Genomic DNA, 288,358 nt, shown 5'->3' with positions numbered 1-288,358 from the left:
AGTATTACAAGATGTTCTTATATATGTAAAAACAAATTTTAAAAATTGTACGAATTCAGCAAATGATCTTATTATTCTGTCTGTCCCACCTTCTGATAGTCTCCCTTTTTATTCTGACCTCTCCAAAACACTGCAAAATGAAAGTTTTCACAAAAACTATGCTAAAGGTACAGCTGATACCAGACTCCAGGATGGTGGGGTGAAGAAAACTCCCCCAGACTGCATCTTAAGCTGAATCACTTCACTTTTCTTATGTAACACCACTCAGAAAAGAAACTTGTCTAAGGGGTATAAGCAGGAGATGTAATGCATAGGCCTAAATGTTAATGACAAGATGTCCCTCAGCCACTTCTAGAATTAAGTTTCAGTTCAGGAAGAACCCAAGCCAGAGGTTACTGATCCTGGAATTAGCACAGATCAGTAAAGGTCACCACACAGGCTGAGGTGCCTCCATGAGTCAATTTTTCAGTGGAGCCAGTTTTACTGGGGAGAAACTGTATCTGCAGTCTTATGTAATTGTGGCAGTAGGCAAGCAGCCTCTCTTTGTGACAGTCATGGACTATTTTGCTTTCCTGATTTACAAATAATTAAAACTGTTATTATCTTTGTCAGATAATAAAATTGCATCCACATCTACACATTCACTTTTCTGAAGGTAGTATGAAGTAGAAGTCAAACAGCAAGAGATCCCGACTGAATTCCTACAGCAGCCAACACTTCATATCTGCTGCAATAGAAAAACAAATCATCCAGAACCACAAGTTGCTATTTGTCTTACAGCTATAACTTAAAATAGTGCCTTTAAATTAAAGCTGACGCACAAGAAAAAAACCCGCAGAGAGATAAAGTCCCAAACCATTAACTCTGGAAGTGATGGCATCAACTGAGCACCACTGAGGCCTGATGGACTAACCATGTATGGAGATCTGTTGGCAAAGTGAGGAGAACTCTTCAAATCTTACCAAACCACACACCCCAGAGACGTAATATGTACAGAGACACAACTTACAAAATACTGGTTCTTGTGAATCTTTTCGATTATCTTTGACCTTTGCTCTTAACTGCTTCCTTAAAAAAAACCCAAACCAAACCAAACCCAAACAAAACACACACACACCCCCCCACAAAAAACCAAGCAAACAAAAAAAACCCAAAACAAAACAAACAACAACAACAAAAAAAACAACCACCAGCAAATACCATGCAGGCCAAATTTCAGATTTTATTTTTCGTGTTATAACTGCCTTTAAGAACAATAATTGACATGAGACCCGTGGTATCAAATGCAGTAAACACATGTAGCAAGATGTAGCCCCTTTATGAATTTGCTTAAGAGTCCACATGGAAAAAAATATATAAGAAGGGGGGGAAAAAAGCAACATAAAAGGCTGTAACATAAGCTAAAGGACTAGGAAGGTCTCCAATTGCCATGTTAATGCTGCAATTTACTGCTCACTTAGTATGCTGATGTGCTTAATTTTTTTTCAGTGGAGCTCTGCTGAGAGGATGGTGATATGGAAAGAAAACACAAGGCAATGACTGGAAGGACAAAAAAGCTTGACCATGAACAAAGAATTAAACCATCTGCTGAACAACCACTTGAGATGTTTTTATGATTTTCCCACTTTCCCCTTCCAAAGTGTTCCAAAATGATTGCATAGCCTGCAGAAATTCTACAGGGAAGACTCAGTCTGAAAACTCACACCCAGCCCCTGACCAGGATAACGAGTTTGCACATAGGAACGGGGAGAGGTTGCAAAGTCAGTGACACAGTTCAGTGGAGGACTGGGGGCATTTGTGTAAAAGACAAAAAGACTGTGAAAATAAGGCAAAACTGGGGTCTGTGAGAGCCACAACTGCCACCTCTTCAGCTCTGAAAAACTTCCTCTTCTGGTACCCAAGAATAACATTTAGGGCAGCTAACTTTTTATTTCTTTTAACAACTATTCACTGTTTTTCCTCTTTCTCCTCACATTTTTTTCCCTTTCAACAAGTCTGTCATGTCAGTATGTGTAAGTATCCTCAGGAGACATTTTCTGTGGGAAAGGCCAAGCAATTACATTTAAAAGGGAAGAGATCTTGGTGTGCCACAAGTACAAACAAAGCAAAACAGCATTCTCAAGTGATGAAGCTAAATCAAATAAATTCCTGGTTTTCACTTACATGAACGATAACTCATCTTTACAGTTACTTTGATTTTCTCCGGAAATTCCTAGAGTCTAACCTACAAGACACAATATGGGAAAAATTAAGCTGTTTGGTCCTTTAAGAAATCAAACATCAGTAAGTGATGTGAAGAACGAATCTCTACATAACAAGCACTACACTAAAACTACAATGAAACAATTCAGAATGTAAGAACTGTTACAGATGGCATGAAGATAATTTTGACATGTAATCCAACATAGCATAAAACTGAATTAGATCTGTGGGACTTTGAAATTATAGTTCCATATGGCTGCCGTTACAGCAAACCATGAGAGATTGCTCCCAAATTTGTCAAGCTACTTAAAATAAAAATTTATTTTCTAAACAAGTAGGTTATTATAATTCTTCAGAAAAGTGAAGAGCCCAGCAAAGAAGTTGAAATTGGATCAGTTTAACGTTTGCTGTGTTGCAAAGAATATATGATTAATATTTTATAAATCAAATCATTTAAAGATTATGTAGAAACTGATAAAAATATTGGAATAATATAAAATGGGTGTTGTGCATCAGTGTTACACGAATAGTGACAAAGGAGCAGAAGATGCTAAAATTAGCATGCTAAGACATTTATGTCTTTTGCATACTGACAAACTGTGGTCACCTGCTTCCTCAGAAAAGCATTCTATATTTAGGCATGTGATGGTTTTTCCACAACAGGAATTACTATTAGATCTGTTTGGTAATAAAAACATTGTATTTCCCTGATCAGTGAACAGGCCTCAAAAATCAGAATAGCCACAAAAGGGGAGATGGTTTCAGAATGTCTGTGTTGCCCACGTCTTATGGGACAGAAGAAACCCAAGCAGATTCTTCTGACAGCACCGAGAGAAAAGACTGCAGGCAACTGCTTTTCTCTCGAAGATGCAAGGAGATGACAGGGCTATAAAGTCTGTTGTGAGAACAGCAGATGGAAAACTGCTATATTTTTTAAAGTGCATTCTAGAGTGTGTGCTAAATGGAAGCAGCAGGTCACCAACAAGATGTGCAAACCAAACCCAGCCAAGTGATTCAGTCTGACCTAGAAAGTGAAAATTCACAGAGAATTTGTCACCTCTGTGTGCCATGTGCTGAATCAGCAACAGGATTTCCTACTTCCTATCCTTCCTTTCTTCCCTCCGCTAAACAGACCACATTCTATCTGTTCTTACTATCTAAATAAACTCATATTTTCACCAATAAATCTTATTCTTTTGATCCATCCAGTTATCTCTAGCAATTTACAAAAGGTAACTTTCTGTGTTTCTTCTTTTTAAATGTTCTCTTGTACTAGATTGAAGCATATTAAAAACGTGCTTTCTATACCCACTCTCACCCAAGCACTTTAAAAATGCAGAAGCTCAAACTCTGTGAAGGAGGTGACAGAACTTAATTGTCTTGACTTCCCATGTTGCAAAACAAAAGTGACATTACACAACATATTTTCTGTCAGCAGTTATGCTGTCATCTTGCTTTTTTAACTACAGGCCAAAGTAACATGAAAAGTATGATGTGATCTAAAATACGCAGTAACTACAAAGTGCCACCTTGATAACTTAATACAGCATTTTCAGACATTGTCATTTGGGTGTATTTATACAAAAAGTAACTAAAAATTCTGCTGTATCAAGCCAACAGCTTGAAAACACATGCAAGACATGAGTAAGAAATTGAGAAATGCAACTCCTCAGCATTGAGGAACACAGTCTAGTGTAGACAACCTGAATATGCATTCAGAAAAGCAGTCATGTCAGGAAAAATAAGAGAGTCCTATAAATCATTCCCCACCAGCTGTATCCCCAGCCAGCCATCGTATTTCACACCTCTCTTTCCTTTCACCAGAGGGAGCTGATACGCAGCTCTGAGACCATCTGTGCAGCCAAAGTGAGGTTTTAAGATGCTTTCAAGCCCCATATGCAGTAAAAGGGGAAAATACTCCCATGACACTATTTAGGCACTTCATTTGGCAAGCCAATCTCCCTGGACTCCTGCAGCATTCATGGAAACAGAGGATCATCTAGACAGGAAGTTCTCAATCACCATTCAGATCTTCTCTGTATTCCCCACGGGCTATAAAGCAAGTCTGTGAAAACTACCTGACTAACTTAAGAGTAAACAGCTAGAGTAGAAGAACTGCCCAGATTGTTCACCCAAGATTTTTTACATAAAGAGCAACCACAATTAATGTTTGAATATAGACAGAGAAAGATGGTGAATGAAGATATGCTCAGATGCTGTGCAAAACACAGCAGGAGCACTGGAGGACAAAAGAACTTAAAATACACAGATATGATGATATATTTGCTTTAGTATTACAGATCTAAACACATCCTGAACACCTTGTGTTTGATGTCCAGATAAGCTGGGAAACTAAAAGCAGCATAACTGCAATAATTAAGTAACACTTTATTATTTACTTATGGCTACAGAAATGCAACCCCAACTGTACTAACTGAAATAATATCATTTCCATCGTTATGATTAATTAATCTACCAATCTACTGCATATTCAGTCCTGATTTCATGGTCTCTGTTCAGTGCTCCCTCAGCATGACAAGATCACACTGTCATATTAATTGACTTCCAAAAAAAAACCAACCTGAAATATACCACAAAGTAAAATCTTGCTAAGATAGAGCTAAATTTCTAGGAAATCTTTTATCACATGTGAGAAAAAGAGGGGGGGAAAACTAGTGAGGAAGTTCAGGTAACCAGACTGTACTATTTTTTGCCTATTCAGAGCAGCAAAACACAAAATTCATAGACTGAATCAATACTTCAGAAGTTTCTGATAACAAATATAACTCATTGAAACATAAAATACAAACACAAGTTTCAAGCTGTATTTTAAATTCTCAAGTACTTCTTTTAATCACATGTGGCAAGAATGGAAGTGGTAGATTAGTGATTGGTTCATTTATTTTTCTTGTAAGATGGTCTTCACATTCAAAAGTCTTGCTGCAGGGCAAGGAACCAAACTGACACGGGATAACCACCAACTGCCAATGTGACAGAGCAGATACATTCCAAATTACAAAGATCATTATGTGTTGGATGCTGATTACTTGCCTGCTGAGCCTGATGTCACTTATCTGTTGCATTATGTACTCTGATCAGGAAAAGTGTTGGCAATTTGTTGAATTACTTTTTATTGAGAAACTGTCAAGACTGCTATTTAGTATTATAAATTCTGCTTGATTCTCAACTATTATTTCCATCCCATCTCAAGAACAATGACTAACACACTAGGGTCATAAAATGTAATAAGCAAGAGTCAGATTTATTTCTTTTTTGTAATTATTTTTAAAAGACAAACTCTGGATGCCAGAGACCATTCTCCCTGCATTCTCCCTGGCCTAATCTTACTTTTTTTTTTTTTAAATTTCAAATCAAATCTTCAGTTAATGTTTCAGACTAGGCAATACCTCCCCTGTTCCTCTCCAGGCTCCTTGTCACATAGATGGCAGCTTATTTTCTTTGACACAAACTCAACTTTGAATACTCAGCTTGACATGCTTCAGCCATCCTGCCTCCTCTGTTAAATCCTGTGGGAGGGGAGGGAGGAAGATCCTGGGGAAAAGGGGTGTAGGAAAATACCAGGATGACAGCTTTAATGTTCTTTCACTAACACTCCTTTGGTGCAGTGCTAAGTGCCTTTCCTGAAAAGAACAACTTTTAGTTAAGTACAAAACAACAAGTAGCCTTGAAACAGGCTCCAGAGTCACTGAAATATTACACCAAATAACTCTTGCAATTGGATACAAATATATCCTTAACATCTCATCCGGTATCAATGATGACAAACCAGTAAAACAGGCATGAACACAGGAATATCTAAAACAATAAAACAACAAGTAAGTTAATCAACAAGAAATATCCAGCCCACACTTAACTAGTTTCTTGGAAATCTCTAGTTCCATAACAAAAGTTGGAAAAATACAATCCATTTCATCTTCTCATGACATGAAAAGGAACTTAAAGGAAAGAGGATATTAATCTCTCAGATTAGTAGCTGAATTACCTCAAATGTCATTATGACTTGATAGACAAAGAGTGTCAACAGTATCATGTAAAGATTCTGTTTGTATTCTGTATTTATATGGAACCTTAACTGCTATTTGGCTATTTAAAGAGGAATTCTAGTGTAAATAAATTCCCTGATACAATTCACTTAGAAATCTCCTGATAGCAAAGATCTATTTTTTTAAAGAAGTGAAACCATTTCATTGGTTCTTGTATCAGCAGTGGTGTGGCAGCAGGACCAAGGCAGTGACTGTCCCCCTGTGCTGGGCACTGGTGAGGCCACACCTTGAACACTGGGGGCAGTTTGGGGCCAAACACTGAGGGGCTGGAGCAGGTCCAGAGAAGGGCAAAGAAAGCTGGTGAAGGGTCTGGTGAAAGGAGCACAGGTCTGATGAGGAGTGGCTGAGGGAGCTGGGGGGGCTCGGCCTGGAGAAAAGGAGGCTCAGGGGGGACCTTCTCACTCTCTACAACTATCTGAAAGGAGGAAATGGCCTCAAGTTGTTCCAGGGCTGGTTTAGGTTTGGATGTTAGAAAAAAATTTCTTCATTGAAGGGGTTGTCAAGCACTGGAGCTGCCCAGGGCAGTTTAATGGTGGGCTTGGCAGTGCTGGATTAATGGCTGGGCTCAATCTTACAGGTCTATTCCAACCTCAGTGATTCTCTGATTCTGTATCTTCTTTACATTATCGTGAGGCCACAGTGGTTGCACAGGCAGTGACAGAATACCAAAACATCAGAGAGCAATAATAATAGAAATGACAAAGTAGTTACTCTGCCTAAAGTGAAGGAATTGATTTTGAAGCTCATTCAAGTTTTTCTTTATAAATTTATAGTGAATGTATTTTATTATATACAAGGGTTTCAAAAATTATCTAATACGGAGAAAGTAAATTACTCTTCAGTGAGATAAGTGTTAAATGATAAACTGCTCCAGTGCTGACACAACACATAAATATGCAGTATCCATAAATCTGAAAGGAGCTAATGTAAAAGCTGAGAATAAGAACTTTAGGAGTAGTCCTTTTACTTCTCCAATGATTAATATTGCCATGTATTACATGAACATAAACATGTCTGTCTCTGCAGAAACACAACGCAATGCAGATTGTAATTCTACTTGTAGAGTTCTGCCTGCTAAATTTTCACTGAAATGAACAAGAATATTTACATGAAAGACTCACAGAAACGTTAGCATGGGTATTTTTTCTATAACTCTGTTCAAATGGATCTTTGGGACGGGGTGACCAAAGTAGATGCTACCAACAATAGCAAGATTCTTCACCTTCTCTTCAGCTATAAAATCAGTTAATTACCTATAGTTCCTCATGAATATTAATACTCAGTTATGGAACACTGTTATCAACCCATTAGCCATAGAAAGGAAAATATTTAACTTGTTCTGAAAATTCTAGGCTGGTATTAATTAATTATTTCCTCCTCCTTCTTTCCCTCCCTTTCATTCCCCTAATTGATTGAACAAGATCCGCCACTGTCACTAAAATGAGAATAGAGCAGGGGAGAGAAACAAGTAAAATGATCCCAGTTTTGCCTTCTTCTGATTCCAAGTTATACTGGAGTGAGTTCAGTGGAGGGTCACTATGATGGTCAGGGACACAACGGCCTGGTAGGAGGATGCAGAGACAACAGAGGTGAACTGCTCTTGGCTGTGCACAAGAACGTGAGAACAGGAAGTGCAGAGCAACAGACACGAGTTGGAACAGTGGAAATTCCTTTTTTTCCATTTTTTGTTTTAAATTAGAGTGGTCAAATACTGGAACAGTCACATAGAGAGGTTATGAACCATCCGTTCTTGAAGGTGTTCAAAACTGAACTGAATTTTTTTTCTGAGTAGGCTGATCTGATTAGGTCTGCTTTGAACAAAGGGTTAGAACAGATGGGGAACTCTGGAGGTCCCTTCTATCTTAAAATATGTTACAAATCTAAACTTCTGTATAAAGATTCTTATCTTGTGATTTATTCTACACACACTGGAACTCTTCACAGAATCCCAGCCCATAAGTATCACTTCTGGCTGGTTTCCTCAAGTACCTTGTGATATCAGACTACACATTTTATCCACTTCTGAGGGAGAACAGTCAATTGGAACACAGACACCAAACTCTCCCAAGGACTCCCTGATCTCTAACTTCAAACCAGGGTAATTCCCAAACGAAATACATACCCTACAACCTTAAATGAATCCTACAGACTATAAAATGAATTTTAATTTACCATGCCTCTCTACAGTCTCTTAAATGGCTTGGTTTCCTTTTCCAGTTTCAAAACTTACTAAAATTAATGTGAAATGATAAAAGTCCAGTAATCCTTTGTATAAGGAAGACACAGTCTGAATCTAAGAAATGACCTGATGTGAGTGAATATATAAACCACGATGAAGGAATTTTATAGTAACAAAGAGAGTGTGAATATAGCAGAAAGTAAGGGATTGTTGCCAGAGAAACAGAGATAAGCAAGGATGGTGTTGCCATAGCAACTGGGTGACATCAGAGCTTTCCTATTCAGTGCACTGGGTGATAATGAAGTGGTGAAACAGCAGCTTCTCTATCTGCCTGCTCCCGGGAGGTGGGCAGAACCCCAACTCTGATTGTTTCACACTTAAGACATGTCTAATTAGGAGGTTTACAGGTTTCTTGACATCCCTGTGTTAGATCCTCTAATGTCTAGTTCTCACGTGGGAGTCCAAGAAGAGGCACATTCATTCCGAAACAAAAGAACAGCCATTTCTCTGTCCCTCAGGAGCAAAAAGAGGATTCTAAAAGAGAATGAAGAGAGTCAAGGAAAAGATGGAAATATGGTCCATCACACAGCACTGTGCCTCTCAGGCATCATCAGGCCACAGCTGATCAGCCAGCTGCACAATGAAATTTGGTACATGATAAAATAAATTAGGTTATAACTGCTGCCAAATCAATGCTTATTTTTAAGCTTCTACATTTTCCAAGGATAATGGTGTCTTCCTGGACCACATTGCAACATAATGGAGAATGCTTTTAAGACAGTTACTTTAAACTTTTTTTTAACCTTGAAATATATCTACGATGGAGGAATAAGATATTCTCAGTATTGTAGAGGGAGAGCAAATAGAAAAGTATTGGTGATAATATAAATAGAGTTTTAAAAAAACAAACCTTCATAAAACCCTATTCATAAAATGCATAGAAGGCCAAACAATATTTGTATTTCAAATAGCAAATACATCCCCAAATAGGAGCTTATATTAGTCTTGTCTCTATCAAGGACTGAAGAAGCTACAGTTTCACAGCAGTTGCAGCAAAATTCACATTATGACTTGACATTTATTCTGCAAGAGGGACTACTGAATCTGTGATAAAACCTCAAACTTTCAATTCACCTAAGCCTGGCATATCACTCCTATTTATTAAGTACACAACAATAAGCAAGATCTGGACTTAATGCATTGCTAAGTTGAGAGCCTTGTTAAATGAAATTGTGCAGTTAGCTTTGAACTGAGTTGCTTAGAAACCAGTAAGAAACTAGCTACAGGATCAGTCAGCTCAGTGCAAGATGCAAAATCTGTCAAGAAGTTGAAGAACTATTCAAATAGCTCACAGTGAGTTTCCAGCTGCAAATTCCAGTGAGCCAGACAGATGGACAAACCATGCACCCACAAGCCTGGCTGGAGCCACATCACATGGTGGCCACAGCAATGTCTCCATCACAGACAGGAGAGTCCAGGCATGAGAAATTTCTATTGTGACAGGATGAACAAAGCAAAAGTCTCATACAAGTAAAGCAAAGTTCTTGGTAAAGCAAGGAACAAAATAAAGGTTTCCTAATGCTACCACTAGTCCCTGTTATTTAGAGTGTGATAATACCTGGCATTATCTAAACTTCTGAAATTTTAAAATATTTGATTTATCTAAAGTCACATAAATGCAACTGGATTTGCATAATTTCTTGGTAATTGCTACAGCCAAGAGGAGAGAGGGAATAATACAGAAGGAAAAGTATCTGACAAGTTTTGACTTCTGATCTTTGATCTTGCAGTTCTGCCTGGTGAGAATGTAATTATCTGCACCCAGAACTGAATTTCACTCTACATCCAAAGGTGACAGTGCTGGTGGATGTGACAAGAATATCTAATGAGAAGTCCATCAGTTAAAATATTGCCTTATGGCAGAACTACTGTCTTGGTGCAAGACTTTCCTTGGATATGATTACCTTGTCACAAGAATATTTAGCCATTTCAAGTGGGTAATCAAGGCAGAATTATCTCCCATATAAAATCCCAAACAAGGAAAAAGGGTTTTGCAATATAAAAAGACCAAGGCGTCACAACCAAGACAGCTGCAGTTCAGACAAACTTATCCCAAATTCCCTTCTGGACATGCTTGTGTATTTAAGAACAGAGAATAACAAATAGCCTTTAAGGAACAAGAAAAGGAGCAGTAGCATTTGCACAGTTTTGATATTTCAAACAGAATATGAAAATACAAAGAGCTTAGCAGACATAAATATTACTCAACACTAAGACTGGTCATAAACCAGTTATAACTGCAAACTCTTTAACAAGTGCTCATCTGTAAACATCAACAAATCATGCTGTGCTAATATAGATGTACATATAGATCTGCAGTAGATGTATTGAAATTCATTTCCTCAGCTGGATTTTTAGCATTTAGGTACTGGTAAGGATGGTTGTAGATGACTCAATTCCTAAGGGCAAAAGCAAGGAGACAGATCTTCAGTAGTCTATGTCTGTCTTTACAGGATAGTGCAAGCACTTAATCATGTCATAGGTATTTAGCAGTCATTTAAAGACTTTTTTTCCTCATTTTTACATGTTCTTTGCTGGTATCACATGGAGTCATTTCACAGCCAAAGAGCTGGATCCTGCCAGCAAGGAACAAAGCAATCCCTGAAGTTTTAAGGCCGTGGTGAATCATTAGCCCTCACACCAATGAATTCTGCAAAGTGTAGCCTTCCAGGCAGTGGCAATTTTAGATACAAAAGAAAATTTAAAAAGCAAACTATAGACAACAATACTGAAAAGCTTAATCAGATTAGTTTTTAGAAAATGAAATTAACTCTTCTAATGCCATTTTACAGGAAGAAACTTGCCCTGGTATATCTGAGAAGCGCCCTGAATAGAAGCTTGGATGCACACAAAGGCTGGGTTTAAATTTTCTAGATCACTGAAATCCTTTCAAGCAAGAGTATCAGAAATGTAGCCATTTCCAGAATAGCAGACCTTTCTCACACTTTACCTTGTTTATAAATTCACGTCTGATAAGCAACATCTCTAAACACATTTTCTTTGCACAATACACAGCTGAAATGGAAATTGTTTTGTCTCGGGAAGTGAAGTAAGGACTCAGATATGACAGCTTCATCTTTTTCCTCCCCCTGCCTCCAGGGACAGTGGAAATCTCTAAATCTCCTCATTGGAATTCTGTCACCACTGTTACACAAAATATCCCAAATAGTAAAATAAAATCACTGATTTAAGTATCTAAAAGATACATGGAATACACAACTCTTTCCATGGGAAACTATGCTGACCATGATTTTTATGTAATCCTTCATTTATTTTGGACCAAATGATTTACCAGTTGGTGAAAGATGAGAATGAGCAGGAGAAAAGGTTTTCCCCAGGACTGAGGGGCAGAAGAGAATCGGTACAACTAGAGGAAGATTGCATAAACATAGCTTGTCTAGAACAACATTTCTCCTCAAGATGATGTTTCCACACAATTCTAAATATCTGCTATTAGACAAGTTGCTCTGCAAAGTAGCTATTACTATCAAAAAACACAGTGGAATCTGTGGTTTATTCTAAATGCCCATGAAATAATGTGGAGTCTCTCAGTTGTATCAACAGGCTTTTTGTTCAGGGCCTATGGCTTCTTTATTTTGTGAAACAGGTGACACATTGAGCAATTTAGAAAAGATGAAGCCTGGCATTCCCCACCTGCAAACCATCTGTATCTAATTATCACAACACTAATTAGAATCATTATCAAGAGAGATTGAAGCAACAAACCCTGACTCTTACAGTACACTTTGCTCTTTTGGAAAGACAGGCAAGTTACAAGGCAGCTTAAATGAATTTGTTTCAAGATCTGACATCAGCTGCAGAAGTGATATCTGTCTTGTGCTGTGACATCTTGAATTTTTCATTGGAATAATACTATACAGGCTGTGTGGGGAATAAAAAATATTTTTCAAAAAACTCAGTGAACAACATCATAATTTCTGATAGTCATGTGCACCAAAATGAAAATACTCATTTTCTACAAGAACAAAGCATGTCTTGGGAAGTTGTTAAATGAGATATAGTCTATGCATGATAAGATTTCTTCTGTGCACATTAAAACATTGCCCTTTTCAACTGTTGAAAACCAGTAAAATCAAAGAAGCTGTTTCTTTTCCAGAGTAAGTACGTGTTATATATACAACATTTCTTTTACTCTTTCTTAAAATAGTTCAGATTTATACAAACACATTCAAATGTATAAAGAAACACAAATAATTTCTCAACGGACTCACACAGAAAACATCATTAGTGTTGTGGGATACTTGATATGCTTCTTTCTGCATAGGTAAGGAAAAGTGTTCCTCTGATTATCTCTGAAAAAATCATTGTACAACATTTCTCTTGCTCTCAAGACACACATACATGCAATACTTCCTTTCTAATAAAAGGAAACCTTGGTTTCTGATGAAAAGCTAATTTCATTTTTATTAGCTTCTCTGGAACTAGCAAGCACCTAGGAGTTAATCCTTATTCACATTTTTCCAATAAGATGCCGACTACTACTTGGGACAAAAATGTTGATGCGGTTGGAATGAATCAAGACACTTCTAGTAAACTGATTCATGCCAATTTATATAAATATCCTGCTTGAAAGTCAGAAAAGTACATAATATTTTGCTTTTTTCTTACACCAGAACTGAACTGCACTTTCTAATGTTAGACAGTAAAATTCAGGAAGGACATTCTCATTAAATATGTATTATATATATGTATATATAACCTACATTCACCTTTCACTTCCATCTTGAGGAATCAGAATAGAATATCCTGCACAGTTTTGGAAAATATTTTGCCAAGAAAATGCCCTTTAGACAGAGAAAAGCATTGATTAATGAAATACCTTGAAATCCATCAAAAGTAATTTTTTTAAGACTGTAAAAATTAGTATATTCAAATTGTGACTTATAAAGTAATTTCTATTTTTCTCAAAGGACCATTATCAGCATGATCACAGGAAAAAAAAATTAGTGCAGTTTGCTGGAATGAGATAAAACAGAATAGGATGAAAAAATGAGCCTCATAAATCTTCCCATCCTTGAAATGTGCAAAAATACAGGGGCTTTGTAGAGAGGAATGCTGAAAGCATGACTTCTTAATAAACATCATCTCCATAGAGAATACATGGCAACATTAAGCAATTATTCATTAATAGAGCAGATTAGAAAAAATTATTTGGGCTTTTAAAATTTCTAGTTTCAATTTTTTTTGCTTCTGTATATTTAAAAAAAAAAGACATAATGTACACTTGCATTGTACTTTTTCTAGAAGAAGTAATGGCTTTAGAATATTAGATTTTTTTTTTCTGTAAACTTTTATTTCTGAAAATATTTGCATAACAAATTTCTCATTTGAAATAACAAAGTTCCATCCTGTGGATAAAACAATGGACGGGGACTTTTTGAGACACCAATTACCATTTCAAAGCTTTATCTGAGCTTCACTTGTATATGCACAGCCAGCAATGCCTGTGCCCCAATCCCAGGCATATAAGGCTTCAAAAATTATGTTTGAGTAGACAGTTCAATCATGCTGCCTTTCTAAGGATGCTTCCCAAAGGACTCTCCTTAGCAGACAGCCTGGCTCACAGCTTCCCTCTTTAGGACCACGTGAGAAGCAATGTTAAACTGAAAACTGAGATACACAGCTATGGTTAAGAGACTGTAAATCAAACAAAACCAAAGAAAATGAAGTTCCAGTGCCAAATCCTCCTCACTAATGCTCAACTTTTTGTTGAAGTCCTACGGAACCTCCATAGTCACATAGGTTCTTGTTTGGAGCATCAAAATCCAGCAGTAAGAATTCTCAAACCTGAGTAATGCCACACTGAAATAGTGAGAAGCAGGACCACAACTATTCTAGTTCTTTTATGGACTACATTTTTCCCTGTTACAGGATTTCTTTTGACCAGCACAGTGAGTGACCACAACAGCCTGTAACTATAATCATTGTGAGTACATTTGACAGCACCATTTCCTTGCTTTGTAGGTTACCTATATAGTTCTTGCAAACACAGTTGTACCAAATGTATAGTCTGAATTTTAAGATTTGTAACTGAATACAGTTAAGTAAACTTATTAACTTTTAAGGTTGCCAGTGTATCCATCAGCTCCAGCTGAATATGGGATTACTGAATAAGCAAATACAATGTGTGTGATCATCACATGAACTGCAAGGTATTAGGAAACCTAGAATGATATCCAAATCCCAAAGGCAAATCCAGAAATGGTCATCAATTCTATAGGCCAAAAATGAATGGAGCAGAGTGATGCACAACCCAGTGGTGACCCTGACAGCCCTTCACATGAAGTGAGGGAACAACAGTGAAGCCAGACAGAATTATGTATGGAAACAAATAGTTGGTCCAATTATCTTGAGTATTTTGCTTTCTGCACAGTCATATGACCTCTGATCACTACCAGTGTTATACTGATGTCCCTGTGCTGTAGATATTACCAAGAATGAAATGGCTTCAAAGATTATGTTCATATTGGTTTTAAATTTTTTGGAGGGAGTTATTTTGCACTCCTAAAAATATTCACTGCTCTCCATCATATTGGAATACAGGGTGTACTGTGGCCCCACAGTATCTTGGGGGCTGGTTTGAATGACAAAAACTAAACAAATGTGACTATTATGGTTCTGTTCTTCGCCTGTCGTTGTTCCTTACCCTCTTCCTTCTCCACACCAGGGTCATTTCTGAGTACATAAGGAGTGTCCACACTGGTTCCTCAGTTGGTGATCCTCATCTTCCTTCTAAAACTTCTCAATCTGCAAAAAGAAGCTTCTTGTCTAGTATAAACCATTCCAATCTAAAGTGCACTACTTCTACAAGAAAGCACACTTATTTCTCAGATACTACAAAAAACCCTCTTCTCTGCATGAATGTTCTTCTTTCCAGTTAGAGGGAGGGGAAAAAATAAATCATCATTTGATTCCTCTCTTCCCCACAGGGGAAGTGAAGCACACTCAGTGAAGATCATTTTTCACCTTCTCCTCTGATTTACCACAAAATTAATCAAAATGTGAGGTCTGATTTTACTTCTGGATTCCTTATGGCCTTATTATTAAAATAGAACTAAAACATTTAATAGACTTACCATATGAAATTTTAACAGTTCTTGAATTCCATGAGACAGGGCCATGTGCTGTGCTTAATAAAGCACCAGCTAAGCCCCTGATCTCATTACAAATTCACTCAAGTGAACAGAGGAACCTGAGAAAGACAATAAGCAAATTTTCATTTAATTCTGGAAAAAAAGTTATATATTTCTATTTTTCCATTATAGATTCGCTCTTGATACATCTCCATTTCTTTCCAAGTTTAAATACTTCAGTCTTCAATGTCTTTGAACAGGAAGTTTTTGTCAACTGATCTTTCAAGGCTTTTTTCTTTCCAGAGGACACGGGGTTCTTAACTGGATTCCAGCAACTTAACCTTGCAATACAAAGATGGTTCAATGCCACTGAAGAAGAAAGCTACAGGTGCTGCACTCTGACTCTGCCCGTTAAATCCTGCCTTTGGAACCAGCAGTACACAGTAAAGGGAACCTGAAGAGGGAGGGAATCAGCTGTGTTCACTTGCAGGAGACAGGCAGGAGCATGAGAGTTTGAACACCAGATCTCTCAATGCACCTTGCACTTCTTTTGCAGGAATAACAAAGCAAAGACCAAATCTTTTGTAAGCAATGACAGGCCCTTGGCAAACCTCAGCCATGTGGAGTCACTGCACCCTTCAATGACATTCTTCCCTGCACGCATAGTATAAAACCCACCTCCCTAAACTCAATAATTTTCCCAGTTTTTCGACTTGAAGCACAGAATCTGTTAGCACTGTGCATCTTGCTACTCTCATGACCTTTTTCCTTCCTCATACAATTTTTGACCTCTATCTATTAAATCATGTTGTTCCACACCTGAACTGTGCTGTTAAATGGAATAGAGCAGCGAAACCACGTGAGAACCTTGTTCATTCATACACCAAGCCCCTGATTATCTGCTGTAAAGCCTGGAGAACACAGAAGCTTTCCTGGGCTGTGCCTGGGAATGTGAGGAGAACCAGTTCAGAAGTCTGGTTGGCAGCTGGCAAGTCCTACTGAAATCACTGGAATCTCTTAGTATATTAATAGGCCCCACTTTGCAAACACATTTGTAGAAATATGGTCCAAATGCTAAAGAATCTACTACCACAATATTGATTTTGACAAAAGTTGTGGTATTTTCTCCTAGCTGGCAGATGGTGCTGTCTGAAATTCAGTAGCAAAACAATTCATGTAACTTGAGCAATCTCACTCCAGTGTGATTAAATAATTAGCAAAGTAACCTGGTAGCCAGAGCACAATTCCAAACCTTGTGAAACTGTCCCCGAATAACCTTGGAAAAATTACTGATCTGCTTTGCTGTCTAAAATAGAGATGACAGTATTTCCTTCCATATAGAAGCACCGTGCACCTGAACAGAGAAGACCCTTATGCAACAAGTACAGGCCATCTGGAACACAAAAGTTACACAAGTTCACTTGAAAAGTCACATTGTTAAAGGCTGTAAAGAATTGCTATTGCTAAGAAGTTAAATACTTTGCATGTGGTCTAATGCATATGGTTATAAGCAGTTTTTGATATCTTCAAATTGCCCATAGGAATAGAAACATTCATCTTAAAGATGAATTAACACTCTAAAATAAAAAGGATAGAGGAAACTAAAGTTTTAGTAAGACTTATTTTTCATTAACATAACAACAAAGGATAACACTCCACTGAATGAAATGTCTTTGTTCCTTTGTATACATTTTCCTGAGCCTCTTAAATTGTAAGGCTGAATATAGGATATTTGGGATTCTTTATTGAAAGTTAGATGCAGTTAAGTACAAAACTCATTCAGAATCACTTTTAGACAGTACAGTATAGTTCTTAATAGACATTTTATATAGTGTGCTTTTTGATTACTGGATTGCATAATTCTTGTTCACAATAAATAAAAAATAAAAAGAAAAAAAAAATTGGACCTAGACTTATCAAGAAATTAGGACCAGTAACTATACAACCTGCCTGTGAAAAGCAACAAGTTTTATTGACTAAATACCTTTTTTATTTTTTAAACCAGAGGCTGTGTGTATAATTGTAAAACCTTTCCTTATAACAACACCAAATATCACTTAGATAGAAAAGAAGGTATTTGTGAACCTGGCCTTTATGGCCATTTCCTCTGAACTCCAGCATTGTTCAGAGCTCTTTCCAAATACCTACAACCCAACAGTCCCCCATATGTATGAAAAAAACCTCAGAGAAACTGAACTCTCAAGTGATTAAATTTTCACAGATGGGACCATATCTGAAATGGAGTTGCTTTTTACTGCAAAACATCAGAAGCAAACATCTGTTTCTAGATTTCACCTTAAATTGTTATACTAAAGGGAAAAAAAGGTGGGTGGGGGAGACCACCACAGTAGGTATAGAATACAGTCATATCCATAAAATGTTAAGACACATTCAGATTCCTAGAACTACCAGGAGTCTTTTTTTTTATAACTGGTATGAAACCGGTGTAAAAAACAATTCCATCTTCTAGGACAGAATATAGAGCACTTATATGTAGGTTAAGAGGCACTGTAAAAGGGTTTGCATTAAATTAGGTTACCTACATGGCTAAACTGCAACCAAATTTGGCAAAATTTCCAATTGTTCCAGGCATATTTTTAACAATCCAGAATTCTGCAACTGCATCTGCACACAGTTTTGGGGTACAATTCCATACTGTCACATCTTTCCTTTGATGACAAGGCTTTGATTGAGACCTCTTATGGCAAGGATCATTTCCTTCAAGTATGGATGATATTCAAATCAAATAATGTTTCGAAGGGGGAGTCAGGAAAACAGAAGAAATAAATTTATTTTCGTAGAAACAGATGGAGAAAATGCAGAACATTGTTATATTTCATGAAACTGCTGTCTGTGTAAGAAATGAAGCACAATTTATTATGTATTCATTTTGCCCATCTGCTAAGTTTGTCATTAAGACAATGAATTCAGTTCATTTCCTTCACTCCCCAGCTAAGCAGTGCAATTACGGTTTTAGAACACAGCTACTGATAAAAGGAACTTTTTTCTATTATAGTCTGTATTCCAAGCATTTTCTCATTAAATAGCTTGAAGGGCTGTCTTCCTCTCTCTTATTTTCTCTTCTAGTGTTACCAACTTCTCTTCCATATTTTCAGACTTCCTCTCTCATATTCATCCAAATACTTATCTTTTTTTTTGCCACACTATTGCTTCTGGTGTTCCTATAGCTTCCTGTAGCTGTAGTTCTGGAGAATTTATATGTATATAGAAATTTACTTAAAGGAAACAGATAGCTACACTGGGAACTGCTTGTTTAGGTCTCATTTTTTAACCAAAATGAACAAACGCTTTTCTGCATATTAAATGGACAGGGAGTCGAGTCTAAAACCATCATTGATCATTGGAATTGATAGTTGTATTAAGTACTATCTTAATATTGATTTTTTTCCCCTGGAATCACACTTGAAGAAATGTTTCTCAAACGCTAAAGGCTTATGTACTATTTGTTAATAACTATCTGTATTAGAAGCAAATTATTTTAAAAAAAGCTTTTAAAAGACTGTATGTTTTGACACTTTATTGGAGCATGTGTTTTAAGTAGAACTTGCTTTCTTCTCTTATCCTGTTCTGTATGTAGTTTGTGTTCAAAATTCTGATTTCTAGATTTCTAGATTCTGATTTCTAGAATTCAATACAATTTGGGGCAATTGCCTTTCTAACCACATTAGAATATCTAATGGGATGGAAAACAAAAATGTTATCACTCTTAATACCACAAAAAGGCCTGTTTTGAGTTATTGGGGTTTTTTTCTTCTTTTGAAGGAACAGTGTATTTTTCTGTAAAATAGAACATTTTAATGAGGTTAATGTCAATTGTGAAATATGATAACTCAGTAAGACAGGACTTTTTATTGCTAATGCCTTTGTTGTTTACTAAGAATGGAACAGCTGGTGCTGTAAGGTTTTTAATGCCTTGACAACACACAAGCCACTTGGTACCAACCCCACATACAGTCTACCAGCACACCCAAAAGCTCTCACCTGCAGGATTCCTTGCTGTAGACAGAAAGTATGTGGCAAAGATCACTGGCAGAGCAACTAGGAGGCTGCATTTCATATCCTGCTTTAGTGTGCTCAAAATCTGTGCTGACAAGCTCCAAGGGTCTGAATAAATTCCATGATCAGGGCTGACCTGAGTAGGGTTTAGAAGAGATGCCATGAGAAAATGTATCTGCCACAAGATCACATGGAACTATAATCTGAAACTGCCTTAGGCCTATGTGAAGTATGTGAAGTGTGCTTGCTGACCAGAGCAGCAGAGTCTTTGAACTTCAGCAAACTGACTTCTTTCTCAAATGACCTGATCATCCTCACTCCATCACTGTCGTGGAGGTGAGAGGTTGTGGGTAATAAATGATAATAACTGATAGATGTTGTCTCCTCAGTGGGGAATCCCTACAGTTCAGGCATAAGCATGGCAAGAAATAGGATCTTCTCTTCTCTAACACTTGCAGCATAAGCAGCCAGAATAGAAGACAGAATGGCAACCATAACATCATCCTGATCTGGCTTTACAGAGCACCACCAGAGTTACACAGAACTTGTGTCACTGCCAGTGATCAACAGCAAGCCAAAACAGAGACAATTTGGTCCCATCTATAATTTTCTTCTGCCCTTTTTATTATTGTAGTTCTATTACAACACAAAGAATAGTAGGAATATTTAGGTATATGCTGTTTAGGAATAGAAAAACCAAGCACACATTTCAAAACTGACGTAAGATTACTATTAACATAGTTAATGTTATGGTTTCTGATATTCCAAGTCTTGGGCCTTGCTCACATCTCATCTTGATCTGTATGGTGATCATTTGTCACAGATACAAGGGGGCTGTAATTAGCAGCATCATCACAACCCCAGTTTTGGTAGTACAAGGGTAGAGCTAGCAGCTTTTGTCAGCATAATTAGGCACAAATTATACCTCAAATGCCAGAGTCATGTTTGTAGAAGCTTGGTTTGGACATCAAGCCAGACCATCCAGCTTTTCAGCAATCCTGTTTTGGCAGCCACTCTGATATTAAGAGCTCCATCTTTGACAATTCTGACTTTGGCTTTATTACCAGGCATTAAATATACTATTCCATTAACTCCCTGTGCAAATTCTCCAACAATAAAGGCTGTAAATGTAAAAGTATTTGCAACAAAGTGAGTAGGTGGTCTATTTCCACAAAAAAAAAAAGAGAGAGCAAACTAACACTCAAACCAAAAAAAAACCACAATACAAATCATACCTACTAACATACTAAAAGCACATTATTCTCTCAGGATAATGTGCTCCATATGGCTAAAACAATAAGGATCAATCTCTGTACATCAAGGAAATGGTTTAACACGATTGACGTACACTGTTATTGACAAAAATGATTCACATTAAATCATTTTCAGCAGTTCCAACTAATATATGCTAGCCACAAAGTTTTCTAATTGTAATCAATGTGCACACTCCATCGATTCAGTTCAGAAGCATTCTTTGTTAAGCTTTTTAGCTGTTCTGACAGAATGCCTTCAAAAAAAGAACTTGAATAAGACAATTACAAATTGTGCTAAATGTCCTTTTCCTCAGTACTTACATCTCTAATCTATACAGTTATCATTACAGATGTAAGAGTAGCAGTGATCACATAAAACTACCAAAATAACATTCACAAAAGCAAGAAAATTCATAATTAAGGTTGATACTTCCAATTCATTCTCTCCACCCTAGATGCTACCACTTCCAGAGCTTGGCAAATTACCCACTGTCTGACGACTGAAGCTGCATCCCAGGATTCAATAGAGACTGAGAACAATCTTAGTTTGGAGTCCTTACACTTTGAACTGTACTTGAAATTATATCCATCAGTAGTTGCTCACGTGACACTTAAGATTTGCTTCTCAGTGAACTGTTTTTCCATTCACAGTATCCAAAATAGCCTTCTGCATTAACAACAGTTTTAAATTCTGATTTCATGCAGGTAGATGTTAGCTATGACTCCATTTCTATTGTGCATCTCATGCATTTATTCCTCCTTCCTACCTGGTACCCTACTCACCACTGAGGCCTGAACAGTGTCCTCAAAGTTCTGCAAGGTAAATATTGTTACCTGGAGTTAAAACGATTTTAGGAAGTCTGATTACAAAAACTGTTTCTTTTTTTCCATTATGAACTGGCATTTTTCATGCAGCTTGATTACACCCAGATTTTTCCAAATATATTTAAAGCCAATGAAGAATGAAGCAAGCAATATGTTTTAACCAAGATGAGGTATTCAAACGATTTATCTATTTGTAAAATATGAGTCAGACACTTTTTCAGAGGACAAATGAAAAACTTGGGGGGAAAGAAATCAGACGATTCTCAGGTCTGTGCAACACCCATTAAATGCTGATATTAGAAAAAAAGGACTGAATCTATCCTCACGGTTTCCCTCATTTGTTTTTGTTGTTCCACCATATTGATTAAAGGGAATTAAGAAATAAAGCTTGGATCAAGGGTGAAGTTACTTGACAGGATTCCTTGCATCAAAGTGACAAGAAAAAAGCAGGCAAAACCCAGGTGAGGCCAGAAACAGCAGGCTCAAGCATTGGTGTTACACTTCTAAATGGCTGGTTTAGCTGTTAAATGCTGAAGCTAAAAAAAAATGGTAGGAGAAATATGCCTATTTGAAGAGCAATGTAAGCATGCCTTTCTTTCATCAAAAGGCAGGGAAAATACATTATTGATTTAAACAAGCTGACCTCACTATTCAAAGTGCTGAAGGACTTCATCGATTAGACGGTTAAATATGAGATTGGCAGAAGTTATGATAAATTCCAAAAGGAAGATTATTACTTCAAGCAGGTTGAGAGTCAGGGCATTCATTCACTACATAAAATTTCTACTGAAAAAAATTTTGCAAGAGTAATACCTTTGAATTTTGCTGAACTGCAACAGTGAGTGGGAAAGAGTGGAATCCCACAGGCCCTGTTATCTAAAGCTGGCTCAGCCATCAGACACAAAATAGTTGATTAATGGGGTAATTGTTAGAACTATTATCAGATCCCATGGCAAAATAGGATGCCCAGACCTAATTTGTATTATGCAAAATAGAAATATCCTTTGACAAACTTCCTGTAAACAAATTTTTCTGGAGTCAAAACTCTCACATCTTAACTTAATTTGGGATTACCGAGTCTAAAACCTTTTCTTTGTGAAGGACAAACATAATTTACCAATATTGTTGTTAAGTCATGGAAAAAAATGACTTCTCTGATAGAATTCAGAATTCACAAGGATACATATTTATTGTATTTATTACTATTTCTGATAAATGAATGAAAAGCAACTGCAGTTTCCCTGTCCCTTGGGCTCTTTGCACCCTGTTCATGCCCAGTCCTTGTCAGCCATTCTCAGCACACAATTGAGATAAGTGGGACTACTCCTCACCCTGCTCCAACCAAGAACTACATAAGAGATGAAAACCAGCCAAGTTAAAGGTCACTCCAAACAAAAAGTTTAGCAGAAGTGTTAAAAACATTTTCTGTCTTCTGTAAAAATAATCTTCTCCAATACGGGAGATAATAATCGTCATAATACACTTATCATGATGCAGTGTTTTCATACCTTGACTACAAGAGATGAAAGTGTATACGAAATTTCATCATGAGGAAAAAAATTTGTATCGAGGAAAGAGTATTAAGATATTAATGAAAATTAAACAGACAACTCATCCATGATTAAAGGGTACTTTTCCTCATTATTCAGCATTAAAAGTAACACTTAAAGTGTTAAAAACTGGCATTCCAAGTGAACTCTGTGGAGACTGATTCTCAGCTTGCCCAGTGACAGGACAGCTGAGGGCAGGGTGTAGTGGCTACATGAGCACACCCTTCCACTCACTCTTGGAAAACAATGCTAATATTGCTGCAGTGAGAATTCATTAAAACAGGTTGCTTATTCAAGGATAAACATTGAGTGTCAGTAGCCTGGAACAGAACTAAAGTGAAATCATCTTAGCTTGGTTACAATTTTGTGAAAATATTTAGTGCATACACTTTTCTCAAACTGTTCCATTGCTTTGTAAATTAAAGCAGACTTATGAAAGGTTCTGCTAGAATACTGATGAACGCAAAATGAACATTATTTTCTGGTTCATTTCTTGATACTGAAATATTTTCCACAAAGCAAAATACATTTTTAAATGACTCCTGAAAGAATAAGCTATTTTCCAGGTATCAGTAAACAAATGTGGTCATGCCATTTCAAGTTACTGGTTTCTGCAGCAGGTCTCCAGAGCTTCGGTTTCTTTCTTATGCCTTCAGACACAATCTTTTTCTTTTTTTTTTTTTTTTTTTGGAGTTGGAAATCAATCAATTAATCTTTGAAATTACAAAGACTTTGCTTGCATTATTTCTGCACCAGTGGAAATAACCCATTAAAATCAGATTTTAGGAGGTAACATTACGGGTTTTGTTTCCAGCAAATAAGAAAACAGCTGAGAGTCACACTTCCCTCCTTTTCCTTCCACAGGCAACAGCTTTCCCTTATTACTTTTATTCACCAATATTGTCCTATGAGTTATTTTGTTTTGCTGGCAAGTATACCTCCTCCCCTACCAAAAATATGTGCAACCTATTTATGACTCAAGCCATTTTGTTTCTAACAATGACAAAATACCTACTTTATATCATGTCCTACTGCACAACTATCGAGAACACAACATTTGAGCTGTACATCTGTATTCTTAAAGCCTAAAATTAGCCCAATTTTTCATATGACAATAATCATATTAGCATAATTTCTCTGCCCTTGAATGATAACATCTTAATGTTATCAAGCTAATTTAAATGGTTGGAATTATAGACTTTTATAGATCATTAAAACTATTAAAGAGACCAAGCTAGGCCATTCTTGATCCAAAATTACAACATATCAGTCACCCTTACTATGGTTTGAATACAGATCCAAATAATCTGATTTAATTATTTCCAATTTGCTCATTTCTATTCCTTTACACTTTCGTGATCTCCATATTATTATATCTGTTGCAACCACAAATGTTATACACATAGCAGCTGATATTAAAGAACTGTATAAATATTTTTGGTTCAGTAAAATCTGTTGTAGGCATTCACAAAATGCTTTGGCAATTACAGTTGAAAATTTGAAAATACAGTTTGAAGGTGTAATAACCAACTTGGAAAAAATGTTAAGCTGATGAAGATCACTGAAACTGATATTTAAGTTAAATAGCTCAGATATTCTTAGTTATATGTTTATATCACTGAAATTAAATATGCTAAGCACTTTTCTTTCCTGAAGTCTACACAGTAGGAAACACAAACATTAACTTTCTGGGGAGTTACAGTATTTTAGAATATCTGTTTTAATGCATCAGTGCTCCTACATTTTGTTCTGCTTATTTTTCTCTACATAAACCATAAGTATGCATTTTATCTTTTGAAATTTCTACTTTATCCACCAAATGTGTGTCACAGGTCCTCAGTCCCTACACTCCCGAGAAAGGCTGTGTGAACCATACAACCATGGGATGCTTTTTTCCTGCTCCTCCTCCTCCTCCATGCCCACGGGCACCAGCACTGCTGAGAACTGCTCCCCTCCTCACCTGTTCGGAATCCACTCCATCCTCTGGCTCCCCTCTCCTCAAGGTTCTTCCTCAGCTACCTGGGGAGAAATAGCAATTCCTCCTGTGCTTCCTCACCCTCTTCTCGACCAGAAGGAGAAGGCTGAAGTAAGGCCACCCCAAACCGCAGGGTTGTTCTGCTCCCTCGCCTCAGAGTCACTCGGGTAAGGATGTTCTTTCAAACTTATCCCAAAGCACTGCCTAAAAAATGACTGCCTAAAAAATTTTCCCTTCAGAAAAGAAGAGGGAATACATGGCAGCCGACACAAAGGGGCACCCACGGTGTGGTAGGGGCTTCCACAACAATTCCTCTGTGCCCCGAGAGGTGCGCACAGGGCGGGCACCACCCCTGCCCTCAGGCGGGCACCACCCCTGCCCTCAGGCGGGCACCACCCCTGCCCTCAGGGCAGAGCACAGGGCGGCTCCTTCTCTCCCCCAGGTGAGAACATCCCCCAGCTCATCACCCCCGGCAGGCGCAGCAGGGATGGCCGCCTCTCTCTCGTGGCTGAGTGGCTTTCCGAGAGAGCTGCCGGGAGCCCCGGCACAGCCCAGCGCCAGCCGGAGGAAATTCGCCCTTTCAGGTACTTCCCTCGGGCTTCCCAAAGCGCAGAGCGGCCAGTGCGAGCCCCAGCCGCCCCTCACGCCTTCCCCCGCCTCGGGCAGGGCCCTGGTGGCTGCTGAGGGAGGAGCACACCAGCTCCCTTCTCAGGGTCTGATCTTGCCACCTCATTTCTTTATGCGGTGGGACTCTGCTTCTCCCTGGTTGTGTCCTGTCTGCTGTTTGACAAGGTGGACAGGAGTTTGGGCAGGTGTGCAGCTCACTCACCACCGTGGCTGGTGTTCCTGCTTGCCCAGCTGGAGCTTTTGCAATGACTGTGGAAAGAGCAGCCTCCAAGAAATGTCTTACAGGATCTGCACATACACATCCTGTTGTGCACCTGATGCCAGGCAGAGAGCTCAACACAGGAACAGCCAATTATATGTGTAGGGGGGGTGTTTGCATTTTTAATTGAATGAGGTGTATGTGCAAATGGTATATTGCACATTGGGACAGTTTGGGATGGAAAGGTCAAAAGCTGAGAACTGATGCAGCAGAAAAATGGATTTGAGGGTCCTGAATAAAACAGATCCAGATTCAGTAGGGCTGCCAAAGGCTGCTTATGTGCAGCCTGCCTGCACTGTCACCTGCACTGTCACCTGCACTGTCACCTGCTCCTGAGCATGGGGCACAAACTGGAGTTGGGCTTCTCACCTCGCTGAGCCCCTTCCCTCCCCGCTGTGCTAGTGGTGACACACCACTGTAAGGTGAGGCCACAGCTTGGGCACTGCTCTCCCTGCCGTTCCCTGCAGTTTGCTGCACAAGGATCTTGTACAACAAGTTACTTTCCACTTCCTCAGGTATTCCGGCCCTTCCAGGAGTTGCTCCAGTGCTGTGGTTGCTCCTGCTGCCTGCCCACATGGGCAGTCCTGCAAACACTCTGGCTCATCACTTGTCTGAGGCCATATCCTGCACCTCCAAGCACCTTCATTTTCCCCAAGCCCAGGAAGAACCCACCTTCTGCTTCAGTTCCTGGGATTCCCTAGGTACAGTTTTTGCATTTTCCTTACTGTTTACACACATGGTATTTTACTATCCTGATAAACTGTTTGATTTATTTTTTTGATGTATAAATATGTAAATCTCAGTAGGTAGGTTGCATAAGGTGATGCATAGGAAGCTCTAGATATTTTAGGTGCAATAGAATGAAAATTATTCCAGCTAGAATAAAGTTGTTCGGTTTTTTTCTGGTGGTTGTTTGGTTTTTTTTTATTACAATAACTAGTGTCCTATTTAGATTCTGGCAATGACACGATCTCTTCAATAGTTAAAAATCTTGGTATTTCCTCCTTTTTATATGTTGAGCAAAAATTTCTGCACTGACAAAATCATAAATGTAAATAAAATGTAACAATAGAATGCTATTTTGTTTCAACTATTCTCTTTAATTCAATAGAAATACATGTGGGCTATGGAAATGCTGTAGGTAAGCAGATATCTTGATTAATTGCTGAAAAGATGCAAGCCTTGAAAAAGAACATTCTTCAAATAAATAGGTTTTCCTTCTTCAGTATTAATAATTTATTTCTTTGTCTGGCATACCCAGGTTTTTTCCCCTGAAAGTATCATCTCTCTCTTCCATTGGCAGGCCCTTCCTTTGCCTTTGCAATTTGATTTATTATTGCCAACTTGGTGTTCTGGACTCCTTATCCTCTGTACTGTTGGGGTTTAGTTTTGGGAGTTTTTTTGGTGGAATCTTGTATTTTAAAAAGGTATAAAGTTGTTGTGTTTGTTTTTTTTTCCTGACAGTTATTGAATTGATACTTTTGCCCAGAGGGGAATCAAATGAGTTCAAAAGAGTGGTTTGTGAATCTGGTTTTTGCTTGGGTGAGCAGTTGTAGTAGTGGAGAATGCTACTGGCTCTCAAGGTTAGAAAATGGAGGTGTGCTTGTTCTGGGTTTGCTAAACTTAAAATATATAATCCATGTAAGAAACTCTCATCACATTTCCCCATGGTGATTCAAGTCATTTGGATAAAAAGTATACCTGCTGTTCTTTTGATTACAGCAGAGGAACTCAATTTGAAAGAGGTTTTAAATTCAAGACCTACAACTCTCAGCCTGTGATGCATGTCTCAACTTCAGATCACGAAACCAACCTGCTCCAGACAAATTCCATTTAAATAATTTGCAATTCAAAATTGTGGGAGTTATTTCAGGCTATAAAGTTCACACAATTCTTACATCAAGAATCTGTGAATAGTTAAAGCAAAAATAATTGAGTATTATTTGACAGTGCTTGCCAAATAGCCCAGGAAGAACTTATTTATACGAAATTCTGAAATAGTGTTTTGAAGAGACTGACTGAAATGTTTAGGCTTCTCTAATTGTCAGAGAGATTTCGTATTTGATAATCAGATGATATACAAATGAGTCATACAGCAGTTGGGACTGAAATCTTTAAAGAAGAATATGAGCCTTCCCTATAACACACAAACAAAGAATGGGGTAAGTGTCCAAATGAACTCTGTTTGTGCAAAGTGACCCTGTGGGAACCCATCTCTGAGCTAATTGAAGTATGAGGGCTCTTTACTTACTTGTAAATACTTTATTTTTAATATTAAGCACTGTTAGTAGAGTAACTGGCTTTAGGAGTTAGGCACGGAAATTCAGTATGACCCCAAAAGAAAGTAGTGACTCATTGTCCAGAATGTGGACTTTGTCTAAATAAATGACCATTGCACTTGTTGACACCCTAAAGAATTTTACTTGATAGGGATATTACGTTCCCCTACCCTCCTTTGCCATATTGTTAGTCTAGATATTTATGTATATGAGTGATTGTCAATATAGGTTGTATAAATAGCACAAATAATAAGTAAAACAGACAGAAAACAGGAAAATGGAGCTCTGAAAAAGCTGGTAATGACTGCAGAACCATTATGTAGAACACAGCAAGTTAATACAATTTTCAAAATTACAGTAATTTTCTTTCAAATCCATTTGGAGCACTCGTTCCATTTTTTTCTTTTTGCAAGACAGAATGCTCCTTTCATTTCTCTTAATTCCATTGTTCTTATCTATATTTCTGGGATGAGCATTACTTTTAACAACTGGCTCAGAGACACAAAGAAGAGATGCAGGTAGAAAATGAATTTTAGACAGAATTAAAGCACTGAAGTTTGAGCAGATGTGAAGTTGGATGTGCAACTCAAAGCTCTGCTTCTGTGCATGTGCAGAGGTATGCTTGGCATATAAGGACCATTTACCCCTTATATCAGTTCTTAGCTTCATAGATATCCTTAAACCAGTTGTTTCTCTGCCTAAATCCAACATACATGATCAGTTAGTGTATAAAAGCACACTGAAATCCAGCAGGAGTGGCTGGTGTACAAAATCCAGAAGCATTCTTATTCAAAGAATAAATAATCTTAAATTAAATCACAGCATTTGTGTAGAGGGCAAAAAGCTCAGACCTCCATTATCAGATGAATTTTTATGTTTGGTGACTCAGATTGCTCTGAGGAGATTCTAGTTTTAAAAACAAAACCAAACCAACAAAACCCCCAAACAAACAAATGAAAACAAACAAAAAAAGCTAAACCCTGAGAGCCAGTCAAACACCAAATATCTAAATCTTAGGAGAATGCTGGGCTGGTGTAAGATTGCATCAAGTTTGCATCTACTTTGCAGTTTTGCATGAAAGGTGCAGGGTGACCTCATTAAACCAGGTTGTTCTTATGTTGAAATAATGCTGCTGAGAGATCCTGCTTCATATTTCATAGGATGTCCATTGCTGTTGCTTCCTAAATAACAGCTCTGAGCTTTCATGAAGTTGCTGCTGAGTGCAGTTTGCAGGTCTCCAGGTGGGTGTGGAGAGGGGAAAAAGCAAAGTAACCATGGTGTGGAGTTCCTTTGACTGACAGTTCTTCCACCCCTTTGGCCAGCAGAGGTGGAGATGCTGTTCTAAAATACTGCATACTGCACAGATTTTTAAGAAATGGTTAGAAGGAATGTTTGTAGACAAAACTAGGGAAATAAGATGTGAGGGAGGACATCATAACTTCAGAAAACCTTGTAGCTCCTTAGATTTAGTGGCTTTGGAAAGTGGTGCATTATCTCTAGAAATTCCATTGAAAGGTTAATAAACCTATCATAATCTATGTTTTAGTTATCTTTTTGCCATTTTGGAGTATTATTTTCTTTGAGTTATCTGCATATTGCTCCTTCTGTCTCCTTGTAGATGATGCATAACAATCTTTAATTTTAAAATTTTACATCCCCTCAGTCTGTAAATAGCAGTTTGGCACCTGCGGCTTTTCCAGGACTAATTATGGAATTTTATTTCCTGATGCTTTAATCAATCTTGTGTGAGCTGTAAATGTCAGTACACACTTTTACAACATCTTTGCTGTTGGGAAGTCAAATAGTTGAACAAATTTTTAACAGGATAACTTCCTCTTCCCTTTCAATTTACTGTGTCTAAATATATGGCCAAATGCATCTGTCTGAAATCACTTCAGTGATTTTAGTCGAGTTGTGCATTTCTAAGCCCTGTTTCTCTTGCATTCTGTCACCATTTTGTTTGTACTCCAGGTTGAGGTACAAGTGATTCAAGTGATATGTATTTGTTCAGACTGCATATCCTCTTGCCTTTAGTTACAATGCCTTCAGGCTGGAGTTGCCCTTCTGATGTTGATGTAACCTGTATTTTTTTGACTCCAGAAATAAAAATAATGCTTCTATCCTGTCACATCTGGAACAATTGCTAGCCAGAATACTGCATAAGAGACAGCTTCTAAACTTGTGTCTCCTCAGGCTGTGTAACACCAGAATTATGAGAACTTCATGGCTAAGAATGAGCTGCTTATTCTTAATGAAAACTATGTGCAAGCTTCAGTGAGGCCACTGAAGGCACTGGACCCCTTTGTATTCTAGAGAAAGCTTTCAAACCCTACCTAGTGTGCTTTTGGACTCTTCATGGGCAGAATCCTTGAAGCATTACATTTTCAGGAAATTGGTACAGTGGAAATGCTACTGTAGGAACTACTGCTGATCAATAAGATGATGAACAGTTTGTTAAGCATTATACATAATGTTAAATTGTATGTATTGTCCTTCCAAAACCAACCAACCAATGAAAAAACCTAGAATTATGAACATATTTGCTTTGACTGATCCAAGCTTTTTACAAGGGAATAAACCTACTTTAAATATATATATAAATGTCTGGCTGACTGGAAATGTAGGTGGTACCTTTCCCTTCAGATTTGTTTGATATTTCTGTGCTAGCTCTAGGAGCCTCTTTAGGGGATTTAAAATACAATCCATAACTTCTGTGGTGTGGCCAAAAAATGTCTGTTTTCCTTTGAATGAATGTGTGCACAGGAAGGAAAATTAGTTGTCTTAAGGATATTACTTGTTAATAAATGTCCTGATTTAAGAACTTTGCAAAGCAAAGAACCAATGTGGTGCTGCAAAATAAAGATCAAATTAATCTTTGAGAATTATTTTCCTTCAACCTAAAGGATATTACTGATACCAGTTTGAATTCCAGCCCAGGTATTTCCATTCATCTAGTAGGTTAATAGTCTGCTTGTTTTGCCTTTTTAAGTTGGAAAATTAAGGGAAGAAATAAATCAGCATCTTTGAATGTTTTTATATTGTCACAAATTTACAGGAGAAACTTATTATTTTTAGCAAGCCCCTCCAAGATCTCCACTTTCAGACACAATACACCTGCAACATCTCCTAAGAAATAGTGGGTGTGACTCAAAGCCAATTTTAATCAGGAATGATCTACTAATGCTAGTAGAGTAGCTGAAATGATACACCCAGATAAGAGTAAGCTATCCTAATGTGTGCAGTATAAGTTTTACCTGTATAATAAAATCAAGTACTCATAATTCAATTTGTTTGTTTGCCACACAACAAAGGGATTTGATTTCTTTCCTTAGAAGTAATGTTAGGAATACAAAAATAAAATTGTGAAACAAATGTCTGAGAAAGTGATCGTGCTCTGAGAAGTAACCTGATGCCATCTAAACGTTCCTGCATTATAATCTGTATTGCATTTTCAACCTTTAGCTTGTCTGAGCTGTGCCACACACTTAAATTCTATCCAAAATAGTATAATGATGGTATACTGTACTTTAGTATCTCCATGAACTTTAATTGTCCTGGAGGTATTTTTCTCCCTACCATTAGGGAGAAAAATACCTCCAGGACAGGCCCCTATTGCATAGGTTAGGGAGAGGTTAATGCTGGTCCTTTCCAGTCCTTCACCAACTGCTCCTTTCCTGCAATGTGTTTTCACCCTCTCTCAACAGCACAGTTTCAGGGGAACCTTCTAAAATCACTCCATGTGGGAGGCTACATATCTGTAGGGAACAGGGTAATAGAAGTCTGCATCACTGTTGGAATGATACTTCTATGCATAATTCCTACTGGATTTTTTCCTAGTTAACTTTACAAGTTTTGAAAAAAATATTCTATCATCCCAGCCACTCTTTACTGGTTTTGAACTGGTGGCTGATCTGCATTTGGGGATTGGGCTTACTGGCTTGGGGATTTTCTCCTTTTTATTGCTGTTGTCACACAAACAGTTCTCTTTGGTTGCTTTACTCTATGCAATTTGCTGAAGCTTTACCATGAAACCTAAAATAAGATTAGAGGAGGGTAAACTCATAAAGGTTTGTCTTTCGGGTCACAGGTAGCAAAGGACTTGTGGCCACATATAGAAGCAGTATGCCAGGAACAGCTGAATCCCTGGGTGAGGATGCCAGCAGCATTTTCCTGTTTCTATAAACAATGATCAGATTATAGATCCTCAGCTTACTGGTTTTTAGATGTTGATATCAAAACATCTTTGCAAACCAAGTTTTGTAACATCCCTGTTTAGCAGATCTGAGTTTATTTAATAGCTTGTTCAAGTCTTCTAGTAAAATATTCTACCAAAACAGTCAATTTGTTTCATGCTTTTTAGGTGTTCAAGGGGACTTTTGAAGAACATTGCCATACAAAAAATATGTTAACATCAAATATTTCAATAGCACTAGGGGTCCATGGGAATAAGATCAAAGATTACTTTTAGATGCCATGAGACTAGAAGTTAGACAGAGTTTTATGGTTCATGTGATGAATAGAAAAAACATGGCAGAAACTAAACCTGAAAAGCTCATGTCTGGGTCTGACTGTGATTTTAAATGAGACACACCGGGCCCCATCCGTGAGCTGTACTGCAAAGGACAGAGGATGGCAGGGCCATTCAACTTTTATCCTGTGGGGGAAGTAAAAAACAGTATTGTTTTTCATTTTGTTTCTTCCTGTGAGTTCTACAAAATGCATTTATATTGACACATTCTGAATGTTAAACATATTTTTGAATAAAATGAATTTGTGTCAATGTATATGAGATTTGTAGAGAAAGATGCTCACTTGCAGTTCTTCTAAAATAACATGTCTGCAAAGAACTTCAGTTTTGAAAGGTTACTTTCTGCTCCAGATTCCCTTTTTTTTTTTTTTTGTTATATCTAATTGTCAGGACTTTATTTATTTTCCACCACATTTTTTTTCTATTTAATGGTGTTTTCATCTCTTTGGTGTTTTTTTCTTCATTACTCTTTAATAATAGTATCTTGAATGATTAATTTTCATACCAGTCTACTTTTAAAGCAATGGTTTATAAGACAAGTGTTGCCATCCAGAGCATCTGGTGCTTTTTCCCTTCTCTTTGCTGCTAGTTTCCCTCAGTTGTGCTGGCACAGGTGTGTGTGCAGCAAGGCAATGGAGTGAACGAGGCACCAGCCCCAGGTACAGCCAAGGTGACACTTCCACAGACCCCTGAGCCAGCAGGGGCAGGACGGGGCTTTGCTGCAAGAAGGGGAGGGGGCAGTGGGCGCCTCTTGTTGTGCCCAAGCATTTGCACACAAAGCCGCTGAACACTGCAGCAGAAGAGAGTAGAACAAGCCAGCTGGGGGCCTAGAGGCTGTTCTGCTGCTTACGGGGTGTTGTGGATCCTCATCCTTTGGGTGAGGTGTCAGAAACTGTCTGACCTCACACAGTGGTTTGCTCCCAGGAAGAGCTGTAACACCCCCTCGTGGGTTGGCTTCAAAGCCGTCATTAGGAGCTGATTTGACTTGTTAAATTTCCCCATGAGAATCTTAGAGAAATATCATGAATATATGAAGAAATGTCTTGCTGATATTTTCTTTTTTTTTAATGGCACCATGTAATACTGTGTCTTCAGCCCCAATGCTGGTTCCTGTCAATTCACTGACATTATCAGCTTCACCATCACCAAGAGGTGTAGATGACAGATTAAGGGCATTCTGGCAACCTGTGAAGACTGAAAAGTGTGCCAAAATGTTGCATACATGCTTTGTACATTAAGGTTTTATATATGACTTTTATGACTGTCATCACAAGTTTTTGCCCCTAAGGCTTGTATATGGATTTGTTTCGCTTTAATAAGTTTTTTTATTCTGTTCAGTATGACAGTGATGATGGCTAAATACTTGGTCACAATAGAGTAAAAAGGGTAAAAATCTGCTTTAAACTAAGCTTTCTATGTGTGATTGATGCAGCTGTTGATGTGTATTCATAGATACACAGCCCTGGATTATGCATGAACTAACACGTAGAACAAAAATGTCAGCTAAACTGGTATGGAATTTATGTACCACTCTGCATGAGAAAGGCCAGGATGGTAATGCAATTGCACTGTTTAGAGAATTCAGGTGTCAATGAAGTACTTTATGTGATGGGGTTTTTTGCCTCAAGTATTAAAAAACAAGCCAATGTTAAAAATAAAATATGTTTCATGTCACTGCAGCATTAGAGAAGTGCTTTTTCAGATTTCACAGATGACAGCTCAGGTTCTGTTAAGTCAGGATGGATTGTGTCAGTCCCACTCTGTTACAAAAAGGATAGGAGTGATAAAAACTGACAGTATGCCGTGGTTGGGAAATAAAATCTAGTTTCCTCAAACCTGGATTGGAATGAATGCAAATTCTCCTGAAGCATTTTGGTACTCTTCTTGACACAGAGGGGACTCTTAAGCAGAAATAACTGCTGTTGTCTTGGATCTGATTTTCTGCTCTGTGCACCAAGTACGACTCAATGCAAATAATTCTGCTCTAGTGGTGCTAATGAGAGTTTTGTTTTACCTCTTTTTTCTGTGTTTAAGACAGTCTTTTCAATAAACATATTCTAACTCTTCTTAATTTAGGATTTAAAGAAAAATTACTTTGCACTTAAATAATTCTCCTAACCTGATTTTATTTTCTTATGCTACAGTGAAATTTTCTTTCCAAGGTAGTTTTGCACTAACAAATGCAGCCATAGAAACAACTTAATGGCTCATTTTGTTCTTTGTCCTTTGATACTTCATTTCTTTTTTGTTTCTGCATATGTTCAGAATCTACAGCATGTCAAATACCACATTTCCTAGTTTTTGTTCAATAAAGATTTCTGTAATGTTAATGTTTTAAGACAAATCTCTTAAATCTTATTGTGCTATTCAGTCTTTGTGTTCTCAATCCTAAATCCATCGAGACACTTAAATTTCTTTCTTTTCCTTTCCCCAGGAATGACTCCTGTAGATTCTAGAAAATCTAGAAAAATACAGTATTGTGTTTTAATGTGTGCTATATCTTCTTGCACTTATTTTTGAACTGAGGTTGTCCTAATGATGGTATACAATGTACTAAAACAATTCCTTGTCAGCCTGTGAAGTCCTCCTTTGGTGCAGCTGGTTTTCTAATCAATGCTGGGACCTTTCATGTGGATTACCTGACTTGGTGTATTCCACAAGGAGCATTGCACAATTTGTTCTGTGTTTCTGGATGACACTGTCAGGAGTTTGCCTTGGGAGGAAGGGTATGAACCTGTAATTCCAAGGCACCTGCTTTTTCTTACCTCTGTGTCTTTGAACTGTTATTTGATCCCTCTGATTCTCCTTTATGTGGAATTTCTTCCTGGAGGTGCAACACCAGTCTCCTTTCAAGATTAATTCTAGACCTGGTGAACAGGGCAGACAGACCAGTGTGGGGCCTGAAGCAGCTCCAGTGATGTCCCAGTTAGTCTCTGAAGGAAGGCAGAAGTGCAACTCTAAGGAAAAGTGTTCCCTGTCTATGTTGTGCTTCCTTGTGTACCAGGAGCGTGGGTGCACAGCCATGCAGGGCAGTCATGGCAGCTCTGCTTTCCTTCCTTTGCCTTGAGTGTTAAACACTGGCATTTGGGAATTTTGTTGTGTGTTGTGTGACAACAACGTGACACCTTTTGTAGAGACATCACCTCAGTGCCCTGTTTGCAGTGCATAGCAAACTGACGTGGTGGCAGTGGATGCTGCAAAGTGCAGCTCACAGGAATGGGTTGCTGCTGAAAACGGGCTTTTTCGATGGTAAAAACTCCGAACTCGACAGCTGTGATTTAATAACAGCATAACAGGTGCTGCAATTTGGGCCATTTTCAGTCTCTGCCCTCACACGTGGGCAGATTTGGAGGCTGAGACACCAGTCACTGCTGCAGCAGGTTAATGAAGTGCACTGCATTTTGCTTTAATTCATGTTATAAAGCTCAAACTGCAGCTTCCAACTGTTCTCCCACTGCATGCTGAAGAAGCTTTTGAAATTATTTGGTCCTTGAGAAACCCACATATTTATAGATTGGAATCATTATTGTCCTTCTATTGTGGTTGTTTTTAACACTGAAGTTGTCTGTCAGTCTTTGGGAATTTTCTGTCACTCTACCAAACTATTAAAGATGTCCATGTAAATGAGAATAACAAGTCGACTATGTAATGAAGATACAGAGTGTGCTATCTGCATGCAGTGCATTACTAGTGCCACTTTTCCCTCCCAGTTTGGTTTTATTTTTTTTTCTTAAAGCTAAAAGTAACTTTACAGAATGAATGATAGCCCACGTTTATGGAGATTCGTCTCTTAAGTTTATCTGTGTACAAATTCAACATATTTTGTAAAGAAATGCAGTTTCTGCCTAGCTTTCCTCTTATTCCTTTAATTTTTTATGTTATGCAATATGAAAAGTTCTCTGGAAGAAGTAGTAAACAAGCAAAATTTTTATTGCTTAAGCTTTGAATCCCCCATTTATCTAACTGATGTAGCCTGGATATTTACTGATACAGCATGTCGTGATAGACAAATTATCCTTATGTGCTTCTAGGCATCCCCAGCAATCTATAATAGCAAGTTCTATAGTGACAGCAAGCTAGAAACAGTGTGTGTGCAGGGAAAGCTATCTGGTTACAGAAATAAATTCTGCTTCCCCAGAATAGCATGATGCTATTTCAGTCTTTAAATCATTTAATTTAAATAGTTCCTGCCTTGAATTGTTAACACTCTCCACATTAATGTCTTGGGTTTTTTAAACCTTGCCATGCAGACTTCTAATGAATATGTATATATATATCCTCCCCTCTGGCTATGTAGTTAGACACTAGAAAGCTTGCAGTAGTCTATAAAGAAAGCCTTGGAAATTAAGTAATTCTGTTATTAGGCTAATTTTTGTAGCACATAATCTAGATTTGTCCTCTTTTTATGGCTTAGCCCTCTCTTCCTTTATAAAAAGAAGAGGAAAGAGGTACACTCTCCTGGCTAAGCTGCATGGACAGGAAAAGAAAATCCAGCTGTGTTAGTGAAGCCATGTCATTCTCTGTTGGATTTTTCCTTTTCAGTCTCCCATAGCCCTCTATGCCTTTTTTCCCTTTGTTGGTACTTGCTGACTCCATTAATGGTGAATACAGGGAAAGCTGTTTTGGAGGGGAACCTGAACAGCCAGTGCTTATTCTCTAAAAACAAACTATGTTCAAACCAGTTTGTCATCACAGAATTAGGATTTCACATTTCCCTACTTCTCTCCTAATTGCTCTATTGTATCAGTTGTTCCAAGTCTAATTTTGTGGCTTCCTTTGAAGTGTGGAGCAGGGGGATTGTTTTTGTTTCATGGAAGTTGCTGGGATATGGGATAGGCTGCTGGCCATTCCTATAGAACAGTTTGGTGCAGTTGGACACTGCAGATTTGGGTGGAAGTCTTTATGAAACAGGCTAGTGTGCTCAAAAATGTGCCCAGAAATCTGCCCAAGCACAAGCTGTGCAACAGTAAATAGCAAGAGTAACTAATTGTGCTTTGAGAAGAGGAGGCAAAAAATCTTTTGACCTGTAGCTGCCATGTCCAGCTGCCTTCTTAGTTCTAAGCCCCCAGAGGAAAAATAAACCAGATGCAGGATCTTTTTAGCTGCTCACTCTTCCTACTCTTTGCATGGACAGTTGTGTGCCCTGGAGATGAGCAGGGAGGGGCTGGGGGAGGAGGTGAACTGGACTGGTCCTGCTGCTGGTCTGCTTGGGGACTCAGCCTAACAACTAGAAAAGCTTGCTGTGCAGCAATATTCAGTTACCTTCCTGTGATATCTGCATCTAGCAGAACTTATAAATCTAATTTGTCTCTTAATTTAGTATGAGGCGTTCAGTCTTTCAATTTGCATGCTGTGCTAATCACTCAAAACTCAGCTCTGCCACAGTCAGTCTGTTGTGTGCTCTCTAGTGTAGTATATGTTGCCTGTTTGCCCATTAAAGAATCAAGAGAGTATTTTGTGGAATTCTTATCAAGTCTCCAAGGTAGAATATGCAGGAAGGGTGGCCAGTTTAAGTGTTGCTAATCATTCAGTTGAGAAAATCCAGAGAAATCTGAAACCACTAGTATGAAAAAGTTATTCAATCCAGTAAGAATGAAATTTAATTAATATTCACAATATATTACACCTTCAGCTTAAAGAGTTCATTAGAACCTTGGTTTTGGCTGGTTACTGAATAGGCTTTGAATTTCTGAGTTATATTTTTAAATCACAAAAGAATTCGTAATACCCTTATCATAAAGGATCTTAGCATATCAGCTCTTCTCAGAGAAGTTAATAATTAATATCAAATCTGTAAGAGGAAGTGGTTTGTAGTTCAAAATAAATTATAGAAGAAGTTGACACAGAAATCTCCCTTGGCAAACCTTGCGTATTTATTGAATCTCTGTGGAAATAGTGCCTGACGAGAAGGGAATCCAGACTTTCCTTCCTTGCATTTAGTCATGTTTTCCTCCATCTTTTGAGAAGGTTGAACTATTTAGCTTCTTTCCTCACCACAAATAGGAGGCATTAGATTTGCTGACAAGGATGATACAGTTTAAAGTTTAAAATGAGACTTCTTAGACACATCAAACCAAAGAAAAGCTAATAAATTTGTAATAAATTCTATCTTGATTACCCAAGAATATTCTTCTTTTGAGACTTTAATTCAACCTTCTATATTTACACGTGACTTGCTTGCAGTCACTCTTGCATATTCCTAGTACTTGCTTTGGTGTATTAAGTATTTCCAATGAGTTCAATAAAAATTTTTTTAAGCTTGATTCAGAACTTGAGTCTGAGAGTGTCATATTCTGGGATCACTACAAACAAGTGTAGTTGGGTATATTTGCAAAGCACCTTTTATAGTTGTCCTAAAAGGAAATATACCTTCTCTGTTGGTGGTTTGGTTTGATTTTTTTTATACCCCCACCAAGAAGACAAGTTTCTTCCTAAATTTTATTGGTATTGCAAAACAAGCTGTGTAACAGGAAATCATTTTCCCAGTAAATATTGCTAATCTTTCCTTGTCCTTGTAGTCTTTCTCATCTAAAAAGAAAAGGTAAAATGTTGGATTTATTTTCTTCTCTTGTACAACCTTTATTTTAACAATGTTGCATCTGTGGGTGGGCTTTCAACAAAAAAATTCAATATTTTTAACATATCTATTGTCATCAGGATTTTTGTGTGAGAGGGTGATTTAAAATACTATTCATTTGAAAATTTCAGCTGCTTTGTTTGTGCTGATCTAATTGTTGTAACCATGGAAACTGGAGGGGTAATGCCAGGCAGCTGCCTAGTTCTCTTCTGAAGTGCTATTGAAGATTGGCAGTACAAAACTTCACAGGCCAGTTCCCAATCTGCAGGCTCGGGATATTGGAGATTTTCTGTAAGATTATGGAAAAGACACGGGGAATCTTCTGAAGTAGTTTCTGGTTTCATATCTCCCTGTAGACTGTTACTTTGCAAATTAAAAATTGGGGCCGATGGCCTCAAAGGCATGATGCTGTAAAACCCCTTGGAGAGCTGGGGTAGCAAGGGGCAGAGAGGAGGGACTGCTGGCACAGGAAGAGCAGTGGCAGCCTCAGGAAAGGAAAATAGGTAACACTTGGGGGATTGTTGCCTGTTATTCATTCAGTTGCTGATGGAAACTTTCCCATTGGTGTAACAGAGCAACATCAAACAGTTCAACTGCATGGATCTGAAAGTCCTGTGCAAAAATATCCTCCCTTGCTGGCACGGGGCCAGGGGGCATTTCTGATGGGAGGCATTTTGTGGCACTGTCATAAAGCTCGTGTATTCATTATAACTTCATGGCAGTTTTTCAGCACAAATAAGTAAACTGTTACATTTTAGAATATTATCAGGGATACTCCATAGTGGAATTCTGCATTACAGGGCAGTTCTTCCAGGAGGGTCTGGATGCAGCTGTAACACAGGCATGGTTTTATTCACGAGCAGTCCTAGCTGAGTCTGTGTTACCAGCCTTCCATGAAGGGCTCCTCTCAAGGAAGATCTAAAGTAGAGCCCTCTGCTGCATTGACAGCAACCTTTTTCTATCCCAGAAGTGTGAAGGTTCTGAGGGCCAAACTTTGTAAGGCTTGTATTGGTTTTTCTTTGATGCTTTGATTGATCAAAACTATGTAGATTTCAGTGGAATTTTTGAATGCTGAAGTGTGCTTTGTATAATTTTGTATTATATTATTATTATATTATTTGTATTTTATATTGAAAATGATTTGTCAGTGAGACAGTATGAAGAGTTTCCTTTATGTACAAAGTTGCTTTTTAGCAATCTACAATTGATTAAAATTTTTCTGGTAGGAAGCTCTGAGTAAATTAAACTTACTGCCCTACTAGATCCCTGACTGAGATGAAAACGAAATGTGTCACATTTTGACAGGGAAATGAACACAGGAATTGTTTTTCTAAAGGTCCAGTAGAATTTGAAGCTCTGTTTCTGTAACTATGAAAGTCCTATATGCATAGGATACAAATAATTCCCTGTGCAATAACTGTGTCAGTTATGAACAACAAATGAAAGAAGCCTTAAGTCCTGCAATGACGTCTTTGTAGGGTTTTTTGCTTCCCTGTCTTACACTGAGCCTACTTTTAGTGGAGGCCTTTGCACCAATGGCAGCATCCCCTGCAAAGCTCTTTACAGCCTAAGGCTGGGGATGGAGTTTTGGCTTTTGGTTGAAGCCTACAAGAGTGTTTGCAGCACAGACTTGCTAAGTCTCACCTGTGGTTAATCTACAGCATAACCTGCTTATGAGTGCAGTGAAAAGGGAAAGATTCTTACATTATGCCAAAGCAGTAATTTTTCTTCATGGAGATGGCATTCCATCTTCTGCAAGAGTTATTATAAAATGTTAGTGTTGAAACTAGTGGCTGTAGTCTGCAATGCCATGTAGCAGTTCGGTGAAAAAATGCAGTTTAATAAAGATACAGCTTTGAGGGTGGGCTAGACAAGGGTTTGTGCCAGCTCAGGTGAGAATTACTTTGGTCATGTGACATGGGTGCCACTAACAAAAGTTGCAGTTATTTAGGTTGTGTCTGTTCCTGTCCCTGTAGGAAGCCAAATGTTTTCATATCAGCTAAGTCAGGTAACTAATTCTTTATTTGTCCTTGTCCTCCATTTTCTCTCTTACAAAATGACTTGGCATCTTGAAGCCTTGCATTGCAAGGAACCACAAAATATTTTTTGAAGGGTTAATTTCTGTCGTGGAGGTTGGTTCAGAGCTGTGTTCCAGTCTGACAGGTCATTTAGATACAAAGGAAATCATAATGTATCATGATGGACTAAAAGAGATAGCTGACATCCCATAGATAAATATTTACTTCTCCTTTGTGCATTTTCGGGTAGATTACATTAAAATTAATAAACTGCTGCTGTCTTTTAAGGTTTATCCTTTTCTCTATGCAAATTGCACTGTCGTTAGGGCAGTGACACTGCAATCTGTGTGAGGGGGATGTGTCAATTTGCCACATAACATCTCCTCCAGCTGCCTCTTAACCTCTAGCATTTATATTCTGTAATGGACAATGTATTTTTGCATGACAAGTAAAGTGTTCTGAAATAAACGCATTTAGAGCAAATCAGAGTCAGCTCCAATACAGGAGTTGAAATTGTAATCAGGTAACGATTTTTTTTTTAGTCAATTTAGGCAATGAGATATTTAATATAAAAGCTTCGAGATACAAATGAGTTCTCATGAGCCCACTATTAACCTGCTCTAAGGTAATGAATACTCCAGTACTGGGAAGCAGACAGTGTTAAGGTTAAAAAAATAAATATCCAGAAGCAGTAAATTCATCTTGTCACTTGAGGCTTGACCCAAAGCTCATGTGAATCATGGAACAGAAGCAGAGGCTGACAGGACTGAATCCAAAAACCTGCATTGTGAAGAAATCTTAATTTTAGAAGAGTTAGTGAACTTTCTCTGTTTCTTTTGGCCAATGCCATCAAAAGACAGGAAGGACAACATGACAATGCCTGCACGATAAGGGGATTTCAGAAACAACTTCAAAGAGAAATGAGATCCAAATACTATTCCATGTTTGCATGTTCTCATATCTCATTATCAATATTTCTGATTATAGGTACAGTTTTCTGACAAAGATAACTTTCAAGGCTAGGGTCTTACAAAGTATTTGCATTTTTAAAATATATATATATATATAATTATTCAAATAATTTTGTTTTATATGTGGCATGAAAAGTATGAGCAGAAAAAATATACCCAAGGAGGGACTGTAGCCTCCCTAAGCACAGTATTTGAACAGGTGCCTTCCTACTCATCCATGAGAGGCACAGGAACCTGCCAGGGTTGTGGGGCAAAAGTCCTGTGCAGTTTTCCTGTAAAACATCTGTGCTTTGAAGAGAGAGATCATTTATTGCAGCTACAAATACAAAGTATTTGTGCTGGGGGCCAGTTACTCAGCAGTTGCTTCTTGCTGGGAGAAGAAAAGCTAACCATTCACTGCAGCAGAGATCAGAAAATCAGGCTGCCAAGTGAGAGTCGCCATTTTACTGTCATTTTGAAGGATTCTTGCGAATACAATAATTTATCCTTTCCAGCATCACATCAGTGATTTGTGTACAGTCTTTTGGGAATATTTTTGATGTTACTGCCTTGGGTGAAGTAAAATCAGGCATGGGAGAATGCCTGATTCTCTTTGGAGAATTACTAAAGTTGTTTTTCTGGTGGTGGTGTATTTTTTCTTGTTTTAACCCAAAGTGCTAAAAATAGTGTGTGTGGGGGGGAAACAAACCAAAAATCCTTTTTCTCAAGTGTCTGTTATATCATGTTATGCAAGATTTGGATATACTAGCTGACACAAACCAGGTCTTTCTGTTTACTTTTTCAGATGCAAATAAATTTCTTACTACAGAATGAGCTTGCTAGTCTTCAGTACTTTTATCTGGGCTAAGAGAAGCTTTAACACTATTTGTTATGTGTTTGTAATGCTTCATAAACAAATAATGCATAATTCATCTCCTTGAATGACCACAGTGATGCTGAGATTAATTTATGAACCTAAACTCAAACATTTATTGTAGACCATTCACAGGAGAATTGAAAGTTTGTACCATGCTCCTGAAACATGTTGATTTTTCGAATAGTTTTGCAACAGCTGTGGATTCATTAGTTTTGTGATGGGACCTTTGAGATGAAAATCACTAGTTTTAGTAAATCCTCTATTTTGTCTCTCTCTAGAATACAAATACAATTGCTCTGTTAGTGACTCACTGATTCATTTCTTTTTTCAGAAAAACCTTCATTCTATCTGCCCAGTGTAAATCCTCATTACTGATGTTTTGTATGGTTCTCATTAGACTGGTTAATTTTAACGTTGTTCTTGAAATCTGAATAAATCCCACAGAACTTGTACTGTGCTATAATTTATTTCAGCAGAAACTGTACTGTTGATAGGAAAAGAAGCACTTGCATTTAAAGCCCTGAGGTCCCCAGTACTGCAGAGGAAACAACATAGCGGGGAAGGACATTTGTTGCCAAAGAAAAGCATTTTGGATTTAGTTAGCTAGCTCAGTCTGGAGGCATGGCATGAAGGCTTAAAGGAATTCTTTTTTACATTGTTAAAGGCAGTTTTGTTTCTTCTTACTTGCTGTGCTTTTATGCCCTCCTAGCCAGCAGTGTTAGATACCTTCAAGTAGATGAGAATCTCTGTTAATGTTTTCTTTCTAGTTTGTTTTTATGACTTATAGTCATTTATAGAATAGATGCATGAACACTGCAGGTTAAGAGAATGTGCTAAAAAAGACAATCTTCTCTAAGCATATTATTGTTTCCTTTATAAATTTTGCAGCATAATTTATCCTCGGGAAATTCAAGTTCAACTGTGTAGCATACCTAACTAAATACGCTGTGCCTGTCCCTGGGAAACAGATAAATTTTGGGTTTGCTTGCCCTGAAGTCAGATTAGTCATCTATGAGAGTGTGAAGTGCAGCCAGGTGACTCAGACACCAGCAATACCAGTAATTTCACGTTTACTGGCCTGGCTCATTGACAGCCCTGTTGCTGCACTGATACAGGAGCCTTCAATAAGCAGACCAAGAGCTTGAGATGCTTGTATTCAGTACCAGTCCAGTTCAAGGAGGAATTAGATTATATGTTTTAGTTTCTGGAATATAACCCAGAGGGACATACATGCATTATTATTCTTCAGTGATGTGGTAGAAAGTGGGTTTTGGGGGTATTTTCATCAATTATTTTCTCATGAGTTACTTTTTAGTAAATTGTGTGTTTCCTACCAGAATGGTATATGCAATATATGCAATGGTATATGCAAGTTTTAGGTCTGTGGTCATGTACAGATGTAAACCAACACAAGGTCCTCTCTTCCTACGTGCACTTGAGCCTGAGTGGATTTCTTGATGTGCCAAGGCATAGAACCTCCATACCCCTTTCTTTTGATAGTTTCACTAATGTGAAAATTAAGTAAGAAACAGTTCTACATAACTTTTCTTTCCTGTGTATGATGTCACCATTTCCTACTGTCTGTTTGATCTCAACTTCTTTCCTAGAAACACCAGCTGTGGCATTCTGAAAAGGCTGTCTAAGCTTCATGGCACTTGCCCATAGGGACAAGGTTCAGGTGAGATTAATCCTGTCTGGCACTAGCAGGAACCATTGTTCCAAATAACATCTCTTTTGTCTCAGAAGGTTGTTATTTTAGGAAATAAGAGACAAGATTTTTTACTTGATCTGAAAAAAGTAGCAGTTACCCTATGTGTATTTAAGTGAAGAGGGGAGTCATTTAGTTCCTTTTCCCCTTCCCTTGTCAGAAACATGAACTGTTAGAGAATTCTTACACAAGGAGCCATTGCAAGCCTTCTAGGGAATTCTGTCTGATTCAGGAAAGACCCACCACATGCAGGTTTTACATTCCTTATATCTGGTGTTTCTGCATTTGTTTTTGTTCCAGCTCCTGCCAATGTGCAGAAGGAAAAGCATGCTCAGGTGGAGAAAACCCATTTATTGTTCCTGATGTCAGAGTGCTGCATAGGCAAGTGAAAAGAATACAACTTCCTTATTCCACTCCCACAAAACAAACACCCACAAAAACACAAGACCACAATACCAAGGGGAAATTCTTTAAGTTCTCTCTAGTTCAGCCCCCGCTGTGTTTCCTTCTTACCTTCTCCCCATATTCACACACATACAACCCATGACTTGTAATCGAGGTGAAAGGAGCAGGAGTAGGTATGGACAGTGTGTAATCCTGTGACAGGAGTAGGTATGGACAGTGTGTAACCCTGTGACAGGAGCAGGAGTAGGTATGGACAGTGTGTAACCCTGTGAGAGGAGCAGGAGTAGGTATGGACAGTATGTAATCCTGTGATAGGAGCAGGAGTAGGTATGGACAGTGTGTAATCCTGCATGTTTCCTTTAGGCTCTCAGCAGTGTTTTACAACACTGTTTCATTTTGTGTTTATGGCAGAGCATAGATTTTCTTGCTTATTTAATTTTCTCTTCCCATGCTGCAAGCCTTAGTTCATTAGCTTAAAAGACCGTCACGCTTCTGGAGAAGAGAGTATGTCTGGCAGGGGTTTTGTGGATAGTAATTATCTAAAAATTCAATCAAGTCGTTCTCTTGATTGATTTCTGGGATGAAATATAGAGGCTTCAGTGGAATTAATTGTATCCCAGTATTTTTATAATTTATGTTTTAAGCATTAGACTGCCCCACCACTCCCACTTCCTTTGGTACCATTTATTTTTTTCCTCTTACAAACTAGCATACAAAGTATCTTCAAGGTATATGCTGTGACTATGTCATTGGGTTTTTTTCATTAAATATGTCTTTCAGTGATATTAGTACTGCATTTTTACAGAAGGACAATTTTCAATCTTATAAATGCCATTGGTAAAGCAGGTAGACTTTCCTGAAAACTGCAGGAGGTTCATAAATATAGAATGAAGCTGATTGTGAACGATGACCGTTTCTTGAAGAATTTATTTTCATGGCATGAACTCCGTGTGCAAGATTTAAGAAAGTATTTTAAATAGCAGTGAAAACAAAAAATAGGAGACCTAAATTCCAAAAGCAGAATGATGACCCTGACCTTAGCTCAGCTAGTTAGACCACAGTGCTAATTACACCAAGGTGCTGGGTTTGATCCCTGTATGGGCCATTCACTTAAGAGTTGATCCTTGTGGACTCTGATCCTTGTGGGTCCCTTCCAACTCAGAATATTCTGTGATTTCTCTGTGATATTATCATATTAACCCTAACATTGCTGTCATCAGACACTGCTTGCTGATAGACCTTGATGACAAAACATTATTCAGAAAAATGCCCCATGAGTGTTATGACAGCACCACATTTGGATTGATCCAACAAAAACCTGTTCAAATCAGGATCTCCTACTATGTTTTCTGCTATGGTGCATTAGCAAGTAATGAAAAGGATTTCCCAGAGATTTATTTATTATTAACCTGGTTATCTATTTTTTTCCGTTTCTTTTCTGTGTGAGTTGCACAAACTGATCTGTAAGCCAAGGAAGGCTGAAAAGTCATGGAGGGAAGCAACAAAGCAAACAGCAAAAATGCCAAGAAAGCCTTGAACTGCATGTGTCAACTTCTTACCTTCTGAATTCTGCCGAGGACTAGAGCAGTTTGAAATGTCTGATGTGCTGTGAACATGACACCTATTAACTGTCACAGTAACCCACGGTGTGAAGACAATGGTTTTGACAAATCTGAAGGTGACTGAGTTTGAGGGTGAAGAGGGGGGGTGGGCTTATGTGTCCTTACACCAGGAGTTGTCACTGCAAGTTGGTATTTCCCCTCTTTCTAATGGCAGAGGAAAAAGGGATTTTTTTTTTCTGTGATTTGCTCAGCTGAAATAGTTTGGTCTTCTTCTCAAGAGCATCTGATAGAGGAACCTAGGAAAAAAAAAACTGCTTTTACTCAATAGTTAAACTTTAACCTTTTTCAATTACTGTTTTCCCATTGTTTTAATGGATCCTACTTCCCCTTGAAAGCAGAATGTTTTTTCAAGTTTTGGAGCACTGTGAAGGTGTGTAATAAGGAACTGAATGGTGTGAACCAACACTGAACCCTTTGGGACTTATTTCTTTAATGGCTGGAGAAACTATTGCCAGCAACTCTTGTCAGTACACAGGGCACTGTATTGACTGTTGAACCTGCAGTTATTAATTTGCAACCCCAAATACATCTCTTTCCTTGCCTTTTTGAGGCAGAATGTTTTCAAAGAAATTAGGACCAAGTTTATTAAATACTGTACTTGACCTATGGCTGTTTAAAAACCATCTGGTTTACCTTCTATTTTCTGCTGCCCTCTTTATTCTCATAAAAGCTTATCTTCCCTCTGTGATTTCAAACATTGTATAAAGTAGAAAATTGTTTAGTAGAAATTGTTGTTTCTATTCCAATCATCTCATCTTATAAAACTATAATTTTATAGGCAAGCTATGTGAGAGTCATTTGTGTCAAGCTCCTGTCTTGTTCCTACTTCATCAAGAGAAAAATTAATGGTATTGTCCTTCCAGACTCAAGAACCTTTTTCAGAGAATGTGGACTCTGCTGAATTTTGGTATCTTCATCTTCTAATCTATCCTTATTTTGTATCCTCACAATTTCATAAACTATGTTTTCAAGGCTATAAAGGAAAACAAGAATAGCTTGCATGGATTTTCATTCCAAGTTTGAATAAGGAAAAGTAGTGACTGGCATTTTCATTCATTTGCAGTTATAAAGGTCAGCCCAAGATCAGCAAATCCAAGGCTTACAAGTAACTGAGGTATTAATAGAGTTAGAGCAAAAGAGAAGTAGCAAGAAGTGTTAAGAATTAAAGTGCATTAACATTTTAAGTTACAAGCAATTTACATCAATATGGCAACAACTGATTCACAGACGAGCTGGCACTGGTCATCATTAATTAGGAGGTCAAAAGTTGCCACTAAAGTCAACAGGAGTCTCTTTGCATGTCACTTAAAGTATTTTTATTGACAGGTTTTTTTACAAGCATTTGCTTTTTATTATTTTCACCAAAATAAAGCATATTGCATACAGTATTTTCACACATTTAGGAGATAAATAAGTGGATTTTGAATTTTTTAATGCAACGATAGCATATGTAATAGAAACTTATTTCTTCATTGATGTTAATTTTAAATACAGCTTGTTTGCCCTTTTTTTTAATACAAACTTTTATCTTGTTACCATACATTTCCCTTGTTAACTTGCAGATGTTTAAACTACAGTTGGGAAACTGCAATGATATGTATTGCTAGAGATAAAAAGTTGCTCTATTAGGATGAAACCTGTATATCAAGTTACCAATTGGTAAATTAAAAAAAAAAAAAACACCTTAAAAGAATGCTGTCAATTTAACTGATTTGAATGAATAACAGCTCTTTAACCTTCAGCTACAATTCGTGTGTAAAATAGTAAGAAAATAATCCAATGTTTGTATTTCCATACTGACTGGTATGCATGTTAATTTTCTGAATTTCATTTAGAATTTACAATAAACTTGTTTGTAATTATAAATAAATAGAGGTATAAAGACAAAAACTGCTTTTCTTTTGAAGTGAACCAGCTACATTAAGTGCATAATTTAAGATCATAAATACATTCTTATTGAACTTCATCAATTATCATCGCACTAACTTCCTGTGCTCAGTCACATGCTGCATAGTTGAGAAAGAAAAAAATTAGGTGGCACTTGGTATCTTTAATGGCACTTCTTTCAGCAAAGGATAATATGCATTTGTATTGCTAGCCAGGGTTACTCTTCAAAACAGTATTTTAATATATGCTTGAAAAAATACATAGAACACTAAGTAAAGCAACAAATCCTTTTTGTTTCAAAGCTTCAGCTGATGGTACAGGGATCATCATTGCTTGGTTTCACTTCCCCTTCCAGCAATAAGGTGATCACAGCTTTACTCAAGTAGCTGCACGTTCCCTTCTTCCCCAGTGGGCTGGTGTTGTAGAAAGCAGTCATGTCATTCTGCAGGACAGGGAGAAGATGCTGCCATTAGTGCTGACTGTGGAAAGCAGCCAAACACAGGGTTACAAGAGGAACAGCACAAATATGGCAGAAACACAAATGTGTTTTTTCGGAGTCTAAAGCTACAAAACAATTCTGCTCAATTTTCAGAAATCTCCCATTACACTTACCTTAGCATGTGCAGAACAGATTACTAAGATTTACTGCATCTACTTCTTCATTGAGTTTTCCAGGACTATACAGATACCACCTTCTTAATATTTTTTTAAATGTCACAGGTGTCAGAGAACAACTGCTCTCCTCAAACATGCAGCTGGATGCTGACTGTGGGACCTCACTGTGCTGCCACAGTACAAGTGTGAGCCAGAGCCTTGGGGGTACATGGAGATACAACCCTGACTGAAGATTTATTCAGGAGGAAAAAAGTCCAAGATCCAAACCACAGGTATCACATGAACTAACTCATTAATCAGTTCACCAAAATAGGTGTCCTTCACTGAACACCTGTTTTTCACAGTTAATGATGTTAAAACATCTGCTTATTCTCAAATTATATATTAGCTGCTATATAAAGGCTCAACACTTTAATTCGGGAAACTGGTTACTTTTATTAAATCAAGGGCAGAGATTGTGTGGTGCAAATATTAGACTGCTGAAGTTTTAAGGTGTGTTTGAAATTACTGGAGTAAATACTTTTGACATTTATTACATGTTAACAGGGAACTAGGAAGTATCAAAATATTTGCAAGTCGGTTTTATGGAAGACCACAGTTCAGACAAATTAGGAGTTTTTAGCAGTGTTTTTTAGGAAACTTTGAGACAGAACATCATAAGAACAATCCTAAATAGGATACAGTTAGCTACCAGCAGGCATACACCTGGGAATATGGAGAAGCAGATTCCAGAAAATTTACATGTAAGGAGCTGGAATTTACAACAACAACCTTAAACATACTATTCACAACTATAAATAGGGATGTCTTTCTAAGAGTCAAAAAGGCATCATTCTAAGTAGATCTGGCCTTGGGGGAAAAAATCCATCACTTCAATGGAAGTTAGGGCAGCACCAGTAAAAACTGGGATTTGCATGGAATCTTTCTTTGTTTATAGCTATTGGGGACTTGCAGATTGTCACAAGAAGTCAAAGATCCAGTGTGGAGCTGGCACTTAATAGCCTTTTGTGTGGATTATGTGTGATTTTGTTACTGCCACGGAATCATTACCCTCCAAAATGGGCCAAAAGAATTGTAAGTTCAAGAAAATTGTGTTCTTGTGTAAGCAAAGGTACTATGCAAAGCGACATGTTGCTGAGGCTGGATATGTGGCTTGCTTTCAAACCTTATTACAAAAAACTAGTGGCAAAAGAGTGAACACTGAACCATTTGAAAGAATTCCTAAGGAGCATATCCTTCCTCATCTTTTAAAGGAGCTAAATTCAGCAAGAGGAAGTGCTGTTGCATGTCAATGTTATGAATCAATAATTCTTCAGAGCTAGCACAGATATTTTCAAATATATTGGGCACAATAAAATGCCAGACAGAGCGAGGAAGATCATCCTCAGCAGCACAGGGACTTGTCCCACTGCTTTATTCCTATTTCCTCCTTTAACCAGTTCAATAAACTTGGCTTTATTACAGAATTTCAGAGCTTTGAGGCACCAAAACTTGTAGTATATTTGAAGGTCTCTAAAGCATAAACCCTACACTTCTAGTGAAGCAAATATTAGAAGCATTTATTCATTCATTTGAATTTTAACCCTTAGACATCAAAAGCTTGCTAGGTCATGAATGCAACTCCAGCACAAAAATCAGTAACTAAGAACAGTTTTGTATTTCAAGTTCTTACATTAATATAGTCAATAAGAGTTCTCTGGTTACTAAATTTTTCTAAGTATCTGTGTACATAAGATCTTAAATCCACACTTCCATGCTGAGCTTTAGGTTTTTTATTTTCTTATTTTTAACTCTTTTCTCTTCTAGTGTCCCTCTTAATGAATTCTGTCTCCTTTAATAAGCAACTTTCCCAGCTTAACACAGACTCCCATTTCAGAGCTATGTAACACTGAGTGTTCTCCCTGCCCTAAAAATTTGAATTTACAATTCAGCAACAAAGTGTACCTCTTTCATCTCTGCTTTACAGGCTCTTTGCAGGCTTAGGCAGCACTTGGGTATACTAATTTCTTATTTGTGTTCCATTCTGAACTCCTATCAATTGTTATTTACTCTGAACTGCACAGAATTAGCATTTATAACTTCAGTAAGAATGGTAAATTTTGTAAGACAGCAGTATTTTACTCACTTGATTTTCAGCTCCCTTTGGACTGCTCTGATCTTTCTGAAAGTCATGAAATGCTTCTTGCACCACTTTGTCCAAGTCCACTTTGTCTTGGAACTCTAGCTCAGGATTTCTCTCCAAAATAACAGATATAACCATCAGCAACTAGAAGGCAGAAAAAGACTGTAAGACTTTAAATTTGATTTTTTAAAATTCAGGTTACATAACAGCACTGCTGGTAATTGCATATGCCTCTTTGAAGCAGGAAGCCATTTAATAATGGCACAGGTAATAGTGCACAGATAATAGAATTCTGACTTTGATAAAAGAATCACTGGAAAAGCAGGATTTCATGAAAGGTTACAATTGCTGGTGACTACCTAGTTAAGGGCACTGTGTAAATGATTGACAATAACATCTAACTTGGCTGGGAGCCAGGGAAGTTATTTTCCATTTTATTCAGTTCACTGTGTGGCTGCACAAATGCTGGTGCTCAAACAGTGGGGAGGGCGAAAAGCAGCAAACACTGAACCTCAGCATTTGGTATTTTGAGGCATAATTATAGATTATATGTCATACTTTGACAAAGTTTATAAAAAACAAGGTCCATAAACATCAATAAAGTCTCAGGTCTTCAGAGTTTACATTTCTCACATCTGAAAGAGGTTTAAAATAGGAAGGTGAGCGTGACAAGTGTCCTGTTGAAATACCTACAAGTGGGCAGTGGAGTCTGTACTGGCCATGTTTGGTTTGGTAATTTTGGTCTCTTTTAGCAAAAATTGGGGATGTTCCAACCACCAGCCTGACCATTACTTGTGAGCCAGAAGGGAGAGGGATTTGATTTGATTATGTGCAGTGGTGGGGAGGGAGTTTAAACAGCCTCTTGCTTTACTGTTTGGTACAGGAACATGAGGGAATGGGAAGTTATTTGATTCATTAATATAAAGCAACTTATTAGAGCAGCCTCAGCAAAAATGGAAAGAAGAATCCTTTGGAAGGCAAATGGATTATTTTAGAGCAGTTTTGGCTAGACCTAGAAAATTGTTAGGAAAAGGCATGGGCTAGGGACTTGAAGGAAAGGTACTTTGGAATTACTCCTTATTAGTTTTTACCTCCTGTGACCTAATTGCATTGGTACTGTCATTAATATTTTGTAGAGGGGAAGAACATTTAGAACTTGGTATATTCTGAATATGTTAACAGGAACCTGTTTAATCATAAACAATCTACGGAGAAACCACTGAAGCAAGTTTTAAATTTAAATTGCTAATTCTTGAGATATTTGAGTCTGGGTTATTTTTTTTTCCTTCAGGCTGTAACACACTCATGCATATTATAAAATTCCATTAATTGTTGGCCACAGACCTCTACAATAATTTGCCTGTATTGTGGCTGGTCGATGTCTTGCAGCATATCTTCAACCAGAAGGGAAAAATTCATTTCATACATCGTCATATCCGATAAGGTTGGTTGCTGAAAGATAAATAACACTGTTACTCAAAGACCATATGCATTAAATCAAACCCACCCCCAGGTAGGGCCTGTTTACTTGTTGAATCCTACTCAACAAAGAAATATGACCAATGTAGGATCAAAAAGGGAGCAGATTTCAGAGTCCATGATTTGGAAAGAGTTTTCTAGATTTATGCTTTTATCAATGTGCATTCATAGAAATACTTGGCTTCCATTCTATTCTAACTGTATTTTACTCCCCCCCTCCAAAAAAGAACTTGAAAACACTTTTCTGTTTTTCAGTTACAACAGGAACAAGTAAAACACCATGACATAAAATAAACATTAATGACAAAATAATTCACCATTTTCAGGTAGAACAGAAATAACTGAGCATCTCTGCTGATTTTACCTGTGGTAGGAATCTCCCTGCCACTATCAAACCATTGGGGGTCCTCTCGAGGATCTGCCACACCCGATCGTAGAACCCGGCCGGAGTTCGGTTGAGGGAACCATCAATCTGCCTCCTGTTCAGCCAGCTCCTGGGGGCAGACAGGGGGAAACCTCACGTGAAAACCTCTTACAGATGCACACAAAGCCATGTTCTGTGCTGTGAGCCAGTAGGGTGAGCAGTGCCATCAAATACATCTCAATATGCACATGCAGTACATGCGCTTTCAGGTGAGGGTCACTCCAAACAAACACAATAAAGATGCTCAGCCTGCAGAGATCAGAATGTTATTCTTAGGTGTGTGTTTGTTTTATGTAAGTGGAGAAAAAGAATTAACTGTGAAATCTATCCAGCGTAGTCCAGTAACAGCAGCAGATCAAATTCATCATGTCTAATCACATTAGAGAACGTATTTCAGCAGAAATTTTTGCTGAAAGGTAAGAATTACTGAAGGTAGGGGTTTTTTTCTGGTGGTGTGTAGAAAACAAGTGGCCTGTAAATTTAGAAAATTCAACAGAATGGTTTTGTTGAACTAAAGCTTTGAACAAACTGAGTTACATTCGCCATAAATCACAAATCTTGTTTGTCTTCAGAAGCGTACTGTCCACACCCTCTTTCACTTACATCCATCAAGTCTGGAATTTAATTTTCCTATTTTTTTTCTTCACAATATTATTACAGCAACGGGGCTTTAGCCACAGAGTTTGAGACACCAGCAATGTGTCACTCAACTGCCAAAAACTTGTGTCTACTATGACAGATCCATCTTACTCTCTGTACAGCTCTATCCTTGGATTAGGACAAGAAATCTTCCATAAAAGCAGAAAGACCAGTGGTGGTAGAAATAAGAGGTTGTTTTCTTGATTCAAAGAAAGAAGCATTTGAAGATGTCAAAAATACTCTGACCTATACATACTACCCTGGCAAGGAAGACAGTCTTGTAAACTGAAAAAGCAATATTAGTTTTACAACTATTTGGACAATTAAAAGAACAATGCTTCATTTAAAAAAAGGTTACCTGCAATCTTGTAACCTACATAAATAGATTCAAAGTATCTATGGAGTCTGCACTCTGTTGGTGAGATACGTAATATATGCATCTACATGGTATCATATCCTGGAGCCCAGTGTAAGAGGTAGGAAAATTGCAAAAATTTTACCCTCTGTGAAAACTTGGAGAGAGGCTGGTGGTGGAGAGACTGGATGGGGAGGTAAATAGACCATTAGCCCTTCCTTTATGACAAATTAACTGGCAGCAAGATATGGTGTCACACCAGAAGAGATTTTTTTTCTAAAGATCACAAGAGTAGGAAAAACTGTCACCGAAAAAAAAAAGGCAAGGAGACAGTGTTCTGTAGTTCCTGGCAGGAAGAGAACTTCTAAAAACGAGTCATTAATGGGCAAGGAAAAACAAGTTATAATTCTGTACAGGAAGAAGTTAAAGATAGGAAGTTTGAAGGATATGCTGGCAAGCTTTTGTACTCAGATAAGCCCCAAAAAGAATCCTCATCCTCAGAAAATCCATCTGAGTGCTCTTTACTGACCTATCTATCCTGTGTTACAGGAATCAAAGGCAGAAGCTGCTGTGGCAGTTCAGGTAAGATCTCTAATGATGGATGGTGCTTGAAATGCTTACTGTGATTGACCAAATTGTTTCCTAAATAGCCTAATACATAATGGAAAAAGCTGCAAAGAGAGACTAGGGGTTGTTCTGCTGCAGTTTTAGGGGAATAATGTCAGCATTAACGTGAGTAGAGAGAGCAACTAAACAACAAGAATTTAAATAAACGCAACCAAGACACTGAAAAGCACATGGGAGATATAGTACATGGCCAGTTGGACTGAGAGATGAGACACCAATTTAAGGAACTTGTTTCTCAGGCATTACAGATTGGGGAAAAAAACAGATGTGTTCTGAATGAAGCACAAGTAATAGGATGTGTTGTGCATTTCCTCTTTGTTGAGAGATAAGGCCATCATCCATTCAGTCAAGGACTGTGGAAATTATCAGCTGTATTATGTGCCAAAGATTAATCTAACTTAACTTGAAGTAAAACCAAAAGGAAGAGTTTTGACTTCACTCTTATCAATACAGTTCAGTGGAAATATTGTAATCTTAACTTTTGTCTTGCATACTTTGTATCACAGTGAATGCTCTTTTTGGCAGCTGATTACAGCTTGGAGAAAAGATGGCAAGTTTCAGGCAGTACCACTCTCTCAAGAATTCTAGAGAACATCTGTTCTTAATTCATTTAATAACCCAGAAGAAAGAGGGCACTGAACAGCAGACAAACTGTTCTTACAAGCTACTTAAGTAGAGGTTATTGGGTAATTTTTGGCTCCTTTCCCCATGTCAAAGAATGTAATGCTTCATTTTACAGTAGACAGATCTCTTTTCTGTGGCAGTAAAGAGAATTCCACAAAGATAAAGCTGAAAAAGGAACATACAATATAAAAGAAACAATTGTGGAACCTGGACACATACAAAAGAATGAAAAAGTGCATTTTCCTACCTTTCCTTAAATAAGTATGTTACTGATTACAGATGCCTGGTGATTTCAGGGGTGTGCAAAGCAGTTCAGAAACTAAATTCACTTGAACAGTGGATTATGAATGAAAACAGGTGCCACAAACCCCCCCATCCCATTACCTGCCCGGCTGCTGTGGCTGAAGGACATCCAGCAGAAGCTGCTTCACTTCACTGGGGGACATCTGGTACAAGTCCTTGGCTGGCATATCCCCAGCACGGATTTTCAATTCGTATTTCATAGCATGAATAATCCATCTGAAGCAATGGAAGGAATATATTTACTAATTAAATACAAAGTTTCCAAATATGAAAAATTAGTCTAATAAAATAACTCATAAGAATTCCACATGATCCTTCTATTTAGCTGTCAGGACATGCATAAAATATCAGACGCTACTACTTGTACTGTTGGATTGGAACATGATATGAACTGAAAGGGATAATGCATATATTTTAAGAAATGTGTTGTGGAGCGTGCTTTCCATAGAAAAATTTGATATGACTACAAAAAATTGATTGCAATTGACTACTAAAAAAATTGACTGCAAAAAATTGATTTGACTTCATGCTCTACATCCCATGTTCATTAAGACAAACATTTACCTGGCTTTTGATGTTAAAATTCTTATTCAAAATTAGGCTCTGACAATATATGCATTTTGCTGAAGAGTTTTAAAAAGCCATTAAAACGACAAGATTTTACTTTTAAAATACTTCAGGGCTTATTTATACTTTTAGTCTTTGAAACTCCTTTTTGCAGTCTGTCACACTTTCTTCTGCTACTCCCTTTTGAAAAAATGTGATTCAATAAGAATATGGCAACAGCGACGATTTTTAGCCTTAGGTATCAGAGAGGCAGACCTTGGCAAAGTACTGAAGGAAAATGCTGAGTTTTATTCTGCACATTATGTAAAACTAGTGCTACAGCCTCCAGTGCAATATCAAAAGATGAAATAATGTATAGATACATTTGAAGCCAAATAACTGAGCACAGAGCTCAGTCTCTTACCATCTACACTGGATCAGTTCAAGCAGGTATTACTAACAAAAGGAAAAAGAAACTTAACTAGTTTGTCTTCAAACAGTCCATCATATAACACCTGATCAAGTCTGGGTTACATCAAAGAGCCTTTCTGTGATTATCCCAAAATGCAGCATATTCTTAAGGGAGCTACATTGTCATCAGTATTAGTCACATTCCATGGTCACTTAATTATTCAGCCAACAAGGTGCAGAATGTCTGTGTTTATGTAAGTCAAGTCACAATCTTTTCTAAAAAATTCTCAGTAACTACAGGCAATGAGGAGATGTCCAGCCAGCTGATCCAATGTTGCTTTAAATTTGATGTTTCCAAGGCCATGCATTGGAGGTGCAAGACACCAGAGAAGATTAGGCAACATGGACATATTACATTATGCAGAACATACTACTTTCATTAATTTTAGCAGGGGAATAGTGTCCTTCTCTTGTTATTAAGATTAACAACACAACTGGCTCAGGAATCTGTCCTTTCCTCACTGAGGACTCAAATGTGCCTGTGTGTAAGTCCCTCACTAGTATTTTCTCTTTGCAATGGCCTACAAACCATAGCAAAGTCAAGACTGGACCTTCTCTTGAGCTCTTCACTGATAAGAGGAGGGTAGAAGTCATAGGTTGGGAGTTTTTACAGTAATAGGCCTGTCAGCAACTTGATCTATTTCAACATGAAACCCTGAAAGCAAATCAATAACAAGACACTAAATCAAATCATTACCAAACTGGAATGGCATTTCTGTGAGAAGGTTAATTTTGCTCACTGGAGTGGGTGATAACACTGAAATAAAGGAAATTGAATCTCTAGCATTAACCTTGGAAGAAAGAAAAAAAAATTGCAAAAAGGACTAGATACAGGGAATAAGGAGGGGGAGGAAAGAAGAGTAACATGGATCTGTAGAGGGGACAGAAAAGCATTTCAGTGCCAAAGAATAGATGTGTTCCAGTCAAATCTAATACAGGCATTTGAAAAATTTTTGATTTTATGATGACTAGAATGTACTGCTAAAGTGGAAATATGACTTTTGTCTGCTTGAAAAAAGGCTGCTGGTATCTACCTCCAGTGCTGAAATGCTATATTTTTCTCTATGGAAAATGGAACACTTAAGTTCTGATTTTTAAAGCATGCTCACTAATTCTGTATATCTCAGTCAGTAGCACCTGGCCTCTTCAAAGAAGTCCTTATTCAAATGTATGTCTCTTCCTAAATGTGAAAAATAATTAACTCCTGTAGATAGCAGAGTAAATACAGATACCATGGAATATGACAATGCTCCAGCACAGACTATTTGTAGGTCACCTTGTCAACTAAAAGAACAACCCACTAGGTAAATGATGTTTTAAACTTGATTCAGCTTTGTGGTTCCTGGCTCAGACAAACCTATTCAGTATAGAACTGGACAACTAGGCAGCTGAGGAACAGTCAAGAAGTGTTGTATGTTGTCTGCACTAGGGATACTGTTCAGCTGGGGAGTGAGGGTATTTGGTTTGAGGTGGTTTTGAAGAACAAAATTAATTTTCAGCAACAGAATCCCACAGCATCCAACCCCACTAAGGCCCATTGTTACAGGGATCCAGCTTCAAAAAATCCTCTAGTTCACCATATCAGCAGTAGGAATGCTCCAAATGGACCATTACAAGGACTGCCCCTCCTCCACTTTACACTGTTGACTGCCAAATTTGAGAATAGTTGTGCACCTGTTTTTGGCAAACTAATTTAAAGCAGGCTTCCTAAAACTGAAGTATACAAGTTCTGCTGCATCATCTTACATAAACCATTTCTGCAATGTAGCAACCATCTGCATACATCTGAAGCATGTATGTTCTTCTGCAATACCAGTAGTAATAAAGAACAATATGAGATACTTTACTGACCCAATCCGTATCTTCAGCATGCCCCTGAACAGCTCAGGTGAATTTGAGATGATCCAGCCAATGTGTATGACAAGTTCCTGCTGAACTACGGCTTCTCTTTCATCTTGTAAATGGCATTTTTCATAGATTATGTTCTTAATCACTGCTGGGGATAAGGGGTTAGAAATAACTTCTTCCTCCTGGCCAAAAGCTCCAAGTGTCACCTACAGTATATTGAAAAAAATTCAGAAGATACAGACAGGAATAAAAGCATTGGAGAAGCAATTCAGAAATTCAACTTCAGCAACTCTGCTTTGCTTGTTAAAATTGCACAACACAAAAATAATTTTTTGTCAATGGCTGATGCTTGTTAATACTGTTAACTGGATGCTATTGAAGTAATAAACTTCTCTAAAGACGACAATAAATATGGAATATATTTTTCTAAAGTAAAATAAAAATGCTTTGGTTATAATCATAACTAACATTAGGTCTAGACAGTATGTCATTTCATACATTTCAGCTGTGAAGCTCACTTTAAATTCAAAATCAAATTTATAGTTTTGGTTTTTTATTTCTAATAGCATCCTAAAAGTTACAGCCTTCATCTTAAGAAAACATATTGCTGCTACCGGATTGTTTAACCACAAGAAAGGAATTTTGTCAGAATTCGGGTTTGTTTTTAACCTGCTGTCAGTAAAACAGCAACACTAGTTTTTCTCCTATAATAAAGACCATTGTTATAAAGTGACCAATGAAGAAAAGTTAGGTTAAAAAGTTGCAAATAGCCTCAAATCATGCTGCACGCAGGTGCAGTTTCCTCTACAGCTGTGGAGCCTCAGAAGCACAAACCTAAACCTCAGTCTGGAGTAGGACAAAGACAAATTTGTCACAACAACATTGCATATAAGCAAGTATACACATACACATACTTAATACAAAAATACATAAATATTCAATTAGCATTATTTGGAAGCAGCTATTCATGAACTTAATTAAAATTATTGTGCTGGGGAAAAAAAAAATTACATCCTCCTTAAGAAAGGAAGAAACACTGTTGATTAAACTTTGTTGAAACAGAATACTAAAATCCTGAAAGACCTTTTGCTCAGCTGCCACCCACGTGTTGTCTTATGTTCAGTTACAGAGGATGGCTACATTTTCATTAAAGAAGTCTTTCAAAACTTCTGTGAAATATATATATAAATTTTAGAAAGGTTTGGGTGGGAAGGGACCTTAATCTGCTCCAAGCCCCATGCAACCTGGCCTTGAATACTCCCAGGGATGGGGCAGCCACAGCTTCTCTAGGCAACCCTAGCCAGGGCCTCACCACCTTCACAGTGAAGAATTTCTTCATAATATCTCATCTAAACCTACCCTATCTCATTTTGAAGCCATTCCCCCTTGTCCTGTCTCTGCATGTTCTTGTCAAAAGTCCCTCTCCAGCTCTACTGGAGCCCCTTTTGGCAATGGAAAGGGCTCTAAGGTCTCCCCAGAGACCTTAAACCTGAAGAGTTTCATGCAGATCATGCCTCTTCCCCTCTTACCCAAATGCTGAACTGTCTTTTCAGTCCCATTCTGTCACTGATTAGAAATAGAATTATTAGCCAATTCCATGTGCAATTATTAAATATATCTTCATTTTCTCTGGATTTTTCTTCTTCAGTAAAGATTTTTTAAGCCATTGGGGACTTTTAAAAGAAGCATCAGAGGCCTTCAAAATTAAAAAGTCATTTGTTTAGTTTCTCTGTTATCATTCCTTAATACATTTCTGAGGAGCAAAGACTTACCTGCTTGCCCTGAACTAAAACATTAGTAATAGATGGTGCAAGGCTGTCCACTAGTTTACCTAAAAGACTTGCTGCGAAGCGCACAACAGACCTGAGGGCAGAAAACAGAGCAATCCCACTACATATCACAAGCTAGTTTAATGAATTCATATAGCAGTTTAATGTCTGCCACAGCAGAGATCTCAAAACTAACTCAGTGAATACATCATTATTTATAAAGTGGAATTTGGATCAGATTTTATGTACTCTTCTACGGCTTTTCATTTTTTAGTCTAGATATAGGTTAATGGATCAATAATAGATCTCGTTAGAACTCATTAAACTGCCAGCTCCATAAAAAGCTTCTCGTTCTCTTCTCAGCAGCATCTTGAAAACAGACAGGTAAGAGATGCCAGCTCCTCTTTTAAGACATTTTCATCATTTTGCAAGATAAATAGACTAAAAAATTACCAAGGTTAAGGAAGAGTCAGAAAGATTTTGCAAGAGAAAGTACAACACGTAACACCAAGGCTTTGTTGTGTGTTCCATGCTGAGGTAACATTTTGCATGTGTAACATGAAAAGAAGAGACCTGTGTAACCTGCTAGGCTCAAAACAAGCTGCAACTTCTAAGAAAAACATTTTTCCATATATGCAGTTGATGGCTAAAGATACGAATACTTTTAATAATAATTTCCTGACAAAATACAAACCTAACAGGCCTGTAATTGAGCTTTTCTAGCACAGGTTTTGAGGCTACTAAGAATCATTTATTCACAGAGTTAAGGAACAAATTGTAATACTCTATAGTGTTAGTAAAAGCTCAAACAGTTGATGCTGATTCCTCTGAAAACTGCTACACACTTCTTAAGGTCAAGAGCAAAGCATTTAAAAATGCATTAGCTGATACTATCAAAATGCAAATAAGCAAAAAAATAATCTCACAGAGCTGCACTTCAGCTTTCTGGGCACTTTACCTGTTTCCCATGTACCAGTAAAGTAGTAATATGTGGGGTTATAGAAGAAGAAAATTTCTGTGCAAATGCAGCACTGTAGCGCAACACCAACCTATATGTATGTCACATGGCAATCATGGAAGAGAAATGAAAAATAGTTTACATATTTTGTTTCTAAAAATACTTTTGATTTTAATTATTTACAAAAAAATACCACCAAGGTATTTTGGTTCTACCTCATTATTGGCAAAGGCCCGTTTAACTGTATGAAGAGACCAAAAAAAAATGAAAAACAGTTTTATATTTACAGACTGCTCTGTTAGGAGTAGTTACAGAGTGAGAGAACAGAGTTCAAGACAGGCTCAACTCATTTCTTTGATAAAAATAAATTAAATTTCTACTGAGCTTTAGTGCAAAGAAATTAATAAACAACATGTAAATATCAACCTGTTTGCTAAAACCTTTCAAAGTTATTGTGACAAAGTAAGGCTCAAAGCAAATTAATTCAGGACAATAAATCTGTATTGTATCAGTTTAACTGATTTATATCTGATCAGCAGCCTTGCTACAGAAAGCTATGATAATATTTTATCATGCCCTGTAAGAAGTAAGAATATTAGTAATTTTTTCTCATTATTTCAATTTAATGAGAATTGTACATCGGCAGTTTTGCACTCAGTGCAAAACCAGTCTATCACTTTTCTATTTTAGAAGATAACAGTAAGAAGACATTTGTTAATTTTTTAAAGCATATTAAACCAGATCTTCAGCTGCCATGCACCAACATCATTTTGTCAGTAAAGCTGTCATTTTTCCCCCTTTAAGTGTGTAAGGATCCAGCCTTACTTTCTATAAACACATTAGGACAAAAAAATGGTGTAAAACATAAGGAACATGATTATGTGTATACAAACCAGAGCTTTCTGCTGCCAGCTCGTCTATAGATTCTTTCAATATGCTCAGCAACAGTACCTAAATGCATTTAACAAAAAAACAAAACAAAACAAAACATAAGCAAAAAAGATGCACAGGTTTCCATTTAATAGTAATAAGTTAATTTTATGAGATCGGTTAATTCTGAATCTGCTTTAGTAAAGCACTTTTTTATTATGCTTAACATCTAAAATTTAGATGCAATCAAGTCCCCTGTCTCCCAGCATATGTTGTTATGCAAGAAGCCAAACCAGATTTCAGCTGAATTTGCTGCTTATGATATAGAGATGCTCATGATATCAGCCATTCCTGCTATATATTGGGGAAAATTAATCTACATGCATATTTGGCCTATAAAAGGTATATCCCATTATAAGGTACATACTCAAACTGCAGAACCCAAGGTTCTGCTTCTCTTTTTAGATTTAGGGTTTATTGACTGTGTGACTATTTAATGTCAGTCTCAGTAGTCTCCAGTCGTAGGATGCAGGGAACTTTCAGTCAGTGACTCAGACTGTTTAATACAAAGTGCATATTAAAAAGGTTATCATCACGCACCATTTCATGTGGGATGGCACAAAAAGGTCTCTAAAAGTTAGTTCTGAATGGTTAGAGGCACAACAGCCTCTGACTTTTTTTTTTTTTTACATAGATGATTTCAACAGAGTGATCCAACAGTCATTAAGTGGTAATGTTGGTTGCTTACAGAGGTTAGGAAATCTGCCTTGAGATTTTTCTAGAGCAAAGAACACAACCTACAAAGGTCTAAGAGAAAGCTCCTGAGGCTCTCAAAACATGACAACAGTACAGATAACTGGCAGAAAAGCTACATGGGCCTAATGTGCAGATTCCAGTCACAACCTGCAACAATACCCTGGGTGTCAGCCAATGAATTTTATTCCACTTGACATTGTTTTCCAGTACTGAGTGCAGTTTTGGGCACCACAACATAAGAAAGATACTAAAAAGTGCCCAAAGAAGAGATCCAAAGGCTTTCCCTTGCAGGGAAGCCATGTGAGGAGTGGCTGAGGGCACTTGGTCTGTTCAGCTGAAGGAGACTGAGGGGAGAGCTCATTGCAGGGACAACTTCCTCAGGAGGGCAAGAGGAGGGGCAGACACCGATCTCTGCTCTGTGGGGACCGGGGACAGGACTCCAGGGAATGGCCTGAAGCTGAGTCAGGGTAGGTTTAGGTTGGATATTAGGAAAAGGTTCTTCCCCCAGAGGGTGGTTGGTCACTGACCAGGCTCCCCAGGGCAGTGGGCACAGCACCAGCCCAAGAGAGCTCAAGGAGCGTTTGGACAATGCTCTCAGGCACAGGGTGGGATTCTTGGGGTGTCCTGTGAAGGGCTGGGAGCTGGACTTGGATGAACTTTATGAGTCCCTTCCAGCTCAGGATATTCCATGATTCTCTGACATTTTTAATATAGCAATACGGATATAATATATGCTTATGTCAAAATGACAACTCTTCATCACAAGACTCAGCTGACACCAAAATTAAGAAGGAGGGTTCAATAACATGAGGTGCTAAGTCACTCCTTGGTGAATAAGTAAGAGAACATTATTTGATCTGAACATTCCTCTTTTTCTGAGGAGTATTCTTATATACAAAGGCAGCTAATAAGCAGTCTTTGAAAAAAACAAAACACCAAAACTTGCAGCACAAAGGCCACGAGCCTCAGTAGCCTTCTGAGAATTATTTTACAGGAATTTAAATCCTGTGCTCTAATACAAAGCCATAATAAAAAATTAGAGTAGGTTTCACAGATACATTGAAGTCGGATTACATCAAAGTAGAATAAAAATTAAGTATAAAGATTCATATATTTCATACTGTCACAGACATACAGACTTATCTTAAGTTTGAGTTTTCTACACAAGGTCAGATTCTCTATTTTTTTGATCTATGCACAGAAAATTACAACTAGATAGAGCACTGGCCTACAAACAATCTAAAAGAGTTCATACATTCAGCAGCTCATTCCCCACCACACTATGAATTTGCATGTCCCATTTAATGCAGAAATTGCTTTAAATGGCAGAGAAAACAGCTACACAACTGCTGGCATGCACAGCTATTATTCACGTTCATTGCAACCAAACATACATCTGCTTCCTCAAATACTCTGAATAGTCAAATGAAAGAAGCTCTTACCTTCCTTGGTGATGAAATTCGGTCCTTCCCTTTTAAGCAATATACTCGAGAGTAACGCTTGACTTGCTAGGCAATTGCAGTCCTTAAAAAAGAAAAACACCAGCAACAACAAAACCACAAATAGCCTTCAGATTTTCAGTGAAGCAAAACCAGAACAGCTATTAAAAAATTTCAAGTGCAGCCAAAGGGCCTTTTTTTTTTTTTAATTTAGGAAAAAGTCTACAAATGTTGTTTTTAAGGGGATTTCACAACTATTTCATACACTATGTGTGCTGTATCCTTGTCACTGCTGCTTGCAGAGGCTTCTCTGTGCTTCATATTAAGTTGTGATAATTTGACCTTGGAAACATTTCCTGACTTTTCTTTCTCAGGTCCTTTCATTAACAGCATAAATGCTTGTAATGACATAGGGAACCAAGCAGAATACTTTGTGATTTTGTATCAAACACTAGATCTAGAACAGATATTGGTAGTTTTCCTCTATATACAGGAAAAATACCAGATGGGAACTTTCCCTTGATGTCATTAAGAGGTTCACAGTCCATCCAAGTGAATACTCACTACTCAAGCCTTTTGAATTTCAGTTTGTGAATAAAGTATCTATTCCTAAGACACATAACAAATGGGTCCCCTTCTAAGTGGTCATTTAGGACCAAAGATGATTGGGGTAGCTGGGACAACTGACAGGCAGCAGTTACAGCACGAAGGGCCAGAGGGTTCTGTGATGCTAAGATGAAGGACTGTAAAGAGGAAGATTCTCCGAGTATGAAGAGGAACATCACACATTTTATGTTATTAGCTGCATTATTAACACTGACCATGACACTAATGCTGACCTAAGTAGGCTGCTCTTAAAAAGAATATCGACACAGAATTTCTTATTTCACAGGAACGAAGTTACACCATATTTTTATCAAGTTTTCTTACATTAAGTTTCTGCAGGATCTCATATGTTGACTTGTTTTTCCAGTCATTAATATTTACATCTGGTTGCTGCTCAAGTTCAGAAGCATTTGGAGTACTAGACTGTCTCTTGACTTTTGAATGTTTTGGGAGATCCAACTCCTCCAAACTCTTAAATACAGGAGCCCTGAAAAATAAATATTTCATTTCTTCACAGTTCAGAACATATTTTAACTATCAAATACCACATTGTTATTATTTACACATAGCCTTACTCTTCGGTTTCAGTGATTCTTAGGAAGTCAAGTTGTTCAACAACTGCTCCAGATATTAATGTCTGAAATGAAAAATTGAAAAAAATTTTAAAATATATACATTACTATATAACTGTCTTTTGATTTCAGTATGTTGCTGGTGGTTTCAGCTGACAAAGTAGTTTCTTTATCTACAGTTCCAAATATTTTTACACTTCCAGAGTATTTTTCCTCTCTCATAAGGAAAATGACAGCTTAAGACAGTAGAAGTCTCCTGAGGCTGCTCTCTTCTTTTCTGGTGTTTTGTTGTTCTTTTGCCTGCAATTTATGGCTTCATCAAGCAATGTCCATCCCCCAAAACTCAAGTCTGATGAAAACACCTGAGATCAAGGATTTGTATTGGAGTCCTGCACAATAGTCATGTTCTGGATCATATTGCTCATTATTTCAGGGATTGCTGAAGGACGGGCGGGTTTCCTGTCAGTCTCAGCGATGTTTCAGGCAAACACTGCACAATAACATTCCTACACTGCAGTCATCCCTTAATCCAAGCATGCCTGCCCTAAGTTTGCACATCAAATGCAGCTTACAAATACATGCACCTCAAAAGATTACATACCTGAAACCAAATGTTGCATTTATCTGATGTAGTCGTTACAATTTGTTCCTTCTGAATTTATGTGAATTCCCTATTTATCTACTGCCAGAGGGAATGTGTTGTACTACAGCATTTTTAAGACTGCTTTTGATGGTTCTCATTAGCTAAGTAAAACTGAGTGTGTATTATGAACTTATATTCCATTTTCCTTGTACACGAGCTGCAGTAAAATACTGATCTCTTACACTGTGAGATGACTGAATATAAAAAAACCTGCTTTGCCTTTATTACCAGTGTCATTCATTCTCTGCCTTGCACATCTGCTTGAACACAGGATGACAACGAAGGGAAAAATCAGAAAAGAGCTGCAAATCTTCTGAGCATACATATTTTTAAATGAAATAAGATTTGGTATATTTTACAGGAAGAAAAGAGCATTCACTCAGAGACACACATTCTCTCTGGGCACGTTTACCATGTGCATCTAAATGAAGCAGCTGAATACAGTTTGCAAAGATCAATATATATTTTGTTAGAATACATGAATTATTCAAGAAAACACCAGGAATTAGACATGTCCCTTGTTCTTTTCCCAAATCCTTTCCTATAATGAAACAAGACTGTTAAAAAACGTGACAACTGTGCAATAAGACTGAGAGATTCTAGTTCAACTGCTGGAGAAGGGACACTGTATCCCAGCAGGAAAGGCACCCACTACCATCTCCATTGGCCTTAAAGTGAAACAAACATTTGTTTGTAGTTTTCCCATGTTTTAGTGGCTAATAAATAAAGCAAAGACCAGTGACTGTCAACACCTTAAACCCTTTAAAACTGCTCCTTACTTTTTACATTAAAAAAAGGATTTTTCCAGAAGGTCCATGAGTATGGAAGCAAAAGTTTACTCCCTGGGAGTTGTTCAGTGTAGTGCTTAAAATAAGGGCACATATAGATGGAGAAATTTCTTGCCTGATAATACACCAGTTGAATCAATGCAATGCAAGAAAGTCCTTGCAGTTAAAAAAACCAATAAACAAACCAAACCACAATAACAAATGCTGTAGCCAAATGAAAGGTTCTCCCTGGACCTTTGCTATAGAAAGAGTCAATGGTACCAGGAGAGACAACATGACCTATACAGGACCAGGAGAAATACATAAATATTTAAAGATTCCAAGAACGTCTGGAACCGTCATAGGTAGGAGCATTTCCTTTAAAAATGACCCAGCTCTTCTACAAATTAATGATTTTTTAGGGAACAAGAAGTCATAACTTGGTTTTCTCTCTTACAAAAAAGGGTTCTTCAATAGGTGTAAACTAAGACAAACTAGCACATACAATTATGTAAAATCAGCACCTCAGTAATTTTCACATTTTAATGAATAAATTTTCCTGCTTTAAGATGAATTCAAACAGCAAAGATGTTAAAAACAGATCTTAGTTCTTGTAAGAATTTTAATATATGTGAAGCACCTTTTCTCCCCCCTTGTTGATTACCTAATCAAAAGAAATCCCTCAGTGCTTGACACTCTGCCTTTATCCTTTGGTAGTAATTTCACAAGACTGCCTAACATAAAAAAATCCTTCTCCCTTCTGAAAATCCTCTGTGAAGATTTTGACTTTCAAAAGACTCATCAAAAGGAATTAAAAAAAACCCATGTTTCTTTTGAGACAAACCAAGGTGTACCAAATGTCCTGAGTCTTGACTTCTTAATTTTATGATACTAGATAAAATCCTTAGAACCACATAAAAACCAAAAGTAGTAAGAATACATGTACCCATATTAGGAGTTAAGGACTCAACATTCAGAAAAAAACAGCATACCTGTACTCTGTCAACATGAACTTTCACTCCTCCAACAACTCCCTTTCTAAAGGCTGCCAACATATCTAATATTGGGCTGAATCTGCTCCCTCTGAAATTTGAAACAGAACTCCATTAATTTTGCAATTAGGTAAATACCACATATGTAAGTCATGCTTTTATGTCTCTCTACCTTATATTGTCCTCACGGATAAGCACCACAAACAGGGGCCGACCGTGCATCTTCCAGTACTGCTTAATGAACTGCAGGGCATTCTAGGGGAGAGAAAATATGTTGGTCACAGAAAATCACAAAACAACAAAACACAAGCACAATGTACCACAACATGCAGTACAAGACATTAAAAGAGCTGTCTCAAAATAACAGCACTCAAACACCCAACAGGTTAAAACCACTATATCTAATCCATCACAAACAGATTTATTTCTTCAAGGGATACAAGCTGCTTTTCAAGCCCTGCTATTTCATAAGTGTTCTGAAAATACTCATAAGCTTCTATATCAACCATGGAGTAAACCACGAGACAGTGCAGGGTACTGAACTACATGCAGTGACCTAGGAAGTGTACAATGGGATCCAGGGTTTGAATCCCAGCCACTAGGGTGGAATAACCAGGGCCACCTCCTGTGCACTGGAAGTAGCTGCTCAAGCCCAGGGCATGTGGCAGGTAAGCTCTGCACTGCTGCCCACCTTACAGGCAGGCAACTTCTAATATTTGTGTAAAATCAAGTAGTATTTCTTCCATGTAAGGCTTCTCCCATAACACCAGTCTCATCCCTCTTTTCAGCCAAGAACATTTGTTTTCCCAAAGAAACAAATGATAATTTGTTTGCTGCCCTACAGCATTCCCAGTTGCTTCTGGGGCAGTTTTTCTGTCAGACAGAAATGCTCACTAGAACTCATACTGGGCTGATAGGACAGTCATCTTAATACACTTTCCAGCTGCAAGATTATTTTTGTATTAAAAGAACACACATACAGAGTGTTCCCATTTCAGTCTTCTGTTTTATCAGACTTCCCAGTTTATTCTTCTACAGGCTCTACTTTTGCCACTTTCTCAAAGGAGAAGTTACAAATACCTTAATGTCATCAATCAACATCATAACATCCTGAGACATGTAGAAATCACTGAGATCAAAAATGATGGAGTAGCAAACTACTGTCTTCCCCAGTATTCGATAGATCTGTTGAGAGAGAAAACTTCCATTAATCTTTTCTCTAAAATAGCTGAAGCACTGAAGTAGCTGAAAATGAAAATTTATTTTGAAACTATCAAAGTAATAATGACTGTAGAACAGCTGAATTTAAAAAAAATAATATAAAACCTACACATTTAATTTTTTATCCCCATTCAGCCAAGTATTCAAATACAAGGACTTGAAAGTAAGATGTATGCATAAAATAAAATTGAATTTCAGTTATGTTTAAAATAATTCAGAGAATAACTCAGTGCTTATCTAAAATATACATCAATAATAGGAATATAAACATTTCTTGAACAACCTTTGATGTTCCAAGGCACCCTATGGGTCTGTCCGGTCTTCCAGATAATCCCAGTTTCTCATTGACTCCCAAATGAAAGTAAGCCTGTAAGAAAGAATCAGGGAAACTGATAAAAACAGCTTTTCTTATGCTCCTGCCATATCTTACAAAGAAAGTTGTGTGTATTCTGCTCTGACTAGAAAACAATTCCTAAAATGTGGTCATTATTTCTATTCATGGGGGTTTTTTTTAAACTTGTGGTTTCCTATATTAGGTCTCCTTTATACTTTCTTACTCCTATTACTTTTCTAATCTATATAATTAAAATTTTTTAATTTGCTTAATGAAATAATTTTTTTAAAGGATCATTTGCATTAACTGTCTGGCCAATTTTGCCTTCTGTAATGTTTTTTCCAGTGTAGATACAAAGGTAAAAGAGGAATATAGGAAGTCTTTGAAAATCTATATTCTAATTTTAGTACAAGCCTGCAAAATTAAAGCAACAACAACACAAACAAAAGGGAATTATCTCATTGTTCATAGCTTGACTCTTATTTATGTATTCCTAGTACATATGAAAGAAAAAATCTCCATTTATTACGGTATATGAAAATAAAACCATAAGAAAACAACTAAGCTGTGAGCAAGACATTATAAACATACCAGATAAACCTGACTGAAAGGTGTAATTCTTCCTTATTTGGGCAGTTGTAGGTAAGGAACCCACCATTACTACAGAATATTTAGAATTCTGAACATTTTCCGAAGTTCAGTTTTTCTTTATGCTATAGGAGGATAATTGAGAAGCAAATGAAAACAAACACTTGAACAAACATTACACTCAATAGCTTTTTATTGCTGTCAGCTTGGGGCCTTCCTGATCCTGCCTATGTTTCTGCATTAATAGCAAGAACTATTTAAAAGAGAAAACAAAATTACCTAAATGACCAAAATGACCTGTTCATCCAGGCTATGTAACCCTATTCAAGTGGGAAAGGAACGGAGCCACTAGAACAGGAACAGCTTTAAATGACCCATCCTTGCATAACAAAACCAAACAACTTCAACCTCTGCTTGTAGGAAATAATGGAGACTAGAAAAATGGCAGTAGACATGACAATTTAACACTAAAACAACCTTCCTTTTGATGGAATGAAAAGCAGAAAATGCTTTCTTAACAAAACCAGAACTCCATTAGCATTGTAACATTGTCTCATTCCTTGAAGACTCTCAGCTGGAGGCCTCATGTTGACAACACAACTACTAAAGATGTTTTGTCTTCTAGCAATAGCACTCCATCTTGACCTGGTACAATCAAAGCATCAGTTCTGATTCAGCACTAGAGCACTGAGCAGTGCATGGTTTCATGCAAGTCCAGCTGCTTCAAGCAGGTGTGGTTTTTCTTTTATTAAAATGCCCTTCAATTCTAGATTATTAAATCTGCTAATAGCAAGAAATGGCTGCGAAAGCAGACCAGACTGTTGGGTTGATTTATGAGCATGAACCAAACTACAGTGGTCTTGCACACCATCTGTTTCTGTGTTCCCTTTTTTTTTATCAGTCTGTGCCTACAGAGTATTCCACTCCTCTCCTGTACTGTACTCCATGTATCTTATCCCATTTTCTTGTTTTCCTCTTCTTTCTCTTTTCATTCCACTGCCATTCAAAAGAGGTAGATAACAAGCTTGGGGAGATACAAGCCTAATAGCTTGATATAAATTCTTATTTTTACAAAAGAAATGTATAGTTAGATAAAAAAATCCTAAATGCAAAACTCCTTACTTTGACAAGTTCTTTTTGAGCCCATATCTGGATTGGTTCCACCTGCTGGGGGGTCTGAGTTTGGATTCCATATGTGTTCAGAAAAACTTGTAAGCTACAAATGAAATAAGGACAAATTTAATGACAAAACACAGAATAGTCTTAGTTTTAACAATTATCGTGGCAGGAGATACACAAGTAGCAGTATTTTATTCTACACCATTTAAGATATCTATTGTTCACCCCTTCCCTAACACATGCATTCTTAATAAAAGTAAATACGTACCGCTGACTTTCTGCTATGAGGGCCACATGCACTACCAAATCATTTTCTAAAGGACCCTAGAAAATAATGGAAAAAATATTATTAGCATTGCTAATTAAAGATTTTGTTCAATATAGCATGAACAGGGACAATGGCTATTTGAACAATTCACAACTACAACAGACATCACTGTCTGCATTTCTTTTTCTTACAGCATGAACAAATTGAAAGAACACCATAGCACTAAAACTTGTCAGTCTCAAAACTATGGGAAGACTGTCCTATCACTAAGGCTCTGCAAGAGATGCGTTTTGGAGAATCATTAATAAACAGATTTCTGGTAATCACTGTTTGGATTAGTTTGGGGTTTTTAATTAAAAAGAATCACATATGAAAACCACTAAATTTCATACAAAAATTTAGAACTTATCTAATTAATGTATCACTTATATATGCCTGATACAACCTAATGTTTTGATACACGTTTTTGTAATGAGTGAAATAATTCAGCTTTTTGGATAATCAATAAAATTCACTTAGAAATAACGACCTGATGATTTCAACCCTTTACTCTGAAAAATTGTGATCAGACAGGTAACTGCATTTCTTCACATTGTTTATTACACTGACACCAGTATTTATTTCAAACATGAAGTATTTTACATCAGGCAACTACGCAAACAGGAGTGAATTCAGCATGTTGGGTGAAAACACTGACTCAGCTCCCTGGGTCCTGAAGTGGCAATTCACCTTTCTTATCACAGTGGCAGCAGCACTAGGAGCTAGAAAATGGCATGGCCAAGTTATTCCTTGTTCCTTTCTTCCCTGGCATTCAACAGCTGTATAATCAACAGAACTAACAGCAGCTCACACTTTCATTGCTAAAATGCTTTTTGTCTCCTCTTGTCTAGAAACTGGCAGAACACAAATAACAGAAGTTAAACACATCTTCTATCAATTGTATAAAAAGACAGCATTTTCTGTGACGACAGAGATATAGATATATTGATTTAGAACAGGAAGCTCAGAGTGAATGCTTGCTTGCTCAGGCATCTGTAAGCCTTGATATGAATTTAGATCTTAGGGATTTGCAGAAGAAATTCTTGATAATATTCTCCCAGAAGTCTGTCAGCACTACACTTCCACTACAAATTTTGGACTTTTTGCCACATGAAATAAGTTGTGATGGAAGAACATGCATAAAGAGACCAGATGAAGAAGTCAGAAGTTCAAGTGACATTAAAAGATTTTACTGCTCAGAATAAGGTCATTGTGCCATTACTTGCATTTATACAAACCATAGGAAAACTCAAACCAATTCTTTACCATAATAATTGTTTATTTAAAAAAAAGCAAAGCCCCCATATACACATCTGAAAACAAGACTGTACTGATTCACAGACAGCCTGTGATCTACCCTGGGGGATGGTCTTCAAGTTAAGACTCATTTATTACTCTATCAGTGATGAAGTTAGCAGGACTTTGTCACCACAGACTGTAAGTTGTACACAAATCATGTATTCCACATCAGCAGTGAGGCACATCCCTCTCCAATCCCAAATCATGTATTCCACATCAGCAGTGAGGCACATCCCTCTCCAATCCCAGAACCAATTCCTCTCACACACAGCTGTGCCCAAGGACACGATTCATTTAGAGCAGTCAATAAGTGGTGGTTCTAACACCTCCCAGAACTATGCAAACTGCATCTGCAGCACAACTGGCACAACACAAAACCTGTGGGAAAACTGGCTAGACCCTTAAAAGTATTGTGGAAAATTTTAACTGTAATTGCTGTACAACTAGAGGACTGCTGTACTATTAAACATGTAACATTACTTTCACTGTCATTTGACATGTCACAGCCTGGAGAATGACAAGTACGGCCTAAAGAAACACAGATCAAAATAATTGATACAACACTCAAAAAACTGTGTCACCCTTTTCAATAACAATTGTTCTGAATTTGCTTTATATTTTTTTTAAAAAAAGAGATGTGGAAAAGCATTAAACTCCTAAATATTTCACTAAATAAATCCTGTTGTTGTTAAAAGTTCCATTTTAATGTGTTGGCTTTCACATTTGTCTAATAAGGCAAGGTCAGGTATTGTTCACACAACATCAATCACCATCTCCCCAGGACACAAAAACAGACCCCCCCTGCCCAGGCTCAACCTTCTGCCTTCCCTTTCCACATTGGATAGTGGGCAGAAGGGGCTGTTTTCAACTATATTCTGCACGCTGTGTGGATGATAAATATACCTCAGAAGGCCAAGACAAAATAGTGATTAGTTCTTTTTCCTCTCCAAAAAGGAGAATAAAAAAAAAAATTTAAAAAAATCATAGTTTTTTAACAAGGTTATAAACCATCAGAGGTAGGATAAAGGCAAAAATCCTTGACTCCGTCCCTGACACAAGCAGAGAGAGCAGCTCAGTATTAGTCTTTAGCTGCACTCTCTCTGGACAGATGTTATCACTATATGCCTCTCTGCTTACAGTGCCAGGAAGTCTCAGAACTCTGAAAAAAATCCATTCATTCTGAGCATGTGAGAAACTGGGAACAATATCCAAGAACACCAGTGGAAATTACACCTACCAGGCTTTCCAAGCATATGGAGCAAGGTGAGGCAAACAGAAATAGCCCACAACAGGAGACACTGGACTTGACCCAAAGACCCACCTTGCTGCTACTGAACTCCAACCTGATTGTCACAGAGTACATCTGCTCCTGGAAGCAGCTGGACCCTCTGAACACTGTGAGGCCATTGGTACTGACACACCAGGCTCATTAAATGAAATAGAGTCTGCACACACGTGTGCCTCAAATCCCAAAATAGCATTTGACACATTCAGAATTGTGTTAACTCTGACAGACAATTGTATTAACAGGAATGAAAGCAAGAATATGTTTATAATTATCATGACAAAACAAATCATCCAATATGGTACATCTCTCTAAACCATCCAAATTAGACATGGTCCAACTCTAAACATAACTCAGGTAGCTGAAAAATCTAAAAATATCTCAGTCTTCCTCCACTTAATAATTTTAGTTCCTTCTTTACACATTATCTATCTCCCTGAAAATAAAAAGATAACCAGTCTATTATTTTAACTATTCTTTTCCCAATTCTCTTCATCAATAGGTATTAACCTCAATTCACAGTAACTGGAGTCCTCACAAATGACTGCCAAGTCTACACAGCAATACACTAAAAGAATACAATTAATTAATTGTAACCCTAAACATATATTTCAACATAACCCAGCAGACAAATTAGTCTTACTATGGCAATTTAGTAAGATGATTTTTTGTTAAATATGAAATTAAACATAAGACAGCAATAAATCAGCTTTCACATGTGCCAGTAAAATGCAAAACAAATCCAGAAAATCCCCATCCTACCTCATTTCTCAAATGTTGTTACCATCCAGGCCTCCTTCTACACTACATTCCCCAAAACAGAATGCAACAACCAGAACTGTGTTATGATCTCTGCTGAATACAGAGCCAGTAAAAAGGAGTAACCAAATAAGCTATTCTAAGGAATCCAGTTCTAAAGAGTCCTCCTCACTGAACTAGAATTCCCTGCACTATCTTCTTTCAATAGAGTAAATGGTGTATGGATGATTCCATTTTCTTTTTACCTTATGAATGGGATCTAACCTGACCATTAGCACTGCAAAGCAAAAGGAGAACCTCTCTGACTGCTGTTGGATTTTGTTGTGTTTTGGAACACAGACTAAAACCAGCAAAGAGAGCCCTGCTCCAGCACCACACTGGCATTCCCTAAGAGGAAACATATGGACACAGCTTCCTGGAAGTGTATTATTTATTATCACTTTTGGGAAGCTCTTAGGGCAGAGGCTACTTCTCTCTGAAGATCTGGAAATTCTCTATCATATATTGGGTACCCCAAATAGAAGTAAAAATGCTTTTCTGCTGAAACATTTCCTGATGAGTGATGCAGTGCCTTTAGAACAAACCCTCATCTTCTTCAAAGTGTTCAGCTGTGGCACATTAAAAGTTCCTGGTTTGAAGAATCAAAGGAAGAAGAGTTGAATGGGCTGCAGTAACCCTGACTCAATACAGGCTTCTTCTGAGGGCACTCCTAAAAGGGCACGTGGTATCAGCAGCTCACAAGTTCTGTTGTACTCGTAACCCATGAGGTAAGAACAGACAAAAACTGGGAAAAAATGAAGTCACTGAGCTTTCATTATCTCATATTACCATGGCAGAAGTGCTGCACCATGAACAATGAAAGTCTCACTACGAATGAACCAACAGCCAGGCAGGTGGATTACCTTGGTAACAGCAAAGAGGAGGAAACTGAGGGCTTAAGCAGCATTTGGATAAAACAAGAAAAACATTATTCAGTTCTGAAATACTTCATCTTTTATGCTTCAATAACAAATTCACAACGCTGAACAAGGGACTTCTTAAATATATATTCCTTATCTAAGGAAACATAACGGCTGAAATACATTGTTTAGCTTCCACACATACAAGTTCTCACCTCATTAATAAAAGAAGTCCCCTACATACAGACCACATTTTCAAGCATTCCCCATCCCTGTTCACTCATTCCTGCTGTGCATTTAATCCAAATACAGGAGAACATGGAATCATAGAATCATTAGGGCTGGAAAGGACCTTTATAATCACTAAATCCAACTGCTAATCCAGCACTGCCAAGCCCAGCACTGAACTCTGTCCCTAAGTGCCACATCTGCATGTCTTTTAAATACCCCCAGGGATGGTGTCTCAACCACACAAAAAAAAGAGCCTAATCCTTGTAGGTCTTAGGAGCTCTAAATACAAAAAAAATATGAATACATTGAAATTGTTTCGGAGGAATAAAAAAAGCATTTTTGCATTCCTGGCATAACTTATAACTCAAAGAAAGTTATATATACCTATCTATTAGCAACAACTTAAACTTACATTTTCTGCATCATTTTGACTGCATTACTTAATCTGAAGGCAAATGTGTATCACTTCCCCAGAACTGCAGATGTTATAAATCTTCCTTTTAAAAGTAATCCTCCATCAACTCAGAAAATGTATATACACTTAATATTTTCCTTGCACTTTAACTGTAATATTAGAAGACCATACATAACATGTAGATGACAATTTCTCAGTGAAAATATTTTAAAACTAAGCCTATGCTTACCTGATTTGAAAATCTCATGCTCACATTCCGCTGGTCTTGGGGAGCTACGTACCGTCCAATAGGGTCCAGATCCTTAGGACTTATTAACTTGTCAGCTGAAAGTAAGTGATAATAAAAATACAGAATGACTTAAGTACCTTCAGCAGCTTTTGTGAAAAAGGCATGCTAACTTATTTGATGGAGTTGGTTCTGCTGCTACAACCCTTGTTTTGGATCAATGACTTACAGATCAAAAGGATATTCTGCAAAATTAAGAATCAGATATTGTAAAAAAAACCCAATTAAATTGATTTGAAATCAAGCCATTTCTACATGGAGTTTTTTACACGGGAGGAAAAAAGTCCACCTAAAAATTCATTATTTTAACCTTCTCCTGAAAAAAAATTAAGTATTTCAATAAAAGTATGCTATTGAAAAATTTCAACGAATTCCTCGAATAAAGGTTCATAATCTACTATGAGCCACTATACCCTTCAAATAAGCATTCTACCAAAGTTGCAATTTGCCATGAAACTCTCCAAACTTTATTTATTTCTGCTACTGAGTAGGCCACAATGCATTTTCATTTCTTTTATATAGAAGTCAACAATTTTTTACCCTATTCTTAAAAGCCTCCACACTGGATAACAAGCTATCAATCTAAAAAAGAAATGACTCATGACTCCGTTCAGCTGCAAGAGAAAACCAGCACTGCCTTGATAAGAATGTTTCTGAACACTGTACCACGTAGTAAATGAAGACTACAGTTTATAAACTCAAAATATGTCTACTGAAGGTTATAAGTGTTAGGAAAGAAGAGAATAAATAGATGGTACAGTGGCAAGAAGATGCTCAGGCAGCAGTGAAGGGCCCTGGCTGGGCAGTTCAGCATGGAAGCTGTGCTGGAGATGTTGGTGCCAGGAGCTCTGCCAGCTACTGGATACTGCCCTGTCCTCAGCCTTTGCTGGTTCAGCATGGCTGCACTCCTGCCAGGACAGGCCCCCGTTCCTCTGCTCTGCTCCTGCAGGGTCACAATCCACGGGCACAAAACCAGCAAAGCTAGATTATAAAAAAATCACCATGGACAAATCATTTATATACTGACACATGAGTTACCAGATCATACATCAGGAAATCAGTCATCTAAGCTCCAGACCACACAGAATTCTTATGCTGGCTAAAGGAATGGAAGTTACTCAATTTATGTGTAATGCAATAAAATTGATTAACCAAACGATTGCAAGATCAATGGGCTATGCATCAGTTCTTAAAAGCTAGAGCAGTTTCCAGGATACATGTTCTATTCCCACTGTTTTTTACATTGATTTATGTTGCTTAGTAATTAAAATATAAGGTCAGAATAATTTAATATTTAAAATAACTATATCAATAGACTATTATAAAATATAACTTCAATATTTACAATTTTTTTTTAAAATAGGATCTCAGTGAATATTCATCACCATTATTACAAATACAAGTGTATTAGAATGCAAAAGCAGAGATTTCTTTGTTAGCTCACTATCTGCAGCAGCAGCAGCTGACAACATTTAATCCATTTGGTCTACACTGTAAGAAATATTAAAAATCTTATTAAAACTAAGACTCGTAACCTAGTTCTAGGCAGCACTGAATCCACAGAACAAGATACAAAAATTATAAGGAAAAGGAAAGGAAAGGTAAGAGAGCTACTAAATGAAAGCCTGAGTGAATTTTCAGTTGCATGAAAAAGCTGAATGCCTGGCATTCCTTTCCCTTGTTTCAAAATGAGGACCTTATCATAAAGGTTTTACAAACCTCCTCATCCAACGTAAGGAGGAAATTATATGAAAAATAGCATTATCATCTGCAAAAACATGCTTTTTTTTTTCATAAACAATTTTTTCAGTTGCATAAACATGTGATGCCCTCCAATAGGCATCTGACACGCAGACACTTTCACTGCCTGTTACTCAGAGTGTTTATAAGCAGGACCCAAATTTTGACCTCCCTTCTGTGGGAGGCAGAGAGATGTGTAAGAATTGACTCTGTTTCATGTTGCTGTATTTAGAAAACTTTGGAGTGCAAGAGGCAGAGCCCAGGCCCCGAGACAGCAGAGGAATCTAAAGGGTGATGTCGTGTGCTCGCCTACACAGTAGGAGCAAGGAGGCTGAACAAATACAAATTAATTGCTACCCTTGAGGCAACACAGTGATTTCTGAATGGATGATGAAATGGGAAAACAGTACCTTCCCAGATATCAAAGTATTTGGAGTCAGGCTTCCACTTAATTAGCAACCACCAACAAGCAAAGTAACACTTTCACCAAGGATGAGACTGTTAGTCAGGCAGGTTTTCATCCAGAAAGGAACAAAATGGAATGCAGCAGTTATAAATTAGTATGAATAAATGGAGTTCCTGATATAACAACCACCAAAATGTTGAAATTTTGAATATTTGGGAAAAAAAAGAGGGTGAATGAAAGTAGTGAATACAGTGGAGAGAAAGTTTTAAAACAATAAAGGAAACAGCAACTAATGACAACATTTCAAAAAGAGATTTAGCACAACTATTTTTTAAAAAAGCAATGTGTAAGAATGCTCAGCAAAGAACTGAAACACAAGAATGTTATGTCACACAAACAAAATTTAGCAAATTATAAATACAATTTATTTAACCAGCATTCTGCAGGTACAGAAATACACAAATATTAGTACAAGATCAATACTAGCAGAATTAATACAGTATTCCTACACACACACTTGAGGATTACTTGACTAATATTTTTAAAGGTTAAATTCATTTTTTTTAATTAACAATAAGATTGCCTGCATTTATTTTAAAGCATTGGCTGAAAAAGGAATTATGCAAGGAATACAGTGAAAGCAAACAGGTGGAGCACCAGACAGGCTCTGTCCCTCCATACTCGAAGATACATCCACTGTTCTTGCCAAGTCTCGAATTTTTAAACCCCCCTTCAGCGTTTCTCATTTTTACTACCAACAGCCTGTTTCCCTTTACAGTGTTCACAGAAGAAAGTTTCTAGAACTCAATTTACTGATTACCAGGTAAATGCTGATCCTGTTAAAATAAACTGATATATCTTGCCCCTAAAAGGAATACTAAATAAAAAAAAACAAGTGTGAAGATTTTTCTGGCTTAATCATTCTTTTTGCATTAGCCTTTAATAAAATCATTTCAAGTGAGACCAAGAGTTCATTTGTGACTGAAATTCACCATAACAATCTTCAGTGGTCAAACTTTAGAAAAGAAACTAGATGAGCAATTGAAAGTACATTTCAAAGGATAAAAATAACACAGGCTGAATAAATTATTAACTTTCTCTGAGACTGCAACTATTCAAAGTTTAAACTTTTCGTGCCTAAAGCAGTAAATAATTTGAATTAAACGCTATAAATCACTTACAAACATCACTGTACAGGTGCAGCTGATATAGTTAATCCAGAAAGCATCACATTAATATACTTTGTTATGAAGAAAAGGAAATAAGAAGAAAAGCTAGGAAAAGAAACAGCAAAAAAAATAGATCTATCATGTTTAAAAGATTTTCAGTAATCTATGAAATATTCCACTAAGCTTCACAGTATGTTGCATGCAGCATAAAAATGAGAAGACTTTTAAAAAGTAATTTTTGTTCATCATGTAAGTAGAAAAGCACAAGACACACATTCCACTCACAGTCCATTCAAAACTCAAGCCACTGTTTTCGTTCAGATTCAGAAAACCATGATCAAGACACAGTCAAAACCTGAGAGCACCTGCTCAGGCTCTTACCCAGGAGTTTGGCAATGATGTACATGGCCTGGCCCCACAGGAACAACTTCCCATCCCGGCCATTGTTACTGGGAAACCGTCTCTGACTGCCAGGGTTCTTCTTTTCCATTTCAACAAAATCAGCTGGCACATAGTAATACTTGGGCACAACAGGACAGCCTGGGATTTTTAAAATAAACAGTAAGTAAGTCATCACTTCCCTCATTATTTGACTGGAGTCCCCCAATAAAACTGAATCCAAAATAGGAAAAATTACACCTTAGTAACAGTTTGATTGAACAGAGATGGATGTCATTCACTATCCTCTCTCAAAACCACAAGCAGTGTAGGAAACCCAGGGCAATATTAAACTACTTCATATTTCACCAAACTTTTCCTCAGAATTTCTTCCAGAATACATATGTTGTCTGTGCAGCATCTTACTGTGCAAATTGAAAATAAAACAATTCACCTAAAGCAAAACTCAGTTCAGGTAACAAACCACAACCAAAAGCAATGAAAGCTGGGTCACAGTGAAACACTTGGGGTGTTTTGCCCTGCAGTTAACACATGCTCAGTCTCAGGCAACTTTTTAAAATTAAAATCCTGGTCAAAAATAGTCAACTTGGGTTTGCATACTTTTATTACTTAAATGCTTAAAACTAGCACTTGAATTTTGAAACATCATGAATCAAAACAGCATAACTTCTTCACTGAAAGATAATATACCTTCTATCTAGAATTATGCCACAGGTATTGCTGATCATTGTAGATCAATAACCTTTATTTCCACACTTTTTAAGTAATTTAGAAACATAATGACAAATGATTGACCTAATTATATGAAATAGAAATGCAAATTAATATGCTTCCTGCAAAACTAAATTTTACCTTAGTATTGCTTTAGTTTGAATTTATTTGGATAAAGAACTGGTGATAAACAGAATAAAGCTGCAGTGTCTGGCTACGTGCTGAGACAAAAAATTGCTGGCAAGAAGCAGAGAAAAAAGTGGAAAAACGAGAGTTATTAGAGATAGAATATTCAAATGAGTGAGGTATAAAGCACACCCAGAAAGTTTAAGATGGGATATTTGTGATGACATTCAACAAAAGAAACCATTTAGCATCCATGAAACTTCACATATTCATTAACAGTCAGAAAAAAACAAGGACTAGCAAGGTCAGAAAATTTGTTACATAATGAAAACTCGGTAAGGAAATGTTTGTTTTTCTTATAGAAACTAGTTCACTTCAACAAGTTTAAAGAACAAGTCAGACTAAAATACTCCACATCTACCTGTGTAACTGTACCACAGATGTAAGAACAGGTGACTAAAATGCTGAGTTTTAAAATTGGATTGTCAGTATATTGAAGCTTGTTCTGTTCTCTGGCCATTTCTTTTCCTCCCACTCAAACTTATGGTCTTTTTCTTTTTTTTAACTGAATTTTGGATGAATGAGCCTGTAAGCCATCAATAGCCTCGTCTGCAGTGCCACAAACATTCTGGAGTGCACAAATTAAGCAAGAGAATATTTATATTAGAATGCTGCCATTTTCCCTGCTCTAAGCTAGAACCAATGTCATATGCATGTAGTAAATTATTTTTTAAATCTTGTGAAATTAAGTGACAATGAAAGATGAGAGTAACTCTCAATTGTATCCAGGTGGAACACTGAAACAACCTAACTTGGCAGTTACTATTTGCCAGGAAAGTCAAAGTGAATAATGTAAATTGTAAAAAATGAAGCAGGGGAGGAGTGAGTGGGTACAGTATAAAACTTATATCAGCATCAGCAGCATTTTTCCAGACAATGTTACTTTTGTTATCACACTTTATGATGTAATGTATCTACTACATAAAAGAGATTATTTTAGTATCAGTATTATGCCATGGAGAAACATATTGATATTTTTACTTCTCCTTTGCTCTGACCATAATATACATTAATAGGGAAGTCAGTATTTTAATTATTTCAGATAAATAAAAAGCTACAAGTGTTTCAGAGAATGATTTCCAGATAATACCTTCAGGTGTATGTTGAAGCAAAGGGTCCAGAAGATCCTGATATTCCTTTACCTGTGCAGGATTTCCTTTAAAAACGCCTAAAAATAACCAAACAATAATTGATTTAATGGAAGAAATAATTTTTTCATGAGCCTAATGTTCATATAAGAAAAAGAAATAACAATCTAGTGCTTATTTTTCAAAACTAAATATTTTTTCAAACTGTTTAGTATCTACACAGAAGTAAAAGACTAAACTGTATATCCTCACTTATTGCTACAGCTAAATCTCACAGGGATCATGAATCAGGTGTTCTGTTAGTAGCTTAAACTGAAATAAATGTCAAGTTACATGGGATAGTAAAGCTGGGAACTTACAGGGGGCAGGACCCGGACACAGACAACCAGCCCAGCTCACTGTAAAGAACTTCCTCAATTATAGCAGAACAAAGAGGCAGAGCTCATGTGCCTGTGTGGACACAAAGCCTCATTCTAAATACTGAGAGCAGAGTTGCAAACTGATCTAGATGAGAGTTGCCCAGAAATCCCATTAAATAAATACAAAAGAAATTTGAAGTAGCAAATTGAATCTCTCCAAAGATTTTTTGATGGAATGTTACATCTGTAAGTTATACAGGTATTATATCACCATATTACAGAGACTGAGAATTGCTGACACACCTCAAGATTAAATAAAGCAGTCAACTCTCTGATGCTGCTTCTGGGGAGACACTGGTATGTTTGGGAGTACCAGTACCTTAAATGGTTTTTTTTAGCAGAACTTCCCAAAATGAATCTGATCAACACTAACATGACCAGTGCTAAGTTCATCAAAAGTTCTTAAGTGAAAATATATATCAACAATACCAAAACCATTTCTGCTCATCCAGCAAAAACTGTATCACTTTGACAAGCACTGTCCCATTGTCATACAGGTAACAAAACCCAGCTACCAGAAGTTACCTGGATATTTAGTTGCTTAATACAATTTGCAGAAAAGGCTTTCTTTTGTAGTCTGTGTGTTGGATGGGCAAATAGGCTTACAGCTAAAGCACTATTCACAATGCAGCAGTTTGAGGGGTCTCTTTAATGCTTTCATTACAGAGATATTCCCCTGTAATCTGCTCCTCCCATTCCATTGTCTTTTTGCAGTCTGTTTACACTTCAAATTTTGCATTAAGGAAACCTGTGGATTTGGAGATATTTGCACAAAATCTACTAACAGAATTGGTCTATTTGCTAAAAGTGTGGTCCAGGAAGAAAGGACACGTATGTGCAAAGTATTTTTTACTCTTTTTTGTATACAAGAAGAGTAAAATGCTTCTTTTATTCTTCTGATAACTTCAGTTAAAGATCACTACCTTTTTCTTCTTCCCAAAACTGCAAGTGGGCAGCATTAAATGTCAGTGGCTTTCTCCTCAGTTTTGGGCCTCACTCTTTGAAAAACATCAAGCACTCCTTTAGAAATATCAATTGTGAAACCTTATTGTATCTTCAAACACAATATTTTAATCTGTGGCTGGCCACAGAGGAGTCGAGGCAGACAGCATATTTCTATGCCTCTCACTATCTTTATTTGAAAACTATTTAACATACTACAGAGGGGGGAAAAAAGAAAAAAAAAAGGTCAGATTTTAATCCATTTAAAAATCTTTTTGACAGTTGTAACCCTACTAATTTGCTTAATCAGACTTCTGTTCTATCGAAGTTTTAGCTTCCATCCTGAATCATCCCCTGAACTTCTTTGGTGTGTCTCCTATCCTCAAGACGAGGTTTAGGTAGTGGTGTTTTTGCTGCTGTTGTGATTTTATGCTGTTTTTTTTTTAATTCAGTCAGACTGACTGTGAAAAATTGTGGCCTTTTCTGGTTCACTATCTTCTTTCTGAATTCTGTTTCAATTTCCACTCAATATTCAACTTGAAAAGACCTGCTGCAACATTCAGTGTGTCAATGTGTTCTCTCTTCCACTTCCTTTTCTCTTGTGTGCTGCTGCAAAGGTTTGATATACTGTGAAAGATTTTTAGACTTAAAAGGCAATGCAGGACAATGTCACAGATTGAACCTTTTAAAACACCCTTGTCAAGTCCTATTCTAAAAACAGGTCACCACAGGTTGGGGTGCTTGGGGGTTTTTAACCCAGGAGGCAGAACTCTCAATGAGATATTTAGTGTCACTGCATTATGGTTTATTTTCACAGGACAGGAAAATTTTGTCTCTTTCTTTTAAGAGCTCATCTCTCTAATGCCTTTCAAGGACAGGGATGTAAAGCTACACTTACCATCAATGATCATGAAAATAAAAAAAAGAGGGAATTCACACTCAATGCCATCAAAAAGCTGAAAAGAAGAAAAATTCAGACATTTCATCATTTTCATTGAAGGAAATATATCTGAATAATTCTGTTGAATAATTTCTAAGCAACAAAAGACAATCATAAAAGCAAAAACATTTTAGAATGTCAGTTTGTCATTTAGGTTACCACTCCTTAATCCTATGGCTACTTTAACTGTGCCTTTATATCTGCTGTGGCTCATTCTCAAGCAGAATATTTAAATAACCTACTTTGTAATTTTTCATAGAGAAACTATGGGGGGAAAAAAAAGAAATAAATTTTCATTTAGATAACCTTTACTGATAAATATTGTGATCAAAAGCAAAATTGTTTTCTATGCACTCAGACTGTAGTCAGCTGTGAAATTAAATGAAATGATAAATAATTTCCTTATTTGTTATGTGAAATCAACTGTACCCTAAATGTAAATGAAAGCACATTCATTACAAAACAAACCAAGACTCACTTGCTGACTTAGCAATCTCTGAAAACTGCACATGCAAATTACAAAATGCATCTCCTTTACTTAAAGCAATTAGGCATCACTGGGCAATTCAAATTACAATTACTGCAGAGGGGTGTCTGGCTTGGCTTTGTTTTCTTTTGGGGCGTTGTGAGGATTTTGTTTTGTTTGGCTTTGGGGTTCATTTTCTTTTTCAAGTACTGCCTAAACATTTTGGGAAACCACACTCTGTCCCTAAGGTCACAGGTCAAGTATTCCTCTACCTTGATCTCTGCTGGTTTGTAGTAGCGCCGGGTTCTGTCCTCCAGGGCTGTTCTGTACCCATCTCTCAGAAACCTTTTAAACCCATATTTTCCTTTCAGTTTTCTGACAATTTTATCTAGTGTTTGACCAAACAAAACCTCATCATCCAAAGCAAATGCTGGGTAACTAAGACAGGGCAAAAGGGCTGCATCAGTATTCTGTAGGAGGAGAGGGAGAAATAGGATGTTACACATTTAATTAGATTCCTGACAATTATTTGATGCACAAAGACTGTTTAACTTACTAAGTGAAATATAAGATAATGTTCCAAACTTATCTTTATCAGAATCCTAGTACTAACATACTAAAATAAGGTGCAAAATAAAACTTCTAAAGAGACATCAGGATAAACTACAACCCAAATATCCAGACAGAGGATTTAAAAGAGAACTCTGACTCAGAATCTGACCTGCTTTACAGTTGATAATGTGCAGGCATAAGTGAAAACATTCTAAAACTTTGTGTTTTGTTGTTGGATTTTTTTTTTTAAATATATCCTCCAGGTTATTCCTGGAAGAAATACAAACATTTGGGTATCATATGCTCAAAAGAATCACAAATATTTTATAAAGGTGCTGTGATTAAATTATCATTTCTGAACATCTTTTTCAGGAATAGTCTTCAGGTGCTTCAACAAACAAGCTTATCTGATTAACAATTAAGAGGATAAGGGAATAATTCCAGGAGAAAATATGAGCAACCTTCTCAAGAACCATGTGCACCTATCATAAATTAAAAACATAGAAAAATTACTAACCAGTGCATCACCATTACAGGTAAGCTTACAGAAACACAAAAGAGTATTCTCTTCTGCTGACATATTCAAGATATTCAAGTGTTAAAAATAACATGTTTTTGCCAATATGACTGACATGAACCCATAAAAAGAAGAAAAGGACACAAAGATTCCTTCTATGGGATAAGTAAGTAAGCTGTGAAATCAGCTTCTGCTGGAATATTTCAAGTCTCCAGCAAATAACAAACAGCAAGAGTTATAAAAGACCATTTGACTATAAAAAAAGTAGCTGACAGTGTCTTTTATTTTGATTATCCAGCATTACAACTCTTCCATAATTCTTACCCACAATAAGTAAACTATTAACGTTGAAGATTATAACAGTCTGTTTCATGAACAAAAATGCTCTTACGTCCAAGAACATACAAAAAAGCAGAACTCTATTAACACTCATTTTAAATTACTGATTTTCAAAACCCAAATTCACCTTTGATGGTAGCAGTGAAATAGATCTTTTTTTAACTAATCTATACTTATGTCGCTTAGATTTACTCACTGAGGAAATACATTTGTAACGGTGGTTTATAACAACAAGAAATTGTCTATATTCAGTAATTTATGATAAGCCAACCTTAAAGGCTTTTTTCCTAGACAAAAGAAAGAATTAAAGCTAAAACAAAAAGTGTTTCAAAAACGCAGGCACAGAGTGTACAGTGGAAACTAGGCCAAAAGGAAAACAATCACCAAGACTGCAAAACTTCAGTTATTTCCAATTTTATTTTACAATTGTTTAGGAAGCTCCCAAGATGCTACTATTCTAACCTATGTATTAACAAAATAAAGAACCCCACTGTAATTCTACTTCAGAAAAACAACTACAGCACAGTGACACTTAAGAAGCAAAAATTTAACACCTTCCCAGCAAATTCCCATCCTTATCAAGCAGAACATAAGGGCCATCTTGCAACTAAGAATTCACATCCATTCATTTTCTCCACAGTCTGTCGAGGAGAATTTTATTTAATTACTTACATGAGACCTTGACTCTCGGGGCAGCAGCGAACACAGAGTCTGCCTGTTACGATTATGGGCATCAAAATCCACAAATATAACAGACCAAGAGCAGCCCTGTAAACACATTACATTTGTTTAATGGAAAGGGAAGAAGGTTAGCTTATTCTGGGGAAACTAATTGGTTCTGTGTTTTATTTGGGTTATGCTGTCATAGTCTGGTATTCTGCTGGTAATTTCAGTCAGAAAATATAACATCGAGTTGAAAATAATTTGGATTTTTAAACTCATTTAAGTATAGCCAAAATGAGATGATTTTATCTGTATCTATTATAATACTGATTATCAATTATATGATTCATTCAGGCTATTAACCCTTCCATTAATTCTTGAAAAATAACAACTGTATTAAGGACAAACAAAAAGAGTAGCTGTCCTTCCCTGTGACTGCAGGAAATGTTCCAAATAGTGATGTTGAATATTTCATTACAAGGCAGTTAGAACACATATTCAGCATAGAGGTACTGCTTAGACATTCAGCAGAGGTACTGCTTTGGAAAAGGGCTTCCATAGCAAACAAAAATTGTCTGCTTTTCAGTTATTGTAAGGTCTGCATTATTAACATCTACTCCTTGCAAAATCTATTTCCTAATAATATTCTGTAATTCTACACTGTATCTGTCACCTTTTTGATACCTCCTGAAACACTCAGAAAAATTCCCATATCTGAGACACCTTTTAAACACAATCAACAGCATTTAGAATTATTACCAGTAGGCAACTTCTTGCAAACTCAATGTAGTTTGTTAATGAAGAGGTGTCTTCATATACATTCCAACTGATACTGAATCTCAGAACCACCCCACTGGAGGACACATTCAATGCCAACTCATTCCATTATGGTCATAAACATCAGACCACGAGTTTTCATAAATCCACCAAATTTCTCCTAAAAAGCACTGTTTCTTTGGTACACTACTCTCCCAGGGAGACTGTTCCAGAACCCTCCCTTTCTAATTATTAAATACTTTCATTTCCAATTAAGTGTCTCCAGAAGTAGTTGGCCACCTTTCTTTGGGTGTCAGTACTACCACCCACTGAGATGCCTTTCCAGAGGGTTTTTTCTGACTCACTCTTTAGCTGCACTCTAATTATACATAGTTATCATACAAATACTCAGCTTTTGCTTTACTAGGCTAAACAAAATGTTTTTTCCACTGTGCCCATGGAAAATAATCTCTGTTTTCTTAATCATTCTAGTAAGATATATACTGAATAGTGCTAAGAATGCACACAAATAATCACATTTGCTTTGATGATTTGTTAATTTACTTTCTTCCTAATCCAGACTCTGATTATTCACAAATCTCTAAATTCATCTACAAGCTCTGAACACAGCCTGCCTACACATGTGCATCTGCAGTTTCAAATTCTGTGCTACACTGAATAATTCTTTGGGGATTCAAAAGCAAGCTAAACCCACAAGCATCTCATCTTACAAATGAACTATTTTTCACTTCTCTAAAGACTGTAAAGTTCTGGAGTAAGGACACATTACAAAGGCTTGATTTATTTAAAAAAAATAAAATTGTTTTTAATATAGGATATATAGCTCATAAACAAACAAGTGATTACACTCTGACTAGGTCAGACTTCAAACATGTTTATCTTGTCACAAGCTGTCTGTCACCCCAGCAGTGATTTATGCAGGTTATACTGGTGCAGTTGCAGGTACAAACAAATCTCTCTTGAGGGGCTCAACAGGATTTCTCAAAGCTGTTGGAACACAGCTGGAGTTAAGCACAAAGGCAAACTCTGCCATAGACTGAAGGTCAAAATGGTTTCTGTTTATGCCAACTAAATATCTCAGAAATAAATTCTCAAAGCATAACTGGTCTTGCTTCAGCAATTTATTCATCCATTTCAGAATTTAGTAAAAAATAATTTGAAAAAAACCCAGCAGCTGCATTTACTGGTGCTTTAAACTGTTGGGAAGGTAAAGATTACACATAAATGTTATTTCTGAAATACAATGCATGTATAATGTCTGATCATTACTGAAGATCCTTACTAGCTCCTAGTCCTTAACACGTCATCCATTTTAAAAGCTGATGTCAAGTATCTTCCATTTGTACATTTTCTAAACCATTAATTTCAAAGAATATTCTTTTATTTTAGCTACAGACTACTGTAGGTATAATACCAAAAAGAAAGATGCACAAGTCAGATATAAAACTCTCAGAAAAGGCTTGCTTTCCTAATTCATCCAAACCATGTGAAAGATTGAAAAAAGATTTTACAGCTATGCCACATATTGAAATTAAAAACCAGTAAAACAGTGGGATCATATAAAAGTAGTTTCTTTAAAGTCTTAATCAAAAACATAAGGGAAGTAGACAAAAGTAAGGTACTGTTTGTAGGTAGAAGAATACTCTATCATCAAGAGATACAGTCCTGAAGGAAAAAAAATGTTTTGGCAACAAAGTTCTTGTTCAGACTAAGCTGGAACCATTATAGAATTTTTTTTAAGGAAATAAAAAAAGTAATTCTTGATAGTAAGGGCACAGTGATTTTATCTGACAAATTCTCTACCAGTCAGTTTGCAAACCAACTTTTTTAAAGCTGGAATCTAAAACTGCCCAACTCACAGTCTAAACCATTACTGCTAAAAAAAAAAAGGAGAGAAAACAAACACATTTATTACCTGATTTCCAAAGAGATTGAAACCATTAATTGCTTCTAAAGCTGCTTTTGCCAGCCCCACGGAGCTGAGGAGAAAACAAAACAAAATCCCAGAGGTATCATAATTCAAGCCCAGGCTAAAATTTAACACATTTGCCAGCTTTCAGAGCTATGATCTTCTCTTGATTCGAATTTTGTGCTTAACCTTTATGTTACTAAAATGATGACACAGCAAATTTGGGGTTGTTTTGGCTTTTTTCCTTTTTTCTCTCAAACACTATTCAGCATTTTTATTTGTCTTCAAATGGCACAGACCATCTGGAAAAAGTGCTTTTGCTCTCACCTTGCTACCAGACATCTGGTATTATGTATCTCAAGGTCTTGCTAGTAGTTTATTGACAGAGGATTTACTTCAGCACAATTTTTCAACCCAGCTCTCAAGCACTGAAGTTTAAAAGACTGATTTCTAGCTTTCCATATAATAAAAGAACTCATCAATCTGGATTCAGAACAGAAGGGTTTTCTGATGTCAACCATACAGTGATACATCTTTTATTTCACTTACTCCATGGCTAATATCTATCACAAACAAAACAAGACCCAAAAATACTATCAACAAGCTTTCAAGTAAGCAGGTTCACATTTAAAGATATTATGCACTAAAATCACTAGATCATATAATTTAAAAACAAATTACATATTAATTTATTACCAATTATGTAAATTATACAGTACAAATAAAAATATACACTTTAACAAAGTCTTTTCTTTAAGAAAGTGTAGTTTTATACTTTCCTTGTGAGTATTTAAACAAAAAATAGTGGCAAAGAAACATTCTTCTCTTTTTCTCAGTTTTAAAGAATACATAATTATATCAGCCAATTTCACTTACATCCATTCAACTGCAGTGAGGAGCTGAAGCATTAACATACACAGAAACTATTGCATTTTTGGCATGACGTTTAAGGTCACAGGGCATCAGAAAGTAAAATATTAAATGAGCCAGTGTGGCAGGACAGTCCACCCTGAACTGACCTAAAATCCAGTAATGCACACTATGCAAGCCATCATGCAGGCCATCATGCAAGCTATCATGCAAGTTCAGCTGCTGCTGCCAGGGTGCTGTCTTGGTGTTAAATTATGCTAAAACCATCCTGGTTCACCAGACTTCCAATATACACCCATTTTTTGAAACAAGATGTGGCAGATAAGCTAGCCTGTGAGCTTGTAAACCTGGGACTACCAGTCCATCACTTTATAACTGTAAAAGCCCAGTCCAAACTCCCATATAGCAGATTGTTCCACACACTCCCCTGAAGTGTGGAGCTTCTCCCGTGAAGCAGAGATGCCTCTTCATGGTTACTGCCCAGGGGTTAAGAGAGAGAGAGAGATCTGCCTGCTAGCCTGTATGGTGAGTTATATCAATCTCTACTTAAAGATTGTTTCTTTTGCTAGCTTCGATACAAGTGCTTTAATATAATTGTTTTGTCACAGTGCAATATATTACTTCATTATATAATACTCTACTAGTAGATTTTTTAGCTTTTACACTGTGTAGTAAATAATTCTGGTTAGGATCTTTTGTCTGTTCACTTGTTTGTTAATTTGTCATAATAAATAATTCATTTACATAAATCTTTCTGTTTTGCCATCACTAAAACCTGTGGGACAAAGTGGTTTAATCATACCTCTATAATTCCTTTCAATTTAAACTGCTAACACAGTCCAAGGCTAAGATGGGATTCAGCCACATCTAAACTCTTCCCTGAGAAGGAGTTTAGAAAGCAAGGGAGCCCTTTCTGCACCTCGGGACTCACCAGTAAGGCTTTGCTTTTAAAACCTTTGTCTAAGCTGTCCACTCTCCTGTGACAGCTAGTTCCCAACAGTGCTACAGTTTAAAAACATAATACATAACACTCTCAGATTTCTGACAGCTCTATTGAACACAAACAGGCAAGGCAGAGAAAGGCCCTTGCACTTCCTATTGAGTGGTGACATACAAGTGTAGGAACTAGAAACACTGGAGAGGTTCAGCTAATTAAACAAACACCTTTCACATTCTCTTAGGCAATCTGGTAAAACAGAGTCAAAGCATCCAGTAAAACAAAGCTTACTGTAATTCTCCCTACATCATTCATGAAACTAAAATTTTAAGTTACACCTTTGTCTCCCCTGAACTGCATTTCCTCTGACCAATGCGCCTTGAGCTGCCCCTGCTTCAGTTGTACATGAACTACAAAAGGATTTTACTTCACTGACAACCCATATGCTATCCCTACATCTGTCCCATTACACAGAGTTTATAACTCACTAACATTCCCAACTTCTGTCTAAGAGGAGTTTTGACAGTATTGACAAACAGCTTCATTGTCCCCCACAAAAAGACTTAGAGCAATCAAATGGTCAGAAACCGGCAAACAGGGACTGTGCTTTAATCTTTATTCTTCTATACTCCATGAAGCATTTTGGGATCAAAGCAAGCCTTACCTTACTGTAAATAAATTTATTTGTCCCATTAATGTAAAGTATGAAATTTCAAGTGTTTACTAATCTATATTTTAAATATGGGATTTAATTACAATTACACAGAAAATACTGAAAATAATGAAAAAATACAAGGCAGTCACAAAATTTTGTTTTTTAAGTACTACATTTACCTTTGCTGGTTTTAATGGTAGAAATACTTTAGATACTGATTTCACACTTTTATCATTTATAAACCTCCATCTTCCTTTCTGAAACACTGCCAGAAATAGTACTCATGGGACTCAATTCTAATTGGTTCAACAAGAGAAAGCTGACCAGCTTAACTACATCCTGCTCCGAGCAGCTGCCATCAAACAGTGCTGAAATCCCTCAGTTTTGTGTCTTCTGATGATAAAAGCTTTTAGTACTGGAGAATATCACAAAGAAATAAACTGAACTCAGAAGTACTGTGGATATAATTATTTCTCTGGCTTTGTTTCAAATACCTAAACAAAAAAGTAGTTGTTCTAAAAATTGCTCTATTCCAATTATCACCTACCAATTAACCAAACAAATGGGCATGATGACTCAGAACAGAACTTTTTAGAGGAATTAAGTAGTATTACCAAATTGCATATACAGAAAATGAAAATCAGAAATCCTGCACACTGCAGTCTGTATCTCACGTTAAAACTTAATTCTTCTTTTCCCTTTCAAGTAACAGTTCTAATACCAACAGTCCTACATTTTCAGAGAGAAAAGTTACTGACAAAAGCTAGAGAAGTAATAAATGTTCTAGAATATTCAAATGTTCAACTGTATTCAGATAATGTAAAACTACTCAATCTGCCTACAAAATAGGCAAAATTCAAGACATATGTATTCCCTCCTTGAAATCATCTGTATTTTACATAGTCATTATTCTACAATAATGTTTACCATAAATGATGAGCATTTTTCTACCCCTAGTTATTCAAAGCCCCTGGAGATTTCTCTACTCTCACAAATATTACTTGCAAGTGACCATATAAATCTCTCAACATTACCAAGCATTCCCTTCCCCAAAGACACACTTACTACTTAGATTACCAGAGGTTTCATGGGTAAATCACAGGAGGAAGTTACTTTAAAAGAAAAAAAAGTCTGAGAAGAGCCTTCATACCAAGTATGTCTTCAAAAGAGTGAACAAACAAACAACACAGCACACTTCAGGATTGTGATCACACTTCAGACACTCGTTTCATTCCTACTGATTAATGCCCTCCTGTCGGGCAAATTACAAGAGAGGATTGATAATAAACATTATGCTCGTGTCTTTGTAGAGAAAATACATTCTTCATACTCTATAATTTAGTAACAGAAGAAATAGGTTGTTTTAACAGTATGAATTAATGGCAAAATGTATTTTAATAAATGTTCCTTCCTCCACTCAGCAACCCACCATAAACATACTGTATTAACATGCAGGACTCAATGCCCAGAGAAAAAGGTTCTTACTTTGAGATGGTCCTAAAGAAAACCTAACTCAAACTCTCCAGAAATATTCCTCTGAAAATTTCACAGGATCATTAAGTCATCAGCTGTAAGGAACACATGGAACTCATCTAATCCTCTAGGAAACCACACTTCAAGCCAGATGTGATAACCAAGACCGATTCAAGTAAACCACAGCCTCATCCAGACAAGTCTCAAAAACCTCCAGTGATGGAGATTCCATAATTTCTTTTGAGTATTCAGTTCTGGTCCTTCACTGTGTGTCAAATGAAAAGATTTCTTCCTCATGTCCACACTGAACCTCACCAGGTGCAATCTTAAGACTTTACTGTAGCTGCCCATTATTGTGATGTGGCAAGGATTATCAAGAGCAGACTTGTAATCATAATACTAATACATTTGACCTTGAGCTACAATTAGGGCAGGGGAAGGTGAGACTAACCTAGAGAAACTGTACTTCCAGCTTGCTAAAAAATATTTAGTAAATGCACTTAAACATCATTCGTAATTCCCAGTAACTTCTGTTAGATTCACTCTTCTCAGTAAAATATCTAGGGGCAAACACTAAAATTTTAATATTCTTAGCAACTGCTAATCAAAATACACCTCGAAGCATATACATCTCTAATCCTCCTCCCATTCAGCTGCTTGCCTCCATCCAAGTGCTGTGCATTTGAACTGGGACATCAAACACCACAGAGGATGCTAAAAATAAGTAAACAAGAAAAAAAATCCTCCATCAGTAATAATAATTTTCTAACTATATAAATCAAAATAGAGCAAGGAAGAACAGCACTATAGCAATATAACACCTGCTCTGCAGAGAAGAGCAGGATTGAGGCTCTGCAGTCCCAGACTCGGGATATGAAGATGCTGCACTTCGGCAATTTCATTTCTCTCACAGCACATATGGGAGATGTCAAAGACGTTTTGCAGAGGTATCAGCAGATGCCTGGAGAACAGCTTGATCAAATGCTTACAGGACAAATTCATTTTTCAGAAGTTCAGCCGCTCAGGAAGGGGATCACACTGCAATAAAAGCTGTTACAAATCCCGCCTCTGAACCAATAAAAGGCGTCAATTTGCACACATCAGTGCAGACCTGCTCCACAGAGTGTTCTGCTACTTATCATTTATTATAAGTGTTTTGAGCTGTACTAAGATGGAATACCAAGACTGTGAAGGTTTAAAATATCTGCATCTTTTAACATAGGCCACAATTTTACAGCTACTATTCATAGACTCCCTATTATATAATATCTTCTTTACAAAGAAAGCCTCTTTCTTTGTATGTAGATTTACAGTGTAGGTTTGGAGGATCAGGAGGACACTAAACACTGAAATTAAGAGACTGGCTTGGGGTCCATAATCACTGAAGACACACATACACCATTTGTTAGTAGACCTGATGGTTGTAATTGCTTCATCAATTTAAAAAAAGTTGGTTTTTAGAGCTCTCTTTGGTAGATTCACTACACCACGAGCATAACAAAGTACATAGAATATCTTAGCATACCCAGGGCTTTCCTCAATAATATCTAAATACATCTTTTGATGCATGTTCCTCTTCCATTTTTTCTGATTTATGAGAACAAGGGAAATTGCCTACCAGCTTTCTACAGCAAAGCAGAGTATCAACGTGCACACAAAGAAAGATAAATAGGGGCAATACTTGTTTCAGATGACCAAAGTCTACTTCTTAAATTAGGACCAAGCTCTGTGCTTCCTTTTGTGTTAGTTCAATGATCTGTTAGATTGGCTCAGTCCATCTCACAGAACTTCACCTTTGAGAAACCAACCTATAAATGTCAGTCTAGATTAAGACAGAACAACAAGCCCATTTCCATCTGCTTAAAAGATGTTCTGTTTTCCCTGGAGGAAATTCACATACTGAACAACCAGAATGCTGCAAACAACTGGAGACACAGGAGTTTATGTTCCTTTTGCACATTTGCACAAGGTGAGATGTGGAAGGAAGTATATGATTCTCTACATGAATGCTCATATAGTCTGCCATTTGACAATTTTACACAGGAGGAAAAAAACCCCAGCAAACAAATAAAGCAGATCATATAACATCAATTTTGATTTTTTCAGTTCTCATATTGGTACAAAGGTTCTATAAAAGCCCTGGAAAAAAAAAACAAACTAAATTAAGTGTTTTGCTATAATAGCATGTAATTAGACCTATAGGTTAAAATATATGTGACTGTATGTGGACTCAGAAAAAAACTTCCATTCTCAAATAAGAACACACATTCACTGGCAATATTGAAAACTGGAAGAAACACATGTATTCTTTGCAAGCCCTTGGTAATTAGGATGATCAACAATATTTTAAAAATCCTAAGATATCCAAGCTATAGCCATTTTTATGAATAATAAAACCTCAGAAGTCAAGAAGTGAAGAAAATAACAGTAACACTAGAAAAGTCAAGCTGTCAGATTACAGACTTGATCCTTCAAGACAGACAGCACATAAGCAATTCCACTTAAGTGAACAGGACCACTATAACATTAAAATGTTAAGAACATTGCTAACTGTCTGTTGGGACAGGGATCAGAATGTCCAGTTGCTTGTAGCATCTGAGGAACCTGGAAAAAGGCTTGGCACTGGGCTGGCCTCCAGCATCCAGCAGCTCCTTCCCACCATGGTGGAGATGAGAAAATCTAGACTCGTGATTCAACACCTTTTTAAAGCAGGGTATTCCTAACCATTCTTGTGAATCCAAACTATTGCATGTGCCTAAAGGGTCTGAACAGTTCTGAACACAATTTTCAGAATTATATGCATGCAGCTGCACATAATTATTGGAATTTGAATAATACTCAAGCAGCCAAGCATCTATGTGGTTATTTCGGTAGGCATATGATGATGAAATTATCTTCACATTTTCCCAAAATACATCTCTCAGTCTTTAGAGAACCTTAATTTAGTTCAAACAGTATTTTAATGCATTATTATTTTTAACTCACTCCATGAATTCTTTTATGGAATTCTTTTATGAATCTTTTTGATTCATTTACTTGTTTTGACTGACAGAGCCACATTTGCTCACCCACCTCGAATGCAGCTCTGGGCTGCCATTGTTGTATTTACTTCCTCTTTCCCAGACACCAAAATCTGGTACACGATAAGACCTCTCCACACAAAACACAAGGTTTTGGATAAAGGACACCTACAGGAAGAAAAGGAAAAGTGATTGAAGGAAAATGAAACCAGTTTTTCTATTAATTTTTTTTTTCCAAGACACAAAACAGTTATTCCTCAGCCACCATAATTCCATCGATTTCTGTTTGAATCCAGAGCATGATGTACCCAAGCTCAGGTATTCTCCTTAAGACCAGTTCTTAATCACAAAATATTAAGAGCTCTCCAAATGAGGTGACAATGTGAATTTATGCAAAAATTCTTCCAAAGCCAGGGATAAAAATTATTTCATATTCAAGACACATATTTGGAGAGCTACAAAAAGGTGAGCTTTCAAAAAAGATTTATTCTACGAACTTCAGAATCCAAAAGAAATTATATCCTGCAAGATTAGGACAGAAATCTTGGTGCTGTTTCTAAATTAATTCTAAGGGAGTCGACATGCCAAAGTTTATTATATTAGCTCCAGATAATACACACTTATGCAGATTCAAACACCCTTCTTTATAAACATGAATAAAACCCTAAACTAATTTATTATAATTAGACTCTCCATGGATCAACATGTTTCAACTGAATACTAAGGTATTGAAGGGTATTTTAAGGTATTTAAGGTGTATTCAACTATAGTTGGGGACCTATTTAAGCAGATAATTTTTACTCATTTGCTCTGTTGAAAAAGACATTTGGAGTTGCTCAACTGTAGAAAAATTAAACTGATCATAAGTTTTACAGTTCAGTTCAAACAGTCCACAGATTAGAGCTTGGAGAAAATTTAACCACAAACACAAAATTTACGCTGGTTCATCCATCTAAATTATTCTAGGGGACTCTTTGATAAAGAGAATATTGCAGTGGCTAAATACACAACCATATTAGGGGAATGACAGAGAAGGATCAACTTTACTGCAGTCATGTGGTTTTTATTTTTTTAATGAGCTACAAAACAAAACCCAAATCTTTTACTGAAAGGTATTTGCTTGCATTTTCATTTATCTTTATACTTCTGTTCGGTCTTTTCTCTCAATGTTCCTTTAAATCTTAAAAATTTTGTATTTCAGATGCACTCTTTATGCTAATACCAGTCCATCAGCAATATTATAATTCTAGACACACTTGTCTCTCTATATATAATATGCCTCTGCTAAAATTTCACTATGGGATGCACATGTACAATTACCTGTACCCTAAATCTTTTCACAGCTATTACTTTCAAGAAAACACTGTCCCACTCCTTAGATATGCCCATTCCTTAGACATTCATCTCTGTAATTTAGCATTTGGTTGTATTAAAATGAACTTTCTGTGAATGAAGCCAGGATACCCAGTGATTAAGGGTGTGGCTTCTCCTATCTCTATCAATAACCGAAATTGAGATGTATCAGCTAAATGAAGAAGGAAAGAGCACCACACAGAAATATATAACTTTACTGATTACTTCTACCAGTGATGATGAGTGGAACACACATAAAAAAAAAGTCAATTAGACATTTTATGAGACTAACTAAGGGTTTCCAAACAGCAGATTTACAGAAAAAGGCAGCAGAGAGCTTGTTGCAAACCAAAACCTTCAGAAAACAATTCATTCATATCACAGGCATGTAAATGCTATAACCAAGTCAATTCTCTGGCACTTACAGAAATTATGGATTGTGTGTGTTAAGCTTATTTATCCATAAGTCAAGCATGTGGAGATCAAGGTGTAATAAAGAACACACACACAGCATGGATGACTGCAAACACTCATGTAACTGTTTAACCTGTGGATAACTGCTCTCACTCATTGCCACAATCATACACTGTTATCTTTGTTATGGATGCAAAGACACGATTAAATTAATTTTTCAACTGCCAACAGATGAAACTGGAGGGTAACTCACTGACAGCTGCCATGCCTGACATCAAGCAGGCAGGGATTGCCTCTAAAGCCAAGAGTTGTGTGTACAAACATATTTCTGCAGACAGCTTGCCAAATATCAGCCATCTGCCAGCACCTTCCACTGGGCAAGCACTGGTTCTCCACGGAAGGAAAGAGCCTAAATACACCCTGTAATGGCATCATTGGGAAGAAATCTCCAGCTTGGTGTCTGGGTAGCAGATTGCCACATCCACAATGCCCCTATGTGAACATTCTCTAAACACACAGGGAAACTTGGAAATACTGTCATTATGTGGAGTTATAAGATCTGAGAATAAAGGCAACTGTTGGAGCTACACAGAGAATAACAGAACATATGGGTCTGTGGTAAAATAATCTTGTATAAATCCCCATAGTGTAGAGATTTATAGGGTACAGTTGCAAAGAAAACTATATCCTGACAAGGAATGAATATCCACTGACTGGAGAGTCTGTACACGTGCACTTTTTCTGCAGAATCTGTAATTAAATACAAACATCTGGAGGATAATATAAATTATATATCAAGCTAAGTAAATACTTAATTATATACATTTGCCTCCTCACAGACATAAAGGCAATTCAGACAAAATAGGATAGACCTATCATATGATCTAACTAAGCAAGAAAGGAGATGTTGCAACATTCAGTTCTCTCATTATCTAAAAAAAAAAAAGAGATTAATGAAGATGCATGTTTTAGAAATATAATACAAATACACTGTTACTGGAAAATTCTCCTTTTTTTTTAAAAAGGTAGTACTATAAGCGCAATTAAGCTTTTTAAGGCAATACAGCAGCAATTATTAAAATAGAACAGAGTAAATTTAGACAAATCCAGTTTAGGAAAACTGGAAGAAAAAAAATTTTAAAAAAACACATACATCTGTGCTTTCCATTCTGTATCAAAACACAACCTCATTTTAGAGCAGGACAGCAGGTTGTCCTCACATGACTTGTCCTCAAGTCACAGCCACAGTGGCTATTATTATCTTATTTACAGAAGAGTTAACAATCTCTACAAACATCTCTCACCATGACACAAAATGGGTTTTTTTTTCAATTGAAGAAACAGCAAAAATTCTTAACACCCACAGGTTCATATGTATTTGAACAAAGTCCTTCAGCTTTCCAGAAAATTAACCCCATTATTTATTGTATTGAAATTCTAGAGGACAGGATGTACTGACAGTTTGAAATAATGTGAAAACTGAGAACAACATAAGTAGAAGTTAACTGTCCTAATAGACCTTTTAATTCTTGACCTTGTACCTTTCAGAAATAGCAGGGAACTATAAAAGTTTTCAATGTCATGTTACATATACTCTTTGCATATTTAACACCTTTTCAGTTATTACTTTATTGCACTATCCATTAATTCATCTTTTCTGACTTACACTAAAAGCAAATAGTACCTGCAGTGTATTTTCGGAACAATTATTTTACAGTTGATAATTAAATAAAACCAAGAAAGAACACAAACAACTTGAAGCACGTGTTTCAGGATCAGAAATCGATTTGTACCTCATCTGTGTTGTAGATAATCTGCAGCCCCGAAGAGATCATCTCAACCAAATAGAGGAGAAATAATGACAAGGCATTGATCTGAAGTAATTAAACACAGAAAGGAAACTATAATTAACTTCATGTTTATTGGAGTCAGATAAACAAATTAAATGTGGTATTATTCACTAACAAAGATGGTCTCACTATAACACAGTTTTGCTTCTTCAAAAACATTATCCTAGACCTAATGACGGGGAAACAATCGACAGGAAAAAATGCCACAAAGCAGCATTGTCCTCTAAAACTTCTGATGTATTATCATTTTTTAAATTATTTCAAACTATGCTGTCAAAATATGCTATCAAAGCACACTGCTTTGACCCACAGGCAATCACTGTAGCCACGAGCTCTTTCATGTTTACATATATAACCATTTATTAGTAAGTATATTACCAAAAAGGCAAGTGTTACACTGAATAGTATACAGCACATCTAGAAAGCAAATCACTTCATCCCTAGTGGGAATTTTAGTGTTATCAGCTGACAGGAGTATAATTACAATATTCAGATATGATTAGATTTGTGAAAAACTATGTTTTTGTAGCTGTACACAGCATTTATTATTAACAGTAATTACCTTCAGCAGCTATACGGATGAGCATCATGATGCCAATTCATTGATTAATCAAAGAAAACAGCTGGATTGGTTTTTTATTACAGAATTCTACTATAATTGAGAATTTGTATAACTCCAAAAGTTTCTCACAGCAACTTGCTTCAATGAGGTAAAAACCCACAATGTCAGTATATGAAATTTAGAAAAACCCTCCAGAACTTTTAATCCAGTTTTTTAACTGGATTCCTATCTGAAATATAGCAGATTAAAAATTAGGTCCAAATTTTAAAAATTTGGGGATTTAAATTTGGAGATTTAAATACCCCTGTCTCCACTTCCTTAATACAAACTGAAAAGCACCAAGTACAGCAATAAGAGCTACATAACATATTCTGTTTTTCCCAGCTGAATCCCCTAAGTTACTCTGTACCCTGTTGTCTCCACAGAGCTGAAAACCCTCTATTTTTTGATGTGTGCTGATGACAGAAGCGAATGTGCATTCATGTTATGGGAAGGGTTGAGCTGCCACAAAAACCAGACTTTAAACTCTCATACACTGCTCCCCAGATCCCAAAATTTTCTCCTCCTACAGATAAAAGGTGCATTTTCAAGGAGCTTCACAAAGAAGTCCAAAATGCTAACTCAGGATAACTGCATAAAGCATTTTTCTCAGAACACACACTGTCTGAATGCAACACGTTTATTGTACAAACTATTCAAGTAACGTTGTCACCGTGAAATTAAATAATTATCAACCTACTGTCAGTTCTGAATAACTTCACTAGCAATTTCTGAATGAAAGACTATGCAGACTAAGGAATGCAAAATAAGGCCACGAAAGCAAAGAAGGGTCTGAAAGTGAAGAAGAGAGGGAGGGAAAAAAAGAAAGGAGTAGATCAAAACTTTGAAAAATGAAAGACTAAAACATCAAATTAGGCAACGAATCTGACTAGGAACCATTACACAAAGAAGTGAACAATTCCTAGCTAGACAAAGCTGTTGTCAGGGTACATTAAAATCTTTACTATGAATGAAAATTTCTCAAAGTTATGGAAAATTAAGCTGGGAACACTCATGTTCACTGTAAGATTACACTAAATCTTTCACTTTACTGACTACAACATTTTTTTGCCAGGAGTATTTATTGACAGCCCTCTGTTGCTCTCAAAAGAAGAAACTTTGTAAACATCCAACCATCTACCTCTACAATCCCACAGTTATTTCAGTACCTTCCGACCAAAACATATCACTGAGTTATTTGAAAATAGTCTATCTTTCACAAAAAGATGCAGAAGGAACCTCAGTTTTACCACATACAGCACATTCAGCACAAGTCTAACCAAATTGAGACAGCTGCATTATGGAAGAATAGAGACAACCATAACATTATTAAAAATCAGCCAAATTTTTACATATGCATGCATGTGTTACCTGAAGGTGCCCATACTCCTCATGGGACAACACCTCATCTCCAGTGTGTGCACTGAACACAGAATGCAGACATGCAGATGGTTTGGGGTCTTGCTTAAATTTCTGAACCTAAAGGTCAATGAAAGGCAAAACATAAAATCAAAGTCAATAATGTCAATATGATTGGTAAACACAAATTCACTATATATTTCAAGTATTAAAAAATTCCTCCATATGGCCACTAAGTAAAACTCATAAACAAGAGTTCCTGACACTTAACAGAATCTATAGTTATCATGTCTATTCCATGAACACATTAAATACATATCAGATCATAAGTCACATGTTCATTAGCAACAGAATACAACATCTGCAATTTTTTTTTACAAGCAGTAACATCTGTTCAAGTCATGTCTTGGGCATATATAATTCCTATTATTATTAAAAACCATCTTCCTTCTACATGAGGTCAGCACATACACAGTCTCTCAGAATAAAGTCCAGTTTGATTTATTTCTTTTAGATACCAGAAAGTGTTTATTACTACACTGTGGAAAAAGAAAAGCATCTGTAGTAAACAAGACAAAACCTGACAAGCAGGATGTCAGCAATGTGACACCTGTGTTAATCTAACACTCATTATTTCTATCTGCACTCAGCATCCTCAAAAACTAACAACTGCATGTCAAAGAGAAAAACAACAGCTCAAATGCAACAAGATCAATTTAGGTCAAGATTATTTAAAGATATGAGACCACAAAGAAACAAACTATGAAAAAAGAAAAAATATGTCAGCATAAATACAACTGGCAACACATCTGATTTGCTTATTATTAATGTTACTGGTATCACATGCCTATGAACTTTTCATTTCAGTTTGTGTGCTCAGCTGTGATGAAGGCTATGTGGTTACATGAAAACTATTTCTAATAATACAGTTAAAAGTCAGTTACATGAAACTTAACATAATCATACGGAATATACATATTTAACTAATTCTAGAATTACTGCTAACCACTATGCAAAATAACCCACCATATCTAAATTTTAAAAAGGAGAATCCCTGAATATTCAAGAATATTCAGGATATACTCACAAGAGGACTATGGGTTCAGTAAATCAACTGTGTTACAACATAAGTAAATTACTGTTTCCTTATTCATTTTGGGCTGTTGCCCTTCTCAACTTACATCATTAAGTCAAAGAATACTGGAAAGTGGCTGCTAAAGAAACCAAGCAAAATAATCAAAATGATCACCTAGATAAGGAGAACATCCACAAAAGCAATAACCAAGATAACAGTGCAAAGAAAAGTCTCCAGCCTTAACTAAAAGAAGTTCTGCATCTTTCCATTTAATCACTAAAATGACATAAAACCATCCACAACTACTAATGGAGTAATATTTAAATAGGATAACTAACTGCAAAATGAACCCCAAGAAGTTTCAAGTACACCCTGCACTTTACTTCACCAAACACTCGTGCCTTCTACACCCTAAAACAATGCTGTGGCCTGACAACAACGAAGCAGCTGTTCTGAGCTGGGCCACACAGTAGCACTGCCTTCCCCTTTGGAATTTTATCTCTATTTAGAAGTTACTTTTCACAGTTTAATTAATCCCCCAGACTGAAGCCAGTGCTTGTGTCCACACTCCAGTGTTTTACCTTATCGGCCTGCCGCATGTAGCAGTAGAGAATTCCTCTCATGCACTTTATAGCAGAATGCTCCAGCTCATGAGTCCTCCCCTTGTCATCATCAATACGCCTGGGGAAGAGAGATAACTCATAAAACAAATTGGAAATGCATTAGCAGGGAAAAAAAGGAGACATTAATGCTTTGGAATATTAAGTATTTAACTAATGCTGTTGCATAGTGGTGCCCTCACCCCTATCAAGATATTTATTGCCCTATTCATCCTTATTAAAAATAATAATAATAATAATAAAATGAGGGGGTTTTTTGCAGTTTGTCTTGCAACTTACACAAACATTCCTATTTCAAAATCTAAAAAGAAAAATAAATCAGTATTGATATATCGTTCAGTCTCTTGCAAGGAAATGGATTGCTAATCCCTGCATCAAGCCTGCTAATGCTCTGAATTCTCCTACATTTGAAACTAGCAGTATTCCTTGAGTACAATTTGCCAAGAAAACCTATTTTTAATAGCATGCATTAATGTCTCTGTTACAAATACTGGTACTAATTACATCATACAAAAACCTGTTTACTTACCAGAAGTAGAGTGACATTTTTAACCTAGTCCTTACATAAACATTCTTATTGAGATTCGGAAACGTACCATCTCTATGGGTTTACGAATCTATTTTTGATAAAGCTTCATCTTTTAAACCTTTCCTGGGGAACTGAATAACAGAAAGAATGTAAGAGGTGTGAGTTGAGAGGTGACTCACCTGTAAGCAAGGGCCAATGCCCAGGCACAGGCAGCACAGTAAAGACTGTCGTGTACCTTTGCCTTTTGGTTATCCACATAGGTCTTGGTAGGAAACAGACCTGTGGTTGGGCTCTGATGGAGCAGCAAAGTCGATTTAACTGGAAAAAAGGAAAAATAAAAAGGCTAGTAACAACATTTATATTTCTTCCAGTTTCTAAACTGATTTTCAGGAATAAATCAAGGCGTGAACAACCTGTTGGAGCATGTACAAATAAAACAAGAGGAAGAAAGGTAAGGAGAAACACAAAAAAATTTGCCATGTTGTTTTTTCAGTCAAACTAGACCTTTTAAAAAAAAACTCAACAGTATTCAAGACTATTTACATGACTCTGTTCTAGCACAACCCACTTTGTACAGAATCTCCACAGTACAACCCAGTAATTTCCTCTTTACGAAAAGAGACGAAAAAAGTGATTACAGTATGACAACTGCCTCCCTAATCATTTAGATACTTTATCTCTCCAGAACCTTACATTCATAAAAATCACAGTTTTAACTTAGGCCATATGATTGTACTGACATAAAAATAGAACAAGAATGAAATTTTCAGGTTGTCAAAACTTACTTAGAAAAAAAAAATATTACCTTGATTCTTTCTGTACTTTAATATTTTCCATTTTGTGAATTGTTTTCCTAAATTAATACAATAACCAGCATGCTACAAGATTGCAACTGGGCTTACTGCCCTCAAACATGACCTTTCTAACAATAATCTGTACAGTATAAAACAGGAAAGCAGGGGGTGTTTTTCCCAGATTATTATCAAGCATTTATTTTTAAAAAGCCTCTTTATGTATGTATTAGAAATTAAGTATTCTAAATTAAAATTACAATGTTTTATGGCTTTTTGAATTATATGCTTTAGTGCCTTGATACCTTGTAAAAAAATTTATTCTAAAATGAAGTATAAATCCAATAGTAACTTTTTACTCTGGCAGCAGCATAAGTGCCTGACAGATAAATAGCAAGCACTACCACACATTTGCTGCTGCCAAATCGAACAGTCATCTCTGTAAGAAAGGTAAAAGCAATGCACCTACAAAAAGCAGCACATATATGGATAGACTGGGTACAACTCACACTGAGCTAAAGGAGGGGAATCTCATCCCACATTTTTAAAATGATGGCAAGACTGTCCACTATTCTATACTCTTGCCTGAGGAAAATTTAAATTTTAAATACTCAATTGCACAGCCATTAAAAAAAACCTTCATTTTAGAATACAGGCAGGACTTCATTATAACACAAACCTCCTAAAACCCCAAACAATCAAAACAAATCATTGCTTCTTTAACAGTTTTGGCTTAAAATAACCTCATAATGAAAAGAAAAAACACTGAAGATGATTTAAAGTAAGTTAGCTAACAAATAAAATTTCAGCACAAAACACATTATGGCACCATAACAAAAAAGAACTTCTTACTGATCACCTGCCAAGTTGTTTTAAGTACTATCAAAAAGCTTTTTTCCATTTAAATTTTTCCTCAGCTGTATCAGGTTAATGCTGCATTACTAAGCTACCCTTTTATCCAGAATAATTCTAAATTCAGTCTTCAGCTGAGCTGGATTTCCAACAGACATTTTGATTTTCGGCAAGAAGTGTAACACAGCCCTCCAGTCTTCGCACCTTTCAAACTCCCAGCAGAAATTTAGGAAACTATCCTTGAGTAGGAATAACACAGTGCTGATATTTACCATGAAAACATCAATTCTAACTCCTGTCTGGGGTAGGTCAAACATCAAACACTTGTCAGCAGATAACCTTTGTCCATCCTCATCCAAGGCCATCACGTGCAACTCAGAATGTATTTGCAATCTGACAAATGCCATCATTTTGAACACTATTTGCCAGTCATGATTTTTCAAGCAGTGTATGAAATATCCAAGATACACACATTACATTAGCACAGGAATCTCATGAGGAATTGTATCCCTTTACCTCTCAGTAAATAAAAATCCTTATTAAGGACTCCTGATATTATTTTCAGACAAAGCTAATGACTTTCATAAGCACAACTGTAAATATTTTAGTGAGTTACACTGAAAATCTTTCATGGTAGAAGTACTATTAACTTACCAATTCTATAGTAATGATTTAATTTATCCCATAGACTTTCCCCCTCTGGCTTTAGAAGGTTAATACTTTTAAGTGGCTCATAAATTGAACCTAAAAGAAGAAAAAACAAAACACAATCAAGATCAGATTTAGTTTCATAATTCTACTATTGCTAAGAATTAGTACAACATGGTATTTTTCCTGCATGTTATCCAAAAGCACAATTTATCACATTTCAATGGAAACACAAAAAGTTACCTCTACAATCTCAGGGAATAGATTTCTATACACATTTTTTCCTACAGTACCTGTCTACACAAATCAGACCTCCATCTGGATCTCTAATGCCCTGTTGATACTCAGCTATACATTTAAGTGCCACATAAATGTATAGTTAATTATGAAAGATAGTTATTAAATGCTAAGAATTTTATAGGAACATTTGCTTAGAACTTAAGTACACTACAGACAAAATTCCTAACACTATGTAGATAAACATAAGGAAGAGGAACAAAAGTAGACTAAATTTAGCTATTATTTCCCTACCTGCCCTCTAAAATAGTGAACATGTACAAGACCATCAACATTTTACCTAATCCAACCTCGTTTGCACCCACCACCACAGTTATCCCAGCTGATCTCATATTTTGAATTACAAAAAGGGTTGGCTTGTTCCCACGTACTAACAGTGCTTAAACAACCCATCCAACAGATAAAGTCCCCAAATTACCTATACTGCAGAGAAATACAGTGCTATCAAATCCACATCTTTCCTTCTCAGTGTCCCACATATTGATTGCTTCCCCATTTACACCCAAGAAGTCAGTTTTCCTGATATCTGAAATGAGCTAGCTATTAAAAATTACTGTGGTGAACCATTTCCAACTTCTAATTTAAGAGTAACATACTGCTCTCCCTCCATCATCACTTGGGCTTTATTCAGTGTTCTGGATGGCAAGGTCTCCCACAGAGCCCTGTACTAAGAGGAAGAATGAGAATTTTCCCTTTCCGGACTGCATGCTGCCCTTCTGAAAAGCTCAGGGAATGCACTGCCAGGGAAGCCCAGCCAGCCAAGCATTTCTGGCAGGACACAGCTGAGTGCTCTATTCACACTGGCTTTTTGGAAATCCCAGCACATACCCAAGTATTAGACAGGAGATTGTCCATATTCAGGACTCTCATCCAAATGAAATGAAGAAAAAGAAATGAAAAAGTGTTCAAGAAACAACTGGATGTGGCACTCAGTGCCATGGTCGAGTGACAAGGTGGTGTTTGGTCAAAGGCTGGACTTGATGATCTTAGAGGTCTTTTTCAACCTAATTGATTCTGTGAATGTGTGCAGAGACAGGAGCTGTAGGAATAAAGTCTTTTGGAGGGGAGACAAGAAAATGTCTTTTGCCCCTCAGGAACTCAAACCTCACCTCCAATTTAGTATTTGATTTTGCTTTGCAATCATAGGAGTTTTAAAAAAATGCACCCCTCTCTGAGCAGATTCCTGTAGGTCTGCTGTGGATGGATGCTCTGCTGATGCTTCCCAACACATCTAAGCTTCCCCTACAGCCTTTTCCTTCCTCACTGGGAGAGTTACAAAGAACACATCCATGTGGGGAAGGGGCTGAGAGGGAAGAACAGAAAGCCCAGTTTATTAAAGCTGCCTAAAGGAACAAAGTAAAAAAAAATTAAATTGTTCAGTAATGGAAAAGAGAAACTTCTAATATATCACATCTTTCATATCTACTGCTAAAAATAACTAAAAAAAAAAAAATCAACATTCTGAAGCAGTTTAAATCCATTTTTCAAAGCAATTTTATTTTTCTATTTCTTTTTGCCTATGAATCCATACCCATGAGGAGATTCATAATTTATGGTGTTATACTATTAATTCAGTTATCTTGCAAAAGCACATAATACAGTGACCTGTGTAACTGTAATTTTATAAGGCAATTCAGTGAAAGTAGGACAGAATACACAAACAAAAAAATCTTCAGGAAGTCACTTACTGCATAAAAAGTAGCAAATTTATGAGAAATATTCACTTAATAGATTTTCAAAGGCAAAATAAAGATTCTCTTAGATTTGTTAACTGTGTAACACATGCATAGTACACCATCCTTTCATGTTCACTTGCAGACTGTTAATCCCAGTATTGCACCAGGAAACACAGCTGAGTATTCACAAGCACACACACACATATACACAAGTCAAAAGTTCCTAAAATAAAATTGTTCTAATTTACATACTTACCAGACAATCTGTGACCCTCTGTGGCCAACAGAGAAACAAAATAATGTTATCAAGAACAAAAAGAATATTCTTCTATTTCAGAGCATTCAAAGACTTCAACTTTAAGCAGAAAGAAGATTGAACGGAAAAAAGAGCACGAAAATGTCAAAGCACCACCATCTATGAATTATATTATTTTAGATGTTTGAAACTTTATTAACAGAAATATACTAAAACAGCCAGAGTAGACTGTTGATGAAATAAAAAGGTAAAATAAATTCATAGTTTGAGAAATCTGACCCCAAAAAAATAGTTTTATTCCTTGGAAGTATTCCTTAAAATAACTCCTACTATAAGTAGGAGAACTTGTTTAGATCAAAGTTTTCCACATCTTCTTCATTAATTCCCCATAAGCACCTATATATAGTTTATGTATTGTTTGGATGTCTACAGCATTCTCCTAGAGAAATCATGAGGTAAATTATGTTTCATTGCTATCACAACCTAATCAAAAGCAAGGAGCAGCAAACATGGAGTTGCTCCTTCCTTCTGGTTTGGAGTGAGCCCATAACAAAGTCCAAGCTATTTTTAAGACGGCTAAAAAAAGCCCATCTACAGTCTTCCCAAATCTATTTAACAGTTCATTTCAGCAAGACTAAAACATGCCATAGAAAGCTATTTCCAATTACATATTTAAAATAGGTTTCCAAACTGAAAAAAAAAATGACAAAAGCAAGACTGCAACACTCTAAACATAACAGAATGACATATGCAAATACTACCCTGGAGGTCTGGGGTTGTGTGTTAGCATTCGGAAGAAACAGAATCAGCACATTAACTTTAAACACTACTTTTCATAAATAAATCACTTCATTGTAACCATACAGTGTGGGTTTTATTGTAGGTAAATAAGTACATATACTAGGAAGTAACAAAAACCCTATTTTGTTGATTTAGTTTTTCCTCAGCTGTCTTAGCAGTGGAACAACCCCATCCAACATTTAAATGGGGTATGTGGGAGTTCAGCTCTTCTTCCACAACGAATCGAGTGTGCCCATTATTTCCTTACACGACAAGTGGATTGCTGCAAGGCAGTTCCTACTTCAAAATCAGGGAAAAACCTGATAGGAAATCAAAGTGTTGCTTCCTGCACTAATATATTTCACATCTGCTAAGAGAACACTAAAAATCTTTATCGCAAGTCCAATTAAATCCCTGTCTGTCTTCAGATACTGCACTGACTAAATACCCTATATCCATATTCTGAATGAAAATTAATCCTCTTTTATTTCCTACCATTTAGAGTTTCCAGAGTAATATGATTTCACCAATCTTCAAGTTGAAGAATTACTAAAAAGGACAGAAACTTCCTTTCAAAGTATTAGGGAACAGGACGAAATATCAAACAGCCCAGTAGCTGATAATAAACACATCAAATACTAGTGCAGAACTAAAGGAATAAACAGACAAGGTATTTCTGACTTAGTTAAGACAGCAAAAGTATAAGAAAACCTTATCCAGTAGATGAAATTGAAATGTACAATTCCAGGGGAAAAAAAATTACGATTTAATTATCTCTTCTAAGTAGAATATAAAACTGAAGGAAGTTAAGGAAAACTCTCCAAGGTAGGCTATTAGCAGGGTAAATACCTATGTATATACAACCTCTGGAGGCTGAAAATATTATGTCATCCTGATGTTAAAGTATTTTCCCATCCACCTCATTTTTATTCCATTTATACTTGAGATTAGCATTAATTGCTCTTCAGGGAAGAGCTTTAAACTGTCTAGGTGTTTAGATTTAGAAGCTGTGGCCAACACGGCTTTTAAACAACCCTGCTCCCAAATTTGTATACACAGAAGCTTTGAACACCCACACATTCCTGAAAATGGCAGTAATTGGGGATACTAAAGAAAATGAAACATAAGAATGGAATTCTGGACCAAGCCTATGGATAAAGATTTGAATAAACCCTCCTTGTTGAAATATACATGTTTTTCAAAGTACAGAATTAAAACAAACAAACACTGCCCTGAAGTTTAATCACAAACAAATGGAAGCAACATGGCAAGAACATTATTTCCAATATTTCACATGCCAGAAGAATAAAAGAAAATGTTAATTTGCATCATTAAATCAGGACAGGCCAAAAGAAAAAAACCTGAGAATATGAGATTTCTTTCTAGATTTGATGAGAATTAAACTGACCACAGCCTCTAATGTGACACTAGTTCTGGATGTAATCCAACACTTGAGACAGTAAGAAGTTCTGGATCTCTGATCACTGTAACCCTCATTACCCAACATTAGTATGGGCAATAAATCTTCACATTACAGAAGCCATTGGAGCCAAAGAGGATTTTATTTCTTCTCACAACAAAGTTTAAGAAATGGTATCACACAGGGATTTTTAATCACTACATACAGGAGAAACTGTGATCTCATAGCTGACCCTGCTTTGAGCAAGAGGCTGGAGTAGATGACATCCTGACAACCCTTCCAAACTGAACTGTTCTACAATCCAATGAAAACAGGGTAAGGAAACACAAGGAGAAGGGCTTGGAGAGGAAGATGCAAAATGTATCAAAGAATTCTTCCACCTGAATAGACAGTAGGAGTAAGCACAAGGTACAAATTGCTACCTAGGTTGACTGATGATAACAATACAGGTAAAAATGAGTAAAAGCTTGTATTAGCATTTAAACAGCATTGAAGTGACAAAGCTTTTAAACTATCATTTATCCAAAAAAAAAAATCATGTGTTAGACTGTACATGTAATTCAATTAGTATTTCATAGAATCAGAGAACATCCTGACTTGCAGGGGACCCACAAGGATCACTGAAGTCCAGCTCCTGGCCCTGCACAGGACACCCCAGCAATCCCACCCTGTCCTGAGAGCATTGCCCAAACACTCCTTGAGCTCTGGCAGCCCTGGGGCCGTGACCACTGCCCTGGGGAGCCTCTTCAGTGCTCAACCACCCTCTGGGGGAAGAACCTTTTCCTGAGATCCAACCAAACCTCCCCTGACACATTCCCATGGGTCCTGTCACTGGTCACTAGAGAGGAAAAAGAAAAAAAATATGCACCAATTTATTTTGTCCCTTCTCTATTTCCTAATCATCTGAAGTTATTTCTCTCTACAGTATATTATACTTAATGGAAATTACTGATTTCAGGATTTACAGTAACTAACAACACACAGAAGCTACTGAACACCAGAAGTAAAATACTGACCATTGTGCCAGTACACAGGAGCTTCATATAACCAAAATGCTAAAGTCTACTACACAAGCCTTGTAAATGCTACAAGCAAGGCAGGAAACCATTCAAGATATTCAAGGCAGGCACTGCCATTTCTGAGAACTCAAAACAATAGCTCTAAAAACTACTAAAAATGTTTATTTTGCATCATAACAACATAAACATCAAGTGTCAATACAATAATTAGGAAAGAGTAATTATTTTTATTACAATGCCAACACTTGACATGTTCTCTGAGGTTAAGAGAGGAGAAACAGAAATGGCACAGGCAGGGCAGGGAAGTTCAAGTGATTCAGTGTGGCAAGAGAGCTGAAATCCCCTTTCCTGGTTACCCTCACTAGCACTTGAGCTGCTTCTGTATTTCAACAAGGACTGCACAAGAGTCCTATACAGCCTTCTCATATCAACTAGTTTAACATATGGATACATCTGTCCCCTGTCAAACTCCTTTCAAAATACAGAGTAATGGCCTTGACAACTGCCCTGTCATTGTAGTTTCTGTTGTACCTGAGGAGAAGCTGTGCCAGGGGGCTTTATTTTGCTTCCACTTAATTTCAAAAGTCAAGATTTGTAACAATTACTGACTTACTGGAAATCTTATTGCTTAGCTCTAAACTAGTCATATTGGGTTTTTTTAGAACCCAATTCTAAACACCATTCTTAGGGCATCTTTCACATGACCATCATCTTAAAAGAGAAATTTCAGTTCAGAGATTATTACACAGAGATACTGACAGGAATACAAAACAGGAAGATTTGATAGTAGATTTCAATCTAAGTAGATTCCAATTTTCAGAAATTTTCACTGAAAGAGTTCAAATTTTTAAGTTCTACTGTACAGTGCTAAAAATCTGCTAGCATAAAACATTGCACGAAACACAAAACACACAATTATTTTTTGTTGAATTAAATAGCCACAAACAAAAACAAAACACAGAACTGCACACTTACCAAAGTTTAAAAAAGCATGCGCAGAGAAGGCTCTGTCATCATCCAAATTGGCCATTTCAAAGTGGTGCAGCTAATCACAAACGTCTCAGGCTAAGCTACAGTAATTTTCAAAACTGTTTAGTAAATGTTAAAGGCAACCAGCATTAAATTAAGTGAAAGCAATGTTAGTGGAGTTATTAACATGACAGAGTGCACAGCACAAAGTTTCATTTCATCTTATGTTTCCTTCTACACTGACCTCTTGGTTTTATTATGCTTTTGCTTCCACAAAACTTATTTGAGTAAAAGGACACAGACTACAAAAAGTGCATATTTTGGATATTTGTCATTAGGTTTGTTATTTAATAGGAAATTCACTACTAACATCAAGAGGTGATGAATAAAATCTATTTCAAGATTAAACAAAAACAATGATTTAACTGGTGCATACAAAAGTGTTAAGTAATAGTGAGTGCAGAGAGCTAAAGCTCTGCTTGTGCATAGTGCTGCTTTTATCCCATGTGAAATCTACACCAGGATGTTTCTTGCAGTCATATATATTACTTATGGCACTTCATATCTCAGTTATTTAAAGTAAAACATCTTCCACTTTGGAATGTACAAAAAGAAAACAGTGTTTGTAATTATGATTACAAGTTTTTCCAAATTTTTAAAGAAGCTTACATTTTTTAAAGTAACTAAAATTTCAGGGAGTTCAGACTGGTCAACTGCTGAATATCTTTATAATCTAGTCCTAATCAGAGGATCCTAATAATTTGTTGCTAACAAATGAAACAGTATTTTATTGTTCAAGGAAGAAAAATAAAAAATTCTCAATAAAATTTGGCTTTACTGGCAAAAACGTAATTCATAATTTAATATACATAAACATGAAGATATGGATTACCTCCTACAGGATTGGGTCTTAAATGATACACTGTTGTTGGCTATAAAACATGAGTCATTCGTGCAGTTCAGGTACTCCACCTTTACTATGTCTTATCCAAGCATCATACTTGGAAAATAATAATGCCAAACAAAACAGTGCTGTTTGTGAGCTGGGACTCTCCAGCACAGGCCTCAGCCAAACCAGATACTGGGGGAGTTTCAGTCATTTTCTGTGATTATCCCAACTATGACTCCTTCTGACAGGGCCAGAAAGGAAATAGAAGAGCTCTGAAGTTTACATAAATTTCAACATACTTATAAAGATACAGCAGTAAACTTGAAAAACAAGAACATGATTTTTAGTTTTAGATATGAATGTTACCTGAAAGATTATATATAAAATTTGATTTTTAAATCAACTCTATTATTAGGAAAACTTTTCAACTAAAATAATGTTTATTTCTTGACTGAGTTTCTTCAGTTATTATATAAATCTCTGTGAACAAATCTCTAGACAAATTTCTATGAACAGGGAAAGAAGGAATGACAGTAATCTGTCACTGCACAGAAGCCACTTTTTTATACATTTAACAACAAAGTCGCTGCAGCAGCAATTAAGACTCAAGCATTTAAAACCTGCATTTCTGCAGCCACAGGGCCTGAGCCTGCAGGGGGAACCCCAAAGTTCGTGTGCTGCTGTGGGGCTCGGGATTCACACACTCCAGACATGCAGGTTCCAGACTTGATTTTGCAAAGCTCTATGGCTACATTTGGCAATCAGCTTTCAGATAACAGCACTCTGTTAATAATCATAATCGGCCACAATGTAACAACTCTTTTAGTGGACCGCCTTAATCGTGGAACTTGCAAATCAATACTACACATACATTGAACTTTTAAGGCCAAGTGAATCAGACCAGTCTTTAAACAATCCTTTAGAGACCCCATAAAGCCTCATTTTCTTTTCGCACTATCTGATCAGTCTTTAACACAACAAAAACAACCAAACATGCAGGTAAGTAAATAACAATTGAGTTTTACAAGCATGTATGGTATATAAATAACCCCCCCAGGGTTATTCTGGAAAACTGTTTCCATTAGAACAGTTAAAGCCCTACTAAGACTTTTTATTTCGAAAAAGTAATTCAAAACCCGATTTTTCTGAACTTTGGAAACTCAAGCCAACTCGGTAAACATTGCCCTTTCATTTAGGTCAGAATGGAGCTGCCACGTAGCCCAAGTTCAGAACAAGAAATCCTCAAGCCATAAAAAAGTTACCTTTATCCAAGGGAAAGCTGGCAAAAACTAGTACTTTTTTTTTTTTGCCTAAATACTTCATCTGTTCGACGGCTTTATACAACTGCAGTAATAAACACTGCCCCGAGCAGCTGCCCGTGCAGCCGTGGGGGCGAGTGACACCTGAGCAGCACCCGGGGCTGTGCCCCGCCAAGGACACGGGCTGTGGATCCCAGGGAACACCTGGGGGTTCCAGGTGCCCCTCTCACCGCCGGGAGGGGCAAACAGCCCGGGACAGGCCGGGAAGGGCAAATGCAACCCGGGATGGACCGAGAGCGGGGGCAGGAGTGCGGGAGCGGGGTGGTGAGCGACGGGAGCGAGCGGGACCCGCGCAGCTCCTCCCGGGCGAGCCAAGAGGTCAGACCTGAGCGCTTGGAGCGGGCGCGCAGCTCCAGCATCTTCCAGCTCACATCGGCCATGTGAGAAGCCGCTGCCGCCGCCATCCCGGTGAGGTCCCGACGGTCGGTCCGGGACGGCCGGGCGGGATTTCCCGGGATCGCCCCCGGATCGCGCCGTAAAGCGGCTCGCGCAGGCTCCGCCGGCGCTGCCGCAAACCGCGGGCCGGCCGGGCCGGGCCCGCCCCCGCCGCCGTCAGAGCGCGGGCGGGGCGAGGCCGAGCGCGATGGTGGCCCGCGGGCCGTGCCCGCCGCTGGCCCCTCTGCTGGTCCCCGTGGTGGTCCCGGCTCTGGCCCTGCTGGCCCTGGCGGGGCCCGCCCGCGCCCTGCAGAATGTCACGGCGCAGCTCTTCGGGCCCGAGGCCCACGGAACGCTGGCGGCCTTCGGAGACTTCAACTCGGACAAGCAGACGGACCTGTTCGTGCTGCGCGGCGGTGAGTGCGCGGGGCCGGGAGCGCCTGCGGTCCCTGCTGCTGTCCGGAGTCCTCGTCCCTGCTCCTCGTCCCCTCCCGGGCAGCCCCGCGATGCCGCCGCCCTCCCGCCTCGGCCCCCCGGTGGCTCGGGGAGAGGCACCGGGTGCCTGTGTGACAGCGGCGGTCTCGGTTCCTGGCGGGTACGGAGAGGCTTTCCCGCTGGGAGCTGTCCCGCGAGGAGCAGGGAGATGGGCTCGGTGATCCCTGCGGTCCCGAGGGCTCTGTGGGTCACGGGCTGCTCGTTCTCTCCCCCAGCACGGCCTGGGTGCCGGGGGCTGCTCGCTGTGTCGCTGAGGGCCGTGGCACCGGTGTTTGCACGATGAAGTTGACGTTTGCTTTGCTCCTGACATAATTCCTGTGTGGAAAAAAAAGTGTTTTCAAATTGCCCTAAAATATGGGTTCGTATAGAGCAAGACATACTTTTCTTTAAAGTTGAGTTTATGGTTCTGAAATAATTTATATATTTTCTCCTCTAGCACGGTCACAAATTGGTTTTTCACTCCTACTTTCATAATATTTTGGGAAACACGGATAAACATTTCGCAGATGTGAGGAGGATAAATTGCACGTTATCCTACCTTGAACATCATGTTAAAGTGGCAGGGTAGAGAAATTTGTTCCGCACAGGCACAAGTCACCTGCCATGAGTTTCTGTTTAGGCTTCACATACGGTGGGACCCCGAATCAGAGCTTATTTTCAGTGGTCACTGTTATTTGCAGACATTAGTCTTGGATTATCTTACTTGCTTGAAGCAACAAGTTAAGATACTAAATTTATTCTCTGATTCACCTTTTTTATTCCTTCAACGTCAGAAATATTTCTCTAAGTAGCTTTGGTAAAGCATGAGTGACTTTCCCATCTAGTGGAGTTATTGAAGTGTATGGCTCCCTGAAAATGCTCCACTGACTCATCTATTGAAAAAAATGTCCGTGATAGGAGATTTAATTTTTACTTTCTTATCTTTCAGATGGATGCATATAAAAATGTGAATAGTTATAAGTTTTAGAAATAAGATTCATGGTTTCTTTGTGTCTGCACAGCACACTTGCTAGATCACTTTCCTGTGTGACACGTACTGTAAAAGTCAGCCTGAAATAACCTACTTGAAAAAATTATTTTTCATAATTTAAGTCTTGACAAAAAGTAAATTGGAAAATTTACAGAATACCTTAAAAACAAAAGGTAATAGTTCTAAACAGCAGGATTCTAAATAGTAGAATAAACGACAGCCAGTTGTAAATAGTGTGAGGAAATGAGCGTTGGAGATATACTGGACTTTGAGGAACAGGGTAAAGCAGCCCAGTCCTAATAATCGTGACCCTTAATAAGGAAATAGGGATGATATCTTGAGCCTTTTTTCTGGATATATGTTACTGTTCTGACCTTGCATTACTTCAGCTGAAGGAGGGTAATGTTCCATATGCTAAGATACATAAATGAAAATCAGGTTGTACTCACAGCTTTGTAAGGGAGAGCAAACTTACTGAACATAAGAAGTAAACTAAATCCAGAAGTATCTCACTGCAAGACCAATTAAAATTACCAGCGGACACGGGTTTTAGTCACTTTTTAAAACTACAAGTATACAAATAAATGGAATTGTGCATATGCTTACCTGTTTTATAAGGCTATGCATGAAACAAGGATAAGTGGGGAAGCTCATGCTGTTCGCTTGTTCAACCTACCACATTCTAGTTATGTTTGATGCCTCTTCTAGTAGTACAGAGAATGAGTGATTATTCCCCTATTCACCTCCTGCATTTCATTAGGGAATTTTGAAAACTTCTTTGGTATTCTCACGGAGATATTCAGCCTGAAGACCTCTAATCTCTGTAGTTGCTGTTTGTATTGAAACTGTTCTTGTTTTTCACACCCTCTAATGTACTTTTTTCCTTTCTTCTTGTCCTCTCATCTCAGAAAGAATACAGAACTGCAAACAGCATCGAGGATGTGTGCACCATGGGTTGATGTAGTGCTATAGTGATTCTGTTTTCTGTTCAGCTAATAATTTCCAGTGGTTAGTTTGTTTTGGCTCTTGATGAGCATTGTGCTGAAACTTTCATAAATCTATCTTTAGTGATCACAGAATCTCATTTCTCAGTGGTACAAATGACTTGGAACCTGGTATGTGTAAAAACACATTTGCTTCTCCATCGTCATCATTACTTTACCAAATAGATGATAAAAATGCAGGTGAGAGTCTGTAGTGTGAAATGGGAATCACAAGTTTTAGCAGCCAGCCCACAGGTTTATTATCCAAGGCTGAGCAGCCAGCAGGCTTCTGCACTTGGCTGTGTGCCAACTCCCTCCCTCAGCTGGGAGGGTAGTGCTGCTTGGGCATCACTGACTTGCCAGATGGGACTGTGCTGGTCCCCCCTGTCCTTTCTGAACGGGCTTGTTTTCATTTACTCATTTGTTGGTGTATTCTCCTTCTCCTAAATAGCTTTATGGCAGTTACCTTTTTTCTTTCATAGTGAGGTAGCTTGTATTCTCCTATTTCACAGCTGTGAACTTTGCCAGAGAATGATGCTCTTGAAAAATGCTGTGGTAGCTCAAGTTTGGAGCCATAGAATTATTTTTTATTGGCAACCCAGTTCTTGCAGTTTAGGATGCTACAGGTGTGAAGAGAAGAAAGAAAAAATACAATTGTGTTACTATGAACTATTGTTTTAGTTGCAGAAGTAAAAGCATTTGTAGTGCGATTTACTGACTGAAAAATTTTATTTCATCATTCAGTTTAAAATTCTTCTTTTTCTTCCCCCAATTTCAATTATTTCTGCAACATAAAATATGGGCTTTTATTTAGATCTTCCAGAAATAATGAAATGATAATTGCTTGTATTGTTGACTCTAAATGAGGAAATGCTGCAGGGAACCAAGTAGCTTCTGAGTTTCACTGAAAGTGCTTTTGGCAGCTGACTTGGGAAAGCAGTATCAGATCCTGCTACATCAGAGAAAGTATTAAAAGTAGCTTTAAAGCTTTAATTATTTGTGTGGAGCTGGTGCCTGTTACTTTTCCACATGTAATGTTTCTTAACTCATTACGGGAAGTTTTATTTTAAGCAATGTGATAGCAATAGCAGAGAGAAAGTTCTAACACTAAACCCTTTAAGAAGGGGTTTCATCACTATGGAAGGTTCTTGATATTAACATTCCTTTGAGATGCAGTTGGCTTCATAGGTCGTGTTGAAGAAGTGCTCCTCTTGCTTCTTTTTGAATGAGGAGCAAGTATTGGTATGGGAACTCCTTCAAATTTTTTGCTGCTGTGAGGAATGGGTATCTGTGGCATATTTGTTTACATGCTGGGTTTGTATATGAGCCATTTACAATCTTCCTCCATTATTCATCATCTCACTTGCTTCCCCAGGAAATGAGTTGGTGATCTTCCTGGCTGACCAAAAGGAACCCTACTTCAAGCCTCGTGTTAAGTTACCAATGAAGTAAGTACTGATATTCAGTGCTGAGACAATGTAAATGGCTTTTTTTTCTTGAAGGTGCTCCTCTGCAGTCAGTGAGAATGTTATAGAATTATCTGTGCTGCTGTTGTCTCTTTGACTTGTTCAGCTTGCCCTTGGAGCTCGAATTCTTTGACCAGTTTCCTCATTAATTTCCTGATATATTTTTGTTTTGATTTCTTTGGACTTTGTTGGTCAGATGACAGAGTTTGTGGAGGTGACTTTTGTCATTCATGTTCTTTACTAATAGATGTGACTTCCCACCCCCTTATGGAATCTTTATTCTTTGGGGTTTTTTGTCCTCAAACGAGTATTTGAAATACCCATATGTTGAAATATTTTTGTAGTTGAATTGGATTTTCAGGATTTTATTCCCTAGTAAAGCAAACTATCATTTCATATCATGTGTTAAGTCTTTGTGGCAGGTAGATCTTAGATCTCAGTCCCAAGACATGTTTTCAGGGAAATTCATCTTTGCTGTAGCTACTAATGGAATCCAGCCAATATTATCTGCTTTAGGAGAGATATGGAGAATGGTGTTCTGGTATTTCTGTGTAGAGATCTGGTCCTTTATTAAGTTTAAATGTGACCTTTAAAAAAGCATCAATTTTTAATAAATGTAAAACAATCTGTTTATGTACATATATATGCATAATTTTAACATCCTGTAATACTATGATGGTTATTGCTTATGAATTGTGCTTATTAATAGTATTATGTTTAAATTGCTGTTAGAGATCAGCTTCGTCTTCAGTAGTTTTACATATTTTTGTTATTCCCTCTTGCCTTGGAAGGAGCTAATTTGTTTAGTGCACTATTCGTTTAGTGATCTGTTTTTAATCTTTAACAGAGTGATCCATGGTTCTGTGTGTAAAGCAGAGCCTGAGTAGGTAACCAAATAAAAGATAAAGAACAAACAAATGTAGGGAGTGGTGGTAAGACATGGCAGAACATAGAAGGAAATGACAATGTCTTTTGAAAAGTCTGCTAATGTGTCTGACTCCTGCTGTTTAAAATGCTCCTGTTGCTTTATGGTCTTGCTCTTGGAATGCAACCAAAAGATCCTGCTCACTGAAATACAGTTTTGAGGACTGGTTCTACAGCAGATGAAGGGATTTAATGGAGTCTAGATAGTTTTAGCAAATGGGATGGCTGAAGAAAGCCTGATAGCTGAAGTTTGGAGTTAAAAATATCATCTTCCTTAGACAAGGACAGCCTGCCAAACACCTGATTTAAAGATACTTTTGCAATAGATAAGGACTTTATATAATAAGACAGGTTGTTGAAGGATATTACTCTATTGGGCCAACTAATAGTAATTGGGCAAGCCTTTGGATACACAAGTGCTTTGCATTTAATTTCTGTTTTAATTCCAGATCTCTTGGTGTTACCATAACCAGTGTAGTTCCTGGAGATTATGATGGAGATTCCCAAATGGATGTCCTCCTGACTACCCAGGCACAAAGTCATGGCAGAGATGAACTTTCAGTGTTTATTTTCTGGGGACACAACCAAACATTGGGTGAGTTGCTGAGACTGCTCATTAACAGGATTGTCAGACTTCTTAATAACTTGAAGTATTGTCAGCAAGTTACAACTCATTTTACAGTGTAGTGATTTTTACAGCTAAAACAGGGATTAGCAGCTATTCAGCTTCACACCCTTGTATTATCTTGCTCTTAAACTGTATTCAATAATTGATGAAAGAGAACAAAGCTAAAATGCTTGCACTGTATCATGCAACAGACATAACCATAGTTTGGCAGTAACCTATTAATTGAAGAACTTCTTCTCAGGGCTTCCCTATTACACATGTCAGCTTCACAAAGATGATCTCAGAAGATTTATCTTCAATTTGAAATGCACAGAGAACTTAGTGTAAACTCTAATGCATAAACTTTCAAAATAGCACACCTAAACCTACCAACTGTGATATAACACTTATTTCTGTTAAATCAAATCTTTGAAGACAGTGAGACAGTAAAGTAGGTATTGGAAGAGAGGTTTGTAGAGTGTCTCTTGCTGGATGTTTTCAGCAAATTTAGAATGAAGTTTTCAAGAGTCTCTTAGCAGTGTTTTAGGTATAGCTGATTCTGTCTTTGGGTAGAGTTATGGACTGTGTGAACTTGTGAGGGCTCTTCTGTTGACTTTGCTAGGAAAGGGTTTTGGGAAGAGTTTAAAGTTTGAACAAGGACAGATGAGCTAAAGAGGATACTCTTCAAGTCCACAAAAACTACTGAAGAATAAACACTCTTGCAAACAACTGTGAGACAAGTGATGGCTTTAAATACCGTTGCTTTTGACACAGGTGAAACAAGGAACCCATGAAAGAGAATAGTAGGTGTCTCTAGTACTTGAAATAATATGAATGACTTGGATTAATTTATGCTGTCTTGCTTCTGGAGAAAAAATATCTGGAGAGGAACAAATGAGCATTTGAGGCCTGGAAAAGGAGTCAGAGGTTAAAAATTGGGGCAATGGTTGGTATGTAGTGAGGCTACTGAGAAGGTATGTGGTCCCTCCTTGGGTAATGGAAGGGTGACAGACAGGTCAGTAAGAGAGCACTGTTATAAAATGTGGAAATTGTAAAGGGAAACATCGTGGAGAGAGGAGAGAAACAAGGATGATCTGGCAAGGAGTTTGGATTATAAGTAAAAGTGAAGTGAATCAGGTGGTCACCTGATTAGGTCTTAAAATCCTCATTTCCCATTTAGGCAGTCTAATGCTTATTTCAAATACTCAGTGTATATAATTAAGTGTTTTACAGTGACAAAACATTAAACAGAAGTCTAACATCCAGTGTCAATTTTTAGCCTGTCTTCATCCCAGCTATTTCAGATTTCATCTGTCTGCATGCTTGCAGTCATACATAGAAATAGATTTCACTAAGATCTATTTAGAATGTTTTGTTGAAGAGTTTAGTAAAGAGAGAAGAAGCTTCAGTATTTCAACTGTAACTTTCCTGCAAAATTTCAAGAAGCCATTTAGTTGTTTATATTCAGTGGTTCCTGATTTTTTTTAAATCATAAAATTCATGGTTTTAAATTAATAGAATAATTATGTCTTGGTTGAAAATGCAAGTGTCATAATATATTGGTAATTGAATCAATATTTTCTGTTTTCAGATCTTAACCATAAAACTATGTTAAATAAGACTTTTCATGATGAGCCTCTAGTAATGGAGTAAGTATGACCTACTTTTTTTTAAAAAACACATTTATAGTGGTGACTAAGAGCCACTTAAATATATTTTAATGCTAAAATTTGAAACAGATGCCCTTTATCTTTTAAGAACAGGGTGGTTTGTGTAATGTCAACTGGTCCAACTAAAGATGAAGAACCATAACACTCATTTTTACAAATCCTATTAGATCATCCTGGCAATAGTAACTACATGAGCTTTTAATTTTTTTAATTTCAGTACTTGAATTTATGCAGAAAAAAGAGCCATTCATTTTTCAGTGAATTTTTTAAAGCAAAAACCTTACTGGCTTATCAGACTGAGCAAATATGCCCTTCATACTGTACTTGCCTCTGTGTGAAATGCTGAACAAAAGCAGGGGTGGGAAATAGAGCTTGAAAGCCAAACCCATTGAAAGATGTTTACTGCTCCTGAAAGCTCAGACAAAGCCAAAATTCAGACAGGTCTATACAGCTGAGAGTTCTTCACTGCTTGGTGGGAAAATGCTGACCAAATACAAGTTAACTTAAGAACGGTTAATTTGAACTCCTGTAATGACTGAGGTGATTCTGAAATTGTTTTCTGTTTTCAGCTTTAATGGAGACTTGATTCCTGATGTCTTTGGTGTCACCAGTGATTCAAACAAGCCCCAGATCTTGATTGGCGGGTGAGCTCAGGGCTTGTTCGTTAGCATGGATTTTGGGAACTTGTTCATTGTGCATCGACTTCTGCTCTTGTTAAAGAGGTGTAAGACCCGTGTTTAATGTGTGTCTTCCAACATTAGTGACACTCTGCATCTGATCTTTAAGGTGTTATTTTATAGGGGAAGTAATTATTATATAGGAGAAGTAGACATGCCATGAAAGCTGAGAAAACAAACCCCCTATTATTTGACATCAGAAATAGGAGAATTGTTTCTTGGGACAGTTACAGTCTAATTTGTTTAGTACACTTTGGTATTTAGTATTACAGTCTGTATTATGGAATCTGCATTTACTCTAACAGATGAAGTGACAGGTTGATGATGCAAGAACGACTGGAACAGATCTTGTAATGTAAGGGAAGGCAAAAGGAGAATATACAAGTCTTTGGGGTAAACTTAAAAACATTTAGCTCTCATTTATCTAGGAGATTAATTGTAATGGGAAGATTAGACAACATAAAACACAGGAAGTGCAAGGTGGAATGATATTAAGTTATATATTAAGGAAAATATGGGGGAAGAGATTTGTACAGTGACAAAAAGCCCAGGTGACTTTAAGTAGCAATACAAGTGTGTGTACAAGTGACATTCTCTGTGTCACATCCCTGTGTTAAGCAGTACCTTGGGCCACTCATGGGCAAACAGGTGGACATCTCGCAGGTCTTGTGAGATGAGATTGCAGTAAAGGGGACTAAGTTTTGCTATTAAAATTTCTGCTAATCCCAGAATGGGACTAGCTAGTAAATACTGGGATAAAAATGATAATGTCGTGTTTAAATGGTTAGTAAGGACTATGCAAAGGATTATTTTTGTTATGAAGGCTCAAATCAAAGCCTAACAAAAGGTTGGATCTCTACTGGCTCAGAACGACCAGTCTCTAAGCAAAATATTAAAAAGGAAATATAGGTCTGTCCATCTTTTCCTGTGAGTTTTGCCAGACTGAGTTTGCCATACATTCCATCTTTGACTTCCATGAGGAAGAACTTCATTGACAGTGGCTTGGGCGTTCTTTGAAAGAGAAAGAAGTTTCTCAGAAGAAGGATATTTGAATTAAAACTCTGATAGAGAGATTCTTCTCTCAGTTTTGAAAGTGTGTGCTCAAAATATAGCAGAAACTATTTTTAGGATGAAAGATGTATTATAAATGTCAAAGACACAAGTCTTTTTACATGGTTTTTTTTTTAACTATTCTCTCTTGACTGATAATGAATGAATGGAAAAATTAGGAACAGAACTTAGGGTTTTTTAGATGATTGGATCTTTAAATCAGTTGTTTGAAGAAATATGCATCTTGTAACTTGTATTTTGCAGCTTTTAAGTGGAACTATTAGGATTGTCCTTAATGGTATTCAGTAATATTAACAAAGAAACTTGCAACTCTGTGTGTTTGAGAAGAAATCCAGGTGTTGGTGTCACAGTTCTTTTAGCTTTGCATGCAATCAGTCCTTAAGTTTATTTTGAAAGAGTATGTTAAGAAGTCTTTGCATTCCTATGTGGTTTTCTTCAGCTATTGTTTCAAAAGTGGAGAAATCAATGAAACCATTTCTCTGTCTATGGCAACAACATATAAGCTTTCTATCCTGCTTCCCCATGTCCCTTAAAAATGTTTAAATAAGGCTTTCCTCACACACCCCGTCAGTGAGTTTAACAAATTTGTACCTGTTGTTTCTAACAGGCTATTTTCCTTCCATTGGAGATGATTCAGAAGTGATGTAGAGTAAATAACCTTTAAATGTGTAAATGGAAACTATACCCTTCTTGGCAATATGTTTTTGATAATAAATCTCAAATTGAATTTTATCACCCTACTTTTATTTAAATTAATGGCTTATGAAACAGATTTCAGAATCACAAGGATGTTTCTGAACCCTTTGCAATGATTATATTATGAAAAATTGTATGAACTCTTGGAGATACGGAGAAGTGGAAAAGATTTGTTTCATTTTGTTGAAGAAATCCTTTCAGTAGCATTAGCATACAAATAAACTTACTCATTGTAGCTCAAAATAAGCCTGAGTGTTATAGGTAATAGCATAAGCCATGGATTGTACATGGATAACAGCTTTATGTCATCTGCTTAGAAAAGCATTTTTCCATTTTTAATCTAAAATGTCTTGAAATTTGTTCTAGAGCTGTATAACTAACTTCCTTGGCTACTTTGAAAAATGAATACATAGAAAAACCTAGAGAAAATGTTTAATTATTTCTTAAAGATTACATGCTGCATTTTAGCATTTCTAAGATTCAGTTATGACCTCTGGGAAGTCATCAGAGGCTTATTTTTTTGCTTAACATCAAATGAGTCACGGAAGATAAGGACTTCACTAATATGTATGTAATGTCACTGGGATAAAAAACATAATTCTAGACATAGTAATATCACTGTCCTGCTGGTGTATAGTGCTTATTGAGATTTTTTGGAGTGTGTTAGCTAATGGTTCTGAAAGCAACATACCCAGTGATTCAGCGATGATGACTTCTGAAGGATTTGTTGCATTTCAAATCATTGCTAATAGAGAGGTTTGATGAAAGTTAATTCATTTTTAGAGCAGAAACCAGCAGTGCATGTATGTTTATAAATAAATAAATAGAAGTGTCACCTGCTTGGTAAATAACATTATTAGCTTGTAGTCAATCATAATGTGAGAGTTTAATTCATGTGTTGATTTTGAAGTGTCTTGGAATAACATACATTTACATGCAGCAGGTATGAGCTGCTGTAACAGCATGTGAGCACTTTTGCTCATGTTTATTAGTCATAAGCTAGATTCCATAAGTACTTCCAGAATTAAAACTGCTTGAGGAAACTGGGAAGGACAGGAATCAGTGTCTCAGGATTTATAGTTGAAGCCTAGGCACTAATTATCACTTTGTGGGTGGTGATACTTTTCTGCGCAAAAGAAAAAAAAGGAAGTTGCTTTAGAAAGTTAATAAAATCTAACTGGAGCCCCTGTGCTATGAATCATCCTTCACAGAACCTTTCAAGCAATTACTCTTAGTTACTTGGTATATTGTAAGCTAAGTAGTAATTTTATCTTGGTATTAGCAGAACATGCTCTCTGTCCAATTTTATTTAAAGTTTCACCATTTTTTTTAAAGCTATATTATGATTAACAGTCCCTGCACATTGCTGAAATGTACTCCTTTCTTTTCCTGTCTGTAGGAACTTGTCATGGCATGCTGCACTGGAAACTCAGAGTAAAATGTATATACCACACTCTCATGCTTTTATAGATTTAAATAATGACTTCACTGCTGGTAAGTCATAAAAGTGTTAAATACCTTCCTAAAAATATTTATCAGTAAGTACACAATGTAATGTGTTGCAATTTCCTTTGGCAATTATGTGAATTTGGTACTTCTAGGGTTTTTTAAAATTATTTTAGTATCTGAAATTTGAAAATTCTGAGTTCTAAAAAGCTTTTTTCAAAATTAATAGCCTAATAAAGTTTTCTACTTCTTGATAATGATCAGAGCTAATGCTTGTTCTGAATAATGTTGTATTCACCATTAAAGCCTCGTTTCCTGCTCTTAATAGTGCTGTACTCTGGTATTCAGTTGGCACTGGAATCAGGGCTTCGTTTTCTTCATCTTGAGTCTGAAAATAGTTTGATGCAGGAGAATGTTTTCAAGACCAGACTTATAATTTTTCTTGGAGATTTCAATATGACTTCATTTTGTTTTGTTGTAGTTGGTTCTATCACTGACTGAGAAAATAATACATGAGACTTTATTCTTGTATTACTACATGAGCAATCCTGTAACATGTTCATAGCTCAGTGTTCAGGGATGAGCACTAGAGACAATGTTTCTTATGGTAGATAAACTGTGTTCTTCATTTTGTTTGGGATTTTGAGGTTGTTTTTTTTTTGTGAATGCAGTTCAGCTACCATGATGAATCTATTTCTTACTTACATACCTCGTTCATACCTCCAAGCACATTTAAATATTGTGCTAAATGCACTAAATGAATTCCGAAGTGTTTTTGCTAGATGTGCAATGGACATCAATTCATATATGGTAATTTTTGGAAAGACAGTTTATCTTTTTCTTTTTTAGTTGCATGGGAATGAGAGAGGAAGCAGTCCATAAATTTAATTAAGATGCTTATAAATGTTGGGGATTAAGTTAATTACTTTAGCATGCAGTCAAACCTTAATATTCAGTCCTGGCACGTTGCTACATGAAGCTGTCAAGTGGAAATTCTAACTGGAAAAGTAGATATATGGTTGCTTACCATAATCAGTGTCATGTCATAAGCAATTCTAACACACTTAGCTCTAGAAGTCTTTTGGAATTTTCTTTTAGTGGCACAAGCAGCATAGATGAGCATTCCAGGTAGCATTTTAAGCTGAGTACATTGAAATCGAAACTCCCGGGTAGGTAAAGGTGAGAAGTCCAGGTTGCTTACATAGATCAATCACAGATGGATCCATTTTTCAAGGTTTTTGACAGCTGACAGACCAAAGAATGTTCACAGAATTCCAGTTAGTGCTAGTGATATGTGGAAGTTCCTCTATTAAATAGAAATGAAAGTCAGAATCTTTGTATGGGGAGTGCTCAGAGCTTTTATAGATTCACATCTGTTTTCATATCTCAAGATGTGAGTAGAAGCCTCTGTGAGGCTCTTCCCATAAAGATCCTGACTTTTACGTGCTTGTAGCAGCAAGGATAAAACACCTCAGGCTGAAATACTGAGTTACAGTGTAATGTGTAGCTCTGTGGGAAGTGTTATGTTACAGTAACCTGAGGAAATATTAAGAAAAATTATTCATTCTGAGAAGAAAACTGGAGAAACTATTACCATAGAATTATTTTCTTTAAAGTAATGTTTTGCTTCTAAGATGGGAATAATAATTTTTTTTTTTACTATCACCATGAAAATGGTACCAACTGGGAATAAGACATATGTTGCTGAAAAATAATATCAGTAAATCTGATATTTCATGGCTGCTGTGTTTTTCCAAGACTGCTTGCTGCCAAAATGGAAAGTCACCAATCGTCTGGTCCTGCCTGTGCATTTATGGCACTTCCCTCACATCAGCTCCAGTAACTGCTTGGAACTGGGGCTGCTGAGGAACACAGTTTATTTTCACTGGAGTTATTAAGGTGATCCAACTCTCCCTGCAGCTTTGGGATTGTCAGAGCCAATGTAAGCACTGAGAAAAGGTTCACTCCTCTTTTAGTAGCAGCAGTCATAGCCTGCCTTTAACCAAGCATAAAATTGCACCTTGAGTCTCACTGTGCCTCTTCCAAAAAATACCTGTATAGTGTTCTCAGCACATCTCCTGTAATTTGTTAGTCTGTGTGGAGCTGGGCAAGTGACTCAGAGAAGTAGGCAGGTGATAGAAGGTAAGAGAAAAACAAGAGAGCTCTGTGCAGTCTGGATAGACCTCACAGAAGACACGTAAGTGTTTCTCCTGCTTGTTTAGCTCTGCTCCCTGTCAGCACAGCTGGGGCAGCATGGCAGAGAGAGTGGGATCCATATGGTGCTATTTCTCCATGGAGTCTCTTCCTTACTGGTTGGCTCAGGTAGAGCTGGTGAGGAGGAGAGGATCCTTGTGACTCACTATTCACCCACACAGTCATTCTTGAGTCGGAATAAAGCCTCATTAAGAATAGGGCCTGGGACACATTAGAATGGTATTAATTAAAAAGGAGGCGTTGATGAGATGCAAGGGAATAGTCTGCATGCTGAAATCATGTTGCTCAAGAGGCTTAATTGTGATATTGGATGCTCTTGTGGTACTTTTGCACTGAAAAATTCAGCATATTTACTCACAGGAAGTGCTGCTGTTCATGGCTACGAAGATACACTTGTACCTAAAATGAATGCACTGATTTTTGTTTACAAATAAAAAACCAAACCACTGGAATATGCCATTTTTACTTTGTTTGGAGTTTTTTTAAAGACTTTTCTCTAATATTCTGCAGTGTTTTGGGGCTCTTTGTATTCTGTAACAGATGCAGCCAATTTCATGATTTTTAGCTGGGCTATTTTTGGCAACTCTATCATTATAAACAGCTTAGGAGATTTAAAGTGTGCTTGACATTAAAAAAAAAGTAAAAAAAAAAAAAAAAAAAGAAAAGAAAAAATCCTCTCTGGGCTGAGAAGCTTTTTGCTAGTTTATTGCCTAACCCATTTTCAACCTGCTGATATTAAACCCTCCAAACACAGCTTTTAATTGCCACACTTCTCCTGCTCTGGGTAAAATGAAGTTGAATTGTTATGATTTCATTATATGAGAACTTGCTCATAAAGATGTGTTTAATCCCTAACAGAGCTTCATGAAAGGCTAACAGTGTAAGGATTTTATAATCCAAAAATCCTCTAACCACAACAAAGATAATACTAATCTTTCTTGGTGAGAGGTAAACTGGGCTGTTTCAGAGTGTAATGCCACTGCAGTTTTTAAAGAAAGCATCCTCGTGTAGAAGTCTCAGCTCCTTATAATTATTCATTCAGTAAGTAATTTAGAGTTAGACCAGGAATTTTGTATAAACCATGCCAAAATTTGTGGTATAAAACTTATATCAAAAGGGGATAAAGATTAACTAAATAAAAAACTTTCAAGTGTCTTTGCATGTGTATTAAGCATGTGTTGCTCCAGGGAGGAGTATCTGGTTCACAGAGTGCCTGAGTTGGGAAGGGATGTCTGGAAATGGTCTGGTCAACCAGCCTACCATCATTGTCACTGCTGATACATGAACTGAGATAGACTGAAAGATGAGGAGAAAATGTTTAAATAAGGCTACTGGGTGTCTAGTAATACATACTCACACTTGTCATTAGTTATTTTTAACAGCTGGCTTAGGAAGGTAATCTTGAAGCTAATAATAACAGACTTGTTTGAACAGATTAAATCAGGTGTATTTTATAGAGCAGATTGTCCAGGTGAGCATTTTCAAAGCAGAATCCTTACATCATGTGACTTAAGAAGTATTTGTACAGTATTTAACTCTTTGACTTTTATAGTGAAGGAGCTAAAAAGTAACTTCTCTTTGCATTACTTTCCACTCAATCCAAAGTAAGAAGGAGCTCAGTCTTTCTCAGCAATGTGTCTTGGATGTGTCAGTTAAGAGGTGCAGAGAACACTGGTCAGTGGAGGAAACCCTGCTGGCAAGATGGTCATTACACTGGTGTAATAGCTGGAAACTGGGGCCAAGGTACATGAAAGGACTTGATAAAGACCACCCAGAAAGGATGTCGAGGTGGGCCCCAGTACAGATGGTCTGTTTAAAGCTGGACTTGCACAGACACTGTTTGTGCTTTTGTTGATTTGCATCACAGTCAGAATTTTCAGTTCAGTACTTTGGACCAAGCTGAAATTTAAATTTAGCATGGGGCACTGGGTGAACCCTGATTAGACTGTCTTAACATAAGTTCTCATAGGTGTACCAAGTGATTTATCTGCAGTTGAAATTTTTAGGATAACGATTATTTTGCTGTGTCATTTTTTTCTAATGAGTCAGCTAATTGCTCTTATATTAAACATCCTAAAATGTCAGATGTTCATTTAGGAATAATGCTGTCTTTCTAAGCTAAATCATAGTTCCTAATCACTTGGAGAAAAAAAAGGATTATTAAATAATAAATATGTCTGCACTCAGAGTTACAAGCCCTCTGCCAAGAAATCAGGCCATGGCCCTGCAAATACTTTTAAAATGCTCAAATGTATGAGACAAGCTGCCTTGGGCTCTGAATTATACTGTAACCTCATACTGTACATCTGTCAATGCATCCTTGAATGCTGTGAGAAACAGCTGATGTATTAAATATTCTGTGTCTAACTTGATTATGTGGTTCCAAAGTTTGGAAGTGCTGCTCTTACAACCAGTCTTGTGTTGAACACTAGCACATGGTGTGTATAATTGTAGATATTTCTGGAACTGTTTATATAATAGGAAGGAAAAATCATAAATTTGGGTTTGGGAAAACTAAAATGGAAAAATCATTATTCAGAAACAGCTTGCTGTAAGCTAATTACAGTCTCTTTACTGATTTCTGGTGGTTCATTCTCTTATGTTGCTTTGCTTTGGGAATCTAGAAACCTAATGTAGCAGAACGTTCACAATGTGTTTTCTTTTTTATTCCCAATTCTTAGTTTAAATGTGTAAATGTAGATAGTTTTCTTCTTGAAAAACAATCATTCAGATCACAGGTGATATTTCTGTTGTAATCATTTCAACCTGGATTGTGAAGATACTGTAACATTTGATGCCAGACTCTGGTTATATATTCAGTGAGTTTCCTCTTCATGGAAGCTGGGAGCCTCTCTGCAGTTAATATTATCACCAAAGCTTATTTTATACAATAGATGTGCATTTTTTTTCTCTATGAAAATAACCAGGCAAACAAATTATCCGGCTTTTTAAAACTTAGCTTGTGTGGCATTTTAAAACTTGGGTAGGGGTGTGTATTTACTCTCTCTGGTTTTGCTCCCTCCCTTACATTTTTTCCCAGAACAGATATTCAGTCATGCCATGTCACTGTGTCATTCCTTGAATAGGTACATTTTTTAAATTTCTTAGCTGTTTTAAGCTCTGATAACAGAACTTACCTGTGAATTTACAACAAGTAATGGAGGCAAAAAATATATCATATAAGATGGACAGGATATATTTCAGAGGACTTGGAAGTTGGAATTAGCTGCATCTGCTCCTGCTGGGCTTGGTCTGCTTTTGCCAATGGCTTCTCTTACTCACAGCTTACCTCACAAAGAGAATCAAAGAATGAGTAGAAATCTTTAGAGAAAAGAAATAGCTGTTTTAACTTCTTTTTTCTAATCTTTTTAAAAGAGCCCATAATCTCTGCTATGTGCTTAGCAGTTTTAGTTTTAAAATTGTCATTATGAAGTGTCTCAAAAGCTATTCCTTTCGCAATTTTTAATTATATACTGATATAATTATATACAGCAGGGGATAATAATATGACATTTTTATGGGAATCAGTAGCTTACTACAGGTGAGAAGTAAATTGGTTGTGCCACAAACAGCATTCTGTTGAGAAAGCATGAATGTGAAAATGGGTTCTGAAAGCACTCTGAACACTGAGCAGTTATATTCTATTGCTTGAAACAATATTGTTGCCTTTTTTCTGAAAATAAACAGAATTGTCTGAAAGTCATGTTTGAAGTGCTAAAAGCAGCATAACTATAAAGCATAGATCTAATTTAAAAGTTTTCCAGTTAAGTGATTCTTTTAAATTAATATCCTATAGTAATTTTTAACAATAAAAGGGATTTTACTGTTGTTATGTTAGTTATGTTGTTTATAATTGCTCATCATGTTTTACTAAATAGTTCCAATAAACACTTAACTAAGTTTTGAAAGACTTGTTTGAACAGAATAAATTCACAGTCTTTTGATTAGAAGCACCTTTCTTAAGAATTGGCCAACACAAATTAGCTTGTTTGGAACACATGAAGTCTTTTTGTTTTGCTGAAGTTTTTCAGGGGAGGAAGCTACTGGAAGGAATGTTTCCTTAACTTCCTGTTTTGTGTAACTAGCACCAAAAATTCATGCCAAGTGAATTACAAGCTCATTAGCATTGGTCCTTGTACTTGTATCCATGTCATAAAAGCTGAGTCACCTAAAAAACCATAGCCAGGCAGGTGTATTTCATTTGCTCTAGAACAGAACTATTGCCAAGTTGACAAACAAATCTGAATACCAAATGTAGAGGGTTTCTCTACCTGAATGAAAACTTATGAACAGAAGCATGAAACTTGTCAGGCTTGGTTTTCCACTTCCACGCAGTAAAGAAATAAAACTGACTATATCTAACTTTTTTGTATATAATATGGTTTGTGCATATTAGAAGTATTGTACAACTGAAGTTGTAGAAGTAGTACTAAAAAAATTGTAAATAATGTTTTTTATTTTGGTTTTAAATACTTTTTTCCTACCAGTGTGTCAACTTGTAATGTAAATAGAGAGAAAATTGTAATGTAAGTACAGGAAAGTTATCTTTTACTTGTCTTTAGGTTTTATGGCATTTAATTATCTTAATACAGTTCTTACATTACCCATGCTGTTAACACCCTGCAAAGCAGGAATTTTTAGTTCAGCACATTATTTACATATACGTACAAGAGGGCATTTTCATACCCCAAAGGAGCTTCTGGTTAGAGAATATGCACAGACACACCTGTTCTTCCACATTAATGAGAGCATGTTTAGGCATGTTTGGACCATAAATAAATCCTAATTGGGTAATACCTTGTACATAGTGCCTGATAGTGTTTAAAAATAGGGGCACTTTTTTTCCCTCTCCTTTATTAACTTAAACATCTGAAGTGATTGTGAAATCAAGGAGTAACTTAATGTTGCTCGTACCCTGGTGGCTTCTAAAGACAGCCATAGATGCTGAGAGTTTTTATTTTGAAATAAAGCCCTCTGACATTAAACAAAGGTCAAATCAGTCATTAGTGAAATGAATGCTCCATCTATAATTAGTACCATTTTTTATAACACTCAACAGTGACAGAAAATAACGAGGATAATCAGAAGTGGACTTGGAGCAGGTTCTGTATAGTTTGGTTTTCTTGCAATTTCCAATGAGTCCTAGTGAGAAAAAACAATGTTTGGAAGTAGGGTGAGTTTGTAATATTATCTGCTTTTTATTTAATAAGATTGTCTGCAGTTGTGGCTGCCCCATCCCTGGAAGTTTTCAAGGCAAGGTTGGACAGGGCTCCAAGAGCAACCTGCTCTAGTGGAAGGTGTCCCTGCCCGTGGCAGGGGGCTGGAACTGGATGATCTTTAAGATGCCTTCTAACCTAAACCATTCTGTGATAATTGCAACAGTTCACTTTGCATTTGGTTAAGAGAAACCTTTCCTCTCGGGCAGTATTGTTTTTTTACTTCCAGCCATTTCCTAAGGCTGTAGATGTTACATTTTGGGAAATCTGCCTTAATCTGACATCAAGATCTTCCCCCATCCCAACTATCAAGTACTTTACTTCCCTTTGCTACATCATGTCCCAAGTTAAAGATGCCCTGCAGGCTTAGTCTAGTGGTCCATCTAGCTAGCCCAATAATCTTTCTCTGGCAGCAGCAGCAGGAAGGTGGCCAGGCTGATTATTTTAGTTCTGATATTTTCCTCTTCTTGTTTCATATTTTCATGGTGTATCTCTGGAACCTACAGTTATCATTGGGCTGTTAGAGGTACACCCTTGCCTGTTGTTTTTTGTATCCCCTAATGTACCTGTTGTCTAGTAAAAGCACCACCTTTGTATTCTGTAAATAATTGGTTGCTGAGCTGCAGATTGTTTGATTTTTATAACCTCAGGTTGGCAATATTTTGCATTTGCCATTGTTCATCAGCATTTGAACAGCCCTCAGTACTTAGTCCTTGCTTTTTAAACTTAGAGATCTGTATGGAATAAACTTTGTTTTCTACAGCTGAAATTACAACCTGAACTGACTCCCAAAGGCAGCATGGCAGCATATCTTTAGATGAGTGACTTTTCCTGATCATGTGTGATATGATAGGCATTCCTTGTAGGGAAAAGGGGTTGAGTTTTCTTGATATAGCCAGAAGCAAAACAGAAATGTTGCCGTTTTCAACAATTGGTGTTTTATAATTCAAAAAGTTTAGAAAAGAACTGTGTATGTCTTCATTGTCGTGTAACTGAAGTAGTGAACATACAGATATTAATGCATTTGTTGGTTCCACCTCTTCTGCAGCTGTTATATGCTAAAGAATTTAGTGATAATCAACATGGAAAACAATAGCAGTGCAGTGAGAGATGACTGCCATGGACACTGTTCCTTTGGAAAGCAGATGCTTGCAAGGAGTCTCTGCTATGGCTGTTAGAAAAAGATATTTATAAATTGCACAGATTCTTAATTGTTTCCTCGCTCATATGCATTTGGTTCTTGGAGTCAAAAATATAATCATAAAGTACCTTAGGTTGAAAGTAACCTTTGGGAATTACTAGGTCTAGAACACTGTTCCAGACATGGCTTGGTTTTTCTTACACATTTCTTTCATAAACTTGAGAGAAAACATTTGTAATTCTGAGCTGTACCAATTTGTGAACAGTTCTTTGAAGGGTCTAAATTACATTGCCCTTTTATGCTGCTGCTGCAAAGAAATACTTTGGTTTTGCTTGCTTTGAAATCTGTGGCATTCTTGATCAAAAAGGAAAATTACTTGTAAATATTACGCATTCGATTTGGTTTCAGTGAAAGGGAGTTTAATCCTAGAAACAAGCATGAGCATTTTGGACACGTAGCTTCTAAGAAGGCTTAGGGATAAAACAGAGGACAGTTGGCAATGAGGTACCAGTGGAATTGTTTCAGTAGGCTCTAGAACTAGAGGTGGTGTTGCTGTACCTATATTAAGTTGTCCTATGGGAAATCACAGCTTGTTGCTCTGATGTAGGAGCAGCGTGGCACAGCTCCTCTACACTATTTTTAGAAGATTATCTACTGTCTTTGCCTGCTTTTGCATTTTGCCACTGCAGTGTGATATTACAGCAGCCTTGGAGATGCTCTGGGGTGCTGGTTCCATTCGTCCTGTATAATGTTGTGTGCCTTAGGTTAGGTTTGGATTTTTGCCTGCAAAGTAACCTTTGTGTTCTATCTCAAATAGTGGCAGTTGAAATTATGAGGGGGAAGGAGACAATGAAAAAGACAAGTGTTTAAATCCAAGAGTAGTTTTCTTAAGTCTGGATTTCTTAACACTGGGCTTAATTTTTTTTTAATAAAAATTTTTTCTTCCCATTTTTCTAATTTGCGTGCTTTCCTAAATATCAGTGAATAAGTTCTTTCAGTAGGCAATGCCAGATAAATGGTCTGAAGCCCTCTTTTGCACTGTTTTGATGTTTGAGAGAATTTTAGTGTAAAAGAAGCCAGAAATATTTCTCCATCATTATATCTGCTGCTTAATTCAACATATTCAAAATAAAAGGATAGTCGGTAGGTTTTTATTTTTAATTTTGACTTCCTAGAAATATAACTGTTTATACTTTTTTCTAGCTTTGAGGTATGCCTCTGTCTTTACTATTAAGAAACATTCTTCAGGGTGCATATATAACATCCAGCACTTACTAACTCACATGAGAGTAACTGTATTTGTGTATTAAATGATACAAATGCAAAAGTTGTGTACAGAAGAGTATGAGGGATGAAAATAGTTTTGGAGGGGTGTGTTTTTAATGTTTCTTACTTAATATCTATACATCTAAACATCACTGGAATAATGTATTTAGAGCTTAGGTAATTTTTTAAAATAATTTTAGTATCTTTACTAAGTGATCAAATGTATTTGTTTGTGTAGTCTTCTCTTAAATATTTTTATTTCTCTTATATTTTTCCTTGCAGATTTGTTCCTTACTACATCACCAAATTCCAAAAACATTCAGTTTGAGACATGGGTAAATAAGGTAAGAGAGAAAACAGAAATAACCTTTCTATTGAAGCACAGGCAAGTTATAAAAACCAAAAAGTCATCTGAGAAGCGATGCTGAGGCACCAACTGCACCATTGCATTTAGACTGCACGATATTCCTGGGCACCTTTCACTCAGCACAAATCCCTCTGCAGATTTTGAACGTGACTACTCAGTAAATCAGGTGCCTCCACACACCTTAGCAGGGCTCCTGGGCTGTCAGCTCCTGTGTGAGGAGGTTACTCACACTCAGCAGGATGATTTGTAAATAAAAGGATGATCATTTTGGTTTTATTCTTGCTGTCTCAATGATTTTTATTTTTTTTTAAGTAAGCTTGATCTTGGACAAAGGTTCAAATGTCACTTCTAACTGTTAAAGTTTGTGTTCAGAGTACAGTTGAGTCCAGAGTCCTGTGTTAACTAAGTACCATAAACGGAATTCAAGGTTGACGAGTAATAGCTCAATGGATTAATATTTATTCATTTATTGAGACTCTACTTTGGCATTGCAGAAGTATCTTTTGTAGCTAAGGAATGAGTTTTTGAGAGTTTACCTGAAAATGTATCCATCGTGTCATAGTGAGTCACTGTAGAACAAAAAATGTAGTCTTGTCTTTGACAACATGGCCATCTTCAACCAGGCAAGAGCAATGAAAACAGTGAGTCATGAATCCTGTATTTCTAGCTTTATATGGACTTAAATGGACAGAGATTGAGTGTTAGTGACTACATAAGGCATTTATCCTGTCTCCTGTTGGTGTTGGGTTTTTTTTAATGTTCTTACAAATTTTGGACTCCTGTATTCTAAATATTATTCTACATTATATATTTTATATGGATAGATTTACTTGTCTTTAGAAAGAAAGAATTCTGTTCTTTGGAATCAATAAACCCAGTAAAATAGGTCATACACATAAAATACATGTACATATATGTGAATCTCAAAATACCTTAATTGATCCGTTAAAAGCTGTTAAATTGCTCTCTGTAGAACATAAATTGCTCTCTGCAGAACAAAGTAATTCTCTTCATTGATGCACTTGTGCTTTTAAAATATTAGCCCATATGAGATATGCTTTTGGGGCCGAGTACAGGGCCTAGTCTTTTTTACTGCATGGAAATGCATCGATTTTATTTTATTTTTTCTCATCAGAATCATTATAAATTATATGTCATTACATAGTCAGACATCCAGTACAAACAAGGACTAAGTGTGTCCAGAGTTGCACTGAAGTCTACAAACTGAATATGGCATGAGTCATGTTGGATATGGATAACTGTGCACCATTCCCAAACCCTTTGTGTCCTTGCCTCTCTGGGTATTTGTGTGGACAACATTGTGTATGAGCTGATTGCAGGGACTGGGCCAGGGGGCCTTGGGTCATCTGACATGGCTACAAAAACTCAACATTTTAGAATGGGCTTGTTCCAGTTGTGATGCAGTTCTGTGATAAACAATGATCCAGTGCTTTTTGTCTTTCTGATGAAATATTGGACTATTGTTTTCTGTGGGCCAGGATTTTAATAATAGGTAATTAGAACGAGATCTAAACCAAATCTAATGTCAAATCAATTTATTTCCTAATGAGAAGGCAAATCAGAAGCTATTTTTAACAGGTGTGCAGCTGTGGTTTTATATATTACTTATATCTATAAAATCACATCAATATGCATAAATGCACATTAGTATTCATAATCACTTAATTATGATTTAGATAATGTTGCTGAAATAACCCAGTCTCTTCCTCTTAACACAGCGAAATATATGGAAATTGTGTCTGAATATTGCTATTGCTGGACTTCCATAAGATTCCATGAAGGATTAGAAATGTAAAAGCTCAGTCCCGATTTTCAAAGGGTGCATTTTTTTTTTCTGTAGCTGAGATATCTCTCTGTTATTAAATTGCTTCCTTATTGATCTGTATTTTCTTTGGTTCAAAAGTCAAATTTTATCACTTAGACTGCAATTCAGTTTTTCCATCATCTTTGTTCTCTTTGATAGGATGGGAACTTCACTAAAGCTGGAAAAAGTAAGGAAATGCCCAGTGGTGCAAAAGTTGTTGGACAGTCCGTATTTGCAGACTTTGGTGAGTTTTATTCTTCCACACTACTCCTGAGTGTTCCTTTATTTTCCATATTTTGTTAGATACTTTACACAGAAGAACAAATAAAGATGTTTAACTCTAAATGGTTTCTTATGTTTCTCTGCTTTTTTCTGTAAGGTGGTATATCTGTAAATCTTGAAATATCTGGGAATAATTGTTAATGAATTGAGCTTTGACTGTCCTAGTACATTCTGCATCACATGTGTCTACATTTTCTTGCTTTGAGTTGTGGTACAAGACCAAACTTACTTTTACCAGACGTGGAGTTTTTGTCAAGATTTTATTTTTCCCCCTAATCTTGTTCAGAAGATATTATCTGATTAAATGGTCATAAATTCTTCACTTGTACGATCTAATAAAGACAAAATGTAAATTACTTAATTACTTGAATAAAGATTGCTGGAACATGGTAAAATCTCAATGGTTGTAATTGAAAATTTTAAAAGACTTTTGGACAGGCAAAAAATTTAATTTATATGTAAATCTATTTTTGCAAGGGTAAGCAAAAGCCTGTATTTTTCTATTAGCTAGTCAATTGTGGCTTGTCAATGTGTGTATTTGGTTACAGAGAATAGGGAATGTTGATTATAGAGTCCAAAAAATACTATTTGTCTCTGCAGTAGAATAACAGTTTTCCATCCCAAGGGAAAGTGCTATGGGCCTGATTCTGCTGCCATGACTGGATGTAAAGAAATTCATAAAAACCTAATTTAGTACATTTATACAACACATTTGTTAATTGTGAGACTGAGCCTGTCTTTAAATGTTGTCAAAACATAGCCTTGTTTATCATTTTCTTTTAAAATATGTTTTAAAGAAAATGACAGGTTTTAAAGTTCTTAGACCCAGAATGTGACTCTCTTGCTGCCACTTAGAAGGGTTCTGAGGAGTTCTAGCAAAGGTCTTTATGACATAGAACTAGAAGACACCTCTGCTGGATCAGATCTACAAGGAATAATGGCAGGTAGAACCTGAACCATGCTCCAGGTTCTTCTGTTGAAATGTTTAACACAGTTTCAAAAATCTTTGACAAAGTTTTTGTAAAATCTGTTACTGTTCGTCTTCAAATTTGAACACTTATCTATATAATATGTGAAGCAAAGAATAGAGTACTACAGTTTACAGTTTAAAAAATTGAATGTCTTAGGGTTTTTGTAATTGCTTTCCAAGCTGATGTTCTGAATAATGTGTCTTAATAGGTACTAAATAGAAATTTTATTTTTTTAACAGTGGCAATGTGGAAAGCAATCTTACTGTAGAATAACCTTATCTCTGTGTTAGGTAGTTAATGAGCCCAGATGATACATCATAACTTTAGAAGTGTATCATAATTAATGGCATTTTAATAAACCCTGGGATGTCTTTACAGAGAGAAGTGGAACTGTTCAAATGATAAAGTTGAAATTTCAAAAGTGTGACTAAATGGAGTGTGCAGTGCTGCAGCAGTGCAGTGTTTGGTACAGCCAAGATTATAAAAGGCAGTGGCTGGTACAGATTAGTCAAGGGGGCTGCAGATTTGGAGTTCCATCACCACTTTTTTTAATACCCTGCTCTGCTAGTTGTCATCAAAGTCATATGCTGAGCACTAGTGTGAGGCAACAGGGGAGCAATCTCTAGCAAGGATGAATATCATGGGAGAAAGTGTGCTCGGGGACTTAAGAAATGCCTGCAAGTAAATGTAGAGGGACAGCAGAGAGGCAAGGGACCACCAGTATCAGCTGTGGGAGGAGATGCTGCCTTTCTAAAGTCGTTGTTCTGAAAGGTCTCAGCCCCTTCATCTGTAGGAGAGAGCACCCAGATGGTGCCATATGAGGGTCTTGCCTCCCCCTGAACCACTACATACACACTGTCAACTTCATCTTCATTCCAGATCACTCCAGTTGAAGGAGGGGAAATGGTTTGATGTCTTTCTACCTAATTTTCCTAAGCAATTCAAGAGTGCTGTAAATGTATCTGTGTGCTTTGATAAAGGAACAAGGTTGATTCTGACAACTATGATTTCAAATCAGGGTAGGAGATGGAGTAGAGCATCAATTTTTTTTTCTTCCCATTTTTCTAATGCCAGTTTAAAATACTCAGGGCAACAAAGAGTTACTTTTTCACTGAACCAAGTTTTAGAGAATATTGAAGTGAATATGGTAACTAAAACAGCGTATATGAGTAATGAAGGGATATAACCCTAAATTCCATGTTCTCTATGAAATGTAGTCTGAAGGAAGTTTAATAATATCCCACCATCAAAAAATCCTCTTACACCACAATAGTTGGGTGTAAGAGTGCCTATACAGAAAATGGTAGGAGGAAAAAAAACCTTTAAATGCAAAGGAGGTTTGTAGTTGAGTTCTGCTGATGTTTGTTTTCATTCTGGTATTTTTTGTTCTGCGTCAATCTAACAGTGAAATGGCAAAAGGTCACATTACAGGTATACTTTCAGAGTAACAGCATTCACCCCTGTGCTGTGTCTGCTTTCACACAGGTACTTCAAAAGGCAGAGTTTTATCCTAGAGCTTCTGCCTGTAGTGAGCTAAAGGCAAAGAAATGCATTTGGCTATCTGTAATGGGGCCTGAGGGAGGTTTCGTTGCACAACAAATCAAAATATCACAACAAAATGGAAAATGAGATGAGTGAGAAGGTTGTGCTGCCTTCCACCTAAGCGGGTTTTGCCAAGCTGTGTGTGCTGCAGAAGGTGCCGCACGCTCGCGCTCTGCTCTGCGCAACCGTCCCCTCTTGGCACCAGGACACAGCTGCTGGGACTAGAAACACGTTCAAACACAGTCACAAGCCTCTTATGCTCTTACTTCTGTGTTGCCAGCCTCTATTTTTCTTCCCCTTTCTTGACATTTTCTGTACCTCCCAGCTGATGTGCCAGCTTTGCCATTTGCTAAAGGTCTCAGAGGATTCCATATCTGTGCTTTCTCTCTCTGCCACTTCTCATTTACTTACCCTTGTGCACATTGGACCCTGGAATGATGTCAGGTCCAGATGTGAGTTTGGGGGTGTGTCACTTGGGCTGTTGCCTTCTCATTTACACCCACCCTTCCATTTGTACCCTGCTGCATTCCTGCAACAATCTGATTTACTGATCAGACCTTCATCTTAGCAAAATAAGCATTGTTTCAAAAGGTGACTTTGTCTAACATTATTTCCTGCTTCCAAAAATTTTATTTGAAATACCCTTTCCAGCTAAAAGTCATTTGTAAAAGGGGGGAGCTTTGAATAAGATCCTGACTGAGAAACTCTAAAAGCAACTGATCTGGGGTAAGATTTCCTTTCTTAAACTGAGCAGGTCGAACAACAGCTATCAAGTAGAAATTATTTGGATAAGTGGAGTTGGAAAAAACAGCAATTAGGTGACTCATGAGAAGCTGTCACAGATGTTGGTATAATCTCAGTACCGAGTGTTCCTAAGTACTGAAAAAATAAAGATATATTTTTTCCTTAAAAAGATACACAAATGTATGTTTGTATGCATCTATATATGGCTGTGTATATTTTAACAGAAAATCATGCAAAAGCACATGTGTACATATCAATACATTTATGGTAATGGAGTAGACCTTAGACTTTATGTCCAAGTTGGAACCTCTGTAATAAGTAGCACTTCCCCCTGTTATGTGATAACAATGATTTGTACATTAATCTGACCAAAGGACAGGGAACAATTGATAAATTTGTATTGCTCTTCTAAAAATAAATCAGAAATGCTTTTTGACATTTATTACAAATGGCATTTCAATTGATTAAGGTGAGCAGAGTTGGCACTAGAGAATTTTGCACTTACTTGGCTGACACATTGCTCTAAACAAGTAAGAGCTCTTCATTATAACTTTCCCTATTCTTCTCATGTCACTATGGTAATTGCAGTGCAGTGGTTGCTATAGCAAAAATGATTAATCCTCTGTTGTTGTTATCTCTGTGCTCACAGAGGCTTTTTATAAGATCTGCTTGTACTGTCTTTAGAGGAAATCATAGATGTTGTCTAGATTCTTGATAAATACTTACAAATATAGAGAGTTTTAATAGTTGTCATTTAAAATACTGGGAAACATTGCATTTTTAAAGAAATTTAAGGATTGTGATGGGACAATATGAAAATTACCTTTTTGGGGGGGGGGACACGACATGAATGTGAACCATGTTATGGACACACAAACCTGCTGTTTTCTTGTTAGTTTAAAGATTAATGACATATGCCTTTTAAGTAGTGACTCAGAAACAATTAGCACAGGATATTGTGCAGTTTATACAGTCCATTAATTCATTTTTACAGGAAATTAATGTCATAATTGCTATTTAACTGTGATAGGTTCAGTTGGATAGTGGAGTTTGATAGATTATCCTTTGTGATATCTGATCTAAGAATGTAAAAGTTTGATTAATCAGTCATTGATTTTGCTTAGTTAAGGCAAAGAACTTTGTTGTGGCCTGAATAGAAAGAGTAAAAATAGCTTTTTGAAATCAACCTGGATCATACTGCTCATGGTGTCCTTGTAAGTAAACACAACACAACTCTTCCTTTCTCCAGGTAGCATTTAGCCAACTCAGTTCTTTAGTTTTTTGTTGCAAATTGATTCCTTGGCTGCTGCTGAGTCTTTCTCTTCTCTAATTGATAAAGTTTGCCTTCAATCCTGCTATGACACTTGCTTTTTGACAAAGTATCTATTGGGATTGGTAAAGTTCTGTCCAACTCCTTCAGAGACCTGAACTCAAATTTTTCTCATATTTAAAATCCAGTTATCCAAGTAATAATCCTAAGAGAATCTTCTCTGTTCTCCTCCCTACCAAATAACTGAACTGTTTCACATATATTAACTACTTTTATGATGTGGTAGAAATTACCACTTTTCTCGTAGGAAATAATATCTCATTATTGCCAGTTAATTATGTTTAAACAGGACAACATAGTGTCCTGTTTAAAAACCTTGGGGTTTTTAAAAACCATACATTGCACTGTGCAAAATGCATTTCATTGAAAGATTTTTGTTTAAAGTAGACCTTCATTATCCTGCAGCTGATGGTACCTTAAATGCACTGCTTTGCTGCCTGCAGTTGCATTTTGAGTTTGTACCTTTTAGTTTTGCCCATCGGCTTCATTTTAGCATCTGAATTTCTTTTTTCTTCAGAATGTTGCATTCTCAGCTGTAGTAGCAGTGTATCAAAGGAAAAAGGTAATGGTACATTTCAGTAAACAACCCTCCTTCTTTGAGCAGTGCATTGTGAAAGTACACAAGTGCTCCTGTAGTCAAAAAAGGGATTCTATAAGAACCTTAAGATGCAGGAAGACAATACTGCTGTGTTTGAAATACTCTACATGTGAGGAAGACTGTTCTGACTGTGATCAGTTTGGATGAAAAAGATATAAAAGCTGATGGAAATGAAGAATTGTGAGAGACTTTAGACATGGAAGGGGTTCTTTTAAGTAACAGGTGCACTTCAGTTCATCTGAAACAGCAGTGCATAAACACATACCAAGTTACTTGAAATTTTGAGTCCATGAAAGTGAATTTAGGAGCTAAGTCTGCCTTATTTGTTAATTGGTAACCAGCAATGCTGTTCAGTGATATCTTTTTGTCTTAATATGAGTCCTGTTTTTTAGATTTGTATCTTTTTGACAGTTCTTTCTGGAAAAAGATCCTGTGTTGAGTTTGAAGGTGATATCTGTGTTACTCCTTTGCTGTTCCTTTAAAAAAACAAACAACAAAAAACCATAACAAACCCCCAAACAAACAAAGAAATTGTAAATTTGTTACAACTAGATGCCATTGCTCTACAGACTGCACCCATCTGACTGCCTTAGTAACTTCACCACTGTTTTTTGCAGTCATGGTGTGCATCCAAATATAGGACAGACATAAAGTCCACATAGGAAACCGCTGAATACAATGGTTTCAAATTCTTCTTTCAAATTCATCTCTGAGCCCTTCAGGAGATTATTTTTCCATGCATCTCATCCTTACTGTTTGTCCCTAGCACATACTTATTGAATATATACCATCATTTCATATTATTCCTTTTGCTGTTTAAAACACTGCATTTCCTGCTCCTTAAGGCATCTGCCCTGCTGTGACAGCCACAGAAATCACCCATTTCTGAACAGTTTCCCATCCCTAAATTGTAGCTGGGTACGATTGTACCTATGGTGGTATGGAAAATCCAAGAGGTATTTTTTATTTTCCCTGAACTTGTACAGGATAAATAATATAATACAGATATTGTTGGATTAAGTTGTCTAATTTTGCAGGAGCAAAATATTTTAGAGCGTTTTGGCACCTGTGAGAGTGCTGAGTGATGAGCTGAGGCTGGCTGGAGTTACAGCCTTAGATGACAGGTGCTACTCAGTACTCTTAAATAACTTTATATGTGTTCTTGATTCCTTCCAAAATATAAACATTACTTCTGTTATTTCTTTCTCTCCAAGTCTTTATTAGGACTTGCATACAGTGAGATATTTTTGTCCACTTAGCTTTAAATGTAGTTCCCAGTGTCCATTTCTGAGGGGGGAATATTGGTTTCCCATATTTTGCCAAAGTCTTTCACGTGCTGCTGACAAATGCTGGTATCTCCTGGGAAGATGAATTGCTGTTGCTTCATGTTAGGTTTGTCCAAGGAGCTTGTAGATTTAAGAATTACTTTGCTTTCTTTCCAGCAGTGAATTTGGAGGAGTGGTGCATGTGCCACCTGCTTATTCATTCCTTGTTGAACAACTTCATCTCATCAGGACTGAATTTTTCTTTGGCAGTGTTCCTGGTTAATATAATAGGAACTCTCAACCCAGGTTGAGTTGACCCAAGAGAGGCACACAAGTGGCTTGCCTTGATTCCTGTTATCCCCTTCATTTGTCAGCACTTGGAGATTTGTTGCCATGTGAGCTTGTAACATGTGTAGCATCAGAGAGGTGCAAATGGCTCAGCCAGATTTGGGAGTGTCTGTTTTATATTAAAACACTTGGAACAAGCAGCTATCAGCAGGAAACTGCAACAGAAATTTCAGTGATGCTTATTGTTTGGGAGGGAGGTGTTCATATTGTATTTAATATAGTTTCTTTTTCCTTCTTGTGTTCTGCTTAGTCCTGGAATTTCCATTTGAGACAGAAGACAGCACTGTTGGCTCTGGTGCAGCCTGGAAGTCTCTGTGTGCAATTTGCTGGCACAGTGCATTTAAATGCTTCTGCTGCAGAGGAACTGTGAATATGAATTCTTTGGAAGGATGTAGACAGACTTGGAGTCAGAATTGATTTAGTGTGAAGGAGAGGGTTATAAGGGTTTCTTTAATGTCCACAGAACTTTGAATCATCTATAAAAGCTCTTTACATCTGTTTTTTTGAAGTTATGATTCACATTTTCTAAAAGCAGCTGACATTGATTGTTTTAATAATGTGTAATTATCTTAGTAATTCATTATAATTGTCTCTCATCATGACCATCTTGAACACCTAAAGGCAGAGAGTGACAAAAGAATTCTAATGATTTTATTACTTGAGAAGATAGATTTAAGATAATCAGCTTTCAAACAAACCTTTATTTGATTTGAATATCAAGCTCAGTTGTACTGATTGTAAGCTTCTGGCCTGCCTCAGAAGGGTGGTTTTTTTTAGCACTACCCTAACAAGGCTTTTTCCTCCTTATCCTCTTACTGTTCTTCAGAACTGTAAATGAAAGGCTCATGAAAAAGGAAAATGAGAACTGGACAAAGACAAGAGGGAGAGATGTGAGCAAGCTAAACGTATGGTGAAAGACAGAAAAAGCATATAAAGCTTCATTAGGCTGTATTGTATTATACAAAAGATGCCTTATCCTTATTTGGACTTACAATCAACAGCAAAGAAAAACTTCTTGGCTTTTATTGTACTATGCTGAGGATTTTTGTTTCTCACCATTTTCAAGAGAACTGGGAAAAGTGCACTGAAAAAGGTCTGTGATAATACAGGGACCACAGCTAGTTCTGAGTGTGTGTTCTCAAGGGACAGCAGTAGATTCTCAAGGCATGAATGAGAACTTTGTGGTACATGAAGGGTCTTGGTTTTTTGTTGCGTGTTTTAAAATTATGAAACCTGGACTGTTCTCACTGTCTTAGTCTGTACAGTTAGCTTTTCTCTATTTCACAGAATAGTTAGGGTTGGAAGGGACTTCTGGAGATCATCTAGTCCAACCCCCAATTTTCCAGAAAACAATTTCTTTTTATTTACCATAACTGTAATAAGTTATAGTAATTAGTCTAAGATCTAAAAAAAACCACAAAAAGTTGATTCTATTGTTTGTTTTTAAAGGAGCAGAAGTAAAATTACACTGTGGGAGAACTACATAGCATTCAAACTATAAAAGGATTTGGATCATACACCCACCAAAAGCTGTCTTGCTCTTATAACTACAGCTTTATCTTCCATATTATAAACCAGTTTTGAAGTGAGAGATCACGGTACCTGACATCTCCCCAGGTTCCGTTTTCCTTGCAGAGTCCATGTTGGAAAGTGCATTGCACAAATATGTGCAGTGAATCTAATAACTCTTGAATCTTGTGGCAAAACACCACTTTTCTGACACCTTTTGCTATGTTTTTAAAGGAATTTGAACTTTTGGATTGAGGGTCTTTTGCCTATATTTACTCGTGTTAAGTAAATTTATAAGGATGTTTGCTTTAAAAGCGTCTCTCCAATATCTCTTGATTTGGGAAGAAGTTACTATGTGTGGATTCTTTTAACTTTTTGCTATTTGTGGACTCAGTTTAAAACATTACCTCAGTATTGCATTTGGAACATGGAACAATTTTTAATAACATTATGTTGGTTTTAATCTGATGTACAAGTTGTTTTCTTGTACATCAAAGCTTATGCTTTCTCAGTTTCACTCAAATTTACGTTTAAAATAGACTGGAAATACTTGAGCTATGTGTTTTTTTGCAAGTGTCAGCATTCACAAGCACTTAAGATTTCAGCTGCAAGTAGTTTCTCTGATACAAGAGTTTCTCTGTGCAAGGTGCTCCCACTGATCTGCACCAGCCATGGCTTTTGGGGTACTTTTGGTTTGGATTGGATTACCAGGCCTTTGTAAAGGTGGGCAAAGTGCTGGAAAGAATCCATGGCTGTTCTTTGAAATACAGTGAACAGGCAGTTGTAAGTAATGATTCTCACATGATTTCTAGATGGCATAAGACTGCTAATTTTGTCTTTACGTATTTAGACATAAGTACAGGTTTGCAGGTGATGAGTATGTGGGACTGTTCTTTTTCTAGCCTTTTCCACTCCCTATAAAACTTGATCTTATTAACCATGTAGTTCTTTAGTATCACTCTAAAGCAAGAATTGTGTGTTGAGAACGTGCTCGTTAACAGTTGAGTTTTTTCTTTGTGTGTCAAAGATGCTCTTAAGTTGAGCAATGATAGCAAAGGACATTTGGAGTCTGGAGTATTTGGCCATATCTACTGCTACAAATGATGCTGAAATTACAAATAAGAATAAGCTCAAGATTTCCAACAATTTGGACTGAGATCTTTTTAAAATCCATACAGTAATAGAAAGACTAGTAGACTCTAGGAACTGAGTGAAGAGTACAGAGGATCTCCAGAAATAGATTTCCTAGGTAGACCTAGGCAGAAGGAGATTATTAAAGACATGTTATGCAAAGTATTTTTTATAAATATTTGAAACTACAGTATGTCTGGTGGGTTCATCCAGCCATTGTCACCAATGCATGTTTGGTCACGTGAATACCTCATTGCACTGAGCAATGTGCTAATGATACTCTTTTTGGATTTGTCTTCCTTTTCCTTTGTGGAGGAATTCAAATTCAAGATCAGAGTTTAACATTGAAGGATGTTTATTCAAATGGAGATTGAAAGCAAGCAGGAAGTGGAGAAGAGTGGGTATTGCAGGTCCAAGGTGAATTTGTTGTTAGAGAGTTCTTTGATCATACTGGTTTTTTTCAAATCGAATCTTAAGTTTGTAATTTGTCTGGAACACCTGCATCTGGTGTTGGTGATGGCTTTGTGTCTAATTATGTGCAGGTTCCGTCCTTGCTGTCCTATGGATTGCTTATTCTTCAGAGCTCCAAGGTTGTTTTTGTCAATATACTGAACTGCTCCTGAACATTAATTACCAAGACTATCAAACTGAGTTATTGGCATAACAAGATGAATGTTTGCAATATAAGTAGAATCAAACATTTTATATTCTCCTCTGCTTCATAGTGTAATTTAAAATGAAAACATCCTTGTCCTTGTCCCTTTCTAAAAAAGAGGAAGAAGAGAGTATTTGAAGGTTCTTTGTCCTTGTGTGTTATTGAAAATCTTCTAAGATTACTTCAGACTGAAACTTTTGTAGAAATGTGATTAAAATATTAGGGCTTAAGTTAAATTTCATATTCAGAAGACAGATTTCTGCAACTTAATTCTATTTTAGCAAACCCTTCAATATTCCCATATGATTTGCAAACTGAACACTTTCTTCCATTTACATTTAGAAAAAGCCTGCAGTCCAACATTTAATCTAGTTCATGTAAGCAAAGATTCAAGTAACATGTTTTAATTGTTGTTCTTGGATGATGCAGAAGGAAAACAAACAGCTTCAAAAGTTGGAGCTGATTTCAGACTGGTCAGACTCGGTAGCTGCTACGTTGATTTCTGTGCTCAGTGGTAGGTAATTCCCTCTCCCATCTCTTGGGGTGAGAACTTACTGGATTTCTATCACTTAGGCTACTCCACGTCCTAAATTGTCTATCCTTGATAACAGAGCTGCCATGAGGATTTGGGAGGGGTTTAGTCGTGAGGTAGAATAATTCATAAGGCAGATGGGATGTAGGAGGCCACTAAAGGCTTGGCTTTATCACTTGGAGATATTTGGGGAAGTCTGATATTTTCATCACTCCTCCTCCCCTTATAACCCTACTTTCCATCTCCCAACTTCCTGATAAAATAAGGGAGGGACCTAGAAAATATAACTATGCATAGATAGATAGATAGATAGATAGATATACACACACCCCCTAAAAGGAGGCTCAGTTACCTAGAAATGTAAGTTGCCAGGCTGAGAAAGCATTTCTTGTAGTGCAGATGAAGTATGACAGAACTCCTAGGCTGTGTTCAGTACTATATTGGAAAATTGATAAGGTGTTCAGTGACTTTGGCAGATGATCTAGTTTTTGCATATTAACTAAGGAGACTTCAAGTAATTTTACCAAATCCACTTGCCTAAATAAACTGGTTTAGATTTTTTTGCAAGACAAAGTACTGTGTATGCCTGAAGCCCTTAGATTCTCTCAGTAACATTTGCAGTTCATAGAGATCCATTTCCCAGCATGTTCATAGGCTACATTTCTGAAACATGAGCTTTGATTTTATAGCCTGTAAAAGTGGAGTCCTTGGAATGTCCCTGAGCTGGGGCATTCTGTCTCTTTGGCAAAGCAAGGTTGGTTAGAATCAGGACTTGCAGTGGTGGCAGAACTTGCAGGACTTGCAGAACTTGCAGTTCTTGCTGCTGCTTTTTGGCATTTCCACTCAACTCCCCTCTGTGTTCCTCCTTCTCAGCCCACACAGGTGGTGGGTGGGCTGTATCCCAGTGCAGAGGCAGCATCTTCTGGGATGAGCTAGGCAGGGCTGCAAGGTCAACATGTGAACACAGGGATTTCTCCTGGAGTAGATAATGAGCAGTAAATCAATTATTACTTTTTTTTCCCATTATATGCTCTGTCAGAATTCTAGATGCAAATGGACATTGCTTGTTTAAACATTAGAAAGTCATTATTCTGCTAAGGATTTTGGAAATAGGTGGATTAAAGGCATTTGAAGAACATTTTTGAAAACCTGTTATTTACTCAGATTTACCTAATTCTGTAAGCCTGGGATTTATTAGCCATTGTGTTAATCAACTTTCTAACGTTGTTTTTTATGCTAAGTACAGATTAAGATATTACATGTGAACTCATGACTCTTCTTAAGGTCTTGCTGACAGCACAAGAGTTTAAAACTAGTTCAGAAAATTAAATAAGTTTGTGTGGTGGACTTGTGATAGCAGTATTAAAGGTAATTTTCTTCCCAACTGAACAAAGGGATTGATTAAATTACTAAGTACCTATTCTTCTAAATATGTCAGTAAAATTTAAAACTTTCCCTATATTAAGGGTCAAGATGAAAATAGGTCAGCAAAGGCAATCTTCAAACAAAAGGTCCAAATTAGATTATTAGGTTAAGGATTTTGAATGGGTCCAGTTTATCTCATGTAATTTTTCACATCTAGAACAGTAATAAATTATTCACAGCTGATTACTTCTTGTAAACAGGGTTTCTGAATTTGCAAATACAAAGCTGACGGGTTTTTTTTTTTCCCTTTGACAGATGGGGACGGACAAAGTGAACATTTATTACCAGTTTGCGAAGATGAAACATGTCAAAGAAGTGCCATCTACCTAACCAAGCTGGGACTGGATCAGGTAATGGGAGTTTGGAATAGCAAAACCCAAGGAAAATACTGTGCTTTATTAAATAATATGAAATAGAAAAACTGTTTTTTGGGAAAGAAATGAAATTTCCTCACCTGTAATTATTAGAGACTTTTATTTATTTACTTATTTATTTGTCTGTTCCCTATCTGAAAAATGCGGGTTTGGTGGAAGGGGTTACATACCTAGAATTCTTTTTAATGAATAATTCTACTCAGGAAAATGATGAATGCTTCTGAGGAGTTTCTTGATTGCAAACCACTGTGTTCTAAGCACCATAATTGTCCCAGCATGAGATGAAAAACAAGGTTTGTGTTAAGAGTTGGAAACAGATCTAATTAACTCAAATAAGCTTCTTTAGTTTAACTTCGGGAGTTCTTTTAGAGTAGAAATATATATATATACACACATACACATATATACACAGTTGAACCAGCCCACACCTCTTACCCCTTATTTCTATTTTGTCTTTGCTTGAAAAAAGTGATATACAAAGACTTTTTTTAGGCTGTGTATCTTCAGAATTGGGCTTCTTTTAAACTACTGCGGACTGGTTTGTTCATGACACTGCTGGCTTTGAGAGACATGGTCATAATTCACATATAAGTGTGTGATAAGCTGGTTTAAGTATTTACAGTGCCCTCATTTATAATAAAGTTGCAGCATACAGTAAATTAACCAAATGTTTGTTGGATGCCTTAGTAAATATTTTACTAAATTCATGTTTATCAATGTTTATCATGTTTATCAATGAACCAAAAGGCCAAGGTGAGCTATAAAGTACTTGTAGCTGACAGGAAAACCCACTCGAGTGTACTTACAAAAATTTACAGTATGTGCCACACATGCTGCTAGCAAGGTTATGAATTACTGATTATTCCCTTACTGACAAATTAAAAGTAGAATTTTGTGCTGATAGTAGTACCCTCTCTGATCTATAATTCAGAATTTATCAGTGAACTTGTTACAGTCTGTAGCCCAAGTTTCAAGTGTAGATTTTCTCATTTAAAGAATCAAAATATATAGAACACAGGCTATATCACACTTTCCTACTAGTGAGGAAAATCACTCTATATTGGAAAGGAAAGCACACAGCTTCCAGTCAGGTCAGGAAGAATAACTGGGATGGAATATACCATCAGTGTAAGACAGAGTAACTATAAATTTGGCAATTTATCTCTTTTAGCCCTCTGATCATGGCAGCTCTGTTCTCAGAAATCATGTTTTGCTGTGCACACTGTGTTTGGTTGGTTGTGAGTTCTTGGGTTTTTGTTTTGTTTTGGATTTTTTTTCTTACATTCATTCCCTGTAACCACAGAATGCAGACAATAGATGATAGCATTGCTAGAGGCACAGTGTTACAGGGGAGTCTGAGTTATGGGCCATAGCCTTTGTATTGAGCAAGTGGCTGCTCAGGTCATGATATCTGCATTGCTTCTGGTTCTCTGGATGAGCACACTGGTTACATCCTGTAGTGGGTGGGTAGCTGGGGTGCTCTTTGTCAAAGGACAACTGCTCTTCAGCTCTCGATTTAGCTACTTACTCTTGATAATATAAGAATTAAAAGGCATTTGAGTTTTTCTGCTCATGTAAATTTGAGACAAATATTGTAAATTAAAGTAATTTCACTGTAGAAAATCAACCCCACACAAACAGCTGGTACCACTGGGAGATACAAAGCTGTTGGTTACCTGAGAGTAGTGGATGGCTGAGGGCCAGTTCTGTTATCTGTTGCTCAGGGTACCTTTCTAGAAGAAAGTGATGCAGCAGTGGCAGAGGAAGGTGTGGGTCAATTTGCATAATATCAGAATTTTTCCAAAGGAGAGTCTGTTATTGTTACCTGCTCTGAAGTAACATTGCATGTAGACAGTTTTATCTTCCTTCATTATTTCATTTTTTATTGGAGTAAACTATTTAATTACTAATACATCAATTTTTTAACCTATATTTAATGTATTTACTTAACTTAGCAATTTCACTGCGTAGTTTCAATTTTATAAAAATTTCCAAGGTAATGACTTTTGAGATAAAAATTAGCAGTTAAATATTGTCACGTCATTTTAAAAAGTGAAGAATCCAACAGATTCTCACCCTACTAGGAAAAAAAGTATTAAAAAGTATTAATACTTACCTAGAAACTTTAAAGCAATTTTCTCTTGATATTTTTAGAATGACTTTTTAATTAAAAATGACAGTATCAAATGGCATGCAATAATGACCTGTTCTGACCTAACCTTTTGAAAGAATTCTATCTAGAGTACTCTTTTCTTGCACTCATCTGGAGCTGATGGAGCTGCTTCTCTTAAAACATTTTCTCTTTTCTGTTCTGAAACAGTGGATAGTATCAGTATCCTCATTGCTGTGTCTGCAGCTTTTCCCATGTGTTGCAGGCTTCTTTCAGGTAGAAATCTATTCAAACATGTGAATTCCCATATTTATTTTGAATGTTTAATTTCACTGAATTTGGTCACTGTGAGATGAGATGACCCAGCTTCCAAGTTTTGACTAAGTAGGTTAATATTCATGAGAAATCTGATGATTTCTTCTTTATAAGTATTAGAAATATCTCAGATAAAATTTTCTTCTTTCGGATGATGGAGCAGGAGTAAAGGCCAACAAAATACACACGAGTGACATTAGGAGATACAGACCTACTAATGTTTTAAAGGAATGTGAATGTTTCCATGGCAACAGCAGAATTGCTGTCAGATCTGAAGTGGGATCCTATACACTGTTTCAGATTATGGCAGGTGTTAGGACACCTCAGACTTCTTTTAATTCACCTGCAGTCTAATCTGAGAAATGTTTTAACGTCCCTGGTACTACTTATTGTAGAAACTCTAGGTACTATGGTATTCTTAGAGATGACTAATCCTTCTTTTAATTTTGCCAGGTATTTGGTATGATTTTTCATTTGTTTCCTGAGGCAAACAGTATTATTTCAGTGCCTTCATTTGAGAATTTCTTTGTGGGCTGGATGATTCTTATAACCTTTCTCTGTATAATAGAAAGGTTATAGCTTTATTCCTCTTGGAAATCTAGCAGCTCTGAAGTAGGACACAGTGGTGCATCCTACAGCAAACCTCAGGTCTTTGTGGTGTCATTCCATAGGGTAGAGAGGAATGTTACAGCATCGATCACCAGCTGCACTTGGTCAGTGCCAGAAGTTTTTCCTCATTCCTAATAACAGTTTAAAGGGGGGTGGGGTGGATTCAGCTGCTGTAATTGTCATAAATCTCAGGTTCTGCAAGATCCTCTCATCATTCCTAAGTTGCTCATCTTTCTGAAAGCAGCTGTGGGGCTGTGAGCATTGAAAACATGACCTTTACTGCCTTGATTATTTTTTCCTATGATTCTGAATCAGTGTTGGGGATCATCATCTTCTGGGCTTTGAACACCATATTAATGGTGTGAAGTATAGTCATTTACTTAGTTTATTTTTATGCAATAGTGGCTGCTCAACTGTGGAAGGGATTCAGGTGACCTTTGCAGGCACTGAAAGCCTGATGCACCCTGAAATGGTGGGACTATTTGTTATGTGCAGCTGAACTACAGTGCACGTGTGCTGAGAGAGGGAGCCCCAGGGAAAAGGGCTGGGGCTGGGGCAGCTCTTTCAGGCCACCCTTGGTGCTCATCTTTCTATAGGGTGGAATAATGCTTCTCATATAAAGTAGGAGAATCCCTGGCATTTCAACGAAATGTATTGGCCAAGAATGGGCACCAATTTCCAAACTTCCAGACTGGGTGGCCTGAAATCGGGCAGCTGGCAGGGGGTGGGGTTTGTGCTTCACAGCTTTCTGGACATAGTTTAAAAATGCACGTTAATCCGACAGTTTTGACTCAAAGACCTGCTACCAGGCTTTGAAGCCAGAGAAGTGCCTTTCCTAATGTATAGAAGAATGGGGACTTTGCAAGAAATGATCCCTTTTTTAGTGAAGTGGGGTGAATGCAATGAGTTTTAAATGTTTCTCAAATACCCCAGACATTTTTCAAAATGAAAAAGATGTTGTTTTCACAAGGCAGTAGTAAAAAATTCTCTTTTCTACTTGTTGAAAAACAAATGTTTGAAGAGCTTAAAAACAAATTTTCAAGCACTTAAGTACTTTTCCTTTTTTTAGCCACAAAATCATTAATTGAAGGATCAAAAATATCTATATAAATGTTTTAAGTAATTATATTAGTGGCATGCAGTGGAATTTAGCAGAAAGTGAAGAAGTAAATCTGATTTCTCTGGCTGAATTTTATGTGTTCATTTAGAATTTCTTTTAGATACTCATTCTATTTTTCAGTCTATTTTCATCTGAGCTGTGTAGCAGAAATCATATGATCAGAAAACTGGAAAAAATAGCTTTGTGTGTCCTCATTATACCCACCTATTTCTATCTTAGAGTGAAAGAAAAAAAATTGGTTTTAGTCTTTTCCTATTAAAATAGCAACAGCAAACATGAAGCTTAAAGTGTCTGGATTATGAAATACAAAAGAAGTAAGAGATTTATATTGTTGACAAACACATTTTCATTTTTTGCCTTCTATAGTGAAATATCCGTCCTGAGGCACATGAACAATTAATCTTGCATTACATTACACAAGGCTGCAGTTCATAATAGAAATATTCAAAATGAGTCTCACCAAAAGCGTGGATTACTCTGAATTTGAAGTGTCAGTTTAAACAGTTCCTTGTGGTGCTGGAATGTGATCTGGTTATGCAGTGAGCAACACTGATGTTCTGGAATTGTTACACAACTGCTCTTGTGAACAATCCCACGACTGGGTGAGCAGGATGGAGGGATCTGACTCCACGGCACGGGCGGTGCTGATGTTTGGTGGCCACTGGTGATGTTTTGTTCACCTATTGTTTTATATCTGATTGTAGACCTTAGGATTGTATGACTCACTCTGAATAGAATAAAAAGAAAATACCAATTCATATTTGTGCCTAAAACTTCATTTTTAATTTTGCTTCTTTAAAGTAGCGTTACCATACATGCGAACATTCAAAAAGTATATGATGGATATAATTGGATTTCACTGCAATGACTGTGTGAATGATACCATGTAAAGTAAAAGCTGTATTATATTTCATGGTTCTGATTTCAATCAGTGTTCTTCAAAATTACAGTATTTGCAATAATATTGTATCATCTGTCTTCTGCATGACAAATAAGTGCTAAGAAATCTTGCCCTTTGAAAAATTTCCCTTGGGTTGAGTCTTTTTCTTCTTTTCTGTTTCATAGATTTTTTTTTTCCAAACCTTCAGCAACTTACAGTAACCAAATAGACATCTGTATGTCACGGGGTTGGGGGTCCAAATATGTTTCATTTCAACTTTGAGTTTTCAGCAGAAGTGCAGTAGATCATCATTGCAGTTCAAATGTCATCACTTATGTGGGCAGACATGCACTGAGTGTGTGCAGTGTTGGGCAGAACTGTTCCAGTCTTCTAAGCCACTTGTGATATCCAAACCAAGTTGAACTTAATGCGCTTCTTCAGTAATTTTGGGGGCTTCTCTGATATGCCTGTGGTTGTGTGTAATCTTCAGGGACCAGTCAAGTGTCACACACGATTGCCATGTGGCAGGAATGTTGTTGATTACTGGATTGCTTTAGTGAGGGAGTCTTTCCACAGCAGGAAATGATACTCATGGATCTCATTCTGGTTCCTGAAATAGCTAAATTGAGGCTTGGATGAGAGACATGTAAGATCTGTTAAGTGCTTTTGATGTTGGTGACAGTGATCCTTTAAGATGGCACCCTTCTGTCCTTTTGAAGGCATTGACAGTTAGTTGACATATAAAATTACTTTTGACTTTAAAAATGGCACTGAATTTCTCTGTAGTATTGAAATGTTAACCCTGGTACTTCGGTTTCATACTAACTTGTGAAATTACTTTGATTTTAATTAAGATAAGTTCCTATTTAGCACCTCTGCAACACTTTGGAAAGTAAGTGCATTTCTTGTCCTGGAGAAATTATATTTTGCATTTCTTTTGTACTTTCAGTTTGATACTTTAATCTTAATTTCTTATCAAATATTTCAGTATCTGATGCTGCTGGGGAGATAGGAGGGGAATTGAAGCTCTTGAACTTCTAAAAATCCATGAATAATAGAATCATTTGAGCTGAAATGAACCTGCTTTAAGCAGGAGCAACACTGAATTCAGATATGAACTGTCCTGAAGCATACTGATATTATCCAGCAGTTTTGATGAGGGTGCTTCAGTCCTCCAGCTTTAATGATGCCTACTGCTTGCAATTCCAGGGGAAAAAAATGAGACTCAGGATCTCAAGGCCCTGATGGTTTGGGCTTACCTACACTTAAGGATTAGTATAGATTCCAGGCAAGCCTGAATTTCAGTTAAGGTGTTCCTGAATATCTCCGTATACTGGACACATTCCAAAACACAAGTCCTTTATTCTTACAACCTTAACTACATTTTCCTGTTCTGGAATAATTTAATGCATAGAAATTACTCAGATTAATTTTTTCATTTGGTGACAGATTTAGGAAATAATCCTTATTTCCTCTATGGAAATTTGTAAATGGCTAAAAATCCTGACGAAGTGAAAAAATGTCAGCTGTTTTAAATGGAATTACCTTGTTTAAATAAATAAAATGGATTGCTTTATCTAACTGTTGTTTTTTCATTTTATTTTACAGTGGATTCCTGTCTTGCAAGACTTCAGAAATAAAGACACAATCTGGGGCTTTGTACCATATCAAAATGACAAATCTTCAACAGAAATTTCATTTCCAATTACACTTCATATTGGAGATTACAATATGGATGGCTACCCAGATGCTCTTGCTATACTAAAGAACACTTCTGGAAGGTAGAGTACATGCAACTAGAAATAAAACTAGCAGGTGCATGTTCCATCATCAGTCATACAAATTACTAACTTCAGTGCATCTCATTCATTTTAACAAGTGAGCAAGACTTTGATCTCTGTTAAGCGTTTCCCTTTGTAAAAAGGGACTGTGAGGAATTGCACCAGGGACTGGAGCATGAGGCAGCATTTTGGGTGCTCCTCCCAGATGTCAGGAGCTGATTCTCTCCCTTTCCTTTCCCAAATCATCTTCTGTAAAACCCTGATTTCAGCTTTCAGTGCTGACTGGTAACACCAGGCTGGAGAGTTGGGGAAACTGCTCCACGCTGTCACATGGAGTGAACGCTGACTGGTAACTGCTGAAGAATGCAACAGTGGTTTGTCCCTTTTGAAAGCCACAAAGTTTAGATAAACCTAATAATTTACCAGTGGTTCTTATATTGTCCAACTTTAACTGAAAATAAATAATACACAAATCCAACCTCCCTCCCCCACCATCAAAAGGAGCTTCTAACCCTTCCTATTAAATTTGTCAGTGTAATCTTTGACCTCCCTTTTTTTTCATTTTTTCTTCTTTACTTGCTTTCCCAGTATTTTGTATTGCTACCAGCTGGTGCTGTATGATAGAGGGCATGTAGGGATGCTTACAGGGGGACTATTGTACCTTGAGGAGTTAGTGATCCACATAACAGCTGACCCGAGGAGGTGCCTCCCTGTGCTGTGCCACGGCTCCGGGATAAACGCGGCTGATCGTGACAGAGGAGCCCGTGGGCAGCTCTCACCTGGCACCTGCTGATGGGACTGCTGGCATGTCCTTATCGTTACCTTGAAGTGAAGCAGCATGTTCTCATGTGAACATCCTTTTGCTTGACAGTAGGAATGATAAATAGCTTGTTTATTCTAAGGAAAACTTAAAAGAGCTCTGGAGACCATGATGCCAGTGAACCTCAGTACAGACAGGAGATGTGCAGCGTGCTGTGCCCTGACTAGAGTCTGTCTGATGCTGCACAACTGATTTTCCCAGCATCTGAAGAAATGTAAGGTTGTTTATGCTCTTCCATTTTTCTTCCTCATGTCATTGCTTGAAAAAGGTATTTTAACCAATACCTTATGTGTTGGTTAATGTAATGGAGTCTTAATATCTTCCTTACTACAACCTTTGACAAATACTTGCACTAGTGCATTACAAGGCAAAATAGGTCTGTCTTACAGGTGTATTTATTGTCTTCCTCTGTCTGGTATTTTGGATAAGCTTGGGTTCAGGTTCATACTTTGAATTCATAAAGAAAAGAACTGAGGAGCTCATTTTGATGCTTCAGACAGTGTATATAAAAGAGAATTCAGTGCTGAAGTCCAGGAAGTCAATTCAGATTTTCTAGGGGTTGCCTAAACATGAGTCACCCACTGACATTTTTGTGTTAAGGTTCTTCAGATGCTGACACACACCTAAAAATGACCCAGTTTGAAGAGTAACACGGTTGTATTCAGCCTGCGTGCTGTGATTCAGAGACAAGGCTGTGAGCAGCTGAGCTCTGTCTCTGTAGCTCTGAGCCTTAAAATAACCAGCAGAGCAGGTGTTTCTGTTCAGACATGGCAGACGAGAAGGAGGATGCTGTTACTGCCCAGGACTGGCATAGCAAAGTTAAAGCTCTCAGGCCCTGAATGGCAAGTTTTTCACTCCATACCTGCCTCAGCTGGGAGTTTGCATCTTCTATTCAGCAGTCATTGAATAAAGACTGAAAAGAGTCAGACAGCAAACTAGAGCTAGTGTCTTTCCTTTGCCATAAGAATACTGTGACATCAGGAAAGTTGTTGTCTTTGGTTTTACTGAAGTCCCACAAATCTTGTGTTTTGAACTGTACATAGGTTGTCTTCTGGTGTGTGTCCTGATAGCTACTGCACTTCAGAAGGACTGCCTGAAGATTTATGGAGCTCAGAAATTTATTTTATTTTATCTTTTAAGATTCTTAGGAGCCTCTGTCCTCTGGCTGCTGTAAGATTATGGCAATGTAATATCATGTAAAAAAGTTTAAAATAGTTTGTAAATAGTTACTCCTGTAGAAGCCCAGGAAGTTACCTGTGTCTCGTTGCAATGAAGTGCTGTGATACACTTCTATCTCTATTCTCCCTCCTTCTGAAATTTTTGCTTATTCAACTGAGTGCATTTAAAATTAATTTGAAACTTGACATAGAAGTTGAGTGACACAGTGAGGCATAAGGACTGAAGGTACTGGGAGATGATTTGACAGGTTATTGAAAGGGAGGTTCAGGAAGATGAGGAAGTCTGGCAAAAAAGGAGTAACTAACCTAAAAAAGAAGAAATACATTGCATGTTAACATTGTATCTATCCAATATTTGTAGAAAAGTAACAGAAACATGCTTTGTACTTTGGGATGGAAATGAAAGGCACTTTTTTTTTTGCACTCACTATGGAATGTCACATTCATTATTAATTCATTGTTTCTGAGAGACTTAAGCAAATACTTCCTTTTAAAATGTGTAACTGGGTCACTGATTGGAGAAAATTAAAACAGTGTGGGAATTAAATTAAAAGCTGTCCTTAAATTAGAGTAAATTAAAATGAAAACCTTATTTAATCGATTTTAAACACTTCTGGATCAAGCTGTTTATTTCTTTCTCTGAAGCCTTTCATGCTACATCTACAGATCTAATTTCAGTGATTGATTACTGTGATTAAATGATAAAAGCATTTTTGTAAACTCTTGACCTCAATCTGTGCTATAGTCTGGGAAGCCTGGTTTCTAGTTGCTGTCTGTAACATAAAGAAGTTAAAGGAGGCAGAAACAATTTTGTTCATCTGAAAATATACCCATATGTGATAATGGAAGAATTAAAATCAATTATATGCTTCCATCACAATTCAGGAAAGTACTTTCAGATCAAATCCTTACAAATACCTACGAAAGACTGAAATAAAGATATAATGGTTGGACATACATCAGTTTACTGTCCTGCCATGTGGGCAAGTCAGGAAAATGAGTAATAGCTGTTGTAGGATTCTGCTGTTTCGTCTCCTGCCATATCCCATTGATTTCAAATTACAGTGTGTAATATTCTGATGTCATGGAGACATTCCTTGCCAGCAACAACAAAAAAATGGAATCCCACTTGTGTTTGCAAGTGTTGAGAGGGTTTGAACCCAGAGAATCAATAAATTCCAACAGTGGAAATGCTAAATTCACAGTAGATTCTTACATGTTTATATTTTCAGTATGTTTATATGTTCTTTTAACTTCTGACTTGAGTCAAAACCTGCACATAAGAATTCAAGTCCAGAAATTTTTCTTCAGGCTACATACATACATGAATTCTGTATTAGAAGTGATATGTGTATATAGAATAATAATAAGTGAAGGGATTTTATCAGTAGTTATTAATTAGTTCATCTGTGCTTCCTGTCTTACATAAATGTATTCATTTTTTCACATGCTGGGTTTTTTAAATTGACTCTGGTGACACTGAAAGTGTAAGTTACTGTGAGTTTATAAACACCTTTCTCCCATCTAATTAGATGAAACAAATTTTGTTTAACACTTGTTTCCAATTAGATGCTAATAATTGGCATCTTACATTGCAAACATGTAATCTAAGTCTTTTCAATTCCACTCTTACTCAAAGGGAATGTTTTTCACTGGTAAAATTGGAAATACCTTATCGCTGTCTGACACTGTTGATAAATAACAGAAAGACTGAAACTTGGAGATGAAAAACAACTGGATAGGGACAGTTTAATAAAAAACTTTCGAGTATGATAGACTTCTAGAAAGTTTTCTAGGTGTTCATGCTCAGTTTTAAATTAATGTATATGTATTAATCCTTTATATGAAAGGGCTCTTATTTGACCAAATTATCTCTTCCTAAATCATTGTTAGTTGTCACTTGTCAGAAGTAAGGTTGGATAGAGGACTTCTTTTAAATGTAGGATTGATGAGCACCTTGTAATTGAGCAAATCTAAAAAGCAGAGGCAAATTCAATTACTTTGAATGTCTGGAGTGAGATATAAGTCATTTTGATGTCCCCAGTATAACTGTAAATGAACTAACCTTAAACTGACAGCATGAGAGATGTATGAAATTAGTAGTAAATATTTAATTCTAATTGCAAAGAAATATGGTAATATAAAACTGAGATAAGTCTTCAGTCTTTCTTTGGTGTTAAGCCCCACTCATAGTTATTTACCTTGAAGCATAGATGACTTTGATCAGAAGGTTCCAAATTGTAGACAACTCTATCCCAAAGTATCAAGTTATGCAGGAAGTAGAAAATTTAGCTGCCATTCTGCATTGGTGTGTATACCTAAATATTTAGAGTGCTGCAAATAGCATGTGAAGGGCAGAGTTCTTTTGCTCTCTCTCTTGTCAGTATCGAAGCTGAATTGTTTGGTATTGACTGCTGCACATTTGAGTAGCACCTTAGCATTGATTTTTAAGGTTTTACCATTACAACAGTGTCTGTCTTTATAGGCTTTCAAGGACATCATTTTCAGGATGCAGATGATCATCTTCATTACAGGGAGATTTTTACTGATGGTAAATCTTCAAAATTTGGTTCGAAATAATAGGAAGGTCATAAAGCATGGAGGTAGATACTTTGATTCTAGGGATGCTTCTTTATTAAAGGTTTAAATAATACAAGGATTCAACTGGCAGCTCATAGGCTAAATACAGATGTCAAGAGTTCTTCCAAGAGAGAATTGAAGAGGTGAGGAGAGAGCAAAGAGCTGATTGCTCTTCCTTCTGCAGATAATAAGGCCCTGCAACTCCCTGTTGCTGCTGCATGAGCCACACACCAAGATTTCCTCCTCCCTTGCTGAGATGTAGCACATGGGACAGGAGGTTCTACATCTATGAATTTATTTCCTCTACAAGATGGCTCTTCTACAGAGCACTTCTTGGGTCTTCAGCATCTGTTTAGGTTTTGACATTGCTTTTTATTTCCTACTGTTTGTCTTCTGTTTCTCTTGTTGATACAGAAGGATGAAGGAAAGTGGCATTTCTATGCTCAGAGCTACTTTGATTAATGTTTTCCTTTTTTCTCACAGTGCAGATGCAAGGAAAGGAAATAAAAAAGGTTCCTGTAGTAAATAAACTTATTGTGTCTATCCATTCACAAGGCTTATAATTTAGATTTGAACAATACTCTGTACACAGAGTGTAAGGGAAGCTTGACAGTCTTTTGTCTTTTAAATAACTATCATCCAGATAATTTCTAGCAGTTTTTAAAAAATCTGAACTGAAAGAATCTTCGTAAAACTTCCTCCAAATTTTAAAAAAGTGTATGTCAAGAGATGAAAAAGAGAAATTGAAACAATTTGCTTCGCTCAGGTTGTCACAACTTGCAGTTGGCTATTCTGATGTGGATACTTAGGTAATACATGAAATGAATGTGAGCACTGAAGAATTTCAAGTTATGATTATGAGTTCTCAGATACAGATAATACAACATCTTAAATGTTGCAGATTACCCCATTTCATTTTGGCAATGCATTAATTCAAGTAATTTTCCTAAGGAGCAGTGCCTGTGTGTGTGCATGTGTGTGACTGTGCATCCTGGAGGCACTGGATGCCACTAAGACACAGAGAACCCCCTTGCTGTCCCTGTCCATTCAGCAGCGTGTCCAAGGTCACACTGAGGACGTGCTTTGGTTGTTGCCCTGGGCTCTGACACGCTCAGCTGGCTTTGCAGAGCACTGTCTGCTCTGGCTCCTGGCTCTGCCCCCAGAAGGAGAGGAGGAAACTTCATCTATTGCCATTGCCAAGGCAGTGATGGATTCTAGCCGGCTCCCAGGGTACAAACCTGCCCAAGGAGCTGGACTCCTGGTTGGTAAAGTCTGAAGGTTTTCCCAGTTCCAGTAGCACTGATAAAGTCTCAGGGACAGTGTATAATAGTGCTGATCATCAGCCTCCATGTGTGAACCTCGTGTGTCCCACTGACCGACGGCACCTATTCAGTGTAGTCTTTACAAGGGACATTTTTCTCCACTAGACCAGCTACTCTGGTTCATTTCTTTGCTCCTTGTTTCAGTATTGCAGCCTCTTTGTGTCTGGATTCATTATACCTCAGCAAATGCCCAGTTTGGTTTGTCTTATCCTATTTTTATTGCACTATTCGGCTGGGGTTTGTGGTTTATATTTTGCTTTGAAACCATGGAAATCATACCAACAGAGATTTGCTTTAACCTTACATTTGTTTAAAACATCATGCAGTGTGTAAGAAAATTTATTAGTGCAGCTGGGATGGGAAGAGATTGTCATAAAATAATGAAAAAGCATGGACATGTTTTGAATAGTGTTTAAGCTGCAGGACCGTGGAGGGATTAAGGAAAATGGCTGATAAGTGCACTTGTACTTGTTTCAAAATAAACTAAGGCTATGTTTAGTCCTTTGAGTGGATGGTAATTAAATTATTCCTGCTAATTTGGACCCATTTATTTAGTGTATTCATTGTTTTAAGTCAGGCACAACATAATGATGCGGTCTGTAAAGTTCACCTACATGTTTATGGATTTTCAAGTATCCAGGGGCTGCTAGCTTTGTTGTTATTATATTTAACCCCAGCACACTTAAACTATTTAATTACAATATTTTTGTAATGTCTGTTATTTAGATTTTATCAATAATAAATTGGTTTATATACATGTGTGTTTTACAGCAATCAACAAGCATTTTTACTAGAAAATGTCCCCTGCAACAACGTGAGCTGCAAGAGTGTCCGTCGCATGTTCAAAGTGTTCTGGGAGCTCTCAGATCTAAACCAGATCAAAGACGCAGTGGTAGCGACTTTCTTTGACATATATGAAGATGTAAGTTCAGCTCTTTACCCAGAAAACAGTCTCTGTGTGGCTGGGCCTGTCCCTGTGCCCCAGGAAGGCTGCTCTGCACGAACGTGCTTTGCAGCACGTGGGTGGACCACTCTGCCTTAAAATTAGGATTCTACTAAAAGATTTTTGAAAGATATTAAAATTAGTAAAGTTGTAAACTTCGCTGCGCGGTATTTTTTTCTTTGTGTCTCTAGGAGAATTGGTTTGCTAAATTTGGATGTTACTGAGAGTAAATAAGCATTCTAACGTAAACTTGGGGTTTTTTTTCCTCTAGGGAATCTTGGATATCATTGTGCTAAGCAAAGGCTACTCCAACAAGGACTTTGCTATCCATACATTGAAAAATAACTTTGAAGCAGATGCCTATTTTGTTAAAGTTATTGGTAAGTTATCACTGTATAATCAAGTCAAAATGGGATGTTGAGAAGAATGTGAATATTTAAACCTTTGTATATGAAAACATTATGTTAATGCTCTGTGTATGACAATTTTAGAAAAGAAAAAACACAGAATGGGAAATACTAGGGATTGCAGAAATCTCTCATTGCAAAATCTGAACTTGGATTAGGTGGGTTTTTTTCATTTCAAAGGGGTTTTGTTTTTATTTTAGTTTACTTATTAAAATCCAAATTAATTCTGACCACTATTTGCCTGGAGAAACTGCAGCTACCAGCCTTAGAGGTCCTTACAACTAGATTAAGAAATTGTCTCATAGATTTTGAGGGAAAGGGTTGGAGTAGCTGATCACAAGAGACCCAATCTGTGGATCTTCTGTACAATACCTCCACTTACCTCCTCACATAACATAGTGTTGTCAGTGTAAAAATTGTGATAGATATACACATATCTATCATTCGACTTAAATACCATTATTTTAATTGTGTGATGCTGTTTAAAATTTGGAGGAAGATTAGCTCATAGTTCACTACTTGGAGGAAAAATTAGTGATGATGCTTCCACATATAAATATGTATGCCATGGTGAGACAGAAAGGAACCAAGAGAAATTACAGCAATATTGACTTGAAGGACTGTGCTTTGCTTATCCACAGTGACTGCCTATTCTGAGAAACAGTAGCCAAGGGCACTTATGTTCACCTGTGCCTTGAGTGGTTCCAGTGTTTTCTTCCAGCAGGGACTTTTGTCTTTTTTGCTGTGCCTCTGCCATATCAAACCTACTTTGGTGGAATTCTTGTCTATGTCATGTGGAAATGCTGCAAAGTCTTGTTCAAAAAGAGTGTTTTATGTTTTATTTATACTGATGGTCTGTTCTGAGGGTCAGTTTGCTCCCACGTGTGAGTCAGTTTGGTGTTTTCAGTCTAAAAGGCACAAAAGACACCTTACCTGAAAAGCACAGAATGGGAATGAACATGGCCAGGGTGTGGGAATTAATGAGAGACTCGGTTTAAAAAGCTGGAGTTAGACCGTGATATCTGTAATTAGGAGCAATTAGGTTTTCAAATTGCATGCCCTGCCCTGTTCTTCAGCTGCAGAGGTGTTGAGCTTTGAGCTCATGGCTTATCTGTCTTCCTTGGTTTCTTTGAGAACGAGCTGAAAATGAGGTTGTATGGGAGCCTATGAGGACAAAGCTCAACAGGAACAACTAGAGGTTCACCTTCAAAAATTGTATTTGCCTTCATGTTAAATGCATCTAATCCTTCTAAAGCACACATTCTGCACATGATAAGGTGAACAGCACTGCAGTTAATACTGGGGACTGATGCATTTATTACTTGGCTCCTTAACCTGAGCTCTGTTCTCATAGTAATAGCCTGTAATAATTTATCATGTTGATTAGAGCCTTCTTTTAAATAATACCATGTGTGGGTAGTGTAATTCCCGAAAGCATGCAGCAAATCCTCTGGAAAAAATCTTGCATTTCACAAAGCCATATCAAAATTATGATTTTGTGATATTTTAATGGGAAAAGGAGTAATTTGCAACATGCTTTTTGATTCACTCACTGTAAATCTGTCTTAAAAACTGGAGCAAGCCTTTTTTTAGCACCCTTTTAGGGGGTGAGTATTTCTGCATAGAAAGCCCAGGAAATGGGAATTAATGAGCGTCTAAAAATATTTTTACTGTGATGCAGGGGACAGTATTCCTAACAAAACCTGCTTTGTGGAGTTAGTGCATGAATAAATGCATTGTGTTCACTTATTTGGCATATGGACAATGAGAACAGCTTTGCTCATTATAACTGATGTCAAATCTACTTGGTCAGGTAATTTGTTCAGGAGTGAAACCGAACAGCAAATTTCTGTGTGTCTTTATGCCTCAAAATGGGAAGATTTGGTTGTACTTGCAGACACACTTACGTATAACAGATAAAATTAGCTTATAGCTTTAAAAGTCTGTTTGTAGATACATATAGTCTTCAAATTCTGCTTTGCCACACATTCATCCTACCTGTCCAGACTTTTGGGGGGGTTTGGACTGTATAAAATATTGGATTTTACTATATTTGGAAATGTCAATATTTTGAAATCTCAAGCAAAGAATGGTAACATGGGAATGTTGACAGTTGTTAATAGTCACCCACAAAATATTAGAAAAATTCCTTCACTAGAGGAGTGCCATTTCTGATTCCCATAGGGAATGATTTCTAATTGGACTGCGAACATCTTACATGCACCTTTCAGTATTTCACTGACCCCAAACATTTTGTACCCTGAACTCCATGAAGCCTTAAAGTAGACAGAAGATGGTTTTAAAAACTTGTGGTGGTTAGGATGACCTGCCCTCAAATCTGGTCCAAACCTTCATTTTCTGTCTGCCACACTTGCTTTGGGATACCATAACTCATGAAGAAGTAATGTTTTCTCTTGGCTTCAGCACCTGATGTGTGTCCTCTTCCCTGCCCACGGCCATTACTGGCCTGCTGCTCAACCAAACTGTTGTCATTACAGTCCAAATTTTGCATCAGAATGACTCCTTAGATTATTTTGTGTGTGTGGTTCTTGTTTTGTTCTCATACTCAGTGACAAGATGTTCTAGGTTACAGAACAGATGGATTTCATTGCCTGTTGCTTGGTTGTTTAACAGATTTCTGAATGCAACTGATTTTTGAAACTAGTAAGTTTTAAACAAGTAATTGAAAAACTATCACAGGCTTTAGATATTAAGTAGCATTATACATATCTGCTTATAATACTTTTGAATTATTAGAATAAATAGATAATGGGATTTTTGTTTTTTACAGCTTTTGTGAATTGCTTTAAATCAAGTTCCAAAACTATGCCTTGTGTAGAATGAAAAGCCTTTACCTTTTTATCAGTTAAAACAGTAAAGCTGAATCTCTGCCAGTATTTTCAATAGTTAGAAATGAAGAATAATGAATAAAATGTATAGTCCACTATTGTAAAAATGTTTTAATTTGGAATTTTTTTTAACTGGCAGATCTCTCCTTATGAAGCTGGTTAACCAGTGAGGTGGAATAAAACAATGACCAGCTGATAAATTTCTGCCAAGAAGTTTGCTTTATGCAGATTGGGAAATGTTATACATTAACATAAGTCACATAGAAGACATTTCTTTTCTTTGTATTTTAGTGGATACCTGACACTATTTCTAGACTTTACCAGGTTTCAGAGATAGTGCTTCCAAGATGGCTTGTGAACAGAAACACTACAAGCTCACTTCTTGTTTTTGCAGTTCTCAGCGGCCTCTGTTCTAATGACTGTCCTCGGAAAATAACAGTAAGTGGAACTATGACTCTGCATTAGTATTTAGATTCAAATAAGCTGAAGTCTTAATTATACCAAAAACTCTCAACATATTAAAAGACTTATTGACTGGAAGAATGTGTAATCCAAATCACAACTGGCCAAGTTCTGTGTCTTTGAGCCCCAGAACTTTGGGCAGCTGCCTGCTCAGAGCTGAAATCAATTGATGGATTGTGCAGGGGCTTTGTTACCCAGCACTGGGGGGGCTGGGATATACCAGGCACAAGGGAAACTTGGGTAATCCAGCTGGATGCCCAGACTGTGTATTGTGCCAAGTCTTGGTCTGGGCATTTAGAAAGTCCAGGCAAAAGTGATTATGGGGCGGATTCAGCCACGGGGCCACTTTGGAACTAAACTGCAGTAGCGGGTGCAGTGAAGGAAGGAAATGCACTGGCTCTGATAGTTCTGCAGATAGTTACGTAGACATTTGCATCTCCAGAGATCCTGCAACTCACCCACCAAACTCCAATTAGCCAATTGTTTAGCAATGTTCACTGTGAAAGTTGGCATGAAAGAGGAACTTAGAGGAATCAGAACTAGCAGTAGCACTTTAGCTCTGCAAAAACATCAAATTGAATTTTGACTTGAAAATAGAAAAACTGCTTCCTGTGGGACCAGCTTTTTATTTGAGCCTATTTTAAGACATAGAGTTTAATTTCTGTTATAAAATAATGAGGTTTGATAGTATTATTGGCTTAATTACAAAAATAGGGAGGATTTAAAAAGCAAATCTTCACAACAGGTGTTGGTGAACTTTTTATTATCGAGATCACTGAAACACTATTGCCTCGGCTTTACGAGAAGTTCTCTGTCAGAAAGTAACATAAAGTGTATTATGCCAGAGTACAGCTATTTGGCACCAAAAAAAATTTAAATTTCACCTTACTTACTCATCTTTCATAGATCTGCATTAACATCATCTCTGTAGTCTCCTTACTCTTCATTCTGATCAATTATTATTTTCAGGCTTTGATCTCATCTGTCATCGTTATCACTTATTGTTAGGGTTTGGAACTGACTATTTTTTGAGGCATGGCACTTCTTTTAGTGTTCTTTCTGTAAATTATTTGAAATATCTTTACTGGATTTGATGCCCTAATATCAACTTGAATCTGGCATTTAAAAAAAAAAAAAAAAAAAAGGAAAAATTTCCTTAAATCTATTCTTGGAGTTGTTCCCCATTCTTTTTTTTCCCCACCATAGCAGGTAATTGTTTCCAAACCCTACTTAGGTGTATTTGTTCTGGCTTATCACTCAGTAATACACAACTACCTTGGATATTTACGTGGTTTATTTATTTTTTTTCCCCATGACTGTGCTTTGATGTTTCAGTACATTTTTACATTTTCTCCTTCAAGAGAATTTTGCTTAAAATAGATACTACCACTTGACAAGTAACTATTCAATCATTTTCATGAATTAAATGAAACACTGCTAAGTAATGATAAAAAAATTGGACTTTGTGTAGTATTTTTCAATTCAGAAATACCATCAAGACTGTGCATTCTCCCAGACAGCATCAAATGAGTTCTGCTCTTTGAGAACATGCAGTTAATTCTTTGAATTTTTAGGGTTTTTTTATTTTACTTGTAGCTTCCAAGGAAACATTAAGCCTTCTGCCAGAGGACTAAACAGTATTGCTTTCTCCATGAGAAACTAAACATTACTTAGCCAATTGATTACCTTTCTTTTGAAAATTAATTTCCACATAATGCTATGACCAAAACAGTTGCAAGATTTTTTAATTACAATTTAAAAAATAAATTATTAATGTAGAAACGTTTTTCTTCCTTTACTGTTGATTACTATAGTTTTGTCATTTCCTAAAATTTTGCCTGCCTTTTTCTTTCTTCCCCCCCCCCCCAATAGCCCTTTGGAGTTAATCAGCCTGGTCCTTACATCATGTACACCACTGTAGATGCAAATGGCTACCTGAAAAATGGGTCAGGTAAGATAATCTCATCATGGGAATACACATATATACACATACACATACTTCTCAGCAACCTAAAGAGCTGGACAGTTTTCAGAGTGAAATGGGAATGGTTTTGAATAGTGTCTTCAGTTTAGAATGCCAAAACCCCCCAACTTTCTCTTCTTTCTTTACACATTGCATTTTTTTTAGAAATATTGCAACTGCTTTATTTTTTCTTCTGTCCCTTCTGTGCTGGTTGGGTTTGAACAGTTGGCTGTATCTGAAAAATTGTTGGGTACAATATCATCAGTTTGTGAAATAGCATAAGCTTCTAATTATATACTTTTTCTGTCAGTTCCTAAGCAATTATGTATTAAGAAACAACAGTGGCCTTGAAATACCTAAACAGAATCATAGTAGCCGTATGAAAAAGGATCAGGATAATATCCAGTAAAGACAGGATGTATTTGTCTGGATTTGTTAACTACATCTGTCAGAGTAACAAAATAAAATCATGAGTAGCCTAAGGAAGCTGGAAAGGGAATGGCTGCATCCTTTCCCATAATGAAAGAACTACAAGGTATCAAAGAATCATGAGGTAACAGGGTCAAAAGAAATGGGAAGAAGTGCTTCATGAAACTTATAGCTTAACTAGTGGCTTAATGGCCTGAGATATTGCAGATGCCTCAGTTTGCAGAAAACAAGTAGCCAAAAACGAATAATCCATGAGGCCACGGTCCAAGCAGGGCCTGGTGTTAGAATACCCTGGGGTTGATGCTGCCTTCCTGAGTATGCACTAGTGGCTCGTAGAAGACACAGGTACTTAGTGGTCTGTTAGTCTGACTTATGACTGTTAATCTTAGGACTATGAAGGACTCACTTCTTGCTTAGGCAGCATATCCCAAACTCTGAAGCTGAAACATGATCAGAGTGTGCACGTCTGTGAGTGGTGCCACTGTGGCTCCTTCCCCAGGGTGACAGTCACCTGCATCTGTCACTCCAGTCTCATTTCAAATTAAACACTGATTTAAAAAAAAAAACAGCTTCCAGCAGTGCACTGGGAAGACTGACTTCTGTATAACCCCGATTTAAATCATAGCAATAATTTTAGGGGGGGAAATGCTGACATGTTAAGGTCCTAAATCAATCTAAATTGATGGTAACGCTCTCACCTTGAATAGTGTGCTCAGGACTGTTAATTCCACCCTAGAAAAAATTGAAGAGAAAGAAGATGTCCTAAAATACAAACCAGATAGATGCAAAAACATATCCTGGTATTCTGTATCACTTCTGTATTCATACATGCTTAAATATGGGTTTGAAAGCTTGAAAGTATTAGCCTATGTTTTAATCAAACTAATAATTAATGCTAACATCTGAAAATGCAAGGTGCTTTTTCTAATTTTTGCACAAATTCATTTTAATAAACTAATAATCCTGCCAGTTGTACGCTCAGCTTCACCTCTCTGAAGGTTTGCTCATAAGCTAAATGTAAGAAGAGCTTACATATTTAGTTGGGAACACTTAAAACTTCAGAGATGTTTAATTACACTACACTCCCTTAGACCCTCCAACCCGAGCCCTCGGGTGCTGGGTAAGGACTGGCAGAGCCTCTTATTGCCAGTTACCAGGATGGAGCTTTGTCAGCACCAAGGCACAAATCACAGTGCACTGGTAAAGTGCATTTGTCTCTTATCCCTCAAAAATCTCAATTCCTGTGGATGGGAAACTGTCCTCAGTTTGCTGTCTTTGTGATTGGTTGTGATCCCTAGTAACTCTTGAATCCACTACCTTACTTAAGTCAATCTTAGCTGGAGCATATGTGCCTCAAATAAAACCCTACCAGTTCCCTAAAAGTCGTCAGTCAGGTAGGAGACAAAATTCCACGTGAGAAGAAGACTTGAGTCAGAGATGAACAGCTGTTTGGTCTGGTTTTGCCCTCAGACTGGCCATGTGGTCAGCACGTGGCAGCTGCAATGAGCCACAGCCAGAAATCTTCTTGTCCAAGCAGGAACAAAGGAGCACAGCAGGACAAAGCTCCGTGCACTGGGGAGGGTGTATGGGAAAACAGAAGATAAGGCTAAAGGTACTGCAGGTTCCATACAGGAACATACAGAATTCATATTCAGACATCCCTTATTTCACAGCTTCTACCCTTTTTTTTTTTTTATGGCATTTTCCTCAGGGCAGGTTTCTACAGATTCCTACTGTGTTATCCATATGACTTTAATCCACATTGGAGTGCCTTCTCTCTTCTGTTCTTGATGTTTGGTTATCTTGGGTTTTGTCCTCTTTTTGCTTCCATGTTGTATATTGGTTTTAGAGTAGAATTTCTGGTAGGGTACTAGTAAGACATAGGCTGCTGAAGACAAGGAATTTTGTTGTACCTGTTCCTTTTTTGAAAGACATGTCTTTCAAAACAACAAAAATAGAAATGTTTGGAATGCAGTTCATGGCTTAGTAAAGAGTTGGACATCATTAATTCTCCTATGTTGTTAACTGTATTTGCAGTGCCCCTCTGTCCTCTTTGGGGCTCTTCCCAAGAACTGCTGTCAGAGCTACTGGAAACTCCTATAAATTCTATATTACAAAAGTTTCCAGCCTGCCACTGCAAGTTCAGTGAGTGCATTCATTGGGTGAAAGGGCATCTAAATGAAGAAATCATGGCTGTAAAGGAGTGCAATGTATTTATTCCTTCAGGCTCATTGGGACTTACTGCAGGCCTGCCTAAATTTGGTGCACCCATGTGAATTAAACTAACTTATTGCAAGCACAGCTTCCTACTTCCTTTGGCCAGGTGACTTGTGAATCTCAGTCTTACTATCAGAGAATCAGAAATACTGATGAGTAACTCTGTCTGAGTGACAAAAAAGACATCTTTTGCCTAAGAAACACATTAGCAAAACCATGAAACTGCCCTTTGTTCTTCTTCTTTAGAGAAGTGCTATAAATTGTCTATAAATCAGAAAAACAACGTAAGCTTTGTTTAAGTCTAATTATACTCATTTAAATTCATTGTTCACGTTGTCAGAGAAGTTTTTAGCTCTTACTACTTATTTATATTTAACACAATCTCCGACTTAGAAATCTGATGTTTTTTCTTCCTCTGTGGCATGGAACAATGCACTTATCTTAGAAATCCTTATATCTTTGTGGAATAGAACTAGCTTAAAATTTGGATCCATTTCATATATCCTTTTCCTAATTTGTTTGTTTGTTTGTTTCTCTGTTCCAAGAACAAAAACAAATACATTTTTCTTAAGCATTATCTTTAGGGTTTGCTGGATTTGGTTGGTTATGACTTTGTTGTTTGTTTGTTTGTTTTTGTTTGTGTATTTTAGGGAGGACAGAGCTTTTAGAAGTTGAATGTTTTTACAATTTAAGAACAGCTATCAACTATGATTCGATATTACTATATTACCTTCACTGCTACCATATTTACAATAATAAAAACCTAACAGAGTCCAGACATGATGAATTTCCTTTTCTGTTTTGACATTAGGAAATAACAGTAATGAATTCCAAGTGCATTTATGACAGTAGCAGGATTGCTACAGGGAATTTTCTAATGCTGCCTTTGATCAGTTTCTCAGCTCTAATAAATTCATAGATTTTTTTGAGACTGTATAATTCCTGCAAGAACTTTTCAAAGTCATGTTTTCTGAAGGTATTACATAAAGTTTGTAGCTAGACTTTCTTCTTTTGCAAGTCCTATTTGTAAAATTCAGTAAATGTTCTAAGTACAATTCCTGGCCTACAGGTTGTTATCTTGAAAAACAGCCCATTACATCATAATCCTATTTTATTTGACTATCAATAAATACATCAAGGAATGTTTTTTGTGTGTTGATAGGCAATATCAAACCCACATGGCATTTTTGGGCCATGTATAAACCTACATCTTTTCTGCATTAAGCTTTTTAAAGTATGGCATCAATGTACTATTTTAAAACTAATTTTCATCAACTTATTTGCATTCCTTATATAATATTATGGAACAATCCATATCTGAAACTTTTAATTATCTGAAAGAAATAATGAGATAATAAAAATTTTAAAATAATCAATCCCTTTTCCAATAAATAATGTGAGTAAAAACATAGCTCTTTTTCTAATAAAACTAAAACTCTTCATTACTTTTTTGGTCCCCCCTCCAAGTCAGCTGATGTTATTTATTGGCTCTAGGGCTGGTCTCAGCTGAGGAAGAGGTAGTGGCAGGACCATTGAAACCAGTCACTTTAAGTTATCCCTCCAGCCCTGGGCTTCAGGAAATCATAAAGTACTCAAAGCAATGTCCCCATTCTGCTTCTGATCTCCTAAATTCTGCAGGACTTTAGTTGTGAACTAGGGTACTTTTCATGTAGGCAATATTTGCAAAGAGTAAAAGAGAAAGGCCCATATGGCTGTCCTTATCTAATTTGTTTTAAGGTCCTTTGATCTGCCAAGCCTTAACGACAGGAAATTTGCATAATTATGAGGGCTTTTTTAAAAACATTGTTAGAATTGTTCTCTTTCCTATTAACATTCCAGTATGTTGTTAAAAGATATCAGAATAATAATTAGCGTGTATTCTTTGCTTTTACTTTCCCATTGCTCAATTCACTTGTAATCTTACAAGAAATACTGTTCAATTAGCTACAGTGAACAGCAATTGCCAACGTGAGCATTAGAATTGAGAAGCACTGGGCCTTACATCTGTGGTTAATATCTCCACAGACCTTCTCTCCCTGAGAGGAAAATCAACTGCAACAGCTTATTGAAATATTTAAGGAATTTCATGCTTGAGATCAGGTCAGCTCCAGGTGTAAATCTGGGGGAAGTGCACAAACTCAAATTTAAGCCGTGCTTTCTGATGGATTTCCTGTGATCTGCCTTCTCCACTCCCCATCTCTCTTGGAGCTGTTATTGTTAAGGAGATCCCACAGTTAAGTATGAGTGCCAGCCAGGATTTTCAGCTCTACATCTGCATTTCCAGGCTTTCATTGGATTTTGTTGGGAGAATATCTTCTGTGTGTCAGCCGGTGCTACGGACATCTTAATTTCCTCTCTGAAGTAAAAATACACTGATAGAGTTTGAAATAAATAAGGTCATAATTGCAGCTTGTGTCTACCAAACATACTAATCCTGTTGGACAGGAACAACAGAACAATAAATGTTTAAGGTTTACTCAAAGATCCATATCCACATGTGGGCATAAGGTGATCATATGAGCAGTTTCATTGAATGGCTCGTATGGATCAAGTCATGATTTGTTTAAGCATCTGTATGACTGAAGCTGTGTGGACTGATGGCCTTTGCAGCTCTCATTTCACAGCTCTTTCATTTTGCTGGTTTTGCTTTGTTTTGTTTTAAACCTTCCATGGCAGAATGACCTTTCACATGCTGTGAAGTCGTGCCCTTCTGGTTTTTTGAAATCTGCTTACTCTTCCCTGTTGTTGCATTGAGTTCTCCTGCTGTTTAACTAAATTGAATTGTGAGGTGAACACAAATGTCTAGCAGCCTTTATAGTCATGAATTTAAACATAAACGTTGGAATATGTACCAGAAAAAAAGCAAAGTAAGCTTATTTTCAATGGCCATTTGACACTGCAGGGTTAATTCTGTAGAATTCCACTATAAAGAAAGAAGAGTGTGTTCATGGAACAAGCTGGAATAATTCAATAATTGAATAGTGGGATTCTATTAAGAGGGATTTTCTGGTTGCCGTAGGTGGGAATACCCTGCTAGTATGTTTTTCTATATAACTCTTTTGTTTAGAAAACTATTTGAACTTGTTGCATGCAATATTACTTCATCTCAGATATTTAGGCATTACAAATGACACAGCTCTCCCCCATGCAAGTGGTTGGAATATCAGCAATATGATCATTTTATCGTTTGAGGGGTTTTAAAGACTTAACTAGTGTTACTTCTACAATTTTATGGTGCCGAGTTATCTTTCTTGAAAATATATATTCTCATATGAATGAATCAGGTTTGGAGTTTGGGTTTGCAGAAGAGTGTTGGCAGCACTGCAAGTCATTGGTGTCAAAGTCACAAGTGTGCACTTTGAATTCCCTTTCCCATATTATTTTTAGGACTCCAGAATAAGGTATTGCAGAAAAGGTTGAGAGGTGAAGTTGTGTACTGCATTAATCTGGAATTTCCTATTGGGTGGACTAAGGAAAAGAGGCAACCAGCTGAGGAGAACAGGGAAAAACACCCTCAGCCCCAGAAATCTGAGGTTACCACTGCATAATTTTAAGCAGAAGAAGAGCTCTTTCTCCACTATTTTTTTTTTCCAGCCAGTGACCTACAACTCCAAAGGCAGTAATAAGGGAACTGAAGTAAAGCTGTCAACTAAAGCCAAGGAAATCAAATTCTCCAACTTTCTAAAAAGCTTTCAAGTTTGAAGTTGCTGGGCTTTTGTTTGCTGTTTTTGGGGTTTTTTTCTGAAAGCTGCTTTGTAAATTCTTAAGCATATTCCGTGGGTCTGTAATTGCTATCAGTTATATTTCCCTTTCTCTTGCTGTAAGTTGTTTTGGCATATTTTCAAGTAAAATAAAGTACTGCCAGCTTCAAAAGATGGGAAAAGACTTTGTGCAACATAGCACAATACCAGGAATGACTGTAAATTAAATATCACTGTAGTGTTTCAACTGTGCAGCTGAAGTGACACACATTCACTGGGAAATGGTACTTAAACCTTGAACTGGCTTTGTCTCATTCCAGCTGTTGAGTGCATGTTGTTCCCAGCCATGCAGCAATCCAGGCAACTTCTGCATGGCATTTTTTTGGAATAATTTTTACTTTTTCTAGGATGTATATGTTTATCTAATCTATGTCAAAGCAGTCATTGCTGTGTTGACCTCAGTATTAAGGTAGGTGATGGTATGGAAGTCTGACACTAAGGGCTACAACTCAGATACTGGGTTTTTTACCAGAAAAGATGCCTACATTGTCAAAATGTAAAAATAATGTATATCTAAAACTAAGAAATTTCTTGTTACATTTTCTAACTCCATTAGATTTTCAGGTTTTTAGACAAGTTGATTCACATTTCACAAATACCTTCAGTTACTATTCTGGTGGATGTAAGGCTTCTAGTAAATACATCATTTTGCAAATTAGAGGACAATGTAGCAACTGGAAGAAATAATGACATAACATTTTTATTTATGAAAATACATTTAGCTTTTCAGCCCTAGTATATTGAATTTTGGGGAACTTTTGAAAGCCTAAATATTACTGTATTTTGAATTAATCTGAATGGCTTTAATTGACTACTTAAATGCAAATGATATTTTGTCAAGAAAATAATAATTAAAAAATTATAATAATGGTGCTTCAGGAACCACAAGCTTGAAATCATTTTCCATTAGTCTTTCAGTTCTGTGTAGTGATCTTGTACGTTCTGCTCTATTTAATTTCACAAAATAAGCTTATTTAAACTGATTGAACACTATCAGTATTGTGCATCTATTTCTGTAGGTTCAGGTAGGCTGTTCATAAATCCATCTTATCAGTGCTGTTTAAACAAGGCATTGCTTCTACATGTAAACACAATCACCTCCCCTTCAGAAAGTGAAATTCGTCATTTAAGCGCTTCTGCTGCCTGAAATAAGCTGCTGAGGATCTTACAGTTCAGCTCAGGGGAGAGCAGGTACCCTTGAGCTTTCAGCAAGTTTACCTCAGGATAATGGGAACAGAAGGAAAATGACTTAATTCAGGTGTAAAAGAACAAGGACTGTGGGTGTCACAGACGACACATCACTCTGTTTTTCAGACAAGACTTTGGAAAGGTTAATGACACATATTGCTTCCAATTTTATATGCCAGACTTCAAAAGTAAGGAGATTGATTCAGAGGTGTCCAGGATGGTTTCTGAATATAAAACTCTGCAAAATCTCCTGAGATTAGCTATTTCTTACAAATTTGATCTGTGACAGGCTGAAACCACTGAAAACCGTGTCCAAAAATGTTGAGGTTTTTTGAAGCAACAAACTTAGTGATTTATGATTTGAAACAAAAATACAAACATCCACTGACACCAAAGCCCATGATAGCTGGATGCTTCAAAATAACAGATTTGAAACAAGAAGCATGGGGCAAAAGACATAGTGTTGAATAGTCTTAAAAGTAGTGTCAAAAAGAAAAATGTTGTCAGGAGGAGGAGTTTCAATTTTTGTTTATAGTAACAAATCTTCTGATGAAGCCAAACAAACTGTGAAGTAACAACCACTTCCTCCATCTACCTGCACAGACCTCCAAAAGCCTAAAGAACAATTCTAGTGTAAGAAATAAATCCCACCCTCCTCCTTGAAGATGCAACAGTATTTTCAAATTACCTCAGAACAAGCTGTTCACAATAGTTTTACAAATTGCTATTTAAATTAAATCTGAAATATTTTCACAAGTAAATTAATTACCAGTGACTGAGAACTTCAGATATGAAAATAAACTATTGACACTACTCTCTGTAATTTCTCGTTTTATTTTTCATGTTGATTCAGGGCTTTTATGTTTCTCAGATGAGTAGTTGTCATTCTTAATTACTTGGTTGCAATTCTAAGTGGAATATTTCAGTAAGCATCAAACAGAATTTATGATAGATATAGAGGGAGTAAAGCAAGATATAGTCTCAAAGACCTCCTGTGCTTAGTCAGCTTCAATGTAAACTAGAACCTTCTATATGCTATCATCCTGCTTGGTTAATACCTTCCACTTTAAAGGCAAATAAAAAAATAGATATGTGCACATTTTCTGCCTGCTATGTAGAAGAAAACATTCCTTTCTGACCTTTGCAAATGATCTATTTACATCCTGAAGCATAAGATTTCATTATCCTTATCTTAGTAGGCATAAGAGCCAGCGTTAGTAGCCATGAAATTATTCAGCGCTTTAAGAATTGCAGCTGCAGTATCTGACTCTCTAACCTCTTTAAGGCTGACTGCACACAGTATATGACATTTTCTTTTATTTCCTTTAATTTAGTTGACATTCATTTCATTTGTATGATGGAAGAAAAAAGCAAGATCTTAGTTGCAGTCTTTTCATGATCCTAAATATTTCGCTCAGAAGTAACTCTGAAAGCTTTTCAGTGTTACATGTTACAGCAGTACTTTGTTATTTTGGGGGAAATCCTTCAGTATTAGTGAACCAAATTTTAAAATTCTTTATTACAGCCTCATCAAGTGACACATACATGATTTGTTTTTATAACTAAGTCAAATTTAATAAACCCACCTTCATTCCTTGTTACTTTTATGTTGGTAATCAGAGCTTTCAGATATTACGTTTCCTCCGATTGGGGAATTATTCACATTTTAGATTTGGAAAATGACACCTAGAGATTGAGCATTTTAGCCAAGATCATGTCAGAGAAGGCAGTGACAAAGCAAGGGCAGTCTCAGGACTCAGATCCTACCCTGTTAACTTCCTGGAAAAATCCCTGTTCTTAAAGAGAAAGCTGCTCATCAGTGTCACATCTTCCATAATGAAGAAATTTAACAATGTGCACAGTACACCTTGCCCTCATAACGGAGCACTGAAAGTACAAATCCAATTTAAATATTTCTCATCTGCTTGCTCATTACATGGTTGACACGGGGGAAAAGTAAATCTAAAATATGTATAATCTTTAGGAAGACTGTTACTGGTTTTTTTTGCTAATAGCATTTTAGCTTAATAAAGAGGTAACTGATTTTTCAGATATCATCTGGAGCTCTGTATTTATTTGACATTTATCTTCCTTTTTAAAGTAAAGTAATCATAGCTCTAAGGCTACAATAATACAGAATATTTACCTCATGATTAAACAAGCCTCTTTCAAAACATGTCTGACAGCAAATGGCAAGTGGCTTCCTCAAGAGCTGGTGAAGGGCAGGGGGGTTCAGAAAGAGAGAGCATGAAGTAATCATTGTACTGAAGAGGAATCCAAAATTATCATCCTCCAATACTACAGCAAAGTGCCAACTTCCAGAATCAAGCCTTGGATGAGAGTGTGGAGAGGCAGAAAGGAGTTAGCTGTAAATTCATTACAAAATGTGAATTCCTGTTCTTTAATTTACATTCGGTTGTGTTTTGTCACATATTTATAATTTCCAGTTCCAGGCAGAATCTATCAGTGGTCAAAGCAGAGAAAAATCTGATGCTCTAGAAATACTGACTACATCACATCCTGCGAAAAATACTTCCTTTTGGTCACGTAAACCTACTTGTGGCTGTCAAGTATCTCTTGAGCTCATTTCTGTTAATCCGGGCTGGATTCCCTGCAGTTTATGAGGTGCTGATACCATTCCTGCTGTGTAACCAGATCACTCACTAAGAGGCTTTCTAGAGAATGAACAAAGAATCTACAGAGGATCTGAATCTGTTTGCCAGAAATTAAAAGATTACAAGATTTTTTATTTCAATGGAATAACTGGATACTTTGGAAATGGGATGTCAGTGAACTTGTGGGTAGCTGCAACACGTCTGTTTCCTTACTGCCTTTTCAAGAAACCAAGAATCTGGTTTTTCCCCTGCAGTTTCTTCTTTAATTATTATTAACTTGCAACCCCTGTAATCCTGTTTTCATTAAATCAATTTATTATTTGAACATTTGTTCATGAGAATTTACATAGCTCATTTTGTGACTCAGTAGTAATCACTGATTAACAAGAATTAAAGTGAACTTTCACATGTCGAGTCTGATCTTGTAAATCAGTGGGGCAAAAGACTTGGCATTAATCATATCAAAATAAATGTGGATAGTTGATTTCTTCTCCACTTGTAACAAATAAGGGAGACTTGGTTTAACATATAAATGGTGCTCAAAAGAATTGTCTTTCCTAGAAATAATCATTTTAGCTTGTTCTCCTAGTGAGTGCCCACAAATAGTTTGCAAATGCGGGATTGAACCTTTAAGAATTAAATAATCATATGATTAGTAAAATTTTGTTAAACGTTTTTATTACTGACTGTGAAACATGTTTGTCTAGCAAGTTGGTGGTTTGGCGGTTGATTTTGGGGCGTTTTTTTCACCCAAAATACCTGCTCAGTCTTCTTTTCTGGTTTTATTTCAGCTGGACAGCTCAGCCAGTCAGCACATTACTCTCTGCAGTTGCCCTACAACGTGCTGGGCTTGGGACGTAGTGCCAACTTCCTCGACCATTTGTATGTTGGCATTCCTCGTCCCTTAGGAGAAAAGGTGAGTTGAGATTTAAGATTGTCAAGCTAATGTTTGTGGTGTTACCTTTCCTAAAAGAGTTTGGATGGAAATAATGCTAGGGACACTCTTTATTTTAAGTCTTTGAAGTAAGAATATCAAAGAAGTTTTAATACAGAAAAGTTTGCCTCAGAGAACAATGTATGCCTGGAGTTTGGGAGTATGTAAGCTCTGAGGCCAATGCTAAGAGCAAAGGATGAAGTGTTAGCACAGGTATGTAGTTTGTAGGGCAAATGGGTATTAGATCCAATTATTATGGACTGTAGTTGCCGTAAGGCTGTTCTGGGGTTGGACTGGCCAGCCTGGAACTCACATAATCCTTTCTGCCTCAGTGATAAAACCATGATCAGTGTGATGGGAGGTGGAGATTACTGTGATTCTCTAATCTTCAGATGAAACATAAAAGTGGGGTTCTCACCATTTCCAGTCTTTAAAGATCTGATGGTACTACTTTAAAAGTAAGGTACTCAAATTGACCAAATTCTGATTTGGATAATTGCTTTGCCCGCCTCCTTTATATAGTTGATTCTTTTCTTCTTTCCTTATTATGTTGTTGCTTTGTACTTTTTAAGCAGATGCCGTGTTTCATGTCAGAAATAGTTATTTGCTTTTTACTCTTTTGAAGTTTTTTTTTAAGCACTTTGGAGCTTTCAGAATAAAAGTTTAAACAAAAGTAAGGGATTAATCTCTTATATTTAAAATTCTTTTAAAAAATGGGGGGTTGTTTCTCCTATTATATATTTCAACAGAGAATTTCTTTCCTTTTAAGTATGTTGTTTACTTAGGAATTGACAGAGCCTTTGTTTTTCTTTCAGTCCATAAGAAAACAGGAATGGACAGCTATCATACCAAACTCCCAGCTTATAGTCATTCCCTATCCTCATAATGTTCCTCGAAGGTAACTCCATCATTTCAATTTGCACTTCACAAAATTACATTAATACACAGTTTTAATTAGGCATTACATGTCGGTTTAAAAATAGTGACTTGTATAAAATAAAATTGGAGAACAAGGGCAGGGGGCCAATTCTGAGATGCAGCTGCCTCTGTCCCTGAGCAGGATCCATCTCAGGTATTTACACAGACTCTCACATGGTGCCCGGAAACAAAATCTATTACCAGCTCATACAAACAAGCAAAATGTTTTACCAGCTCAACACCTGTAAATATTTGCTAGCTGTACCAACATTCTTACTGACAAATTACAAAAAAGCATGGTAATGGTTGAATTAAGCATTTTTGTTGCACCAAATATGCAAGTTCTGTGTGGTTCCATAGAAGAGCTTTGGTTCAGCCCTTTGAATGCAGTAGCTGTTGCTGCAGGTGTGAATGTTCTTCTTCAGGTAAAGGTGAATGGCTTGGTTACAAGAGAGCTTGAACACAGAATTCACTTTGCAAATGAAATGTTTATCCCAGAAAGAGAGCGTGATTCTCTCCCTGCTATTAGAGAAAACATTAGCCAGATATTCCAGCTGCTTTTTGCCGCTTGATCTGCCAGTGAGGTCAGTTGTATTTATCATGCAGAAATGATTCTGACATCAGTTTCAGCAGTTAATTTTACTATAGGACAAATAACAGTTAAGAAGTGATGTGCTGCTTGAGTTGCTAATTAACAACCACAGAAATAACATCTGCCAGATGAAAATTTAGTTATAGTCTGGAGGTATTTTAAGGTATGAGTTGCACAAAAAAATTCCTGTCATCCTTAAACATCCTTAAACTTTCCTATAAAGGGAGTTTATGGACACTGGAGAATAGCAGAGGATAGAATCCCCAGAAGAAATCAGATTTCATAATAAAAACTTCTTAATTTTTTTTTAACATAGGTATGTTATTTCCTGAGAGGCCTCAGTGCTGCCTTAACACAGAGCCTGCTGCTGACAGCTGTCCCTTGACAGGAAGCTGTAGTACAAAAAGGGTGTTCACTGGGCCTCAGGGCCCCACACTGTTTGAGGGATGTCTTCCAGAAGCCCTTACAATATTTGATTTCATTGCTCTCCAGCATTCTGCTGCCATAATCCACTGGTTATATTGCCTAGAACTGCAGTTGTCCCTGGGTAAACGTCAGACTGAGAGAACTGGCCCCATGAGCCTGTCCAAGAGCAGCTTGTCATGTGGAGGAAGCATCTTACTGGCTGATTTCCCCCTGCTTCTCCGTGTTCCCAAGCCCCAGGCATTTTTGTGGAAGTTTTTCTTATGCATTTTACTTTGTCCCAGGCAGGGGCGGGAGATAAATCTCCTAATGAGAAAAAACTCATTCCCTGAGGATATCCATGGCATTCGGGAAAAGTTAAACAGAAACTGCATTTAGACATGGTACTACTTGAAAATAATTATATTAAGCCATATATTTCCAAGTAAACATCATTAAGCTTCAGTCTCTATAAGCAGAGTTGCTCGTTTCTGTAGACCAAGTTGTCACCTGTCTTACCCCAACAGGTTCTTTTCATCTTTGTAAGTTAAATCTGTTTTCTGCTTCTTAATGAAGGGTATTAATGTTTCCTTGGGTTTTTTGCTTTTTGTGTAGCTGGAGTGCCAAGCTGTATTTGACCCCAAGTAACATTGTACTGCTCACAGCTATAGCCTTAATTGGTGTCTGCGTTTTCATCCTGGCAATAATTGGCATATTACACTGGCAAGAAAAGGTAAGCTTAATTAACTAGAATATTTTCTATATTATTTAATACTTCCTAATATTTTACAGCCCTGTACATTGGAGATTCTTTGACTATTTTTCTACAGTATAATTTCTGACACAGATTGAATTCATTCCCAAAAGGTGTTTATTAATTTAATATTCACTGCAAATTTAAAAATTGACTTTTTTTTTATTTAAGCTCTAAGTCACTTAAAAAGGGAAATGAAGAACAACATGGGCAAGCTTTTGCCAACTTAAATGAGATGTCTTTGTTTCATATCTAAGCTTTCCATTTTGAAGTTTTAAGGAGAACTGTTTTGGAAAATGGTACATAAACTCAGTTTACTTATCTTGAGTTCTGCTGTTAATCTAAAAATAAGGAAAATGTCTTTTTTTCTGTATCTGTATCTGCTGATTGCACTGACATTAGCATTCAGGAATGCATAGGGAGTCAATCATGTGCATGTTGGTTCTTTGCTCTGTGGGTCTGAATTATACATGCAGTGTATAGAAATCCATTGATTTGAAGAAGCATTTTGAAAGAGGCCTTTCATGTCACAAAAGAAATGCTTTCCCATTTTTCTCAACTATGCTCAGTTCACAATCATATCCAACTGGCAGGATTGCCAATAAATGCTACTACATACCCAAACCATAATCTTAGCTGTCAAATAAAATTACTGCCCATTTTGACATGGTAGAACTGTTTGTTATTTTGTGCTTGTGGAAATAAAATGACCTTGTTAAACATTCAGGCAGGCTTTGCGCATGCTTCATATTTAAATGGTATTTGTCCGTCAATCTTCACTCTTCAAAACTTTAAGTACAGTCTCCAAATAATAATAAAGCTGGGAATGAAACACACAAAGCAAAGAAATATGAAATTTATGATGACTGTCATTAGCCTATCCTACTGTACCAAGAAAGCACTGTGAACTGGGAGTTGGGCTGGGCACTGGCTGGGTTTAATTCTGTCTCCAGCGTATCTTGAGCAACAGGAGTAGCTGAAAAGGTACTTGGACTTTGAGTTGGGGAAGGGTTGACTGTGTATAATTCCATCTGGAGAAATGGAGGTTTAATGGCACCATTTAAAACAATTTTTCATCCAGTAATTCAAGCATTGCAATGTAAAGAAGGACTCAGCCCAGAGTACTTTTGGAGCAATTTTAAGCCCCATGACATGTATGTGTATTGGTTATATTATAAACTCATTTCCAACTCTGCAGTCTTGCTCAAAATAGGGTCAATATTTGGATAAATTGTATGTATTTTCAGACCACTGTATAAACATGTGTTAATTCCTATACTTTTCCTATTGATTTTTACCTTCCCACTTTTTAGAAGAAACGGTTGAGATACTGAATACGTAAGAGTGTTCACTAGGGCTGTATTGTGCATCACTGACATTGTTAAAGTTAAACTCCAAAGTTCCTTGTTTCTAAGCTTGTTCTTAGCTTACTATCTCTTAGTAATCCTCTCATAAAAGTACCATCCCGGCTAAATGCCATTTTCCCATGGAGATCTCTGGAGTACCTGTAGCAAAGAAAGGAAGGGGATATGTACTGGCACTTAGAATCTTTTCTATCCCCCCGAGGATGTGTGTCTGTGAGCTGCAGTGTTTTATTCAGCAGCTAAAATAAACCCTGTACTTTGACTCCTGCAGATTGGTAGTAATAGGAGCCCTTTGTCTTCAATAGTTCTCACACACTCATCTGCCAGCCAAGTATTATAGTACTGAAATAACTGTAGGGTTTAGGGTAGGTGTTGCTGTCATGCCTTAGAAATTTTGGATCCATTTAAAAGGAAAAAAAGAGGTTTGAAATCTCAGTTACTAGTTTTTAGTTTTGATACATCAAATGAAAGAGTAATTGAGGAAGAATTGAGACCATTATTCATGTTACCACAAATACAGTCTGTTCCGTTCGCTAAGGACCTCCATCTTCCTGTATTTCCATTCTTTATAATGTGCTTTGGGGTCTTGAGGCTGGTCATGTGAGCACTGCACAGTGATGGTAATGCTGCCAGAGAGGGTTTTTGATAGATTCATCAGAGTATCAGTTACTGTCAAATTTGAAGCAATAATTTTTTCAGGAAGCATACAAGAAATGGAGTGAAAAATGTTTTCTAAGTGGGACTGTGAAATTCTGTGGAATGTGACAAGCATTTCAATGGAGGAAAGAGTGTGCCACTCCCTCCTTCCCACCCCTTTTTTGACATTCAAACTTCTATTAACATTGATAAAATCCCTGCCAAAAAAAAGCCAGACTGATACATCTTAAACCTCGCTGACAGCTCTGGTGCTGCTACAAAATGTAGTAAAATCCATAGTTAATCCAATGGAGTTGCTATCACACATAAACATTGTGTAATGAGGAAGTATTTGGCCTTGAACCAAAGCAGATGACAAACTTCCATGGCAGGAGACGTGCACCAATTGTGGTGTATATTTATCAACTGAGATACAAATCTGAGTGCCCACACAACAGCACACTGGAGAGGCTTTTCTTTGTTTTACTCATCAAAAAAAGATGGGACTAAGCAGCTAAAAAGCATTTCAATCTGTTTTGCTAAATTCTCTCATGCTGGGATTTACACATAGTGTCTGTCATGACAAAAACACTGTTTTCTAGAGAAGTTCACACCGTGTGTTCACAAATCCTTAGAGAAGTGCTTTCATCCTCTGTTACTTCTTTAGCACACTAGAGGAGACTTGTGGGAGGAGAGGACGTTTTTACACATTACATGGATTATAGGTACAATTTAAATATACTTATTTTTTCCAAGCACCATCTAAACTACTCTTTCAGTAGGTCAATGTGTGTGGGAAATGCACCCTACTTCACATTTTCATAATACAAACAAAAAACACGGAACATTTTTAGCCTACCTGGTGCTGTTAATTGTTGGTTGAACTGCCAACCTGGTCTAAATCTGTATTTAACAGAATGGTTTTTTAAATGAGATTCTTCTGAAGAGTAACGTAAATGACATTTACAGTTAATCCAGAATAGTTTCATCTCATATTTATAATGCAAAGTAAATGCATACTAGGAAACAGTTTTGAGGTTTGCCTTATTCCTTTTAAAAAAGCATTATTAGAAATAACAGAAAATAACAGGTCATAAATACTACAACAGCAGAGCATTAACAGCAGAAGTCAATTTTGCATAGATTATTGCTATTTCAAGCTGACATCATTTAAAAGTTAATTATTGGGGGTTTTACTAAGCTTTTTTGCCTTTTGTCAAATGAGCAACTTGGAAAAAATCAAGCATTCTCTGACATTTGACAACTCATTTCTGTAAGAGTATTGCTCTAGATTCCACAAAGTGTTTTTTTTATTAATATTTTTCAGAAAGCAGATGACAGAGAGAAGCGACAGGAGGCTCATCGGTTCCATTTTGATGCTATGTGACATGCCTTAATATTTATGAAGGAGCTGCTACTCATTTGCTTAATTGAACTACTGAATTTGGTTTTTAAAATTATTACCATGAAAATACTGTTGGTGTGTTATTTGTAAATGTTGCATTATTTGGTATTTATTTGGAAAGTATTAAAATTAGACCTGAATGTCTCACAAGGCCTTTCAGTTAACAGCCTGTATATAATAGCATTTGGCCTATATTTAACAAAACTGTACATTTCTTTTTCTTAGTAAAGGGATCAAGTTGCATGAACCATTGTTTATGTACCAATTCTTTAGTAATATTTGATAGAAAGAAAGCTGTGTAAACCAAGTGTTGCCATTTCAGCAAGCAGAATACCTTGTACCACTTGAATTGGTCTTGTCATGTTGTATAATGCATTTATTCATTCCTGCAAAATAACCTGATTTCTGAAAATTAAACTTGAGCAATTTCTCAGATGACTTAATTGTTAATTCTTTTGACTGTATTAAATGGTGCTTAATCTAAAGTATTCTGTATTTTTCTTTGTTTAAATCTATCTGTGCAATAGTTAAAGAACTTAGGAATTAGAGAACCAAAAGAAACCTGCAATGTAATGCTGGTTCATTCATCATGGGATAGATGCAGTATTTATGTGTGCTAGTTCTGGAGAGGAGACAACACATTAAAAAATTAAAATCATAAAAATTTATCAGGATTACATAAACTGCTTTTATAATTAAAGTATAACCATATTTATTTTAGAACGGTCCAAAGTCATTATGAAAGTAACTTTTATATATATATATATATGAGAAAGATATGGGATTATTTGTTTGGTTTTGTTTTTCAACAACTTGAAACATTTTTGAGTAGAAAGAGAATGAGGATTGATGCCCTAAAATTTATTGCTAAGTGATGAGATATACAAAGATAAAATAAGATTGTAGTAGGAACTCAGAATAAGCAAGCCCATTATCTATGGACACTACTATGCCCAAATTTCATAATAATTACATAAGATGAGTAGCTTAATTTTAAGTATTTAAAATGATGATGAGGTTACACTTGCCCAGTGTACTTGGGATCCTCAAAGAGTCTCTTAAGAATAATCATACTTCTATTTTACATGAGTTTACAGTCTCCTCAGTTTTACTAGACATTTCCAATATGTACTGCTCAGATGCCAACACAGGAGACTTTCATATCACATGACTGGTATTATTCAGGACAGAATATTTACTTAATGTACACCTTTAATATTTCTCAAAGTGGCATGAAAGGGTATGATTTTTTTTTAGAGAAATACTTAATGCTATTGGACTTTTTAAACCACATTGATAGAATTGCCTCCCACCAGCAAAAGAAAGAACAGATTTCATTATTAAAAAGACACACAATTCAATATATTTTCCTGTTTTTTCAGATGGTTGGAGAATAATGCTAAATGCATAATGCCACTGTGGCAGCAAAGTTGTCTGTAGCCCTTTATCACAATATAATACACACAGATTAGCTTCCTTATGTTTTTTGAAAAAGCAATTAGGAATAAAATAACCTCATGCTGACATTTAAGCTGTTGTCAAGTTTACAAAACATTGAACTCATATCTTTTGCTCTGAGGTATTTTGCATGCTCAGCAGTGCATCATTGCATCACTATATACATTACATTAGTGGTGCTTTAATAGCTGTCTTATAATAAAGTTTTCCACAGGTTCTGACTACTCCTAGCTTGGCTCACACAGTATATGCATATGATTTTGAATTCAGGCATTAAATATTGTTAAACCTCTTGTCAAAGGTTTCATGTCGTAATTTGGTTTTCTGCTCTAGAAGCATAAAAATATGTTTGGGTGAGGTTATTACCCTTCCACCAGTAAGTTTAAGAAAGTAACATCTATTAGAAAGTGCCGTTCCAGGTGATCATTACAGTAACTGAGAACTGAGAAATAGTTCTAACTACATACATTTTCAAAATGCATCCACTGTAACACAGCCCTGGTGAGAAATGCTATTGGAAGGCTTCCTCAGTGTGAAATTTCACCTATATAAAAATACTGTTGACAGGCCAACTGACAGATGGCTGTCGAAATACCATCTTTCTTTGTTCTCATTTTCCATGAGAAGCTTTAAGATTGAATCTTCCTACCAGATTTATCATTAATGCACTATAATCCCCCAACAAAAGAACCAACTTTTCTGCTGCAGATTAACAGGCATATTCTGTGTAGTATGATACTCCTATGCTGAGGCCATCTTCCTTAAGAGACAGCTATATTAGAAACATTTGCTGTAGTTAATTGAAAAGTGATCACTGTAAATGCACTGAGTCAATTCAGGACTTCTGTAGAGTCACAGAATGGCTTGGGTTGGAAGGGACCTTAAAAACCACCATGTCCCTGCCATGAGCAGGGACACCTTCCACTAGCCCAGGTTGTCCAGAGCAATCCAACCTGGCCTTGGACACTTCCAGGGATGGGGCAATTATAACTTCTCTGGGCAACCTGTTCCAGGGCCTCACCACCCTCACAGGGTGTTCCTAATATCCCATCTAAACCTACTCTCTGTCAGTTTGAAGCCATTCCCCCTTGTCCTGTCACTCCATGACCTTGTAAAAGAGCCTTTCTTGTGGGCTCCCTTCAGGCACTGTAAGGCCACAATTAGGTCACCCCAAAGCCTTCTCTTCAGGCTGAAGAATTCCAATTCTCTCCGCCTTTCCTCCCAGCAGAGCTGCTCCATCCCTCTGATGAACTCGGTGGCCTCCCCTGGACTTGCTCCAACAGCTCCATGTCCTTTTTGTGCTGGGACCCCAGAGCTGGAGGCAGCTCTGCAGGTGGGGTCTCACCTGAGGGGGCAGAGGGGCAGAATTTCCCCCTCCCCTGCTGCCCTCACTGTGGGATCAGCCCAGGACATGGGGGCTTTCTGGGCTGGGTCATGTCCAGCCTCTCACCCACCAGCACCCCCAAATCCTTCTCCCCAGGGCTGCTCTCGACTTGTTCATCCCCCCAGCCTGGATTAATACCAATATTTGATATTGATGCTGTATAGATACCAATATATTATAATTCATATTTACAACTTCTTTCAAAGAAGTGACACCTAAATAGAAAAGGAGGAGTCAATCCATAACTTTCTACTATATTATAATCAATACTGTTAAAGCATTAACTGTGTCAGTTTTGAAGGTATTAATAACCAAAAGAATAATTTTTAAAAATTCAGAAAATAAAATTATGCTTTAAATAATCTCATACTTTGTAAATAAATAGTAGGGATGGGCAAATGTTTTCATCAAAGAAGTATGTTAAGAAATCAAGAGCAATAGAGATCTTAAATCTGACACATTGCTATGCTGCTTTAGTAACTCCCTGTTATCCATTCTGGGGTTTTTTTCCATTTTGGTGACAGGATCTATTTGTTGAGGCACTATAATATCAGACTCACTGTCACTTTGAAAATAATCAGCCACACAGCATTATTTTTATAATTAATTCCTGACTTCAGTGAAAAATGTGATCTCATCTGTGATACAATCCATAACAATTATAACCTTATTTTGAAATTAATGAATTTTGCGATTCAAGCCAACCAGGTTTGTAGGTATATACCAACAGTCAGATCTGATTATATTGCCTAGCAGAGAACTGCCCAGTAAGCTTTCTGAGGACTATCAGTATTCTTCATGACTATTGCAAAGTTTGCAGTGTTTGTAGCTCAGTAGTAAGCAACAAAGCCAATTGTACATATTTATGTATCATTACATATTATGTTACCACACCAAGAGCGACTTGCACCTTCTATAATTTTCTAAGTAGAAATTGTATACAAATAAGATTTATCAACTGCACCTAAATCCTACTAACAAAACTAAGTACCAGAACAGTTCAAACATAACTCCTAACTTTCTTTCATAATTATTCACTGTTGCAACCTCTTTTAAAAACCATAGCTGCTGGTCTAAGGCTATTTGTATAGCCTTATGTATGATCTGCTACTCAAGAGCAAAAAATACATTAGGTAATATTAAAACTAAAACTTCTCACCAAACAGCAGAACTGTTGGGAGGAGGCAAACCCAGTTCTAACAATAGAATTGTAAGGCTTTAATTGCAGCAGAGCACCTGTTGTACCTGACTCCTTGTGAACTGCTCCTGCAGGTGTTTACCTACATGGAACTGAGCAGTCCCATTGCCTTCCCTCAACTACTCCCATTCAAAGATAATCATGATGACTCGGTAGAGCATCAGAACAATACACAGCTGGCTCTTCAAAAGCTGTGTTCAACCTTTCATAACTCCCAAACCCAAGTTTTCTACCAGCTTGACCCCATGACACAGCATTTTCCTCTCTGGAAACCTACACTCTGCAGGCTCAGAAAATGGGAACTGAAAGCTTCTTCAGACCTGTCACTAGTTTACTATGAAGTACTTTAAAGCAGCATCTATAGCAAGAAGTCCAGGAAGGCAAAGCAACAGGGATGTCCCCAAGAGAAATGTCTCTGAAAGCAGCAGTAAATGATGGCAGAATATGCCCCAAATCTACAAATTGATGCTACTACCTGCATCTCCCACTCTGACAGCTTGACACAGCCCTGAGAAAAGAACGGGATGGAAAAGCTGCTCACTTCCCCCAGTGTGTAATAGCTCTGTTCAGCCTTCTAATGGACAAACTAGAAGTTCAGCTCTTCAGTTAAATTGACTGTAGCAGATTGGGTCTTTGCAATTACTACCAAAACTTGTACTGAGCACAAAGTACTGTAAGGATTTTCTCCCGTTCCTTTGGTGTGAGACAATTGACCACAAATAGTCTTCCTGAATGCAAATTCAGCCTGAAATCTGAGAAGCAGGCCAGTTCTCTCATTTCTCATATCATCACAAGTAATAAAAATATCCAAGTCAAATTTTGCCATCAGCTATACTGTGTGTTCCAAAAAATAAAAAAAAAAGCAAGCAACCCCCTGTTTCCTAACAATCTGCACAACGGCAGTCAGATTTTAATTATGTACTTGCAGAGAGGATAAAAAATTGTGGATGATGCACAGATACAGTAGTCTGATATTTTCTTGAGTCACTACAGTAAACATTTTTGTTAGTAAAGAAAATAATGCAAAGTAGATACACCTAGTGAAGACTTCTCTTTGTATAGGAGTTTTCACGACAGAACTTAACATTTCATCACACCACTATAAATACATGGTTAAGAGGTGAACACAGAGAAATCGCTTTATCCACTGCTGGAATGCAGCGGCTATTCAACATTTCATGGAAAAACTCCAATTTGAGGAGGACCGTACCATCTCTATTTGAAATTGAAAGGACAATTCAAGTAAGTAGAATAATATAATTATGTAACTTGGGATTTTGCCAGACCATCAAGCTTAATACTTCATGAAGCTTCTTAGAACACTGAAATGGATCTTTAATAACCAGGAAAGCTCAGGACCTTTACTGTAAGGTCTCGCCGGGGGTCCGGTGTGATGCTGGGCAGGGGCGCTCACAGGCAGGAGTTGTTCCTCCCGCACCGCAGCCCCGCACCGCGTTCCTCCAGCTGCTCCTCGCTCCCTCCTTGATTAACTCGCCCTAACTGACAATCACACTGACTTGAAGAGCCTGAAATATTTAACAGATAGGCTGAAGCAAAAGAATGACCTTTTCTAACAGGATATGCTGACCTTTGAGCGTTTTAGAAAGCATTTAGCATTCAAACACATAGCACCAAACCACAAGGAAACCAGAGCTTCACCTCGCACAATCATGTTCGACACTGTAGTGAGCTGCCCTACTCCTTAAGCAGACGTGATCGCTAGTTGCAATTATGCACATGATTTACAGTTTGCAAAATATGTTGGGTCTATCGAGTTGTTTCCAAATCGCTTCCACACGGTGCTTGCGCGCGTGGGGCACCTGCAGGTTCAGATCTGCATCACTGTGCAGGACCGCGATGAGGAGAAGGGAAGACCTGACTTTGGACCTCCTCCGTGCCGGGAGCGCGGCCGGAGCAGCTCCCGGGCTCGGGACACCCGCACGGCAGCTCCTGCAGGGGCCGGGCCGGGCCGAGAGCTCCCGCACCGCTCCTGCCCCCTGAGCAAACCTTTAACACGCTCCGTGCACATCCCCGCGCTTCAATACTTCTGGAGCTTGAGCGAAAGCTCTCAGCTTTGCCTAATCGGCAATTCTAGGGAGGAGACATCCTGTAGGAAATACACAGCGATACTTCAACCCGTGCTGCCTATGGCAGATTTGAAAACATCTCTAAGGGACTAACATGTGTTGCTATAATTTTACACGTAGCCTATGGGCACTACAGCCTTTCGCGGCCATGCTCTCGGCTCTCGCCCTCACACTCCTTCATCGCCAGCTCGGGGAGCCCCCGCGGCGGGATCTGCGGCCCGAGACTTCTCCCTCCCTGCCCGGCGCCCGGGGGTTCCAGTCATCCCTTCCCTCGACACCGCCACCTGCCTCCACCCCGGGCCCTCTTCTTAAGTAACATGTCCCTTCACAAGCTAACCCGATGTGATGGATAACCAGAGGGACGGCAGCCAGGGCAGGCAGCAGGCTAAGTGCGCCTTTTTATTAACTTCTTGTAAAGTAATAGCTCCATTTTAGCTGTCACTCCTGTCAAACAACAGCCGCACAACAGCGTGTGATGGGCTCTTCCCGGAGCCCGAGCCGCAGGCAGCGCACAGCACACTGCGGCCAGGCAGGCACCGGGCACGCCGCACTGCCGGGGCCGTGCGGGCTCCCTGCCACGAGCGAGGGGGCGAGGGGAGGGATGGAAAACGAGGGGAAGAACCGGGTCCCTTTTACCCCACTGGGACCCCGCTCAGATCCCAAACAAAGGCCGGCAGCCGGGATTCAGGCTCGCCCGAGCCACCGTGTCCTGGAGAGGGGCCGCACGGCTCGCCCCCTCCGCCCTGCCTGTTCTGCGGGCGGCCAGCACCGCAAAAACGGGGAAAACCCGGCGGACGGCGGGCAGGAGGGGGCTGGGGCGTGAGGCTCGGCGGGGAACCGGGGCGGGGGGACCGAGGTGGGGCCAGTCTCGGCTCCCCGTGGGGACGGGGCGAGCACGGCTCCTGCCCCAGCTGCCACCCCCACCTCGGTGCCCGGCCGAGCGGGAGGAGCCCCGCGGCCCCGGCGGCTGCGGCTGCTTGCGGGGCTCCGCGGGGGGCGGGCACATGCGTACAAGCGGCTCATCCAGGCAAACACCCCTCACATCTTAAATGAGCTTCATTTGCCGGCAGCCGCTCCAGTCGGGCTGGGAGCTGCCGGGCTGCGCTCGCAGCGCCTGGCGGGGAGCCCCCCGGGGCGGGCTCGCCCCGACGGAGACCCCCGCGCCCCGCTCTCGATGGGACTGAGCGCGGCGGCGGCTCCGCGCTCGGGCGGCGCGGGCGGAGCGCGCCCCGCGGGGGCGCCGGGCATGGCCGCGGGCGGGCGGGGGCCGAGCGGGAGCCGCGGGCACAGCGCCCTCGCGGGGGGCCCCGCCGCGGCCATGGAGCGCCGCTGATCGCCGCCGATCGCCGCCGGGAGACAATGGCCCTGCACAAACTCTGCTCCGTGCTCGAAGGTAGGAGCCGCGGGCGGCGCGGCGCCCTCCGCGGGAGCAGCCGCTGGGAGCGGGAGCCGCGGTACCCCCGGAGCCGCCCGACCCCTCGGCTGCCCCGCGCTGCCCCCGCCGAGCGCCGGCGGAAACTTTGGAGCGAGGGGCTTGGGGGCTGCGCCGGGGCGGCCGCCCCGCTGCTGCTGCTGCCGGGGCTGCTCCGCCCGAGCAGCTGCCCGAGCCCCGCACCGCGTCCCTGCGGAGCGGCCGCGGGTCTCGGCCCCGTGTTGGTGCGGGGCGGCCCCGGTCCCGCTCCCGCTCTGCCCCAGCGCTGCGGCGGCTCGGGGTGGGCGCTGCCCGGAGCCCATCGCGGGGCCGGGCCGGGGTCCCGCTCCCATCCCAGGCTGCTCCGGCCCCGCTGGGGACACCTCGGTACCTCTGGGGCGGGGGGTCCCAGCCTGCAGGAACGTGGGTCAAAGGGGCAGCGACCCTGCCCCAGTGCCTCGTATATTACCCAGACGCACCAACAGCATCCTGCGTTCCGGTCTGTTCACTGTAAAAATACTCTTTCTGCTTTCGGAACTCTCCTAACGAGCTGCCCAGCAGTGATCAGCTTATCACACTTGTTATCGGGAGCAAGATCTGTTTTCAGCAAGGTTTTCACAAAATCAGTCGCCACCTGAGTCACAGGCTGCTGCCTGACCGGTATTGACCTGTGCTTTTCTTCTTGAGGCTTTTAAATCTTGTTTCTAACTTCTTTTGGTTCAGAGGTAAACAACTGAGGAAGGCTCCTCATCCGAGCATTTCTTTTGTCTGTGCTGTTATTTATACAGCTCGACAATGGGCGAGGGCTTTCTGTTAGAAAATAAAGCTGGATGTGGCAGTTAACGTGGTGCCTCAAGGGGTTATTTCTAGCATTCTGTATCTGCTTGAGCAGTAGCAGACTTGATAGTGATGCAAGTCTATTTTTTATTAGGATTATTATTATTAAATTATTCTGTTAGGAAATTTTGGCACGACCGTTTGCATTATTGAAGCCAACAAGGCATTACTGCAGGGTGGAGAACTGTTTTGATTATGCATTGATGTCTTCCCACGGTATGAAAGTTGTAAAGAAGTCTGTTTCAAATCCAGAATGTTTTCATGGCCCAGAAAATCCCATGTTCCTGAACTGAAGGATGTATGTCTTTAGGTTTAAATAAATATTTTTCATTTATTAGCATAATAACTGAGAGACAGAAGTTACTTGCTCTCAGTAAATGTCTGGCTCTCTATATAGGTGTTAGCCATCCCCTGAGTTTAGACAACATAGGAACATAGGGCTTATATGGGGAAGACAAGGCATTTTGATGTTTTTTACTACTGCCTCTTTTAAGTAACATATTTAAATAGTCTAAACCACTATATGACATATCTACTGCTTAAATACTTTCTAGATATGCAGAAACTTGTGATTGCTGCAAATTTGACTGTTCAGGTTTTCTCCTGAACAGACCTATATATTTTTTTTTATAATCACACTAGTGTCCAGGTAAAAAGTCCCTCTGCAGGAAGTTTTTTGTGTTATTCATAATCTATAAATTGCACAAAGCCATTAGTCAATAAGCTGTTAGTATTCTAAATGCATCCCTTGCAATGACTACAGAAACAACCTATCATTACTTAGCATCATACACTGCCTTTTATCTCTGCTTCACTAAAAGTCGTCACATATTCTGATTATTACATCTCATCAGAAAAAAAAAATGTATTCCTGTAGACAGACATACAGATTTAATCCCAAAAGGAGACTGTTAGGAATAGAATTCAAAGTAACCCTCCTTACATCACAAGTTGTATCTTAAATTTTGCGTGGAAGCTCTATCTACAGTGGCAGTAATTTTTAATTTTCTTTCTGCATACAAATAGCTTTGTGTGCAGAACTGGGGGAGTTCTGCTACACCACGTACAAAGTACCATGAGCTCAATACATCATGAAAAGTCACATTTCAGTAATACTTAGAAACAGTTTAGTCATCTGTTCTTAGTATGGAATGCATATCTACGCTTGTGTCATCCACAGAGGTTATATTTTGTGACTGTATAACCTCAGGGCAGAAAAGAGCCCGTCATACTTCATGGCAACTCAAATTTCTCATATTAAGCTTGTTCAATACTCTTATGTTCTTCCTCAGCTATCAATAATAAGGGCTGATTTAAATGAACATCTCAATGTCAGTCTTCCTATCTCTGTCCATAGTATTCAGCAAAACTTTTAAAAGTCATATCCTGAATCCCATCATCTTACATGGATTATTTGCTCTCACCCAGCTCTCCCAGGCAGTAGTGCTGAGTGGCAGCGATGGTGGAGCACAGCAGCTCTGAGGTTGCAGTGGCTGCAGGTTTTGCTAAGTGGAGCCCAGCCAGTGCCCACCTGCTTTCTCAGTGGTGTCTGTAACCTCCTGGAGGCCAAGGAGCTTTGCTGCATTTGGGTTGTTGAAAGACAAAGCCTTTTCCTCCTGTCTTCAGTTCTCATTGAGATTTTAAACACATTAGAGTTGTTCCCTGAGCCCTGGAAAATTCACCTGTTCTATCTAGAGTAATAAACCACTATAACCTTCTACTTTGTAAGAGAGAAAAGTAGCTGCTTTCTTGATAAAGCTGTGTTCCTGTTACGCTTTTGAAGTAAATATACCCACCTTGGATTTCCTCAAAGCTGGTATTCCTCTAAAATGTGTTTGCTAAGCACTTGTTCCCATTCTTCAAATATGCTCCCTCTTGCATTTCCTTATGCTATTATCTGGTTAAAAAACCCTAAAAACCATAAGCTAAATCCTTACTGTACATTAGTTTTGGACTATTTCAGCTAGTACAGTTGGATTAATTTAAAAAGCTAAAAAAAGGAAAATATTCTCTCTAAAAAGAGAATTCTGTAGTTTCTGACCCAATAATTCAACAAGCAGCCAGGGCTAGAACAAATTATTGTTTCTTCTGGAAAGTCAGCATTCGCAAACTTCCAATGGGCTACAGAATTATTTCCAACTTTTGCCAGGTTGCAAGGATGTGGACTACTATTATTAACCTCCTGCCATTCTGCTCAGCCTCCTCATTTGCATTTTGGTGTGATTTTAACAGTTAATTTCTCACAAACAAGCAGTGTTAAGAAGTAATGCTTTCTTCCACACAACAGCTAGAAATTATGGCCACCTCTTTCCAAAATCAAAAGTTGTAATAATGACCCAAAAAGCTAAAACAAGCAGAGAAAAAAAAATTAAAAATCTGTTAATAATTTCACAATTTGTTCATTGAAACCAAAGGCAAAGTACTGACTGAAGGGGCTGAAGTGACCCTAATGAGGGCAGTATCAAGTGCAAGTCAGAATTTAATTTTTTACGTTATAAACAGTATCTACTTGCAGCCTTTTCTGCTGCACTGGGAGAAAAGTGAAACACCAAACTGCTGGCACTGCTAAGGAGTTAAGCAGAAGTAACTAAAGTTTAACTGTGGAATAGGATTCAGAAAGGAGAGTATTTGGTGGTGTGTATTATGTGTTGCTCCTAATGCACGTACAAACTTAATATCCAAAATGCACCACTCAGCAGCATGACTTCAAAAACATTAACTCCCTGGTTTTCCTAAGAGATAGTTGACCATGACTGCTAAAATTGTACAGAACAAGTTGGTTATAATTACATTGATATTAATAGAAAGTTTCAGTGTATAAATCAGGTATATGGCTGTAGCTGGAGTACAGAATAACATGGGATTGAAGCTAAAGGAGCTGCTGAATTATGTATCCCTAGGTAATGAAAAAGTTAAGATCTCCAGTGTCTTCCCTAAGGTTTAATTCACAGGGAGAGATTAGACAGAAAAATTACCCCCAAAGTGAAACATTATAAGCTATTCATCATTTATGAACCTGTCAGAAAGTCACAGTGTAATTCATTGCAGGAATGAAGAGAGCTGATAATTGCACATACTCTTGTACACAGAGTTTACATACAAAACAAATCCATCACTTGATGTATAACCCATCTGGACTGAAATAAAATTTTAATTATGATGTCTTGGATTCAAGTTGGGGTTCTAGCACTGCAAGGAAGCTTGCTGCCTTTGTGCCTTGTATACTCCAATTTGTTAGTTTAAATAATGAAGCACTTACAGTCTAGGACAACTTAAACAGCTTGCTACCTTTAAATAGCTTGCTCCCTCTCAATATATGACTGGCAACTGCCACCTCCAATACTGCAAGAGATGGGGGTTGGGGAGTGTAAATTTTTCCACAAAAAACCAGCAGGTAACTTTTAATGAAAAAAATCCACATTTCTTTTAGCTTATCTTTGTGCTTCACTCCATTTTCTGTTATCACAAAGCTGACCCCACTATGCAGCAGAAAAGGACGGCCAATATGTTAACAAACCTCCAAAACCTCCTTCTTTAGCATACAGTAAAATTGGTGAACACAGAGAAGCCTATTTTTAAGGGACTGAGAGTGAGGAGGTAGAAAAAAAATTAATTATACCGTGTACATAAATTGTTGCCAGACATGACAGCAGACAGCAGAACTTTTAATATTAATTTCATAATAGACATTCCTGAGAAGATTTCCTCTGAAAAATGCACTATATTGATAATAAAGAAGATGAAGAAGTCTGGTACAGTCTGATGAGTTTTTAAGTCCAGAGTATCACTATCCAAGTGCTCTAGGAATAAGTTGTCTCTTGGAAAGGTGTGTTCAGAATAGTCGTGTACAGCAGGATCAGTTCTGTCAGCTACAGGGAAATCATCTGAACTTGAAGTCAGTGTATATATTTTAATAAGGGTTTTTAAACCCCTCATCAGCATGGTTTGCACATGCAGCCTTCTCATCAGTCTCTTGCTGCACACATCTTGGAGATGAAAAAAAAAGATCTTCCATATAAAAAGGAAAGCTTCTATTTTAAAAATGAAAGCTATCATTCTTCTGGCAGAAGTTTTGCTGGCAGACAGACCCAGGGATGGATTATAACTAACAGGATGTGGAGCAACTGGTAAAATGAAGCAGCCCACAGCTGCTTATACATTTCTAATGGAGGACAAGATCAGAAATGTTAAATGTTTTGAGCTAACCTAGAGGGGACTCTGTCACAGATCCATCCAAGCATGAATTGTTCTGGAGATGATTTTTATCAAAGGGATGTGGGAGAACTGCAGTTACTTCCTGAATCAGTTAACCTGGTTTCTCTGCAGAGATACAGAGTCCCAATTTGTTTCTCTGGCAATCTTAAAGAGAGGAATCCCTACTGGAAACAGCTGGAGTGAGATGAAACTGTTATAACTGAGAATAGACCTGAGTGCATTCAGATATCCTGCTGGCAGCTAATGGCTAACAAGATTTGGATCTTAGAAGGCGCTGGAGTCACTGTTAATAGCTGGTGAAGCCCACTCCTGCTATCCAGCTTTTGTGAGGAGGATTAAAAACAGGTTGGCAGCTCCGCTCGCATGCTCTGGTAAGATTTAAACCCAGCTAAAATATGTCTTGCTGGATGCATACCTTCATCTCTGCTGCTTTATTCTGTGGCAATCCTGCAGTATATTCCAATATGAGGAAATCACTGGAGCTGTTAATAGGATAAGTTGTAGGCAGCCACCTTAACTGCTCTTTGATACTCATTTTACCAATCTGCAAATGTCCTGTTGAGACCACAGTAGATTAGGGAATATATTCAGACTACGAACTATAAAAACGTTGGATTCAAAAATTCCTGTGTTTTCATCCTCAGCAATAGAATTGTTTGCCTAAAAAAAGAAGCAGCAACAGATGCAATCCACTATGCCTTTTGTCAATTAACAAACATCACCAAGTGCTAGGAAGAGGGAAAAAAATCTCATTCCTTGGAATTTACAGTTCATGTTTCTGAGTTAAAAATGGCTTGAATCCGAAATGCAGTTAATAAGCTTTTTAAAAGAAAAGGAGATGACTATCCACACAGAATTATGTAGGATCCAAAGTGTCTGGACACTTTCCTGTCTGTCCAACTTCCACAAATTCTTTACAAGACCACCCAGCAGTCAATCACTTTGAATTTCTGCAGCAACTCATCCTTGATCAGAGTCCTTAAAAGCAACCAAACCATGAGTAATTTATGTTGTACATGTAATCTGGGCCAGATAATAAGATAGGATATGATATCACAAATGTCCCCAGCACATTAATAGCTAATGTTAATGTTTAGACACATGTGAATTGAAACAATGATATAAAAGCTGGAGTGCTGTGATGAGCAGTTACTGAAAGTAACACTAATTTTAGCACATGGGGCAAATTAGGAGCTAGGTTTGAGAACAGTACACAGAAAAGGATTCATTCCCATAAGGCAAAACACAGTGTATATAATTAAGATCAGCATTTGTTACTCTAGGCTGTATCTGCCAGAAAGAAGCAGGCATCCTGGCAGGGTTTTCCAACATGCATGACCTGTGTGTTGCCAGTTATCATCTATATGTATACAAGGTGCTGCCTAATCCAGGGAGTACAGCAGAGAGATACAGGGAATCCTGCTTAAAGCAAGGTCTGTCATCTTTATCCCTGGGATTCTGACTACCACTGCACTAAGAATGTGTAATACTCCAAACGATTAAGTCTTTATTTGAAAAATTGGTGGATTTTTTCCCTCTGTTTCTCAGTTGTGCCTGACTGCTCCCCAGTTTGATGTTCAGCTTGCCCTGCATGCATAGATCCCCCATTGTCATCACTGAAGACAGACACTGCTCTCAGAGCCACACAGCAAATGTAGTCTGTTTTCTGTGTGTGTGAAGATCCCTAGAGCATGCAGAAAGAGAGAGGAAAGACATATCACAGGGAGCTCAGAGCGCTACTGTATCCCATGAAATCTGAGAAATGCATCTTGCCAGAAAGTACAAGCATATGTCAGATTTACAGCCTAAAGCACTTGTTTTTTAAGCAACACACTGATTTCTCAATATTGAGTTGAGGACTCGTTTACTATAAAACTAACTATATTATTCTCATTTTTAAAGAGAAATAGAAGCCACACATATACAAACCTCTCTGTATATACTTCAGTACAAAAATTGACTTTTTTTTCAGCTTAGGTTTACTTCAGAAAATTTTAAGAAATGCCAACAAAATCTTGACTCCTGCAAACATTGCATGGTTTATTACAGCAGTTCAGGAGCTTCTTTTATATTATTCCATAAGCCTACTTCAACAACAGAATAGTAGGAACTTACAATGTATGGTTAGTGTCTTCACTCTTCAAAATTTATACAGCTGTCTGCAGGCTATGTGATCTAAAATATTTCATGCAAAGAAGTGAAGAAAATGAAAAATCCATTCTTTTAAAAGCAGAGACAGAAGCTTACTGCTTTTTCTTTATTCCTAGTTCATGTTCACACAGGTAAAAACTATGAGAGCTTTAAATGGTAGTACAAAAGTATGCACCAGAATTCATGAAATAGAAGCTTGTAGCAAATACCAGATTCATGAATATAAGAAACCCCTTTTAATCTGTCTGCCTCAATGTGTGTGCTGCTGTTGGCTACATGATGGCCTCTTCTACAGGGTACATATCATGAAGTAGAAGCTCAGTATAAGGTGCAGAAGCACTAACCTTTATAATATTTACCAGTGAAGTATCTTAAGTTCATAAGATCAGCCTCCAATATCTGTGTCCTCTAGAAAATTCTCACCACACTCCTCCATTAGAAACAGCACAATCAGACCTCCCCTTCCATCCCTTTGGTAATCAATGCAGTCATGCAGTGCTGCACTCTGTGTGCTGTTGTTTACATTGCCAAGGCATGTTCAAGTGGCATTTTGACTCACTAGTTCTGGTTCCTGTGCCATAATACACTGGAGTTAAGTCTAGACCTGTCTTTCATCTGCACTGAAGAATAGTCATGTCAGTGAGAGATGTAGGAGACATTAAAAGAGGAAAAAAGGAGCAGAGGAATACTCTGTCCCATTTTAAGTTCATGTCCATTATAACTGTTTGAATTTCAGTTTATCAGAAATTATAAGATCATTCTTCATCCTTCTGGACGTGCTACAAGACTCTTAGTGAGTAGTTCAGTCTCTCATGTCTGTTCTAATTGTTGTGTCTGTGTTCCTGCATGCAGTGCCAGGACACTGGTTCAGCACTGGCTCTCCACTGCACCATCCTACAGGATTTGTCTCTTCCCTAGACATCTTCCTTCTTACAGACTTGTATTGTCCAAATTAGCCTTTGGGATTCAAATTATTTTTCCAGGAAGTGGTATGGATTTAGGACACCAAATGATTGCTTTGTTGTTTTTAAAATGCTCACAAAAATGGGTTAATGGAAACAGTCTGAAAGGTCTAAAAATATCTGACTGATTTTTTTCCCCCCCTTCTTTCTTTTCCTTTCATCCTGAATATTGATGGGCCTTGTTTTCAGCCCCCAGACTCCTGTTTGCTATCCCACATTATGTGGGATGTAAATGCACACAGTTTAAGGCAATACCACCTCAGGCATCCCTGCCCAGTACTCTCAGAAAGAAGGTAAGTCCTCTGCACCTCTTTTGGAGCAGTCACAGAGATAAGGACAGCACACATCCAGACTATTAGTCAGAGACACCTCCTTCCTTTGTCATACTGTCACCCAGGATAAAAGTAATGGCAAAGGAAGACCCTGAAACCTTTGCTATGTGGACTGCTCTGAATATATCTTCAGGGTTTGTTGAGAGCATGAGAAGGATGGACATTGCCAGGGAAGGGTAGGAAAGAGGTGGAAGAGATTAAGACTGCAGAGGGCAGGGAACAAAAAGAAGGTGGCCCATACTTACTATTTCCACTCATCCATACAACATGACAAAAGGAAGACATTAAGGCAAATATTCAGCCCATTTATCTTCTGCAATTGCCTGCATATCCATGCGGTTCTGCAAGGAATATGCACTGTTGTTTGCACTTACACACACATACACAGCTCTGGACTATTTATAGAAATGGCACAGGCTTTAGAGAAAGCCAACCAGATTTTCTGAAGTCATTTTAGGGGGCTTGTTTCTTTATCCACATCAGCAAGAAGGGAAATCAATGGTTAGTGTAGCTGAACATCTATTCTTACATTGTTGCTATCAGTACAATCACACAAATAAACAGATGCACACTGATATTTGTTTTTTTAAAAAGCATACAGTAACAGTGGTAGCCATAGTAAAGAGCTGTACTAAATGAAAAACAAACTCCCAAATTTTTCAGTTGCTTGAAAGTGACTGCATTCATTTTGTTAGTCAGAAAAGTATTCATTTCACTCATAATTCTGTGTTTGGTTGCTCTAAGAAAAAAACTCAGAGCTCATTTCACACTTTGAGGAGTGGCACAGCAAGTTCTACAGAGCTTGCTAGGTCCTTGCAAAACAAGGGTGGGCACAGCACATCTTCAGGAAAGGTGAATTCAATAGAACATGCTGACACATGATTTACACAGGATTGTGGAAACTGCATTTACTTTAAAAGCTAACTTTGAATTGTTGCTCCACAACCAGTATAGAAAAACCCAGAGAAAACAGACTGATAACTTCATAACCACTATCAAGATTCTCTCTTTCAGGGACAAGTACAAATGCAGGAGCACAAATGCGTTGTCAGTTCATGCATTTAAACTTGGACCTCTGCACAGTTTAAACAGAGAAGCTGCAAAAATAAAGTGCAAATAATTGTGAAATAGTAGCACCTTTATGAGAAATATTAAAAACTAAAAATAGCTGAAAACTAACGTCGGTCATATTAATAAAGATGAGTTATTTGTTTATTTGCTTTAAAGACTAGTGAACACTCCTAACCTGAAGACCAGTAATGGGGTGCTAGATGCTTTCACCTGAAGGAGGGTGAGTCAGCAGTGGTCAGTGACAGATACTTTGTACTGGGATAATAACAGTCAGAAAGCATATTTTTCAGTATGTTAATACTGGTGAAAATGCAGAATTATTGCAAAGATTGAAATTGAAAAACTACTTAAGTCTTCACCTACTATCTCGTAATCCACCCTTAAAAATCAAATAAGCTTCTAGGAACATAACACCTGTTGCAAGACCCATGTGGTATTTTAGAAAACACCCACAGTTATGAACTTGACTTACACGGGAAAAGCAGTTGTTGGTGAGGAAAGTCTCAGAATGAAATACAGCCTGTTTCAATATGGGCAGAGAGAAGAAAGGGCAGCAGAGACATACATAATAAAACACAAATGCTATATGGACACTTTCAGGAGCAGACTTTGATTCCTTTTATCTTTTCCCAAGATAATATATCCATGCCAACATTATGGGAGCCTGTAGACGAGTTGGGTCAAGATCATCGTAGTTCACAGTCAGTACATGCTCACTCTGGAACTCTCTGAAGGGCTCAAAGTCTTACAGCAACACAAGGAAAATCACAGATGGAGAAAATGCCTTTTCAACATGAGCTACTAAAATGCCTGAGCAACCAGACAGGAAAACTGAGAAAATAAAATTAACTTCTTGAGTGTGACAATAAAATTCCTGCTGAAATCTCTTTTCTTTTGCTGCAGTGGTAAGACCTGTCTGACAGCTAGATTAAGAACATGGGAATGGCCATAACAGGTCAAATCAAAGGTCCATCTAGCCTGGTATCTTCTTTCACAGAGATGCAAAAACAGAAAGAGTATAAAAATAGAGCAAATTATATTTGCCCCAAATACTAACCCAGTCTTCCAACAACTTATGGCTTAAGGGGTTTCTGAAATAAAATTTATTTCAGGGATGAGTTACAAAGTGTGTGCATTAAAAAAGGAAAAGAAAAAGAAAGAAAAAAGAAAACTTTGTTTAATTTGAACATGCCACTGCTAACTTTGTCTGATAGCTTCAGGTTGCTGTACTGGAAGAGAAAAGTTGCTCTCTGTTCAGAATTTAAATGATACTTGTGATTTTATTACTTGGATCCTATCTCCCCTCAGCCAGCTTCTGTCCAGGGCAGAGTCCAGGCCTGCTTAACTAGTTCTGTAAGAGATGTGTCAGAATTGCAGAGATACTCAAGATGGAAGCAAATGAAAGATTTGAAGAGTGGCATATTAATATACTCCATTTCATTCCCCTTTCCCCTCGTGGTAATCCCTAACAATTTGATATGGCAAAGCATTTTAGGAAAATCTGGACATTAAGCCTGCTTTAAAATTGCTGATGGATAGTGGAATCTGGGATCTTTAATATGTGCTGTTCATAGTGATGCTTCTTGGGTGCAGGGAAAATGTAAATGTAAGGAAAAACCCAGAGGGAAGGAGGGAGAGGAAGGGAGGGAGGGAAGGAAAGGAGAGAGAGAGGGGAAGGAAGGAAGGAAGGAGATCACTATAACTTGTATCTGCCCATTTTTGAGTACCACATCATCTGCAGAAATCCCTGGTGTTGTGGCAGCATCACAACAGCCAGTCCTGCAAGCACAATTCAATAGTGCTCCTGAAATCCATGTAGGGATAAGACCATGCAGGGAATCCTGTGGTCCATATTAATTTCTTGGAAGCTGGAGAAGTCTTTTTGCACACATTAGGCAAATAGAGTTTTAGGATAAATATGATGCATTATAGCAGTGAAACATCTTGTTTCAGGATATAAAAGTTTTATAGAAAATAGATACCATGTAATTTTAGAAAATGCTTGTAAATTAGTAGATACTCTAGAAAATACTCTTAAAGTCCCCCCAGACAATTAACTGCTATTCTAATATATACTTTCACAAGGAACCTGGAAGAAGAACCAACAGTGCCTGTAGACTGCATTGGTTTCCTAAAATTGAAATTACATATTTTTGTGTGTTCTCAGTTGTTTTGGTCAGTAATGCTTGGATTTGCATGAATCAGGGCTGCAGAGAATGGTCTATAATTCTGATGAATTACTGATGTTTTTCCTGTCCAATTTCTCTCGTCAGTGTTGCTGGTAACAATCCTTGTAGTGGAAGGGATTGCCGTTGCACAGAAGACACAAGGTACAATTTTAGTTTGATGATCTTCTGTCAAAAAATGTAACAGTATTGTAATTTTTAATTGAGCAATATAAATGAAAGTACTTGTGTTCAGGTATTAATAGCTCTTGGATTACCAATATGAATTCTAGTATTTTCCATTTTCCCCCATTTGCTGCATTTTCTTCTGAATGAACAAAGCAATCCAGTCACCAAGAACTTGAAAGTTCACTTACCTAGTTAAAGTTCTATGATTTTAGATGATAGAGGTGGGAAAGAAACCACCATGGGAATTCATGTTTTCTGTATCTGACAACAAGCTTTTCAAATAGTCCACCCCCAAACATTTTTGAAGACTGCTGAGTGGGGAAGGCATTGATTTCACAAGCCTTATTTTCTCGTATGTGAGATTAACCCACACTTAAAAGAGGAGAAGAATTCCTCGAACTGACACCTACAGAATTTCCTTGGAAAATTTCTGCAGGAGAGAGAGTTTTCACCCCCATAAATCAAGAAGCTGCCAAGATACCAGTGGAAGGTGATGTAATTTACTGGAGGCTGCTAAGACCTGTATCAGCATTGGGTGTCCTCTCAAAGGTCTGTAAATTAAAACTGCCCAGATATAGTTAGATATTAACAGGCACCTTAGAAGAGGGTTTTCAACCAAAATAAATTACTGTCCTCTTTTATAGGCTGGCTGCCATGCCAGTGTTTTACTTTTGCAATATCAAACCTGCATGCTTGCAGAAGAAATTTGTTTTATCACTTTTTTTTTTTCACTTAAGGTGGGCAAAATATTGGAGTGAATCGCATTCCCCCCACCCAGTGCGACAACTGGGTAAGGACAAGTAATGGAGGACATTTTGCTTCACCAAACTACCCAAACATGTACCCCCCAAATCAGGAGTGCATCTATATCTTAGAAGGTACATGCTGTATTTCTGTTTTGTTATGCTGTAATCTTACTGTTAAATGGATAATCTTGAACTGATAGGACTGTGTCATTTTACAGTGCTGTGAAGTATTGCGTAGCCATACTGGTAATGTAATAAATTCTGCATAAATTTACTCAAACAAGAACCTAAATTTGCTCTCTGAAGTAATAATAACAAATTAATAAGAAATGCAAACATTAAAAAATTAGCTGTAGGGAATAAGACATACCCTCACAGCCAGAAAAAGCATCAGATCTACTGTAATCTATGAAGACACAAAACTATTAAGATAAAAATTGTAGCTTGTTATCTTAATATCACTGATAATAAACAGCAAAAGAGGAAGACTATTTTCAGACCATACTCTGTTAGAAAATCGTTATGCTGTCCTTCATTAATAAAAAAGATACATCTGACTGCCATAGCACTGTACTAAAAATACAGAGATTTGTTAGCACTGCCGAAGGCACTATTAAAATAATGTGATGAGGACAAAAAAATGTCATTAACTTGAATAAAGCCACATTCCAATGAGAATATCTTGGATAAAGGCTGCAAAACTTGAGACACTCTAATTATTTTTCCTCTTATTAGAATACACCCACAAAACCCACTGAAGTCAGCTAAAAATGTTAGTCAGCTTAATCATCTGATTCATATCAATTAATTGAAATATTTCAAGTAATAGGTTTCAGTGAGGTTTTATTTGTACAGTATAGTGGTGGTTGACAGACACCCTCCTTTTTGCATGTACACGTGCACAGTTTAAGTGTTGAGTCTTGCCTGACCGTGAGGGCACCAGAGAACACACACAGCCTGTCCAGCTTCAGGGCCCAAACAAGGCAGCTGACATGGGCACAGAATCAGCTCCCAAGCCTCTCCTCACAGTCCTGACACAGAAACATTGTGGGTACCTGAGTGAGGCCAAGGCCCTCTAGAATTTCTAGCCAAGATCTGTTGCTTCCTGCAGCCCCCTGCCAGTGTGCACAAGCAGCTACAACAGTGTGTAAGTCACGTATAAAGAAGGCGTAAGGTCTGAACGGAGCGTTAGAGGCACGTGAGTAAATCCTTTTTGCATTCAGAGAAAGCAGCCAGCGTGGGATTCCTTAGTGCTGGCACTCCAGATACCAGGGAGTATCTGGAAGTTCACATAGCTCAAGAGATGCCAAGGGCAAGGAACACTGAAGTTATTCACACAGTATAAAGCCGTGGATGTGAAAGTCCAGTCTCAAAGTAGTCATAGCTGCATCTCATCAGGATTTAGGGGGCTGACCCAGATCCTGATATTAGGCTGCCACTGATTCAAACTTGCCAACATCTTTAGCCACCTGCATATTAATAACATATTTGAAGCTTTTACGCTTCTCTGAATAATCTAATAAAAGTTGTCTTCTGACAATGGATCTGCAAATTTGGACTTTAAGAAATATACCAGTGAGTAGTTCTTCATATCTTCCTCTTTTCCATTTTTTTCTGCATACTTCACTGTTTTGTCCTATATTGTGTATTTTGCTTTTGCATAACACTGGTTTTAATTTATATCTTAACACTAAACCTTGTTTGAATACCTTTGCATATATGTTAATATGTTACACGTACTGCATTAAATTTTTCAACAATGAAGATTGGCAAGCAAAAAAACCCTGTAAAACTCTATGCAAAAGTATCTTTTACAAAATAATTTTTTAAATTTTTATTACAGTGTATCTGAGATTTTGTAGCAGACTGCCAGATATGTTTTGAGAAGTTTCCACTCTCTTTTTTATCTTGCTGTTTTGGAAGCCTGTCTCTTCATTATTTCACGTCTTAATGTTTTTTTATCTAGACCTTCATTTAATCTTTTGCTCGATTTTTTTGTGTCTAGCTGCTCCACGACAAAGAATTGAGTTGACCTTTGATGAACCTTATTACATAGAACCCTCATTTGAATGTCGATTTGATCATCTGGAGGTTCGAGATGGACCTTTTGGTTTCTCCCCTCTCATCAATCGTTACTGTGGTTTGAAAAGTCCTGCGCTAATTAGATCAACAGGGAGATTTATGTGGATCAAGTTTACATCTGATGAGGAGCTGGAAGGAAAGGGATTTCAAGCAAAGTACTCGTTTATACCAGGTAAAGATGTCTAAAATCCTGAGTTAATGAACTCTGTGGGTGTGTTTGAGCTCTCAGTCTAGAGCTGCATTTCATCATTAATACTTATGGTGTCACACACTGACAATGTGTCAGTCACACTCTCAGTCCCACTTGGGATACTTGACTAAAACCACTTTGGAAAGTTGACTGAAGGAAATTACAGGTCTGTAGTTTGCTGGTGAAGAGGACAGTTGATCTTGTTCATGCTGAAGTCTTCAGCAGCATCCCTCTTTGTTCCTCTACCTCGTACCAGTTTCACCAGTGGTAGTAATGGAAGGAGCCTCTCTGCACACCAACAGCTGCATTTTCAACAGCCTGTCCTCCAGGAGTATGAGACACTGACAAAAACACCCAAAGCAAATCTACAATAGCACTCCAGCCAGATGCAAAACATTTTAAATCTCCATTCTGAAAAGCCAGAGGACGTTTCTATACAGTCCAAGCATCAGCTCTCAGTAGAACGACGTGCCCTCAATCCACAGGCTCAGACAACAGAGCTGCTCTTTGGTCACAGTACTGTGTAGTTTACAGGGATGAAGGAGAGGATAATGTACTGACAGTGCCTTTAGACAAACAAAAAGAACATCTGCTCTGTGGGGCCACTTAAAACTGGCAGGGCATTATTCTTACATGAAAATCTGACCTGATGTCCTTGTGCAGTGCTTGACTACTGTACTTCATGGATACTACATGTGTGGTTATCAGCATTTTATTGTCCTTTGGGATGAAAGGTAATATAAAAGTGTCAGTTCTATTCCTTTTACAAATGTATGCACAGGCATAACTTAATGTCACCTTTACCCAACTGGTCTTTACCCCTACAGCAGATGAATACACTATCTATGATTATATATTACTGCTTAGGGATTTAGACTTGAAAACTTCAGGTAAACATGGTGGCCAGTCCACTGGGAATAACATGCTAAAATGTTTCCATAGGGACAGTACTTAGGCATTTTGCTAAGTCCATTTCCAAAGGCATTTCATAAACATCACTAAATTAGCATAGTTCCAGGCTGGAACTTCAAATATACATTTAAACGTGTCTGTGCTGATTTGTGAGGAAACACTAACCTGATCACTGAAGTGGAAGCCTTGGATATCCCAGCCCATTAGACTCACTTTTAGGCAAGTTCTAGTCTCAGTAGATCAAGTACCATCAGTTAATCATTATGAAAAAGTATATTCTTATTTTACTAGTATTGTGCAGACAGTGTACTACTACAGGTTTACTACAGATGTGTACACTACCTACACGTCACGTGAGGGGAAAGGAGATGGAGGAGGAATCAAGGTGAAATTCTGCCTTCAGAAATGAGGTCTCGAACTGCACTACCTGGCCTAGTAGAAGAGATAAAGGTACCCAGGGAAAAAGTATCTTCAGGATTGAACTGTCCTTCTTTACATTCTTTATTAACAGCAGTTACCAAAGTGTTGATATATTCTGCTAAACTCGGTTTAAATTTTTCAAAACTAGACAGACAGCAGTCTGATAAAATAAATCTAGATAATCTTTCTGCACACAGAAAGATCCCTTACACCCTTGTGGAGTTCCAGCAATTTCAGTGAAAACTGGAATAGTTAAATTCAGAACATAATGTAGGAACAAAATACTGAATTGTCATTTTTAGTGTTATGCTAGAAATGTGAGCTGCCAGGATAGAATTGCCTTATTCTGATAAGGTCAGTCGTTGTGGAATAATGTTCTCATCTAAAAAAACTTTGCCTCTTTCCCCTCCAATTGATTCAGTAAACTTTCTGGTAATTTTTATTGTGACATACTAAAAAATGGACATAATCTGCAGATAATACTAAACCTTGAAGTGATTCTCGAGCACTGATAGTCCTTGTGATTCATAACTTCTTTCTATTGCAGATCCTGACTTCACTTACCTAGGAGGCATTTTAAATCCCATCCCAGGTCTAGTATTACAGTAACAATTTCTTTATACATGAAATTTTAAATTAATATCATACTGCATTTGACAGCAAGGTGTATCTTCTCCCTAGACTGCCAATTTGAGCTCTCAGGAGCTGATGGAATAGTACGTTCCAGTCAAGTAGAACAAGAAGGAAAAACAAAGCCAGGACAAGCAGTTGACTGTATATGGACAATTAAGGCTACTCCAAATGCTAAGGTGGGTTTTGTTCACATAATTCAGTATATAATGTGTTTCCATGACATTCATAACAGGGAATGGTCACTAGCTGTGATTTGCATAATGTCTTACTTTCACTGAAATGAGTTATGTATCAGTGGTTTAGGAAATCCAGATAGATAACTGTTTCTGAAATTAAACTTACACAAGTCCACAGAGCTGTCTTCCTATTATTTGAAACTTCAAATACCAAATAACTGTGAAAACTGTTTAAGCAACAATTTTCAAGGGCATTTGACTTGAACTCTGGTTTTATTGGAAGACTGCAGGCAAAAATGCTGGCTAACACCTTTGATAATTTCCAGTAAATCTCACTGCCATGGTTTAGCATTTTACTTCCAGTGGTTCTGTTGGAGAATTTGGTTCTGTTCAAAGTCAACATAACACGTGCCTGCTTCTCCCATCTCATTCACAATCCAGCACCTTAAAACCCACTTTCATCAGCAGTCTATGAGCTAAAAGGAAAGGCTCAGCTTTCACCTGGAAACAGCTGAGAAATTATTGCTCTTCTGACTTAGCTAGAGGATCACAGTCTCTTAAAGTGCCTCAATAAAATTTGCTGGACCCTTTCTGCCCAAGCCCTAAAGGGGCATTATCAGCTCCTGGAGCCAGAAATCAGCATTAGTTACTCAGGTACCTGCTATTTATGATTGTGCTGCAGAACTAGAGACTGCTTACAAAAACATCACTGTCTTATGCTCATTAAAAAACTCGAGATTTGTTGTTAGGCAGAGAGAAGGATAAAATCCTATTCACAATTCCAAAATACAATAGCTACAGCCTGTTTAAAAAAACCCAACAGCTACACGTTTCAGAATCATGTATTTGTTAATTATGAGTTGCACAGAAGAGTACATATTTTTATTTTTTATAGCATATATATCTTTAATTTTGCTTCTGCTTGCATGTACATAAAAGTTAAAAAATATTTCTAAGCAGTAGCTGCCAAGATGACAAACCTCTCTGCCTTCTTACACACTCCTTATAGTTAACTAACCAGCCCTATTAACCAAATTCCAAGTGCATTCTAAAACAGCAACCTAAAAGATGATAACAAGAGGACAAGACAAGAAAGAAAGCAAAAGTCCATTAATATATTTGAGCCTTTGAGGAAATGACTCAACTCCCAAGAGCCCTATCCTAGTCTAAGTAATAGCAGTTCTACCAGAAACAATAATAAAACCATTTTCTCTCTACATTGCCACTTGAGTGCACCAGGTCTTATGCTTAAGCATTTTAATAAATTATTGAATGCTGCAAGAAGGCAGAGTTATAGTTTGGTGAGTCCTGAGATTAGATCATCATCCTAAATTATTGATTTAAAACATTACAGAAAAATAATTCTTAGTATTCTGAAAGTGGTTTCTCAAGCTTCAGTTCTGTTAGAATTACGGTGATAAAATCCATTAGATCTGATATGGTTCTCTCTTGAGAAAAATAACCATAGACATTTTTAATTTCTTCAATCTGATTTTGTAATAAAAATAAACTTTTAAAACTGACACAACTACAGCAATTAAAGTACCTTTAAAATCTGCATAAGAGAAGCATCTGTCATATATGTAATAAATTGCCTCTAGATTTCAGGAAATTACAAGGATAATCAATATAATCTAAGAGTAAGGACCTTTTATATTTGCCTAATGCTAACCCAGATGATCTTGGGAAGAGGTGAGGGCTTTTAATGGAATTATTCCTTTTTTTCATACAAATAATAGCTCTACTACACATGTGCTAAATTATTTTTAGTTTTCATTGTAATTTTGTAACAGATATATAAAGTCAATCATTAAGAGAAAATACCATCTCTCAGTCCAAATACTAGCACTTACAGCTCACACCCACGTTTGTGAGATAAGACATCAATGGAAGACAGGCTCTCAATGTAGCTGAGAATTTCCAGCAGTAAATCTAACAGAAACAGCAGGGGGGGGGGGAAAGAAAAAAAAGGGTATACTGAAAATCACAAAACAGTGAGGTGAAGCATGAGACGATATGGCACAGGCTGCACCTTTGGACAGAAGGTGCAAGGGAAGGCAGTGTTGGCAACCTGCCTCTGGAAGCACTGGAAAGGAAAAGCCAGGGGGTACAAATGTCACCTGTCTTTCCCTGTGCTCTTTTACCATGTTTTCAGGAAAGCCTGTTAGGTGTATGGGGGGATGTGGTGTGTGTCTTTTTTCCCCACACACTAAGGTGGTTAATTTTATTTTAGTGAATTCTTTATAATTCAGTTTTGAAAGGCTTTGGCACTCGCTGGGGTTAAAAGCAAGATATGGCAAAAGGGCAGAAAACCAGGTAAATAGAGCAGATGCAGGTGTGGGATTCATCCACTCTGACTTCCTCATTCACAACCTAAACAGGACTTGGAGATTCTTTTCATTGGGCAGAGATGCATAAAAACCCACACTGTGCAAAAAAACTCCTTTAGCATCCATAGCACGGGCCAGAGAGGTGATCAGAGACAGTCCTCAAAACACACACAGGCTGATGTGAGCACACAGGGAAGAGCTCGTGGGTACAGGAGGAGCAGCTCTTCTCTCACTGAGCAGGAGACCTCAGCCTCCACCTGGACAGACTTCTTCTCTCGAAACAAGGGCTATCTGAGAAATTTTTAAAGTTGAAAATGGCCTTTGCAGCATGCATAGATGACCTAGTTTCATATCTCATAAACCTTCACTGGAATTCTGAGAATTCCAATACAACCATTTAAGAGATTAAAAAGCCCTTATGATGTGTTCATGTCATTCTAACTAAATTACTGTCTTGCACGAGATTCCTGCTCCAGCAAAATAAATTATTTCCTTACTCTTTAAGTACCATCTCAATCTTCTAATTTCCTTGCTGCACATGTTCAAACACATATGCTGCCTTTTCTTGGATTAGATTTCTGCTTTTTGAAGAATTAAGATTAAATTTATTACCTCTTCCTAGATAGCCAGCTTACTTTTCTCTCTCAGTTCCATTTTTATTCAAATTACTCCTGACTTCATGGTTTGTGTCTTCCATAACACTGCTATGGTTCAGTAATTAGCTTTCATTCTGAAGCAATAAATTTTAATTTCCTTATTTTACTTCAGAGCTTTTCTGACTAGACTCCTTCCCTTCTATTTTAACATTATTTTTATGAATTAAAATGAGAACAGTCAAAATACCATTAAAATTATTTCAGCACATTTATGCATTCCTTGTATCTCTTCTAGAGTAATAGACTTCCCATTTAGCAGAGCTGCTTGGGGGTTTCTTCAGCAAGTGTGCTGCTTTGTACTTTTTTTTCCAAAGGGACCAGAAATATATCAAAGTAAATTGTTAAATAAGGACTGTTTTGGGGAGTGGGAAGAAGTGAAACAGACACCCAAGAAAAAATTTCAGGTAATACTCCATGTGGACATTTAATGAGAAAATGTAAGTTTAAAAGTGTTGTGAATTGGGAGTTACCCGTGTTTGTAAGGGAACAATGCATCTTATTCAATATTTGCTAAGAAAGAAAACTGTCTTCTCTGTGTTTCTTTCCCCGGAGACTTTAATTTCTCTTCTCTAACAGATCTACATGCGGTTCCTCGACTATCAGATGGAGCATTCAAATGAATGCAAGAGAAACTTTGTGGCTGTGTATGACGGGAGCAGCTCCATTGAAAACCTGAAGGCCAAGTTCTGCAGCACCGTGGCCAACGATGTGATGCTGCAGACGGGGACAGGGGTGGTGAGGATGTGGGCAGACGAAGGCAGCAGACTGAGCAGGTTCAGGATGCTGTTCACTTCATTTGTGGACCGTAAGTAGATTTTAAAGTGCCTGTTCTCCTGCTATCAGGACACTTCAAGTGATTTAGGGAAGGCATCAGCTGTGTATTACTCAGCAGGAATACATGAAAAAGGTTGTTTCTGTGTCTTTCACATAGTAGCTGATAAATTAGATAATTGCTTTATTACAGCTGTAAGGTGGTTCCTGAAGAAAAGCTTTCCTTCGTTCTTAAAAGGCTTATTTTCCATTTGAATTCAGCAATAATACCGCCCTAGGCTATGTCCTTCCCACAAACAGACTTCCTTCAAAAAGACAACACAGGGACCAGAGTGAGCTCTCCCACTAGCCCCCACCTTCCAGTTCCCTGCCAGACACCACAACAGGCACTTCTCAAGCCCACACTGGGTGGTCAGAAGACTAGAAAACATGCTTGATCTCCTTCCTATCTGCAGCTCTACTTTCAGTTTCGGATCTGGAACTACCCCACTCCACCTCAGCCTCTCCCTTTTCCTCAGCTGCATGTGGCTCTAAGAGGGTTTTTTGTTGTTGAGTTTGGGATTTCTTTTTTTTGGGGGGTGGGGGGCGTTTGGTTTTTTGTTTTCTTTTGATGCAAGAGGTTGAAACACTAAGTAGTCCTAAAGCTAGATAACTTTCCAAACTTACAATTTTAAAGCAACCCAAAGTCTTTAGCAGAAGAAAATCTGTAAAGGTATGTGGTTATTCTTTTTTACTTGGATACTGCCTTTCTTGGCAGGTAATTGAAAAGTATGTGGCTGAAAAATGTACCATGTATTTTTAAATAATCTAGTCATAAACAATTGTTCAAACTGAAAAAGGTGAATTCACACATTTTCAGATTGTTAAGCTATCTTTCTCTTCTACCTTGCTAATGATTTGTAATTATATAAAGCCAACCATGAAAACGATCAATATTTTTGAAAAGATTTACATAAATGAACTAATTGTGCATGACAGTCACCTGACACACACCTAGTGCTACTTGCAGATTTGACTAATTAATTCAACTAAGAGCAGTGTTAAAAATCAATGTATTTGATTTCTGGCTTGATTCAATACATGAATAATGCTGGTTACAAAGGACACTGGGATCATTGCACCAGTCATAGGCAGCTGGTATGAGAAGAGTCCAGCTATGTCCTTGAAGTCCTGGACTGGAACTGATCAATCATTGTGACTTTTAGTCCTCATACTCCTCAAATAACAAACAAAAGGAAAATTAAGTCCATTTGTCTCATCTTTACAAACTGTGGACATTCCCCCCCATCCCCACAAAAAGTCAGAGACTACACAAAAATGTACAATAGAGACTGTGCTGGTGGATGGAGAAGCAGCAGCAGAAAGGATCAGCCGAAAATACAGAACCACCTGTTCAGGGAAATAAGAAAGGGAATGTGTCTTACATTCCTGTTTATTCCTCTGGGCCTCCAAAAGAACTACAACTCTGTACAGGTCCATATTGAAACACCAGCAGATACACATAAATCCACCTATATATACATACATACACAACCACCACTTTGGACATGAATTTCATAGATCCTCCTTTATCTCACAGTCAGAAATATTTTAGCCTATTACATACACACCCATTTTAAACTACTGTGTTTAAATTCTGATCCTGGTTATCCTTTATAAAGCAAAGCTTGCACGATCTTTCTTTCCAAAATCAGAAGGAAAAAATACCTAAGTCTTTTCTCCCCACATGTGGTAATAAGGCCAAGAGCCTTTTATTTTATAGTCTGCATCATGAACACTTCCATTTTAATTATTAGCCTTTCTCCCATGATATAGGTATAATGGCTAGAAATGTTGACTGCATCTTCCCATTTACTGTTTAATATATAACTGAATCCACTAATAATAAACATTTAAATGATGAAAATATCACATTACTGAAACAGAGAAAGGGAAAACCAATTTCTTGTCCAGTGTCCTGAATTCATAAATAATTCTCTATGTATATTATACAGCATCCTGAAAAGAATTATTACTATTTTTAAATATCTTTTTTCCTAAAGTCGAGGAGCTATAACAAATATTCATAAAAACATAAAATCTCCAGGGCAGCTTTCTAGTTAATTTCTTTCTTCAAATTTCTAGCTATATATAGATAGATAAAAAGCTAAACTGTACTCTCTCAATCCCTGCATTAGCTCTAATAGGAGGATCCAAGAGCTTTTGATTCAGAAACAGGAATGACTTAGATGCCTCCAGTTATTGAAATCTCTTGCAATTACTGAAACAGTCCTCCACAAGCTGAAATCTGATTTGCCTTAAGATATTAATGGGCTCTAAAATGCAGATGTTCAGGGGCTGCCTCACAACATCCACACAGCAGATGCACAGAAGAATAAATATATAATTGATGGCAAGCATGAGATTTTTAAGTATTAAGTTTTTAAAGGCACGAATCAAAGCCTTCTTCCATTATCTGTATTTTGTGACTGTCTCTATCTGGTACCTACCCACTTGGAACAAGAATTATTTTTTTTTGTAGCATAGACAACACACCTGAAAGCAACCACATGGAGAGAGAGGAAATCATCTGACAATTAGTGATGTGTAAGAAAAGCAATTGTGTTTGAAACAAAGATAAAGAATGTGCTAGCATGTTAGAAAAACAAACACAAACTTACTCGTTTTATTGCTATGCATCAATTACTGAAAATTCTGAATGTTTTCTTTCTCCTCTTTCCTGCAGCTCCCTGCTCAGGCAACACTTACTTCTGCCATAGCAACATGTGCATCAATAATTCTTTAGTCTGCAATGGCATCCAGAACTGTGCATACCCTTGGGACGAGAATCACTGCAGAGGTGGGTATAGTGCAACATAGAGCCTTCATGAGCTAGGCTGGTCAGTTTGCCTTTCAAGAAAGTCATGAAATGTCTTTTTCCTGGAAATATGCTGAAGACACTATTCTGCTAATCTCAAGGAGGTGTTCCAAATTTTATATTTAAACTCAGGAGACATGTAAGCATCCTGAATATTGATCTCACCGCTCCATAACTGCATTTCTTCCTCTCCAGCATATACTCTCTATTTTAAAAGGATATCAGCTTGATAAGAAAGAGAATTTTGTATTTTCCAGGCTGCATCCTGTCCATTTTTAAACTTTATCTAAAGGATTATAGGGACAGGTAGTGCCTTTTAGAGAAAAAAAAAACAGAGAGCTGGAAAAACACAAACAAGCTTTCAAGCATAAGAAGCCTTTCTCAGGGCTGAAATAGAAGCAACAATCCTGGAAGACAAATACAATTTTAAAACATTTGTTTTGAGTAATAAATCTCAGGCTATTTCAGAGTAAATTCAACTGTTGCATATGGTGTGAGAAAGGATGGGAGGAAGGAGGAATTGTTAGGAAGCATGAAGTAATCACTTATGGAAAACAGACATGTGTAAATCTCTACCTCTAGAACACAGAGGCAAGAAGTATTATTTAAACCATCACAACTGCAGTAAAGACTTGCTTCAGTATCAGGTTTTTTAGGAAAAATTCTCATGATTTGAGGAAATTGTTATTCTGTTAAAGCACCCCTACTTTTTAATTGCCTTTTGGGTAAACAAAAAGAATTCACACTGCTAATAAATACTCTAATGTTGGGTATATTATGGAAGCTTTCCAGCTAACAAAACTGATCCACAGTTTCCAAGTTCTCAATGTACAAGTAAGCTTCCTCTAAACAATCCTTAGCTTTGATAAGAGGGAATGTTGAATATTAAGTGCAATTTCTAGATCTCTTTCCCATCCTTACCAAATGCTTTCTAGAATCTCACCTAGAATCCACACTTCACTCACGTACTGCAGCATTAAAAAAAATTAATTCCATGAAAAACATATTGTAATGTGAAGAAAGTGTCTTTCCCAATATTTGTAAATTGCTATTTCTGGTGCTGAACAACCTATCATGTTTTATATTGAATGCAAGCTAAATTCTGCTGTAATACTTGCACAGCAGATAATTTAGAGGCAGCTGAAGACTAGATCCATATTGCCAGCTATGGGAGACTGATGCAACCAAATAAGCAATATTTAGCCTTAAAAAGAAAGCTGCTCACAATTGTGCTCAGTTCCTGCAGGCACCCAGAGTTCTCATTTCATCCATATCAATAGCTACATAAATCTGAGCATATTGTGACCTACTTATGCCTAAGCCCTGTAACACAAAAATTGTTAGAAAAGTCAGTTGTGTGCAATTTATTTTAAGAGACCAGAGAAGACATCACCTTTTGCGTAACAACTTTTTGATTAAAATATCTTCCAAGAATTGAGAAACCGAGATGCAGATAAGAGAACTTCCACAGTACAGGAATCCATACCTCCAACAGTCCAAACTCTGAAGCAGAAATGTAACTTCCTATTCCAATTCCTTGGGAGTCTGTTTAGTACATGGATAGTTTCAAATAACACATGATGGTGTCAAACTCTCTCCATGCACTGTGTGTGGTACACACATTTTCAGATGCCAGGAGCCAGATATCTGAAAATATTATGCAATATTTAGGCTACTACATTTTCTTCTGCATATTCCTAAGTGCTTTTCTCCCCCACTAGCAGATGTTGTAGAACCTCAGCGTAGAAATCTTTCAGTCCCCTAGGACAAGAACATTTACAAAAAAAAAAAAATCCAACTGGAAAATTTGAGTCTTCAAATAAGAATTTTAAATATGGAAAACTGCCTTGTTCTGATGCTGCCATCTTGTGTGTTTTCATATGAAGTACTAGCCAAAATTCCCATATGATTTGGGTTGGTTGATTCCCCTCTCCTTTTTTTTTTTTTCCCTCAACTGACTTGATTACTGGACTCCTATAACGAATATACCTATGCTAAAGCTCCCTGTGTTGAATTAGGCATAACAGCCTCACACAAATAGACACAGCCATTACATATCCAAGAGATGTGAAAGCAAACAGCACAGTCATTCATATATCTGATATCACTGTGATAATATTTCACTTTTAAAGAAGAACTAGCTGATTTTAAATCTAAGTTTTCTTCCACGGACATCAATGGGAATGTTGCCTACAGGAACAAACCATGGCAAGAGAAGCATCATCTGTAGCTGGATTTAACCTATTTAAGGTTAACTTAAGCCTATTTAATTCACAGATTTTTGAAGACAAACTGATGGGCTAAGGTTCAGGAGGGAAATCACCCCCCAGCTGAGTCAGCATGCACTGGTCACAGAGTTCCACCTGCCACTGAATTATCATATGGTAGCCACTAATGACAGGGAATTAGACAAATCCCATTGACATACTGATCTAGTCTCCAGTGCCATTAAATCATTTTATTAATATGGCACTTGCATGGCAATCACCATAATTTGCTTTGTTGAAATACATTATCAGAAGTGTGGAAAATAGTAAGTCTTATCGTGATCCTCGTTTTTTTCTTTGCAGAAAAGAAAAGAACTGGGTTGTTTGAACAAATCACCAAAACTCATGGGACAATCATTGGCATCACATCAGGGATAGTTTTAGTTCTTCTCATCATTTCAATTCTAGTGCAAGTAAAGCAACCTCGCAAAAAGGTCATGGCTTGCAAGACTGCCTTCAATAAAACTGGTTTCCAGGAAGTATTTGATCCTCCACATTATGAACTCTTTTCACTAAGGGACAAAGAAATTTCTGCAGATTTGGCAGATTTATCAGAAGAACTCGAGAACTATCAGAAAATGCGCCGCCCTTCAACAGCTTCCAGATGCATCCACGACCACCACTGTGGCTCCCAGGCCTCCAACCTCAAACAGAGCAGGACCAACCTGAGCTCCATGGAACTGCCCTTCCGCAACGACTTTGCGCAGCCCCAGCCCATGAAAACATTTAACAGCACCTTCAAGAAAAGTACTTACACGTTCAAACAAGCTCATGAGTGCCCTGAGCAGGGTATAGAAGACAGGGTGATGGAGGAGATTCCATGTGAAATTTATGTGAGAGGAAGGGAGGATACGGCACAAGGTTCGTTGTCTATTGACTTTTGACTTCCTGATGAAGGTGGTATCAGTGTATATACAAGATGCTTGTGTACAATGACAGTGTAAATATTAAAAGTGTACCATATGCAGCGTGTGAGATGCACACACTTTTAGCTTATTATACTTCATTTAAAAAACCCCCCAGTCTTCATAACTAATTCTTGCTGAAAAATGAGGAGTTTCCTCCCATCTTCCCAAGCTACCTATCTAGTGGAAGAGTAAGACAGAGACTTTGCATGGAAATTATAAGAAAGGATATTGGAAGAAAAAACCCTACAAGTACTAATCACTGAACACTGAAAACAATGGCTACTATTTTCTTCTGGCTACCATTTTTCTCTTCTTTAGACGTCTGCTTTTGAAGACAATTTTAATACCTCACTTGCATAAATAAAAGTCGTTAAGTGCACCCCGTGTATGTCAACATAGGTGTCTTATTGTATTTGTCAAATTGGAAGTAGAGTTAGTGTTAAGTGCCAGTTAAGGCTGAAGAATTATGTTACAGCCATCTGTTTCACTTGCCTACCGTTTCTGTTGCCTTTAATTACCAGTTCCTCACTCTATCCATTGTGAGAAATAAGTGAAAAGGGTTACTGCCTTTTAAAAATACTAAGTTATATTTTAGCACATTTGGAAATACATAATCTTTGCAGCTTTTGGTTAAAACACAAGTGAGTAGTCGTGTTATTCTAGATGCAGACTTTTACAACGGTTTTCTTTCAAGGTTTAGGATTCTAAAATATTCTGCCATATATTACAGCTCCATATGGCACATTGATTTCACAGCTCTGCACTTGGGAAACAGTTTTGTGCCTGCGTTTTCCAAGTATTTACATAAATAGACTGTACTGTACATTTGTCTCTTAAAATAGCCTTTTACTCCTTGTTGCAGCCAATCTTCCCTACTGAAATCAGTGGTGATACTTTTAGCTCGTGTCCTACTTGCCTGAAGGGAACTGCTCTGAGGTCTGTGTGATTACCAGATCTATGAAGATACTGGGAACAAAGAGAATTCACAAAGCAACTCTTATTAACCCTTATGGAACCCTTCTTGTGCCCCTTGTTTCCACTTGCAAAATTGCACATTTCATACCTTTTTTTAATGGTGGTTTGGACCTAATTTTAAAATTTTTACAATATAAAAAAATTTTTTAAAATATATTCTCATTGTGGTTTTTAAACTTTCTATATAGTGTGATACTGTACAGACTATTTATTATATCACAATCTAGCACCTGTACAGCGGGCTTGTTTCAGTGGCCCTCTCAGCAGCTCTGGGTAACACACAGTCACTGCTGCACACATCACAATTTGCCAACAATACTTACCATGACTTACACATTAGTCTACATTTTATTTCCTGGTTGGTTTGAGCTTATGCTGGTATTTTTTGTATGCGAAACCTTTCTCTAAAGCTGACCTGCCACCTTGCACTGGGCATAGCCTTTATTTACAGGTGTCAAACCAGTGTTTGTTGTGCTGACTGTAGTACAAACAAAAAAAAAATTATCTTAATATGTATGACATTTAAGGAAAAAAAAAAAAAAAAGAGGGGAATTGATTTTCTTCAGCACTTCCCAACTGCAAAGTTACTGCTTTCTGATGTCCAGAAAGAACTTCATCAGAAGCTCATATATCAGACCCATTGGGCTGTATCCTGGTGTCAGTTTTTGTGCTGGTCCCAGAATGTATTCCAATTTGAAGGTATGAAAATGGGTATTATTTTTAGATGCACTTCACACAAAAATAAGTGTTAAAAAAAAAATCTGGTAAAGTTTGACTTGAAAAATTTTTGAATATTAAATTAAAACATTTGACAGATTTCATTTACTTTCAGTAATATTTTCGGTAAATTCTACACTTTCAGTAATAAATACCTCACCATGACCTGTAAGACATAGAATGTTATTTCTGACAGTCTGTTAGTTCCAGAATCTTTTTACAAGTATGTAATTTTACACGGGTCATTTTTATCTGTATAACTCCTGTAAGTGCTAGGTTTGCATGATTAAGTTTTCTTTTTGAGCTACATTTATCCATGTGATAAAAATAACATGATCCCTACTCTTCCCTAAGTTAACCTGTATTAATAAAATGAATAGCAAGCCTCCAAAGCCCAGGTCTGTGGGGAAAAGGGAACAGCTCTATTGAAGAAGTTCCCAAATGGCTTGGATATTTCAGTCTCTCATAATTTTCCCAATCCCTGGTCAGAGCACAGGTGCTTTTTGGCTACCCCGGAGCACACAGGTGAGCTCCCACAGCCAGTCATGTCTTTTGAGCGCAACTTTGCCCAGTATTCCCAACTCCACCTCTACAAGCTTTGCTTTCCCCCCTTCTTTGCTATCTGTTCTGGCTTAGGGATTAAAGTCAAGACACTCCTGCCTGTTTAACACCTGCCCCAGATTCCCAATACAGAGCAAAATTCTCCTAGAGCGAGCTTTCCTGTATTACTGCAATGGCAGATCCAACCCTTACTGTGGCAATAGGTGCACACAAACCCAAAGGAATAATGATTTCTCTAGGCTTCTAGAAATAGTAATGGCAAGAAAATGAAGTATTGATGCAAAGTGAAATTGGCATTGAACCTAAAATTCTGAAATGTAAACTGGTGCATGATGTGTTTAAAAAATAGTAATGCCTACACATCTCTGGCAGTGTTGGGTTCAGTTACTTGGCTGTGCTCTAAGAAATGAGGGTTAACTATTACAGCCATAATTTCATTTCCACTATAATCAGATTCCTTTCACTGCAGAGAAAAACTAACTGGGTGGAGTGGTTGGTATCACTCAGAGTACAGAAAGCTGGCATTTTCAGCAAAAGAATCTAGTGTTCGTTTTGCAGTCTCAATCCGGGTGATGTTGTGGTCTTTAAACTTTTTTTGGCATTAGTGAAAAATACCACCTCTCTTATTTGTGCAACATCTAAGTACTTTTAGCCTTTTTCCATTGTCTCCATCTTAAATTCTTACATTTCTAGGAGCATCCTGATTTTGCACTCAGTTGTACCCATATCTGCAATACCATCTGTTAATTCTGAATGCTCATTATCAAAGATCTGCTCACAAGACACACACTGGCCAGGAAAAGACCAACAGCAGGAACCACTTTTTGGTATTTATATCTAATTTTTACCTTTTATCATAGTAGCTTAGACAGCAAACTATCTAATATGAATCAGGAATTGTGATAAAAATTGTATAAGTAAACATAAAACCGACATGAAAATAAAGGTGACTGTGAATCACGACTCTTGCGAGCGCTGTGAGGAGACATCTGCATTTACAGACAGGACAACAGTGGTACAGGAAGCTGAGGCTTAACACTGTTCCTGACACTGAAATATATCAGTGGTGGCAGAAAAACCAATTTGTACTTAAAATGCATGAGATTCTCTTGTCTGCTATAGACAAGATGACCCCCATAGCACATACAAATTACAATGGCACATTATAAGAATTACTGTCTATTTTTACTAAACTAATACAAAGAAGGGTTGTGAAAAGAACAGTCACTGATTTACAAGAAAAAGTACTTGTCGTGTGAACATGTCACAGAACTTTTAAGTCATTAAAATACACTTTGGTTTGGTTTTTACTTGGTGCAAAGAATTTTGTGTGTTACCAGCACATCTGCTAAATGAGGAAAAAAGGCTTGACTTATTTGCAAAACAAATTAAATAAAGTTCTTACATCATTGTTCAGGACATTGAAGTTTCCAAACTGTGTAAGTATAATCCTTTATCTGAAAGGATACCAAGCAGAAGTAGTAAAAAAAAAAAAAAAATTTAAAAAAAAATCTTGGCACCTCTACCTGGGAAGCCAAGAGTAAATTAGTGCTTGAAATGGAACAACTTAATTTATGTGGATATACAAAAGCATATCTACAGTCTGACCTTTCTGTATGGCCAGGCTCTATATATCTGTTCACATTAAAACTCAGTCAAATCCATTTACTTTTACATGTCCTTATTTCAAAGTTTATGCATAAGCCCTATGATTTCTCAGAAGGTCTGTAGACTGTTTATCAAAACAAGATTCCTAATCCATGTCAGTCTGAAAGATAAGCTGATTTTACACTGAGATCACACTGCTAAAACTGAATATTAATTATAATGGAAGAAAGGATTTTAAAATGAAAAACCTGGATGAGTTAACTCGCGCTTTGAAAATCAGTATTTACACCACCTATCTCAATCTAACAATATAAAAGCTACTTCTGTTCCTGTGGTGTCTAATAACCATCTCAGTACAGCATAAATCCCCCCTACAAATACCTAAATCACATGCCAATATGCTGTAATATGTGGTTCAGTGTGACCATGGAACTGCAAGTTTATTTTCATCCTCAGATTCTTTGCTACACTCCATTTTACACAATCAGCTTAACTAAAGTCTTTTTCCATCTGTTTCATAGATCAACAACAGTAATTTCTGAATGGTCAACTTGTTCCCTCTTATCTCTCTATTGAAGATAATCTACCATATACCAGATAAAACAGCTTAGTTTTTATAAGTCTGTTCTTACAAAACCAGGCTCAGGAGAAACAAAGTAAAATCTTGATGTCTTTGTCTTTCCACTACCATCCCATAATTTATGGTAATAACTTGTATAGTGGAGATACCCTTAAAAACTTCATGCTGAATTCGGTTCAAGAAAAAAGAAAGTCTTACAATATAAACCAAATAATCGGTACCTAAGATCTACACACCTCAAAATTCAGAATGATTTGCTCTTTTGGAATCTAAATCTGGACGGTATGGGCTGTCAGTGCTGCCAGTATACTTAAAAGATGCACATCACACCATCTTCTCTGAAAAGCTACTTCTTGGCCCAAACACAGATTTCCTAGACATTTTTAAAGTGTTAAAACTTATATTACTATTTTATCGATTTATATATAAATATATGCATATTACATCTCATAATTAGCCTCACAGTTCATTATCACCTACATAAAGTCGCTTCTGTCTTCCTTCCAAATGTTTTTAGGAGCAGTAATTATATTGCAAAATATTTCTCATTAAACCACAGCATTTCAGACTTTAAACACTGTGTTAATTCTGAGACTATACTGCAGTTTATTTTTCACCAGAGAAGAGGCTACAAAGAAAACTCAAAGCTCACAGAGTTATCTCCTTGACCTAGAATGAACATGGCTAAACTGGAACAGAGCACATCAGTGCTCTAAAACTCAAGGTTTAGTATTTTATAGGGAAGTAATATCAGAATTAAAAGGGCCTGTGTTGTTTTGTGAGAGGATTTAGTTTGCCCTGGTTTGCTCATAACACTTGTCTTTAATACATTCACCTGTGAATAACAGAGGAATCCAGGGCTTAAACTGTTTGCAGACAGGAGAGAAGTTGAAAATCAGAGAATTCTTTGTTTAAAATACCAAACAGGAAACGATTAAATATTAACCACTGGACATTTCTGATACAGTGTTTAACTTGCCCTTCAATGCAGTCAAATTAGCCTCAAGGTAATAAAGCCCACAACTCTACCTATATTTTAGGTTCCCTCATATCAGTAAAGACCCTCATACTCCTGATAAATTGGAAAAAGCCACCTGCTAGTCCTGAGTTTGTGGACTAACATTCTCAGTTACTATTGATTATTATAGAAAAAGATGATTCAGTGATTAATGGGGGTGAAAAAAGCAGGAAAATACTCTTGAAAGCAATTATGAGATAAAAGATTCTCAGAAAGACAAGTCAGTAAATCCCAAGTCTCTTAACCATTGTAATCAATCTTCTATTTGTAAGGAACAAACAGCCAAGCTACATAAGGAATACCACTCATTACTGGCTCTCCAATGTAGGTTTAATAACCCAACAGAGCAATTGAAGGCCTGAGGCCAAGGCAAATAATTTTAATCTTTCTGTAGTAATGAAAAACAAAGATCTAGTAGAGTGAAGATATTTGTTTTGCACTTACCAGAGGCAAAAGATTCTGGACAGGCCATTTAATCTTCTGTCATCATTAAGTGTTATCTTTAACAGTAAAGGGAATTCTGGAATATAAAAGAACAGCACAAAATATCTATGTACAATTCAATTGTATAGCAAACAAATCAAAACGAACAGATACTTAAAATAATCTCATATATTAGGTATTTTCTAGAACTCTGTATGACTCCTAAGGTTATCACATTCTCCCAGACATCTCTGCATTTTCTCTGTTGGCAGATTTGAATACAAGCTCTCATATATTAAAACTGTGCAAGAGAAGTAGTAATAAGAGAAAACGAGGTTCTTGGCCTTTAAGATCCAGAACTAATAAAGCTGCAGACTTGGAAAGTTTTACTGTGCTGCACTTCCCTCATGAGAGTAAAAGCAAGGACAGACATAAGCGTAAGGAAAAGACATCCCTTACTTGAACTATCAGAATCTAACTAACTAACATGACTTATTGTTAGAACAAAGTTTGGGTGTTTGTTTTTGTTACTTTGTTTTGTTGGTTTTTTAATTCCCTTTAATTATTAGCATCATAAGATAAAATGTCTTCTAAAGCAAATGTGGATTTTTTTGTCCACAAACAGCTATAATAAGTAGATTTAAATATTGCATTACTGTGTTTAAAATTACTAAATACTTGGGTTTAATGTCAATTTATAAAAGTATAAAAAACTGCATTACGTACATTCATGGAATAGTTTACATTACAACAAGTCACCAGATGTGTAACATCAAGATTTAATGACATTTTAGCACCACCTATAACACTACTGCGGCTGACAAATACTAATGCTCAACAAGAGAAATAAAAAGCATAAACCCACTTCTTTTTCAGTACTCTCTCTTCCCCTCAGGAACAAAAATAAAGGCTACCAACTGTTCTTTAGCAACAGTACCAAACACACAGCTCAAGTTAAAGTAGCCCTCAAGGCTTAGGGGAACATTAATAGGAAGCAGAAAATTGAAGGTATTTCTACATTATTTTCCTATAGGCATCATTTAAAATCAAAAAATACACCAGGTGACCAAACAAGGACTACTAAGGGAAATACACATAATTTTATGTGAATCAGAGCAAGAAGTCGTGGCTTATGCTTACTGTAGGACTACATAGAAATTAATCTCCCCCCCCAAAAAAAAAAACCCAAAAGATAAGGAACAGCCACTTCAGATTTACAGTATAATGAAAAATTATTTCTGTAGAACTGCAAGAAAATACAATTTGTTTGGTTGCCTTGTCGAGTTACAAAGAACAGCTGACAATGACTGAAGGAAGTGGCAGAAAGCCAATCCTATCTCAAAGCAGAACAACTTGTCTGCCATATATTTGCAAGTGTACTAACTAGTCTTCTGCTTGCCTGACCATGGGGGTACCCCCTCTCTTCTTTCATCATGAAAGCACTTTCAGTACTGATAGGAGAATATCTGAAATTAGTGACAATCCTGCCTGTGGGCCCCAGGCCAATCTTAAAAGAAATACCTGGTATGATATAACAAGGGGAAAAAAAATTCTAGGGTCTAATAGAAAGTCCACCAGATCCAGTGTATAAGCATCAAAAAAAAAAAAATCATATTCTCCTAAAGAGCAAGGTCTGGATGCCCTATGAACAGCAGACATCAGCTTCATTGAACATAACTGAAACACTTTTCAGCACTAAACCAGACTCAAGCTGAAAGATTTCAAGACAGATCCAAACATCTAGAGTGCTATTTTGAAGGGTAATTCATTATGTTAGTGATTCTATTGATTAACAGCAAACCCTTGTTATTAAGGTCAGATCTGTGTATTGATTTTTTTTTCTTTTTAAGGGAGACTTTGTATGAATATTAATGGCTAATGCCTAGAATTGAAGAACTGAAAGACAATATAGCAAATTAAATTAAACCAGATTCTCTGTTCTCAGCAGCCAAACTACATAAGCAAAATACCACATCTAATCTAATGCTTATTTTTACTATTTTTAAAAGGATTTTGGAGGAAAATCTTTGTCATAACCTCTTACAGAAAGCAAAAGCTAGGTAGGAAAGTATAAAAAAGAAAGGCTAAGTTACAGAAGTATCAGAACAGATGCTACACAATCACAGCCTACAAAGAGCTGAAAAATTGAATTGTGTATGTAACCCAAGACATAACTCATGTGTCTCTCTAATGCCAGTATAAAGCTGTAAATTGAAAATAGGTTTACTTTTCTAGAGCTCAGAAACACTTCAGCATTATTGAAGCACCAGTCTAGTAATGCACAATTTGTCTCATTTATTGCCAGTGAAGTTTATCACCCGTCCATGGGGCTAATTTTCCTGTATGACACCACTGAAGGTTTTACACCATGACAGTGATTCAGAGATGCATCACTCTGTGATCCTGATGGTGCATAAAGTAGATCAAATACCAAGTTCTTCATTTCTAGTGCAGAAAACCTCTTAAGCACAGGCAAATCTGATTATTCAAGAATATTGTCCTCTTTAGCCTGCTCCAGCAGCAAACATTTAAAAAATAGCTAAACCTATTTTCTCATCAGATGGGGCCATGTGTCCAGTAATGTCTGTACACAGCACATCTAAACAAATCTATCTTCATTAGTTTCATGGCAGTGTTAGCTCAAATAACAACAGTAACCTCAGACTGAATATGCTGCCAAAGCCTGCCAGCTCTGCTTTTTCCTACAGTGTTATCATCCATTAAAGCTGTTGATTATGAAATTACTTTCTATCCTTGTCCTTCCCTCCATCTGACCAACAGCTCAGTGACTACTGCTCTCTGCTGTCTGCATGCAGGTAATAATTCATGTTCCATATTTATTTGAATCTGCATTCAAATAAACATAAGAAAGTATGATGTTATGTTCCTGTAGCAGTTATTTAAAATACTGACCCATTAACACCTGTCACAAATAGGGAAGACAATCTGCTAAGCAGTTAGCCAGCAGCCCTATAAGCAGGTACACATATCATTGAAAATATGTCTATTTTTATCTTGGACAACCAACATTTAAAAAAGTATGTGTACAGGAGAGCAAGAAGGATATTTTGGAAAATATAACAAAGAGGTGAGATATTTCCTGTTTTATTATCAGCTTACTATCAGCATTAAAGATGAATAATGTATGGCTATCTAGAAATTAGGTGTTCAAACAACTGAAGAGAGAATAAAGTTTGAACAACTCGTCACACCAATCTTCAGGGAAACAAATTAGGGTACATTACTGTCACAGATTTTGCTTGACATGGTTTCAGGTTTCAATCCAGTTATGTGGAAAATCTTGAGAACATCAAAGAAATAACTTTTTCCCCCCTCTCCTGAACACAAACAAGTGAAAAGGTTTTTTAATAAATCCTTAATCTGGATACATAGCTCATACAGAGGGAAAGAGAACATTAAAAAAAAATTCTGACTTATTCTGGAAGAAGGAATGATGCCTCAATTACACCTCTACCAAAACAGAGGCTTTTAGAAAATTCTTTCACTGGACAGCAGTTCACTGAATTGCTACATTAATGTACATTTCAGGCTTTGAAGTCAGAGGGGCAAAGCAGAAATGAGCCAAGAAAAAAGGCATGCCATGGCCCCTTTACAATTACATTAATGATTTCTCCCATCTCTGTGGAAAGGTTATTTACTGTATCTAGATTTCTCATTTTCCTAACAAGACTGAGTGGGGAGACAAGATAAATACCTCTTATTTCATTTACGGAAGTTGTGTAGCTCACTCATTTAATTAGATTTGTCACAACTTACAGTGGGCAAAGCAAGAGCAAAACTCTCTTTACATCCTGATAAACAAACAAATGAAAGGCTTCTGATCTTCCATTAAGGGCAGCAAAAGAACCCTGAGGGCAAAATAAATAAGCAGAGGACAGGAAAAACTGACTTGCAGTGATGTGATATTCTAGTAACAACTAAGTCATAGCACTACCATGGAAGGAGAGTCTCATTGGTGAAGTACCTAATTCCTGCCCCCATTACATTTGCGGGCTCAGAAATCAATTAGTAAAGGTCATGAGTGAAAGTGCATCTGTGTTTGTGCCTCTCTACATCAACTATTTCAACAGTTTCAAGAGTACTTTTGTCTGCAGCTGTGGACTATAATTTTAAGCACACAACTGTACTACTGTCATATTACAAAATAATACTGATTGGATAGGGTTACAGATGTAGTTAAATTCCAAAAGATAGAACAATCAGTTTCCTCTCAGCAGCCATGGATTTTCTTCCCAGTTCTGCCACTGTTAACTGTGTTGTCTTGGTTGATCGTTTGACATCAAGTGATCCAATTTGTCTAGTAATTAATGGATGCAGTAATAAAAATGTAACTAAATATTACCAATGGTGTGACAATACTAGTTTTCTATAAAGTTCAGTTTTACTTCTAAATGTTAGAGCAGACGTGAAGTATTCACCTTGGGCTTTTCAACTTTAGACTGTTGTGTGCTCCTGAAACAAGACAACATGCACATCACTGAAAGGAATCTGCATTCTCCTCATTATATTTTACTCCAAAACAAGATTGTGGCAATTTGCCAGAGCTACTTTACCAGCACAGAAAAAACAAAACAATGAAGAAAGAGGAGTATTAAAAAACCACATACAAGTAAATTCTTTATTTAGGTTAGAGGGAAAGGAAGAAAAAAACAGCAACACACAGAAGTTATCCAATTACCAAATACCATCTTCCACTATGATACATATGATTACTTCCTGCTGTCTCTGGGCAAAGGGCAACCACTGCTCTCATTTATGCTAAAAAATGTATTTAAAGAAACAAAAAGACAGGTCATTGGGTAAAGTAATTAACACACAATCTCTTTAAAATTAGATTTAAAACTGTCCAAAGTGAATAACCAAAACAGCAAGGAAGTAAATATAACTTTTTGCCACAATGTTAAGGTATCTGAAGACATCAGCAGGATCCTGACAATGCAGGTACCACATCCTGTCTAAGTTCTGTCTACTTTTTCTTTTATCCAGGTCCTGAAATATGAGACACTAGAGGGTATTTATTAACGAGTAAATTATATTTAGATTTAAAAGAATGAAAAGTAACTATCCACACAGAAGTGCTAATACACCCAATACATTAGTGATAGGCCTTTTCGATTTATCTGCAACCAGAACTCTGGCATTGTTGTTGCAATGGGGATTATGCTGACAGGCTTTTTGGCAGCATATGAACAGGTGATGTTTGTTGCTCAGGTCATGTTCTTCTAGAGTAAACATTTGTAAACAAATTACTGCTTAAACTGCTGTTTCCTGGCCAAGAGTACACTCATATCATCTAGTTTTGGGCACAGTTCCTCCCATTTAATGCAGATGATACTGGAAATACGAAAGAAAAAAAAGTAGTCACAAAATAGATGAAACTGTTCTGGTACAGAAAGGAGGATAACAGAAATGACAAAACTCTCTTCTGGAGCAGACGTGGCTAACAAAGCTCGGTGAGTTGTGTTTCATTTGTCTTTCAGAAACAAAACAAAAACCAACAAAACAAAACCAGAAATCCAACCAAAAAAACAGAGAAGGGTGGGAAAAAGAACAAACTCATTTTCTCTATAGCATAAGCAAAATTTTCCACCTTGTAGTAACTTTGAATTTTGATTCAATTTAAATCAACACAATTCCATAACGGCTGGAATGGTCACAGAGAATGGCAGCAAGGGTTAGTGACTAGATATTAAATTGAAATGTCTCACTTTGCTGGCTTAGATCTATTAATTGATTTTTTAAAAATCTATTGTTTTTTAACTTATGCTCAGCTCTTCTCTCTGTCTGGTGCCCAGTCATCTCTGAGGTAGAAAGTAAAAGCAGCCATTCCAGTAAGAGGGTAAGTTTTAGGTTACAATACTGAACAAAACATATAGTCCATTCCCTGAGGAAAAAAAGCCCATAACCCTTTAAGAGAAAAGCATCTCAGTAATGGATTACTTAAAGCCTCCAAGAAGAATCTGCTTTGGTAGAAACTAAGCAGAAAATTAGAGAAAATGGAAACAAATACTTCATTTATACCTGTGGCTATGAAAGCAGATTAAAAAAAGAAGATGAAAGGCTGCAAGTTCCACTGCTGCCTATCCTGAGCCACAACAGGCTCAAAAGGCTACACACACATTTTTGCTTTCACAGGGGAAGAGAGGACTAGAATAGCAATTCTAAACTCCACAGGCAATTCCTAGCCTTTCAAAACAGGGCTCAGTGACAGATTATTTTTTTTTTAAATAAATACCAAGAGGACAGATGAATAAACTAAATACATAAGAGATTTTAAACCATTCTAGTATTGGAAACGTTTGAGGATTGTTGTTCTTTTAAGAGCAACCTAAGAAGCATATAAAATCTAGTATAAATAATTCTCAAGCCCTTCTACATTTATTGCTAGTGACATAACAGTCAAATACAAGACTGTAATAATTAATTTCTCAATTATGATAATTAAGTTTCTTTCAACTGAAGAAACTGATTGCTTGGCAAGAGATAAGGGATATGTTATGATTTACTCAGCTGAGCACTCACTTGTGTTAGCAATGAATCTAGTCACATAAATAACAACTGTGTAGAAACAAGTAGGTTTTATGACAAATGAAACACTTATTTTCAGATGCTCATAGAAACTCCATGTTCTAACCAAAGAGGAGCAGGAGCTCCAGGCGTGGGCAGAGCAGGTGCTGCCTAATGTGGAGGCTGTTGGAGGCAGCAAATCTGAACGGAGCTGCCACCTGCTACATCTACGTGTGGGGAACTCTGCACAGAGATCCTGACTGGTGAGTTTGTGGGGTTTGTTACAGCTTAGAGGTTCTTCACTCTCCCATGGTCTCAGCCTTAAAAGGTAGAGACTCTAAGCAGTAATTCTGTAGAATGCCTCCTCTTCCATAAGGGAAAAAAAAAGATACAAAAAACTGCTTTCTCTCTTTCCACAGGATCATGGAATAATATTGCTTCTTTAGGCAGAAGTGTATTACAAAAACAAGACAAAAAAAGGCCCAAACAAACTTTTCACCCCATCTATCTGCTTCTGGAGACCTAGCAGGAGGGGGTTCTACAGAGAGCAGAAGGAAGACTGGAACAGGACAAGGCTTTCTTCTCTTGTCAGTAGGGCCCACACCACCCTGTTCCACTCATATCTGCACCACCAAGCACGAGGTCACATGACTGTCTTTTAGAGATGTATCAGCAATGCTTTGCTCGTGTGTTTTCGTCAGAGTTTGAATTCTTGTTCCTGGGAAAAGAATGCCTCTAGATTATACTCTACTAAATTAAAGCAAAATACTATGACTACTATGAGCCATTTCTGGCAAATGTTACCAATGCTGCTCCAACAGTTATAACATTTCCTAACACTGTCACTTTGAAAATTTTAGTTCCAGACAACCCTAACAGAACAAGTCTGTCTCAATGATACTTTACCCAAACTTCAAACATAAGGTTTGGAGATGATAGTTGAATATTACAGTATTTGTTTTGGCAAAGCACCATATATCACATCTGTCCAAATTGTGCACTGTGAAACAGTATATCCTAAGCACCAGCAACCCCAAAAGATATATCTTATGTTTTAAAGCAAAAGTGGATAAAACCAGACCTTTTGCTACTTGTCTATGTTTTCTTTTCTTGATTCAGCATTATTTACAGATAAGCTACAAACAGTAGAAAGGCAATAAAAAGAAAGCTGAACTAACAAAGCATATGACAGTAAACAGCTTATCAGCAAGAGCTGTATCTCCTCACTCATTCAAGCTAAAGAAGATCTAGAATTTATAGGATGCTGGCAAAAACACTTTAGAGATTTGAAGCACACACAGAAAGAACAGGACAATTGCCAAAGTCCGCACAAGGGCAGAAAGATATGAACAATCATTATCTGTGCAAGTCAGCTGGAGAAAGCTACTCAAAAGTGTGCAGTGAGAGGAGACAGGGCTGCAAAGTCAGCTCACAGCAGACCTTTCTGCCCCAGCTTTCCCAGCTGATGTAGCAGTGACTGACAGCACCATAGAAAATAAAACATCACAGTTTTTTGGGTCAAGCTGCTTTCCTCCTGTGGGATATGTACTCAGATTTGGAAGAGACAGAAAATAAATATACTAGGAGGTAATTGTAACGTTTATCTATAGACATCTCAGACTTTGATGATGCAATCCTATGAGTAGCTTTCAGTACAGTGGCTTTTTTTAACCTCTGCTAAAATAAAAGCCCTCTACTGCACAGTTGATCTGGTTGTTCCTCTGAAGCAGTCACTTCAAGAAGTTTGATTTCTAAAACACTAATATTTCTACAAAAAGGAATTGCCTTTTAGCATATAAAGTTGTCAAGACAATAGAGACTTATAAAACATTAATCAGTTTCTGAATATATTTGATTTATAGTCTGAAGCTATTTCTATAATCACCAACTTATTTTTTGTAAGAAAACCATCTGTTGTCCTATGCTGCCATACAATCTTGAAAGGATACAGATGCAAACCACTGAGGCACCTTCTGTGCTAGTTTTTTTATAGCAAGTTAGGAGGATTTTTGGTTCTTTTTAATAATTTTTACTTCAGTTGTTCACCTATCAGATCAGCAGGACACTTTCAGTGCTAACGAATGTAGTGCTGTGTTGCACACACATGTCACTGGGATAGCTTGGAGGAAAAAAGAAAACAACCAAAAAGCCTGGAACACCAAGGGAATCCTGTTAAATCAGAAAGATGTAATAGCCTTGAAGTCTTCCAGGATGTTATCTCACAACCAAGTCACAGACAAAGGTCAGAAAAGAAGTAATGAGGTTGCCCTGAAACTAAGTTGAGTAAGGAAGACTGCAAGACTGTTCGTAATTTAGACAATGTTAAATCAGACAGTACTGCCTTACAGAAATGCTTATTAAATTTTAAAAGCATAATCAAAACCAAAAATTCAGCTATTTTTTCAAATAATTATTTTTGTAAATCCTCATGCATTTGTCCAAATTTACCAAAGCACTAATCATCTCTGCTTATTTAGCTTTTCTGAATTTTATTAAAGGCAATTTTGATTAGAATGACACAAGGCACGTGAGCTTACATTTGTACAGGAAAATGTCTGAACTTCTGAAACCCTGCCCTGAATAAATTTCTTGCCTCTATTACTCTACCTCTATGTTTTTTTCCCAGTTCTCAGTGCTCTGTGATCCATTTTAGCTACCAGTTTATTTTCTTTGGTATTTCCTGGGGCTTACAGGGAAGATGTAAAACATACTCCTTTCTTCCAGTGCTTATACTAGTTCATGATTGCAGAATAAAGAAATTTGTAAAAAATTCTTGTAGGTTTTTGAAGTATCCAGGGCCATAATTCCTCCACTGTTATGATTTCTGATGTTTTAACACAAAATTTAATCCCTGCACTGAATAATGACAGTACAATAAAATAATAGATCTTATTGTGCAACTTGGAGTCCTTAAGTCAACTGAAGCATGACTTTATTCCAGAATATTTTTAACTGGAATTAATACTAATACAGTGATGGCCTAAATTCTGGCCCTGAGTACGTGAACTAACAAAAAAAATGAAATCAAAGAGCTCCAGCTCAATAAAAAGAAGCAAGTACAACAGCAGAAAAACACATCTGATTCATCACTGTAGAAGCACACATGAAAACGGAGAAGCTCCTTAAACAGTTTAAGAATTGGCCCATATTCATTAGAAATATGATAGTTCAGCTGTGGAACTAAAGACCAACAGTTGAGCACATCAAGTGTGTCTGACCAATAGCACTGATAGAGTCCAAATCAAAATACTCTTAAACCTAAGTGGATAATAAAGTGTCTAAGAATTTAAATTTCAAATTTTAATTAAGTCCTTGAATTTTATGTATAACAACTATTATTTAAAACTTCTAGAAATGCAGCATGAAAAAAAAGTAAAGCTTGAATCACCTCTTATTAAGCAGTGTCTCCCCTCACAAGTGGCCTACTGATACCAAGTTTAGAATGCCTTATCCAAGTCTAAATTCAGCTCTACAAAATATCAGTTTAAATTCCACGGGCCAGGTGGAGTTTACACAGAATTTAAGAGGCACATAAGTCTTGCGTCAACTTCCTGCTCAGGAATCAATTTTGCCTTAACATACAAAACAAACTACAGTGAAAGAAAGGTTATCACATAGTATTTAAAAGAAAATATGACATTCAGAAAAAAGTAAATATCATCATAATCTCTATAGTATTCACCTCCTCACTAAGCTAAAAATGAATAGGAGAGCTGTCAGTTCAGTCAAGAGGAGTCTGTGTAATACACATAAAACAGGTACACAATTACCATTATTTTTATATGAAATCCAAATTTTCTGCAGAAAGAAGTTCCAAATACAATCCCAGATCACATATTCATTTCTTTGTTGTAAACAGAAAAAAAGGAAAAAATGAAAAAATATTCTAGAACAACCTTCCTCCCAACATCCCCCCCAGAGACACCAAGACAGGAGGATCTTCAGGTGCCAGAAATGTTTGTAAGACTTTGGACATTTTTCCATTGTTCAGACTAACAACATGAAATGAAGGCAAAGACTCAACCAGATAATGAGCTACTTTAAATTACATGAAACTCATTATTGGGTTGACACAAGCAAGTTTTTGTACTACATATATAAAAAGAATACATAAAATTATGGCTTGGATTTATGTAAAGGGGAAGAAATTTAGATTCTATTATATTTGTGCCTGTTTTGCAATGTAACTGTGATAATTACCAAGTGAGTTTCCTGCGCCACACTTTATGTAGTATCTGATCTGTTGCTAAAAATGTTGTTTTTAAAAGACTACCAAGTTGGAATAATGTTTTAGCATTGAAATAAAAGCTTAAGATTCAGAAGAGAATTTAGAGTCTACTAATAAACTAGACAAACAACACATTCAAAAGTATTTTCGGGAAAAGGAGAGCTGCTGTATCAGCTTGGCACTGTATTTAAATCTCTCTTTAAAATGCATGTCCTTATTCCTCCAACGAGCATCTATAGATAATAACTTAATATAATCTAAAGCTAATTTCTGGGACATATGTATATTATAAATATTTTTCTTATTGGTTTTAACATGCAACACCAGTAGCTCTGCAGATTTTGACTTTTTATTTAAAATTTCCAGCACATTTGCATTCTTATGTGTGCTATTCCTCATGTTTCCTGCAATTCAGAGGGTTGGTTTGTTTTTAAACCCATTTCAGTGCATTTTAAAGCAAGTTAGTGTGCATTAACGTGTATGTTTATTCAATGTTAAATTATATACTGCAAAATACCTGGCACATTTTTGATTTTTCTGTTCTCATTTTATTTTTATGGATGTCTAGTTTGACTGACACTTTGCACAAGGAATCTACTGAATTCATTCATTGAGTTTTGACTGACAATGTAGGTATGCAACAAACCAGACCAGGGCTTTTCACCAATGCAGGCAAAATTCAACACTGCAATATAGCAATAAGGGACAAAGAGCAGGAGGGGGAATTAGTGGCCAGGGCTGCCTCTTGCCCTGCTGTACACCTGATCTTGCTGCTCACCACCATTTCCTGGGGCTACCAAACCGTGCCCCCTTGATTCCTGCAGCTGCATGACCTCACAAAAGATGGCAATGCTCTTTTTGGTTTTTGATCCCCTAATTTTGGAGTTATATGGATACCTTACTTGCCCCAAAATTTTCGCATAAATTCTCCCTGAGTTTACAATTCAGTTCATACTCATCACAACCTCAAGACTGAGAAGAACTGGCAAGGAGAGTTCTAGCCAGTATTTTCAGTGTAGGTTTGATTCAATTTGATTCATTCAGAATCTGTTGGAAGCAACAGGTCAATTCCATGTGTGTGTGTTCTAAAGAGCAGCTCAGAACTGGCACTGAGCTCTCCTTCTCCTACGTGTTGTGGCAGTGCTTGGATATCCCCCTTTGTCACACAGCATTAGCAGAGATGCTCCTGTCAGGAGCACCGAGCTGTTATTGCCCAAATGTTCCCACACTTGACAGGAAAAGGCAATGCTGAAGGTGGTGTTTGTGAGCTGGAGCAATGCTGGAAGGCAGTAGGGCTCATTACTCACTTCTCCATCTGGAAACAGCAGACATTGCTATGAGACCTTACCCCAGCAGGGCATCTTAACACGGAGATTATCAATATACTCAGTGTAATTCAGCTCCTCACTTAATTGTCAGCATGCCGAAGCCATATACTGTAATTGTATTAACTGAGTCAAATCAGCTTGTTTGATTAATTGTGATTTCTTCTGGTTTACGTAATAGAACTGAGTGAATTAAACACCCCAAGCTTTCAGACTTTTTTCCCTCTCTATAAAAAGCCAAACTGTTTTAAAGCTTAATAAGGTAACAACCACTTAGCAACACACAGGCTGTGTTCCCATATGCTGGTCAAAAAAGCTCTTCTCCACTATTCAGTGAATCCATAGGAAGCCAGTCTGCAACCACTACTGCACTAGTTCTGTGCTGGAATATCAATATAAAAAGGTGCAAATCTTAGCTTCATTTTTATATAGGTTATAAATTATGAAAGAATAAAGCCGATTCTCTTAAAAGGATGTCTTTTTAAGAGTCTGTCCACAAAACCTGAAGTTCTTTGAAATTATATCTGAGATGAGGATAACCTACTTGCCTACAAATAAAAATTTTCACAGCCAATCACATTTCATAACACCATATATATATAACATTATATAGTGAACTATACAAGCATAACTCAGGATCCTGCCTTAAACATCTGATGGAATTAACAGTCTGAAATAAGTACTGTGGTTTCTACAGGGTATTTTAAAATATAGAAACCATTAATCTGCCCATTTATTTAAAACCCCCCTAGAATTTAAACATCTGCATCATCCTGTTTTGTCTTCAGACTTTTTACTCTACAGTTTCTGCTTTTCCCTACCCAGTGATTTGTCAGCAGAATGCTTTATCTCTGTTAAATGACAGACTACATTCCTACAATCGAGAATACTACAGAAAAGCTTCTCCCAGTCTCTTCTGTACTTTAAATAATGAAGTTTCTCCTTTCAGCTAGTAATCAGAAGCCCCAGGATTACTGCCAAATGTGTTTCTTGGATACCAGGCAAAGGCTTCCTGTATTCCATTTAGTTCTTTAGTTCCATTTTCTGAGATAAACTGAAAGCTCCACAAAATATTTATTCACAGTCTATAAACTTGCAAAAAGGAATAGGTTGTGCCTTCATTAACTCTTATCAATGCAATCAGTAAGAAAACAGAAAATGTGATTTTGACTGTTCAAGTTTAAAATTATTTTCTGATTAACTATTTCATATAAAAATCACCTAAGTAACACAAAAGAGGGCAGGGAGACACAAGCCTCTTCATAACTTTATTTCTTGTTCCCTACGAGATAATCTCTAAACTTCTTAAAGGAATTAGTTTTTCCTTTTGTTTCCTTGGAAGTGAAAGATAGATCAGGAAGAGAAGAATTCGTTTAACACACAAAGCTGTGACCTCTACTAAAAGATAAGGTAGGGTGTTACAAGTCTTGGCTGTGTTCATGAGATACTCACGAGAGATGGTTACACTTCACATTAAATGAAACAGAAGTAGCTTTGTCTGCCACTCTGCAGGACACAGCACTTACCTAAACCTTCCTGCTACTGCAAGATGTATGGTAAATGTAAGTCATCCTCTGCTTTCAATTTGTCTGCCATTTACAAACCTTTTTTCCTCCTTTTCAGCTGTTACCTATAGGTTTCAAAATTTTATTTTCCCCTTTTTTCGAAAGCATGACCCTATTCTTCTCACTGTTATTTCTGTTCCATGTCCAAACTGGAAGCACTGGGTTGTCTTCAAACTGGTTTCCTGCATAATACAATATAACCAACTGCCAGAGCTGTCTGACCAGGCAATATGGAGCAGATTTTGCTGAAAAGGACAGTTTATTGAATTTACAGAAGTCCCATTACGAGGATTTTTCCGAATTTAATTTACTGTCAGTTTAGTAAATTGTGTTTCTAAGCATCTATTTTCAAGTTACTATGGAAACAAACCCTGATACTTCTGTCATAACTGAAAATTTAAGAGGAGTAATTTTAATGAAAAGTGCTTAGTGTCACAAAGTGAAGTTTTGGGTTTTTTTAAGCAAGTTTTTAGGCGGTAGGGGCAGGTACGGGACCAGACCCATTTCCCGAGCCAGAGCTCCCTCCAGCGGCATCCCAGAGGCTCCGGAGCGAGCACGGAGGGTCCCGGCACACAAGGGCTACCATCTCCTCGGGCCCATTGCCGTTTGCAAACAGAGCAAAAAGCATTCTTTTAATTAAAGGAAACAATTAAAGGGGACAAATTAATACCCAGAAGACAAAAAAGTTCATAACTTTAAGGTAACTGAATTCAACTCGTGTCAGCTGCATCCCAAACTGTCACAACACACATAATTTATTTTTTTTAAAGTCATCGACAACAAAATTACTTTGATTTGGAGAAGTGCCACATTTTAAATACCAAGCTTTTCTCCCTTTTTTTTTTTTGCCCCAAGGTCTGCTGATAAAAATGAGAAAGAAACAAGTATGTTCTTTGAACTGCACGCTTCAGCCTTACTCAGAAATGAAGTATGCCCATTTCAACTGGCTTGAGGGAGACTGATTTCTTTACTGATTGAAATAAGATTTCAAAGTTCAGAAGTTTATCTGAAGATATCCGAGATTAACAACAATAGTTGTTCTTTTCCTAGTGAGCCTGCTTCTCTGATCATGAAGGCAGAACAGGAAGACTATGTTATTTTCAGCACTACATTCCCTCTTCTTCTGACACAACACTAGGAATATCCACATTCCTTAGAGAGCCAGTCTGCCTCTGCTTAACTGCTACATGGCAAATTTCTGAGATGTAGAAAAAAGGCAAATAAGCAGCAAGAGACAAGAGTTTAAGTCTTTTACCACAGACTTTTCAAGAAGGGAGCTGCTAGCATGTAACACAGCACAAAGCTCACCACCTGATGACTGCAGTTCTTTGGTACATGACCTTAAAGAACTGTTCTCAGCTTTAATCAGAGATGGTTGGAAAGCACTCTGGGGAGAGCTCTGGTCTTGAGAAAAGCTTGCCCCTCTCAAGCCTCAGACCTCTGGCAGAGAAGGGGTGTTTTGTCAGTGACTCCCACCTGCAGTGCCACAGGGCTCTGACACAAACAGCCTGGCTGCAGCTACTGCCTGGACACAGCTGAGCCACAGGAAACAGGGAGGGATGGGGCTGGAAACTTGCAGGGGGTCGCAATGGGTATCCCCTTGCAGAGACAAACAAAATGGAACTAAGCATTTCTGCAGTTTCTCTTGACGTTTTCTTCACAGGGATCAGATGCCAAATTCCCTTATTCCTTACAGAAATAAGGAAGGGGAAAAAAGAGAAGAAATCTCCAATACTTGGCTGATACACTAAGTTGCATTTTCAACATAATACAGATTTAAAAGACAGGAAAACTGCGTGCACGAAAATGTCAGATTCCTTTGGAAATCCCCTTTTTTGGGACTCCTCCCCTTTCCTGTTCAATTTGTAAATTTTAACTAGTGACGCTGCAATTATCTCATGAAAGGAAAAACTAGCCTGCTCTTTTAAAACCACTAACCAAAATTGTAATTGGGGCAAATCCTTTAGAACACCACCTTAATACTACAAATAGTCTTAGATGAGAATGAGGGAAGCCAGCCTTTCCTTCAGGGGAAGTTTGATTACATGATCTTAAATCCCCCAGTCGTTTGTGTGAACCCTGTGCCCAAATCATGAGAGCCATCTCTGGGGACTGTAAGTCTGAATATCTCACAAACCCTTCCACTATTTTTTTCAGACTTTTTCCCCCCCACACACTTTGAATTACAAAAAATAATAAGTCATTAAATAATACAGGAAGATATTCTACTTTCTTACCTTTCCCCCTTCCCAAACCTCTCATAAGAAGTCAGAAATGAGTCATTATTCACATGGAGTATGATGACAAGTTGAGTTATTTTTCACATTTTTACAGAGCACAAAGCTAACAGATACATGAATAAACAATTTTTTCTTTTAGTACTAGAGAGGATCTGCAAGACAATTTTAGTATTTCTCTCCACTAAGTCACATTATTTCTGAAGGCTAAAGTTTGTTGGGAGCTGAAAGGCAGACGTCTCATACTTTCACGTACTCTGTCCATGTTATTAGTTCAATGACAGATATAAAACTATTCCCATTTTAATTTGTTATTCAAAAGTGTTTCAAATTGGCAAAGCTTAGACAGACATTGGGTAAAGCTCCAGGCTTGCACTTATGCTGAAATCAACAGTAAAACTGAGATCAACTGGAGCAAGGCTGAAGCTGAAGTTATGAAGTAACCTTTAGAACCAAAACAAATAATGCAATAGGTATTGGTGCATGGTTAAATAAACTCATAAAAATCTATATATAAGAATAGATATGCCCTTTAGTACACCGCTCTGAAATAGCACTTTTGAATTGGTTAAGAAATACTGTGCCAGTTTGTAAAACTGTTTTGTTTTGGAAGGCTACAAATGTGACAATCTTATGCATTTATCTAAACACAAAGATCTATCTTATACATAAAACTTTTATCAGTTGAACTTTCTCAAAAATAACACATAACTCTAGACATCAGAGTTTTGGCTACATAAAGGAAGAAAGGAAATGCTTCCTAACCTAAGATGAAACATTATTCTTTGTTATTTTTTCTGCAGTCTTTGCACTCATTGAAATAACTGTGGTGAAATATTTTGTCTAAACTAATTTATTTGAGACACAATGTAAACTGGAGAGAGCACGTGCAATGGAAAATATTGTAAAAATTGTAAAGACTGTAAAAATCTGATATTCAGCAGTTTCTAATAAATCACATTTCCTAAACACCAACTGTGTGTTGATCTAGTAATAACTTGACTCTTGGCTGTAATAGGATTAATTACAAATATAAGTTCAAAGCATAGAGGAAAGAGACACAATTCATCAGCAGCTGGAATTCAGTAACAGCTTTCAGGAATGTGTTTACTCTGTTCAAGGACAAGATTCTGTCAGAAGTTGGACTGGTTTCGTTTAAGATGGATTATGGGTAGGCTAACGAGCAGGTGTGGTTTCCTCTACAGAATAAATAAGTTCCTGAGTGAATAGCTGATGGTTTCTACAGAATACTTTCATTGCATTTTATACATGCCTCAAAATATTACACACCTTTGCTGCCTCTCTTCTAAAAAGGTATGTACTCTTGCAGATGGACACATTCAGTGGCAGCTTATTACCTCAAGAAGCCAGATTACTTTTTTTTTGCTAAAGCATTCTTAAAATAAGTAGATATTAAACAACTGCTGTTTATCCCTAGTTACCTTCTCCAGGGGTTTCTTTCATCTTGGCTTAAACCTTTGTACAGTCTGTTCAGCACTAACTTGCTACCCCCTCCACAGTGATTACCTTCTCACAGTACATTTAGAGGGCCTGGTCTACTCATAACAGCTGCAATGTAATTCAGAAAAATTTAAATAGACCTAAAGGTATAATAACAGTATCTTTAAATTTATGTGACATGAAAATGTCCTTTTTATTCTCCTTGTAAAGGAAACCTTTTGTTGAGAATAGGTCTCAATTTAAAGAACAGACAAAAAAGAAAGTAGTAAATGAGAGAACATTTTTTTCCACAGAGAATGTTTGCACCCATTACAGAAAACAGGCCCTAATAGGAGAGGCTGTTAAAGACATATAGTTCAAAATATGTAAACTTTAGTTGAATTTAAATTTTAAGCAGGAAAAGAAGGTATTAAGAAAAAAATTCTAAAACCCACTTCTTGTTGTTTAAAGGTAAACAGTGAGGAGGAAATTAAACCCCTTTCCCTCAACCCATGTTGCTCTGTGATCTCTGAAACTACACCCAAAAACTCCAAAACCTAAATCCATACTCAAAACAAAGGAAAAAAAATATTTGCCGCATACCCTTCAGATGGAAAAATCTGGTAAAACCCAACTGCCTCGATAACTTGGCATTTAAAAATGCAGAACTCCTAAATTATTCTTGCTGGCTCAAAAGCAAAACCCCTTACGCTATTTCCCTTCCCTCTCCCCCTTAACAGATTCCTGCAGTACAGCCTTTTTAGCTTGTTTAGCACTACCTGTCAAAGTTCTCCTCCTTGCTGATGTCTGCTTTAATTTTGTAATGAAAACATGCACAGTGTTCAGTTAAAAGTAACATTCCGATTTTCTATCAGCTATGCTCAGTCAGGGTTGCAGGCAAATGACAGGCCAGTGGATCAGTTTGGGCCTGAGATTCAGTTAACTGAAGAAAATGGGAAAAACTACTGACATGGCATAAAAAAAAGTCTCACTAGAAAACAAAAATAACGCTATGAGATGATGACAAAAATTACAGATAGTGTTGTGAGTGTGGCTGGATCCCCCAGGTGCTCAAGTAGGAGTTAGAGGAGAAAAGGGCAGACAGAACTGGGACTCTTAGGGACCTTCCAGGGAGTAAAGTCATGCAAGGCCACCAGCACTTCAGTAACTGTGTCAGTAATACCTGATAAGGCTGAGATTATCTAAGTAACGGTATCTAAGTAACCCAAATCTGAGTGCACATGTACCAAAACCAGGGCCAATGGGGAATAAGCAATTAGGGGTGGGTTGTTTATTTGGGAGGAGACTGAGATGGAAAAACAGAGGTGTAAGGACAGCAAAAACAAGGGCCAGGAAGAGGCAAAAGGAATGAGGTGTGCAAGTCATTACTGATGCTGCACACAGGAACCTGTCAGACAGCCCTGGGTTTCATCACCACACCTGGGCAGGACAATAAACCAAACCTGTTGTTCTGACCATATCAAAAACTGGAACCTGCCTCCCTGGCCGGGAGAATTCAGGGAGAGGCAGGCTGGGCATTCTTCCTGATCAGTGAGGGAACAACTGGCTGGCAATCAAGGTCTGGTTGTTGTGCCCTCTACAGCTGCCAGCAGAGGCAGCTGCCCACTTCCTAACAGGTTCTTCAGTTGAGACTCCTAAAATTCTCTGCAAGTTTCAGGTTCTTTGTTCTTTACTGGTTTGCTTGCTTTCCTTAGTTGAAAAGTTGTAGAAATCCGACAGTGTGTACAATACACCAACTGCCTTATCTGACGAAAGATGACACCAAAAAAGGTTTCAAAGCAATGGCTATATAGGACCTTAAATTTTGTTTTGCAGTCTAACTGCATTTTTCAGTAGTATTTAAACAGAACACTCTTTTTAATTTTAATTTGACTGTGTAGTATTAAAGCAGGAGTTAGTGATGCCTGGTCATATTTTCGTGTTAAGACCATGTTGAACACATAAAGTGAACTCGAAGGGGAGTTATTTCACTTGTAGCAGCATAAAACCGATCTCTTTCCAATTTTCCTATAATAAACATAATCAATACTTATTTGATTTCTAATGAAGCATTGTAAAATGCTTCATCATAAAAAAGAAATTAAATTTGTTTCATATAAAGAATTAAAAACAGGGTCTGAAACAATAACTGAATTTGAATGGTCCCTTCTGGTGCCTGTGTAAGGCCAAAACAATACCTCAAAGAGCTGAGAGTTGTACAGTCCATGTAGAAACAAACAAAGCTTCATGTAGCAACTGCTTTTCATCACATTGTGTGATAATAATAACATTAGCTCTTTCATGAAAGAGCTCTTATCTGGAAATAGAGTAAAGTAATTTTAAAAAAATGAAAAAGACACACAAAGAAAACAAGGACAATGTGCAAGTGCTACCAAAAAAAGCAGGAGAGGACACAACATTTCAGCTGTGAGCCTAATGTGTTCTGTCAGTACAACTCACAAGTCAGTGGTAAAAGCAGTAAGGCAGGAAGAGGAAACTTCACCTTGTTTGTCATCTACATTTTTATTTAATAAAGAGATAATCATCCAATCTTGTGATTCTGTAGCTCCACTTGAAAATAAAATTTAAAGTTTCATCCCAGAGGAGTTTTCTTATTATTCATTACATGGTTTGATTGTGCAAGACACAAACCAGGCCTGTAGTAACAAGGCTGTTTTGGCAGGGAAGAAGGAAGTTCGCAAACTCTGCTTCTAAACTGCCTCCTTGGCCTGTGCTCCAGCTGATACACCGAGTTCACCTCTCACCCCCATATCCATCAATCTGCTGGCTCATGGTCTGGCTGCCAACGTGGCCTCAAGATGCCAAGTGGCTTCAGAAGCCACTCAGCTCACAGGACAGGTAAGTCTGCATCATGCTCGTGGCAAACTTCCTCCCCACAGGCATAAGAATGGCATCCCACTGGTTTGAGCAACCTCACCTTCCCAGAGCTTTAGATTTATTTTTTATCACAAGGACGTATAAATGCTACAGTATGTTAAATATTGCTTATATCAGTCCTGGTGCTTCTGCTCAACTCCTGAAGTGGCAAGTCTGCCCTGCAGGGCAAAGAAGTGCTCCTCCACGCACTCCTAACTTTTCTTCCTACCTGACTGCCCACTAAAAGGAAAATCCTGTGTATAAAAAACACACAAACCCCATCTAGAAACATACCAAGCTGTAAAGTAAGCACAGTCCAAAACAGTCAAGCCAGATAGGCATGCCAGACAGTTCTTAGAGAAGCTGAATTTAGCCTTGCCAAAATAAAAGATGAAGCCAAGTAGAGCAATACACAAATAAACCAAAATGTGAAGCCTTATTGGGTTTAGCCACATATGTTAAACCATGCAATTCCCAAAGGCTGTACACACAGCTTCCAAAAACACCAGAAGAACATACCTCTCCTTATGAGGGTTTTTTTCTTTCTGCACATCTCAGACTAATAATTACAGTCCACAGGACTCTTTCCAATAGCCATTCTCTGCCCTACCACTATTTTTCTCCCTCAAGAACTAGTCTGCATTTTCCTTTGAAGCTCTTGCTTGCTGCCACACCTGCAAAACCAGAGGCAGATATTACCATCATCTTCTGACCCAGATTACTGCAGACTGAATAAACACATTGATGGAATGTAGGGCCCCATAAACACCTGGCTAAGAAGGACCAGAGAAGCCATCAGCAGACTGCACTTCCCAACCCAGCCACTGCAACTACAAGCTGTGTGGAGGAACTGAAAATGAAGAGTACCCCGACAGACAACAAGGGAAGAAGCCTTCAAGCACTCAGGTCTGTTCCCCTTTGGCAAGCAACCTACTCAATTTTCTACACCACAAGCCTATTAATCATTTCAAAGGGCCTTTTCTGCTCTCTCTCATATGCCAGAGCAGTAATCTGTTCTCAGTAGACTCTCCTCAGGGCTCAGCCTTACTCAACTCTTCCTTAGGGAGTACCCTCTCTGAAGCATGACCTGGGTTTACCCAGAGAGAAATCGGGAAGCTGCTTTTGTTTCCTGCCCTTATAGAGACCCCATCCTGTCATCCTCAGCCACACACGTGTCACAAATTTTGGAGCCTTCCAGCAGCCCCCACCTAACAAGGGGCTATGACAAAGAGACTACACCTAAGGAAAGGCTCAATAGTGCCTCGCCAGGCATTAAAAGACAAACCTCTAATTAAACACAACCCAGCTTTTTATTTGTCTGCTAGAAGTGGTTCCCAGCTGGGGCCTTGGGGCTGGTACATTTTGTGAGTCACTCTGGGCCCAGCATAGCAACTGGTGCTTCAGATCCCAATAGCGCAGCAAAGCACAAAAACTGAGCAGACGGGTACCAATGCTATTTATAACTACTTAGCAACATGTCCCTGAAGAAGGTTCAACAAGACCAAGTGCTGGGGCCTAAACTTTGGCCGCAACAACCCCAAGTAGTGCTGCAGGCTGAGGACAGAGTGGCTGGAGAGCTGCCCAGTGGAGAAGGACCTGGGGGTGCTGGTCAACAGCAACTTTAACCAGCATGTGTCCAGGTGACCAAGGAGGCCGCTGCCATCCTGGCCTGTACCAGCAATAGTGTGGCCAGCAGGAGCAGGGCAGTGGCTGTCCCCTGTGCTGGGCACTGGTGAGACCACAGCTCGAGTGCTGTGCCCAGTTCTGGGCCCCTCAATTCAGGAAGCACATTGAGGGGCTGGAGCATGTCCAGAGAAGGGGACAGAGCTGGGGAAGGGTCTGGAGCACGGCCTGTGAGAAGCGGCTCAGCAGGCTGGGGGTGTTTAGTCCAGAGAAGAGGAGCCTCAGGGGTGACTTCATCATTCTCTACAACTCCCCGAAGGAGGTTGTTGTCAGGGGGTTGTCGGTTTGTCGGGCTCTTCACCTAGGCAACAAGTGACAGGACGAGAGGACGCAGCTTCAAGCTGCACCAGGGAAGGTTTGGATTGGGCATTAGGACGAACTTCTTCACAGAAAGGGTGATTAGACATTGCAATGCGTTGCCCAGGGAGGCGGCGGAGTCACTGTCCCTGGAGGTGCTTAAGCACTCAGGCGCTCCGGGCTGGGTGACAAGGTGGGGATGGGTCACAGGTTGGACTCGATGACCGCGGAGGTCTTTTCCAAGCTCCCCGATCCCGTGACCGTGACACGCGCGGAGGGGCAGCCGCGGACCCTGTCCCGGCGCGCGCCGCCCACAGCCCGGGCACAGCCCGCCCGCGCACAGCGTCCCCTGCCGGGCCGCGCCGCAACTGGGTCAGGCGGCCCCGCGGCGGGGGCGGGGCCGCGCTGTCCGCCCGTCGCGGGCGCGGTGACGCAGCGCGTGCGCGGTGACGTCGCGGGCGGCCCGTGCCCGTGTCCTGCCGCCGGTCCCGGCCCTGCCCGCCCGCCCTCGGCCCACCCGGCCCCGCTCGGCCCCGCCGCCCGCACGACATGGCCAACGTGGCCGACACCAAGCTCTACGACATCCTGGGGGTGCCGCCCGGCGCCTCCGACAACGAGCTCAAGAAGGTGCGGCGCAGGGGCGGAGGCCGGGCGGTGTGTGGGGGGGGAGGCCGGGCCCGGTCGGGCAGGGCCCGCGGGCGGGCCGTGAGGGGAGCGGGGCCGAGGGGGCGCGGGGGCGGCGGGGCCGGGGCCGCCGGGAGGGCGCAGCGCGGTGCTCGGGAGGCCGCGGGCAGGGTAAGGGCCCGGCAGGAGGAGGAGGAGGAGAAGGAGGGGGCGATGGGGCCCGGCCGCACTCGGCCCGGCCCGGCCCTGCCCCGGCGGGCTCCGGGCGCGGGCGGGACGCGGCTCGTTCCGGCACCACGCGGTGCGCGGCCGGGAAGGGGTTTTTTGGGGAGGGGGGAAATCCCCGCGGGTGGCTCCTCCCCGGGGCCATTGTCCGCCCCACGTGCGGGCCCGGGGGGGCCTCGGTCCCGCTCTCACATGGGATCCCTCCGGGGTCGGCGGGGCGAGATAAACAAAGAGCGGAGGTGAGAGCTCGCAGCCGGGTCATCACCACAGCGATTGCACCCTGTAGCGTATGAAGCACTTTTTTTGTGGAAGGCCGTAATGACCGTTCACACGTGAGGGAGGAGAATGAACCAGACAGTTCACTCGCAGTGGCTTCCGCGGGTGGGTGGTGCTGGCACCAAACTGCGCCTTACCCGGCATGCTCGCGGCAGCCTCATTTGTGCAGGGATCGGCGATTGCAGTGTTGAAATATAGTGCTGGAGATGGAAGGTTGTGCTTGGTGTACATCGCTGTCCAGGAGAATATTGTATTTTCTTACAGGACTCTCTTAAATATATTTGTGTCCTGTAAGAATGAAAAACTGGGGACAAATTTTCCACTAGAGTAGCCTGCACTGCTCAGTATTAATTACTACAGGTTAAACTAATCAGGGAATGTAAAGTTTCCAGCTGCTACAACAAGGAGTTCATCTATGTGTTATTGTCATTGAGAGGTTTCGTGGATGCTTTAAAATCTGGTATTTTAGCATGTTTACAACAGTATAGAAAAGAGAAGAAAAATAGTTGGTATCTCAGTCAAAAGAGGCTGAGAGAATAGGTTTTGACAATGGTTACATTAACTTTTAAATTATAATATGTTGCCAGTGTAGACCTTGATTATGAATCTGTTTCTGATTAAATGAATTGTGGTGGCTTCCTTTAGGGCCATGGGTAGTTGTAAAAATTGCTCTGGCCTGGAATGCTGTTATCAGCAAAGAGACATCTTTTTGAAGATCATCGTGTGAGCTCCTTTCTTCCTGATTAGATAATGTTACTTAGGTTATCGTTTCAGTGGTGTTTTGTTTTTTTCCTTGGCTAGACTCCTTAAAATACGTGGGAAAAATCCATTTTTATGGAATGCATAGATTCGTGGACAGTTATGCTTTGTTACTGAGGGGTAATTTGTCCTGAAGACATGTGGTTTTTGTTCTTTGTATTTACTATGGTTCAGAATATTTTGCTTGTAATATCAACGTTCTCGTTTTATTTCATTAATTCATTATAAAGCTATATTTCTTGACTGATTGCATGCAGAAGTACAGAGTGTTTCAAGATAAAATCAGTAAAGCTAAGTAACTGTGCAGATATAGAAAAAGGAAATTTACTTGTTCAAAAGTTGTAAAGCTTTGTGTGTAAAGCTCTCTTAACACTGTTGTTCTAAAGAGTTAGTTTAGGTGCTCAGTTATACAGAAACAAAGCCTTTGGAAAGTCTAAGAAGTGATGTTTCAGTTTTTTGCAATTGCATCACTGTAGCTTTTTAAAATATGTATAATTTAGAGAATAAAAGACTGTATACAATGTAACTTGTTAATATCTGTTTCTTGATTGCTTCTGAGGGGCACTGAGCTGGAGTGGGGGAAGGGTTGTGGTCTTTGCTGTCAGAAACTCAAATTGTAGGAACAGTCTCTGCCTATTGTGTTAATTTGATTTGGTCCTGCAAAGTTTAAGTGGAACAGATGAAGTGCTGAAGAGCAAGTGATGATCCTAGGAGTCAAAGCACTGGTCAAAAAAAACATTCTGAAAAATTTCTTCTGGATATTTGGCTGTACTTGTTCCTCCTGCTGTTTTAGAACAGAGAAGTTAAATAAATATGTACATTTCTGCACATGTAACTCATGTACTTAGTTCAAAGTGAGATGAAATCTTCCATTATTGGTAGGTAAGGAAGAATAAAGTGATGGTTGTGAGGAGTGGTTGGTAGGGTTGAATGAGAAGCTGAGGCAGCCATTTTGTTGTTAGTTACTGCTGTGATTGAGGGGAAAGACAAACGGGCTGAAATTTGCTGTTGTGTTATAGGTTTTGAGTGGGTTCTCTAGAGTAAGTAATTTTAATGAAAGTCCAATGGGATTCTTCCTGTAAGCTGATGAAGAGAAGCAGAAAAACTAGTTCCAGCTATTGTGTGCTATAGCTATGTTTAAAATCCAAATGTAGTTAATTTATGCATGTAGCGATGTCAGAATATTTTTATATATCATTTCAATGTATGAGTGATTTTGAAACTATAATTTTTTCATTTTGATTTATTTGGATTTTTTCCTTCTTTTTGGGGACATTACTTGAGTTTCTTAGAAAACTGATTAATTGAAATTTAAACTAATTTTCTACCTTTTTCAACTAGGCATACAGAAAGCTGGCTAAGGAATACCATCCTGATAAGAATCCAAATGCAGGTGACAAAGTAAGATGACTTCTTTTTTTTTTTAAATGCCTTAAGTTTGCTACTACAGTAGCATGTAGGGAACAAAGTACAAGTGTTGGGGGCTTGCTATTCAGTTTGTTCAAAAATAATAACTATGAGATGGAACCATATCAGGTCAACTTTTTTCCCCAATCTCAAAATCTGCCAGTGTGCCTACTGACAAAATGCAGCAGTTGGCTGAGTCAGATTGGTTGAGAAGGTAATGCTGAGGAGAAAGCTGCCTCTCTTCATCTGCTGAGATGGTGTCAGCTGGCATTGGCATCTACGTAGGTATTTGGAAAAGGTAGTCGGTTTTCCAAGTTTTTTCAACATGGAAAAGTGTATATTGTAGAGGTTCTTGAAACTGCTGCAGCATAAAACAAATTACATAGATGGGAAGGTTGAATTAGGTTTGTTATGCTAAAAGCAATTTAAAAATTGTCAATTAGGTTGACTCATCTGATTAACAAAATTGAAGTCCTAATGGCTGCTTAGGGGTGAGCAGAGATGACTGTGAAAAGATACTAATTTGTTATAAAGACAAACACATTAATATACATTTTAGTAAGTTACTTAATTGTTGGTGTATTTCAAGTACCTAACATATCTTGAAGTCTTTGCCATTAGTATGTAGCTCTGTTGGGTATTTTCCCCATTGGCTTCTGCAGTCTTGTGTACTTGGGGGTTTTCTTCAGTTGGATTTTTTTTTTTATTTGTAAGAAACCTTATCTTAGGCTAAACACAGTAAAGAACAAAGCCAACCAAGTTTTGCAGTAAAATATCTTATTTTATGGTAAGGAGTAACAGAGCTAAGTAAAAACTAAGCCCAAGTTTCATTTTTAAGTCTTGCTTAGAATAAGTTATATTAGAAAGAGAGTGGAAAACTTTTCCATAATTGGTGGATGTTCATGCTGGGCGAGAAACAAGTAAAATACTCCCTTGAAGTTCTAAATTTCATGCACTGTTTTGACTCTGTTCCTCTTCTAGTTCAAAGAAATAAGCTTTGCCTATGAAGTACTGTCAAACCCAGAGAAACGTGAGTTGTATGATCGCTATGGAGAGCAGGGTCTCCGAGAAGGGAGCGGGAGCAGTGGAATGGACGATATTTTCTCCCATATCTTTGGTGGTGGATTGTTCAATTTCATGGGTGGCCAGAGTAGAAGTCGTAATGGTAGAAGAAGAGGAGAAGATATGATGCATCCACTCAAGTGAGTATCTTGATACTGCAGTTTGTACTTTCAAGCTTTCCTGATCAGTACTTGACTCTGCTGGTTTCTGTTCTTGATATGCTTCTCAGTTAACATCCTCTGCTGTCTGCAGTGGTTTTCAGACCTGCATGTTGTGTGTAGGGTTACCAAGGGTTGGTTAATCTATATAACCATGATTTGCCAGGTTATTAGAATGTGTGTACTTCGATAGCTTTATTTTCCTTTGTTTTGCTCCTTAACTATGTTTGATAGTTCTGATCTGAAAAAACCTTCAACAACAAAGTATTACTCATTAGCTGGATTCTTAGGAAAGTGGAGGTGCTCTGTAAAGACTTAAGTTGCATTCACAGTCCACTACCAGCTGGAACTACAGTTGAACCTTGTAATTAATGGAAAAGTGTGTGTGGCGGGTTTGGTTTTGGTTTGGCTTTTTTTCAAAGCCATTCTTGAATGTCACACCTAATTGTGTTTTGTAGATCTCTTCCTGCAGTCATGACTGGCTTTTTGCCTGTTGCGCAGGTCCTTCCTAAGTTCTTAAGTTAAGCTACGTCTTTCCTGTGGTCAGCAAACCACGCTTAGTAAAATCTGTTTAAATTTTACATGCTCAGTTTAGCAACTAGTACTGCTCGGTATATTGTTAATTAGCTTTGGTTTTGTTGTTATTTGTAAACACTGATGCCAAGCAACCTTTTCTCTATACTTTGAGTTGCAATTTCTATCCACCAACAAACCCTTGTAGGAGAAACACTAAATATATGTACATAATCTTCTAGCAATATATAAAGGGTATTGGAGTTTGATAGTGTATTAAAACATGAACAAGTCTAAAGGATTAAGTGGCCTTGAGGATGTGCTAACTCCACCTCACTAAACTCTTGTGTGGAAAACCAATACAGTAGTAAGTATTCTAAATGTGTTCTTACATATTCGTGCCATAAATATTGTCTGGACTGTCTCACCTGCCTGGTAGAACTACAAATAATAATTAATTATGACTATATAATAACACCTAAAATACTAGATCAGCTTGTTTCCTCTTGTGAAACACGAGCAGTCCTATCTGGTTTCTTCTTCAATTACAGCTTTTCTCTGAACCTGTGTTCAGGTTTACAAGTGTATATTGACATGCATGAAATATTATTTTAGTAACTCCTAATGAAAGGCAAAACAATGCTTTAAAATCATATTTTAATAGCAGATTTAGTCTTTTTATGAAGTTCTGGTTTTCTTTCATTTGTCCTAGGCAAGTATTTTAATTACATGGGGAAAGTAAATTGTTAATTGATAACCCAGGAGAATTGCTTTATTTTGTAGAGTCTCTTTAGAAGATCTGTATAATGGAAAGACAACTAAACTACAACTTAGCAAGAATGTCCTTTGTAGTGCATGTAATGGGTAAGTTTGTTTGTATTTTTGAGTTCTCTGGTTGCTTTGTTGGCAGATAGTGTAATGAAGGATCTCCTGTGTCGGATCCTTATCAGTATTTGACTTACTGGAGCCTGCTTTCAGACTAGCAAATTGTTGAACTTGAATGATTCTGTTGATGGAACTGGAACTATTCAAGGGCTTTGTCTGGGGGAAGGGTGGGAGAGGAGAGAACTTAATTCTAATTGGCATGTAGGCATGTTAACCTTCTGATGGAGGGGTTTTTTTGGTTGTATGTTTCTGGAAAATAACTTTCCATGCAACTGGTGGTTTCCATTGCAGGCAGGGAGGAAAGGCTGGATCTGTTCAGAAGTGTAACGCGTGCCGGGGCAGAGGTGTCCGTATCATGATCCGACAGCTCGCCCCCGGGATGGTTCAGCAGATGCAGTCTGTGTGCTCTGACTGCAATGGAGAAGGTAGGCCAAGCTGTGCTCTGCTGCTAAATGTGTGTGGTTGGATTCAACCTTCTGCTTAAGTCTCAGGAGGAACTTATCCAGGACAGTTCTGCCCCCATCTACTCAGCTGTGTCTCAATTTGGTGTCAACATGGAGGAATCATTTTACCCAGAACAGCAGCAAGATTTACAGTGTTAATGCTGAAAAGCAGCCTAGAAGCTTGAACAACAGGGATTGATTGTTTTTAAAAACACTTAGATGTGGGTATTACTTACTGCTCTTATTCTTGTGTTAAAGAAAAAAAAAAGATATTGCTGGTTTAGGAGCTATTTGTCTTTTTGCTTCTCCTAATATCCAAGGACAGTTTTAGGTTAAAAATGGAAACCTAAAATTGAATTCTTAACTTCTTCAAATTAAGAAGATATCTTTGGCTGAATTGGTTCTGTTTAGGGGGAACAAGCTCAGCACGTGATCTGCACTTAGTGTGATTTCTTTTTAGGTCTTCTGCATTTTACAGAGTAGTTACCTCACCCTGTGGATGATTTTACTCATCACAACACTCAGAAGTTACAGAGTTGTATTTTGTGATTAGTCAAAACATTTAATAAATTATGTTGTCTTTATCATTTCACATACCTAACCTACATATTTAGTAGTTTCAACTGCATCATAATGTTGTGCTTTGTTTCACTGAAAGGTGATTTAAGCTGAAAAGTTTAATGTTTTAAACCAAGTGCATCTGCTTGTGGCACTTAGTGCTGTGTGTGCCATAGTACTGTGGTTACTGTGTACAGAGACAACAGCTCACTTGACAAAGGTGAGGTAGAACAGAGCCTTGAAGCCATTTTGGATCATCATCCTTCAGTTTGCTGGAAACAGTAATTACCTTTCTAGAGGTCACAGATAATGTGGAAAAACTACCCCGAGTTTCAGAGTATAGAGGTGAAATCCCTCATGTGTCACAAACTGTTAGATTGTTTCTGTGGGAAAGCCTGTATACTGCTCTTACATGAAGCTAATTTGACCAGCTCCTTTCCCATGTCTGGTATGCAAGACTCCTGCTGGATGCATTTACACAGTACTGTGTTGTGGGGAAATACTGGGAAATGGGGTAGGCAGGTAGTCATCATTTTTTGCTGGTTTTAACAGAAGTGGAACTAAGTTCCTAAATTCATTGAAATATTTTGAAATTTCTATTCTGACTTTTAAGGGAGAAGAGATGCATCAGTGTGGCTTTAGCTTATGTTATCCCTAGCATAACAAGAAATGGCAGAATAGGCTTTTCATTTATTTTAAGGGTAGTGAGTTACATGGGAAGGACTAAAGGAACACAAAGTCTTGTTTTGCCATTATCTAAAGCCCTCTCATTTTTCAAAATCCTTGATAAGACAGCTTGGAAGGTTATGTGTATCTTTGTTATTTACTGACACCCCACCTTTTTTTCTTTTTCCTTTCCTCCACCTCTCCCAGCTAGGGTAAATGGAGCCTGGATTTCCTCTTGTGAGGAATTCATAAAGGAACATCTAAATTGCTTGTTGTGTTGCATGAATTCTTGAGCCTGCTCTCAAACAGGTTTTCTTCAGAATTGGATGCAATTATGTGGAAATCTCTGAACTCAAAAATTGTCTTTATTTAGGTGAAGTAATTAATGAAAAAGACCGCTGTAAAAAATGTGAAGGAAAGAAGGTGATCAAGGAGGTAAAAATACTTGAAGTCCATGTAGACAAAGGCATGAAACATGGACAAAGAATTACATTCAGTGGAGAAGCAGATCAGGCTCCAGGTGTGGAACCAGGCGATATTGTCCTTTTGCTCCAAGAAAAAGAGAATGAGGTAATGCTTTTATCTTTTAAATGCCTTTTATCCTAGCTGTTAATATTTAAGTTGTATAGTGACCATTCATTTAAAGTAATTCATATAGTTGGAGCTCTGGGAGAGATGGTGAGTAGCTTTTAATAAATTTATAGCATGTAATGTGGCTTTCATGGTGAGCCAGAGAAAACTGTGCGAGTCCTTAGCCAGAGTGAGGCAGATTCTGGTGCTTCCTACTGCTAATAAAAGGTAGCTTTCTCAGATAAGCTCTGAGTGACTGATGCAGTAGATGCAGAGAAGAGCTGTTCGGGATGTTAACTTTAATCTGCTTTGCTTGTGACACTAACAAAATGCTAAGTGTTGCTTTTTTGAATGTCTTGTGACATGGCAGGGAACTCCTGATAAAATCCCCAGATGGTGCTTTCTGTGTCTGTTACTGTGGTTCTGGAAATAACACAAAATGTTGATGTTGCTGATTCACTTAACAAAACAGAAGCATTATTATTTTATACTAGACTCGTGCTCACTGTATTCTGGAGTGTATAGGTTGCACTTTGGAATTAAATATGGCAATTTATCTTTTTCTGTTAAAACTCTTGGGGCAGAGTTGAGGTGACTGCGCTTTTTTTGGAATGCTTTTGTTTAAAAATGCCAGGTATTACTGTAATGAAATAAGAAATAGTTGGTGTGTTATACTTGGAGGGGGGTGTCTGTTGTGACAGAAAGAATAGCATCAGGTACAAATTTAAACTCCAGTCATATATTAAGGATATAATGTTGGTTAGCTGATAATTAGGTACTTTGTAAGATTTTCAAAGCTGTGTCAAGGACTGCTAATCTGTTGGTCTGTACTTTGTCCTAGAGAGTAAAACTAGATAGACTTTTAATGTTCTTAAAATTTTTCTTGAGGTGGCAATCATGGTTCTGCCAATGGATAAATCTTAGATTTACTCTGATTAAGAATCTTGAGCAATATGGCTTAAAGGTCACTTCTGACAGCTGTGGACTAACTGATTGAAGTCCTGCTGTAGATCCAGTTTGCTAAAGCAGATATGCATGATGACAAAATAAAAGTTGAGAAACAAAGATGTGGTTTATATACTCAAGTGCAGGGGAAGTGCTATGGTAACTTTTGTTGATATGTTGCTATGTGGAAGATGTTGGGGGTAAAAGAGCAGTGCTGCTATACAGGCTTTGTTTAATTTGAACCTTAGCTCATAGCATGTGGCTTCCCTTATCTTAGATGACACTTGTGTCAGAAACAAACTTTCCAAGCACGTTGAGCTGTCTGAATTAACAGAATCAAGTTAACTTACACAAGGGCTGTTGCTCTGACATTGATTTTAAGGATAAATAATAATGAACTTATTAAATAATGAGCCTGGTGGAGTTATGATTATAGGACTAGAAAAGGCATCTGTTTTTATTTTTCAGGTGTTCCAGCGAGATGTGAATGATTTGCATATGACACACAAGATTGGACTTGTTGAAGCACTGTGTGGGTTTCAGTTCACATTTAAGCACCTTGATGGACGTCAAATTGTGGTTAAATATCCCCCTGGAAAAGTAATTGAACCAGGTAAGCTTGGCCTGATGAGGATTTCTTTGATTATGCTTTTGTGATTCTTTAACACTTAATCCCATTCTTGTCCCGTTAACTGAACCTAAGCAAGGAAAACTAAGAGAATTATGTGGAGACAATGGTTCTGCAGTAGCACTCTCCAGCTTATTTCTCTTTGAATTCCAGGTTGTGTCCGTGTAGTCAGAGGTGAAGGAATGCCACAGTATCGCAATCCTTTTGAGAAAGGGGATCTTTACATTAAATTTGACGTTCAGTTTCCTGAAAATAACTGGATTAGCCCAGAAAAGCTTTCAGTAAGTAGTTTTTCAAGCATAACTGTGGTGTCTTATTTGACAGTGTGTGCCAAGGGCATGTGTTGTACCTCACGTGCTTGCTTTCAGTGGTTAAATTTAGATGCAAGTAAAATTGTTCTTTTAACCTTTTTTATGGGCAACATGTTACTTGGAAATACTCATTGGAATAAGAATTTATTAACCTGTGTTTAAGAGCTGTGCAGATGTTATGCAGACGAAGGCAGGAGGAAGAATCTTTCTGTTGCCGTGTGATAAGTTGTCGGAGCGCGACTGTATTTACTGATTGCACTTTCAGTTGATGATATGTTGAGTTGGTTTTCTTTCTGTGGTGTCTTCCAATTGATACAAATACTTTTAAATGAGTCTGTGCTTCAGGGCTTTCATCAGCTTAGACTTCTAAACCAAACCTGCTCTGTGAGGTGTCTTGAAGTTGTGGGAAACCGGTCACTTTTTACACAGCAGTCGTAGATGCAATACTGAATGCATTTCTTTTTTTGGGGCAGGAACTTGAAGATCTTCTGCCAGCTAGACCAGAATTTCCAAATGTAATTGGTGATGCAGAAGAGGTAGATCTTCAGGAATTTGATACCACTCGTGGTTCAGGTGGTGGCCAGAGACGTGAAGCTTATAATGATAGTTCTGACGAAGAAAGCAGCCATCATGGACCTGGGGTACAGTGTGCCCATCAGTAAACATTTGTCTAAAAAGTTGCACAAGGATTTTCTTTCAAATTTTGCCTGACTTGTTTTCAACAATCCAGCTGGATTGTATAAGTAATCCAGATGAACCAATGGACATCTATTGCTGTATGTGTAACTTTTAAATTGGTCTATAGTATCTACAGAGTGTAATTTAAACTAACCACAAGCTTACATCTTCATTTTGACTGTGTAGCAGAATAAAGCACTTGAAAGGAAGACGAGACTCCTTTTCACATGGGTTTTAAGTTTGTCCTCGTATCTGTGCTTGATTTTTATCAGTTTTGTGTAGATTTTAAGTTTCATATTTTAAATTCAAATTCTACATTGTAAAGTTTGTGTACAATTTGTCCTGAGGCTTGGTATTTGGCTGCACCTGCATAAGCTGCTACAAGTAGAATCAAGAATTTCATAGCCTGTATCTATCATCTAGATGCATGGTAATAAATGGGCTTTGCACATAATGGGTTTAGAGCTGACTGGGAACAATGAAAGAACGAATTAGAAGTGGTTGTAAGTTTTTTCTACCATCTTGTGAACGGTTTCTGAAATTAAATAAAAGCAGTTGGTGTATAATATATTTCTTTTGCCTTGTAACTCTTACTTTTCCAGTGGCTTTAACTAGTCTGTGTATGAGGAGACAATGTAGATGATAGACATTTTGTAAACACAGGGAGGCTGAAGCTGCTTTAAGACTAAGCTAAGGTTAGGTAACAATTGTGTGCCACATAAAAGTCTTTTCCTGAAATGAAACTTGACTAAATGGGCACAGGGAAGGTTGCAGCCATGTCCCCTTTGTGTGAAGAAAACACAAGGAATACCGAATTCAGTTTGAAGATAAGAAAACATTTAAATGGGGATGATTATATTCTGAAATAATGGTGTTTTTCTTTTAGCCTTTGAATCCTACTCAAAGCCTGATTCAGCCTCACTTCCTAGAGAAATGTTTCCAGTTTAAAAAAAAAATATGTTTGACCTGGAAACATCATAAATGTAGATGGTTTTGTTACTTTTTTGGTAGTTTGCACTTTGTTTTAATTATGAAGATATTAAGTTCTCCAGCTTCAGTTCTGTTACTTTGAATTGGTAAAAATGCCCCAACAAGGCAAAAATGTGACCTTAATTAAGGAATGTTGTGCATGAACAATGTTTGGTTGGTAAGCTGCCTCTCTATAGCAAGGTTTCTCTCCCTGTTTAAGTGAGAAAGTTGAAGCTCTACTTTTCTTTACAAATCTGAAGTGTGACTTGTTTAGTTATTGCTCTGATAGTTGTTGACATTTTACCAATGAGGTTGGAGGGACAAACTCCAGGGGTTTCCATGTGCTTGGGTAGGCATTGGCATTTGAGTGTTGCTGAACATCCTTGTTATAGACTCTAAAAATGAAGCAAAAATAAATACTGTTTGATCTGTATTTCAGTATTGACTTATGCTGTGGCATTCTCTGGTGGATCTTTTATTTTCATTTATTAAAACTTTGGGTTGCTTTTTGTGAAGCCATGGTTACATGCTAATCCTTTCTCCTGACTAATTTCTCCAAGAAGTCTATCACTTTAACCTGTAATGCTTAAACAATTACACCACCTGTCTTCTGGTTTTAAGTAGTGCTTTAAGATACACTTCCTTGAAAAATAGAGTACTATTCTAAACTTTTAATCTCCTTTCAAATTGCTTTTTTGAGGGGAAAGAGAGGAAGGGATTTCAGGTAAGGTGCTGAAGTGGAAGGTGGAGGAGGAGTTGATCACTGTATATAGGCTAGTTCGCCTTGAGTCCTGAGATAGCATTAATTTAGGCTCTTGCCAGCAGCATCAAAAGGGTGAGGGAGCCACAGAGGTGTGTTGGCCTGCTGCAAAGCACTGCCTTTTCCAACCACTTGAAAAATGCAGGTTTACCTCAGTGCAGTATGGGAGTGAACAGTTCATGTTGAAATGTCCATTTGCCTACAATAATTAAAAGCTGATACCACATGATTAATTCAGTGGAAAATGGATGCTAATTCAGGTTAAACTATTGAGAACTGCCTAACTAACTGTTCATGAATGTTCTGTACACTTCATGTTTAACCTAAAGGAGAGGTTTGTTCTTATACTTAGGTAAAAAAACCAGAGTCCTATTTAGAATATTAGAGTTCAAACTCACTTCTTACCTACGACCTATTACTGCTCATTTTACTGGGAACTGATGTTAGATTTTAACTAAGCCTTTTATAGAGAAATTGAGAAAGTAGCATTTTCTTCTGCTTAGTATCCTTCACAGAGATAACAGGAACTTAATAAGACACATCACATGATATAAAAGCTTACAAAAACATTTACTGGCCGGTATACAGCTTTATTAAGACATAACAAGCATTATCTAAACACTTCAGAGGCAGCATGCAAGAACTGTCACCAATATCCTGTGGGCACAAGACAGTTCCATTAACTTGGTTTAGCTGTTGCCTTTCCACACAGTACAGTCAGCTCACTCTAAGGGGGGAAAAATCATTTTAGTTCAAGCCACCCAACAGATCTTGGAAGAAGAAAAAGTTGCTCTTGCTAAAACAAGCAGTCAATCCTCACTCCCTCCCCCACTGTCTGCCTACAGAGGCAGGGCCATGTTATAAAATAACAGAACAGCTTCCAGACCCTTAACTCAAATAGCTGCAATGAAGTCTCAGTGCCTGCACAACTGTAAACTGGCTAATATTTCTTATGTCTGGATGGATTTCCATTACTTCAAACAATACCCAGGTACCCTCATCTTCAGAAGAGTGGGGCACTATGTGCTACAAAGTTTCTGCTCCACTTCCTTTTGCTTCAAAACCATTTACCTCCCTGAATCAGAGGTAAGGCAGTTCCTATTCGATTGCAGCAGAGAATTAACAGGTGTATAGTCCTTACTAAGCAAGGGACACACAATGCTAGATTATAACAAGGATCAAAACTTGGCTGTAGCTTTGTCAGCCTCTGAATATGAGATAAGAGAATGGCACTTTGCTCACATGGTAGGAGAGACACCAGAGCAGTGTAGAAGGAAGAGTTTATGCTCTGTGGTCCCCCAGGCCGTTACCAAACTGCACATGCCTTTTTAAGGGCATTTACTCTTACATGTGGTCCATGTGCAGCAGTTCTCTCCCTCTTCCTCCCTCCCAGTTTATACCAACCCGTTTAGGCTTAACCTCCAAAGAGTTAAAGCACTTAGAATTTGCATTCATGAGAGTATCTCACATGAAAACTCAGGACTAGGTGTCTACTAGTCTAAGCCTACTAGTTTAAGCTTACCACCAAGTTATGAATGTGCTGTACTGTATCCTGATTTAGTAGTTGCACGTCAATATTACGGAGGTCTCCACCAGCTGTACAGAGTGTCTAAATGCAAACAGAAACAATTTTAAAAGTTACTCTGAAAGTTTTTACTCTCATGCCCAGCTTCTCTGAAAATCATGTGCTTCCCTGCTACACTGCAAAACTTTTGGCAACCATTTTTCATTTTGTTTAGCAGCATCTCATTCAGGAATAGCGAGAGCTGTCACTATGAGTGTTCACATTGATCAACTGCTGTAAGTTGAAAATGTTTAAAAAAATATATATACCTGTCCATCAGCCAGAGGAATGTTTACAAATGGAACTGGTTTATTTTGGGGTACTGATTTACTTCTTTTTAACATGCCTTGAACTCTTCCACGGGTAGGTAAAGTTCTTGAGACAGTCTGTTGTAATCCAGCACTAGAATACAATAAAGATGTTACTCTGAGGTTAACTAACTTCCTATGATCTGTTGGAAATTTTCAATCAAATCCAAGTAGTAGGAAATACACCTAAGGGAAAGGCAGTCAGCTTCAAATTTGTCCAGTTCTGCCACAAGACTCCAGGGAACCCAACCATCAGCAGCATTCACGTTTTATACCCCTGACTCTGCAGTAACCTTCTGAGCCTGTTAGAGGCCAGGGAGCAAGCTGACATTTGGACCACTCAGTAACAAAAATATCCACTCTCCAATACCAGCATTGAATGTTTACAATTTGGGAAAGAGGAAACTTCATGCCTCAGGGCTCAAGATAAGACATGCTGTATCTGTCTACTACAGAGAGAAATCAATAAATACCAAAGCTGCTTGCTCTCAGAGGTACAAGGCATACCTTATGCCATACAGAATTCCTGAGCTTTCATTACACAATTGTTCTTACTCTGCCTAAAAATTGGGTATGTTCTACATGGAAACAAGCCTTTGACATTTTTATCAGGCCAAGGTGAAACTGAGCCAGTTGCTGCTTTTAGGACCCATCTGAGTTATTCATCCTCTCATTTCAGCTGATGACTTGAGCCAAAACCAATCTCTGTAGTGTGTGGAGAGTGATATTAACTGAAAATCTTAACTGTTCAATATGCAAAGAACTGATTGTCAATGTATTTGGGTGGAGGTTTTGTGGGGGTTGGTTTACTTTTTTTTAAACACAGCAATATTAGTGACAGTTTAATCAAAGCTGGGCTCTGAGAACAAGTTTGAGCTGTAAACCCTTAAATAGTGAGAATAAAATTTATACTCTCAATACATTTTTTTTAAACTAACTTTAGTTAGGACATCAAATCCTGTGCCTCCATGAGAGTGCAAATTAACACCCACACCAAAAGCGGGAGGTGTAACTGGTTCACATCCCCACTGTCAAATTTAAGTGCAGACCATGAAGATCTGTTATGTCTGGATTGATGATGATTAATATCTAGATTGATAATAATGTAGATATTTAGTGTCTTGGCTCAGCTGATTAGAGCATGATACTAATAATGCCAAGGCTCTGGGTTTGATCCCTGTATGGGCCATTCACTTAAGAGTTGGACTCAATGATCCCTGTGGGTCCCTTCCAACTCAGAATATTCTGTGAAATTCTGTGGTATTTAACAAAATTATTTATTAAGAACAAGTTGAAAACCCCTTACCTGTTGGATACCTTTGGAGTGGCTCTGAGATTTGTGGCACTGCAATGAGAAGTAAGAGACTTTACTCTCCTGCAAGTGTGACTTGCAAAAGGATGTTAATACACTCAAAAAAAAAGTAGTTATCAGTTTTATATTTTGTTTGGGGGTTTTTTTGGTTTGTTCTTGTTTTATTATTATTTTTATTTATTCCTCCTCATCTACTTCCAATGTGGAGTTTTAGCTGGGATGAAGATAGACCGACAGTGGATTAGAGAATGGACTGGGGAGTGCTCCAGGACTGACATCTACTGTATACACATGTGAAAAAGCCCTCCTGAGGTAAACATGATATCATGGGACCTAACAACATACAGGAACAAAAGAATTAATTGATGTTAGTAGGTAAGAGAGGGCTGTAATAACCAAATTGAGTGTTTATTACAGAACAATTTATTAGTCCTAACAGAGCAAAGATGCTTTCCTTACATGTTCTCTTCCATTAAGTACTGTTTGGAAATCTATACTGATTCCCTAAGTTCAGAGCTCTGCACCATTCAGTGAGAGATACAACTCCATGTCTTCATCATCTAGAGGTGCTTTTTTGTCCAGGGTTCACAAAACCATAGTGCATCTCAGTCAGGGAAGACATCCTTATCAGATGGATTCCTGTTGGGCTCAAATCTCAGCTACTTCAGTTTAAAATAATTTTATTCAGCATTCAGAAGTTCAGGTGAGTTCAATAAGCTATCAAAGGTCAGTCTTACCTAGAGAGAGGGTTCAGTTTGCTATTTAAACCAGAGGCCAATGAAACCAACGACTTGGTTTTGGAAACCTGAAAATATATATGTAAGACTGCAGTTAAAAGAAGCGGCATTTGAAAGCAAAATTATAGGTATTTGCAGGAAACAATACTGTAAGAATTCCCTGTTGAAAAAGAGCAGTTAAGCCCCACGGTGCTGCCTTTTATACAGTTCCACATGTATATAAAATGGCAAATATGCATTCTAAAAGGAGTTTCATACTGTTAAAATGTATTCATACTGAAGTTCTGTACAGCCAACCACCTGTCTCATATATACACCTTCAGCTTTTAAACCTTACAACTAATGCCTGTAACTCTGCAAAGAATCTTTTTGGTCTTTGTTGTTATCTTGCTACATATTTCAGTGTCTGGCTGAGGAGCTACTTTGCACAGACAGACTGAGGTGGTAAAATTAATACTTGATTTGGTTCAGAGATTAAAATGGAAAGAATGCACAAGTCATTCAAATATAGAAAAGAATTCATTAAAACAGGCAGGTTTTTTTAAAAAATAAGTTTGAACAAAAAATGGTTTCTCAAAGCTTCAAGACTTACTGACAAGTCAAGAGAGAATGACTGCCAGTATTTGCAAGTCTGTGTGAATTAGTCACTGGAAGTGCAGACACTATATTTCTTTATGAAAATGATTTAGTAAACTGTTTAGCCTTGCTTAACTTCAAATATTTTAAATTTAAAACAACTGATTTTTCAAAAAATCAGCAGTTCACTGGCCTGCCTGGTCATGGATCTGGCAGGGTTCACGGCAGGTCAAAACTGACTAAGCCCTTATGTTTTTTGAATATAAAGAAAAAATAGACTTACTTTTTTAGTTACTGTCTTTGCAGAACTGTGCTTGGCATCTTCATATTCGACAATTGTAGTTACCTTAACTAGAAACGTATTAGCAAGACAAGGAAAATAAAAATCTCATGAAGAGCACAAAACACCACTTCAGACTTGTGTTTAAAGCCTGTTTCCCCATTGACAGTTACATGTCACTGCTGCTCCACAATGGTCATTCACCTGGCACACTTAAAAACAAACTGTCTCTGTTCCTTGCAGACACTGGGACACACAGGGCAGTTAAAAGACACCAGATAATCCCTTAACTCCCAGAAAAAACAGATTTACATCTCAGTGTCCTCCTTATTGCATATATTAGGATGTGAAGAAAAATGGTGTTTTTCTTACAAAGCTCGGTGGGCAGAAGGTCAAAGGGGAAGCAAGGAAAGAGGGGTGACCTTCCTAGCTCTTCTGCTATACTGTAAACCACTAACAAGTCACTTAAATCTGTCTCTTCTCACCATTTTCAGTGATAAATCCAAAGGGCAGGATCTCTTATCCTTTAAAGTACCTCAACAGTAGCATAACTCATGATCCTCCACACTGAATGCTGGGGGGAACTGTTATACACTTTCCCTTCTTGTATTCTTCAGGCTTAACATTTCCTTTACAAATGCTCAGTTCAAACCCATAAAAAAAAAAAAATAAAATTTAAGAACCACAAGCTATGTATTAATGGATTGACTTGCCTTTTTTGCTGTTGGTCCTCACCAGTTTTGGATTTGGTATGTCTTCTAGAGAGCAGTCAGTCTGAAAAAGAAGTGTTTATACAACAAGGAAAGGTCAACAGAGTTTGCCCAGTAGATGAATATTATGTTACAGAAGCACATGAAAGCAAGTGACAGAAGTGGGATTGGCTAAACACCAGTTTATTTTTTCAGAAACATCTGGATTTCTGCCAACAGATGACCTTAAAATTTAGGTAATGTTCATAACTGCACTGTGACTGGCTGTCTAGTCTTTTCATATCATCTTCTATTTAAACACACAGCCAAACAAAATATTTTGTCTGAAACATTTACAGCAGGGAGAGAAGAATTCTATTCTGTAAACTGTGATAAAATTTGAAAACACACACTTACCACTGCAGCAGCAAGAGCCACTTCCTCCCCTCCTTGCAAATCTGTAACTCAAGAAAGTGTAACTTGTTTAGATACTATTACTTGCAAAATTTTTATCTTCAAGTTTTTATCTTATTGCCTATGAAGCAGAACAAGTAATTCAGGATTACAATGGCTTAAATAGTTAACCTTAGTTAGCATACATGTTGCATTGGAACAAGATTCAAGTCTTGTAGAACAACAGTCATCCTACAAAACCATGAAAATTTCAGGATGTTAATTCTTTGAAAGGATACTGAGTGTAGTCACACAGTATATAACAAATTCCAAGAAGAACCACAAACATACATTGTACTGCAGAAAGCTAATGCTTTTAGGCAGAAATTTCTCAAGAAAAGCACTGAAATACATACTCAGGCTTATGGTAAACTCAAGTTCATCAAGAGTCTTAAGTTTGATCTTTGTGTGGCCCCTGCAATTTCCAGGTACAAGGTAGATTCCAAAAACATCAGTTCTCACCAGAATATATATCTGAGGCTGAGTGTATACCACATCTTAAACTGCTGCAGAAATGGGCGTTAAAATTAAACTTGCTTGCTTATCAGCACAGATGAACAACTAGCTGAGAAAAGCTCAGTAGGAAAAGACTTCAAAGTGAGAAAGACAAAAAAAATCTCTGTTGCTGGCATTAACAATCAGATGGACAGTAGCACTTACGTTTTCATGCACAGAAAACACTAGGTCTGTAATTATTCCTTGTCTCTTCAGACTTTAAATGAGACTACTTAAGAGCACACATAAAACCCTCCAGACTCTATACACACACTAACTCCACACCCTGTTTTACAGGTATCAGTCTATTTGAACAAGAGTGCTCAGTGAACATCTGCAGGGTAACAGCTCTGCTGATTAGCTTAAAATACTCACCAGACAAAGCAAATTTGTTCATAAAAGTCCCCAAGTTTACAGGTTTTCTCACACCAGTCACAGACACATCCTGCCCTAGTCCTGCCCACACCCCTCGCAAGGACAGGGCCCCTCACACTTACTGAGCAAGTCTTTCCTTTTCATTTTCCTGATGGCAGCCGGCATCGTCAGCAGCTCCACTGCAAACGCCTTCTCAGCTGTTTGCAGCAGCGCATCGAGCTCCTTCTTCATCTCCTGGACGTGCTCCTTGGCTTCAAAACAAAACAGGCTTTTATTGCCACGCACGTTACATGTTTCCAAGTATAAGCGCTGGAAGACCACATTATACAAGTTAAAATAACGTTTTATCGGGAGAAATCCGACTTGGGAGTCGCAGCGCCTGCTACCAGCCACTCCGGGGGACGAGGACCGCGGTGCCGGCCCGGGGGCTCTTCCCTCCGGGAGCCGCTGCTCCCTCCACCCATCCCGGCAGGGAAGTGCCGGCGGGCGGGCACCACCGCCTCGCCCCGAGCAGCTCGTCCGCCCCCGGCCATACCCTGCTGGTCGAAGTCGCTGAGGAAGAGCGCGATGCGCTGATCCTTCTTCTCCTGGGACAGCCCGGGGCGCTGGTCCCGTTCCTGGGGCAGCGCCCCGCGGTCCGGCTCCAGGCCCGAGTCCGAGCTCTGCCGCTTGCCCGGGGGCTTCCTCAGGGGCATGGCGACCATCCCGCCGGGAACCGAGCCCGGGACCGCGGGGAGAGCGGGGGATCCTCCCTCCCTCCGCCCCCGCCCGCGGGCCGGGCGGACACACCTCGGGGAGGGGATGGGGCGGACACACCTTCAGGGAGGGGATGTAGTTACAAAGCTGTAGTTACAAAAATACAAAAAAAATCCTAACTCCCATCGTTAGATCCTATTTTCAGTCTACACTGCTTTACAAGTCCAAAGCCAGATCTCATTTGGCCACATTCCTAGAATGGGAAAGTGCTGTTTGTCTTATTTTTACATCAATATTCTGATCCCTTGCTATGGTTTTGCTTTCTAGATTTAATTAGTGCACATTAAGGATGCCAACAGATAAAAGGTTGTATTTATCAATGGATAGTAGCAACATAAATATTCTCAGTCTGCTGTCCTCCCACAGGTGTATTTCTCCAAGGATAAGTGGATGATTTTTCTCCAGGCCCCCACAATCACTCGCTGTATCAGTGTGCCATTTCCATCCATGAACCTGGGACCACTGGCAGGTGATTGACAGGGACTAAATTCTTCTCACAGACTTCAGTAAGGACCTGTGAGAAGTACACCCACTGCTAACACTGTGTCATACTGGTAGCTGCTCTTGCAAGGACAGTTATTGGCAATATCTCTTGTCTTCCACACATAATAAATTGGCACAGGTTTATCCATGTGGTGATTCTGTAGCCCTCGGCTTTAGTAACTTGGACCAGCAGAGGATGTTGAACCAGCTACAGAGGCAGCCTAAAAAAGTGCTAATAGACATGAAAATGAGTTTACTTCTAAATAATAACTTAAAATTAATGGATTAAATGTGATATCTTAATGAATAAGCTCTGTAAATGCTGGGGCAAAGCCTGACATGCTAATGCTTTCACATCTGAATACTGGAAGGTCTGTTCCTTCAGCCTTTATCAGAGCTAGCAGGAGGTGTCCAGCTTCCAGCTCTAGAGAAACAGAAGCTGTCCTTTGTTATGCAGGGAAACTGGCATAGATTAGTGGAGTCATACAGCTGTACTCCTAGATATCAACCTTGTTGAGCCAGGCTTTAATAAGCACTCAGGGTCATTCAGCCAGTGGCATGACTGTGGAAGATTTAAGTGTCAGCTGTACTATCATTCTCTTTATGCTTGGTGCAAGACATTTTCCTTTAAAGACCTTTTTCTTCATTGGAATTCCCCCCCAGCATTTTCCCTGGTAACAACATGTGTTAGCCTTTGCCAGTTCAAGCTGGATTTTGGCCACACCGCGGGTCTCCGTCATGTGGTTCCAAACAAATGTTCTCCATAGACAGAGTGGTTCTGGAAGTGTGTTATGTTTCAGCCCACCTGAAAGGACTGACTGTGCTCTCATCTGTTTTGAAACAGTACCTTACTATGTTCCATGTGTATAAAAGAAGTGAGTTAACAGGAGGCTCGTGGAGTTGTTATGAGAGGAAATGTTCAGCGCTCCTGTGCTGGGATTTTGTGCTGAACAGCACATGGAGAAGAAGATTATATTCCTCATTATGTTTCAGTTTCATAAAAACAGGGTTCAAGCAGGCATCGTATTCACTCCTATGGTCAAAACTGTATATTCCATTCTGATTATGCTGTGATGGCAGGATTTCTTTCTAGCAGAATTTCAGAGGTATCTGCACACACGTGCCAAAGATTATTTTAAATAAGCATGATGTATCTACATCCTTAATCAGATTTGAAGACTTCACACTTAACAACAATAAAAATTAAACCAAACAATACCTATAATGTAGGGGCTTGAATTTTTGTTTAGTAGAATTTTAGGATGGGAAACATATCCCTAGCTAAACAATTTATCTTGGCATTTCTGTTTGGTAAAAAACCTCCACATAACAGTAATAATTTTAATGAGCAATTCCCTTTCCCAATCTATTGAGTCAAAAGTCCACAATGTAACTTCCAATCAAGGCACAAAAACATTTATTAAGTCTTTCTTCTCACCACTTTCTTCACATTCTTCCCCTTCCCCTTAAAAAAATGTCTTCTATACAAGACATTAACTTTTAATAGTCCAATAAGTTGTAGCAGTATCTGAGACTGGTTCTATCTGTTTTGAATTTAGTTAAATTAGATGAACAGCACATTCTCAGTACATCTTTGCTCATTGCCTTCATTTGCTTTGAAAGGGAGGGGATGAGGGGGAAAAAGCCACAGTAGTTTCATGTTTTTCAAGAAATTTTATGTAGAAGTCTTTCACTTTCTCCAGTAGGATCTTCAGCTTCTCTACTGGAGGAAGAATGGTCATTCTGAAAAATATTTAAAGAAAGAAAAAAAACAATCCACATTATCTGCAGAACAAGCTAAACTGTGATCTTTGCCCAGACCTTGATTAATCTCAGGGCACATCAAGTAACATGTTAAGGTTAATACACGTTTTGATGTGATTCTCTTATTTCATGCATTTATACTTTAATTGAACTATACTATTAAACTACAGCAATTTGTTTCAATTGGTTAGTTCATAGGAATTCAAGAATTGTTATTTTCTATTGAGTGGTAAGAAGGTCATCAGCAAGAAACAACAGCAACTTGGTTTCCATAGTTGGGCAGTTATGCCAAATTATACCCAGCTTTTCAAGCTTTAGGAGTGGGCAGTTGTCAGTAAATGCACATTCCTTCTTCAACTGAAAACTGAATTCAGACGCATTAAAAGAATGCAACATTCCACTCTGCAGTTTTTAGTCTCTTTTTTCCTTCTCCTGCTTAATATGAAAATCCCATGGAGTATTTATGGCAGATTGTGTGCAAGACCTACAGAACAGAGTGTTTTTCCCACAGTGGTGCAGGAATGGACTCATTGGCTTTTCCTGGAGCTGTATGTACCCAGATATCTCACCCAGCTGGCTGTGTTGCAGAACTACCAAGGCTAAAGATACCTTCTGTTATATTGTTTCAGACTGAAGAAGACTAAATTCTATGATAAATTCCAGCTATCAGTGGCTTGGTTGGAGCAAAGTGCTGCTTATTGGAAGCAAAAGCAACTAAGTTTATGTTCACAGTTTTGGTATCGCATTATTTAGCTCAACATCTTGTTTTGGCAAAGTGAAAAGTTATTCAGTGTTTTTAAGGAGCAGTTCTATAGGGAAAATACTGCACTTCTAATGCAGTTTCTCCATATGGAAACACTGTTTAATCCCCCCTCCTCCCAAAGAATGCAGGGCAATTTTTGTAATTCTATAGCCAATTTTAAGATTAAAGTCTAAGCTATTATTATTGTTTGTATTCCTGGAGAAGGCATTTCAAATACCAGTGTGTAAAAATAGAATAAAATTATGTCACCAAGCTATGAAAACACCACAAAAACCTGAATAGCTCATCTAGCAGATGAGGTCTTTGGCCTTGATCAGATCACAGAAACTGTCCAGTTTAAAGTGAGACAATGTACACTGAAATAAAAATCCTTGTATTTAATCAGAAGAGAAAGTATTTGGATGGTACTTTGCTTATTACTGTTAATTTGATTTCAAACAAACAGAAACTGTACCTGAAATGGTGGGTTCCTTCTCTTTGGCCAGATCCACTTCCAGGTACAACACATATTCCAGTCTCTTCCAGAAGTTTCATGCAATACAACATACTAGGTGCCACTTCATGAGCCTAAGGAAATGGATGCTTTGGAATTATTGAAGTGAAAATATTCCCAAATATATAGAATTTCATTATTCTTGTTTTTCCACCTGAAACCTTATCTTACCTTATTAGTTCCTTATTCTATTTACTAAGGAAGGTGAGGAACAGTTGCTAATGGGACAGTTCACAAGTTCACACTGTGAATTAAATAACAGTACTTCATGGAGGAACAGGGCTGAAGAACCTACACAAAACACTCACTTCAAAAGAAAGGGTTTAGGTAATGTTGTTATTCTTCTTGACTTGCTTATAACTTTTTGTCAAAAGTCTCAAAAGTGTACTCAGAAAAACCTAAGGCACTGACATTTGATAAGATTAAATTAATTTGAGAACTGTGTGTTCCAGTTCTGTTGGCAGTTACTATTTTTCCCCCCTGAATTATCTGCTGATTAGGAAGTCCCCAGGAAAGTTCTTAAATACATGCAAGTTATAAATCTAATCAAATAAGCAACTGAAAAAAGCCCTATTTTTGTTCTCAGCTGTGCTGATAAAATTCCCTTCAAAAAATTAGTATTATGTATCAGGTATCAAAGCTCTAGTTAGGAATAGAAAGACTTGTTATTTAGTAATAGATGTTACTAACCCAAATGCAAAAAGGTAACATTTGTAAGGAAACCTCCCTCCCTCTTTCCCAGACTTGCTGAGTGGAGCTTCTTTTGCAGGCTCAGCAGCACACTGCCATTCCCAATCCACTGCCTCCCTAACCCAGGCAGGGGCAGCAATTTGGAATTGCACAGGTCCAGCTACTTGTATGACTTAAACACCAATGTCCTTGGGAACACTCTCACCCTGAAAGCCTCACCTTTGTGATGAAATGCTCTGCTTTGTTTTCCTCTCTTAAAATAAAGGTCATGTTATATTTCAGATCATACATAGTCTATGAAGTACTGCTTTTGTAACTACCTGAGCTTACTTTGTCTCTGGAATAAAAACATCATTAGAAGTGGCAGGCACAGGCCAGTGAAGGTTAAAATTAATTGAGGTAAAAGTAACTGACTGACCTTTGCTTCCTCAATGGCTTTGGAAGGAATAAAGATCTGTGGGACAGCGTACATAGCTCCTTGGAGAGGATTGCAGTGAATGCCTGGTATCTTCTTAAACATGTCTTCTGTTGGTTTGGCTTTCTTGGCAAAACTGTTCAAAACAGACTCCTTCTCCTGTTTAAAAGGAAGGTCTTCAGTTAGACACATTTGAAGTGGTAATAAAAACTCCAGAGGAAACTATGATGCTTCCCTGGATTAAACACTTTTAGGGCTTTGTTATTAGAGCAAGCAATGTTCCAAATTCAAGTTCTGCTCTTAAAGGCAGCAATGCAAAAAGGCATTAGCAGGATACAACTATAAAGTGTTGCAGACAGACAATAACATGCAGAAGTCTCTATCTGTGTGCCTTCTTACATTCTTCCTTCTGAGCATCCACTCTTGGCTGTTTTTAGAGACCACATTGGCTGAATTTTTGATCTGACTTGATAATGTAATTTCCTAAGCCAGACTCAGTTTTCTTTTTACCAGTGAGAAACTATGTGTATACTTTAACACAGATTACCACATTGCTCAGTGTGCAGAGGCACTGGATACCTAAGAACATGGTTGATTTTATTTTATAACTGTATTTGAACTTACATTCCTCTTTAGATCTTAGTAAGAGCAGATCTTATTTAGTAATCCTTTTGTCATATTAAACACAGGAGAAAAGTTGATTTTATGGCAAGAAAACTGATTTGATAATGGCTCCTTAGTATTTTTAAGTGTAGTCATATTGAATTAACTTTAAATACACTGCATAGTTCTGTGAATTTGTGTTATTACAGCATTGTCTGAGGAGAAATGAAAGAGGACTTGTCTCTGTGAAAATTTTGAGTTCCCAATACTTAGGATAGGTTCAGGAAATGCACAAAAGAACAAGCATGTTATTGCTGACCTTTATGAACTGTGCATAAGATTCTTCTCCAGGTATTGGAGGATTCACTACAATATCCATTGCTGCTTGTCCTGAGACTTGGGGATAAAGGCGAACAGAAAGCAGCTTAACAAGCTGTCCTTTAATTTCTGGGTGCAAGTAAATGACCTCCACATAACATCCTCTGTAGCCACATCTGTGACAAAGTGAACGGAAAAGATTGGTAAACCTTGAGTGTATAAATACTGGGAAAGCAATGAAAGTGACTGCAGAGTAGGAAAGACAATTAATGAGAATCTTACAATATGTAACATGCAGGTTGTTGAAACAGCTCTTACATTGATAATGGTTCAAGATGGAACTGCATGGGATGTCACTAAGTCCTAGTATCCCATACAGAGACAAAGGTGTACATGCAGCTTCCCTGTCAGGTGAGTTAACAGGGATTGTTTAATCTTCAGAACAGGAGCACATGGCTGCAGTAGCATATATTTCATCAGAAAATTCTTTTTCTTCCATCTCTTCCTCCCCAAAACAACCAAACCCAAACATTTACAGCATTAGACATCCCAGCAATTATTGAGTTGTTCATCTGAATGTTGGAGACCAGTTTTCCATTATCACAGGTCCAGACTGCGATTGTAGGATTATTTCACCTCTGTGGAACTGAGGCATTAGGTGTCTGAAATAAATGTGCTTATTATTTAGTACTTTGAAAACCACAGAGCTAATCCATTACTCTGTGCTTTAAATGCTTTTTTTCCTTTTCTTGATAGTTTTTAGTTAAAATTCATAGAAGATGGTGGATTACTTTCAGGTCAGTAACATGAAAGGGCTGTCCAACCAGATTAATGAGGAAGATGAAATAAAAAAAACTAAATCAGACTTACCTGCCCATGACTCCCTTAGAGGTGGAGTGAAAAGAAGCCAGCTCAACATTGTTTTAGTACTCAGGTCCCACCTCATACAGAATCTTTTTGAAAGAATGGAACTGGCATCCTTCAGAGTACACATTGTCCTGGTAAACCTGAACAGTCAGAAGACATTAATGTGCTCTGTTCTCCAAACTAAGGATAAAACATGGCCTTTTAGAGAGACAGATCTGAACTGAAGAAACAGTGGTAACACCCAAAACTTAAGAGCTGTTAGAAGACACAAGGTTCTTTGTTAAGTAATAGTTACTGTCATGATATACTTTATATCATGTGACCATAGTTAAACGTTCAGCCTTTGGAAGAACAGTGAGCTTCTTTGTACACAATTTAACCTTTACTTGCACATTTAAATTGATTTTCCTTCTGTTTCTTTCATTTGAAGTGGTCTCAGCTTCACATAGGTTTTTAGGTCAGTTCCAACAAAGTTCTTCCTTGTGTTCCCTACACTTTCTCTCTAGTTCAAATCCAGATCAAGCCACCTGTTATATTGATCCTTTGATACTAAGAATCTTGAATGCTTGTTCATGTCTTAATATAACAGAGAATCTGTTCCCTGTACCACACATGGAACAAAATTACACTTCATGTGAGTACTCTCAGCTGTGCTTTTGAGAGAACAGAATATTCCGTTACCTCATCAGCCAGAAGAACAAGTTTCTCTTCACAGGCAAAGTGTATCACATCTTCAATGCACCTTCTGTTTTGCACCTGTCCTATAGTTTGATTTTTAAAGCAAGAAGAAAGTTAGTGCAGCATATATATCTAGATATCTAGTTTCTCACTGATCAACCTCAACTACTCAAAAAACTAAATTCTGAGGGAGGCAGTGGTTGCCATGGAGTTCAGAGAGTATCTACAGTCATTGCCTCTGAGAAGCAAAAGGCTACAGGCCATGCCAGAACCAAGATCTTTCATAAAGACCAAAGGTGACTGAAAGTCATTCCACAAGTCTGCAGAAGTTCAGTGGAAGCAGTGGCTTCAAATGGGATCCAGTGAAGTGAACCTGCTCCCCACTCTCTGGAGTTCCACAAAACTGAAAAAATATTTCTGAAAATATGACATACTGTCCTACTTAGAGCATTGACTCTAAAATTCAGCTTTACATATTTGATGTGTATTTAGGATTTGCCTGCAATGTCAAATGAATGAAAAAGAAAAAAAATTGGTCTTAAAATCAATCCATTAAACAAAATTCCCAGACTCGTGGGATTTCTGGGGTTGATGATGCAGAGGACTTTTGGGTTGCAATAAACCTTGGCTTCATTCAAGGCACAGTAAAGTTCATTCACATCTAGAGCCCAGCAATTTTCTTCCTCCAAATGGCAGTTCACCTGGATAGCAACTTGTTCAGATATGGCTGCTGAATATAAGGGATATTGTGGTATAGGAATCATCACTCCTGTTCAGGATTTTCCACCTCCTGAGATCAGGATCTTTAATATTGCCTTGGGAAAAAAAGTCACACACCAGAATTAATAGTATACTCTGGAATAAGTTACTGATCTTCTTTCCTAAAAAAGTCCAGAGTTAAGTTGGATTTCTATTCCAGAAGCATACAGTCATCTTCTCATATGAAAGGGTATTTATTTATTTCAAGTTGTTACTGACTGAGGATAGTCTAACTCAGCTTAATGGAATTTCTCTGCATGTCATGGCTTCCCGTGATCATGCCTGATTAACTGCAAAATTTAGAAAAAACATTCTGAGCACAACGCTAGAGGGAAAGCTGGAAACAGGAATATCAAGATCATGATTTTTCTGCTGTGCCCAGTTATAAGCAAAAAAGCCTCAGCTAGTTCTTGCTTGTTGCCTTCCATTCACTTTATCTCACTAACCACAAGAGACCAATAAATAAAACCAGAAATTAGAACTGGGGCCTGTGCAGATTCTCCTTTGGAACAGTGACCTGTTTTAGATTAGGAGCAATTGTGGCCAGCTGGGAACAAAACTGCATTATGTTTCCATTTTCAAGACCAAAAGTCTGCATGTCTTGGAATGGAAATATGTAGTTTATGCCCAGAAGATACAGGCAGAAATGTAATGTTTGTGCTAAGGTTAGTCCAGAAGATTTACCTCTGTGTGTCTGTGTGTAGGCTTTTTACATGTGAATTAAATAAAAGAGTGCATTTGGTACAGGCAGTAGAGAGACTTCTTGCTTTTATAACCAAGGGAGAACTCTGATGTACAGGTGCAATCAAAGCAAGCATCCCTATCAGCGTTTAACTAACAGTGCCCACACTGCCCAACCTGCTCAGGTGCTGCTCCCCTCTCCTCCGCTGCCCCTCGGTACAGGGCTCGTCCCTCGGCACCTTCCTCGAGCAAAGCTCTGTCTTCAGGTACGTTCAGGTGCTCCCCCAGTGTCGTTCATTGAGAGATGCCCTGGGACCACTCCCTCGGCCTCTCCCCGCGAAAGGTGCACCGGGGTGACTGCCGAGAGCTGCCCCAGCAGGGCCCGCCCCTCCTCACCCTCACGGCCACACCCGGGGCTGCGCTGGCCCCTCCTCACTCTCACGGGCCACACGCGCAGGGCTGCAGACGCGCTAAAGGGGCAGAGCCACGCGCGGGGATCCGCCAGGAAGGGCGTCCCTTTCCCGCCCCGCTCCTCCCCTGGCTCACCGCCCCCTGCCCCCCGGGCTCCAGGGCCGGCGCCCGAAAGCAGAGTGGCAGCCGGGCCGCAGTTCCGCGCTTTGCGCTCCCTGAGGGGAGGCAGCCCCGCCGTGCGGGAGCGGCGGGTCCGCACCAGCCGTGCCGAGGGCCGGTCACCGGGGGCGGCAGAGGCCGCCCAAACACGGCACTGACACACCACCCCCCATGCGAGCTGCGCATGCGCGACTCTCAGCGCAGTACCGGAGCTGCTCGGGAGCCACTGCGCACGCGCCCTGTGCCCCCCGCCGTGCCCGGAGCCGCCGCCGGGCCTGAGCGAGCCCGTCCGGGCATTTCCGGCCAGCTCCGTCACCTTCACTGACAGCGTCGTGTCGTCCTGAACACAGAGGGTAACTGCGCTGCAGGAGCAAGCGTGTTGCACCTGCTCTGTGTCACAGAACGCGACAGGGACGCCATTAACCAGCTGTGATTCTGCTCCAAGCTTCTTCGTGTATTTTTGCTTTTTGCCGACATCCCATTCAAGTACCTGATTGTAAACGTTGCCACTCCAAGGAAACCACTATGAAATCTATCAGTAAATTAAGTTCCCGTTTAAGCCCTTTACAACAGAACTACTGCGGTTGCCCCAGCTTTTGGAAAACTTTTATGTTAAAAATTTAAAACATCTAAAGAAGTCTAAAAAAAATACACAAGTGCACAACAACTTTAAAGGAAAGAAGAAAGTCAAATGAAGGAATTTAGTATCTACTTAATTCCATTTATACAAAAAAAGAACTGTGATTCTTAAATATATAAAACATGAAAACAGAAGTGAACTATTATCAATAAAGATATCTTTGAAAATTCACCTTTTAACAGAAAGTACTTAAATTATAGTACTTTAAAACAATGCTGTGAGCAGCACAGCTCAGTTGTATATTTGCAATCTGACAATTATCTTGCCTTTTTTGTTTTTGAGGTGTAAGAAACTCAGGAAAAAAATACTCCTTCCATTAACGGAAAAATAGTAGACAGAAAGACACTTAAAGTCATCAGCCAAGGATTTTCCAATTACTATACGCTGAGCAGTAGAGAAACAGTCAAACATACCCTGCCCACCCCCCACATCTCTCAAAAATAATGTTTCAGTGCTTTGGATTAAATGATAACCAACTGAATTGATTTTGTCGTCTTGGCAACACTAAATCCAATGTCAGATCTCTTTGTTCTTTTTCGGAATCCACCAGCTGATAGCCAAGCATGTTTATAGCACCTTTGCAAACTTCCTGTACTTTCTTAACTTTCTGAAAGGGAAGAACATTTCTCCAGGCCTGTGAAACACTAACTGCATCTCGAGATGTGATTTTGAAGGCTTCTTTTTTTTTTCCTGGTCCCTGTCCATGTGTGATATTATAGATCCAGCTTTTGAGCCTGGGGGTCAAATTAAGATCTGCAAATTTGTACATTTCTGAGATTTCTGATAATGGATCTCTTACCAGATCTTCAAAACGGATCATTAAATAGCGATTTTTAAGGAAATTAGGTGGTTTTAGAGTAGCCGTTTCATAAATCTGAACATGACTTCTACAAACCTCTTGCATTACTTTGTATTTGCTGTCTTCCACTTTAGTGCCATTGGTACTCAAGACAATTCCATTGTCACGGGCTAAAGCTTTCACTGATTGTTCCCGTGACTTAACGACTGCCCTGGGGTCACGGACCAGGTGAATAATTTTGAGATTCAGGGATGGGTCAGTGAGAAGAGGGTAGAGGACCTTCAAGTCAAAGAATCGAACTTCCTTGATGACAACATGGCTGTAAGTTTTACAGGCTTCCTCCACCTTGCTGAACGGATACCGTCCACAAAGAGTCTTGCAGGCCATTTCGCTGGTAATGTCAGTGCGTTGAAAAGAGTCACAAGCAGGAGCTGAGCACAGAGCCCGACTCACTGCCCACTGGAAAAGATCGGATAAGTTTCTTTTCCAAGGCATGTAAGCATCAAACACAGACATGTCACACAGGAAGACCGACCTGACTAAGTCCCGCACTGCCATGTGTAAGACTTTGGCACTGTTCTGGGACATCGTAACCCACACGTGCCACGCTGGCTCCATCAGGTAGAAGACGCTGGGGTGCTGGCTGAACAGCTGCCCGACAAAAGAAGATCCCGACCGCCAGGAGGAGAGGATGAGGATGTGGACTTGTGATGGTTTCTCCGCCTGAGGCATGAAACTACTGTACCGGGCAAACATGAAGAGTAAGAATCCAGTCTGAACTGTAACAAAAAGTATAACGACTGTGCTAGGAATCCGAATCCTTGCCATTCTCACCGAGGAAGAGCAATAAGAAAAGCTGAAAAAGAGAAGGGAAATGCTGGTGAACCATCGCTCCTGTGGCACAATAACAATAAAACTTACACAATATAAACTCTTGCATTAGTAAAACCTTCCTTCAAATAGGCACTAACTGCTTCCTTAACCAGTTGCACTTGGAGATATTCATCTGCAGGTGACAGCTGTTAGAAACTGAAAGGAAGTAATGTGTGACAGTAAGATCACTGCACAAATAAGCAAATAAGTAAATGTTTGATGTTGAAGAAAACCTGGGGTTGATGCAGGTCAATTCTTGGATTTAAAAAAAAAAATCTACAAAGTACGCAAAGCCCTCAACTTGAATACTGGTAAATACTGCCGAGGGATAAAAAAAAAAAATCCTTCTGAATGACTCCACTGTATTTCTGTTTCAGTTTGACACTACAAGGACTTCTATCCCCTAAAAGGAGTAGATGGGAACATCAGTAACTGGCTGCTGAAATAAAAATCATCTTCTTTTCTAATGTGAGTGCTGTACCCTGCAGTGGCAGTAGGCTGCTACACCAATTGATGCTTGTGCACAACCCTCTGTTTTTCAAACTGCAGAAGATGGGTGAAAACTCAACCTGAAGCCACATCTGGCCACATAGGATAAAATGAAAAAGCAGCTGACATGTGTCTTTGGTCTGGAGCGCATATACCCCAAGACTGAATACCCCAAGTTTGCACTTAAGGGAATTACCCATTTGGGAGTTAGAAATGACTAGACATATAGAAATTACATATAACTCCTAGAAAATTTTAGACATGTCAACCCCAAGTGGAACTATTTTACTTTGAAGTCAAAGTTCAAGCCACATGCATTCCTCACAGCTTTTAATGAGAGGTTTTTGGCACCTGCCCCTTTGTGCCCTCAGTTGTGCAGATTTCACTTGTAGGCAATCACTATAAGTTAGCAGGCAAGGTATTAGGAAAGTACGAGTCCTCATGTATGCAGATCATCTCCATATTTGCTATCTAGCTGCATTTATACAATTTGTTTCTTGTTACAGTGAGAGAGACATACCAACACACTCTGGACTCTTGAAACCATGCAGACTAGCAAATATATATACACACTCATTTGACATAATAAAATGCATTAAGTTCTTAGTTCTGATGTGCCCACAAGAATTCTTCAAGACAATATAGTTGAATACAGTAAGGAGTGAAGATCAAGCACAAGGACAGTCAATGACTTCTGTAAAAGGAATACTGAAGTGACTGTTGCTCCTCAGCCTAGAAAAGAGGCTCCCTAGACAGGGAAATCACAACTGGCCTGGAAAGAACAACTGCAAAAACACACTCTCATGACTGCTCAAAACAGGAAAATTGGGGGAATTGAATTAATGACCTCTCATTACAAAACCTTTTTGTATGCTGCATCTTAAAAGTATGAAACTCCGCCTCAAAATGCTGTGACAGCAGAAGTATACAAGAGTTCAACAAACTATTACACTGATTAAAAGCAAGTAATGGAAGAAGAACCTCTCAGGACTCACCAGAGGGTGCTGTTAGGCCAGCTCTTTCAGCACAGAAGGGCAGTATGCCAAAACTGCATTGGTTACTAGGTGAAACACTAGTCTGTGACTTGCTCTGCATTGCCTCACCTCTCCTTCTGCCAGTGCCCTCCTCCTTTGCCAAAAGCTCAGCGGCACCACCTGTCCATCCCAAGCTCCTCTCAGGAGAGCCAAAGAGGGGCTCGTTCTGCCTCCTTTCTTCCTTCTTTGCTCCACAGTGGTGCTTCCTTGGCTGCACCAGAGCAGAGCAGGCCTGCTGACCACAGGCACGGGGGAAAGGGCAGCAGAGGGGCCAGACATCCTTACTGCCACTCCAGCTGCCACCTCAGTGACAAAACTCTAGCAAGCACCTCCTCATAGACTCACGCAATCATTCTGTCCCTAAGTGGCAAGGGAGCTACAACAGGCAGAAAAACAGACTGTGACAGACAGCAATTTGCAGCACAGAGCACTCCAACACCTCTCACGCATGAAGTATTGCAATACTTGGTGGCACCACAATACATGCTTTTGTAAATAATGAATACTGCTAAGCATAAATTATTTTAATAAAAGTTACACTATTATTCCTTTTCTGTGACAGTCGCAGTAGTACTTCTTTTGTGATACTGTTTCTTCAGGGAGAGTTCTGGCAAACAGCAGAATAATCAGAAGTCTAACCATCACAAATTCCTGAGGCACAATCATCTCTTCGCAGGCCAATACAAATGTTCAAAATGTGATCTGAAAAGCATCTGCATATATGGCTTAGTTGACAGTTCTAAGTCAAGCTCTGTCACTGGGCTTGCCTGCTAACAGCTACTAATGGAAACAAGATCCTGGACTAGATGAACCCTGGGACAGTCCCAGAATAACTATTCTTCCATAACATCCAAAGGAAATTATACAAACTAGCCAACAGAGCAATCATTTTCTTCATGACTTAAACTGCCTCTGATAGACTGCTGAGCTGCAGGGCCACTAGCATCTGCCACTGCTTGCCAAGAAACTAGATACAACACAGAAAGCTATCCAGTTTTAGCAAGCAGGGTAAAAATACAGCCAGTGGTAGCAGGGCTTGTTTTCTAAAGAGAGCACTTTTCAGACCCAGAATGGCAGAAAAGAGAGAAAGAAACCGTGTAATGGATGATTATTTAGGTCTTGCTTTCAGGAACTTTTATTCATTTGTCCTGTAAGTCATGTAATGTTGGAATTGAGTAATGAGATCTTTGCAGGTAATCTCTGAAAGGAGTACAGTTTCTAAATAACTTCCTTTCGGCACAGAATTCAACCTGGAGAGACCTAGTAAATTATCAACAGCTTAAAAAAAAAAGACCCTCCTATTTACACTGCTCAATTTTTTTTCTGGGATACTAAAAAGATGGTAGAAAGACAGAAAGAGAGTGCCTCACATTAGAGCTGTAAAGAAACATGCTCTCTCTTTGAGCTTGGGGCAAAAGGCTGGGATGAAAGACTCCCTCAGAACCAACAGGCCTAGGTCTGCTTTGGGAAGACTGAAAACCCTGGCTGGAATAAAGCAAAATATCTGAGTGAGGAATTATAAATACCTGCTCTCCCACAATGGCTTCTGAGCAACTGAATTTTAACTGTCTTTGTCAGTCTTCCTTGGCCATTTTGAGTCTAAGAAAAGGTCCAGCACACTTTAATTTAAAACAGTTTATGCAGCACTTTTAAACCAAAGTCTTTATAGATTACACAGAAATTACTTCAATTTCATATCATGTTCTCAATTAATTTCCCAGATTGGTCTTTTCCACTGAAAAATTAATACCTTTTGGTAAACAACAATGATTGTCCTGTATGCTTGTCATACACTACATGCTGACTTTTCAGAGCAATCATATAAGATGAATATAAGTATCACCTATGTACTTACGATTCACCAGATGCAGCAGTACTGACTGTAAAAAGAACGATAATGGTAAATGTCATCATGCATTTTGTAGAAATAACAGGAAAATATTTGTGCATGGCATTAGAAACAGAGCAAAGATCCTTTGAAGTTCTACTGTCCCTCATGGAGAAGTTTACTCACTGCATACTTCACCTATAAGACATCACACCAATGCAATCACCACCAGAATTGCTTCTATGGGCTCAACATTAGGAACACGCTCTAAAAAGTGAAATGCAGGAATGTGACACAGCTGGTCAAAGAAAAATGCACAACAATATTACTAGTAATTCTTGCTGTAATCACCCAGCTGACAAAATATCCATTTCCAGTGTTCTCCTGCAGCTAGAAATCACACACCTTCATAAGGCAAAAGGTTACTGTATTGCCAACAATATGCAGATTGATCTTTGAATGGGGAAAGAAAAAGTTCGTTGGAGGGTGCCTTCTGTAACTACTGGTACTTCAAAAAGTTAAAAGTCTTTCTAATAGCTGGCCAATACTAAATAGTTGAAATTCAAAAGCCTGCTTAATTTTTTTAATAGAACAGTGAAACTGCAACTAAAACAATAAAAGTACAGTAAATGCACTGTAATAATTCTGAATTATAACAATATATTAGAATTCCAGCTGATACTGTTAATTTAGCTTTTGGAAATGTACTTCTTTTCACAATCTAGGGGCAAATGAGGTTGGAACAAATGTTTGTAGGAAATCATCAGGCTGAAATAGTTTATAATACAATTAAACGTACCATGGATTTAATTACGTAATTAAAGTTCTTTTTTTCAAAAGGTACTGTTTCCTTTGGGTTTTATTTATAACTTTTGGAGTTAGATAAAGTTGTCCAGCCTGAATAAAAAGCAGTGTTGAGGCATAGCCCTACACCACCTGTTTCTCCATGCAATGCAGCTGAAGATCACAAAGTGTTTTCAGCTGCTAGAATTACTGGTGTTCAAGAAATGAGGTCTGCTTAGCTGCAATTTTTGTTAAGAATTTTTACTATGGCAAAACTGGATTGACAAAGAGACACCTACAGTGACTGAATGCTATTCACTTACTTGAGACTCTGTCTGCAGCAGCACAATAATGTCCTCAAATTCAAACCATCCTAGGAGGAATAGGCTGAGGTGTGCCCTGTGTGCCCCACTGAAGCAACTGTTGCAACCAATAAATAAAGACAAATTCTTCCGACCGGTGTGTGACCTTCATCTGGAAAGAGAGGCTGGACACAACAGAAAAACTGGAAGGGATTTCCCGGAACGACGGGAAATGTTCTCTAACGCACCTTATTTCACGACTTGACTTTAGCAAACGAAACCACTTAACCACCTCAGCCATGTTCTCTAGGGGAGAGGAAAGAAGAAGAAAAAAAACCTAACAAAAAAAAATGTCTGATTTTCGACAGCTTGACCTCTGTCAACAACCGACTGCACCTCAACCAACGGCTCAGACGGCGCGACACCGGCTCCGCCGCACCTGGTGCTCCCGCTACTTCACCGCCACGGGCAGGGGCGAGGGCGGACGGCTCAAAAACATCCCCCGAAACGTAGTGCGAGTGCGAACGGCTCGGATACATCCCCCGAAACATAACGAGAGCGCGAACGGCTCGAATACATCCCCTGAAGCGTAGTGCGACTGACTGTAAGCACCGCTGACGCCGGAAAAAACGGTCTGACCGCGACGGCGAGTCCTGTGAAGAGCCGCCACCCCCCCCCCCCGCACCAGCCCGCCCGTACCTTCCCGCCGCCACCGCCGCGGCTCCGAGCTGCCGACAGAGACAATGAGCCGCTTTCAGACGTGGCCGAGGCGCCGGGGCAGCGGGAGGAGCCCGGGAAGGAGCCGATCCGCCCCGCTCCCGGAGCATCCCCGGGCAGAGGCGCAGCCTGGCAGAGGCGGCCCCGCCCAGCACCGGCTGCCCGAGGGCTCGAGCGGCACCGGCGCCCGCCCCGAGCGCGGCACCCGCGGGCACGGCTCGGGCAGCGCCGCGCGCGCCTCGGGCCCGCCTGCCGCGGCAGCCCCCTCCTCTTCCTCCCTCTCGTCCTTTTCCTCCCCCTCCTCCTTCTGCCCCCAAGCCCGCCCCAGCCCCAGGCGCACAGGGCTCGGCGCGGCCGCGTCCCGCTCGCCTCAGGCGAGCAGAACCGGAGGGTCCTGACCCTGCAAACGGCCGGTTAACGAGCACCGGGGTCGTTTCTTTTATCCCAGCTCCACGCCTTAAAAGACTCCTGAAGCGTGGCTCTTAAACGGCCACATTCCCACTTCAATTTATGCATAGGACCTTTAACCAGATGCTTACTTTTTCTTCTTACAGAATCAGTTACAGAACTTTGATTAATCCTAGCAAGCCACTGTGTCCTTCCTCAGTGAAGAGCATTTAGGTTGTTCTCTGCCATGTGTGTACACATAAGATCTGTGTAGTAGCACTG

General features: G+C 38.0%; 6 protein-coding genes and 1 pseudogene across 11 annotated transcripts; 3 read left to right on the top strand and 4 right to left on the bottom strand.

The window, feature by feature from the left end:
• Positions 1-48,362: 48,362 nt before the first annotated feature.
• PHKB (phosphorylase kinase regulatory subunit beta) lies at positions 48,363-116,533 on the bottom strand. Of its 4 annotated transcripts, none has more exons than XM_051805576.1 (32): positions 116,345-116,493; positions 113,818-113,930; positions 107,401-107,490; positions 105,283-105,421; positions 104,536-104,635; positions 102,892-102,999; positions 100,863-100,943; positions 97,355-97,470; positions 90,354-90,417; positions 87,671-87,766; positions 85,863-86,060; positions 85,083-85,140; positions 82,826-82,903; positions 80,821-80,979; positions 77,068-77,162; positions 71,912-71,967; positions 71,647-71,740; positions 69,886-69,969; positions 69,462-69,566; positions 68,554-68,636; positions 68,382-68,472; positions 65,983-66,044; positions 65,732-65,894; positions 64,805-64,886; positions 62,630-62,687; positions 61,737-61,827; positions 59,013-59,215; positions 56,226-56,360; positions 53,537-53,666; positions 53,038-53,145; positions 51,697-51,837; positions 48,363-49,398 (listed from the first exon to the last, which is right to left on the bottom strand). In XM_051805576.1, exons 2-32 carry the CDS (start codon positions 113,870-113,872, stop codon positions 49,261-49,263), a joined length of 3,261 nt encoding a protein of 1,086 aa, XP_051661536.1. In that variant the 5' UTR covers positions 113,873-113,930; positions 116,345-116,493; the 3' UTR covers positions 48,363-49,260. The 4 variants fall into 4 exon arrangements, with proteins under 4 accessions (XP_051661536.1, XP_051661535.1, XP_051661537.1 ...); XM_051805575.1 differs by lacking the exon at positions 61,737-61,827 and adding an exon at positions 60,782-60,872 and having other exon boundaries at positions 113,818-113,912; XM_051805577.1 differs by having other exon boundaries at positions 113,818-113,907; positions 116,345-116,486.
• A 42-nt stretch (positions 116,534-116,575) lies between these two features.
• ITFG1 (integrin alpha FG-GAP repeat containing 1) lies at positions 116,576-189,173 on the top strand. The gene is made up of 18 exons (XM_051805606.1): positions 116,576-116,810; positions 120,218-120,290; positions 121,682-121,827; positions 123,431-123,488; positions 124,079-124,153; positions 127,353-127,447; positions 137,519-137,580; positions 139,588-139,672; positions 152,016-152,110; positions 158,777-158,949; positions 165,621-165,771; positions 166,064-166,172; positions 169,443-169,486; positions 171,383-171,461; positions 182,475-182,599; positions 183,433-183,515; positions 185,145-185,262; positions 188,611-189,173. The coding sequence occupies exons 1-18, from the start codon at positions 116,603-116,605 to the stop codon at positions 188,668-188,670; spliced, it is 1,839 nt and encodes a 612-aa protein (XP_051661566.1). The 5' UTR covers positions 116,576-116,602; the 3' UTR covers positions 188,671-189,173.
• Positions 189,174-195,843: 6,670 nt separating this feature from the next.
• NETO2 (neuropilin and tolloid like 2) lies at positions 195,844-223,475 on the top strand. 2 transcript variants are annotated; one of them, XM_051805616.1, is made up of 9 exons: positions 195,844-196,208; positions 208,068-208,124; positions 208,886-209,026; positions 210,900-211,148; positions 213,046-213,090; positions 213,180-213,307; positions 216,870-217,098; positions 219,790-219,903; positions 222,492-223,475. In XM_051805616.1, the coding sequence occupies exons 1-9, from the start codon at positions 196,175-196,177 to the stop codon at positions 223,070-223,072; spliced, it is 1,578 nt and encodes a 525-aa protein (XP_051661576.1). In that variant the 5' UTR covers positions 195,844-196,174; the 3' UTR covers positions 223,073-223,475. The 2 variants fall into 2 exon arrangements, with proteins under 2 accessions (XP_051661576.1, XP_051661577.1); XM_051805617.1 differs by lacking the exon at positions 208,886-209,026 and having other exon boundaries at positions 196,077-196,208.
• Positions 223,476-251,584: 28,109 nt separating this feature from the next.
• Positions 251,585-263,350, top strand: DNAJA2 (DnaJ heat shock protein family (Hsp40) member A2). Its single transcript, XM_051805641.1, has 9 exons — positions 251,585-251,785; positions 254,384-254,443; positions 255,431-255,651; positions 256,966-257,046; positions 257,359-257,492; positions 259,108-259,304; positions 260,718-260,862; positions 261,031-261,158; positions 261,662-263,350. The coding sequence occupies exons 1-9, from the start codon at positions 251,708-251,710 to the stop codon at positions 261,848-261,850; spliced, it is 1,233 nt and encodes a 410-aa protein (XP_051661601.1). The 5' UTR covers positions 251,585-251,707; the 3' UTR covers positions 261,851-263,350.
• An 814-nt stretch (positions 263,351-264,164) lies between these two features.
• Positions 264,165-271,151, bottom strand: LOC127479105 (borealin-2-like). Of its 2 annotated transcripts, none has more exons than XM_051805679.1 (10): positions 270,920-271,151; positions 270,507-270,635; positions 269,479-269,525; positions 269,086-269,146; positions 268,376-268,443; positions 267,517-267,584; positions 266,774-266,812; positions 265,429-265,561; positions 265,118-265,204; positions 264,165-264,322 (listed from the first exon to the last, which is right to left on the bottom strand). In XM_051805679.1, exons 1-10 carry the CDS (start codon positions 271,086-271,088, stop codon positions 264,275-264,277), a joined length of 849 nt encoding a protein of 282 aa, XP_051661639.1. In that variant the 5' UTR covers positions 271,089-271,151; the 3' UTR covers positions 264,165-264,274. The 2 variants fall into 2 exon arrangements, with proteins under 2 accessions (XP_051661639.1, XP_051661640.1); XM_051805680.1 differs by having other exon boundaries at positions 269,479-269,519.
• Positions 271,152-271,235: 84 nt separating this feature from the next.
• LOC127479044 (alanine aminotransferase 2-like) lies at positions 271,236-281,295 on the bottom strand (annotated as a pseudogene).
• LOC127479088 (carbohydrate sulfotransferase 5-like) lies at positions 280,741-287,932 on the bottom strand. Its single transcript, XM_051805635.1, has 2 exons — positions 287,672-287,932; positions 280,741-282,519 (listed from the first exon to the last, which is right to left on the bottom strand). The coding sequence occupies exons 1-2, from the start codon at positions 287,797-287,799 to the stop codon at positions 281,313-281,315; spliced, it is 1,335 nt and encodes a 444-aa protein (XP_051661595.1). The 5' UTR covers positions 287,800-287,932; the 3' UTR covers positions 280,741-281,312.
• Positions 287,933-288,358: the final 426 nt, after the last annotated feature.

This window comes from Manacus candei, unplaced genomic scaffold (genome assembly GCF_025592945.1).
Source record: "Manacus candei isolate 608988 ecotype Guabito, Panama unplaced genomic scaffold, ASM2559294v1 h1tg000065l, whole genome shotgun sequence".
Classification (NCBI taxonomy): Eukaryota; Metazoa; Chordata; class Aves; order Passeriformes; family Pipridae; genus Manacus; species Manacus candei.
This window is presented reverse-complemented; position numbering and strand designations above follow the sequence as displayed.

Bases quoted from the DNA above. Each gene is read 5' to 3' on its own strand.
- LOC127479088 (XM_051805635.1), bottom strand. From the start codon at position 287,799: ATGCTCCGGGAGCGGGGCGGATCGGCTCCTTCCCGGGCTCCTCCCGCT. The intron at 282,520-287,671 runs GTACGGGCGGGC...TCTCTTTTTCAG, and splicing joins GCGGCGGTGGCGGCGGGAAG to CTTTTCTTATTGCTCTTCCT.
- LOC127479105 (XM_051805679.1), bottom strand. From the start codon at position 271,088: ATGGTCGCCATGCCCCTGAGGAAGCCCCCGGGCAAGCGGCAGAGCTCG. The intron at 269,526-270,506 runs GTAAGTGTGAGG...CACTTTCTTGAG, and splicing joins GAAAAGGAAAGACTTGCTCA to TTACAGATTTGCAAGGAGGG. The intron at 269,147-269,478 runs GTAAGTGTGTGT...CTTCTTTTTCAG, and splicing joins TGGCTCTTGCTGCTGCAGTG to ACTGACTGCTCTCTAGAAGA.
- NETO2 (XM_051805616.1), top strand. From the start codon at position 196,175: ATGGCCCTGCACAAACTCTGCTCCGTGCTCGAAG. The intron at 213,091-213,179 runs GTCTAGTATTAC...TCTTCTCCCTAG, and splicing joins CATTTTAAATCCCATCCCAG to ACTGCCAATTTGAGCTCTCA. The intron at 213,308-216,869 runs GTGGGTTTTGTT...CTTCTCTAACAG, and splicing joins AGGCTACTCCAAATGCTAAG to ATCTACATGCGGTTCCTCGA.
- ITFG1 (XM_051805606.1), top strand. From the start codon at position 116,603: ATGGTGGCCCGCGGGCCGTGCCCGCCGCTGGCCCCTCTGCTGGTCCCC. The intron at 152,111-158,776 runs GTAATGGGAGTT...TTTATTTTACAG, and splicing joins CCAAGCTGGGACTGGATCAG to TGGATTCCTGTCTTGCAAGA. The intron at 158,950-165,620 runs GTAGAGTACATG...TGTGTTTTACAG, and splicing joins CTAAAGAACACTTCTGGAAG to CAATCAACAAGCATTTTTAC.
- PHKB (XM_051805574.1), bottom strand. From the start codon at position 116,423: ATGGCGGCGGCAGCGGCTTCTCACATGGCCGATGTGAGCTGGAAGATG. The intron at 87,767-90,353 runs GTAATAAATGTG...ATGTGTTTACAG, and splicing joins TCAATCTCTTTGGAAATCAG to GGCTGCTCTTGGTCTGTTAT. The intron at 51,838-53,037 runs GTCTGTGGCCAA...TCTGCCTTCTAG, and splicing joins ACAGGCAAATTATTGTAGAG to TTGCTGATGGTTATATCTGT.
- DNAJA2 (XM_051805641.1), top strand. From the start codon at position 251,708: ATGGCCAACGTGGCCGACACCAAGCTCTACGACATCCTGGGGGTGCCG. The intron at 251,786-254,383 runs GTGCGGCGCAGG...TTTTTCAACTAG, and splicing joins CCGACAACGAGCTCAAGAAG to GCATACAGAAAGCTGGCTAA. The intron at 254,444-255,430 runs GTAAGATGACTT...TTCCTCTTCTAG, and splicing joins ATCCAAATGCAGGTGACAAA to TTCAAAGAAATAAGCTTTGC.